General features: G+C 39.6%; 2 protein-coding genes across 7 annotated transcripts; both read right to left on the reverse strand.

Annotated features, from left to right (window-relative positions):
* Positions 1 to 74812: 74812 nt before the first annotated feature.
* etv1 (ETS variant transcription factor 1) lies at positions 74813 to 113048 on the reverse strand. 2 transcript variants are annotated; one of them, XM_074683792.1, is made up of 13 exons: positions 112910 to 113048; positions 112557 to 112649; positions 112041 to 112131; positions 111688 to 111735; positions 107156 to 107209; positions 98258 to 98387; positions 95153 to 95341; positions 91944 to 92191; positions 84404 to 84472; positions 84243 to 84311; positions 83976 to 84145; positions 78376 to 78477; positions 74813 to 76355 (listed from the first exon to the last, which is right to left on the reverse strand). In XM_074683792.1, the coding sequence occupies exons 2-13, from the start codon at positions 112599 to 112601 to the stop codon at positions 76134 to 76136; spliced, it is 1437 nt and encodes a 478-aa protein (XP_074539893.1). In that variant the 5' UTR covers positions 112602 to 112649; positions 112910 to 113048; the 3' UTR covers positions 74813 to 76133. The 2 variants fall into 2 exon arrangements, with proteins under 2 accessions (XP_074539893.1, XP_074539894.1); XM_074683793.1 differs by lacking the exons at positions 111688 to 111735; positions 112041 to 112131; positions 112557 to 112649; positions 112910 to 113048 and adding an exon at positions 111009 to 111528 and having other exon boundaries at positions 74816 to 76355.
* A 4868-nt stretch (positions 113049 to 117916) lies between these two features.
* On the reverse strand, positions 117917 to 239805 carry dgkb (diacylglycerol kinase, beta). 5 transcript variants are annotated; one of them, XM_074683160.1, is made up of 27 exons: positions 239696 to 239769; positions 230326 to 230533; positions 229855 to 230015; positions 224055 to 224194; positions 215920 to 215996; positions 215256 to 215276; positions 214586 to 214733; positions 210607 to 210744; positions 202067 to 202116; positions 201501 to 201575; positions 201272 to 201391; positions 198267 to 198384; positions 197753 to 197841; positions 197290 to 197406; positions 196931 to 197029; positions 192654 to 192758; positions 187009 to 187082; positions 186381 to 186455; positions 180127 to 180212; positions 178644 to 178733; positions 176713 to 176873; positions 155710 to 155774; positions 137684 to 137774; positions 135858 to 136053; positions 125224 to 125344; positions 123992 to 124052; positions 117917 to 119644 (listed from the first exon to the last, which is right to left on the reverse strand). In XM_074683160.1, exons 4-27 carry the CDS (start codon positions 224122 to 224124, stop codon positions 119537 to 119539), a joined length of 2355 nt encoding a protein of 784 aa, XP_074539261.1. In that variant the 5' UTR covers positions 224125 to 224194; positions 229855 to 230015; positions 230326 to 230533; positions 239696 to 239769; the 3' UTR covers positions 117917 to 119536. The 5 variants fall into 5 exon arrangements, with proteins under 5 accessions (XP_074539261.1, XP_074539262.1, XP_074539258.1 ...); XM_074683161.1 differs by lacking the exon at positions 229855 to 230015; XM_074683157.1 differs by lacking the exons at positions 229855 to 230015; positions 230326 to 230533 and having other exon boundaries at positions 239696 to 239804.
* Between the last annotated feature and the right edge of the window lie 8828 nt (positions 239806 to 248633).

Here is a 248633-nt window from a genome sequence, read left to right on the forward strand (position 1 = left end):
CAGTGACCACTGTGACAAGGGCTTCAGCCTTTGAACACGGGCCACATGCTTTCTTATTTAATTGCAAATTACTCAAGTTTTTAATTAATTCCGGGTGTTCACTGAGATTCTGAATGAACAAAAAGAAACAGATGAAAAGAAAACTCTGACTTGCACTCAACATATGCAACAAAAACACTCTGCGTGTCTGAAACATCGTGCTTCCAGCTTCGTCACCCTCTGTTTATGACTTCAGTGCAAACAAAATAAACACAGCACCAAACAGGACAGCATGTGACGGTGTGTCTTGACAACCTAATAGTGCTCTACAAGTTCAGCAGCTTTCAGTACAATAGGCTCCCCCCACAGGGAGCAGCTGTGACGTGTTTGTCTGGATGAGGACCTGTTCAGCCTGAGCAGGTGTATCCTCGTCCTGCAGGAAGTGTGTGCTGCAGGCCCTGCACGCTCTCTGACACACAAACACGTGGGCAGAAAGATTCTGGGAAGGAAAACCTAACAGGGAACAATCCCTCATCGGCTATTGTCAACACTGTGTTGTTGTTTTTTTTTTAAGTGCTGCCTGGAGAATTTCACGCTACATGTCTTAGCATGACACATAATGTGACATTTTTAGGGCTTTCTCTGTAATCCCAAAACGCTTTAAAACCCAATCTGGGAATGCTGACAAAATATCTGTTTTTGTCTCGCAGCGTGTTGGCGTTTCTGTGAATGGTGGAGCTGATAAGGCCTTTTCTAAATTCAGAGTAAGGCTTTATTTTTTCCATCTCTGTTTGAGAGCAGATACATGTTGCTGAAATCCCTCAAGGACGCCTCTTAAACTGACATGATAACCTGATAAGATAAACTAAATGAAGCCTCTGGAAGAAATGCAGTCACTATCAGCGGCACAGAAAAGAGATACAGGTTGTAAAACATGAGGTTTACAGTTAACAGAGGCCGTAAATGTCCTCAGGGTGTTAACATAAATCACTGATGTTTACAAGGAAAAAAAACTGCTATCAAATAAAGAGTAACAAAGATACCACATATTACATCCCATTTTTTTTCAGTACAACACATTAGGGAGTGGAGAACTGGTTCTATGAGGACAATGAAATATATGTAACATAATGTGACATATAATTCTGTAGTATTTTTTGTCCTCCTTATGCCATATTTTGTTATGATTACTTAAAGAGGGGGTATTTTGCTTTCCCAGTGAATAGTTTCCTAAAAAAATGAGGATTTTTGTATTGATAAAATTGTACATGTATTGTCCTTGCCCTTTTTTTTAAAATAAATTTGCAAATATTAAAAAATTGAAAAGTTTGTAATTTCATAAGTTTGCAAAATTTATTTTAAAAAAATGGGTTGGATTTTTTTAAAAAAAAACAACTTTGAATTTGCAATTAAAAAAAAAAAATAAATTTGAAAAAAATTCTATTTTTTTTTATTAGTCAAAAAAAAAAATCCATTAATTTGCAAAGAAAACAAAAAAATAAAACTAATTTTATTCTGTTAATTTTTTTTAATTTAAAAAAAATGTGTAAAATATTTCCAAAAATGGAATTTAAATAATTTCTAAAAATTCTGTCTGAATTAAAAAGTTTAATTTTTTTCTCAATATGGAAATAAGTCAAAAAAATAGAAAATCAAAAAATTTGCAAAAAGAAAAAAAAAGTTAAAAAAAAAAACATTTAAAAGCTTTAATGACAGATGTGATGCATTATAGTTCAACAAAATAATAGCACATAATTCTTTTTATTGTCACTGTCTTTAATCATCAATACCCTCTGTAAGAAAAAATTAAGAAAAATTAAAATTCTATTTTTCAATAATATTTTTTTTAAGCCACTAGGAGCCACTGCAAAGGTGTCAAAGAGCTGCATGAGGCTTCAGAACCACAGGTTGCAGACCCTTGGTTTAAAACATCAACGTAGTCTTCACAACATCACCTGTCTGTTCTTGAGACAGATGATCCTAATATCTTCTATAGTGCCAAGTCAGAAAAAAATTCCCCCACCGTACAGTTTGTGCTGATAGCGCAAAAATTCACATTTCCGGCCCTAGATGTTTTTTGAACCGGGCTGTAGATATGATTTATAATACTGTAAAGGTCAGGCCTCAAATACACCAGATACAGACTGCGTTTGTCAACTTATATCAGCTGTGTGTTCAGTCCGACAGGCAGCATGACTGACAAACAGCTGGAGTCACAGACCAAGGAGTTCCCCCACTTCCCACTTCACTGATAAGTCTCTATTCATTCATGTTGGGCTGGAAAACCTCAAACCTGTTGACTCCTGGTCTGGCTCCACTTGTTATGTCCGTTTGTTGTCGTAATCAAGCTAAATACAAACTGATTTTGACACGGTTTGTTTTATTTTGAAAGTCTCTGGGTGTTTTTAGGTTGTTTCCGGTCTCAACTTCCTGTCCCGCTCGATCTTCCCTTTACTGAATTTATATGTCACAGCTCCACGTCCATCAAAAATAGGATAGCTGGGTATTACCTACAACATGACGGACCAGTTATGCAGACAAACTGCAACAGAACGGAACATGTCGTCTAAGGGCTGGCCAATCAGAGGAAAGCGGTTTGTGGGGCAGGGAGCCTTAAAGAGACAGCAGCTAAAATGTTTCAGAAAGAAGCTCAAATGGTTTTTTTTTTTTCATCAAAGTGAGAAAAAAGAGAGTTTTTTTTTAAATCATTTAAAGCCACTACTGGGTACCAGAGGGACTGAATAAAGCCTTAAAAAACTCATAATACTTATCTTTAAGACAGGCAAAAAAGCTGGAAGAATCAAGTTTCAAAGTCAAGTTTTACTGCTAGGTGCATTTGCACATACAACAAATTTGACTTGGTGTTTTGGTGTAAAACACTCTTTACATACACCCAGTCTCAGCCGGGTATAAATGCAAATAGAGTTTGAAATCCTGGTTTGTATTCACTACGCTTAGTCCCAGATGATGATTTATTTGTTATGACATCTTAAAGCTGTGACTGCTGCGACTGAAAACAGGGATGTTGAGAACGTTAATGCTTCATAAGTATAAGATTAATAAGATTAAAGCAAACATGTTGCTTATCTGCTGCGTGTCTCCATACCTCTCTCATTAGTCACTGTGTTTTCACGAGTTATTCTCAACGTGTGGAAACTTTCTTGGCTGACGTTCTCTAAATGTTTGTAAAGTGAGAAGAATTGCAGCAGCATCTCTGCCCCTCAGCTCCAGTTGCTGCGTGCGCCGTCATGGATGCTGCTGATCTATTTCTGCAGTGGGCGTAGTGAGAGTATGCGGGTTTGTTTCGCTGCCACACAGATGCCCTCAGCTGTCCCATCACTCAGCAGGGGAGGGGAGCACACCCCAGTTCCTCCCTTTCCCCCTCCTCTCCTCTCCTCTCCCCCCAGTTTTCTCTTTCACTCACAGCCGCTGTCAGAGATGAGCGCTGGCTAGACGAGGCAACTAGGTCAACCTCCAGCTATTAAAGTTCTGTGTCCCTGCAGAGACAGCGGGACAAATGGGTCCTGCTTCAACGCAGACACAAACAAAGGCCTTCACATCCATCAGAGACCTCAGCCCCACTTGCATCCTAATGAGGGGAGAGTGGAGGGAAAACCACTCTCCCTCCCCGTGTGTTAGCATGCTCGCTGACCAGGAAACACAATGGCTTACACAATTATTTCCTGGGACCCTGGTTGTGATAGGGATGGGAGGACATTTTAATCAGAGCTATTGTGTGTGTGTGTATGTGTGCTCTCCAAAATCCTAGTAGCAACCATCCACACACACTCACTAACTCACACCAGTCAGATCAAATGAAGTTTCCAGAATTTGCATTTCATAATAGGGATGTCCCTTCCCTCCTGTTCCTGATTGATTGCTGGTGGTCTCCTTAAATGAAAGCCTGAATTATTCAAAGACAATATGGCAGGTCGGACTGTGTTCATTTCCTGTTCAATCAGTTTGACAGTCATTTAGGAGCCGCTGAATTTATCAGAGAGGAGGAATGGGAAACTATCTTTAAGAAGTAAAACACTAAAATAGAGAGCCATCTTAAAAAGACAGACTTTAAATGCTCTTTTATTTTACTTGAAGATTTCAGGTTTTGACTCTCAGTGAAGAGTTTAAAGAGGGGGTACTGTGCTTTTTGCTAGACCTTAAACCAGGGGTCTCTAATGTAGGATATAAGCTACTTTCAAATTATAAACAAGTTGCAAGCTACTTCTAGTTCCCCGATTTGGTCATTTTTTCCAAAGTTACCATAGGCTGACCTTTGATATGATGTTTGAGACTGCATGCATGCATTCGACCAGGGCCTTGTAATTTGTCTGTTTATTTATTTTTTTTTCCCCAGTGGACCTGGTTTACTCATTGCTTATCTCCAAACAGTAGCTTTGGTAACAGTAAAATAAAATACAAAATTGTAATGATGGTTGCGTTCACATCGGTTTCAACCCAGTTACTGAATCCATACACTAGCTACTACTTATTAAGACAAGTAATGGATGGGGGAGGGGAGGTTAAATAGGTTTAGACCTGTAGTAAGTAAATAGAGCTTGCATTAATTCTTTGTATTTTCTTTCATTTCTTTCATCATTTTTTACCTTTTCCATTCATTTGGGAAGCTCCTTATTGCCAACTATCGTTAATTGGTGAGCTACTTGTTGGATACCTCTGCTTTAAACTGTTTCTCTAGTGCCCTTGTATTAAGCCGCAGACTGGCGCACACTTTGCAACGTTTTCCACTGACTCATCCCAGGACAGATCCCGAAATAACCGAGACGAGCCGTCCCACTTTTTGGGACCCTTTCGTATGGCTGTCAGACTGAACCGATCCGCTCTCAGAAGGTGGAGCTACAACTCTGCAGACCGTTAATTTGTCAAATGAATCATCACTTAACCCGACAGCGCCTGTATTTCTCCTGGCGGCACACAGACTTCTCTGAAACAAAGCATAATTGCCATTCACATGCCAATCACAAAGAGGACGAAATGCTGCAGGTCTTCCATCGTTGCTCTTTGTTTACTGTGTCACGTTTTTCTTCGTCATTGGATTTATTAGCAGGGTACACTGTGTCGCGCTGCTATGGCGTCACACTATTGTTCAACAGCTGCGGCTTTCGGCATCTGGCTTACACGCTGCCTTCCGCGAGAGGGCACAGTTTGCTGTGGAAACGCAAACAGGATCAGGCTTAATGTACCTAAATGGGCCAAACCGTACTGAACCAAACTGAACCGGACTGCTTGGTGGAAACACCGCTTTAGCTTTACAGATGCTAAGCTAAAAGAAAACAATATTTTTTTTCTCTCTAGTGTTTCAAGAAGACTATTATTTCAGCCATTCTGAAATGTTTTGTTTTACGGCTTTCACTTAATACTTCGACTGCTTCTACTACTACTTCTACTACTACTAATAATAATAATAATAAATTAAATTCTTCAATAATCTTAAGGCTTTGCGCTCAACAAACCCTATTCTTCTGATTGGCCAGCCCCCTGGAGGCTTTTGTTGGGGGTGGGGCTATTGGCCAGTCCTCTGTGTTTGAGGCCCACCCATATCATAGATATGTCAGCATTAAATACATCCTTAGCTAGCATATACTGTAGATTCTAATAACTACATACCACTCCAGGAAATTTTATCCAAGTTTCTTTTTCTTTCATTTAAGACTTAGATGATTAACTCTGGCATTTTTTTCTCTTTCTCACCACTGGGACGCACATAAAGAATAAATAAATTAATAAAAAGGCTAATGGGAGACTTGTTTACAAATTTAGAATGCTAACACAAACACAATTTTCACTCAGGCACCATCATCAGAATAAGTTTTTATTTTCACATTTCAAGTTAAATTTGGTGGAATGGCTCTCTCCTCTTCCATGTGGAATACTAAAACCTAATTTGAGGAAACTGCAAGAGAAGTAGAAAGCAGTAGAATTTACATTTTGTCATTTGCAGATTGGATATTGAATTGAGATGAATACTATGTTTGATTTTTGCCACAGTGTCAACTGGCAGAGATGAAGATCAAACATTTACAGAAACTAGTTAGCAGATAGTGATACTTTGATCTGATAAAGGTGATTGAAGACAACAGAGTTATTTAAAATTTAATTTAAGTGAGCAAAAATGTCAATTTCATTTCTTACTCTGTAGAACAAAAGTAAACTTACTGATTAATTCCCATTTGTTGAGATATGTGAGTTAAAACCAAAACTTGTCAATTTTAAAGTAAAACAAGAGAAGAAAGTTCACCAACTTGAGAAGGATTTATCTTTTGAGGATCACAAAAGTCATGAACCTCTTAGCATTCAGTCTTTGTCCAGTTATTCCAGTCTGGACCAAACACTGTTGCTAAACTGCAGAAAAGCCAAACCTTCCTTTGTGCCGCCGTGCTCGGTACACCCTCTCAGCAAACAAACCTCCATTACTCACTTGATAACATACCATGATGTCACTGAACAAACACCGCCACAAAAGCCAGGCGGCTAATAATAAGAACTTCCTGCTTCACAGTTTGTTGATGCTGACCCGAGCAGGTGCAGTGAGCTCAGAACAGTAACTCTAAACCTGAAATTATGGTCTGTGAAGTCAGGCAACAACAGACATTAGTGCTCAGAGAGGAAGATGCATTATGAGTGCTCATTGTGTTTGTCTTTACCACAGGAGGAAGCAGGAGTGAAAATAAGGTCGCTACAGACACAGAGAGGTGAAATGAGACAGAGAAGATGAAGTCTGTTTTGGGATGTAAATTGGACCCAGTTCACCTGATTTCTAAATCCACTCTGGTACCAAAACCCAGACACCTGAGGCTGTGGCTCCGTCTGTGTGAACAGTTCCCCTGTGGTTCGAAGATAGCACATTGCACACTCAGCAAAATGTCCCTGAATAAAAAACAGCTTGCTTAGAAAAATCTCCCACCACAACACGTTTACCGTGAGCAAGAAGTGGGGAAAAGGTTTCCCTGTGATCAGCATTTAGACCTCAAATGTTTATCACTTCATGTTGATGTGTTTTCAGTCCACAGAAAACCAGCCTCACCTCTCAGTGTACTCCTTTAAAAGCTGCTATTGTCTCAGTCGCCAAAACAAAACAGTCATTTTGCTTCATTACACATGACGGGGCGACGCCACAATGACAGCGTTTTCTCTATTTTCATGCGATGACGGTGCAGCATTCAAAAATAAAACAGCAAGACTTTTGAGGCTTTTAAAAATGTCTAACTGAAGAGAAAAAGAAATTTCACTCAGCTGGAGATTAAAGAGGGGGTATATTCTTTTCTCATATATATATTAAACTAGGGCTGTCACTTCGACCTGTTAATTAGATGAAATAATTACACTGCAAAAACAGGGGTTATAAAAATTAATGCAATTAACTCATTGCCTGCCAGCCATTCTCAGAGCAAGTCTTTCAAGACCCAAATAATATTGTTTTCTCTGACTATGTAAACGCCAAAACTACCTGTTTTTGATCCAAAAAACAGACAAATCGTACTTTTTGTGATTGTGTTCATCTCGGGCACTCCATCCTTTGATCCTCTCCATGATCTCCGTCGTCTTTTCTCATGATGGCACCACTCTTCCTCTCTGAACTACTGCAACACATCCTCAGTTGGAGCGTGAGCTGCCTGAACTTTTCTGACTCCCAGCGTCTCACTATGTCTCTGTCATCTCTCATCTTCTCCTCATATCCATGCTAAGCTCTCATCCAAAGAGAGCACCGCTCTCACCCACAGTAGAGCACAAGCAGGATTTTAGATCAACAGTTGAAAAAAATGTGGATTTACAATTTACTCTTATTTATGTATTCATTTGATTAGTCATGCACTACAATTTTGTAATGCACAAGAATTCAGATTCTTTATTTGGGGACCTTAAGAAGATATGAGATTAAAATGTGATTAATTAGATTAATTAATTATAAATAATGTAATTAATTACATTATTTTTTTAATCAAATGACAGCACTATTTTAAACTGAAAAAAAAAGAAAAATATAAAGTAACAATGTTTGTATTAAATGTTGCAGATTTTCAAACTCCTAAATACTTGAATGTTGTAGAAATCCCTGAATCTGTATGTAAACTGATCAAAACGGGACATTCTCGAAACGACATGAGATCTTGACGAGACTTGCTGAATGATGAGGTCATCACATTATGATCTGCTTACAGGTTCCTGACACATTGGAGGAATGAGACTCAAAGCCCAAAATTTTTTCTCATAGCTCTGCCCCTGACAGGCCTCCAGGGGGCTGGTCAATCAGATAGAAGGGGGTCTGTGGATTGGAGCCTAAAAGGAGGGGTTTCTTATATGAAACCCCAAAAGATTCATAATGAAAGAAATAAAAGCAACATTCTGAAATAAAAACCATTTTGATAAGTAACAAACAATTATCTAATAGAGCCATTAAATTGTAAAATATGACAATATAATCATACTATATGTTTTATTATTCTTTAATATCAAACTGGTAAAATTAAATATTTCATAACGATTATTTTAACAGTTTTGTACTTTTTAAAATAATATGTATTTTAATATTTATATCACATTATTATCAATATGCTATATCATTATTATTGTTATTATTATTGTTATTATTATTGTTGTTATTATAATTATAATAGTTATAATAATTATTACTATTATTATTATTATTATTATTATTACTACTATTATTATTATTATTTTATTATTTATTTTCAAGCTTTTATAAAATAATAGTAAAAATGAAATATTAAAAAAATAAAATCTTTTTTTTACAAAGACATTTTTTATTTCATAATGTCACTTTTCATCAGAATGACTTGGCTTAGCTGCAGACCTTTATCCCTTTTTATTATTTAAAAGCTTGGAAAACAATTAACATCTTTTTTTTTTAAGTATGAAATTGTTAAAATGATTATTGTTAAATATTTAATTGCTGTATTTTAAAATTTAATAGCCATATTATGTATTTGTATGTTTTTCATTAAAATGGTCTTTAATTCAAAATATTATTTTTATTTATTTATTTATTTATTTATTTATTTATTCATTTATGAATATTATTGGGAACCAGAGAGACAGTTGAAACCCTTTAAAACACACACCCTCTTTAATCAGAAGCTTTCAATGCTGAGCAGTAAAATGTGTCCACAACGCTATGAGCTGGTGGTATAAAAACACAGCTTTTTGGGTGATATGGTTGTTTATTTCAAGGGGAACGTCAGAGGACAGTATGAAACAACAACAACTACAACCAAAAAAAAACATAATACCAGCTCTTTAAGAAGCAGTGTAACCAGCAGAATTTCTTTTGTGGTTCATTTTACACATAATGGCAAAAAGGCACATGTAGTCCAGGTAGTGTAGTTTTGTAAGTGAGAATTTTAACCTTCATCTTTCCTCAGACACTTTGTTTGTACCCATATCCATCTTTAACGCTCCTTTCATCATCTTTTGTTTCTGGTGGATACGTCTCGTAAGCTCTTGTTTTCTTCTTCATCCCACATCTTTCATCTTTCATCACTGTAGCTCGGCCTTTTATGCTGGTTTCATCACTTTAAAATATTCGACCTTTAAATCAAGCTGACCTGAGCTGGGTTTCAGCTTTCGTTAAATACGTCTCATTCACCGTGCGACTCGGAGCCTTCAGCTGAAAACAGTCTGGTAACTTGTGATCGGTCATACGTGCTGACCTCTTATGACCTCCTGAGTAATTGGCTTAACTGTAAATCCCAGAGCAGTGGCAGGTTCATCCCCCACTTTCACTGAGAGGGGGAGAGGGGAGTGTGGACGGTGGCACGCTGTGTCTGGCACGGTACAGGTGGGACTGAGGGGAAACGCTTACTGTAAGGGCAGCAGTGAGAAAACTCTGACCTTTAACAGCTTTACAAACACAATTTTTCTCCACTTTTCATCTCAAAACCTCTGCCTTAAATATGTTTTAGTTTGGATTTTATTGATTAAATGTTGTGCAGACACTTTTAACGTAAGATGTGCTGAGATGAGATGTCCTGTTCCAACAATTAAAGCCAGAAACTAGACCTAAACCTGATTTTTTCTATCAATACTGATCAAAAATCTGATTTGCCCCATAAACATTTTCTAACACTTATGAAATACACCAAATAATCATAACCCTCAGAGTATTTTTGCTCTGTTGGTGTCATTTAAGCTTTTCATTTCTTTACTTATTGCTCTTAAAAACTCCATGATTAACCTCATAAACATGGAGATTTATTGAGTTAAGAGTTAATTCTCATAGAAAACTGAAGCATAGCCACAGAAAACACTGACTTTGTAAAAGAGAGGTAATTTGATTTGGCTTCTCAGTCGACTGACACGCTGAACCGATCAAAGCTGATGCCTTAGCTAACCTGTTCTAACAACGTTTAGTGTCAGCTGAGGTCAGGCTTTTACAGACATGCACATCCAGGAGAAGTGGAGCAGGGTTAGCTTTCATTCAGAGTTTGCTGAAGTTAACTGAAGAATAGAAATCTTAAATCTTCTTTGTTGTTTTGTGCACAGCTGGTTGAAACACTGACATTTAAGAGCTTTCTAAGCAGAATGACTAACCAAAAATGTCTCATAAATGTCCGTTCTTTTTAACCAATATATTTTTGCTCTTCAGGTCACGGTGGGCGATGGCTGGTTTGTCCTGAGTGGCAAAGTTCTCAACATGGAGAGTGCCATGCAGAGGCAGCCGGGTGCATCGAAGGTGTTGAGCTGAAGATAGTCGCACAAGGAGGACCACCTCATGCAAGTGAGTGATGAGCCATAACTCTGGAGTTCCTTGAGGTCATGTGATATTTGCTATTTTTTACTTCCTCTTCTAATTTTTTATTTTGATGAGATTCTGTTTCACTATTTTTTTCTCTGAAGAGGATATCAGATTTCAAAAGGACTCTCATTCTCAAATCAAAACTAGCACATTCTGAAAAAGCGACACTAGTGCATTTGTGCAGAAACTGCAGTTCCTCAAGGGTCCACTTGGGGCTGTCAAAAGCATAAAACATGGACGTAGTCTCCCCGATGTCACCCGTCTGTTTCTGAAACAGTAGATGAAGCACATCAGCTATCGCAGCCAAGGGCTTCATGTACAGCTATAGGGAGCCTGTAGGTCACATGACCCTGAGCTGTGCCTCTGATTGGGTGAGCTCGCGATCTTAATATCCTCTGAACAGCTGAGTTAGAAAAAAATTCCCACCCTTACAGTGGGTGCTGATAATAAAATTAGCAACTCAGACAGGAGACTTTTTTTGAACCAGGCTGTAAATAGGTTTATTTCTGCTTTTAAAACAGCTTTTTCTGGCTTGGTGTGTATGTGACTTCCGCTACTTCTGGAGCCAGCCTCAAGCCAACACTCGAGAAACAGCGGATTTTGGCACTTCAGTATTGTCTCATATTCTTAGACCAGAGGTTGCCGCTTGGTCAAAAGCTAAAGAGACCAAATCAGAGCCTGTCTTCATGGTATTTTTGACATTTACTTTGGGAAGATAAGGTTTCTCTCTTCAAGATATAAACCTGAGATATAACCATTGACTCGACTCGACAACATTGTGAGTTGACTCGACTTGACTTGACTTGCCAACAACAGAAAAACTTGAGACTTGGACCAAATGACTTGCTACTCGCTTGGGACTCGGATCGGAGGGACTCGTACAATTGTCTGATTAAAGGTCCTATATTATGCAAAAATCACTTTATTAAGTCTTTAAAGTGGAATTTGTGGGTCTTTGACTTTCCTCCCAAGCCAAAAAATGTGATATTTAATGACAAAACCTGTACTTAGTAGTGCTTGTGAATGTAAAATCCTGACCTGAAACCAGCTGTTTGGATTTTGAGGATTTGCCGACATCAGCGATTCCCTTTTTGGACCAATCAGGAGCAAGTCTGACCTGATTGGTCCACCAGAGCAGATACCACCGAACCCCCTCCTCCACACTGCTGGAGAGAAATCTCTCCAGCAGTGTGGAGGAGAATGCCAAAGTTGAAGAGCCATCACTGCTCTGTTTTTGGCTGTAAACAGCCACATTGTTCCATGCACAAGCTTCCCATCTCAGAAGAAGACAGACTAAGTGTCTAGAGTTCATTTATGAGGGAAGGGAAATGTTCCAGCTACACTCAGTAAAACTGTGCATGTGTGTGCTAGTCACTTCATGGCCGACTGCTTTTCCAACTTTGGACAGTCCAACAGAGGGCTAGCCAATAGACTGGTACTGAATCCAGGCGCATTACCAACCATTCACCAACAAACCTGGGACCCTGGAAATGTGAGTATTTTAAATGCTGTGTGCTGTGGAGCAGATGTAAGAGCTTTTCCTCAGTGTCCCCCCTGTCTCTGTGTTAGCTTCAGGATGCTAACTTTAGCTGCAGTTAGCCTGTTGTTTTAGCCTGTAATGTTACGGTAAACGAGCTTCGCTGTTTTCTAAACATTGTGCACTCGGAGCTTGTGGCGCCGCTCTCAGTGACGTGGAAGAGCAGGGCAGTATCAGCGGTGGCTCATTTACATATGAAGGCCACGCCCACTAAATCAGAGCGTTCTGAACAGAGGGGCTATGAGAGCCTGGAAACAATGCTGCTGTACTTGATTTATTGGCTTTTTGGACCAAAACATGTTACTACCATTTCATGAAGACATCAATGATCCATATTAAACTGCAGAAAAGGAGCAGAATGTGGATCATTAATACATCTCTTTGAGATGTTTCTCACATCCAACTGTTGTGGTGATCCGAAGATATTATTTGGCTGCCTTGTATTCAGGTCCTCTTTTTTCTGAAAAGTTTCGTTTTCATTAGTTATTAGAGGTTAAAAATGAGGTTTTACACCACGTATTGTTGATTGACAGAAAGAAAAAAAAAATCATTATTTTTGTGACATGGTAAATGGTGGAGCCATGCTGTCCACTCTGTTTTCAGTCGATGGTCAGGACGTCTCTCAAAAACAATGAGTGATGCTGCTGAGACTACATAAATATCTTATACAGTCCATGTTTGCAGCCATAAGAGTCTCCCCCTGTAGGCCATGAGAAGAATGACACTTCTCTTCAGGCTTCACTTTACAGAATTGAAAACAGACACTGACAACTTCAAACACGCCACTTTCTCAACGCTGTGTCCACATCAGGACGTGTCTCAGTTTGCTCTGCTCTCACCACAAACAGGACGCACCGGGTGCCTCCCAGACACACGCTTTGTTCTGTGAGAGGCTTTAAGATCAATCAGGTTTTCAACATATAGGAATAATGATTTACGAGTTTGTATAAATGGTTGCAAATGTCTTCACATGTGAGTTTTTCAGCCAAAAGAAATATAATTAACCCCTCTTTAAAACCTGACCTGATCAGAGGAGAGAACAGCTTTTTCTCTCATCATCCTCCGCCAGCTTCTCCAAAACTCACGTCACCATTTTTAACAGCCAAATTTACCTTATACAGCTGAATAAGAGTTCCAATAATAGTTGGTTTCAGGCCAGCTTGGCAGCTGAAGCAGAAAACCTCGTCACAGCTGATATTTAACTGCTCGTATTTAGGTTGTGGTTTTCTTCCCCGCCCTGCCTCTGACACGAAAATGTGTGTGTGATTTGCAAACATGCACGTGTCTGGAGCTCTGTTTGCTTCCAGATCTTCGAGACTTAATGTTGCATTAATGATCTTACGCTTTACGACGGCAGCCCTGTGAGCGTCGTACGGCTGGGTGAAGCTACAGTAATGAATTTGGAGGCAGAGAAACAGCATGAATTCATTCGCTATGAAGGGAAAATGTGTAAAACTTAATCACATGTGCAGAGACGCCTCGACTTTCAGAGCCTGTTTTGAAAAGTGAGAAAAGAAAATGTCACACCCTTCATTTTCATATAATGATCACGAGGATCGACGTATGTAACTCCATCTAATGAATCCTGATGCAGACTTTAAGAGTTCATATGATTATGCTCGAGTTTCTCGGCTGTTCCCCACAGAGCTGCAGTTTCTATATCAGCAGGGGCCACAAACCCCGACCATTAACTTCATGCATAATTTATCCCGGCGTTAAAAGGACCCAATTATAACGTCTGTGTGTGTTTCACCACACTGAGGGCTGCAGGACTCACATTAAACTGTGGTTTTTCCACCAAAAGGCTACAAATAGAGGCCTTTGAAATGAATTCACCAGGGGAATCAGAGATGGCAAAGTCAACAGAGCCACAGTGTGTAGGAATTTATAATCCGCCAATTACAGTTCATGCATACATTCAACTCCCCGGCTGTTAAACACACCAGCGTCTGCAGGGAATTCTCTTAATGTGAGAAATGAGAAAAACAGGGCTGCATGTTGTGGTGTGAGTTTGGTTAAATGTGTGTGTGTGTGTGTGTGTGTGTGTGGAGGAGGAGCCTGGTCCACTGAGGGTTAACAGATTTGCTCAGACATTTGTTTTGGTGAACACCAGAGCAGAAAGCTGCTCCCTTCAATGCTCCACTGAGTCTCTGTGCTCAGGGGGGCTAGATTATGCAGAATCAGCATGTACGACTGCAAATAAATTAGACTTTTGTAGGGATTAGAAAAATCACAAAAATGCACCAGACTGCTTATTTATTTATAAAATTGCATTTTGATTGTACAGCTTGAAACTCACCCTGCAGGAGGCAACTGGTACAAGCTAAACACTCAGATTAACTAATCCCATGTAGTCTCTGTGTCTGCTTCATATTTCTGACATTTGTTGATTAATGGTGAAAGACAAGCAGCATTAAGGTGCTTTATCGCCACCTGCTGTGCTGGAATGTGAATAAACTGAAGCAAACCTTCAAAATAAACTCATTTAGTATCAGCTAACAGGCTCTATACCCAGATCGCTTTCGCATTGGCGTACGGTGGCATGGACATTTCCGGTTACTTAAAAAGAGAAACAGCAGAAAGTGACAGTAGACGGTGTTATGATGGCAGAGATTAAATAAATTCGCTATTTTCTGGAGTTGCCTAAAGTTTCTGTCATATAAAGACTTTAAAATGTATGTGTTTTTATTTGTTTGGAGCTTTGAAAGTAATTTGCTAACAGTAGCTAGCCGGAGCTAGAAGACTTACTTTTGTGTTTAAAGTTGAGAGCTTCAGGTCAATCAGACTTTAAAGTTAGTTTAATTATGTGTATATACCTCTCACTTCATGTGTTTGTACTTTAATGAAAGCATAAGGTAAAAACAGGGCTACTAGAGATCTCCCTGAGAGCCACTGATACAGAACTCCCTTACAAGATATATGCTAGCGGTTAGCATACATCAATAAAACTTCATTTTTCCAGCAAAATAGCAACCTTCATTATTGAACACACACAAGTGTAGTCTTACATAAGAGAGTCATTTTTAATCCATTCAACATGTTATATAGCTCTTAATCTACCAAGTATTTTGGAAAATTGCATTGATATGCTAGCGGTTGCTACACATCAATAACACTTTTTTTTTTCAGCAGAATATCAACTTTCACCCATGAACACACAAACAAATGCACATAATAACTTTTGCTGAAGAGATTCATTTTCAGTCCATTTAAGTGTCATTTAGGGATAGACCAATTATCGGCCGGGCCAAATATCAGAGCCGATATTTGGCATTTTGAGGCATATCAGCATCTGTCTTTCTTTTAATCCGACTGCCAATAAGAAACAAATTTAAAACTGTGTTGTTGCAGCTCTGATGCAGCCGCTCCGCTATCATCAGTCTCTACTCAGTCCCCAGCACTGTCCCACCCACAGTATTATCTGATTGGTAAGCAGAGCCATGGCTTGGGTAACAGCCAATCAGCAGTGCAGTTATCACAGTTATCGCAGTTACATTAAAATTTTAGAAAAATGTATTTACTGTAGAGAACTTTGGCTATTTATTTTTTTTCAAGTTTTCATTTAACTTTATAAAACATGCTGCTAAGCCTGGGGCTGTTTAATAAACTCATGCTTAAAGGTATTCAAATGATGTTAAGTGTTGAAGTTTGTATTGTTCAAAATCTTGACACCAATATTTGCACTTTGACTGCAAATCAATATCGGCTCCAAATATCGGTTATCGGCCTCCTTGACTACAAATAATCAGTATCGATATCGGCCCCAAAAAATCCATATCAGTCTATCTCTAGTGTTATATCTCTCCTACTGCACACAGCAGTGGTTTTGCTGAAAGAGCTGTCATCCTGTCTTGAAAGGAACACCTATGTATGATCACACATAATCTCCTTTAGCGTGTCAAAAAACAGGCCACAGTTAAAAGCATAAACGTAACTATTAATATCAACCATACAGGAACAACGAAAATTCAAATCCAGATAAGACACCAGAACATGCGTTAAGATTATGACCTGATCACTGTTATTTCACTGAGAGGCAACATTGGTGCAACATGATGGGCACATTCAGCCACAATATGTTTATCTTTGAGGAGTGAGCAGGAGGCAAACTATCAAACTCACAGCTGTGGTTCTTTTTGAAGCAAAACAGCACTTTTACAGCTGTTAAAGCTGCTGTTTGTGACGCGTTAGCAGATGTAGGAGATGTTTAAATAGAGAATCAGCAGCTACAGAGGAGAGGACAGCTCTAATTTTATGTCTTCATATTGTATTTTATCCTGTCCTGTGGATTCAGAGTCAGGTGTTGATGTTTGCTGCCATCTGGTGACAAACATGACGACCTTCTCTCCACATGACTCACTCTCACTCCTCTTCACTTCTCTTCTCCTCTTCTCTTCTAAAAATGTGTTTAACATGCATTACCTCTTCATTCCACACTTTATTTCTTTATCCTGAAGAAAGTACAGGGAGGATTCTGAAAGTTTATGAAGAACTTTGATAAATTTGCTCCAAAGTTTGCTTTAAAACTGCTAAAAGCTGCACCGCACTGCAAACAAATGAAATCCTATCAAGTGATATTGTTTTATTTTCAGTAGAAAATGTCTTTTTAGACTTAATATGAGCCACATTCACTTGACCAGTCCAGAAAAATGTCTTATTTTAAGTTATTTAAGGACAAAAATGAGGTCTGAATTGCTTATAACAAGTTTTAAAAAATCTGCCAAAAGTTACTCATATTAATTCACAATCACAAGACATTTTTCTGGACTGATCATTGGAATGTGGCTCATTTTGAGTGTAATAAAACAATTTTTACTTAAAATACAGACAAAAACACTTGATAAGATTTTAGTTTTTTGCAGTGTGTATCCAGACTATCTGGGCAGGCACTTATAATCTGTCCCATCTGCTTTGACCATTAGCATTAAAGTATCAGTTTTTTTTCTTTTAAGTTATCTGTGGAAAATTTAACCCCAAAACACTTTGCCCACTGTAAGTAACACAGCAGGGGGCAGCACCTTCTAATCTTATTTCTTTGAAGACCGTCAGCCAATCAATCTTTATTTGTATAGCCCCGAAATCATAACACATTATTTCAAGACGCTTTCCAAAAACATTAACCGGTTTAGATCTGTGAATGTTATTTAAATTTTATTAGCAGAAACCCAACATCAAGACAAGATAAGGAGTCAGATCTCATCTTAACCCACCATGAGTACAGAGCTCTGCAGCATTAAGGAAGTCACAATAGCAAAGGAAAAACTTCCTTTTAACGGACAGAAACCTCCAGACTCAGAACCAGACTCATGTTAGACAGACGTCTGAGGAGACTGATGGGTTAGAGAGACATGGAGGAGAGAAAAGATGTTGTTTAGAGTAGTGACTCTGACCTGGCCTGGCTTCAGGACCCACCTGAAGGACAAACCGTAACCCTTAGATCTCTCTCATGGAGGATGGTGCAGTTTGACCCTGAGGTGGACCACTTGTCGTAAAGCGGGTTGTAGTTTCTGGTTTGATGGTGTTCTGTTTCTGAATGTGGCTTCACTTTTGACGGCTTCATGTTCTCATATGCGAACACTTCAGACCTTGTCTCCTCAAACCTGAAGAGGGCGCCATTGTAGCTCTTATGAACACAGACTCGGCTCCTCCACCTCTTCCTCTGTTTAACATTTTTCCTAAAGTTCACTTTAATCCTGTATTAATGTTCCTATGATATAATATTTTATCATTTATTTTTAGTGTCTTTTGCTTGATATGCTGCATATTTATGTCCCTGTTAATGGAAAAAGTCCACTCCAGACATTTTTAACTCAGCTTTTAGCCTAAATCTAAACCCAAAGACCAAGATGTTATACAAAAAAGGCGACTTTGAGAGATGCTTGAAGCTGTTTTTGTCACTGTTTTTATTTCTTGATTAAATATCAGTCGGTAAAGCAGACGTCTTAAGCACAGAGGGAAAATTCAGCTGCAGGTCTGACTCTTGAATCCAGGTTTAGATGCATGAATTTAAACAACATTAGGTTTTTTTTTTTCTTTGTCTTTTTTAAAGAGTTGCTCATTCACAATCAAATTAATCAAAAATCTAAAGGAATAAAGTCTTCAGACTCAGTTTCTTGCACAATCAATCCAGAATCTTGTATTAAATGAAACTTATTCCAAAATCAAAAATCACAAGATGCTCAAACTACCTTCCTTTCTTTCAGGCGGCGTCTGCTTGTTTGATTTAATTTTAAACGACGACTTTTACTCATAAATTTACAACTTTATAATCAGGTAAAATGATGTTTTCATGCAGTAAATTTATAATACAGGGATTTTCCTTTTTTTGTTTTCTCCAATTTGATACAGATTTCTTCCACAACGTAGAAAATGAAAGTGCTGAAAATCATGCAGTAAATAAAGCAGAAAAGCTTTAAAATAAAAACAACAGTAAAACACTTCTAGGGTTTAAAAAGGCATCCCAAGAAACAGAAGTGGAAGAAATAAAATATAATTTTTCGTTGATTTAATCAGAAATCCAGAAACATGTGGAGATTTGAGCATTTAGCTCAGCTGGAGGTTAATCAGGTTTTTTTTTAACATGTGGAAAACAGAGGATGTATGTTTGATCCTTTAAAGCAGCTGAATTCCTGTCTTTTGTTTAAAGGATCAATAAAAGGAGTCAAAGATCTGTTTACAAATGTTACAAATGTGATTTTTTCTACGTCGGTGGATCGTTTTCACGACTTTTCACTCACATCTCGACTAATTAAAAGGCTTCAATCACACCCTTTCCCAGCAGCTTGCCTATAAGCTCCCTGTGATCACACAGTCCTTCCTCTGCCGTCTTTGTTTTCTTTCTACCAGTTTCTCCCCTGCACACACACACACACACACACACTAACCCGTGTTGTTTCATGTTCACCAACAAACAACACTCGGAGTGAACGCCTACACGGCGGCAGCGTTCACCACCGCTTTGTCTGCAGTCACATGCCAGGTCGTCTCTGCCTGTGATTAATTAGCATCCAGTGTGTAGCCCTCCTGAATTAGCAGCAGAGCACTCGGGCTAATGAGCTGACTGTGAACCTGGAGGTTACACTAACCAGCACAACTCATCTGTCAGGCCCCGAGGACTCACACAGGCCTCGGATCAGCTGGACCATGAGTCTGAAGTCAGCAAGTAGAGACTGAAACACCTGTACATCCTCTTCAGACGAGGAAGATCACACACAGGGTCAGCTTTTCAAAACATGGTGGCATGCTAACTTCAGACATCGTAGCCTAAAACGACTTGAGTTATGCTAAACTACAGTGAATTTCAACTTAAAGGTGGCTACATCAATAAGTTTTTACACATATGTAAGTTGATATTAAAACAAAACCTGGCCTTTACTGTACTTCACATGAAGTGTTCCTCATTTTTTGTTGTATCAGGACCAAACTCCAACCCCTAAAGCTTGGTCTATACTCCTGCATAAAACCAGCGAAGGTTTTGGAGCTCTTTTCTGACACAGAAGCCTACAGACAAAGCCTGACATGCACCTCCATCAAAACAATGCAGACTGCAAGGCCTGTGATTGGTCAGCTGAGCAGTATCACACTTCCTGTATTTACAGCATTTTCAGAACCACCGCACACTGGCCTACATTTTAAAATAAAATCACTTCCAAATAACACAATGCACTCAAAACTGCTTGGGAATCATGTACCAGAAACAGGCGATCATCTGACAATCATACAGACCACAGCGCCCCCAGGGGTTTTGGAGGTGAACTGCAGAGTGATGCAGAAGTTTGATGCTTTGGTTCCCAAACTTTTCTGGTCGACCACCTCCTTTTACCTCCATTTACCTCCCAACTTAGCTGACGGACCCCCAATGCCTGAACATTAAAAAAACAAGGCATAGTCTTTGTAGCCACATATACGGTATCAAGTTTAATAAATAGGCTGCTGTTAACACAGAACAAAATGTGCAATAAAAAGCTTCATGATCTCTCACATTAGAAACAGTGGGGAAAATAACAATAAGTAACAATTTAATAATGAAAATAAAAAAACCTAAAAGTCAAGTATGGCCACCAAGCGATGAATAGCAGTCATTTATGTTAAAATACATAAATAAATAAATAAAAAATAAATAAATTAGCATCTAAATATTTAAGCTGTAAACCCCCATTAAAAAATGTTTTTATTATTTATTTAATTATTTATGTATTTATATAAGATAAGATAAGATAAGATAAGATAAGTCATACTTTATTAATCCCCGGAGGGAAATTCAAGTATAAATAATTCAAGTATAAATATAATGATACAATATCAATTAATAATGGTGCTCAGCTGCCATTACACTTACGTCGCACACCCCCTAGTGGCAGCTCACTTACTACACTTTGGAAATCCCTGCTTTAGAAATAAAAACAAGAAAGCCTTCATAAGTTTTCATCAATGCAACTGCAAAAACACACAAACTCTCATGTAGCTTGTTTGTTGGATTGGGAATTACACAATGCATCCACTAGAAGGCACCACTCAAATAAGGGGTCTATGGCTGTTTTTTGAATATTGTCACCTTCTGAAAATAATTGCCAAGTTTTTTTGTTGTTTTTTTTTTAAATATGAAAATATTTGTTTATTTATTATTATTATTATTATTATTATTATTATTGTTATTATTATTATTATTAATAATAATAATAATAATAATAATAATAATTTATTTATTTTGATTTTTTTATTTATTTATTTTTTTCATTCCCCCCTTTTTATAATTTTCTTGATTTTTTATTTTTTTTTATCTTCTTAGATTGATCTAGTGCAGGAAACTGGACTTTGTAGAGTTCTTGATGTTTTCCACCTATGGACCTCCTCTGTTCAGACGTTTGGTTTGGGCAGAAAATAAGAGCCCCTCAGCCTTGGGATGAACCAGTTTCCATATAAGTGTGTTGGTGGACTTAAAAGGAGTTTAGTTTGTTGTGTTGTTGATTAAAAGCTCCTGAATTTCTCAGATATGGGATGTGTAAGGGGTCATGAAACTCTGTTGTTTATTGCTGCTCTCCTCTCTGCTGGACCTGTGTTTCTTTGAGGTCTCAATGACGGCCTGACGGGGGTAGCTGCAGATTTTCAGTGCTTTCCTGGAATTATTTTGTTACTTTTTCTTTTTTATGAAGACACAGAGAGGATAGATAATTGTAGTAAAGTATGTGTGCAGTTCCGCCCCTGTTTGGCCACCCCAGTCTGAAGGTTTAGCGCCGCCCCTGCTGTGAGCAGCAAAAATGTTTTAGAGCAAAAGTGACTGAAAACATTTCAACCACACAACTGTAGAGATAAAACCTTTACTCTGGTTAGTTTTCCCATCATGCACCACTCTTCTCTACAACAACATCAACAGGCCTCACAGTCGACTTCCTCTCCTCCCTCAGTGAGGTTTGACCCACTTGGCCCGTGTCAGCCTGGCGGTTCGGTCCAGAGCCGCCAGCTGCTGTTTCCGCGGGTGATGATGAAGATGTTGGCACAGGCGTCGACTCAGGTGCCGTCTCCGAGGGAAGCCAGCGGGACTGTGACAATCTGATCATCACCGCGGCGACTGACACCCGACTGCACCCCCAGCCTGGAGCGACTCACACCGTCAGCTGGTCGTAACGGGATGGAGCGACAGAGATACAGGAGAGTTATTAATGACACGTGACCTGATGAGACATTCATCAACCATGTGTGATTAATGTCAGATATCCTAAAAGACAAAGACTACATCATTGTTTTTTGACAGAAAACATCCCAAGGCGCTTGTTTTTTTCTCAACAAATACTTGCAGGTTGTTTTGCGTTTGACAGAAAAGAGACGGCATTTTATATCAGGATACAACATCCAAATGTGCAGTATCACAAGATCAGCCAAGAGAGTAGAGACCTCGTCCATCAGAGGGCACAAAATTCGAAACAAAATCAAAGTTCCTTGAGGGCCCAGCTGTGATGGTCTTGGTTTAGTACCTCCTAAACAATGGTCTTCTTTGAGCCTGATAGTGTGAATGTGTCTCTGTCAGCTCCTGGTGTTCCAGTTTAAAAAGTGACCCTGTAAACTGGAGACCTTAATCTGAACGTGTCAGTAGATATCCAGTTCACAGCAGATGTTCAAACACAGAAGTCTTCAGGAATTTATCCTAGTTTAGTTTGATGTATCTGTCAATTCTCATCAGACATTTTTAAGCTGGTGTCATGTTTCTCTGGTTGAAGCTGTTTTGCGAGTTCCTATTGCCAAGTCAGAAAAACTTGCCATAACAGCAAAATTTCTGTATATAAACATCAAGTAATTCTATGTATACGGCTAATTTGTTGCGATAAACACTTGTCAGAAATTCTTAAATAAACAGACTATAACAGGAGCTTAATTATTGTTTACTCCCAGGGCGGCCATCTTTGATTGTAAATTCTGGGAGTGGTGCGAAACCCCCGAATTCCCAGTAAGAAATTCTGACTTCAGGGGGTGTTCCAGTTGAAATTTCCCACTTGGAACTCGTAAATTCCGACTTCCGAGTACAAATGGAACGCATCACAGAAGGATGCTGTCCTGTCTGTATACTGCCATCTACTGGAATTACGTTCATTTGTCCTTCTTTACATCACAGACCTGATTTATGTTATCTATATTTTACAATCCCAGAAAAAATGCATAAGAACGGCGGCTGTCAATCATCTTTAAATGTGACAAAAAGCTTCATTTTTAACCTCTTATAACTAATAAAAATGAAACTTTTCAGAAAAAAAAAGACTTGAATACAAGGCAGCCAAATAACATCTTCAAATCATCACAACAATCAGTTGTGAGAAACATTTCTACGAGGTGTATTCATTTTTCAAAGTTTGACCACAGCCCATCTGGAATGACTGGGGAGATGGATTTTTTGACCTATACTGCAGCCAGCCACCAGGGGGAGCAGTTTTTGTGTCAACCGCACCTTCAGTTGAGCAAGATGACATCCATTTTTTTTTTTACAGTCTTTGATGCTTGATGCATCTGCGGGGTCCGCAGCTTCATGCAGATTAAAAACCTTATTTTTGCATGTGGTCCTTTTCATGCTGAACATCTCTGCGCTGTGCACACTCAAAACTTTCTAACCTGCTGGTTAGAAACGGAGATGCACGGACAAGGTGGCAGAAGAACAGGATCTCCTAGTGGTCGTCCTAGTAGTGGTCCTAGTGATTCTTCAACTCTTGTTTAGTACTCTTGTAGACGTAGGTTTGTTATACACTGCCCCCTGCAGTTTGGGAATGGACGCAGACGGATATCGTGTGGGGTGTGAAAAGCATAAAAGCCTCACGTGTTCTCTAGTGCAGATCTTGTGCGTCTTATTTCCCATGTCACGTCTTAACTGTGGTTTTGAACAGAAAGATGCTGTCTTGTCTGTCTGTATTCTGCCATCTACTGGTCTGGAGGTGCAATTACTTTACATCACTGACCTGATTTACGTTATCTGCTTGGGTCTTCGGCTTGTGTTTTAGACGCAGACAAACATTAGGCCACAGGAGCCATGTACTTCCTGGAAATGTTTTACCAGAAACTAAAAGTTCCTGGACCTTTCAGGACCTGGATCAGGATCCAAACTCAGTCACAGTCTGGAACAAAACTGGAGCAAACTGCAGACCTTTGTGGTTGTTTCTGCAGCCTTGAGATGGTGCAGTTAGTTGGAGCAAACTGATGCACTCTTCATTCTTAGTGAAAACAATTCGTTCCCTCCAGCTCTGGCTTGTTTTGCAGCTGACCGATGACGAGCGGGAACATGATCTTTATTTTCCAACTCCAGAACGAAGCTGTTGATGAAGACGTGTCACAAAGTTTTTCCAGGTCAGAAGAGAAACACGGTTTCGCTCTCGGGTAGCTCAATCAAATTAATTAGAGTGCAATCACGGCTTTATCATTATTTAACATTTCGCCTCTTTGATGTTGATGTTTTGGGTTCATTGCTCTGAGCGTCACACACACGCATAAACACACACACACACTCCAAGCTTTTACGAGGCCCCACAGGATCTGCTCTCATGTAAACACAATAAACTTCTTATTTGTTATTCCATTTTATTTCAATGGATTATTGATTTTCAGCGATCAGAGGAATAAAATCACTTTCCTGATATTTATAGAAGTCGAATGGATCCAAATGTCAAAAGTTCAAACGTGTGGGCGTCTGACCTCTTGCACTCATCTGTGATTCCTCATTGGCTCCTCTCATGACTGGCCTCTCTGTAATTGGATGAAGCATTCATGAGGGCCTCTCTCATTGGTTCTCAGGCCACTTGGCGCTCCCCTCCTGTTGACCCCCTCACTTCCTGTCCCCCAGGACGCCATTATGCACTGCCAGGTCCGAACCTGTTCGTTAAAGCCTGTCACGCTGCGTCGCCGTGGCGCCGAACGACACCAGCACAGAAATGATTCAAAGCTCCCTCCTTAAAAACTGTAATGCTATATTTATAAGCCAGTATTTATAAACACATTTGCATATATCAAGATGAAAAAGTTGTTTGAATTGGGGGCAATTTGCATTTGGTGAAACATATGGCGGAGCCGCGGAAGCCATGGGCCATGCCTTCATTACCCGATCTTCGTTTCATCAGCCCCTCGCTCCCCCGCTGAGCCTCCCCACGGCGGAGCCTTCTGTCCCCGAGGTTTCAGTGACAGGGGACAATATGTCCCCAAGGTGAGGAGCAGGGGGAAAGCCGCACGCACACCGCTCCTCCAATGATTATTTAATCAGACTCTTCACTCTGGATCTGAAAGAGGAGAGAGGTACAAAGTGGCGCTTATTACCCATTTGTTCAACGCAGAGGAGAGGCGAGGAGAGGAGAGGCGAGGAGAGGAGAGGAGAGGAGAGGAGAGGAGAGGAGAGGAGAGGAGAGGAGAGGAGAGGAGAGGAGAGGAGAGGAGAGGAGAGGAGAGGAGAGGAGAGGAGAGGGAGTCAGTCATATGGCAGATCAGTTACAGAAGGAGAGGAGAGAGGTGAGGAAAGGAGGCATCAGAAAGACGAAAAAGTAAAGGAGAGATGCAACAAAAAAAATGACAAGTGTTTCAAACACCTTCAGTAAACAACAGGACAAAGTTAAACCTTTTCAGCAACAGTGGAGTCATCATTTTAAGCATTTACCTTCAATCAACAGCCTTGACATCAGTTATATAAAATACAAAGGTGAAAAAAGAATCTCCTCAGGTCCTCAAAATTTAAAGAGGAGCAAAAATTAATCTCAAATCTGTGATTTTCATGTTTTTATTGTATCTTATTTTATTTGAACAATTATCAACCACAGTTTAAAGCAGCTGTCTCAACCTTTACTTTCATAGGAGCCATTTTCCCTCAGCTCACATGGATTAACGTCGTTCAGGAGCCACTAAATGTACTTCATCTTCACACAATAAACTTATAAGATTGTACATGTGACAGCTTACATATATTTTTTACATTTTAAATAAATTTGCAAATATTTTAAGAAAAGTGAAATGTAATATATTTGCAAAATTCCATTTTTCTAACTATTAATAAAAATGCAAAAATAAAAAAGAAATTTAACAAAATTTTCATTTTTTAATTTTAATACAAAGGCAAAAATAAAAAAAGACTTTTATCAAAAATTAGCATTTTTTTAATTTTAATAAAAAATGCAAAAAGAAAAAAAGAAATAAAAAAAAAATTAGCAATGTTTGATTTTAATAAAAATGCAAAAAGAATAAAAGAAATTTAACAAAAATTAGCAATTTTTGATTGTAATAGAAATGCAAAAATAAAAAAAGAAATTTGACAAATTTGCATTTTTTTAAATTTATCTAAAATGCAACAGTAAAAAAGTATAATTTGAAAAGTTTTAACAACTTGCAGATATTTTAAAAAATTGATATTTCAGAAAGTTGCTGAAAATTTCAAATAAATTGCGAAAAATTTTAAGTAATGTTTAAATGGTAACAAAAAAATATGTAACAATTTCAAAAAACTCAACTTTTTTTTTTAAACTTTCTATTTGTCTTGCCATATATTAAGCATGTATAATAAGCTGGCACATTGGCAGTTTAATGAACCCATCCACACTGAATTAAAATCTGTATTTTTTTCTGATTAGTCTTTTTGTAGATGTAGTTATCTTCCCAGTGCTGTAAAACCTGAGGTTAGCCACAGGTGCATGGAAAGTTGGTGGGCTGTTGATGTTGTAGGAGGTGAAGTAGAGCGGTGGCAGGCTTTGTTGACAGATGGGATGAAGACTTAGTTCAACTAAATGTTAACAAAGATTTTATTTTGTGTCTTTAATTAGTAATACCCTCTTTGAGAAAGAAAAATTCTTTATTTCAATAATATGTTTTTAAAGCTACAAGGAGCCACTGCAAAGGAGTCAAAGAGCCACAGGTTGAAGAGCCTTAGTTTCGAGGGACACAAACCACCTTTACTCCACTTCATTTTTCTTTTACAGCTAAATAAATTGTATTAAATTAGGAATGCATACTTTTTGTTTGAAATTTATTTCACATTAGCTGTATACTTGTATTTGAGATCATTTTACTTTGATTTGTAGGCCTGTCTTAGTATTAAAAGCATAAAATAAGGATATAGCAGGAAAAAAGCAGGAAAAAAAAACAACAGTTTGCTGTTTCACTCTGACCTGTGTTCCTGAAAACAAGCTGAAAACAAGCTGAAAACAAGCTGAAAACCTCGTAGATATTTTTTTCTAATCAATAAATTGATTTAAATTTATGCATACAATTTCCCAAAGCAGCATGGGATGTAGGGACATTATTACAGAGAGGAAAGGTGTGTAAAAGACTCTATATCTGTCTTTGTTTGCAACCTGCTGTGTCGTCTTTGTAGCTTTACTGTAAGAGCTACGAGAGGAGTGAGCTGTAAAATATCTCATCAGTGTTTTTTTTCACTGCACTCTCTCATTGCTCCTCATGTATCCTTCCTCTGTCAGTGGTTGTTGGTGAATCTGACCCTCCCTGAAGCTGTTTAACCAAATACAGTCCAACAAAAGAGCGGAAAGGAGAATAAAAGAAGTGGTTGAGGTTTGGTTGAGGTTTGGTTGGTTGGAGGTCATGCAGGTGAGGCTCATCCTGTCCCTCTTTCTCCTTCTCTGTCTCTCTCAGTCAGGCGGCGGCTTGGCGTGCCTCTCACACCAGCGCCACATTTGCATGTGCAAAAAAGCCCTGTGCTGAAGTGCTGCGGCGTCCCTCCCAGCCTCCAGCGTGTGTGGTCAACCAGTCTGCGATTTGTTTAAGTGCCTATGAAAGCCCCTGGTCCTGGGCCGCAGCCTGCCTCTCAGGGCTGATTTGTTGTTGTGACATGTGAGACGCGTCCTTTTCCAGGCTCCTGGGTTATTTCCAGGAGAGATCTCAGAGCAGGGAGGGGTCAGAAAACGGCTCGCAGGTCACACTTGTCTGTCACGGTTTGAGCCCTCAGTGTTTGTCTTTCTATTTCCATATTCTGACTCCACTCAGACCAAGCTGAGTTTAGACCCAGGTGGTTGGTCCTGAAGGTCACGTCGGGGTATTTCAGGAGTACCTGTCCACAAACACTCACTTGGGAGGCCTTAAATTAGCCAAAGCTTTACAGCTGTTTAGTGGTTGTCTGTTTTCGTCCATTTCACATGTTTTTGATTGGACATGAGTCATCTGATACAGGTTTGAGGTGAGGGTTATGTGTAATCAAATTCAAGTGGCCGTTTATGAAAATGTATTTTTACGACTTTAACAAGACTGTTTTCACTCAGCAACGATACGAGTGGCCGAAATAAGAACAGCGTGAATTATGTGGTCGTATTTCTCTGAACTGCCACGTTTTCCTGAAAATGATTAAGTCATAACAACATGAGTGAAACATCAGTCATGGACCCAAACTAACAGATTTATGAACACACTAAATTCTGTTAAACATACAAATATATATTTTTGTCTCTTTAACCAAAGTATTTTCTGGGAGCATCTGATCCAAACCTGGATCAAGTTTCTCAATCAAACTTTTACTCCATCTTCAACATCTTCTCTGAGAATCTTTGTTACTCTAAACTAAATATGGAGGAATCAGGTGGTTTAAACATTTTGGAGTAAAAATTTGTTATAAAATAATAATAATAATAATAATAATAATAATAATAATAATAATAATAATAATAATAAATTAAAAAATAAATAGATAAATCATGTAAAAAAAATAATTATTTTAAATTAAATAGATACATAAATAGAGGCAAAAAAAAATAGGTCAAAGACTAATCTTCAAATTTGAGAAGCTAGAAAAAAGTTGGTTAGAACAGCTTGTCACATATAAATAAAGTCCTTTCTCTTCAATTTAAAACCACAGACCAAATCAGGAAAAGTTATAAACATTTAACTGGTATATGAATCTCCTTTCTTACAGTTCAGTGCCACCATTACAGTTTACAAGTTGTTTAAACTTGAAAGTAACAACAACCTGAAATGTAAAAAAAAGAAACCCTGAAAGGTTACTACTGGTCCTTAATGTAATGAAAGTGCTGAGCCCAAAATCTAATTAATAAATAAATAATAAATTTAATAAAAATTCTAGGCAAAAACCAAGCAGCAAACTCCAGTCTAAGAATATGAGACAATGCTGAAGTGCTCAAATCCACTTGTCCTCTTGAGGCTGGCTTTAGAAGTACAGGAAGTCACAAACACATCAAGCCAAAAAAAAAGTTTTCAAAGCAGAAGTTAACCTATTTACTGCCTGGTTCAAAAAACGTGTCCTATCTGAGTCGCTAATTCTACTATTGGCACACACTGTATGGGGGGTGAATTTCTTTCTAACTCTGCAGTTTAGAGGATATTAAGAATGCAAGCTTGCTCAGTTCATGTGACTGACGAGTGCCCTATAGCTGTACTCAAAGCTCCCATCACTTTCAATATGGCGTTGATAGCCGATCTGCTTCAAAAGTCAGAAACAGATGCATGACATCCACAAACCCCCTCACTCTGATTGGCCAGCTTTAAGGGGCAGATTTTTTGACAGATTTTGGTATTGGAGGCCCGCTCAAACTGAATAGATCCTTACGTAACGACCTCATTTTGGAGATCACAAGCTATTTTGAGGAGTGGATCATTTTACAGACAGATTCAGGGATTTCTAAAACATACGAACACATAGAGGTTTAAAATCTGTACATTTAGTTCAAACATATTGGAAACCATAATACCTTTTCTCCTTGAGCTATATAATGCCAGAAAATGTGCTTTACTTTTCTTTATGTTTCATTGGAAGACCACATCCAGCTGTTAGCTTCTTCGGGTAGTTGTTTTCACTTAAATCAGCTCTGACTGCTTTGCTTTTGGCTATAAACTTTGTTTTTTTTTCACTTTGAATCTATCTGTTTGTCACTTTCAGATCAAAAATGTCATGAATTCAAGTTTTCAGTTGTTGATCTTTCTGCACCTCTCTGGAAATTCTGTAGAAGCGCACATACATACAATAATTTTAACCCTTAAAACCCTTTAAGGTCCCCCTACTGGTGGACTTTGAGGTCGCTCCTCAACAAAAGACACAAATGAAGCCTTTATCATGTAGCCACAAACCTCTTCACCAAAATGAAGTTTAAGGCCTCATGCATGGATTAATTCATGGCGTCTCCCTGCAGAAACCAACATTTAACACCATTTACCGTCTGCAGACTGAAACCACTGCTCTGCTGTGTAAACACTTTATTCTAAATACTGGTTTAATTAATCTCACTTTATGGTAATAACTTCATCTGGGCTGATAAATACTCATTTCTGCAACCTTGTTTTTATCAGCATAACCTTGATATTGTTTCTGTTGTTGGGGCAAACAGGAAGAGCGCGTCATTAACGCCATGCGTCGACATGCAGCGACTGGGGGAAAGTATCCAGTCTGTTAATAAGTAATGACTGCCCGAGATCACAGGAACCTTACGCTACAACAAAACAAGTTAAGCACAAGCTTTGATAATGACTGTTAATAATTTAATATGTGTAATAATCGCTTTACAGGAGAGCACGATGGCGCCCGCTCGCTGCGGGGATCAGAAAGGAGAGCGATTGAGGTCAGAGGATCAAAGGAAGACGCTGACCTTACAGGTGAGGAGAGCAGATGAGTTTTTTGACTTCTTTTGAACGTCTGAAGTGAAAAGTGAAGGGAAACCCTGTGTGCTCGTGTTTTGGTATTCACATCTCTCCGCGTGTGGTTTCTGCGACCTACTACTTCCTCAAATTTGCCTCCCCATTGTCCTCGAGACCTTGATATCGCACTAGCCAAATGTCGAGGCTGCACATTTGCAACTCAAAACTAGCCACATCAATGGTAGATGTAATCACTCTATTTGTCATCCCCAGATTTGAATTTCACAATGAGCGTGTGGAGAAGTGGAGAAATGGAGAAGTGGAGGAGAGGGTTGGAAAAAAAAAGAAAAAAAAAAAGGGAAAGATGTCTGACTTCTCTCAGAATCAATGTCTTTCAACAGCTCTCCGCTCCTCTTTGACTGGAAAGGGCATTCACGCACATTTGGCGGCCATTGTCGGCAGCAAAATGACTAATCATAACATCATTGATGTGTTAAAAAAAAACGACTACAGACGACAGAAGCATTGACAACCTTTGCTCCCATCCAGAGAGAAAGAGTTAATTTGATCATGATGACACCAGTCTCTTTAGAGCGCCTTTTCAGGCCAGAAGCAGCTGGGGCTGGAAGAGCAAGCGATGGGATGAATCCTCCCAAAAGGGGGAGAAACGACAAGAAGACTCGTTATTATGTCTCCATTTTGGGACTGAGAGGGGTTTCTGAATTGCCCTGGATTGCGATCCTGCGCTCGTTCATTCCTGCATAGGCTCTCGGAGAGGCAAATGGGCCTTGGGCCAGTGCGAGGCGCTGGAGCTGGAACAAGAATAAGATCACAATTGCATTTAAAGCCCAGAGAGGAGAGAAGAGGAGGAGACACAGAAAGAGGGAGCCTATGAGCCCTAATTGCCAGATGGTGAATATTTTCGCTCCCTTTCAACGGCGCATTAATTGCAGGGCTGCCCGGGGGTTGAGACGTACTGATCAGTGTGGCAGAGGATCCTGACCCTGATTATCCCCCCTCAGACTCCCCCCGCTGGAGAGACAGGGAGCAGCAGGGGGGGTGAAGGGGGTCTAAGGAGAAAGAGGAGGGGAGGCGAGGGGGGTTTGCAACAGTTACTCACCCAATCATTTGCCTATCACGCCACCTGGGCTTCCACACTTTGGGGTTTGGAGTCTGCTGAAGAGGCAGAGCTGGGAGAGGAAAAGGGATTTTAAGAGGAAAGGTAGTCAGACCACCTCCCTGTCTCCCACCTTTCTCCCTCCTCCTTCTCCCTTTCCTCCTCCTCCTCCTCCTCTCCCTCAGCTCCTCGTTTACATATCTCCAAAAGATGTAATTGAATTAAATAAAGCTTTCCTTCGGGGCAGCTGCCACAGCTGCTGTTTGTGGCATGTCAAAAGGCCCGCCACTTTAAGAGCACTTACATATGCTCCAAATTAGCAGGTCAGATAGGCGGACGCACGATGACAGGGCCGAGGCTGCCAGCGCGACAAGGGGCCCGCAGCTGTGAGCAATTCAGCGACAGAGTGGAGGCTCTTTCAGACCCCTGATTATGAAGGGCAGCGGCGCACGTGCTCTCTCTGTCACACACACACACACACACAAGTAAACAGGCGTGTAAAAGTTCACACACACATGTACAGAGAAGAAGGTCACTGTCGTATTGAGAGAGAATGTATTTCTCATTGAGTATGATCTCCGTACATCATGTCACAGATAAATCTGACTTCTAAATTAAGGTCAAAACATTTTTCTTGATTGAAAAAATAAAAAATCAAGAAAGAACTTCAGACTCATTCATTTCAATACTATACTCACAATCTAAACTTTATCTTACAGATGTTTATGTTGACGTGTAACTTACAGACGAACAACTTTCATAACGGGACATCTTGACATGTCGGTGCATAAAAATCACAGGATGAAATGCTGTTTGTTTCTTTTTTGGTTAAACGTCAAATTAAATTTGATTTGAAGATGATAAAATAGTGGACAAAACAGGAAACAGAAAGGGAGAGATCAGGGGAATAACATAAGGAAAAGAAAGCTACGGTGGCCCTGAGAGCTCTCAACACTGCAACTTTAAAAAACACATAAAAAAAGACAAAACACAAGCAAATTAAGAAAAACATCTTCATCAATTTGACAACACGTGTGCAGCATTCAGAAAACGCGCGTCAAAGATCACAACCCAGTGGAAGTGTTTCCAGAGGACACTTATAAGTGACGCACATGTCCCGACATGCTTGTTGTTGCTGCAAATTTTCAGTCACAGCTCTATTTTGGTTTTCTTTCCATCACTTGTGTAGGAAAATTAGATTAAAGTAAGTGTTTTCGATTTATTTAACATTATGATAGAATGAATCAGATATTAGCCTATCGCTGTGACTGAAAATGTGCGTCATAAACAAGCATGTCTGGAAAATGTCCAAAACAACATTTTTCTTCTAAGGCAGTTAAGCTAAGTTGACATTTAGACCTTAAAGATGCTATGAGGAGGATCTGTTTTAATTGCACTCCCTCGCCACCTTGTGGCCCGGAGTCTCCGCACATAAATTACTTTTAGTGAGGTGTGTGTTTGTGTTGGAATTAAATGGAGATTGGATCGAAACAAATTTTCTTTGTTCAAGACAACTTTTTACTGGATACAACGTGCCGAGGTCAGGTGTTTATCAGTGCGGTTGCGTAGCGCTACGGATTGATGTATGACATCAAGCAAGCGTAGCAGCTGGCTATATGTTAGCCTGGTGCTACGACGTATCTGTAGGCTAACGTGACAATAAGTAAACACTGTCAGTTTGTATGTAGTTTAGTAGCTGTTTATATTTAGCTCAGCTGACAGCCCAGTGCTCTGAGACATGTCTGTAATGTTTAACGTTAGTAAATCCTGGTTATGTCCTGCCAGTCATCTACCAATCAGAGCTAACGTAACCTCACTTTTCATTTTATTGATAGACTCTCAAGTTTGAACAGACCACTGCAGAATAACTGCTGACTGTGGGTTGGAGTCAACATTAGCACAAACAGCTTAGCTACTGTTTTAGCCTTTAGCTCGTGCTCTGTCTCTCCCCTGTTCATCTTTCTTCTGCTCTTCTGTCCTTTTTCTGTCCGACAGTTAGGCTCCAGTGTCCACCATCACTACTGAATAAATCACAGAAATTGTTTTCAGCAGAGAAAAACACAGATCTCTCTTCTCACTCCTAAACTTCGTCAGTCGGCGTGGTGTTCTGAAGCTAAAAAATAGCAATTTAAAATAAACCATAACCTGTAATATTGGTGCTGATAATCTCATTTTAAAGTGTGGATTACAATCAGGCATATATCTAGAAGGAAGACTTTCTCAAGATCACTAAGAAACTCCTCACAGCCCCTTTAAAGAGGGGTATTGTGCTTTTTTTTTCAAGGTTATGATATTGTCTCTCTGGTACCAACATAGTATCTTTACATGATTCACAAGAAAATCCCCATTTTTCACAAAGTAGTGTTTCAGTCAGCACTGACTTTAGCGTCTGTCTAAAACACTACGGGTTTGCTGCTGTTTCTTTAAGGCTCACCATTCCCCAAACCCCTCCACTCTGATTGGCTAGTCCTCTATTGGGGAGGAGCTACAGACAGACTGTCATGTTTTAGGCCGACTTCTCCAACATGTCAAGAATCAGAGCGCAGATTCTTGTGTGAAGTCTTCATTGTTTCAGCAAGTCTTACGAACATCTCATGCTTTTTTTTTTTAGAACAAAGTGTTTTGAGCTGTTTACAATCAGATTCAGGGATTTCTACACCATATAAATACATAGAGGTTTGAAAATCTGCACATGATTAGCATAAACATCCAGCATTTTTACTTTATGTTGAAGTTTACGATACAGTAAAGTATAAAACCCCCTCTTTAAAAACATTAAACAAGTCAATCCTCCTCTACAGGTCAAAGCACACTGCCTGTTTCTGAGCATATCTCTGTTCAGCAGTGTGTTGTGGTGCTCAGTTGTCAAACAAAGGCGTGTATGTGTGCAGCACTAACCTTACTGAGTAGTGATAGTTCTGTAGTGATGAGCACAGGCCTCTTAAGATGTCAACACTTCACTTAAGTATCGAGCCAGACACGCCTGTCATATCGTAATCAACCGTCGTGAACAATCATCTAATGACTTGTCACTCAAGGTCTGCTGGGCAATTATGTTGCATTTGCATGGCAGTGAATGGTGTTTATGACAAATAATCCCTGTCCTAATTGCTTGTCTGTTTTCCTTAAGTCGTGTTCTGCTGATAGGATGTGATTAACTGGAGACTGAGGGAAAAGTTGATCCTACACGTTATGATCAGCAGCAGAGGGACCACCTTTACTGGTTGTTAGGGGAAACTTTGTGCTTTGTTTTGAGAGCTGGTTTGATTTTATAGGTCCGGCTTGGATCTGAAGTCCTGAATAAGATGAAGAAGATACGACTTTTAATGCAGAGTAGAGACAGATTTTCCTTTTGCGGCTGTTTTACCTCTCGGCTTATCCTACTGCGAGGAACAAAACTTAGTTTAAGCTTCAAAATGAACAATTTCATGGTGATGTAAAGAGACGGTTTTTGCAGACAGCTTCAGGATGCCCATCTGTCAGTCAAATTAGTCATGCCCTTATAAGGGCAAAACTTGTTAGTGTAACATTTTTGAAAATAAGTAAGAAAATAAATCTTGATTGGTAGTTTTGCTTTAAAGATGAACTTTTTTGAATGGGTGTGTATGTGGGCTTTGGTGCCCCTGCAGCCAGCCTCTAGTGGACGCTTGAGGAACTGCAGTTTTCAACACTTCTACTTTGGCTTTATATTTTAGGATCAAGGTTTCTGCTTGTTGTGCATGATATCATTAGCGTTGTAACATAGTGTCCTAAGTCAACGAAATTTAAATAAAATAAATAAGTTAACAGTATAATAGAAATATTAAAATAGTATAGCAAAATAATACAAAATAAATACCATAAAAGAAGTTTTTTTCTTCTTTTTTTTTTTTTTTAAATCTTTGAAATATGACTTACGCATTTATACTATAAGGCTAACAACATGCTAACATCTCATGTGTTCTGCGTTGGTTTTGTCCAAATTTCTGCACGTTTCCATGAAACTTACGGATATGACCAAACAGAGCACTACCACAGGAAACTGTGGGGGCAGTGTTGCTTTTACTACCTGATACAAAGCTTTAGTGAGACACGAAGAAGAAATAACTATGGCAGAACTTTCGTGATGTATTTAACTGCCTCACCGACCACTGCCTGCTACAACGCTGCCTCTGTTTTTGTCTACAACACCTCCTCCACAGTCGCCATGCTTGTTTTTGAGTTTCGGTATCATGAACTTTTGACTCGGGGCTGCTCCCCCTGGTGGATGTATTGGTTAACAGCAGTGCCAACGTAAAGGACATATGGAAGTATGTGAGCAGTGACAGTAACATTGTTTGAAAAGGACGGATACATTTTGGTACGTAAAGGGAGGAGAAATGAGCCTTTAGGGCCAACTGACCGATTTCAGAATATGAGAATTTTGAAATAATTGTTATACATAGAATACATTTGTAAATTTACAAGAAATGTCCGACAGTTAACAAAATGTTAAAAATGTTCAGGGTTCTTCTTCATCTCAGGAGGAGAGTCCAGCATTTTTAATCTCTGCTTTTAGAAGACGGATCTGTAGTTTGTTCCTCTGCCAGGAGTATCTGCGCTTCTGCTCTTTCAGTTTCTCTTTATTATTACTTTACTGTACTGAAAGGCTTCATTGGTAGCCTAACTAACTTTATCTACTTCATCACTGTAATGGTAAAACAAGTCAAGTGCAAAATATAAATAAAAGTATTGACACTAAATTCTACAGGTGTTTTCTTCCTGAAATCCACCTTGAAATCCTGCCCCCTGTTGGGGCCAGTTGTTCAAAGGTAATCCAATTAGATTTTTGTTTTCAGGCCCGATTTAATCCTGAAAATTGGTTGTTCAAAGGGGAAAGAAGGATTTCAAAATCGGATTTGATCATGTAATCCAATCATAGACTGTATAAAACGTGGACGTAGTCTCGCGATGTCACCCGTCTGTTTCTGAAATGGAAAATGAAGCAGATCGGCTGTGGCCGCCATATTGGTAGTGGCAAGGGCTTCGCCTACAGCTATAGGGCGCCTGTCCGTCATGTGACCCTGAGCTGTACCTCTGATTGGGCGAGCTTGGGATCTTAATATCCTCCTAACTGCCGAGTTAGAAAAAATTCACCAGATGTTTTCAAAGAATCCACTTCATATGTTTATGTATATTTGTTATTCATTTGTTGTGGCTTAGATGAGGGGTAGTAAAAGAAATGAAACATAGAAGTGGATGTTTATGTTATTTATTTTTGTTTTTTTTCTCAAAATAAGAAACTTCTACAATGACTCCATGTTGGCTCTCCTACCTGTTGGTCTTTACAGAGCTGGAAGCCCACATTAAGATATGTTGTCCCATTTAGAGACCCGGTAATCCAGATTTGGTAATCTTGAAAACTGTGTATCCGTATCAATGTTGCTTTGAAAAACCGGCATAGAACTGAGACAGATTACCTGATCCTGGATAGAAAGAAGTGGGATTTTCAAATCTGGATTACATTCTTTGAACAATTAGCTCTGTTGGGATTAAAGTTATACCTGTTTTTTTTTGGAGCCAAGTGATCCAGGTCTTACTGAAAAGTTCTGAACATCACAAACTGAAGGTTTGAACTGGATTTTGAAATCCTTCTTTCCCTTTCCAACAACCCATTTTCAGGATTTTATTCAATCAGATAACCAAAATCTGGCTGGATTACGTTTGGGCAACTGGGCCCTTATTGTTGAGTTTAATCCAGTTTTATTTGGGTTTAAAATATGAGAAGATTTACATGATTTTTGAGACAGATCTAGATCCAAAAGCAAAGAGTTACCTTTTCAGAGTCTAGAATTGACGTTTATTTAATTGAGTCCGTCAAAGTTTTTCTCTTTTAGGTCACTTTTCCTACCTTTGACTTCATCTGTGGGACTGATGTGGAGCCGGTGAATCCTCAGTGACTGTAAATCAGCAGACACCTCCACACAGGACCCTCTGACTCTGAATCGGAGGCTGTTTGCGTTTGATGCTGTCCTGTGGCGAGCAGAAAGGCTGTGACTCAGCTGTTTGCATGCAACATTGGAGAATAATGGATGTGAAGGCACACACCAAACACGGCGGTTAAAAATGCATGAGCGCCCCCCAAAAACCTCCTTCTCCCCGTGCAGAATAGAGCTATCACTGGTGCCTGTTATCTCCCCGAACCCCCAGGTAGAAAATGGTAATGATACCACTTAACATCGCTGCACATATGGAGGGAAAATGGAAATGCCAACAGCACCTCAACTATAAAGCAAATCAAATTGAAATATTAATCCGCTGATTAATATAACATTATGAGAGCCCATTCTCTTTGTTGTTAAACAACAAAGGGTTGCAAAATAAGCAACTGCCTAAGAGGTAAGGGGTTTAAAAGAGTCCCACTGAGGTGCTAAAGCCCCTTTCAAACATCATTACTCTGCATAATGTATTCCCTTCCACAGTGCTGAGATTTGATATTGATGTTTACTCATTTATTTTTTAATTAACGTTGGTTGTTAATGAATTCTTTGATGAGAGGCATTTTGTAAATCATTATCCTTGGAAGAGGGAAAAAGGGATGCATGGCTCTGGCCCCTTATACTCGTGACAGAAGAAAAAATGCGAGGTGTAAGGGGAAAAAAGTTGCAGCGGAGGAGCGGGGTCATTGTTTAAAGTTTGTTTTTTGATGCGTTGTTTCTTCTGCTCCCCCTTCGCCTCCCTGGTTGCTGTTTTTCTGATTGCGTCTTGTATCTACAGGGATGAGCGCGCGGAGCTGACAGAGACTCGGTGTGTGTGGAGGAGCCGGTGTGGATACTTGGTTAATTACAGGAATATAACTCAAGGCTTTCACAGTCGCTCCAGTGGGGGGAGGAGGAGAGGTGCAGTCGACTCCACGGAGCCCTCGGTGGAGCTCTGTCCTTCCCCTCTTTAATATTGATCGCTGGGGATCTCTACGAGGACACAAAGTGAGCTCAGAGGCTGCAAAGTTTGTTGGACCAACACTTCTAACAGGCGGTACTTTTTAAATCCCTGATTGGCTGTCACTCATTTCTTTCAGCTGTTCTCAGTTTAACACGAGTACAGTTTAATATTTTTCATTCTTTCAAACTTTTTCAACTTATATGATTCAGTATTTCCAGAAACAAACATGCATTCTATACATTTTATGCATTTTACTGCACATATAAAAGTCAAAGCAAACAACAACTAAAACTGCTTAACAACAAGGGCCCAGATTGGTAAATAACCACCAAGAAGTGAAAAGAAATGTGCAGGAGGAGGAAAAAAAAATCTGTTAGCCCAGCCAAGTCACCCTCTTAAAAAAAGCATCTAACTTAAAGACAAAACATACGGGTTAATATGAAGTATTATTCCAAAAATGTCCCCAAAAAGCTGCTAAATTAAGAAAAATGAGACAGAAATACATAATCTATTGATATAAATAGATTAATCAAGTTAGGTCAAGGCTGCCGAGCTTCTTTCTGTGTTTAATCAAGCGCCATAGATGTTTATTTCTTCTTAAAAACAGAATAACTTTTTAACCCACAAATTGGCACACATATTATGTTTGATAGATGAGTTTTAAAGAACTTTATCTGACCAACGTTATAAAAGTTTTCTTTAAAAAAAACAATTAAAAATTGTAATCAAAATGTATTCTACACCTTTAAGGATTATTATTTCACTACAGGCAGCAGATGTTGAATTTTGACCCTTTTAAAAATGGCCGCTCTTATGACATCACACACCATTAAACTTTTTTTTCTTTTTTTTCCTTTTTTTTTTTTGGGTGGAGGGTAAATTCATGGTAAGAATAACATCTAAATTTGAACTATTTATTCATTTGTTTAAAATTATTCACTGCATAGTTACTAAAAAAAAACTTTACTGAACAAGTTTTCAAAATCACTCAATTTATCAAATGTGAACCGAAAAAATTATCATAAACAAAATTATATAGCAACATCTTTTATAAATTTTGTTTAAAAAGTTGATTAATGTCTCAGCTCCAAAAAAATGTGAATTTTACTTTTTTTTATTTATTTATTTTTGTTGGTTTGATTTCTTTTGATTGGTCAGGCTTTACAGTTTTGAATCAAGTTTGTAGAAAGATTTTATTTTTTTAATGCATTTTTAACCATAACATCCAAAAAGGCCAAAAAAATAATAAAAAGGAAAAAATAAATGAATAAATAAATAAATAAATAAATAAAAAGGAAAACAAAAAAAATTAAAACATCGTACCTCTGCTGTAAAGAGAAAGACAGTATGTGAAACTGTTTCAGTCCAGGTGTTGGAGTCAACAGAGGCTCAAATCTACCCTTGTCATATCTAACTAGCCTATAACAGGTGAACAGTCTTACTGTTGCTGGATAGAGCTGTTTGATTAATTAACCAATAGTTAGCAGTGACTTTCGATCTATATTTTTGCTTGAAACCCCAACCCCTGCGTTTTGCTAAAGCCAAACCAAACATCAGGGCCTGCTGTGATCGAAGATAAGAGACACAGACAGGGTGACCCAGCGTAACAGAGAGGGCATCAGGGGTCAAACACCTGTTATTTATCTATATTTGTATAAATATCTATAGATAGCTGGAAATGATCATCCCAGATGGTTTAAAGTTTGTGACATGGCCAAAAAGGATGATCCAGGGTGTCATATCTCCTTTTCTTGTTCCCATGTTCTGGTCATGTTAGTCACCATTAGTCAAGCTCGGTGTGGCTGATCTGGAAGATCCGGTCAATTCCAGGTGGGCCATCGAGACTCAGGACCTCGAGGACCGGTGTCATAACACTGGGTTGATATATGTCACTGAAGCTGCTGATGCTGATCCCTGGGCCCCTCCTGTTCTGGCTGCTCTTTTTTTTTCTCACACGCAGCCAGCCGTCACCTTGACAACACGTCTATATATGTGTAAAACTGGGCCGCTCTGAGACATGAAACTGAAAATGAGTCGCCCCTCTCCCAAACTCATGTATTCAACCCAAGTTTCTTGGTTATACTTGATTTTCTGATCTATTTATTTTCGTTATTTGAATATTAATAGATATATAGGTATACTTCTCCTTTCTTTTTTCTTTTCCCTTGTCTTTCCTTTTCTCTTCCTCTCTGCGATACCACTTGTCGACTTGTTGATACCACTTGATAGTTGAGTGAATTGTCTTGATTTTTTGTTCTTGTAGTGTAAATGAGTGTGAATGAATATGTTGTTTATGTCCAGAAGTTGCTCTGTTTTGTGTGTCTAAAATGTCTTTTCCTTTTCTGTACACACCTCAATAATAGAGAAATAAAAACAAAAAAATAAAATAAATAAAAAGAAAAGTAAATAAATATAAAAGGATAAATAAGAGTAAATAAAAATAAATAAATGAATATATGATAAAAAATAAATAAAAGTAAATAAACAGAAATAAAAAAATGAAAAATAAAAGTAATTAAAAAACAAAGTAATGAAAACAAATATCAATAAATTAATAATGTAAAAAGATAGATAAGTATAAAAATAAGATAATCAAACAGATAAATGAATAAAAAATAAAAGTAGATAAAAATAAATAAATGAATAAACGATAAAAAATAAATAACAAATAAAAGTAAATAAAAATCAAATAAAGTAATTAAAACAAATATAAATTAAATTAATAATATGAATAGATAAATAGATAAGTATATAAATAATAAGATTATCAAACAGATAAATAAATAAATAAAAAATAAAAGTAAGTAGACAGAAATAAATAAATAAAAAAATAAGAATAAATAAAAAATAAATTAATCAATGAAAATAAATATAAATAAATAAATGAATAATAAAAATAATTAAATAGATAGATAAGTATATAAATAATAGGATAATCAAACAGATAAATAATAAATAAATAACACCAACTTTTCATGATCAGCTGATGATTGGACATGAGCCCAGCTCTGGTGCTGCATGATCACACCTGTCACCGCAGATCAGTCGAGGGACTGAGGAACAAAAACACAAGAACAAGGAGGAAAAACACAGCTCCAGTATTTTAATCTGCTCTGGTTTGAGATGTTTTTGCAGAAATCTGATGTATAAATACATTTACTGTGTTTCTCAGACCTCGAGGACACAAACAAACAAACCAACACTGAGGGCTTGTGTACACAAAAACTCCATAGGGCGGCTTTAAAGCACAGGAGAGACGATAATTTAATAATCATTTGCCAATATTGACAACAAGACGCAGAAATATGCAGCAGAGCGTTGTTCAGGGACCGCGGCTCTGTGATACTGTAGGCGAGTCTCAGTGTGAGGTTTGGACCAGTTGGCGTCCGATGAGTCTCAAGCCCCCAACCCATCTGGAGCCATCTTGGAGATGAAGCGAAAACCTGGAGCCTGTCCATCTCTTGGCAGGGCCGGTCTCGTCTCTACACATACGAGGCTGATCGTCTCTAATCCTACCAAAGAATTAATTGCTTAATTGGATCAATTAGATGTCCCAAAAGGTCTCGATGGCGTGCGGTAGGTGCATCAAATAATCATGAATCAATATTTGACGCCGCCGTGTGCGTGTTGTGTGCAGGTTACATGAATGCTGAGAGGTATCAGCAGCTCGGAGACAATCGGAGGCAAGTTTGGGATCTTACTTAACACCCATTAGCTCTCGTCACAATCTCACTTCAATCATGCGCGCGTCACTCGTCAACATTATGCACTGCTTGTTTTCGCAGACAGAAGAACTATTTTCATGACTTATGGCATTTGCAGTATCCGAGAGATCGCACTGCTGTTTTTCTTCCTCCAAGCCAGTTTTTAAATGGAGCCAAACTGCACGGCTTTAAAGGCACATTCATCAAAAAGCGAGTGTGAGAGCACTGCAGATGCTGCCACTTTTTCTACAAGGAAAAAAAAAAAAGAAGAAGAAGAAGAAAAAAAAAAAGATTGCAAGCAGAATTATGGCTTTTCATCAGCCGATAAATTTCACTTGTGATTAATTGCAACACTCACTTTTGGGATCACTTCTACACAAAAGAGCATTTCTGCTTTGTAAAATTCATATAAAAGAAATGCAAATCAATGGTGTTCTTGGCACCAAACATATGCTGCCACAATGCCAACAAGCCTGCCCCTGACAACCCCAGCTGGGGGCTTGTAAGACTTGCTCTTGGCAAAAGACGTTTTTTCCACCCGCTTTGCAAATGATCACCAATTAATACGAACAGCATCCAATTCTAATTTTGCACCTGGTAAGATTGTGAGTGTCTTGTAAAGCTCTTCGAAAGCTATGGGTCTCAAATTGCTGGATGTTTTTTTTTTCCTCCCTCCACTTCTTTTAGGGATCACAGGAGGAAAAAAAAAAAAAAAAAGGATGGCAAAAGTCCACAACCCTTCAAGACCAACATGCGTGGAAATCCTGAAAATGACGGTTCAGCTCTAAAAGGTCTCAGGAAAATAAGACGAGAGGATTCAGAGATTCATCCCTCGTGATCTGAGTTTATGAGAAAGAAAAAAAGAAACAAGACGAAGCTTTCGTCCACTTTTCATGAATATATCTGACACAGTCTTCAGCTTCATCCCCTTTTGTCTGAAAACAAAACCTACTCCTCCTCCTCGCTGTAAAACTTTCAGGAGTTGTTGGAGTGACAAATTAACGACGTGTTTATCACTTGGTAACACAGCAGCATCCATCCATGTGATGAATTCCACACTTTTCCCAAAGAAAAACGAAACCACAACAATTCAAAAGGCGTTTCACGTCACTAATTGCTCATCAGAGTTCTTCACGTCTCTGCCTCTCTGTCTCCCTCCATCTCTCACTCTGAAATTGATACTCGCCATACGACTTATGATGGATAGGAAGCTTTAATGAGCTCTTACAAGCAATTAAGTAATCAGGGAACCCTGCTGCTCGGCGCGCGAGCTAGCAAGAGCAGTGACAAACGGAGGCCCATCAGTAGTGTAATCAGCACAGGACACAGTCACCGCTGCTCACCAATCCTGAACAGAGGGCAGCGGCGGGCAGAGCAGCAGGCTCCCGTCTCTGGCGTTGTTCTGTCTGCAAAAAGTCGGAACTTTGTGAGTCGAGCTCGAGGTGGAGGCTCCACCTCCTTCATGCTTTACTGGAAAGTTTCACACAAGTTTTTTTCTGGTGTGGGACTAAAACTTGAGCTGTTTTGGTCAGAAAGATGAAAAGTATTTCATGTAATATAAGAAAATAAGGATGTTTTGCTCTGACTGACATCTTTAAACATGATTTATATAAACCAGATGATCAGTGGTCAGTTTTCTTCAGAGTTACATGCTGCGTTAACATCAGCAAACTCTGCTTCAGACCAAAAAACATGTTCACCATTAGGGGGCGATATCAGGGAAATATGTCAGGATGTTTTTATGGCAGGATCAGGATCTGGATTTCATCAGGATTGTTTTTCATAATCAGACTATTGTGGCCAGCGTATATAGCAAAGGAAGGTAGGAAGCTAAGGAGGTTGTAAGGAAGGGAGGAAGAAAGAAAGAAAGGAAAAGAAAGAACAGAGAAAAGAAGGAAGGAAGATAGGAGGGAAGGGGACGAAGGGAGGCAAATGTAGGAAGGAAGAAGGAAAGAAGAACAAAAGGAAGTGAGGTAGGATGGAAGGGTGGAAGGAAGATAGGTAAGAAGGGGACGAAGGGAGGCAAATGTAGGAAGGAAAAAGGAAGGGAGAACAGAAGGAAGGAGGGTAGGATTGAAGGGTGGAAGATAGGAAGGAAGGGAAGAAAATGTAGGAAGGAAGAAGGAAGGGAGGTAAAATGGAAGTAAGTAAAGAAGATAGGAACGCAGGAGGATGAAGGGAAGCAAACGTAGGAAGAAAGAAGGAAGGAATAACAGAAGGATGGAAGGCTGATGAAGGGAAGCAAATGTATGAAAGAAAAAGGAAGGGAGGACAGAAGGAAAGAAGGAAGGAAGGAATGGGAGTACAGAAAGGTATGGAAAGGAAGAAAAGAAGAAAGGGAGGACTGAAGGAAGGGAAGACAGAAGGAAAGAAGGAAGGAATGGGAGAAAAAGAAGGAAGGGAGGAAGTTAGGAAGTATGGAAGTACAGGAAGGTATGGAAAGGAAGAAGGAAGGAAGAACAGGGATCCTGGATAGGAAGGAAGGGAAGAACAAAGGAAGGAAGGAAGGAAAGTTAAAGTAAGGTGGGAAGAAAGAGGGGGGAAGGACACAAGGGGAGAAAGGAGAAGGAAGTAAAACAGAAAAAGAAGGAAGGAAGGGAAGAATGTATGGTAAAGAAAGTAAAGTAAAAGAAAGAAAGAAAAAAGAAGGAAAGAAAGAGAGAAGGTAGGTAAGAAACGAAAAAAAGAAAGGAGTTTGGAGGAAAAATGTCAGGATGTTTTTTTTTTTTAATATAAGGATCAGGATTTTATCAGATCCTGACTCAGATTATTTTAGCCTGAAAACATTTAGGCCCAAATACTCATGATCCACCATTCTGAACTATTTCTCTGCACCATTTCATAACTTTGATCTCATCGTGTGTTCTCTAATGGGTTTTTTGAGCTCTCACGTTTTCACATCATGATAAAAACATTGGAAGAGCTGATGAGTTTCTGCAGAATGTACAGAGCCTGTGAGTGGGAAGAAACTGTGATACTGAGATTATAAAACAGAGGACAGTCTGACCCTTCATGATGTAAATACTTCATGGTTTAATAATTATGAAATAATGTGATTGAAGAATCTTCTTACCAGGGGCTCCTGGAGCGTGTTGTGAGCCCCAGGGGCAGCGTGACACGTCTCCAACACGCTCCAACACTCCTGCCCCGACCACACGTCTTTCATGTTTTTTGAAAGTGTTAGGCCTGAGACGACGTGTTTCATATCCTAAAAATCAAATATGTTGCTTATTAATAGGCCGACTTTGGCGAACGCTACCTGGAGAAATGCCTGAAGCGGCAGAGAGGAGGGATGCCTACAGTGTGCTGCGCCTTCTCTGCCTGCTCCGTGCGAAGGATGGAAACAGCTGAGGGTGCAGATTTTTCATCGCTAAACTGGCACAGTTGATATAGGTACACACACACACACTCACACTCACACACACACACTTTATGGAAATCAGAGAGCCAGGGTGTGTTAGTCGGCCATGCGTGAAAAGCACAGAGCTTCATGTGTTTGTTTGAGACGGACAGAAACAGAGAAACTGAAACGCACACGTCAGGTACGTGAAGGCCTGATGTTTTCACCACGCTGCTCTTATTGTTTTCTTCAGCTACCATCTGTTTCAGCGTATTCAAACATGGCCTCCTCCTTGTTACACTTCTTTTACACGGCTGGAAAAGGCTGTCGGCGTCTGCGTGCTCCTCTCGGGCTAATCGCAGAGCGGGCTGTGCCGCACCGCGCCGCTAACTTGGCGTCATTTCCTCAGATTCCGTACAGATTGCAGCAGCTAATTATGATCTAATAACTGGCAGACTGTCTGTTTCAATATTATTACAGGAAGAGTAGGTTAAATGAATAGCTCATCATCTGGCCCCTGTATCAGTCATGTTGTTTTAATGATCATAATTCCACCATTAAATCTTAATAATACGTCAAGATCACAAGGGAGACATGTCAATTTGGGCCTTCAATGAGAATTAAGACCAGGATTGTTGAAGGCTTTTTTTCTTCCCTGTGAAGCCGTGATTTCGTTAGCCGTGCCCTCACACACACACACAGATACACACACACACACACACACAGGCTCGCAGAGAAGCAGCAGAACAGATGCAGAGCTGTTTCTGACTCAATCTGATATCCAATAAATTAATTTCAGCGCCCTGATGGATGTGTTGATGACGAACAGGAAAGAAGCTGAGGTAAATGTTTTCCAGCTCTGGTATCTGAGGATGTTCTGTCGCCGTGAGGTCACTTATCTTTTCCTTTTATTCTTCAACTCAGAAACTCAGGTGATACTTTCATTCAGAGGTCGATCTAGAGGATGTTTTGGAGCTTTCTAGAAGTGGGTTGGACCCCCTTTATTCTTGGTGGTATACATTCAAGGTGCTGGAAAGATTCCTCTGAGGTTTTGAGACTCCATGTTGACGTGTTAGCTGAACGTCCATGATCAGAATCTCTACTGGATTGAGATCTGTTGTCTCTAATGTTTTCATACTGGAAGTCTCCATCAGAAGATGGGTACACTGTGCTCATAGAGAGACAGACATGGTCTAACTCAACGGTCAGCAACATTTCCTTTCATAGGTGCCAATTAGCCACAGCTCACCTGGATTAAAGTCATTTAAGAGACACAAAATCTACTTTATCTTCACAATAAAGACAAAAAAGTGTAGAAACTTCTTGACATAGTGAAAGTATAGTAAAAAATTATCTAAACAAGAAGTTTTTTTGTTTATAAAATTGAACGTGATGTCTCAGGGTTTTTTTTAACCTAAAAGAATTTTGCAAATATTAAAATAAATGAAAACGTCATATATTTCATAAATTTGCATAGATTTATGAAATTTCAATAAGTTGCAAAAATTTTCCAAAATTTTTGAAAATTCAAAAATTTGCAAATTTATTCCCCAAAAATGTGCAAAAAATTCATACAATTGAAAAAAAAAGCAAATAAAATAAAAAAATTAGCAACGTTTTTAAAAAAGACTCAAATATGTTTTATTTCCCAAAATTAGCAGAATTAAAAAATAAAAAAAAAGATTTTATTTGGCAAAAGTTTGCAAAACCTAAAAGTAAAATTTTGGATTTTTTTTTTCTAAATCTGAAAAAAATGTTACAAGAAAGACAACTGAAAGCTTTATTGCAAGAGGTGATGCATAAGTTCAGCAAAATATTGAAGCACATGATTATATTCAGTCATCAATACCTTATGAAGGAAAAATAAAAATTCTTTGTTTCAGAAACACTTTTAAAGCTACAAGGAGCCACTGCAAAGGAGGTAAAGAACTGCATGAGGTTCCAGAGCTGCAGGTTGAAGACCCTTGGTCTAGGGTGACCAGGTGTCCTGCTTTGGGTGGGACTGCACAGCATTTTGATCACATCCTGTAAATTGAGACGATGCCCTGCTTGATCAGCTCTTGCTCTCCAAAGTGTGAAACCCTTCTTTCTTAAAACATGATTTTCATCCAAAAGCTGAAAGAAGAGCCATCACCATTGCATGTGTCCGCTGTTAATCAATGTAAATGTATAAACGTATATGTGGTGTCAGGAGTTCATCAACCTTTCACCTGCGTCCTCCTTCCCTCTGCCTACTGACATGAAAAAAGAGGTAAAAACAGATTTTGGTGGAAAAGCGTAAAATTCCTCGTAGGAAAGGAGCTGGAAACATGTTTTTTTAGAGTCAAAACCAGTGCAGGGTGATTCACAGCAAGTTTTTTGGAAACTTGATCGATTATTTCCCCATCGGGCATGAAGGTGAGTACATACGTCATGATGTAAAACCTACAAGAACCTTCTTGTGCAGAAAGTTAAAATATTCTCAATTATCAGGTAATAGTTATCTTAGAGTGGAGTCTTTTTTAAGTCTCTCTTCCTGTTTTTGATCCAAAATACAGACAAAACATACTTTTTTTGGATCACGTTCATCTCGGCGCTCCATCCTTTGATCCTCTCCATGATCTCCGTCGTCTTTTCTCACGATGGCGCTGCTCTTTCTCTATGAACTACCACGACACATCCTCAGTTGGAGCGTGAGCTGCCTGAACTTTTCTGACTTGCAGCGTCTCTCTATGTCTCTGTCATCTCTCATCTACTCCTCATATCCATGCTGAGCTCTCATCCAAAGAGCGCATCGCTCTCACCCACAGTAGCTTACGAGTTTAGTTTAATGTACTTCTTTAGACACAGTAAACAGATGCAATCAAATTGGCTTCTATAGATGCCAATGGCAGCAAACATGGTCATTTTTATATTGTCCAGTTGAAAAAATGTGGATTTACATAAGAGATTAAAAAGTGATTAATCAGATTAATTAATCGCAAATCCTGTAATTAATTAGATTTTTTTTTTTTAATCCCCAGACAGCACTATTTGACACGTTTGAGTATAGAATCCCAAAAGCTTATAATTCTTTGTAACGGAGACTGCATTATGTAGAGATAAACTTCACCCACACATGGATCGATAAGGTTGAAATTGATCATATCTCTTTAAGAAAAAAGTCTTTCATTTAGTTTTAAGCTGAGCTTCAAAGTCTGTTTCTAACCTTGGAATCAGACCAAAAGAAAAGGTAAAGATACTTTGGTAACTTTCAAAGTCTTTCCGCACATATCGGAGTCTTTTGAATAACAAGAAATCCTCCTTTTTGACGATTTTGTGATAAACACAAACAGGAAACCTTTAGGTAAGCTTTTTATGAAGAAAAAAAGGCAACATCTGAGGTAAATATCTTGTTAAGTGAAGCCTAAAATGGCGCTGTGTTTGATGCTGCAGGATGGTTTCTTGGAAGACTCTTTGGATCCTCTGTTGGAGTCTCAATTACAGCGCATTAAACTTTGAAAGGCCTCCAAGGACCCGGAGAACAGGCTCCTTTTGGACGGACTTCTAGAGACGCTAAAAAATAACAAGAAAATCACTGCTTTGAGGTAGGAACCTGTATTCTAATCACTCTTCCCTCAAGGTTTTTTGTTTGTGAGGTAGAGACAGTGACTGCATACAGCTCCCAGCTAAGAATAGCTGCGGGAGAGGAGGGGGGAGGAAACGGCAAAGTGAGGCAACACGAAAGGAGGAGAGGGAGAATGAAAGGGGAGAAAAAGAGGAAGTGGGCGACGGGGAGAGAAATAACTCATGAGGGAGTGTGAATGAGACAATGGCTCTGTCAGGGAGTCAAGCGAAGTAAACATCAGCAGCCCGACCCGCGCGGAGACTCGGTCCGACTCGGGACTAAACGTGAAGCAGGGACGGTCAATCTTAATCAATCAAGTGTCAGGGAGGATGGTGTGAGTGTGGACAGGCGTGGGTGGTGACGGCGTGTACCGTGTCCTGAAGTCACTGCTGTGGTCTAAGAGAGTGTAAAGACGTGTGTGTGTGTGTCAATGAGACGATTGAGGAAAACACGATGCAGAGTTTATAAGAGAGCTTTGTGTGCAGGACAGAGGCGTGTATTTACAGTAAACAGGAGAGCGTAGGGAGGTTTACTGTTATGGCAGGACAATGGACATCAGCCAATCAGAAGAAGAGGTTCACATTGTCAGTTTACTGTTCATTGTTGGAGCTGCAACATGTCTGCATCCGATCTCATGTCCTGAAGAATGACAGCCGCGCAGGACAATTCTGTTTCCTCAAGATTTATACCAACTGTTAGCGCTCAGTGTCAGTGACGAAAAGTAGGATTTCCTCTATCAGTCAGGGTTATCAGGTTGTGTTCAGCCATATCTCCATGTGGTTACTGTCATGATGGGACCAAGTTCCAGACAAAGGCGGATGATGTACGATCTGTATCTGGAGTAACACACTGGGACAATCTAAAAGTGCAAAACAAACGCAACAGCAGCAAAATTCTGCAGAAGAAAAAGATGCTTAAAAGTGATGAATGAATGAACCATTAAATAAACAAAGTAAAGAACACCTGCAGAAGTGAAAAGCTGTCGATTTTGGTTTTATGACCAAAGTCCTCCAGGTCTGTAACACTTAGAGACACAACTTAGGAGCAGCAGCAGCCAGACGGGGCTGTTTCAAAGTTATTTTTCAGGCTTTTTATGCATTTGGTAAAGTGGATAGAGTAGGATTCAGGGTATGATTGGGGAGTGATGTGGGAAAGAGGCCATAAACTGTGTGTAGAGTGGAACAGTTAAGGTTGTGGTAAGCTAACTGGTTACCTTATGGTCTTACAGTTTGGTTGAGTCAGTATGACGATGACAATCGTTAGTCTTCAGAACCTCTTTTAACCCTCTGGAGCATTTTCGGTGACTGCAAAGGACGGTTGTCTAAAAGTCATGTTTTCCTAAATGCAACGGTTGCTATGGTCGAACTGTGTATTAGCCTTTAGAGCGCTCTCTGCTGCCACACTCCTTTGAGCTTCATTAAGTGGTCAGTCGTTGTAACTGCAAGTCAGTTTTTCTGACTGAGATGACTACCAGCCCGCCACACTTGTGCTGGCATATCCAGTCAATCCTTCTGGTTAAGTATATATATATATATATATATATATATATATATATATATATATATATATATATATATATATATATATATATATATATATATATTTATGTATATATATATATATATATATATATATATATATATATATATATATATATATATATATATATATATATATATATGCATATATATATATATATAGTTACGTCAAAGTAGTAGCATTAGTTTATTATTTTTTTGATAAACAAAATGTAAAAAAAAAGCCTCTTTTAAGCAGTATCCATCACTATAAACCATGTGTCCACATGCAACACTAAGTATATTTCCAACATAAAGTTAAATGTTGTTTGCAAAGTATGAAAATGTAAAACCCTTTGTGTAGTTACTAAAAAAAAAAAAAAAAAAAAAAATCATTTATTTTGACAAAAAGTTCATACAGTTTTCTGTTTAATGCCCTGGCACATGTAGTCCAATTTGCTGGACAAATCTGAAACTCTATTTAAAAAAAAGGGAAAAATAAACCTTAAAAATGAATTAAAAAATACATAAATAAATAATAATAATAATAATAATAATAATAATAATAATAATAATAATAATAATAATAATAATAATAATAATATTTAAATTATTTGAGACATTTTTCTTATACCTTGAGAAGAACAAAATCACTTAAGAAAAGCAAAAAAAAAAAAACTTTGTACATGTTTATATATTTAATCCATCATGGTGATGTCACTGTGACTGGTTCAAAGACCAAATATTAAATGTTGAAACCAATTTATTTCTTTTTACATAAAAAAGAGCTTATTCAAAATTTGATACCAGCAGCTTGTTTTTAAAAAGTCAAGAGAGGGACGCAGAAACACTGAAGAATTTGCGTGATACCAATGAAACACCAGGGAGAAGATAGTTTCACTGCTGACCCTCTCTGTGAGAGACTGAGTGAGTAAATAGTTCATTTACTTCTCCATAGAACAAAAACACTATACATTCAGAGAATCTGAAGAAAAGCTGTGATATTATGGCCCTTTGGGGGATCTGCATTAAAAGGAGACTGTCTGTAGTGGGAATCACTGCATGAGCTCAGACTCACTTCCAGAAACCATGGTCTGTGAGCTCAGTTCATTGCTTCATGCACAAATGTAGGTTAATCCTCTTTCCCTCTGTGTGTCTCTCCTGTGTCTCTCCCTTGGGGTGGACACCTTAAATATAGCTCTGGAAAAATAACAATGTCTCTTGACATGCTCTAATGCGGCTGATCAATAGTAATTATCTACCTGTGGACCTGACCAGCGGAGCCCCTGAGGCCCCTGGGGGTTTCTCTACAGACAGCTCACAGCCCAGTCCCAGGTAACTCCATAGGACGGACCTTTTAATTGCTTTGTTCACTCTGAGTAATTGAGGGTTGGAGCATGTTTGCCACGAGGAGTGTGACTTCACTTGGCCTCCGTTTAATTACTCCCGTAACACGAGCCTTCTGCCTTTAATTTTCACTTTGCGCGCGGCGTCATGAGGTGCGAATGCAACTGGAAATGTAGGTTGGTTACTGTATACGCGGTGCTGAGCCAGATGCACCACAAAGACGGCCATATGGATCGACGGAGAAGTGTTTTTGGGTGTTTTTTCTCCTCTCCTGGTGGCGTGGAGGAACATATTTACCAGACATTCATCGTGCATCTTTTTAGCACAGCAACTGTCCCTCTGATCTGAGCTCATCGCTCGCCAGGCCGTGAACCAGATTGGAAGACCTGTTTCTATATTGTTTAATTAGCATACTGATTAATCAGCTGGTTAATTAGACAAATTTCCTATAGGCTGATTACGCCTCCCGGACCTCTTGGTGTGAAGACATATAGAGTGCATCAGTAATGTAATTATTCTGACAGTCAGACGAGGAGATGTGGGATCTTTGTGTGCCATCACAAAGACTCTTCAGAGTGTGAACGTACAGAAAACAACATTTATAACACACACACACACATCCTGAAGCTTGATGACAGTGGAAGCTGAAGGCTCGTTTTCATGTTTGATTCTTTGATTGGAAAAAAATTGCATTAACGGGCCATTCTTTTTGAGATATTATCACATTTTGTTTTACACTTGTTTCACCAACAGATAAAGGAAACTTCACTTTGCAAATTTTGGCAGTGGAATAGAAGTAGCATGACCTGAAAACAACTTTTTGGAGAGGTAGGGGTAAAGAACTCACACTTTGGGGCAAACTTTACGTACACATCAGTTCTGGTGACGACCAGTGGCGTGGCGTGGAGATTTTTTTTTGAGGAAGCCAAATGAGACAAAGCCTGTTATCTGTATTTTTTTTAGGGAGTGGGGTACATAAAAGGCTATGTTGCAGTTTGGATCGCTATTTCATGTAACGGACCTGTTAGAGTGCCCAGAGAGCGCTCGTTTTACTTACTTTGAACACCGACACACGCCCTTTAGCTCTCCCATCCTCACTCACTCATTCACACACGTACATTGTCCTCTTGACTTAGCTTAAACATCTTATTAATTAATTCAACTGCCCACTTAAACACACAACCGGCCGCTTCATGCACACTGCTAATGTGCTAACCTCCCTGATTTCATTCAATGGCTCGATGATGACGATACTGTGATTTGATTGGTTTTAGGCCAAAGACAGGGTGGCTTCCCTTGGCACAGTCTTGGCCAATCACAGATGAGCAGTGTCATGACCACGGCCTCATCTGATTGGTTAATCATTCTTGTTTTTTTTCACCAAGGGACGCCAACTCTCCTTGGCTTCCTTGCGGACAACAGCGTGCAGTATCGTATTTTCACCACGCATTCGCCACAGAACATTTACGAGGGCGCTGTTTTACACATTGTAAAATGCTCAATAACTAGAGGAGAGGAATAAGGAAGAGATGACGGTGACAAAACACAGAAGAAGTATCGAAACTGTTAAAAAGGAATATTTTCATTAAATCACAGCTACAGTCTAAAAAAGAGAGGAAGCATGGCTTCCCTTGGCCTCCGGGAGAAAACGCCACTGGTGACGACTGAAACTCATTGGGTCTTGTGCACAACTTTTGAACGACTTTTGCAAAAACGGCACCTCTGAGAAATGTCACAAAAGAATCCTTACAGCAGTTACTTTCATTCCTGTGTCTAAAACTGGAAATGCATTCAACCCCTCTTGCTCCTGTACCCTTAACGTAACAGGAAGTTGCTGTGAATATCGTCTTTTTCATGATTTACATGGACTTTAAAGCAGCTACAGCTTGGCTCACTCTGCAGGATACTCAGGCCGATTCGACCTCAATTCAGACCGGCAGAGAAATCTGGTCCAGGACCAAGGTTGGCGCTTGGTCCTGGTCCTGTTTGACCTAGATTATCTTGTGGTGTGAGCATGCGATGGATCAGTCTTACAGCTGAAATACCCCAGATACGTCTCCAGTCCATCTCCGCTTTGCCTCCACTCTGCCACAGCACCAGATCACAAAGGTTTCCATTCAAGTCAATTTGTCAGGTTACTCTGGATCCATCTTACTGTCGTCCGGCAGGTCGAAGCTATGGAAGAGGATTAGGGCCTTTGAAAAAAACAAAAACAAATCATCCAATTTTTTTATTACCATTTTTTCTGGGAAAAAAAATCAGAATTCTGGCTTTAATCAGTATCAGCAGCAGCTTGAGATTTATCTCTGCATCAATATCTGTGAGGGTCTACATGTTTTCAAATAACGTCAAAGATGCTCTGAAGAGGATCTGTTTTAATTACACTCCCTCGCTACTTTGTGGCCGGGGGTCCCCGAACACTGTCGTAAATAACTTTTTGCCAGGTGTGTGTTTGTTTTGGAATTAAATCGAAAACATTTTCTTTGTTCGAGACAACATTTTACTGGATACAACGCGTCAAGGTAGGATATTTATCGGCACGGTTTGAAACGTGACATCAAGCAAACGTTGTAGCAGCCAGCTATATGTAGCTCCGACGTATCTGTAGGCTAACATGACATCAAGTAAACACTGTCAGTTTGTAAGTAGTTTAGTAGCCGTTTATATTCAGTACAGCTGGCAACCCGATACCCTTAAACATGTCTGTAATGTGTAATGTCAGTAAATCTTGGTTATGTACTGCCAGTCATCTACCAATCAGAGCTAACATAACCTCACTCTTCATTTTATTGATAGACTCTCAAGTTTGAACAGACCACTGCAGAATAACTGCTGACTGTGGGTTGGAATGAACATTAGCACAAACAGTTTAGCTCCTGTGTTATAGAGTCTCTCCTGTTTATCTTTCTTCTGCTCTTCTGTCCTTTTTCTGTCTGACAGTTCAGCTCCAGTGTCCACCATCACTACAAAATTAATCGCAGAAATCGTTTCCAGCAGAGAAAAACACAGATGTCTGTGTTTTAACTCCTCTCTTTGTCAGCCAGCGTGGTGTTGTCATAGAGACCTAGACGTGCCGTAAATTGATCTGGTCCTGGTCGACCCAAACTGGAAGCTAAAAAGTAGAATTTTAAAATGACCTGTAACCAGTAATATTGGCGCTGATAATCACATTTTAAAGTGTGGATTATGATCAGGCATATATCTAGAAATTCACTTTTCTAGCTTTCTGCTGTAAATACAGCTAGTGTTTAAATGTAGTTAAAGTCTTGTTGGAGTTTGAAATTAGGTGTTTAAATAGTCTGGATGAAAGATGGACAAATGACTTCTGCAGACCAGAATATTTATAAATATAGCACATTTCAGCAAGGCAATTCAAAGTGTTTTACAGGCATAAAAAAATAGAAGAAATCACTTAAAATGTAATTAAAATGAATAAGATACAGTAAAACAATAAGATTAAAATTTAAAAAAAGTTAAAATGGATTTTTATACAGATTTTAAGATAAGAGTCAAGGGTAAGGTTTTCTTTTCATTTGTTCTGGAAATAATTTAGGTATTTTTTATTTTTATTTTTATTTTTTTATTTTTTTCTTTATGCAAGAGAGAGTATTGGAATAAAACCTTTTTTATATCACGATAACTTTCAAGAATTATGAGTTAAAATAATGAGGATGTGAAACAAAAACATAACAAAGTTGAAAAATTAAAGCTCCTGTGAGTGATTTGGCTCTTTTATCAATTTAGCGCCCCCTGTGGACAAGCAGTGTTATTTCTCTGTAAATTTTGACCTGTGAATGTTTAAATTTTCTTACTCTGATTAAAATCTTACTTCTTTCTTTTTCTTTTTATCTTTCTTTTATTGGTTCAAAGTCAACAGTATCACTTGTCAATGATATTTTCTGTGGCGATTATAAGAAAGCCTCTGAGTGTTTTGTCTGATGTCTTCTCCATCAGTGAAGAGCTCCTCACAGAGGAATTCATCTCTTCATTCTTGGGGTTAAATGTTGGGATCAACTCAACCAGTAAAACCAAACCCCAAATGCCTTCTAGCAGCCTGTTAAAACGCTGAGTATCCAGTCAAACCTCTTGGACTTGTTGGTCCTGTGATCCCGACACGTGTAGCAGTGACAGTCTGATGGGTGTCGGCCCCCTCGAGGTGTGATGGGTGCCGACGCTGGCACCGCCAAGCTCGGGCGTCCGTGCAACAGTATCTGCAGGCTGCCATCCTTCTGTTCGCAGAGCATCTGAAGAAAGCAAACTGCACTGTTGCTCACACACTCCCCGATCCCGTTGTTGTCATTGGCCGGCAGCCACCAATAGTGAGCCAACTGAGTTAACAGACACTTCCGCTCGGCACATAAGGAACCATCTGTTTTAAAAGAGAGAAAGAAATAAATAAAGAGCCTTCTCCTGCTTCCTCTCTGCCCGATGTGAGAGTCTGCGGCACGCGCAGCGCCGTTATCCTCAACCTTAGGCTCTACTGCAGCCAGTCAGCAGAGCGACTGCTGCGACTCCATCAAATCTCCACCGCCCTCGACGTGAAACACCAACTGCTTTCTGATTTCTTTTATTCCACTCTGTTTCCTGTGAGTCTTTAAATTGTCAATTTGTTTTCATCCAGAACTCATTTGTAATTTAGGAGCATTAGCGAGGTCAGAGTCCTACCAAAGCCTGATGTTTGTAACATCTTGAAAATCACGGTTGTGCGCCCGTCTTGGCTGCAGCGAGCTCCTCAGACGTGCCAGCTTGTAGCTAAATAAATATTGGCCAAGGGGCATTTGAAAAAACATATTGTCCTGGCTCAGCACTCGCTTCCCCGGCCCCTCTGTTGCCAAAACAAGACGACGGGGGTCCAAGCAGAATCTCTCCTCACATGAGCGGTTGGTAGTGGTCAGCTGGCTGCCTGGGCCCTGACTCCTGCTCTCTCCTGTGTGTGTGTGTGTGTGTGTGTGTGTGTGGAGGTCCCTCGGTGTAGAGTATTTACTCTGCTCTTCACGCTGCGGCGTGCAGAGAAACGGTGCTGGATCCGTGCCATTTGTGCTATCACACTACGCCTTTTGTTTCTGCTGCAGCGTCGGAGGAGAAAGGCGTTCTTGTTCTGTGTGTTTTGCAGGTTTTTCGTGATAACCAGAGATATCTTTGTCGCTCCTATTCCTGACGTGTGTTATGAGATAGAGTCTAAAAATGAGCGTCAGCCACAGCAGGGTTTGTTTTTCTGGCTTTTTTAGTGACTGTACTCCTTCTTGTTTGTTGATGATCGTTTGCTTGTTTTTGGTCGTATGTTTTTGCTGACATGTGAGCGACTTTAGCGCAGAGACGTGGTGTGTTTGTGGACACTTACCTCATGCAGTATCATGCTGGGAATATTCTGTTTACATGACTTCATATCTTTATGTTCCTTTCAATCTTTTATTTTTCCCTTTTCACTTTTTCTCTCATTGATAAAAGTCTAATTTTGTCATCTTATGTTTTATTGCTAATGTATCAGTGACTAGATTTATCAACTATTTCTTTAAGTGATAGATGATTGACTGATTAAATCAAACCTCACCTGTTCCTCAGGTGTCATCAGCTACATGTTCTCCATTAGGGGGCGATATGGAGAAAATATGTCAGGATGTTTTTATGGCAGGATCAGGATCTGGATTTGATCTGGATTGTTTTTCAGATTATTGTAACCAGCAAATAAAGCAAAAGGAAGGAAGAAAGAAAGAAAGATAGAAATGAAAGAGGAAGGAAGAAAGAAATTAATGGGAAAAAAAGAAGGAATGGAGGGAGTTAGAAAGTAAGGAAGTAGAGGAAGGTAAGGAAAGAAAGGAAGGAATGGGGAAAAAAGAAGGTAGGAAGCGACAAGGAAAGGAAGGGATTAGAGGGCAGTAAGGCAAGAAAGACTGGAAAGAAACAAGAAAAGGAAGGAAGGGAATGAAAAGAAAGCCTGGATAGGGAGGGAAAAAGGAAGGGAGGAAGCAATGGAAGAAGAAGAGAGGAAGGATGAAAAAGGAAGGAAGGAAGGAAATTGGGGTTGGAAGGAAGTCAGAAAGTAAGAGAGTAGAAAAAGGTTAGGAAAGAAAGGGACGAAAAAAGAAAAGGAAGGAGGGGAAGTAAAAGTTAGAAAAAAAGAAAGGAACGAACGAAGGAAGGAAAAGGGAAGGAAGGAAGAAATGGGGAAAAAAGAAGGTAGAAAGAGACAGAGAAAGTAAGGAAATAGAAGACAGTAAGGCAAGAAAGAAAGGAAGAAAACGAGGAAAGGAAGGAAGGAAGGGAATGAAAAGAGGCTGGATGGGGAGGGAAAAAGGAAGATAGGAAGGGTGGAAGAATTGGGAGAAGAAGGAAGGAAGGAAAGAATGGGGTAGGAAGGGAGACAGAAAGTAAAGAAGTAGAAAAAGGTAAGGAAAGAAAGGAAAGAAAAGAGGAAAGGAAGGAAGGCAGAAAGGAAGGAAGGAATGGGGAAAAAAGGAGGTAGAAAGGGACAAAGAAAGTAAGGAAGTAGAGGACAGTAAAGCAAGAAAGAAGGGAAGGAAAGAAAGAAAAGACAGACGGGAATGAAAAGAAAGGCTGGATAGAGAGGGAAAAAGGAAGGGAGGAAGAAATGGGAGAAGAAGGAAGGTGAAAGGAAGGAAGGAAGGAATATGGGTAGGAAGGAAGTCAGAAAGTGAGGAAGTAGACAAAGGACAGGAAAGAATGAAAGGGAAGAGAAATCAAGACTAGATAGGAAGAAAAAAGGAAGGAAGTAAGGAAGAAAGGAAGGAGGGTGGACGATATGAGGAAAACACCAGGATGTTTTTTTTTGCATGACCAGGATCTGGATTTTACCAGGATTGTTTTTTAGTCAGACTTGACATCAATTTTAGCCCAAAATGTTTCCTTTCCTGCTTTCTGATCTTTGAATCAACAATTTTTGTCTGTTCTGCGCCATTTCCTAACCTTAATCTGGTCTTATGTCCTCTGGTGTGTTTTATTAGCCCTCACATTGTCACATCACAATGAATACATTCATTGAACCTTTTGAGCCCTGGCCTCTTTTTGGGTTTCTGCTTATAAAGAAATGACATACCCAAACTGAAAAGAGTAATTTCTCTGTATCAACATGGTCAATTATTATCGATCTGGCGTCATATTAAAGGGAACGCTTGTGAAAATTGTTCAGAGGTGATGGTATTAGTTGTTATGTCACTGGCTCAGAGGAATTCATGTATTTTTTAGACCTTTTGTTGTGTTTGTGTTTGAGTGATCTCAAAGTCTACCAATTGGGGGCCGTCAGCTGTAAGAGTTGTTGAGTCCCTGCAGAATGAACAGAGCTTTATCTTTAAACCAGCAGACTGTGCACAGTGCAGATGGAGGTCAGTGAGTTTCTAGATACACTGCATAATACTGTAAAAAGAAAATTTGTGCCCATCAAGTTTCTTAAAACTAGAATAATGTCTTAATACAAGAAACTTTTTCTTTCCCCGTTGACAATTTTTGAACTTGTTACAAGCAATCCAGACCTCATTTTTCTCTTAAAATGAGACATGTTTCTGGACTGGTTAGGTGAATGTGGCTCATTTTAAATCTAAAAAGAGATTTTTTTTCTGAAAATGAGACAAAAACACTCGATAAGATTTCATTTTTTGCAGTGCATGCTTGTGCACTTCACAGAAAATTAAAATGTTCACGTAATTCAGAAAATGATTTATTTCATTGCCGCAAATATTACACTCTAAAATGAAAGCGGGGGACAAAACACTTCTGATTGATCAAAGGTAACAAGGAAGAAGAGGTTGTGAGGGGGGTCTTGAGATTTTTAATTAATCCGTAAGTCAATATCACACACAAAAAAAATAAAAAAATAAAAGAGTCTATGCTCACCTACTTAGAATAATTCCTTAAGTCATTTTCTGACAATCTATTTATTTATTTATTTTCTTATTTTTTCATTTTTATTAATTAATTCATTTATTTTTTATTAATGTTATTATTATTTATACTTTATTTATTTATTTATTTTTATTCTTTTTATTATTTTTTATTTATCCTTTTTTATTTTTATTTATTTATTTTTTATGTTATTATTTAATTTATAGTATTATTTTTTATTAAAACTTAAAAAAATTATATTTTTTTTAATTTATTTTTTTTATATGGCTCAGTTTTTTGTGTTTTCTGAAAAACTTGAAAAATGACTTAAGCATAATTTAAAGAAGGTGATGATATTATATTTTAGTTCCACCCTGGATTTCGAAAAAATGTCACATGATGATCACTGCCTTGTTTCAGAGGAGTCTTCCTGTTGAACATCCTTAAATCCAGTTTGAAAATATCCAAACTGGAACCTCCCAGATCTGAGTCCTCATCCCTGCACGTCGTTTCCTCACCTTCCACAATGTCGTCTCATCTTCACGCCGCTGTCGACGCCGTGGATCAGCCTTATGACAGACCTTGTAGCCACAGCCACCCAGAGAGGTAGCCAACCATCTGTCACCGGGGCCCAGAGACCTTGGGCGGCAAAGGGCCCAACAACCCCCCCACCACCCTCCTCCTCCTCCTCCTCCTCTCTCCACCCCACCCTCACCCCCTCCCAGGGCCCATTAGCTCTCCCTAATGCAGCCACGGCAGCTCCAAGAGGCTCCCCAACAGGCACAAAATGGACTGCTACTTATCCTCCTTAATTCCCAAATGAGTTCTCTTTAAGCGTATACATAATTCATCTCTGCGCGTTGAACAAACCAGATCCTTTCACCCGTTTAGCAAATACAAATCTCAGGTTTTTGTTTCTGCCTCTGACACTTTCAGGTGTGTAAATCTGATTACTGTAAACTTACGCAGAGATTAATCTGGTGTGGGGAGAGAGAGAAAAAAAAGGCGAGTGTGGATTTCAGAGTCATGAAATGTGATTAAAATAGCCTGGAAGGAGCTGGAAAAGTATACTAATGTAGTCAGATGAAGACAGATATTACAGGGGGTAAAATTAGACCACCTCACATTCATAATACCTAATGCCCTTTAAATAGGCTTAAGAGGACGACTGGAAATAGGCTGCGATGATTCATTATTTTCACTAGATTTTCCCCTTTCTCCCCGCTTTCTTTTCCACGGGCGTGTTAATTCTTTCTCTGCAAATATGTGGCAGCAATGTCAAATCTACTAAATAATGCACTTCTCAGGATACACGGTAATTTCTTGGAATTCACCAGAGTTCACGGATAAAATGGAAAGCAAATAAAGACGTTTAGAAATAGTTGAAAAAGAAGGTTTGGAGTGAAGTATGAAAGGTTTTTAGATTTAACCTTCTATGGTACGCAAAGTGATGTCACACTGCAAAAAACTCAAATCTTATCAAGTGTTTTTGTCTTATTTCAAGTAAAATAGTCTTATTACGCTTGATATGAGCCACATTCAACTTATCAGTCCACAAAAATGTCTGGTTTCAACTTGTTTAAAGACAAAAATGTGGTCTGAATGGTTTGCCAATGGAACAAGAAAAAATGGCTTAAAACTAGAATAATGTCTTTTCTCTTGTTCCATTGGTAGATTTTTGTTTTACTTGTTGCAAGCAGTTCAGACCTCATTTTTGTCTTTAAACAGTCAGGCGAATGTGGCTCAATTTAAGCCTAAAAAGACTTTTTTTACTGTAAATGAGACAAAAACACTTGATAAGATTTCAGCTTCTTTCAGTTCAGTTGAAAGAAAAAATGGTTTGAGTGGTTTTTTTTGCCTTAATTAGATGAAATATACATTCTAAAGAAATTTTTGAAAATTTATTTTTATAGATATGTTTTTGGGTTTGCTGCCTTGAGGTAACACTGTATCACGATGGCCAGTAATGAAAAAACCAAGGTATTTATTTGTATTTCAACATTTTTTTTTCAGAAACACCTGGATAAACAGTTTACAATGCATGCCATAAAAGTGTGAAAAAAACAACAAAAACAAAAACCTTTTTATAAGAGCTCATGTCTGAATGTTGCCTGCTGGAAACACTGTATCATTGGGGAACACCCCATTGAAATGAATGGGTCAAGGACTCTCAACATATTTTATCCAACTTTACACTTCAAAAACACGAGTCTTATAAAGTTTTTTTTTTCTTTTCAATCTTATTGTTTTCTTTTTTATTTTAATGTCTTGTTGTACTTGATATGAGCCACATTCAACTTATTAGTCCACAAAAATGTCTTGTTTAACGTTTCTCAAGACAAAAACGAGGTCTGAATTGCTGCAACAAGTTAAAAAAAATCTGCCAATGGAACAAGAAATTTTTTCTTAAAACTATTTTGCTTGAAAACTATTCTTTCTAAATTGATATAAGAAATTCAGACCTCATTTGGTCTTCATATAACTTGAAATAAGAAAGACATTTTTATGGACTAGTCAGGCAACTGTGGCTCGATTTAAGTCCTAAAAGCCATTTTCTACTGAAAATGGGACAAAAACACAGTGTTTTTGTCTTAAAATAGATCAAATAAATATAATCTGAATAAATTAAAATATATATAAGTATTTTTAAAGATATGTTTATGGGTTTGTTGCCTCGTAGGTTACACTGTACCATAATGGTCAGTGATGATGAAAGATAGTTATTTATTTTTATTTCAACACACTGTTTTTCAAATACACATGGATAATACTGATGAAACAGTTTACAATGCCTGCCATAAAAACTATAAAAACTTTAAAAAAAAATAACTCTTTTTATGAGATTTCATGTCCGAACGTTGCTTGAAGGCAACACTGTACCATTGAGGAACATCCTATTGAAATGAATGGGTCAAGGAGTCTAAACACTGCAAAAAACTGAAATCTTATCAAGTGTTTTTCTGTTGTTTTCAGTCAAAAATGTCTTTTTAGACTTGATTTGAGCCCCCTTCACCTGACCAGTCTTGAGAAATGTCTTACCCCACTTGCAGATTTTTTTTGGTTGTGTTGGTTGTGGCTGCCTTTTGCAGCAGCTCTCTCTTCTTTGTCCGTTTCTTGTAATTATTTCGTCTCTTTTTCGTCATCTTTGTATTTGGAGTGAGTCATTACTTTGTATGGTTCATTTGTTGGTCATGGACACCAAACTGGTTTTGTCGTCAGTGATATTTTTACTATTTTTGCTCCTGTGTTTGTCTTGAGATCATACATGTAACCATGGCTAACTGGTGCAAGGCCAGATGTTTCCCCACAAGGTGAGGAGAAGGAGGTGAGGACGTCATGCTGGTTCTCAGGTGTGAGCTAAGAAGTGACGACATCGACCTGTCCTTCCATCCATCGTTATTGGGAATGTAAGATCTATCTCCAATAAGATGGATGAGCTAGCCGTGCTAACCCAGCAACAGAGGGAATACCAGAAGGCAGAGTAGCATCATGCTATTCACAGACATGGCTAACAGAGCTAACACTAGACACTAACGCCACATTGGAAGAGCTTCACCTGCTGTGAGCAGACAGGATCCAGGAGACAGAGGCTGAACAGACTGCTGAAGAAGAACCAGGGATGAAGTATTGAACATTTTTTGAGTATTAAACACAATTTAGATTCAACAGAAATCATTAATTTGGCAGCTTTCTTTAATTTTGTGAAGCTAAAACATAAAAACACATCCCTGACAGTGGCGTTTTCTCCCGGAGGCCAAGGGAAGCCATGCTTCCTCTCTTTTTTTAGACTGTAGCTGTGATTTAATGAAAATATTCCTTTTTAACAGTTTCGATACTTCTTCTGTGTTTTGTCACCGTGATCTCTTCCTTATTCCTCTCCTCTAGTTATTGAGCATTTTACAATGTGTAAAACAGCGCCCTCGTAAATGTTCTGTGGCGAATGCGTGGTGAAAATACGATACTGCACGCTGTTGTCCTCAAGGAAGCCAAGCTGAGTTGGCGTCCCTTGGTGAAAAAAAACAAGAATGATTAACCAATCAGATGACGCCGTGGTCATGACACTGCTCATCTGTGATTGACCAAGACTGTGCTAAGGGAAGCCACCCCGTCTTTGGCCTCAAACCAATCAAATGACAGTATTGTCATCCTCGAGCCACTGAATGAAATCAGGGAGGTTAGCGCATTAGCAGTGTGCATGAAGCGGCCGGTTGTGTGTTTAAGTGGGCGGTTGAATTAATTAATACGATGTTTAAGCTAAGTCAAGAGGACAATGAACGTGTGTGAATGAGTGAGTGAGGATGGGAGAGCTAAAGGGCGTGTGTCGTTGTTCAAAGTAAGTAAAACGAGCGCTCTCTGGGCACTCTAACAGGTCCGTTACATGAAATAGCGATATACAAACTGCAACATAGCCTTTTATGTACCCCACTCCCTAAAAAAAAAAATACAGATAACAGGCTTTGTCTCACTTGGCTTCCTCAAAAAAAATCTCCACGCCACGCCACTGATCCCTGAGTGTTGCTGCTGTTGAATTCGAAGTGTCTGGATGTTAAATAAACTGAAAAAAAACTGTTTCTAAGTCTGAGTATAAATCAAAATGTGAAATAAATTAACCTGCAGATGCAACAGGCTGTTTCTCCGTGGCTGTTTGTGCAGATAGGAGGTCTGCAGCAGCTGCGAACGCAGTCAGTGTCTGATATTGAGTTTTTCATTAGCCGCACACGGTGCTCTCATTTTTCAGACTGTTTATTAAGACTCCACATTAAAGCAAACAGCTTTCATCAGGTTTCATCACGCTCTGATCAGAGCTGTGTGCACAAACAAAATGAGGCATAAAGTCGCAAAATGAGCTGGTTCCTCACAATGCGGCGTGATTTTTTTGGCCTTCTATAGGAACATGTAACTCTGATTTCAGGCAGTTTTTATGTGTCTTGTCTGGTCTTTTATCGCTCCTCCTATTCTTTCTTTTTTACTTTTAATTCATGGTTCAAAACCTTTTATTAAGGGGGGATGTGACAGAGCAGGAAAGGTCACAGGTTGCCCGCTTAAACCACAGATCAAGTGATCGTGACATCTGCAACTGGTTACTCCAGAGTAAAGTGTGACTGGGTTAAAATTCAGCCAACGCTAGAACAGATCAGAGGCTTTTATAAGAAAAAATAGGATCGGGAATTATTTTAAGCTCCAGTCAGAAACTGTCTGTTTGCTGTGATGTTGGCGCCCCTGGTGGACAAGCTTGTGTATTGTTCTCTGATGAATTTCAAACGTTTTTATCTAAACTTAGCACAAAAAGTAGGGAAATGTGTCACTGATAGATGTCTTTCCTGAGTAACACTTTCATTTAGAAATCTGCAAATTTCGTCACACTAAGGTTATAAAAAAAGAAAAAAGATTTATTTTTTTCCCTACAGATGGATTTGATAATTAAAGACACTGACACTAGATAAAATCATGAATTAACATTTTTTTAATTTCGGATTTATTTATTTAATTTTTTTGCAAATTTGTGAATTTTTTTTAATTTATTTTTTTTACTTAATATTTTTTTAATTTTTTTTTAACAAAAAGTTTAATGAAGATCTTACAATTTTTTGACTTTTTTTGCAAGTTTCAAAATATTTTGAATTTCTGTAAAATTTCAAACCGCGTAGTTAAAAATGTACCAGGTGCCTGAAAAGCAGAGCAGTCTGAAGGGCTGTTTACATGACGACGGCTTTAGGGTAAAATGCAGGTAGCTTAAGATTTAGATTTAAATCAAGGTTTAGATTTAGATTTTTAATTTTGATGAAATATTTGGTATTTAGATCTAACATTTTGGTCAGACTCATTCATTTAGACTTAGATTTAAAATTTTGATTTGGATTCAGCATTTGGACTAGACATTTAAAATTTAGATTTAGGGTTTTTACATTAAGAGTTAAATTTAGTATTTAGATTTAGGGATTTAACTTTTAGATTAAGATTTGGTATTAAGATTTAAAACTTTGGTAAGACTCAAACTCATTCGGCTAGATTTAGATCTAGGTTTAGAATTATGATTTAGATTCAGATTTGAGAATTGAGTTTTAGATTTAGTATTTAGATTTAAATTTCGATTAAGATTCAGGATTTAGACTTAGACATTTGAAATTTAGATTTAGGGTTTTTACTTTGAGATTTAGATTAAGATTTAGATTTAGGGTTTTTACTTTGAGATTGAGATTTGGTGTTTAGATTTAACCTTTTAGTCAGACTCAGACTCATTCAAGTAGATTTAGATTTATATTTAGAATTAAGATTCTGAATTTAGAATCTAGATCAAGTTTAAGATTTAGTAATTTAGTGATCAGATTTAGAATTTAAGACCCAGCGCCCACATATGTGGAAATAACATTTCTGCCTATAAAACCGGTGATACTTTCTTTTTTTTTCTTTTCTTTTTTTTTAGCGATTAGCTACATTTGGGGACACTGCCCACATCATCTTTTGGTGAAATCACAACATTACAACCATTTTAGTGAAAAAACCCCAACATATTTAAGTTCAATAACACTACTGACAAACAACTACCGTATTTTCCGCACCACAAGGCGCACCTAAAAGCCTTCAGCTTTCTCAAAAGCTGACAGTGCGCCTTATAATCCGATGTGCCTTATATATGGAGCGATAATGATTAATCATGGCTACTGTAGTCAGGGGGCGTCGTCGGAGTAACAGCGATAAGAAGTAAGAACCAGTAAAGAGGAAATCTGCTAAGTGCTAACATTAGCTCACAGGCTGGCCCGGGCTTCTTCTCTTGTTTATTGTTAGAGCAATACAGCGCCCCCCAAAGGTCTGACATTTGAAATGATCTCTGGAAACGGCTTCGTCTTTACAGCGCATGGCACAGAAAATAGTTGGATAGGAAAATGTGTGGCTCCGTGCGGATGTAGCCTGAGTTTGACTGACTTATTGACTGTTTTGATGACATTCCCTTTAGCTCAGTGGATGCATAACGCAACCCCAGCCACTACTATAGCTTATTCTATGCGTCTTATAATGCGGTGCGCCCTATGTATGAAAACAGTTTTAAAATAGGCCATTTATTGAAGGTGCGCCCTATATTCCGAAGCGCCTTGTAGTGCGGAAAATACGGTAATAGAGAACTTATGACACAAATAATCAAATTTCCCATTAAAAAACAAATTTGGTTATTTTACTTATTGGGCCTTACCTATCCCAAATAGCAAGGTGAATAAAAAAATGCACACCAGACAAACGCTCGGGTCTTAAGGGGTTAAACTTAGATTTAGATTTAGTATTTTGATTTTACATTTCCGTCAGACTTATTCACGTAGATTTTCATTAAGATTTAAAATTGCGATTTAGATTCAGCATTTAGACTAGACATCAAAACTTTAGATTTAACATTTCGGTTTATTTCACTTGCGTACACATTTTTAACAAGCATAAAAAACATTTTCTTCTGCTTGAATTTGGGTCTTAAATGAAAGAAAAACAAGTTAAATGTGAGAAAAGTGAAACAAATCTTCACAAAATTATGAAACAGTGACTGAAATTTTACATTTAGGGCCCCATATTGAGGAAACACATTAATTTGTGCATGAACGTCGTCTTTTTTTTTGTACTGATCAGCTAAACTGGGTATCTTTGACCTCCTTTAGTTTGTTTTTTGTCTGCTTTGGGATTAACCTCTCATTGTATTCTCTCTGGGACTGATATTTTCAGGGTCATAGGGTAAAAAGAGAACAAGTTAGCAACAGATTTCTGATCTTACATTGTTGATCAGTCATTCTCCAGATATTTTATGTTGATTAAAAGAAGAAAACGTTTCATATTTACTCTTATTTTGGATTTTTACTACGAAAGAAATAACAAGAAGCTGCTTCAACATTTCATCTGACTCCTCACAGAAATTAAAAAGTATAATAAAGACATTTTTAGAGGCATCAATGTAAGTGTCCCTCTGTCTCTTAACCAGTCAAAGAAAATCAAACATGAGCTTTAAAATCACTTCTTTCAGTAGACATCCTGAGTCACACAAACAAAACCTCCACTCTTTTCTAAAGGAAGAACATTTTGACGTTTGATATATTCTCATTAAAAAAAACGAGCATCATCAATTTCCTCCCGGGCACGTGAGCTCGGGGCCCCGTTAGCGATTAGCCCGTCTTACATTCCCCATGATCGGATTAGACGATTCCCACAGTCTAGTCTGAAACTACTCCAGACCCGCAGCTCAGAGGAGCATCTCAATATCCAATTTCACAGCTTTCTAAACCTGCATCACGTCGGCTATTTATTACTGTCACTGGCCTTTGTGTGTGTTTGAGGCGAGGAGGGAGCGATCAGATGAATGTAGCATGTGAGGATCTGGTGGCGTCGCCTAAAAGTGGTGATAATGAATAAATAAAGGAATAAAAGAGGGCACACGTGTTAAATGAGAGCACGATGTTGTTTGAGCTGTCGCCAGCTTCTGCACGACCTTTGACCTGACTACAATTACAACTCAGGTGTGCGTGTGTGTGTGTGTGTACACGTGTGTGTTGAGGAGAAAATAAATGAAAAACAAAAAGAGAACAATTTGGGAATCCTAACTTCTGCAGAAAATTGGGGATGCTTTTGGAAGTTTTCGATTACAACTCAGAATTGGTGGAGAAAATAGAGTTTGTGTTTTTGGGAGAAGATTTAGTGCAGGTTGGCCGCTGCAAATCGTCCCTCCTGGATAATAAAACCATTTATGAGTCGCTCTTAAAGCGGCCCAGCAGCTGTAATAGGTTCCTCCATTATCCAGGCTTTATAATTTCCCTGTTTTTTCCTTTTAGAGCCTCTGTTGTTCCTCTGAATTACCCCTGAATGATTTATGCTCACTGGGCCGGCCCCTGATAGACCCTGGCAACACAGATAGAAACACACTCAGTGCTTTTTGGTGTGTAAACACACTGCATTAAAAGCCAACTTGTTTCAAGCAGCCGAACAGGGGGTGTCATTTCACTCGTCAAACACCTCCGTGTCACAGCCAATCAGAGGGACCCCACGGGCTACACGAGCCATTTAACCTGAGCAAACATACGACGACTTAAGAGCCAGAGCAAACACAACCGGAGCCATCGACCAGGAACGACGGCGACCGGGCTGAGGACGAGTCACTCCCGTAATGGGTTTGTGATGACTCAAGAGTGGCGCGGCCATCTGTTTGTTACGGTGGGGGAGGAGCACGATCACAGCTCCGATTCTCTGAATATTAGCCGGCAGGGCTGAAGAGGAGGAGGAGGAGGAGGAGGAGGAGGAGAGGAGGATTTGGCCGGTGGCACAGGATGTAAAGCATATGTGCATAAATGGTGAATGTGTTGATAGCGGAGGCCCCGCTCCTCTGAACGGGGGCCAGATAAGAGGATTTACACGCTGATTTTCAGCCTCAGTGACACGTCTTCAAAAAGGTGTAAGACAAACAGAGGTGGCAAAAGTACACCCTCTGCTATCTAGAGGTCCCATCGAGTCAGAAGTCCGGTTAAAGCTCCTGTTGGTGGTTTTTATCTGGTGATGAAGAAGAACTGACCAGTTGAATGTGGCTCAAACTGAATATAAGAAGACAATTTTTACTTAAAATTAGGGATGCACGATATTGGATTTTTGCTGATATCCGATATGCCGATATATCGAAACCCCTTTTGGCCGATACCGATAATCACAAGTTAGTTTGTTTTTTTCACGGTAAAGAAAGCTAAGTCTATCCTGTACTGGAATTTATATGTTACTCTTATTGTGACGGTCTTATTTGTTTAAGAAACATACATAAAACAAGACAAAAAACATTTGATTTTACCATAAATAAGAAATGTCTTATTTTTTCAAACTCAAGACATTCAGTATTGAAATACAGAAAAATAATTTCTTTAGATCACATGAACTTTAAATGTACAATGCATTTTTAAACATAACCAAGTTGCATTTGATTATTTTAGAGCTACTGTAACAACCTGGTGACAGACACAGAGCTCTGCAGTGCAAATAAATGAAGTGCTACATTTTATTTAAGGAGCTTATTTTTCAGATGGAAAATAATAATAATCCTAACTGAATAGCACCTTATCGGCTGTGCATATCTGCAGAAATTTTCACATCTGCTGATACCGATAAATGTGTTTTTAAGCTTTTATCAGCCGATACCGATATTATGCCGATAGTATCGTGCACCCCTACTTAAAATAAGACAAATACACTTGATAAAATGTCCGTTTTTGCAGTGTAGTCATCACACAAGTTTTGACCATATAAGGGCATAGCTAAATTGACTGACAGCCCCTTGTCTCGTCCTAACTCAAAGAAAGATGGGGTCCAACATTTTCAAACTTCCTGTTGTCTGGCACAAAAACAGGAAGTGTCATGTTTTCTTTTATATCATCGCCTCTACAAGAAGCCTTCAGTTTTTCTGGTTTTGGCGCCCCCTGTGGACACATAAAGGCAAGTTTATTTATACAGCACATTTCAGCAAGGCAATTCAAAGTACTTTACAAACAAGACAAATTAAAGAAAACAATTAAAATTCAATTTAAAAGCAGATTTAAATTAATAACATACCATAAAACAAAATAAGATTAAAAGAATAAAAAAGAAAAAATTAAAACAGGTTTAAAGATAGAGTTGCAAAATTGTGCTGTTTTTTTTTTTTTAAAGAAAAGTTATTAAAATGAATAAAGTAAAAGGCAGCTGTAAAAAGGTGAGTCTCCATTCAGAGTTTCAGCAGACCTGATATCTTTGGGCAGTTAGTTCCAGATATTTGGAGCATAGAAGCTGAATTCTGCCTCTCCATGATTTGGTTTTGACGCTTGGGACTGAAAGCAGACCTGGTCCAGATGACCTAAGTGGTCTTGATGGTCCATACAGGATCAAAAGATCATTGATATATTTTGGCCTTAATCCATTCAGAGCTTCGTAAACCAACAGGAGTGTTTTAAAGTCAGTGTCAGCTAATGTAAAGACCTCAGAACTGGACTGATGTGATCACCTGGTGACACTGAAATGTATAACTGTGTGTCGTCAGTATAGCTATGATAACTGACTTTGTTGTTTTCTCAGCCACTTTATTAGGCATGTAGACATGGTGAAGACGATCTGCTGCAGTTCAAACTGAGCATCAGAATGAGGAAGAAAGGTGATTTAAGGGACTTTGAACGTGGCATGGTTGCTGGTCTGAGTATTTCAGAAACTGCTGATCTACTGGGATTTTAACCCACAACCATCTCTAGGGTTTACAGAGAATGGTCCCAAAAAGAGAAAATATCCAGTGAGCAGCAGTTCTGTGGGACAAAATGCCTTGTTGATGCCAGAGGTCAGAGGAGAATGGACAGACTGGTTGGAGCTGATAGAAAGGCAACAGTAACTCAAATAACCACTGGTTACAACCGAGGTCTGCAGAAGAGCATCTCTGAACACACAACACGTCCAACCTTGAGGCAGATGGGCTACAGCAGCAGAAGACCACACCGGGTGACCCTCCTGTCAGCTAAGAACAGGAAACTGAGGCTACAATTCACACAGCAACACCAAAACTGGACAATAGAAGATTGGAAAAACGTTGCCTGGTCAGATGAGTCTGGATTTCTGCTCCACATTCAGATGGTAGGGTCAGAATTTGGCCTCAACAACATGAAAGCATGGATCCATCCTGCCTTGTATCAACGGTTCAGGCTGCTGCTGCTGGTGTAATGGTGTGGGGGATATTTTCTTGGCTCACTTTGGGCCCCTTAGTACCAACTGAGCATGGTTTAAAGTCCACAGCCTACCTGAGTATTGTTGCTGACCATGTCCATCCCTTTATGAGCTCAGTGTACCCATCTTCTGATGGCTACTTCCAGCAGGTTAATGCTCCATGTCATAAAGCTGGAATCATCTCAGACTGCTTTCTTCAACATGACAATGAGTTCCCTGTACTCAAATGGCCTCCACACTGGAGCTTAAAGATACAAACAGGTGTAAAACTCAGGTGGTGGCTGCTCACCGCAGGCATCAGGAGCTCAACCACGTATTTAAAGCACCGAGGAGTTTGCATGAGATTTCAATGATGTGAGTTTGAATAAAACCACAGCCGTTTGTGTTCGCTCTGAAACCGTGAAGTTCATTTGAGCTGCAGACGTCAAACCACAGAAAGACACGGAGGAACAAACTGGTTCATGAGGCTCCATTATGAGAAATAATCTGTGCTGATGGGAAAATACTCCAGTGTTTCTTAAAAATCCTCTGCAGCTGTCTGGGAAATAAAACGTGTGCGTGGTGCTTCCTCACAGTCGTGTTATTAATTTTCCCCGTTTTTAGAAGGGAAACCCAAATTTCAAGTGTCATTCATCAAATTAAAAGCCTCACTGCTGTTTTCAGGTCCGTACATGTCGGATTAGATGTTGTTAAATATCCTCAGGGAAGCAATCAGGTGTTTAAAGTTAAGGGCAATTCCCTCCTCTGCAGACGATCAATAAGAAAAGCTGCGAGTGGGGACTGTAATGGGGTTGGCTTGTAACCTGCTCTGACAAATTAAGGCAAGTGGTGTTTTTTCATTACTTACACATCCGTTTTCATTTTTCCCATCAGGGGAACCAATTAAACAATGCTGCCTTAAATTAGTCATTGATTTTTAGCAATAGTGACACTTTACAGAAGGAAATAATAACTTTAAGGCCTGTTTTTTTTCATTACTGCCAGTCTGGTAACAAAAGGACAGAAACAATTCACCTACATGAAGAAGTGCTGTCTTAAATTAGCCATTGATTTTTCCTCAGGTGTCACTTTGGTTAAATGCTTCGTGGTTAAGAGTTTTCTCTCCAACCTGGAAATTGACAGCAGCCTGTAATCTATTAGTCTTTTGTTTGTTTTGGTTTGAGGTTTTTTTCACTCACGGTGTGTTAAATTTATGAGCTAAAAGTTGAGAAAAAAGTGATAAATGTTGGAGTTTGGGCGCTGCAAAATTCATTTGCTATCAGATGCAGGAAACAAGTAACAGTGCGAAGAAGAAAAACTGGAGATGAACTTTTACACCAGAGCATATCGAGCAGTACAGGAAGGAAAACACCCTGTGACTTTCAAAATAAAACTACCCTGAGTTGATGCAACAGCTAACAGTAGGCTTTAAACTTTCTGTTTTGATAAAACTTAAAGTAAAAGCTGAAGATCTTACCCTCCTTTTCAAGTTACTGACAATAGATCTTTCTGGAAGTATCTGAGCTCTGGTCTTGTAGGTTAGCTAGCTGCTGGGGGCCTGTCAGTCTCCAGCTGCTGCAGTTACACTGCAAAAAAACAAAATCCTATCAAGTGTTTTTGTCATAATTTAAGTAAAAAATGTCTTGTTATACTTGATATGTGCCACATTTCCTGGTAAGTCCAGAAAAGTGTCTTGTTTCCAGTTATTTTAAGACAAAAATAAGGTCTGAATTGCTTGGAATACATACAAAAAACGGCCAATAGAATAAGAAAAATTTGCTCAAATATTTGCTTGATTTTAGAGAACGATTTTTTAACTTATTACAAGAAATTTAAACCTCATTTTTGTCTTGAAATAACTTGAAACAAGACATTATCTGGACTGGTCAGGTGAATGTGGCTCAAATTAAGTCTGAAAAGACATTTTCTACTGAAAACAAGACAAAAACACTTGATAAGATTTCAGTTTTTTTTCGGTGTAGTAACAGTCTCCCCATTATCATCACAACATCAGTCCCAATATTTGAACCTAGATGTAGGGATGGGTACCTTTCACATTTGAAACAATACTGGTAGTACCAATTTTTGGTATGTTTTTGTGTTTATGTGGTAAAAATTATTAATTTGTTTAATAATAGAATATAAAAAAATTCAATTTAACATTTTTCTTCTTCAGTATATAACCTTGCAATGCTGTGTTCATGTGCAGCATGGAAAATCTCCTACTCTTCCACTCCCTCACAGTCACAAGGATGCATTTAGGTACCTAAACATGGCACCTTTGATTTTACGTGAATCGGTACCCGGTATTTTTGAAAGAATTCGGTCAGTACCAGTAGTGATTGCTCTAAGACTGCAAGGGAAGCTCAGCTAAAAAAGTGTTGATATGTTCTGCTGTGTGAACATTTCATTGACTAAATCTGAGCTAGAATTCCTTCATCTTTTGTTCAGAATCAGCTCCTATCACAGGTAACTGGCTCCACCTCCTTCTCATTCATCACCGCAGCGTCTCAGCTCTTTAACACAGTCGGACGCTGAGCGTCTTCTGACTTCAGCGGGGAAGCGTAGAGTGGGTTGTTCCACTGTGGAAACTGGACTATCATTGGATAAACGCTGGGCTTTGTCCCGCCCATCGGACGCTCAGCGTCTCTGGGGGTCTATGAGGCAGTGGGCTGGCCTGGACGCTGGGCTTCTGCATGATGATTGGATGATCTGTCTGAGGCTGAATCCCTTTTTGATTGACAGTGAAATGAGCCAGTCAGTGATCTTGAAGTATAACCCTCCACCAGAGCATCTTCTCAGTTGTTCTGGACTTATCCAGAGGTTTTATTGATCCCCAGCGAGTTTACCTTTCTTAAAAACGACGAGCGTTGTGTTTAAAGATTCTCTCTCTTTTCACCAATAAGCAGCTACAGCTACAGCTGTGGAGCTTCTCCCCCTGTCACTCACACTTACAGCCTGTCGTAGTCTCACGTAGCAGCTCCAGCTGCTAACAAGCTGACACGGAGGGTAGAATTTACGTTTAAATAAATAAACAAATTTATGATGTAGGCCAGAAAAAATGAGCTTCCCCTCCTTGACTGACCAGCAGCTGCCACTGGTCAGTACCTATAAAAGTACCTTATTTGGTACCTGTCCCCACCTTGATTCCTCTCTTTAAGTTAAATACGATCTGTCTGCTTTATTTTGAAAGTTACTGGGCGTTTTTAGGTGGTTTCTGTGCGCAACTTCCTGTCTGGCTTGATCTGCTTGGTGTATTCTGGCCCTAACTTGATTCTGGTCCTGCCTGGGGTTTCTGCCTGTTAAAGGGAGATTTTGTCTTGTGGTTGTCTGCAAAATGTGAACAGACTCTTTATCTTGTCAGGATGTTTGTTCTTTGTCTGGTGATAACATTCGTTGTGATTTTTCTCTTTATAAACAAAAACTGATCCATTACTCGAATGCAAATCATCTGCAAAGTGGCGATAACTTTGGTTTTCAGAACTATTTTATTACAGAATTTTTCACTATTGCCAATCCCAGCCCCAACACATGTGATCCTCGAGAAACAGACGGAGATTCCTCCTTTCAAATTCAACAAAATAAAAAAAAACAACAGAAAGGAAACAGAAGAAAAACCCAGAACAGCAGGTCATAACGTTGCACTTCTTTCTTCTTAAAGTCTAGAAAATACACAAACAATTCAAAGCAGCAAAAAATGTGTGTTTACCTGATTATACAGTGGAACACTTTTTATTTAACATGAATTCTTTTCATCACATTATAAAACTCTAAATATTTCTTTTACCTTTTTTTTTTTAACTCCAGTTCTTTTTTTATGAAACAAAAGTGACCCTATGATGGCGAAGCTTAAATATACACGTCATGTTCACCTGGAACAAAACAGAAACAAAGAAACAGGACGGATCTCAGGTCAGGATTGATTTTTTTTTTTTGTAGCTGAAGCCAATGAAACGTCTGTTTGTGTTCGGGGATGCAAATAATCATCTGTACATGAAGTTTCAGCTGTTCCTCAAAGTGGATGAGTTATTTTACAGAGGTCTGGAGCTTCATCGACACGCGCGATGCTGAGGAAGAGTTTCAGTTCATCTCTGAGCGCCGACGCTTCAGATCCACCCACGTGATGAGGTCTCCAGTTCTGATTGGACGAGGGGCTTTGACTGACAGCCGGCGGCTTAACGTCTCTTTACTTATCACATTTTAAAGTCTATAATCACTTCACCGTTAAAGTATCGATACAATATGTCGCCAGTTTGCACTTTAATGAGCATCAAAGGACAAAAACGTTTTTTTTCATCCTCCCAGCAGACGAGACCGCGTCGTAGTCCAGGTAGATGAGTCCCGTCTCAGCAGGGCGCCACATGCTCGAAGTCATCGAAACGAAAACAGAACGATTCTCACATTAATGTACAAACACAAACAGCTGTAAAACGCCAACCACGCAGTGAGCTAACCCCCGCAGGTTAACGCAGAGCCGGTCCGGTCCATAAAGTGCACTCTCCGTCCTGCTGTGCGGCTTCCACGCCAGAAAAACAAGAGCAAAAGAAAAGAAAGGAGTGTGTACATGTGAGAGGAAGAGGGGAAGCTCCACTGTGTGTGTGTGTATGTGAGAGTGTGTGTGTGTGTGTGTGTGTGTGTTCAGTCTTATCCCCGGAGCGACTGTGAATTAGAGGACATGACAGTCTCAGGTGTATGGACAGAGGAGGAGGAGGGGGAGGGGGAGGTGTGTGTGTGTGTATGTAGAGTAGTGTGTGTGTGTGTGTGTGTGTGTGTGTGTGTGTGTGGAGCTGACGTTAATAAACATAACCCTCGCTGTAAGGGTGCGGCTGGCAGTACGGGCCCTCCTGAACGTAGGCCATGTTCTCGTCAAAGTGCGACAGCGGCACCGTGTCCTCCTCGTTGATCTGCCGCTCCATGTCCGTCTTCAGCACCGGCCGCTGATTGTCGGGGAACGCCATGGAGAACAAGGCCTCGGGGTCGCACACGAACTTGTAGACGTATCTCTCACCGGCCACCTGCGGGGACAGGGACAGGACGAGGGGGAGAAGGTTTAGCCTTTAGGTTCCTTTATCTGTGCAAGACTCAGGGATCTGTGTTTGATACCAATGTTTTTCAGACAGATACCAATACCAGAACTCCTTTTTGAGTACTCACTTATGCGGAGTACCAATACCACAAGTACTTTTGATCAAAAATAAAAAACAAATTCTCCCTGAGTTTATGATTTGTTTTATTAATAAATTCACAAAAGCGCAAAATGAAACTAACCTCTGTCAAAGTTTTAGTCATTTTTAAAAATAGACTAAAGTGCAAAATTAAATGGTTAAAAGCCCTTTGCACACCAGACGTGTATTTTTCCTGCAAATATTACCCGTGTTATTTATTTTTTTCAAACTTACTGTTTTTCAGTGCAAGCTTTCACACCAGCAAAATTCTTTCACTGAGCAAAATTATAGCTTTAATTTTTACGGACTGAGGTTGATTTTTCAAAAGTTTTGCAATATGTTACTGATTTGATTTTAAAGGTTTTTATTTTCCTGCGTTTTTGCCTTCATAAGATATGGAAAGGAAAAAAGAGACAGGAAATGTGGGGACCAAACAGTCTTGGTTGGGAGTTGAACCAGCTACCACCACTCCAAAGACTAAAGCCTGCATACATGGGGCGCATGCTTAGAATACAAGGCCGACTGCCACTCCTAAAAAATGAGACTGTTCATCTTCTTGTATTCCTCAGTAAATGTTCAAACACGTCATTTTTGCTGATTTCAATGCTCAAGGAAATAAACATTTAAAGAAAGAAATCTTTCTTCCTGCAAACATAATTGTTCATCTATGTTTTTTGAGTTTACTTTGACTCATCACATTTGGTTTGAGTTGCAAATTTTCCTGCTCTCCTGCCTAAAAAAATCCTGACTGAGCTTCAGGATCTGTTGCATATCACTGTCTTTAATCTGCTCTTGTAGTTTGTACAAAAAATGTCAAAGTGACCAGACTAAGAAATCTTAATTTATGTTTTTTGCATGGACACATTCACCATGAAAGGTTGAAGTGAAGAGAAACAGACAAGCTTATTACGCAAGGGACATTTTAAATTAAATTTCTGGCGCTTTATTTATTTTGTTTTTCTGTTAATATTTCTAATTATTTTTAGATTTATTTAATTTTTTTTCTATATATATATTTTTGTATATTTTTCTATATCAAATCTTAATTTTTTCTATATTCTATCTGCGTTTTCATGATTTTTTTTGTTAATTGTTAGCAGCAACAAACAAAAACAAATTCTTTATATATGCAAATGTACTTGGCAATAAAACTTGATTTTCATTCTGATTCTGAAGATGCTCCTCCTCTTCCTATCAAAGCTCTGATTGGTGGCTGAGGCCACGCCCACTTGTTTGAAGTTATTTAAAGATAAAAATGAGGTCTGAATTGCTTGTAAAAAGTAAAAAAAAAAACTAGACTTCTTTAAACTAGGAAGTCTTAATACAAGTAACTTTTTTTTTTTTTTGTACTAGTTACGAGCAATTCAGACCTCATTTTTGTCCTTAAACAACTTATAACAAGACATTTCTCTGGACTGATCAGGTGAATGTGGCTCATATTGAGTATTAAAAAAGACATTCTCTACTGAAACCAAGACAAAAACACTTGATAAGATTTCAGTTTTTTCCAGTGTAAACATTATCTCTGTTGTCCACACAAACCTGCAGTTTTACATCACTGAAAACAACTCTTTCTGAAAAGTGAAGATTTTGAAAAACTCCAGTTTTGTGTAGACGACAGAAAACTGAGTTTTTGTTTCTCAAACGTCACAGATAAATAACAGTGTCTCATTCTGATTGGATGCCACGGGTTTCACGTGTGAAAAACACTGACAAATATGGGTTTGGTGTGCTTCCAACAGCACCCTGTGGACGAAACACATTAAATTGTGTGTGTCCAAGGCCTGAGTGAACACATGCTCCTTCTTTAACACAGGTGGAATCAACCTGTGTTTTTTATTCTTTATACAGTTGAACTTGTATTTTTTACCTTTTGCATGATTCCCTTCTCGTAGTAGTAGCGCAGAGACCGGCTGAGCTTGTCGTAGTTCATGGCTGGTCGATTCTTCTGTATCCCCCACCGACGAGCCACCTGAACACAGACGAAGACACAGAGCCAGTCAGTAAACACAAACAAAGAGCAGGATGCCAAAACAGCAACGCGTCAAACACAAACACACGCTCGACCTGACTTCCTGACAGCAGTACTGCAGCGCTGCAGCGTTAAATAAACGTATTAATCCATATTTTGCTAATAACAGTAATTAGAGCGTCCAGCCCGGGCAGACCTGACCAGGGATGTGTTCATTAGGAGCTTGTCACACACCCAGCGGAGGAGGCAGCAGATGTTACAGCACCTGTCTACCAGACCACCCACCACCCGGCCTCGCAGTGACAACCCACAGCCCCACGGCGCTCTCCTCAGAGTCTCCTCTGTGGCTTTTACTCTGTTTATCACTTCTCCTCTTCCCTCTGTCTGCTTTTGTTCACCTGACTGTTCAACAAAACCCACACCAAGGAAAAACTGGACAGAAACTCTGGCTGATATGACGACTGATGGGGTCTGTTTACCATGAAAACACCAACACATTTTCAGATACAGTCTTTAAGGGTCTTTAACGACATATTTGAGTTACTGGCCATAAAAGAAGCTGACTGTGGGGTGACAAAAAAGAGGAAAGGAGATAATCTACCCACTTTTTGAAAAGAGAAAAAAAGGGAACGAGTTAAAATCACCTGCCATGAACAGATTTTTCCAGCTAAGGAGTCCAACCTGATGGTAACTGACCATGTGATCAACAAACACTTGGAAACGCAATTTTTCTTTCTCTAACACTGACACCAGAGGCAGTTTTTTGTCTGACAGAAGTTAAACTGAAGTCTGGATGGAAAATATATCAGGAGCTGTTAGAGGAACAGTCCAACAGGTTAACATGAAAAAACAAGCAGGTCAAGTTTTAGCGTTTTGGGAAAATCATAAAGTGAAAGAATGTGTTTTATACACTAATGTCAGACTTTCTTCAGTTGTATAAATCAAATTAAAGACTAAAACCACATACATGGCTTCATTGTGGTGAAAACAACTCATTTTGTATCTTATAGTATTATATTCTGTACTACAGGTGTTGCACATGAGATATATGAAATGATTAGGGTTGCACCAATCACAATGTTCTGACTTTTTTCAGACTGATACCAGTACCAGTACTCCTGTTTGAGTACTCAATGATACTAACTACCAATACCACAAGTACTTTTGATACATAAAATTTCAATTAGCAGTGATAGATCATTCTGAACAAAGACAGCACAGTCACTCTGACATTAAGTCCAAAATAAAATGCAAACAATTCACTCAGTTTACGATATGTAATAAATTAAAAATAAAGAGTTTGAGTCGTTTTTAAAAATAAGCTAAAGTGCAAAATTAACGGGCTAAAAGCCCTTTGCACACCAGACGTGTATTTTTCGTGCAAATATTACTTGTGCTATTTATTTTTTTCGAACTTACTGTTTTTTAATGCAAGCTTTTACACCAGCAAAGTTCTTTCGCTGAGCGAAATTGTGGCTTTTATTTTTACGGACTGAGGTTTTTTTTCTAAAGTTTTGCTTGCGGCAAGTACACATCAAATCAAAACACTCAACATTGATTGTGTTTGTGTCCCAGCACCTGGTTCCTTATGACAAAAGACATAAAAACAACAAAGACATCAGCTGTGGAGATTGAATATGACGCCTCCAAATTTTTAGCAATTTCGTGACGTTTATTTGTGTCGCCGTTGGTGTTCAAAGCCTTTAACTGTTAACTCTTCCTGGTTCATTCATGTTGTCTGAACAGAACCTGGCGCTGGTTGCCGTGGTGTCAAACTGCAGCAATGAAACGCCAAACTAATGGCAAGGAGAATTTGCTTGACGTATGATTTTTTTGCTTTGCGTATCAGCTGCTGGTATCGGCGAGTACAGATACCTTAAAAAAACGTTGCGATCGGTCTGATACCCATTACCGATACCGGAGTGTTTGATGATCTAAGATCTAATCACCAATCTTTAAAAAGCCTGACCTGCCGATACTGATTTGGGCCAAATACCTGTGACACAATAAAATCTTCATGTTTTAACTTAAACAACCAATAAAGTGTCCTGTGTTTTAGGTCTCAGAGCAAAAAGCAACAATGGCTGGCTGTCAGACCTTCCCAGAGGAATATAAGATCAGTTTCATACGTAACGATGAGCCGATCACCGATCCCTCAAAAATTAAAGAAATCAGCACAGATCGATCGATGCATGTCAAGAAATGACTTTATCAGGACCATCGAGAACATGCTTGTCTTAAGAAAACTGATGTGGATTATTTATTAAGGGGTGGGAGAAAAAAATTGATGTGTCCAAATATAAGGATTAAAAAAAAAAATAAATAAATTATTTACTCATTTATCTTTTTATTTAATTTATTTATTTATTTATTCTATTTTTTTTATTTTTCTATTTAATTATTTTTTTATTTTTTATTTATTTATTTATGTTTTTTTATATTAAATCCTTTATTTTAGTCTTTGTTGATGAGCTGGGTTAAAAAAAAGTCAGGTTGTCAGACGCCCTGTATAAATCCTACAAACTGACCCACATGTGTTGATCTGCATTTTTGGGGAAACATGGCTCCTGATAAAGTCTGTGGACATCATCATCATTCAAGTTATTATATAAAAAAAAACATAAATAAATAAATAAAAAATAAAAATTAATTAAATAGAAAAATAAAAAAAATAGAATATATAAATAAATAAATTAAATAAAAAGATAAATGAGTAAATAAAATTAATTTAATTTTTTTTAAAAATCCTTATATTTGGACACATCAATTTTTTCTCCCACCCCTTAATAAATAATCCACATCTGTTTTCTTAAGAGAAGCAACGCGACGGTAGACCAGGCAGTGAAGATATTAAGGAAGCGTTTACAGAAACAGATTTCTAGAAGAACTGGTCGACTCTGTTGAACCGACAGGCCACACCGAGCAGTGAGTTAACGGAGCGCGGCGTCCCAAAGCGAGTACGTTTGGTCACCTGATGGCATGAATGGGCCCCCCTGTTAGCTGCAGCTGGCCGGGGCCTCTCCACTCTGCTGGGCTGCGTGGACCACTGCCAGTACCCCTTCTACCCCCCACCCACCCCGCTGCCTGCACCCTGCACCCTCCCCCCTCCCCCACAGACAGAGAGCAACAGAGACTGAGGCTAAGTGTGAGTGATGTGGGCGCACAGACCCGGCCCCTGTTTCCATTTCAAAGGGGCCAACCGTCACCATGGGGTTTTATTTTTAGGGAGACGTCCTGTGAGATATTTGGCCTTGGGGGTCAGCTGGACGGGTGTGGTGGAGCAGAAAACAAATTTAAGAAGTGATTGAAGCAGATCCAGGTCTGAAGAGCTGAGGACGTCACACACCACTTCAAGTCACCTCTGACTTTGATCTGATTTAACCTGGATGTTTTCAGCCGACACTGAGGAGACCACAACTCACTGATTAAAGACACAACCACTGATTTTTTCATGACTGATATGTTCAACTGTAATTCTTAATACAAAATATTTATTTTTAGTCCTCAAAAAGTAAAAAAGGAACACTGTAAAATGTGATTTTCCATTTTTGTTATTCTCCCATATCATTCTATCATTCTATGTCAACACGACAGACGATAACTGAAATTGTTGTGATAACTCCTAATAATAAGTTGGCATCATCGCAAGTACAAAGTGTATTTCAACTTAAAAATCTGTGTCCAAATAAATCAGAAATGCATATCGACTTGACAATGAATGAATTCTGGGCGTGGGATTAAAACGTTTTACCCAGAATGCCTTTTTTTGAGTTGTGATCTAAAAGTTATCGTCACTGTGAATGAGATAGGAGCGCCGTGGATATGAGAGCCTTAAACTGTTTTGTGGGACTGCAACCTTCGAGTTAATACCCAGAATGCCTTTGTGAATTACATTTTTTTGTCACCAGTTTATAGATTATTTCAGACTGTCTGAGCCAAATTGGATGATGTATCGTCAACTGTCCATGTCAAGAAACAGGTGTCTGTGCTTCATGGCGCAAATTTGACTTTTGAACCCTATGATACAAACCATTTCCCTGGGAAATGGATTTATGATAAACAACCTGAAGAAGTTAAGGAAACCAACAAAAAAATGTACATCAAAAATGAAAGGTTGACATTAGGGCTGCACAATATGGTCAAAATCCAATATCGGGAACGTGGTGCTTGCTGTGATAGGAGCACAGGCTGAGCAGCTGAGGGTGAAACGAGAGAATCACCGAAGAGATTTACGTTCCTACGTCTGAAAACATTTAGGTTGCCATTTGTACTCAATGGTTGCGATATAGTCATTTTATACGTCTCATGTGCAAAAACACGCGATACGAGTATATTAGATATATCCCCTTGCCCTAGTTGACGTAGCTGAAACCTTCAGTTGAAGTTGAGTTAACTAACAAGTCTAAATCAACAAAACTAAGACGAGGGTTGACACATCTTACTGAATCAAGATAAAATTTTTGACCCAACATAACATTTTGAGGCACCCCTTTTCATCATATTCTTACGTTGAAACAACAAGTTAAATTTAACAGTGTAACAAACAGCCATCACAACCTCCTGTGGTCAAGATTACACTGTAAAAAACTGAAACCTTACAAAGCAAATTTTGTCTTATTTTTCAGGAGAAAATGTTTTTTTAGGCCTAATATCAGCCACATTCACCTGACTAGTCCAGAAAAATGTCTTGTTTCAAGTTATTTAAAGACAAAAATGAGGTCTGAATTGCTTGAAACAAGTAAGAGAAATGTATCACCAGCAGATTCTTTTGCGTGTTTCAAGCAATTCAGACTTCATTTTTGTCTTTACATAACTTGAAAAAAGACATTTTTATGGACAGGTAAAGTGAGTGTGGCTTATATTAAGTCTAATAAGACATTTTTACTGAAATAAGACAAAAACGCTCAGGAAGACTTCAGCTTTTTTACAGTGTAGTGACTTCAAATTTCTTATTTTTTAAATTCAGAACTCAAAACTTAGATTTTGCATTTGTGCGATCAGAGTTCTGCAAAGACATGAACACTTATCCTCTCTTAAAAATGAGTCTTCTACTCCAACTTCAACTTCAGTTTTTTTTCAAGTAAAACAGTCTGTTAGTTGTTACTGTTGGCTCTTCTGTTCACACCTGTCCAACTACAAAAAAATCCTTCCTGTCTGCTTTGTCTTGCAGAATCTCCCTGAATGTTTTCAACTAACTTGACTTCATGTGGGGATTTTGCAAGAGAGCCAGCACAAAAAAATGAGCCAAGGGGAAATGTTGACACATGCAGCTTAAACGGAAAATTTCAAGCATTTTATGCATGTGTGAATGCGACTTGGGAAAACAGACAAATTTGTACATTTTAGACGCTGAATCGAGCAGATGTTTGGGCTTTCACTTTGGTTACTAAGGGGATGAAACTGAGTGAAAAAGATATAAAGATGTCTAAAAAAATTAAAGAAGAAGAAAGATAATCCCCTTAAAGTGACAGATTTAGCTGTCTTTGTATCCGTCTCACCTCCTCTGGCTCGATGAGTTTGAACTCCATGCCGCGTCCGGTCCAGGCGATGAAGTGCGAGTTCGACGGGTCGTCCAGCAGAGCCACCAGAAACTGCCAGAGCTGCAGAGAGCCTCTGCGCTGGTACGACGGCCCCTCGCGGTACAGCCCCGCCTCCTGCTTGATGTCGCCTGCAGCACACACACACACACACACGTAGAGGACACTGAGTGCTTCGACATGACTGCACAGGGAGTAGTTTTCTGTGTCGTCTCCAGGAGGACTCACCTTCAACCTTCTCAGGCACGACGCAGGTGTCATCGTAGAAATGCCTCACCACTTTGTCGAACATACAACCTGGAAATGAAAAGGAAGACTCTGAAGTGATGCTGCTTAAGAATCTAAACAAGCATCATCACATCATTGGGTCGTTTCGCCGTCGTTTGTACCTTCAGTCCTGTTAGCGTGAGCCAGATAGCCGTCTTGCCGTAAGTAGACAGAATGGCAGCTAGGCACTTCTGCAGAGAGCAGAATGGGAGAGTGGGTGTTAAAGGGCCTGAAGGCAGCATTAAGAACACTATCTGAGTTATCTGAGAGCAGTCACAGCCTGTTCACTCAATGCACCACTGGCTCTGATTAAAGAATAAGCCCTCCAGCACCGGCCTCGCCATGGCTCCCAGCCACAGGGCGAGTTCACTATATCACACTGCTAATACTTGCTCCCAGCGCCTCCACTCAGAGCAAGATTTACTACAGAATAAAACAGAGCTGGTGTGAAAACACGGGCTGACATGATGTAATTTTTGCCATAATGTGAGCGCTCGAGATGAAGATCTCAGACACAAACCTAAAGGAGTTTCTTTGACTTTTCTACATCATCTAACTCTAACCAACAGAAATGATATTCTTTTATTTAAATAATCTCCAGTACTATTTGGAAATGAAAACACAACACCACCCGTGCCCTCACAGGAAGCTCATCCCTGAAGCTAACCGTCTGCAAAGTGCTCAGGTAGCTGAAATCAGAGTGTCATCTGCAGTTCCTCAAGTGTCCACATGAAGTGTCCAAAAGAAAACATACCTTTACCGGTATCAGTATTCAAAGGTACCAATTTCTAATACTTTTTTTGTGTTTTTGTGGTAATAAATATTTATTTGTTTACTAATAAAATCTCAAAGTTTTTCAATTCAACATATTTATTCTTCAGTGTATAAACTTGTAATGTTGTGTTCATGTCCAGCATGGAAAATCACCTACTCTTCCTCTCCCTCACAGTCACAAGGATGCATTTAGGTACCTAAACATGATACCTTCTGATTTTACATGAATTGGATCTTGGTACTACAGATGGAATTTGATCGGTACCAAAAAAGGTACCTAACTCGGTACTCATCCCTAGAAGGGATGGGTACCTTTCACATTTGAAACAATACGATACCGTTCCCTTGTACATGGCAATTGATACCTGTACTCGATGGTACCAATTTGCAGTACTTTTTTGTGTTGATGTGGTAAAAAATATCAAATTGTGTAATTTTTTTCCTTTTCAATTTAAGATAATTATTCTTCAATATATAAACTTGTAATGTTGTGTTCATGTCCAGCATGGAAAATCCCCTACTCTACCACTCCCTCACAGTCATAAGGATGCATTTAGGTACCTAAACATGGTACCTTTTGATTTTACCTGAATGGTTCTCGGTACTACAGATGGAATTTGGTCAGTATAAATAAAAAAAACTTTATTGGCACATTTGAAATAGTATGGTACCAGTGCCAGGTACCTGGCAATTGATACCGGTACTCGATGGTACCAATTTGCAGTACTTTTTTGTGTTTATGTGGTAAAAAATATCATTTTTTAAATAATGAAGTGTTCTTTTATATATTTTGACATATTTATTCTTCAATATATAACCTTGCAATATTGTGTTCATGTCTTGCGTGGAAAATCACCTACTCTTCCACTCCCTCACAGTCACAAGGATGTGTTTAGGTACCTAAACATGGTACTTTTTAATTTTACATGGGTCGGTACCTGGTACTTTTGACAGAACTAGGTCGGTACCTATAAAAGCACCTAATTGGGTTCAGAAGTAAGATATGAAAACAGGACCTTTGCTAACAATTTGTTAGTTTTATCTAGTTTGTTTTCGCTGCTTTTTCAGCTTTTTAATCAGAATCAGAAATACTTTATTGATCCCTCGGGGAAAATTCCTTTAAAGTTACAGCTACTCCCTTTGAACAGTGTTAAAAACAGAAAGAAAAATGATTTATTCCTAAAATTATAGGATATAAGAAATTACAAAATATACAAAAATAAGAAAGAACAAAATGGAAGTGTTAGTGTAACATGAAATTAAATAAAACAATAAAATGTCAGTTTGGGCATTTGCTAAGAATATGGTACAAAAAGATGAAACACATCTCTAAAAATCTTTATTTTCCTCTCACTGGTGTTTTTGAAAACCCTTATTTCAGCTTTACCTGCTGTTTCTTTAAGGCTCCCAGCTCCAAAAACACCCTTCTCTCTGATTGGCTAACTGGGTCTATGTGCAAAGCGTCCTTGGTGTTTGAGGCCACAAAACTCCACCGTTTCATGATCTCATCATTTCAGGAAGTCTTTTATGTAGAGGTTTGAAAATCTGCACAGGTTTAGTCTGAACATCCAGCAGAATACCCCCTCTTTAAGTAAACTGTTCAGATTCTTGATAAGGCACGGCGGAGAGATGTTGCTGTTTGAAGATGCTTACAGGAGCTGTTAAATTTCACTTTTGTGTCATTTTAAAGCAAAGTACTTTACTGAATGTTAATTATTTGGATGATTAGTTCTTATCAGGTGATTTAAAACAACTCTAATCACATTGTGTCTTAAACACTTCTATCCAGCATTGTTTACAGTCCACATTGACTCCTCCATGTACCGCGTATGTCAGACCCTCCTACAACACAGACATGAAAAGGCCTGCCAACAGGTTACAAAGTGAATGTTCAATAAACAGACTGAGGCCCTTCATTTAGACCCATAAACATTTCTCTGAACTTCATCAAAGTAATGGGCTCCAGGAGGAAATTGCTGCTAATGAAATTACCAGATCTCCACCCATCCTCCCCGACAGGCCTGCTCCAGTCAACAAGCTGCAGCGCTAATAAATCCAGCCTGATGCTCCATCATCCTGCGCCGCACTGGACTCTACTGTGGACTGCAAAACAGACAAACCTCCAATCTCTGTCTTTATTATCTGAACTGTGCACTTTGACCTTTACAGAGCCAAGATCTCTATTAACAAGAGGGTAAAAAACCCATATGTCATATTACAGCTCCACTAGGGGTGGGCGATATGACCCAAAATTCAAATTACAGCATTTTTCCTTCATATTGCAAGAACGGTATTATATCACGGTTTTCATTACTAGTGATATAATACCGTACATTACTAGTTTTTTTGTTTCCTAAATTTATGTTCTGTCTGTTTTCTGAAGCCTGTAAAGTTGTCTAATGAAGCACTAAAGATTTCTGAGCTTTTAATCCTCTAAACACTGCTGCTGTAAAACAGACAGCTGTGGCATGAGACTGAACATTTCACTGACAAGTTTTTTCTGTGGCTATCGTGTTTATTGGACAACAAACAGACAGTCACAGAGATACAGACGGATCAGTGACTTTGACTGAAGAACAGAGAGCGACGGTTCGGACTCAGAGCCTGAACCACGACCAAAAAATACAAAAACTTATGAGGCAGGTGATCGGTCTGCAGCTTTATCAATCCAAGGTAGGATTCCTGAACCATTTCAAGTGATACTCCGGGATGGAACAAGTTGGGTCCCATCACAAGGTTTAGGGCAGAAATTGTGTCGTCAAACGGCACTACTTCCACTGCAGAGCCACAGCTGGCTACGAGGTATGAACAAACGCAGGTAGTCTGCCAAGACCAAGAGACACGATGAGAACCAGAGCCTTATTTAGTGGTGTTTTTGTGTGAAAGTAACGCGCTGAAAATTCTCTAAATAAAGCGTGAATGCAGACAGATATCAGATTTTTTCAATGGGAGTCCGTTTATTTGTGTTTTTGGTGAAGTAAAATATGTCCCCGTCTGAGTGCAGAGGAAACAGGCAGAGGAGCAGGGAGGGGGTGTTTGGTGTGTGTGCTCTGGGCTTCTGCTGCACAAAAACACTGCTGTAGGGGTAATTTCTGCCCTAAACCTTGTGATAGGACCCAACTTGTTCCATCCCAGAGTATCACTTTAAAGCTGTTTTAAGATATTTATCATCATCACTCACAAGGAGTAAAAACAACAACCTGTCCCGACAGAACAACATGATGTAGCACTGGAAAGCGCTCAGGTTTCATCCTCAGAACAAGAGTCTATCAAAGACATTTTTCAGCTACATGTTTATTGGACAAACAAAAGTAAAAAGAAATTTATACCTTTCCCATTGGCAGAAACACCTGCTGACATGACAGCGGACACTACGTCCGGACGCAGGCTGGCTATTACTCCTGTTTTTCGTTGACACATATTTTATTGATAACGAAAATAATCGAGAAACTTCTTGGTTTTAATGCTACGAGGCTATGAAGCTCATAAGACCGTAAAAATCTGTGATTTAGCCGCACTGTTGTTTAAGCCGCAGGGTTCAAAGCGTGTGAACTGCAACTAACGATTATTTTTAAAGCCGACTAATCTATCGTTTATTTTTTTCAATTAGTCGATAAATCACGTTTATTTTGTGCTTCAACCTAATTTGGCCTTTAAAATGTGTAGACCTTTATAATTCACCTTGTGTGTTGTATTTTCACTGCATTTACCCAGAGTTAGGTTCTCTCCTCTGATTGGTCAGCCCTGTGTCATGTTTGTTTGTCTTTATTTCACTCATGATGACATAAAAATATAAGTACAATACAAAAAACAAAATAAATCTCAAAATGAATGAAGCAGGTAACAGGGAAATGAAGTTGTTGTACGCAGTGTTGAACAGACCGCTTATTAGTGACTTTGTGCTTGTTTTCTCATGTTTATCCATTTATTGGGGCTTTGCTCTCTGTATGATCCCGCCTGACTCTCTCCCAGCTAGGGCTGCACGATATTGGAAAAAACTGACATTGCGATATATATTGCATTATTAAAGATATACGAATTTTTTAGCTCTGTTTGGGAAGAATTTGGTTGACTCACAATGACACCATTGTATTCCTATAATACCATTAAATCCAGGCTAAGGGGGTTTATCAGAGATTGCTGTATATGAAAGGGATCCAGGAGGCCATGTCTCTGTACAAAATAGAATAGGTTTCAATTTCAGTTGCTTTTTTTTCCATTTCTACAATAAGTGGGGGAAATGCGATAGTCACACCACATGTGCGATGTGACTATTGCGCATGCACATATTCCGATGGCGATGTTCAAACGATATATTGTGCAGGCCTACTCCCAGCTCTCCATGACAATGCGTTTAGTTTTGTTTCTCTACATGTGCACTCTGCCCCTCCTCCTCCCCGCTGAGTGTTCCCAGTGCAGTGTGAGCTTGAGAGTGAGAGCTCCATCAGAAAAATGTTCTCTCTTTTCAAAAGTTAGGGGAGTTTTGGCACTAGTTTGTGACTCAGATCCTGAAAAACTGTAACAGAGAGTGAAGGAGACTCTCTCAATCACGTTATCAGATGCTAAACTCCGGGAGCTGTCAGCCTCCGTCAGAGCCTCCGTCAGAGCCTCCATCAGTGCACAGCGCTCTCTGGGAGTGGAGATTTTTCCTCAACAGTATTCCTCACGTATTAACTTAGTGATCTTTTCCCATAAAAGTATCCAATAACACAGCACCTCATGCTGTGAACTGAAGTTACAAATGAGTATTACCCCCTGGTATTTGATTTCACCATGTGACAACAACAATAAAAACAATAATAATACAACACTTCGACTATTAAAATTTGCGTCGATTAATTTTTATCGTCGACTAGTCGATTATGTCGACTAATCGCTGCAGCCCTAAAAATGTGGCGGCTCACAGTCCACAAACTACGGCTTCAGTTTGCTAGAGGTAGACCAATATATCGGCCGGCTGATATATCGGGCCGATATTTGGACATTTGTCTCTATCGGCCATCGGCCGTATTTTCTTTTAAAAAGCCGATTTTTGATCCGTTGTATAAAATGACGCAATTTTTGATCAGGCACAAAAAAGATGAGCACCTCAAACTTGTGGAACCACTTGGATACATTACAAACTTTTGTTCAAATTATATTAATAAGTTTAAATTTCTTTTTTGACATTTTAAGAAGAGTGTGAATGTTTACTACTGCTTGTTACATTGTGTGTTTATTCAGACAAAATATTTCATTGTTTTGAAAGCTGAATAAATGTTCAGAGGACTGGACACGACTTGTTGTAATAGATTTCTTTTAGTTGCTCAGAAATTGCTGCGTTTCACAAAAATGTGATAAATATATATTTATTTAACAATCGGCCTGAATATCAAATTGGAAAACCGGCTATGCATATCGGCTACCCAAATTTGGAAAGCATCGGCATCGGCCCCCAAAAAACCCATATCGGTCGACCTCTACAGTTTGCTTCAAAATGTTTATTTTGGTGCCTCTACTTCTGTTAGAAATGGTTGTATCACAATTTAGGTTTTGAGGTTAGACCATAGACTCTTATCTATAGCGATGTACAGCCTGTGTCTTAAACAGGGCAGCTGTCATCACACACACCAGCTGTTTAGCTTTCTGTGCTACTGGCCTTAAAGGTGTATTTTCAGAATGGCTGTGGCAGAAAAGTGTCTTCTCACGTCAGGAGAAATAAATCTCTGACATAGATTAACTACTTGGACTGATAAATGCATAATAATGTTCTACCGCGGTAATAACGGTTTAGCAAAATTCATTTTGTGGCAACATATGAAACCAGTGACGGTGATGAAACCGGTAAACCGCCCACCCCTAAGCTGCACTCATGAAAACATCTTAATAACGTGAGAAAATGTTGACTCTGCTGCTAGAAAATTAATCAATTGCAAAGCTGATAAATTATTCAATGTTTAAGCAAGAAATGTTGATAATTAGACATTTCAAGCTTTTAAAATGTGATAATTTGCTGCTATGTATGCTGAAAATGAACTTTTACGTGTTTAAACCCGCTTAACAAACTAATGACTCCACTTTGAAACTAAGAGAAGCTTTAAATGACAAAATATTTCATGATGTTTTCTTAGTTTCAGACTAAACCTGTGATAAAAACTGCTGTAGGTATTTTTTTAATGACACCTTTGTAAGAATAGGCTCTAAGGAGCTGAGAAGAAGAAGAGGAGGAGGAGGAGGAAGAAACAGCAGAAAGATGCAGGTGTAACCAAACAGCCACAGAGAAATTAAAGGTTTGAGCTTTTCTCTGGATTCGTTTAGTGCTGTTAATTGGAAGGTAGAAAGCACACGCCTGTGACAAACAGATCGCACCGTCAGAAAGTGACAAACACACCAGAATTCACAGCTTCACCTCAGGGAGAAACTTCAGGCGGCAGAGATTGAAAACAAAAGAAGCTTTCAGTGTTTGTCTTTTCTCCCTGACTGCTCACACACACACACACACACACACACACGCGTGCTCTCCTCGCTGTCCGCGCTGTGAATGAACCAGAGTCCGAGCATGTGTTCATTCATGTCCTGATGTCGCCTCAGGCCCCGCCGAGGCCGTGGGCTGATGATTAGCTCTCTTTGCGCTCTAACCGAGGGGAGCGGACAGGCGTGGGAGGGCGGATTTTGGATTGTGACCAGACATACCCCTCCCTCCCCCTCCCAGCTCCTCTTTTCTATTACAGCGCCACAGGAAATGGCGACCGGGCGCAGACACCCGGCCCAACCAGATCCTCTGCACTAATAATGGGCAAACTCAATAAACGCCTCCCCCCTCCTCCTCTCCTCCTCCTCTTCTTCCATCCCTGAAACTCTGCTCTTTCACTTCCCTCAGACACACAGCAGCACGTTTTCCCGTCTCACCTGAGTCGTAGGTGAAATCTCTGGGCTCCTGTTTGATCATCACGCTGGGGGGATACGCGTGGGGCAGAGGTGCGCCCATCATGGCCGGGTGCTCGAACAGGGGGTCGGGGTACTCCTGCTTGAAGCCTTGTGGAGGGAAGGGGATGTTGGGCTCCGACATCTGCCGGTGGTAGATGGGCCGGCTGTCTCGGGTCATCGTCGGCGGGGAGGGGAAGGAGTGACACGGCTCTGAGAGCTGACGACGAAATCTGGAAACCAACGAAAAAGAGTCAGAAAGATTCTTTAAAAGACTAGCATTAGCATTAGCTCATTTTATGTACGTTATATTTATCACACGTTTGTGCTTTTTTTTAACTAAGAACCCCAAATTTTCAGTTTACACACTGCAAAAAACTGAAATCTTATCAAGTGTTTCTGTCTTATTTTTAATAGAATTGTCTGATTACACCTGATATGAGCCACATTTAACTGACTAGTCCAGGAAAATGTCTTTTACAAGTCGTTTAAAGACAAAATTGAGGTCTGAATTTCTTGTAACAAGTTAAAAAATGCTGCCAATGGAAAAATACAGATTTGCTAGAACATTTGCTTAAAACAACTTGATAAGATTTTAGTTTTTACAGTGTAATTTTGTAATCTTTGAGGAAATGTTACCTCTGGTTTAAAAACAGCCTCTGAAGTGACCTCTCTACAGCCAAAGCTTGTGCAAAAGTGCCTTCCTGGTTTGCAAAACTGTCCTAACTCCTCTCTTTGGTGGTTAAAATATGATAAACTGCCCTCTTGGGCAGCAAAAACACACACTGTATCTGCCTTTTTTTCTTTTTCCTCTTCTTTTTTTTTTGCTGTTTCCCTTTAAAACGTCTGTGCACACCACTCCACCTTGGTGTTTTTGTTTCAAGGTTGTTTTTCTCTTCTGTTGTTGCACATTATGAGGTGATACACACGTCATAATCATATGAGAGTTCATCTGCACCAAACTAAATTGGGTGAAATTAAAAAAAATACAGATCCCAGTTTGTTAATATGCTTTTGCAATGATGGAGCACACTTTAACAATTGTTTTTATTCTAGATTATTCCATGGACACTTAGCTGTGGTTCACAGACCCCACTTTGAGCAACACTGCCTTAAATAAGTCGACTAATAAAACAATCGTCATTGTCTATGTTTAATGTTGTAATTCGTCATTTTGCCAAAAGAAAAAGTTGAATCAATCATTACAGGAAGTCCTCGACTTACGTTGTTTCGACTTTACGAAGCCAATAAATACATGCAAGTAAGAAAATAGAAAAGGTTTCGCCGCTCTGTTCGTAAGCTCCTACGATGCGTTCTAGTTTTTGACACGGAGTGCATGTGAATCCACAGCTACGCAGTGCTACACAGTCATCAGCATCATCCACTTAATTTCTTTGATTATAATATATATTTGTTTTATTTTAATTGAAATGTCTATTTTAATTGTCTGTACTGTTTTCCCATGATTATAAAGTATTATAAAATATAAAAGATGTATCTGGATAGTTTTTTAGGTATTTAGCATAAAAAAATCCAACTTAAGTGGAATTTCGGGTTACAACACGTTGTAGTTTCTACTCCGGCCTTCTGCGGTTACACTGCAAAAAGATGATGCAAAAGTTTTGCTGGCTTTGACTCACATTACGCTCTGTCTTTGCTTCTTAATGGTGTTGATTTTATATTGTGGGTTTTGTTTTTTAGCCAATAAAAGCAGCTGGTTACACCGCTAAAAACTGAAATCTTATCAAGTGCTTTTGACTTATTTTCAGTCGAAAATGTCTTTTAGACTAAATATGAGCCACAACAACTTGAACAGTCCAAAAAAATGTCTTGTTTCAAGTGGTTAAAAGTCAAAAATGAGGTCTGAATTGCTTCTAACAAGTTAAAAAAATTCTGCCAATGGATCAAGTTTTGAGAAATTATTCTAGTTTTAAGCAAATTTTATAGCAAATCTTTATTTTTCCATTAGCAGATTTTTTTTTTTTACTTGTTACAAGCAATTTAGACCTCATTTTTGTCTTTGACCAGCCCGAAACAAGACATTTTTCTGGACTGATCAGTTGACTGTGGCTAAAATCGAGTATATTAGGACAACTTTTGCTTAAAATAAGACAAAAACTCTAAATAGGATTTCAGTTTTTTGCAGTGTAATTACTTGGTAATTGGTAAACTTGGTGTAACCTGATTTAAAGTGCTGAAAACTGAACTTTATTTCACTATACTTTATTTGTTTTTTGGTTTTTTTTTGTTGTTTTTTTTTACTAAGAAAACCAAAATGTTCAGTTTCCAACCCTAGAAGTCCAAAGCAGAAAACTTAACTTTTATACCAAAGAAAACAGATTTTTAAAGCTCCTTCCTTTTGCAAAACAATGGATTATTGTTTGATTGGAGGACATTAATTTTCTGGAATCTTCCACTAAATGTGTTTATTTCACTTAAAGTGAAAAATATTTTGAAGAGTGATGAAGATAAACTCAACTTTATTTATAAAGCACTTTAAAAACAACAAAAAGTGCTGTACATAAAAGATAGTGCAGGCCTAAATAAGTAAATAAATAAAACAAATCTGTAATAAATGTTTCATTTTTCCTGAAAATAAACCATAAAAAACTAAAACAGGAGCAGAGTCTCAGGCTGGGTTAAAAGCCAAGGATTAAAAACAGATTTTAGGACTTTTTTTAAAAACAGACAGAGAGGGGGGTTTGTTTTATGTGGTAAAGAAAGAAAAAAAGAGATAGAAAAGAAATAAAAAGGTCTAAATGAAAATCATTGTACAGCGAACATGCAGAGAGCGGTGGCAGCCGCACAGATTATATTTAGGTCAGGAGTGAAAGGAGAGTCTATTTTTATTTGTTCCAGGGAGAAAACTAAAGACGTGAGATGAAAACCAGGACGTGACGCCTCTTTCTTCTCATGCTTCAGTCAATAATAAACCTTTTTACTCGTCTCTGCTGTGTGATCTTGTTTTATCTGCGATGATTTAACCTTTCTTCAGAAATATTCCACAGATCCATGAAAAGAGTGTTTCAGTAAACGAGGGGTTAAACTGTGAGGCTGTGATAACTCTACGTTTGATAAGTTTGTAACTGAAGCTGCGTCTCTCCGTCCCGGGCTGGGACCTTATTCTAATGGGCTCCCGCTGAAGGCCTTCATGGAAATGTGATGTAAATGTGAGAGGCTGCAGGCGGCTCTACCTGTGGTCCATGGAGTACGTGTTGTCAGGGAGCGGCTGCGAGGGCGGGATGTGGGCGTAGGTCCTGTCTGGTTTGGGAGTCGGCGCCGCCGTGGGTGAGGCATGGTGGAGGGGGGACACTGGGGTGCTACAGGGGGGCGTCACTGGGCTGGAGGGCTTCATTCCTGCAGGCTGCTTCTGCTCATAGGCACTGTGGAAACCAGAGGAGAGCTGGTTTGAGTCTTACACTTTAACCTGAATTCAGAAACCTGCTGACATGTTCCAGCGGATATTTTTATGCATGTCACACTTCCTCTCAGCGCACACAGCAGCCAATCGGATGTAAAAGCAAAGACCTGCCAAGCGTAAGAGTTTTTTTCCTCCCCTATATGTGCCTGAGTCACCAGGTAAGGAAGTGATTCACTCCCATGATTCACCGCTTCAAGATGGCTCCATGAGCACAAGGTCATTGGATTAACACACAGAAAACAGGACGACGACGAAGAGGAGGGCAGGAGGGATGACAGGGAGCTTTAACAGAGGAGAAAACCTGGAGTTTGCCGTAGTTTGGAAACAAATAAAGACAATATGAAGGAAGGTGGATTTTACCACATTTGGAAAAAGAATAAAAAGATTTAAATGTCTTCAATAACTGTCAGGATTTGGTGCAATAAACAAGAGAAGGACCCAGATTAAGATTTTATAACTAAAATAAAAAAAACTGACTTTGATCATCTGAACCTGACATGACAGTAAAATACAAAAAGACTTAAACTGTATCAAGTAACTCATTACTTGTGACAAGTAAAAAAAACAGCCAATGGAAGAAGAGAAACACCTTTTCTCTAGTTTTTTTTATTTTTAACTTGTCAGAAAAATTCAGACCTCATTTTTGTCTTTAAAAAAAAACTTGAAATAAGACATTTTTCTGGACTGGTCAGGTGAATGTGGCTCAGATTCAGTCTAAAAAGACATTTTCTACTGAAAATAAGACAAAAACACTTCAAAAGATTTCAGTTTTTTTTTGCAGTGTTCTTTGTCAGTGAGTGTTTTTAGACTTTGTGTTTTGGACTTTAGTTGAATTAATTATGTAGTTTTCTACATTTGTCTCCTCCCTCTACGTTTGTGTCCCCCAGTCTGGACAGAACCAACAGACCAGCTGCTGGGTCCACTGTGGGTCAGATCCTCCTGTCAAGACTTGGGGACACAAACGAGGGCAAACAAACAAAAATCACCAAACAAACCAAAAATTCAGAGTCCAAAAACACTCGTCTCCTTTCTCTTGTTCCCTTGCTCCTTAATCTTTTTTCCCCTTGTAGTTTTTTATTTTTCCTCCATTTTTTTGATAATTTTCTGTCGCCACCTCCACTCCCTGGAATGCTTTACCACTACACATCCGTAACTGTCCCAACCTCCCCACCTTTAAAACACTAACCAAAACCCACCTTTTAAAAATGCTTTTAATGTAAGACTGTCTTTTGAAGGCACTTTATTTGTCTGCTCTGCTTCTTTTCACTCATGTTTTATTACTGTGTGTTGTTTTATATGCTGTTTTCATTCATTGTAAAGTGTCTTCGAGTGTCTAGAAACACGCTTTTATAAATAAAATGTATTATTATTATCATTGGATTTTTTAAAAATCTTTTTGGATTTTTGTTTTGTGTTTTTTTTTTTTTGTTAGATTTTTTTTTATTGTGCTGTAGGGATGGGTATCGAATCAGGTACTTTTATAGGTACCAACCAAATTCTGTCAAATGTACCAGGTACCGATTCACATAAAACCAAAAGGTGCCATGTTTAGGTTCCTAAATGCATCCTTGTGACTGTGAAGAAGTGGAAGAGTAGGAGATTTTCCATGCTGGACATGAACACAGCATTACAAGGTTATATATTGAAGAATAAATATGTGTTAAAAAATTGAAATTTTTTACCACATAAATAAAGTTGGTAACGTTGAATACCCATTGCCAGGTACCACGCATTGGTACTGTTTTGCCTCAAATGTGAAGGGCACCCATCCCTATTCTGCAGTCAGGTTCTCCCTCTATGTTTGTTTCTTCAAGTCTTGACAGGAAGAACCGATCGAAGAAAATAATAAACCTCATCAGATTGGTCAGGTCTTTCTGTCAAGATTTGTGGGGAAAAAAATAGAGATACCCCCCAAATGCAGAAAATACAATTTACAAAAAAAAAAAAAAAAATCTGAAAACACTTTGCAAAATCCAATGATTAAAAAAATATATACCTGACCAAAACAAAAGGATGGCTACAAAGGTAAAAAACCAAACAAGAAAAGGAACATGGGATGACAAGGACGAAAAGGGTTTTTGAAAGAACTCTGAGTCTTAATGGGGACTTGGGAGTTTTATTTAATAAATTTATCAGTTTTCTGGGTCTGGATCGTCCCTCTACGTTTCTTTCCTCAACCTTCAACCTAACAAGGTCAAAGTGATCTGCTCGGTCTATTACTGGACAGTTTGTCCAGGTTCCCCGCTCCCCAGTGTTTTTTCTTTGTTCCATTTTTTTTTTCTTTTCTCATGTTTTTGGAGTTTTGTTTAATAAATTTAGTTTTCTGCATTTGGGTTTTCCCTCTACGTTTGTATCTTTAAGTCTTATCAGGAAGAATTGATGAGTAATCTTCTGGGTCCACTGTTGGTTCAGCTGAATCCTGTCAGGAGACAAACGAGGAGCAAGGATCCAATTTTGGAAAACTAAACTATTTATTAGTTTATCCAAAAACATTTGTCTTTCATGTCATTCTATGATTTTTCCACTGTGGATTTTCTTTTCTTTTGTTTTTTTCATTTGGATTTTGGGAGTTTTGTTACAATTGAGTCCTTCTCTTTTGTTTTGTTGTGACATATGTGACAGGAAGAGCTACAAAATAAAACAGGAAACCCACAAGACAGGGACCACAATGAACAAGACAAAGGAAAACTGTTGGCACAAGGAAAACACAACAAAAAGAGCTGCACATAATCCCTGGAATAAAAGGATTCTCTGTCAAAGCGTCAGCTGAAAACAACTTTAACGATCTCATTTCACTGTAAAGCTGCTGATTCAGAACTTGGGACTTAATCAAACCGTGTGGGTGTTGTGACAGGGTTCGGGGTCGTGCAGCTCCTACCTGATGCTGTACGGACACTTCTCTCCATACTGGAGCTTGAAGGGTCGCTCCTGGCTGCAGTTGGAGCTCAGCTCTGAACACGGGCTGTGCAGCTCCCTCTTGATCTTCAGCTGCAGTCCGTGGAAAGCCACTGTGGACGGAGACAGAGAAGGAAATAAGGAGAGGAAGAAGCTAAGATACAGACTCTAAATCGGACAGGAGAAACTTGCTGCAGAGAAACAAAAATGTTTGATTTCTGAGTGAGATTTCTGCACCAGGATCATCTTTTTACATCATCTACAAATATAATCAACACTGTCTACCTGTACGACTCCCTGTCTCTGATTAAGACATTTCCTGAGTTCATCAACCAACAGATCCGACGTCTCAGGCCGTCACTTCCACAAAAACTCCCCCTCAGTCTCATTCAGTCATTTTCCTGACTCTGTTAGTGAAATATGACAATCATGAAACCGCGCGGAGACGTCTTATGAATCTGCTTTCAGCCGGCTGTCAATACGTCCCAGACGACGACGACAGCCCTCATTGATCTGAAGGAAGGAGGGGTCGGTGGTTTCTGTGCGCTCTACCTATGGCCCCACGGCGAGCGCGGAGCATCTGAGAGGCCGTTAAGTGCCTGATCAGTCCTGATTAACATCCCATCATCTCCAGTCGTGATCAACGCTAATCCGATTGGCTGCGCTGCTGACGAAGACGGAGTCGGTCAGAATGAAGTCAGGCTCAGGTTGCAGGGGTGATTGCTGTCTCACCGCGACGGGACGATGTCTGACTGACTGAGGTTTGAGGCTGAAAACTGTCTGATGGATCAGAGAAATACCTTATTCAAAATAAATTTCACACTCTACAGAAGGGAACGCTGCAAAAACACCTTGTTTAAAGCCAACAAACTGAAAAAATCTGAAATCTTATCAAGTGTTTTTGTCTTATATTAAGGAAAAACTGTCTTATTACCCTTGATATGAGCCACATTCAGCTTATTAGTCCAGAAAAATGTCTCATTTCAAGTTATTCAGAGACAAAAATGAGGTTTGAGTTGCTTGTAACAAGGGCTGCAACTATTGATTATTTTTAATGTCGACTCATCTATTGGTTATTTTTTCGATTAGTCGATTAATCGCGATTAATCGCGATTAATCGTGATTAATCGACTAATTGACTGAAGTGTTGTCATTTGTGACTTTGGGCTTTTTTTCTAATGTTTATTCTCTTTTTTGGGCTTCCTATGCTCTCAGGTCACCATGACAACGTGTCTAGTTCAATTTCTCTACATGCGTGACTCCGCCCCTCTTCCTCCCTGCTGAGTGTTACCGGTGCAGTGTGAGCTTGAGAGTGAGAGCTCCATCAGATAAAAGTACTCTCTTTTAAAAAGTTAGGGGAGTTTTGACACTAGTTTGTGACTCAGATCCTGAAAAACTGTTAACAACAGAAAGTGGAAGAGACTCCCTAAACCACGTTCTTCATGTATGAACTGACACTGCATAAAACTGAAATCTTACCAAGTGTTTTTGTCTTTATTTCAGTAGAAAATGTCTTTTGAGACTCAATTCAAGCCACATTCACCTGACCAGTCCAGAGAGGTTTTTATTTCAAGTTGTTTAAAGACAAAAATGAGCTCTGAATTGCTTGAAATAAAACATTTTTCTGGACTTATCAGTTGACTTTTGCTCAAATCAAGTGTAATAAGACATTTTTACTTAAAATAAGACAAAAACATTTGATAAGATTTCAGTTTTTTTGCAGTGTAGTGCTCTTGTCCCATTAAGTATCCAATAACGTGGTGCCTCATGTAGTGAACTGTAGTCACAAATGAGGGTTACCCCCTGGTATTTCATTTCACCGGTAATGTTGAATAATCGTTGCAGCCCTACTTCTAACAAGTACGAAAAAATTCTGCCAATGGCATTTTTGTCTTTAAATAACTTGAAAAAAGATGTTTTTCTGGACTGGTCAGGTGAATGTGACTCATATTGGGTCTAAAAAGACATTTTCTACTGAGACTAGGAAAAAAAACACTTGATAACGTTACAGTTTTTTGCAGTGTAACCAGCTGCTTGAGTGGCTAAAAGAACGAAACCCAAACTATAAAATCAACACCAGTAAGAAGCAAAGATAGAGAGTAATGTTGGTCAAAGCCAGCAAAATGTTAGTATCGTAACATTTTTGAGGCTGTTTCATTTTAATATGGGAGAAAAAATCAGGTTAAGGGACGTGTGTGTTACTTAAAAATCCAAAGTGAGGCATCTGATCTGTTAGAGAGGAAAACACTACAAAAACTGAAACATTATCAAGTGTTTTTGTCTTGTTTTAAGTAAAAATTGTCTTATTATACTTCATATGAGCCACATTCACCTCCTCAGTCAAGATGAATGTCTTATTTCAAGTTATCTAAAGACAAAAATGAGCTCTGAATTGCTTGTAATAAGTACAACAAATCTGCCAATAGTACAAGAAATCTTGGCTCAAAAATTTGCTTGACTCTACACTGCAAATAACTGAAATCTTATCGTGTTTTTGTCTTTTTTTAAGTATAAACTGTCATATTATACGTGATATGAGCCACTTTCAACTTATCAATCCAGAAAAATGTCTTGTTTCAAGTTATCAGAGTACAAAAATGAGGTTTGAATCGCTTGTAACCAGTAAAAAAAATCTGCCAATGGAACAAGAAAAAATTGCTTGAAAATTTCCTGGAGACTAGAACAATGTCTTAATGCAAGAAACTTTTCTCTTGTTCCATTGGCAGATTTTTTTTACTGTTACGGCAATCAGACTTCATTTTTGTCCTTAAATAACTTGAAACAAGACATTTTTCTGGACTGGTCATGTGAATTTGGCTCATATTGAGTCTAAAAAGGAATTTTCTCCTGAAAATAAGACGAAACACTTTATAAGATTTCAGTTTTTTGCAGTGAATAAGATTCTTAAACATCTTTGGATGAAACAGGAAGGAAATCCTCTCCTCCTCAGCTCACACCTCCACACCTGATAACCTGGGAGCTTTAAATCTGTGGTTTAGGACCGTTTCCCCAGCCTTCCAGGATGTTTTGGGGACTTTTCTCACGGCTGACTGACAGCTGCCGTACGAGCAGGGGTCGATCTGCCAACACCCCATCTGACGTGTGGCAGAGCCCCTGGGGGCCGGGCCACACGGGCCCAGTGTGACAAAGCTCAGGGGTTGTTTGCAGCCCTCGCTGGGGGCCTGACCTTTCCGGGTCATCGATCGGAGGTCAAAGAGACACTTCCTGAGGGGAGACCTTTGACGACGCCGGCGTGGCAGAGACTCGTTAGGAGCTTATAGAGTCAAAACAATACCTTGGTTTTTCCTTGTCGAGATCAGGATCTGTGCTGTTTTAATCACCTCTAACAATAAACAGACGTCATTTCTTCTCTCCACGTGCTCTTTCTCCTCCTCAAACACTGAATCACTGCAACCCTCGTATTAAATTCCCACAGAAAACGTTTGAATAATGGCGATAAAAACCAAGCGTTCAGCTACGAGCGTCACATCACCTGCTAACAACGGCTTCACGTGTGCAGTGGAGCACAGCCTTAAATTAGAAATGGAAATGTCACAATAGATTTGGTCTGTGGGGTGCCAAGGTACACAAATCAATATCAAGGGCACTGCCTCAGCCTGAAACAGAGACTTCCTTTTTAGTCCAGAATGTCATGCCCATCACGCCTTGATTGCTCTCATTATCTACATATTGATTAAGCGAGGTGGCGTTTAAGAGAAGGAGCAGTTACAACAATTACTGCCTCTGTTTTCAATGCAAATCTTTTCTTGTTTTTTTTTAAATGTGTATCTGTGTGCTATTTTCTTTGGTCTTTACTCTACATGTTCAATAAAAAGCTTTAAATGGAGCAAATAAAAATTCTTTCAGGTTGATTATTTACAGTTTTTTGACTCCAAATGTATTATTTTGACCCATCACTGACATTTTCCAGCCAGTTGTTCAGTAAAATATCGATGCTCACTTAGCCAAAGAAACTGTGTTTTCTCTGTAGTCAATAATCAATAATCAAATTCATCGTTTGGTAAAGGTGAGGAAAGATTTTCTTAATTGTCGTACATATTCGAAGAAAATTTAGTGTAATTATCCTTTTTTTTTCTACTTCCAGTATGTCACCAATACTTCAAAACACCATCGATGAATTGTGACGTCAAAAGCTGAGATTTTCAAACAAATTTGAGCCAATGATTATTTTTACAGCTTTTATTTTGAAAATCCATCAGGTGCTACTTTAAAAAAAAACGCAACCAAATGTTGTGAATAGTCAGTAAAATATTCCTGTAATGGTTTTTAGTTACTGAAAGAATCCAGTTTTATATTTTCAATCAGGATTTTTTGTCCAACAATAACAAAATTGTCTTAAAACCCATTTTTATTGTTTGGCTTTTAACCTGGGCGAGACTTAGTTTCATATCCCGATCTTATTCCCTTTTATTTTCTTTAACTTTTTTTAATGTTTTCTTTATGCATCTGTTTTTATCTGTTTTTTTTTTTATCATCTTATTTCTATCTGCCTGCAAAGCACTTAATTTACAGCTGTTGTTTTTAAAAGTGCTTTATAAATAAAGTTAATATGGTAACAATTCTTCCACTGTATGTTTTTTTATAAATTTAATGCTCCAAAAGTCGTTGCATTTTCAAACCGTTTGTCCTATTCAAAAGCTGTAAAAAGTGGAGTTCTCGTCAGATTCTCAAATTTCCGACGGCCCCTGAATGCATCACACGTGACGTCAGCAACACGCCTTAAATGGCGGGAACGAATGATGATTCTGGGAGACTGCTGTCCACGTCTTGTTTATTCTTATGTCCTCTTTGAAAATCTGCAGAAAATCAACGGTTTGCTCTAGCTCAATTCTGTAAAAAACAAATAATTCTACACTCTTTACTGCTTTAAATAAGTCATGAATGATTAATATATCTCCTGTATTTAAATCTAAAGAATTTTTTGAAATTTGCCTTCTATCTTTTGGGTGTCATGTTTTAGCTTGGTGCTGCTCTACACCAATGAGCAACAGTTTGTGTGTTCAGAGCTTGTAAAAATGAATTTAGAGCTTTTATTTATTTATTTTTTTACACTACTTAAAGTCATAATTGGGTAACATCAGCCCATAGCCATGGTTGGCTTTTGAATCTTCTTTTAAGACTCACCTCTCTAGCTTTTAATCAAAGTTGACTGGACACCTAGCATAAGTTTTAATTAATTTTAATTAATTCTATTTCATTTTTTTGGTCTGGTATTATTTTATTAAGTATCTTAGCATTGTTTCCTGTTATTTTAGTTTGTATAACTCTTTGGTTAACTTTGATTGTTTTAAATGTGCTCTATAAACAAAGTCTAAGTAGAGTGTGATGTGATGTTTCAGTTGCAATAAATTAAAAATCTCTTTCTTTAGGTCTTTAGGTGATTCATGTAGTGCAGGATTATTCTATACTCTCCTAAAAGTCTTCAGATCTTAAAAAGAAACAGGAATCCTTCCCTCTGCCTGACATCTCGACTCCCACTCGTGCCGTATCTATAAATAGCTGGCCTTGAAGCGGTGTTTTCTCAGGTATCTCAGGTGAAAATTTAAAGATTTGTTGTATCGTAGAGCTTTTTTCCAGCCAACCCTTTATCAAAGAACTCTTGGCCCCACACGTTGTGTTTTCTCAGGTACAAAGAGTGTGTTTTGGCAGAACCAGGCGCCTACGTTTGGCAGATATTTCTCCAGTCCATTCATAAAAAAGTACAGGTCTTTTGGCAGCAGCGAAAAACCTTCCATTCCATTTTCACCTACTGTAGGTGCTCGCCTTTGCTGTTAAATGATGGCGGCTGCGATCTGCCGGTAACGTGTGGCCTCATTTTACACCTCCTCGACTGCTTTCGTTCCCTGCTAAGTTATGCTAATGGTAAGCATCTGTGGTGGAGTTTGAGACAAAGAAAAATTCTCCTTCTCCTCCTTCAGCCCGAGGACACTTTCGCTCCGAGGCCGCTCACATGCTGCTTCTCTGTGCTGCACGGATGGAGAGTGCGAAGTCGACATTGAGGGAAACTGTCAGAGCTTCCAGAGAGGTGATAAATCTGAGAGCGCGGAGACAGAAAGTAAAACTCTCCCTTCTTCTTCTTCTCTGGTTTCTTTTCTTTTTCCACCTTTTAATCTTAACTTTACTGTCAAATGAACAAAATAAAGCTTTTAAGAACGTCAGGAAATTGGAGTTTGGCTAATTCTCATCACTTCACAGCGCAAAAAACAATAGATATAAACTAGGACATAGAATATTACACTACTTCAACGCAGGTATTACAAAAAAAGTTGAAGGTAATTAATCACTAATTGATTCACTTAACATCTAAAATAAATTATTCTGACATATGTTTATTTTTACTACACTTCCTCATTGATAACTTATGCTAGCTACAAGTTAGCTACTAATTACAACAACAACCGATTCTTTCAGTTACAGGAAATACAATTTGTACAGATGTGATTTTAAAAAAGTGATTGATTTTAAAATTTAGAACAAGAAATTAAAGGTCCATAAGGTTTTATTGTGTAAGTTAGGTAAAAATCACACCAGCTAGATCGTTACAAAGCAGCGTATAGATGTTAAAAAAATTAGCCGCTAACTTATGTCAGCAAAGAGTCGTTATTTGACTTGAACTTTTATTCAGTAAAGCCAGAAAAAAATGTAAAAATATACATTTTAAGGTGCAATAGAAATGTAAATTTATGATCTCACTGATTTGTTGCTCTAACTTTGAAGATGTAAAGTGTCAGCGCTTGAGTTTAAAAGCTAAAGGTTGTTACGTCTTATTATGCGTTATATTAACGTCCACTGAACTTTAAATTGCACAGCTCCAGTTGCACCTAGTATCCTCTGTTTCCCATTTTAATTATTATGATTACAATTTTCTGTAAATATTCCTAATTTTTTCCTTTTTTTAATTCTATTTTTTTATTATTATTATTTAGTTTTTCTGTATTCCTCGTTGTTTTTTATTTTACTTAATTATTATTATTTTGTTTTTATGTTAAAATTCCTAATTTTTTATTTTTATTTTATTCTATTTCATCAATACTATTATTATTCCGTTTTTCTGTATTCCTGATTTTTTATTTTTATTTTATCTTATTATTATCATTTTGTTTTTATGTAAATATTCCTATTTTTTAATTTTTTATTTTATTCTATTTTATCATTACTCATACTGTTTAGCTTTTCAATATTCTTGATTTTTTTATATATATATTTTTTTATACATATATATGTATATTTGATATCTTAACTTTTTCTATATTCTATCTACATTTTCATTATGTTCTTGTTAACTGTTAGCGCCAACACACCAAGACAAATTCCATTCATATGTGCAAATGTACCTGGCAATAAAACCTGATTCTGACTTTGATATGATGATTATTTTCTCCATCTCTGAGTATAAACTGCTTTGTTTTACCAAATCTGATGAGTTACTTCTCCTCTTCCTCCCATACGTCTCCCAAACCTGCTAAACCTCCATCTTTATCCCCGCTCCTCCGTCCCAGCGTCCTCCCCTCCACCTCACGGCTCGGTGAAACCCATATGGGAGAGCTGCCGGCTGGGATGCCTGCTCGAGCGCCCAACCACGGTGCCCTCACCCTCCCGCCATCTGTCAGCGCCTCTCCAGTCTGCCGCGGGTTTGCCAACAGGACAATTCAGATGGTCAGCAGTCTCCTGCCACCGCGGCCACCCACCCCGGCTACCTCTGAAGGACAACGGGACAGTCTCTGTGACCTCTGCTTCTCTGCTGTACGCCACCGACATCCTCCATGTTGGATTTTAGGGGGAGTTAATTTACGCCCAGGGGTCAGAGGATTCGGTTTTACTGTGTCAAATCAGAAAGTAAAAAAAAAACAGGAGGAGGGACAAAATCTCGAGCATGGTCTCACTTCTTTCATAATCATTAAAAAACATCTTTTTCCCCCTAAATATCACCCAATACATAAGAATCTCCTCTTCTTCTCTGAGTCAAACTTTGCTCCCAGGTTAAAGGGCGTTGAGGACGTAGGGAAGACTCGTTTTGTGGCTTTTCTCACAGTTTCACGGGCGTTTTGGCTCCTCTGAAAGACATGTGCTCGCTCAGGTTCCCACTGAGCTCCACTCACTCCATTTCTGTCCTCACCTTGGCACTACTTCCTCCAGAAGTGGAGCGTGCCAAGTGTGCAAGCAGCGTGCACAGAGCAGGTGAAATACGACGAGCAAAAAACTGACAAAATCTGCTCAGGTCAGAGGATGGATGGAGGATTTTGATCAAAGTTTTCCAGAGTATTCTTAGAAACTGATCGTGTTTACAGGAAGAAGCAGAGAAATCGGTTTTTATTTATGCAGAAAAATCCCCACTGAAGATTGGGGGAGTGAAAAAAGAGAAATAGTCCCCAGCCGGATTTAGAAAATCTAACCACACTGGATGGTTTGCACAAAGAAAAACCTCAAGGAGAGGTCATGTGGGAGCGTTTTTTTAAAGATCTGATTTAAAAACAGTCGGAGCAGCCATCGTTTGACGGCAGTTTGGCCTTCGGGGATATAAAAATATCACTTTAACACCCGGAAAAAAACTGCCACAATATTTTGATGTTTATGCAAATAACTCACGCTGCAATAATATCTCAGTGGTGGTGAGAGGAGCAGGGGGAGCAGAGAGACAGGTAGAAGCAGTGAGACAGTCCTCTATCAGCGCACCTGTCTGTGGAGCCGCAAGACTGCTGCTGCACATGTGCAGCAAAGGTGAGGCTACTTAGAGACGTGGAAAAACACACACCACAGATGTTGACACGCTCCCAAACAGCATTAAAGGCGTAAAGTAAAAACACACACACACACACACACACACACACACACAGGAGGAGCAGCGTGGTCTGGTACTCACAGTTTTCAGTCTGGAAGTCTGGAACAAACTGCTCGTCATTGTCGGGAACTTGAGCTGCAGACACAAAAAGAGGAGAAGAAGAAGAAGAAAGGGGATGATTGTTTCTGATGTTGACGGACAACGCCGCATTGATCACAGCTCCCAGCAGTCCCATAGACTCCTCTGGAAAACTGTCTCCTGGGACGTTTGCTCGGCCTATCCCGGCATTGTTTGCTCCTGCTGTCTGTTAAACAACACGAGCGTGAAGGAAAAAAAAACACGCTTTGGAGGAAAATCAGAATCTGTGATAAAGCCGGGGTCATGAGGAACAGTTTCCCTCTTTCAAATCATTTTTCTTCCTTTTTTTAAATTTACAATAAATTTTAAAAAATACATTAAATTCAGTATATTACAACAGTTTTAAAAAGAGATTCACTGATAGAGTATCAGGATTTCCGTTGTCTTAAGTGTTAATTTAAAGGCTTCATTTTTATTGGAGCTATAGTTGGATGGTTGCACTTTCTTCACTTTTTAGGATTTTTGTTTTACCATGATGTTTTTATTTTAAACATGATTGACACTGTGTTTTTTTTGGATGAGCTGGATGTTGCAAAACAAATTTCCGAGCAATCAGACAATAAAGTATTATCTCATCTTGTAAAAAGATGGGTGCCTTTCATATTTGAAACGATACGGTTATTGATGCTTGGTACCTGGCAATTGGTACCGGTACTCAACGGTACTAATTTGGGGTACTTTTTGTGTTTATGTGGTAAAAAAATATCGATTTGTTCAATTTTTTTTTTCAATTTAAGATTTTTATTCTTCAATATATAACCCTGTAATGCTGTGTTTATGTCCAGCATGGAAAATTACCTACTCTTCCACTCCCTCACAGAAACAAGGATGCATTCAGGTACCTAAACATGGTACCTTTTGATTTTATGTGAATCGTAACCTGGTACTTTTGGCAGAATTTGGTTGGTACCAATAAAAGTACCTAATTCGGTACCCAAAAATAAAATAAATTAGAAATAAAAATAAATAAATACATAAAAGATTTTAAAAAAGGCATGATTTTTTTTTCTGTAACAAGTCCATAAATAAAAGTTTGGAGTCTGAGGAACTGTAAATACTTCTACAAAATCCTTCTTAAGGAGAAGAAGACTGTGTGCGATTGTTTTTATTTTTGAGCAATTTCAGGATGATGTTAGTTTTTCTAAAAAATTTTAAAAATTCAGTTTTTAGTTAAAAAGTAATTATTTAAAAAAAAACAGGCAGGAATACAAAGAAATAAAAAAATAAAGCAGGTTGATTTTTCAATGTAAGAATAAATTTCTTACATGTGTGAAAAAAATCACTGTTGTGTTTACCATGATTTTGTTTTCGTGATGTATTAAATATGCTCCACACACACACACACACACACACACACACACACACACAGGTCTGAGAGGGATTTTACGTCGAGCTTCAGGTGTCACTCCACCTCCTGACTCCACTTCCTGAGGTCGCCTCGTCCATTGACTGCTCCACACCCTCGCCTCGCGCGCCGTCGCCAGCAGCCAAACACCCATTGTTAACCGTATCTAATTGGCTTCTTCCCCACTGCTGAATCCACCTGTACCCACCGAGCCGGGTCCGTTCCAGCCCGGGTTAATGCTCAAATAATGAATCCTGCTCCCCTTCCACTCCAATTAGGCGTGTACATATTTATATCACACGTATTTACTCTGGGTGACAGCTCTCCACGTCCCTCAAGTTCAGCTCTGTGGCGAAAGGCAAAAGGAGATTTAAATGTGTCATTAGCACGTCTATTTATACGCACAATGAGGTGGATCCTCATTATCGCAGAATCAGTAACATGCACCGACATGTCTGGAGATCTTCAGGAAAAAAAAAAGATAAATCACTGACTTTCCATTTTTGTCACTCGGGTGTTTTTTTTTCAGGAGGTGTGAATTGAGGAGAGTAAACAATCAGCGGATGAAGAGGAGAAATTGCTGCATATTTTCCAACAATGTCAAACAGGAGGGATGAGTTCGCGCCAGATTTATCGACGCTCAGGTTTACGTTTTAACCACGCTTTTTTTTTCCCCTTTCCTTTTTTTCTATTCAGTTGCAAAACTTTCAGTTTTTCAAAACACAAAAGTCGAACTGCGAGGGAGCTCATCTCATGATAACAACACAAACAATTTCTGCAGAAACTGTAAAAGACAAACTTGGAGGAGGACAAAGAAAGGAAAGAGGCAGCAGCAGCAGCAGCAGCGAATGTGTCCAAAAGGAAGTAGAGGATGGATGAGTCACCGGCCTCAGTCTGTGAATGAGCCAGCTGATCCCTGCAACAAACTCCTGGGGAGAACGGCAGAGCTGGAAATCTGCCGCCATTCACAAAACAAAGAAAAAAAAGCGACGGTGGCAGAAGAATAGAAGGGGAACGGGAGTGAGGATGAAAAGGGAGAAGTTGTAAAGGCTGCAAACACGAGGCCTGAGCCAGTTTTAACAAACTTCACACACAAACTGTGTTACCTATAACCATCACAAGCACCAAAGTTAGAAAATGTGACTTTTTTTTTTTTCCTCTAAAATCAAACGGAGGTGGAGGCAGAGAGAGGAATGGAGTTTCTGGATGTCAAAATACATCTTATCGCAGACAAACCCTCTCAACGTCTCCTCGTCTGAGTCGGAAATTCAGTCTGTCTCTCCTAATTCGTCCTCTTCTTCCAATTACCTGAACTAATAAATCTTAGAAATGGGGAGGTATTCCTTTTCATCCTAATGGACAGGAAGTCATTCATTAAATCTACAATCTTGAAGTCGTCACGTTGATCCATGACAGGCAGAACTGTAATCTTTAACAGTAATACCTCTTATCAGCTGCCGCCGTCTCTTTTCTCACTTTGGATACTGAAATATTTAAATGGTGTCTTATTCTTCTACACGCCCTGCGGTGCACGCCGCAGCCGCCTTACAATCTGACTGCTGCTCGCCGCGGCTCAAACGCTCCTGTATCTGTTTCAAACGCATACTTTTCATTTTTTAAAAGTGTTGGATCTGAGAATTTAGAAACGTGCCCATAAATGATGGAGGGTCTTTTTCCACCTGTGCGACGACACAAAATTTCTCCAGGTGATGTCTGAGCACTCCATCCTTGTTTTAAGAAAGTATAAGAGCACTTTAGAGTCCTTAAATAATGACAGAAAGAGATAAAATAAAAACTTTTCTAAACCTATATTCAAAAATGAAACCTTTTTCAGTCTTAAAGTGAAAAAATTTTGCTAATTTAACATTTTTAAGCTTCATTTTTCATCATTTTTTTTAAATAAAAGGAATATTTTTTTTTCCTCCTGAACAGATTTTTATACATTTCTCACTCTGACTTCAAATTACATATTTACACATTAAAAACTTTTTATATTGAAATAAAAAAAAGATTTTCTTGCATGCCAGTACGCTGTAGCACAGTTGGAGCACTCAGCCTCCTGTTTCTATTTTTACAAAGAGTCACAAAAACTACATTTTCCACTCATTGCCGTCATGTATTTGCAGATTTAATTCCAAGATTTGCTTTATTCTTAAGATTTTCCTGCAAGAAAAGTACACTTGAGCCCTCACACTCACTGACTTTACATAAATTTGTTTTTGCACCGACACAGCAAACTCCAGCTGCTCGGAAAATGTTCTACTTTTCGCTCTGGAAGTCTTAAAAAAAAAAAAAGAAGCAGCAAACTCTAGCTGAAACTTTCAGGCTACATGCAATATTCAAAGCAAGTAAGATACTTTTAGAAAAAAAAAGAGTCGAGCGCTCTAAATTCGAGAAGCACATGCACATGAAAACAGAGTTAGAAGAAGAGGAACGATATTCAACACTAACCAAAACTTCGGTGCTGCAGACACGGTGGGAAGAGGACACTGGCGCTTAAATCCTGAAGCATCACGTCTCAGTAAGACCACAGTGAGTAAGTCTTTCCATGAGAGGAAAAAAATAAAAAGGAAAAAAAAATGACGACTATTTTTAGGAGAAAAAGTTGCTTTGGAGGTCTGCGATTTAAAAAAATTATAGATCCATTCTTTTTTTTTTTTTTTTTTGCGCCGCCGAGAAATGGAATTGAAGAAGACAAGGTGATGGTACAGCTGGAGAAGATAGAGAGGTGTGCTGAGAGGAAGCAAAGGAGGAGAGGAGAGGGAGGAGGAGAGGAGGAGAGGAGAGGAAGGGAGGGAGAGAGAAAGAGCTGGTGGAGGTGGTGGCGGCTGGCGTGCAGCGTGTTAGCTCCTGCCAAAAGCAGAAGAGACAGTGAGCGTCGGAGAGCCTTCTCCTGGTAATTTGTGATGACACTCTCTGGGTAGAGCCTCCTCGGTCTCCCTCAAGACCCCTCGCTCGCAGTCTCTAATGTATGCATGACACACAAGGTGCCTCTTCCACACAGGCTTTTAATTGGACTGCGACGCTAGGCAAGTAACTCCAGGCTGCTTTTTTCTCCCCCCCTCACAACCAGTTTTTACCCATCTCTCCTCCTTTTTTTGCTCCTGTGCTCGAGATTTAAAACACTTACCTTCTGCGAGCCAAGTCTCCTGCAGCTGACTGAGGTCCTGGAAGAGCTCTGAGAGGGGGGAACAAAGCAGAAACACAGCTTTAAAGCAGTTTAAAAACACAGGAGGGGCATCTGAAACAAGTGAGTTCATTACAGCGGGGTGATGTGCCCGTCTGAGCTGCTGGAGCTCAGTGCGGCTAATAACAAGTCAATTTGTGTGTCTGACCAGTGACGGAGGCTTGTGAGGATCATCACAGGCCGCTGTGTTGTAATTGAGATTCTCTTGTTAGCAGCGCAGGTGGCCGCAAACCAATTGAATTTTGCTAAATGTTTAGAAGCCGTGAAATTAACTTCTCCCTCTGCCCTCTGCCTACCTTCAGTGTCCAGAGCCAGGTCGGACTTAATGAATTTTCTCTTTCTGTCATGTGCTGGCCTCTGGCTGCTTGTTGTCTTTTCTTGCAGCTTCTGCAACAGAGAGGAGGAGAGAGAAAAAAAAGAAGACACAAATCAATTTTTCCCTCACAGGAGCAGTGATTCTGTTGTTGGCTGCAGCTCAAGTGCAACTGAATGAGCCACTCATTGATGCCTCACACACTTTAAAAAGCAAAGGGAACCTGCGCTTCAGATATAATTAACAAGTTGTAACATGGTGCATAACCAATATCACTGTGTATAGCAGTAGGCACCTTGTTTAGCTCTTTATCTTTGATGATTAAATGAAACTTAAACGGTCCCTGAGGAGGAATGAGTCTTGGCAGCAGCAGGGAGGGAGAGGGATGAGATCAGAAGGAACAGAGAGCGTTAGAGAGAAGAACAGACATCTACAACAATAAAAGATGATGTGAGAGATCTGCTTCTGATGTCTGATTTGCCTCCAAGTTTTAACTCACTTTGGAGTTACAGTAAGGCACTCTCTGGTCGTGAAATCCATCCATTCTGCAGCGACTGACGAGCGATCTGCACCCTCCTTTCTGTCCGGTCACCTTTCAGAAAGAGTGAGTATTTATAACACAGAACACGACAGCGAGGACTTTCATTTCATCATGTGAGCACACTTCAGGAGCTTTGTGCTGCTCTTATGAGACCAACATTACCGACAACACCTCCCTCGATGCTGTAAAGTTAAGTTGACAATCTGCAAATTTCGTGCGTAAACGAGCGGCGCGTTTAGCCGCAGGGCGCAGCGACATGTTTTTACACCAAAGTATAAAGTTGGCGGATAAGAGTAGGGAAAAACTGTTACCTAGCGACCTCGCTTTCATCCGCGTTCAGAGGGACACAGAGGCGGCTGTAAGAGCTCCACAGTCCCGGCTGCTGCCTGCGCTTCTCCCCGCTCGCTGTGCTGCTTTCTAGCGGCTTGGCATCGCCTCCCGGGGCCTCCCATGGAAACAAGCCGCACTCCGCTTCCTATTGGTTGTCAATGTCTTTCACTGGATCAGATTGCTGGCAGTCAATCACGCACGGCTGCAGGCAGTAAGCACCGGACAAGCCCCTGTATTATAAAGGTGTAATCCCCTCTTCTTTTCACATGTGGACTTATTTTAAAAGCAACAAAACTTCTGTGTAATCTTTCATGCTTTTAAAGTTTCTTACTGCACCTGCACCCCCACCGCCCTTCTCCAAGTCTGTACACACACATACACTCCTCTCCCGGTTAAGTTTGTGTCCATGGTAACTGTGTTTTGAAGAGCCTCCAGAGGGACCAGAAGAAGAGCCAGCTCTCACCGCTCCTGTAAGGGATACATTGTTGGGAGTGCCGGAGCCCCGCGGAAGGCGCTGACCTGGAAGAGAAACACGGGTCACCGCTGAGGACAGCATCCCAAAAACACCTTCACACCACTTTCTAACTCACACTGCAGCCCACAGTAAAAAAAAAATATATATATATACAGCACGGGAAGTTTTCTAAGCGTACAGTCTACGTATTTTTTTCACGTCGTATGGTTTTCATTTTTTTTTATTTAAGTTTTTAAAAATCTTAAATTTAAATTGTAAGAACTCAAAATAAAACTTCAAACAGAGCCACGTGAGGCTAAAGTTTCTGAGCAGCATGTTATTGTAGATTGTAGCTACGCGTGGTTAGCAAAACAACACTTCCTTGTCGCGCAATCACGTGTCACAGAACCAACCAATCAGAGGCTGGGATGACCAAGCCCCGGGAAAACGAGGTAAACTTTTATGATTTTTTTTCTTTTAAATAATTAGAAAGCAAGAATGTTTACATTTTTTATCTTTAGTAGCCTACTTACAATAATAATAATAATAATAATAATAATAATAATAATAATAATAATAATAATAATAATAATAATAATAATAATAAATCATTTACTGAATACAACAAAAAGTGTATTAAAGATAGTTTACCCTCATACTGTTTTGGGTCAAATTTAAGTGGCAGCCTCTGGTCTATAAATATGAGGCAACGTGGAATTGCTAAAAAAAAATAAAAATAAAACGCAGTTCTACAAGTGTCCACTTGAGGCTGGCTCCGGAAGTACCAGAGACCACACACACACTAATACAAAAAAAGCTTTTTTTTTTTTTTTTTACAGCAGAAATCCAATCCAATCCACTTTAGTTGTATAGCACATTTAAACAACAAAAATGTCAACAAAGTGCTTTACAAAGAATCATAAAAAACAATAAAACAAACATGATACTATAAATAAAATAATTAAATTAAACAGATAAACATAATAATAATAATAATAATAATAATAATAATAATCATAGTAAAATAATTAAAAGACATACTTAAATGTAGTAAAATAAATAGGAGACACAGAGGGCCACAAAACTCATGCAATGTTAAAAGCCAGGGATTAAAAATGGGTCTTAAGACGAGACTTAAAACACTCCACTGTGGGGGCTGTTCTGACATGGAGGGGGAGGGCGTTCCAAAGTCTGGGGCCGACCACAGAGAAAGCCCTGTCCCCTCTGATTTTAAGTCTCATCCTGGGCATCACTGTGGGGTACACTGTGGGGCCAGTCCATTCTAAGCTTCAAAAACAAACAATAATATCTTAAAATCAATACGAAAATTAAATATAAAGAAATTGATTTGTTCACAGCCTGGTGCAAAAAAAGTTTCCCATCTGAATAGCTAATTTCTCCAATGGCACACACTCTACTGTTCTTTCTAACTTGGCAGTTTAGTAGATATAAAGATTAGGAGTTCACCCTTTCAGAGGAACAGCTCAAATGATTGACAGGTGGGTGCCCTATAGCTGTTAGTGAAGAGGCTCAAAGCCTGCTCCTTTTCCAACATGGCCCCTGCTGACTATTTGCTTCAAAACTCTGTTCCAAAAACAGATGAGTGACATCATAAAGACGACGTCTATTCATTGTACAGTCTATGGTTGTAGCAACGGGACAAGAATGAGGCATCTGCAAACTTATGTATGTGCCACGACTTAGTGACAACATTTGCAGATGTTTATCAAATACATGTTACACTTTATACCATAACTAGTTTAACAACTTAAATTTACAATTAATAATACAATATTAATTTGATTTAGACATTACCTTAAATTACCTTGATTTAAAAAATAATCAAAATAATCAATAAACAATCAAATAATGATGAATATAAAGTCAATTTTATTATTTCAAACTCTGTTTAGAGGAAAGGATGCCACTAACTGTATGTCTGCCAGCCAATAACATACAGGTAATAAATGACTTGAAGCCCTTGTGATGAGTTTTTGGCTGTTGTGAACAAATGCTTCTTCTTTTTGACAAAAAAAAAAGAAATAAAAATAAGACAACCAGTAACAATATTTACAATTTTACAAGTCTGTTGTAAATCATGACTCCTGTTACTGCTGCTGCCATAATCTCAGAGTGCTGAAGAAACTGCCTCTATAACCCTGTGCTGCTTTGTCCAGAATCCTCACAGAGCTGTGACCAGCAGTTGTGTGATAACAGTGTGTTCACCAGTCAGTGTGTATTTTCTTGCAGTCAAACAGGACAGATCTAGGATAACCCCCTGAAAGAGAACTTGACCATTTCACTAAACACCTGACCAAAAGACAGACATATCGGAAGTCAGCAGTGGTCACCTGGTGCCATCTTGGATCCAGGCAGGGTTCCATTACCAGGCGGGTGAAGTGGATGTGAAGTGAAGCACCGTGTCACTCCTGCTGAACCCTCCCCCGAGGACCAAGAAACGCAGTTCAAGTGCAGGTGTGCACCCATCTGACACTAAGACATGCAGTTACAAACAAAGTGTCAATCCAGGAAGAGGGGGAGAGGCTTCTTTATCACCAGCAGTCCTGAAAAGTTGGATTTTTAAAGAGGTGGAAGAAATTAAAACCCCATGTAAACAAATAAACTCACTTATTTACTTATTTGTTTACAATTTTGATCACTCAGGGTGGTCATTTTTACGCTTGTTTTTCTTGTTTAAAATTGTATCTATCCCATCTTCTTGAAAATTATTCAAGCAGTGGATTCAGAAGAAATGAAGCCTATTCTTACTCTGATGAATTAAGCACTGATAGCTTGACTTGTAAAATGTGTTTGGGCTCTTAAAACTGTTAAATACAAGATTTTCTTTCCAGATGAACTTCAACATTATCAGTTTTTGTATATCCTAAACTCTGACCATCTAATATGCCATGTTATTCTGCAAACACAGTATCTACTGTGATTGAAATACCTTGGAGATAGATGTTACTGTTTCAGCTCTACTTGGGTCACTGTTCACTTGTTATCTACCTGATGTTGATGTTTGTTTAATTAACATTCACTGATCGCGTGCTGCACGTATGGGGTAGGCAGGGTTATGCCTATTAATCATTAAGTTTCATTTTCGTTGGATTCATAGTCAAATTGGTATGATGAGTCGGTGCGTGAGTATTTTTAGTTTTTAAGGAGGGATTTATGTTTGACAGAGGACGGTGAATTTATTCAAGTCAGTTTTGAGTTTGTGGGTTTATGTTTTAGATTTACGACCTATTTGTCTAACTACTTATCCGACTACATTTGTTTGTTTGTTGTGTGTGTGGCTAATAAACCTTGGAAAGAAAAGAGATGAGTTGTGTCTGCCATATCTGTTCTGCATACTCTTCCAGGGGGAGTTTATTGAAATATTAGAAGTGTAGTTCATTAAAATCTGGACATCCTGTTACTATGGGGCGCCAATTGTAAAGTTGCACACACTGCAAATAACATTTCTCCATATTTCGCTCTAAAATATCACTTTTTCTGCAGATTTTAGAGAAATATTTGTGAAATATATTTGTCAAATATACATAAATGTTAAATGTTATTTGTAAATGTTATAAATGAATGTCCTGATTTAAAATATTTAGCTACGTTTTTAAACAGTTAGTTTCATTCTAAATATTTAGCTAAGACTAAAAATTTATCAAAGATTTCTTAATCTTGAGCAAAGATTTCCTAATATTTGCTAAGATTTCAAAAAAGTGAAGTCGAGATTTCTAAATCTTGAGGTACGTTTCTTTATACGTTAGCTAACAAATTCACACTCCCGTCCGCCGGAAGTACCAAAATAAAAGTTGGAGGAAGCGATCCAGCCAAGCGTATTTTGATAAAGTCAAACACAGTCGGCTAAAACAGCCGTTAGAAAATAAACGTACCGAGTGCTGTGATGGTACTGTTGAAAATCCTGTGGCGGACATCGAAGAGGGGGAGCTTAACGTTCTTAAAATCGCTTCCTCGAACTTTTATTTTGGTACTTCCGGCAAGCGGGAGTGTGAATTTGCATGTTAGCTAAAGATAAAATCGTAGCTAAATACTTAAAAGGCCTTGCTCAAGATTAAAAAACGAGGAAGATTAAGAAACCTTGTCCAAATATTAAGAAATCTTGGCTTTAGATTTATAAATATTTGATAAATATTAAGTATGAGCTAAATATAAAGAACAAGCTAAATGTTTAGAAGCGTAGCTAAATATTTAGAATTGGGACATTCAGTTATACCATTAATTTATAATATTTAACATTAAGACAAAATATCCAACATTATGTTATAATATTTGACAAATATATTTCACAAATATTTCTTTAAATCTGCAGCAAAAGTGATTTTTTAGAGCTAAATGTGGAGAAATGTTGTTATTTGGAGTGTGTGCAACTTTACAATCAAGGCCCCGTAGTGCGTTGTATGAAGCAGGCCTGGTAAACAAAAAAACAGAAGATAAACCCACAAAAAAGCAACACAAACATAAGGAAAAAAACAAAACAAAAAAACAGCCCGACCACTTTGTCAAACAACAGAGCTTTATTATCACTTGTCTCAGTCACATTTGCAGGCATAGTTTGTTTTCAGCAGAACGACGTCGTGGTGTGAGTTCAACTGTGAATAAGCGCGATAAGCAGAGAAAAAAATAATAATAATACTGTTACAAAAATACAACTCGGTGTACAAATGCTGCAAAGTACTGAGCAAAGAGATGGAGATTCTGTAGACCTCAGTCTGTGCTGGGGTTTGGCACTTTTTCCAGAGTGAAACAGTCGAGACTGGAGCTATTTTCTGAAAACAACCAGGAGTAGAGTCATGTCAAAGAACACATTTACTCTTTAATACAGAAAACTGAGTGCTATGTAAATGTTTTACAGATAAATAATGTTATTATTATCCATTTCATGAGACTCTTCTGTGAGTTTGGCAGTTTAAAGTGAGTATAAAAACGTCTTATAGAGGCATGTGCGTGTGTGACTGGCTGTAAAATGCCTCAGAAACCTGTAATTATAGGACGAGATTGAGCATCCAGCATCGATTCTTCCACATTATATCTGTCAATACTCATTTTGTATTTAGGCTTTAATTGGTTAATGTTGTCTTGTATGTGCAGGAGACTGTAAACACTCAACAGCAGACATCAGAGCGAATCAATGACCAGGGAGGTCAAACTGCTTCCCCTAAAAATCCAACTATACAGTCACTGGAGCTACATGAAAGAGCACATGACGTTTTTCTGATGCGTTTTCTACCTTCAAAAACACACAGGAGCCAATCAAAATGCAGCCATGGTATAGATAAAGTGATATGGTTAAACCGAGCAGCACTCTAGATTCAAAAACGATCAATTTCCACAAGTGTCAGAACAGATCCCGGTCACTCATGCAACACAAAGTGTGCACACATTTGGTAAAACTGTCTGGAAAATCTGTGGTGCGACGCCAAACAAAGAGTGTCATGCATTTTTTATGAGGATCAATAATCATTCCTAATCTTTTTCACCGACGGAGCAGCAGCACATCAGATCAAAACATGACATCGCAGGATGACTTGCAGGAAGAAAGCGAGTGTTTCTTTCTGTCTTTTTCAGGACTTGAAGCCATTCAGGGGGAGAAGCGCTGATGAAATGCTGAGCACAGAAACTTCACTTCTTACTAAACGTTTGGGAAAGATCATCTGCAAAACACCAGATATGTCAGCTTCAACAGCAGCATCCTCATTCACTGTCCGTCATGCATCAGGGGTATGCAAATGCAAAAAACTGTTAGAAAACATCAATAGCAGCAAATATGAATAAATAAATAAATACATCTTATCACAAAACACATTCGTCTGTGGGTTTTTTTTCCACATGGCACAGATCACAACAGCAGAAATAAAAACAGACTTTTATAAAACCGGACCACCCGAAATAGCTTCAGTATTTTTGGAGCTACACACACCGAGGCGTCACTTCTAAACACACCTCGCTGCGGATGAATCGAGGCCCGCTCAGTGACATCTCCATGCTGCAGGTGATACTCACTGCACCTGCAGCGTGCTACTGAAAGCTGGGCTATCAAACAGGCATCAAAGACCCCTTCACTAAGTGATGGTCAGCGTCTGACCGCTGGTCTCCAGGTGTTTGAGAGGACTCGTTGGTCTTAAGCGGTGACGGATCAGTCTTTGCTCTCGGTGCGTGTTCGCCTGACGATGGAGGAGAAGAAGCTCCGGCCTTGTGGAGTCCCCATCAGCATGGGGGCCTGGTTCTTGTGGACGATCTCAATCTGGGATTAAAAACACAAACAAACCTTGAAACAAGCCATTTCAATGGGCGTTCACTCTTTGAGGTATTCACCAACCACATTTTCTCATGACCTCTCTCATCCAATCATCCTCTCATCTCCTCTCTGCTCCGTTTGTGACCCTCCTCCACCCTCGTCACCTCCACTTCCTGTCAGCGTCAATCCTTCAGACGTCCAGCTCTTCCTCACATCCTGCACCCTTTCATCACCACCTCGACCGCTGCCTGGGCTCTATAGAAGTTATCCTCTCCTCCAGGTTTAACCACCTTTTCTAAATCTTCTTTAATAAAATTGTAGTGAAATCTTTCCCAATTAATCTTTTTTTTACACATGAATCATCAAAGTGGCAGAAATTCAGGGGAACCATCTCAGTCTTATCAGTAATTCATCAATAAGACTTTTCTTTATGTTATGAATAAATTGTAAATATTGTGCCTAAAATAATACTTGGACATTTTGGTCACACATCATTTTCTGCAGGGGTTCTTATCAGGTTTTACTGACCGGTGCATGTGAAATGTTAATTGTTTGTAAATTATTTTGACTAGAATTTGCTTCTTTTAAATAATTGCACTGCAAAAACTGAAATCTTATCAAAAGTTTTTGTCTTATTCTAAGTAAAAATTGTCTTGTTGTACTAGATATGATCCACATTCACCTAACCAGTCTAGAAAAATGTCTTGTTTCGAGTTGTTCAAAGACAAAAATGAGGTATTATTGCCTGTAACAAGTAAAAAAAAAAAAAGTGCAGTGTAATTTGACCACTGTTTTATTTCTTCAAGCTTTGTCTTTTAAGACTACAAGCATGATGGCAATTATGACAATTTGTAGACGGTCCCTGCACACTCCAAAAACTTGGCATTGATGCAAATGTAAAATGTTGATTTCCCAGGATGCCTCCAACTACTGATGCACCGCAAAAAATGAAATCTCATGAAGTGTTTGTCTTATTTTAAGTAAAAAAGTCTTATTTTTTCTAGTTATTATGTTATTACTATTACTTTGTATATGTATGTATGTGTATATAGCTTATTATTTTCTTTTCCTTTTTTTCTAAATATTTTAAACATTTATTGAATTATTTTCTTTCATTTTTTATTATTATTATTTTTTTATCTTATCTTATTTATTTATTTATTTATTTATTTATTTTTCTTTTTTCTCTTTTATTCTGAAAAACTTAATGCAGATTTGGCCTTTAGTGGGGGGGAGTTGGGGTGGGGGGTGGGGGGGGGGTATATGCATGTTCATTGTAACAAATGGTAAATTTCTGCTCATCTTGTGCCAAAAATTCAATAAAAAAGAATGTTGAAAAAAAAAAATCAAGTTATTTGAAGACAAAAATTAGGTCTAAATTGTGTAACAAGTAAAAAAAAAATACTTAAAAATTATAGAAAGGCATATCCCACTGAAAATGAGACAAAAACACTTGATAAGATTTCAGTGATTGCAGTGTTATTTAACCTTTGTTTTATTTTGTTAAGCTTTGTCTTTAAAGACTACAAGCGTGACAGCAATTATGACAATTTGTAGACGGTCCCTGCACACTCCAAACTTGGTATTGATGCAAATGTAAAGTGTTGAGCTCCTAAGATCCCTCCTACTGATGCACCGCAAGAAACATGAAATCTCATAAAGTGTTTTTGTCTTATTTTAAGTAAAAATGTCTTATTACACTTAATATGAGCCACATTCAAGTGATCAGTCCAGAGAAATGTCTTGATTCAAGTTATTTGAAGACAAAAATGAGGTCTGAGTTGCTTGTAAGAAAAAATTGCTTTAAACTAGGATCATGTCTTAATACGAGTAACTTTACTCTTGTTCCATTGGCAAATTTATTTCAACTTGTTACAGCAATTCAGACTTCATTTTTGTCTTTAAATAACTTGAAACAAGACATTTTTCTGGACCGGTCAGGTGAATGTGGCTCATATTAAGTCTAAAAAGACATTTTCTACTGAGAATGAAACAAAAACACTTGATAAGATTTCGGTTTTGGCGGTGTAATTTGATCTTTCTTTTGTTTTATTCAGCTTTGTCTCAAAAGACTACAAGCGTGATGGCAATTATGACAATTTGTAGACGGTCCCTGCACACTCCAAAAACTTGGCATTGATGCAAATGTAAAATGCTGATTTCCCAGAATGCCTCCTACTAGTGCACCGCAAAAAAAATGAAATCTCATCAAGTGTTTTTGTCTCATTTTAAGTAAAAATGTCTTATAACACTTGATATGAGCCACATTCAACTGATCAGTCCAGAAAAACGTAAATGAGGTCTGAATTGCTTGTAAAAAAAAAATGCTTTGTCTTAACAGGAGTAACTTTTCTCTCATTCCATTGGCAATTTTTTTCAACTTGTTTCAACCAACTCAGACCTCATTTTTGTCTTTAAATAACTTGAAACAAGGCATTTTTCTGGACTGTTCATGAGAATGTGGCTCATATTAAGTCTAAAAAGACGTTTGCTACTGAAAATAAGACAAAAACACTTGATAAGATTTCATTTTTTTGCAGCCAAAAAGTGATGGAAGGCCTCACAATACAATATTTGAAATGTGAAAATGGATCAGCTGATTCAAAGCCATGTTTCAGCCTGTCTTTAAGTCCAAAGTTAAACTAAAGCTGATGAGGAAGAGGTAGAATCTGGTGCAGTATCTGTCCCTCTATCCCCCCACAGATCATCTCCCTGTGATGTTTAGTACCGTCTTAGTATTCTTTACTGTCTGCGTCTCAAACTCGCTGTTCCTTGAGTGTTTGCCCTCTGTCCACGATCTTCATTTCTCCAAATGAAACTCCTCAGCGCGCGTTGATTACGCTTGTGTTTAGCTTTAATTACAAACACCACTGCGGCTGAAGTGCTGCTGAGATTTACATATGGATCGTCAGAGAAACGCTGAAATACCCTGAGCATGACCAAACGAGTAGCCTGTAAGTGCTCTTGTGTGTGCTGGCACAAATCCACGGAGTAAAGTTAGGATCTGACAGCACATAACTCAAATGATTCACAGGACGAGTATCAAAGCACGGCAGAGCTGAATGTGAAATCAGTCGACCTGTTAAATGCTTATAAAAACATCTCAGTTGTTGGGATGTTAACCCACTAATTATTAACCACAACAGCTATGCAAATGATCTCAGCTCCTCTGCATGCATAACATATTTAACACCATCAATCCATTTGCATTTTGAAGCGACATATCACATGTAGCAGTGCTGCTTCATAACTAGGTCTGAATTTAATTGTTTTTTGTTTTGTGTTTAAATAAAACATGTTAGCTTTCTTTGCTAACCGGCTAACACAGTGTTGTGTAGCCAGGCCTCTTAATGCATCTTTAAAACCGAGCTCCTCCTGACGTTATTTCAAGTATTCCTTCAGATCCTCCTTCCTTAAAAGGTTATCATCTTTTTAGTAAATCACAAACATTAGGATCAATCAGGTTTAATGATGGCAGAAAGCAAACAAAAGCTGGCAATTGCCTCCGAGTCAGAGTGCAAGTACAATAAATGGCAGCTTTCCTTTGAAGAGAGCGCGGCCCCTTTAATGCAGATGGCAGCGTTTCCTCTCCCCATTACTAACACCACGAGCCCCTCCATGGCTGGTATTTGTTGTCTTATTGATCTACAGCCTCTAACATACACAGCAGCATTGTTTGGAAACAGGAGATTCTTTGATATTATAGCTCCAGAGCTCATTCTTTACCATAATGCTTCATAATGTTCGTCAGAAAACACCCGGCTTTTCCAAAGTTCCTGATGAAGGGACCTCATAAACTAATAGACCCCTTCTCACAAAAACCCATATCGACTAGTCTTGGATTATTCAGAAAAACTTGTGCGAGATCTCTGAAAAGTTTTGTGGGCTTCTCTAAAAGCATTTTATTATTGATGTTAAAAGATGATTACAATAATTTCTGTCACAAGCCGATCAGGGAAAAAGTCATTCATGCATTGATCTTCTCCACAATAGGCGACTTGAACTCCCTCCTCTCTGGTGTTACCCATAATTCACTCTCACCTCCAACTGTGAATGTGGCTCATATCAAGTGAAGTAAGACAAATTCTACTTAAAATAAGACAAAAACACTTGATAAGATTTCAGTTTTTTGCTTTGTAAAGCTTTAACTGTTAACCTCAGGCCTTGCTTGACTAATACTGCTTTTTGTTAAACGTCATACCTGTCAGAAAGTGTTTCAATGTCTAAATCACTGAATTGCAACACAGTAAACTCACTCAATCATCTGTTTTTCATTTTGTCACCTCTACATATTTTGCTGCTGGTCTCCAGATTTAATAAAATATGAGTGTGATGGACGCTAAAGTAACTTACAGTGCAGGGCGTCTGCATCCATGGTTCCCCATCAATCTGCATGGGCAGGGATTTACTGGTTCTGTCAGAGACAGAGAGGGAAAGAGAGACATGTCCAAATTAAACTTAGTGTAACAATTTAAGAATCAATTAATCAAACTTTATTTGTATAGCACTTTTCACACAGGACTTTGTAATACAAAGTGCTTTACATGGGAAAAAAATATCAAGAAGTGGAATAAAAAGCAGGAAATGTCATAACTGCATAAAATGAAAACATAAGACCCCCGCAATATTCAATATACACACTCACTTACTCAAACACACAGAGACATAAATAAGAATTCTGACAGAAAACAGAATAAGAGGACTGAGGAAACACTATCTTAAATTAAAATGAGGAAACACAGGCGTTAAAACTAAAATAACGATTAATCAAAAAAAAAAAAAAACTCAAAAATACTAGAGGGTAAGATAAGTAAATGTGTAAATACATAAATAAATAAAACAATATAACAGTTTAAAATAAAAGTTGGATAAATAAAATGGTAAAATGGTAAAATCAGCTAAAATAGGATGATAAAAGGAAAAGCATTTAACAAAGAATAAAATTCCAATTAAAAAATCTGAAGAAGCAGAAACAAAAAGTGCAGCAGCATGTCATAAATGCACTGCAAAACTGGGATCTAAGCAAGAATTAACCATTTATTCCCCCCCAAAAAAATTCTCATTTGACCTGATCTGAGGCATATTTACCTGATAAGTCCAGATAAAATGTCTTATTTCAAGTTTTTGCATGGAAATAATTACACTTGCCTGCAAAGAGTAAAAAAATGATCCACTGAGATGGAAAAGAAATGCTTTCCAAATTCCTAGGATTCAGAATAATACATTAAAATAAACACATTTTTGTCACTCCGTTTGTAGAATTTATGTCCTTCACAACTTCCATCTCAGGCATCATTTGTGCATTTTAAATTTTGGAAAAAAAGAAATTTTTTCAGACTAATCAGACAGTTTTTTGCTAATGATCAATCATAAAATTTGCTTTGATTTCTGTTTTTGCAGTGTTAAGCCATTGAGAAGTGAGAACTGTTTAAAAACAAAATCCAGCAAAATAATAAAACTGCAAACATTTTTGTCTGTGTTTAACTTCGTCACCTGTTAAAAAAAGATGACTGATGGTGATTGGCATTCATATCATTTAACATTTTCAAAACAAGTAGTATTACCGACATAAAGTGCAGACTGACCTGATGGTCACAGAGGAGCACTGTGCCAGGCGTCTTCCAGCGCTCTTCAGGCCGGTGTAGATCTGACCCATCTCCATCGCTCCCTCCAGACCTACAACCTCCAGCAGCTGGTCAGAAAGATCTGAAACACACAGAAACACATGAACACATGAACTTAACGACAGCCCAGTCAGTCCAGCTATTTTAAGGAACACTGATTAGCCCTAAACCACCTACGAACACCAAGAGATATGAAACAGTTAACAGACTGTACAATAAAGAGACAAAGTCTCCATGATGTCACCCATTTGTTTCTGATGCAGAGTTTTTAAGTGTGTCGTATCAGGAAAGCTTGACTCAACTTAACTTAAGCTGAGTTAGGATGAGGTAAAGAGGCAGGACGTTAGCCTTTTTGCAGGTAGCTACAGTTGCCCACCTGTCAGTCCAATCAGACATGCTCATCTATTGGCAAAACTTGTAAAAACTTAGAAAGTAATGAGTTAAAAGAAGGGTGTTAAAAATGAGTTATTCAGACTCAAACCATTTTAGAACCAGGCAGTAAACAAGTTTATTTGATTTGATTTTTTTATTTTTAAACTTACACCAAAAATTATATTGTTTACTGAAAATGTATCTGAGAGGTGATTTTTTTATTTTTGCAGCTGGTGGCAAAAACACTTCTAAATAATCCTCATATGGTTTAAAAACTAAATGATTGGTTGAGGGTTTAATGAATTTGTTGAAGTAAACGCCTTGTTTATAAGTAGCAAGATTCACTTGTGTTTCTTTGGCTTCACGTCACTTCTATCTCACAGGTCGTCTAGCGTTAGTGTTGTTGTATTGTAGTTGTAATGTCGACTCATTCCAGTAGATGGCGGTAATTCACCCAAACCTGCCACTAGAGCTGCACGATTTGGGGAAAAGGTACGATTTGCGATTAGGTGGACAATATTGCGATTGCGATTGTGCTTGCGATTTAATAAAAAAAGTTGTGTCATGATGAGTCTACAGGCTTGCTTGGTTATCATGGAGAAAAAACTGAATTGCATGTGCTGACATTGCGATTGCGATATCCTCTTTTGCGATTACGTAATTGCGTGTGCTGACATTGCGATTGCGATTGCGATTGCGATAATCGTGCAGCCCTACCTGCCACCCACATAGACAGACAGCGTTAGCGCTGTGCTTACTGAAAAATTTTCATGGATAACAGCTATCATCTTTATCATGTGGGCAGCCTCAAGTGGACGCTAGAGGAACTGCAGCTCTTTCGCATTTAATTATACGCTTCAAATTTTAGGTTACCACCTCTGCACCTCCAAGAAATGGGATCACAACAAGCAAAAGAGATGGAGCTGCAGACTATTCTCCTTTTATGTTGCAGACAAGAGTTGAAATGCTTGATAACTTAATCTGCAAAAAACTTAAAGTACCACAAAAATTGGACAAAAACTAGACAGAATTTGCAGATTCAAGGGAGGTTTAACACTTAGAGATACTCCAAGTGATCTACTCCATATTACATGTCAATGTAGTATGTAGTAGGCACTGCATTCTACCTACTACTTTTGCATGTGGTATGACTGCTCTGTTGGGTCTGTTTTGTCGTATACTAACTACAAACTTGGGGTAGATGTTGACATGTTAGTTATTTTGTGAATCATATCACAGCAGAATCATCATATTTAATATTCAATCTTACACCAAGTTTTATCGTTTACAAAAAAAAAAATATGGAGGAGATTTTTATTTTTCAGCTGATGGCAAAACCACTTCCATATAATCCACGTATAGCTTAAAAATGTGAATTAGTAGTAAACGCCTCTTTGATAACTGGGAGGAACAAGATCTACTGTTTTTTTTTCACACCACTTCACTTCTATCTCGTGGACCGTCTAGCGTTAGTGTTGTTGTATTGTAGTTGTAATGCCGACTTATTCCAGTAGATGGCAGTAATTCACCAAAACCTATAACCTGCACAGACAAACAGTGGTGGTCCGTTGCATGTCGAGAAATTTTCCTGGAAAACAGCCATCGTCTTTTTCGAGTGGGCAGCCTCAAGTGAACGCAAGCGGAACTGCAGCTCTTTTGCATTTAATTATACGCTTCAAATTTTCAGATCAGAGGTTTTCACCTCTGCACCTCCAAGAAATGGGATCACAACAAGCAAAAAAGATGGAGCTGCAGACTGTTTCTGTTTTCTGTTGCAGATGATAGTTGAAATGCTTGATAAACTATTCTGCAAAAACTTAAACTACCACAAAAATTGGACAAAAACTAGACAGAGTTTGCAGATTCAAATGAGGTATAACACTCAAAGATACTCCAAGTGAAAATAAAAATGAAGCCAGTGCCAGACGGTTTCAACAACAGAGCTCTGAGGGTTAATTTTCCAAAACTAGGACATCAAAACTGCAAAGTTTCAGCATCTTAATAAGCCAAGAGCATGAATGTGTCTTAAAATGAGATTCTGGCAGAACTTCAGACTTCCAAACACGTGAGATTCATTCAATATATGATTTAATCTCAAATTAACCCAACATTTTAGCTCCTCATTCGCCCTAAATGCTGGTAATGTGACTGCAAAAGAGCCTCACCCCAGGAGGTAAGAGGTAGGACACGAGAGGAAGGAAACGCTGTGAGAAAGTGTGTTCGAAAGACGAGAGTCAGACCAGAGAAACACGAAGCGATCTTCCTCCTATTCCTCTAAACATTCAGCATTCACGGTTTAAAAAAAGAATAACAGCGCCGAGAACAACAGGCTACAAACATAACAGCTATTAATTAGATTGCACCGGCAATGCAAAGCAATCTTGTGGTAATATAATTATTAATTTCTCTTCTGTTTTGCAGTTATGAGCATTGATTTTGCCTCTGCTGGAAGCCCAGAGTCACGCAGGGCCCATCTGTTTCAGCGGCCCGCTCTGCCCCCGACTCTCCATCGACTCGTCCCTCCACGAATTAAGAAGCTGCTGCCTCGCTGCTGGGAGCTCGCAGACTCTAATTGAAACTAAGACCCATTTTTAGTCGCTTGGTGCGTGTGAGAGGAGTCAGCTTGCTGTCACTGCTGCTGCTCCATCGCTGTCATGTTTATCCGCGGCGTGTTGGTTTCCTGAAGGAGTGTCGTGGGTTATGTTGCCGCCGTCCTGAGGTGTTGTTGCTGCTGCCGAGCTGCTGTGTCCAGCTGTCAGCGCGCTGACGGACACGCGTCTGACCCGATCTGGGTGCTGGGCTGTGAGTGCGCTGCTTTCCAGGGCTGGAGGAGCTGTGTACATGCTCGGCAGGTTGACCTCCTGACCCTGGGCTTTAATCCTGCTCCCCCTGCTCTGACTTCTCACGTTAATGCAATCTGCTCACACAGACCTGGTGTGACACGTGTGATAGACGTGGTGATAGGAGCTCCTTGTTGCCTGGGGGGACAGGGATTCAGTAAACCTCAGAGTGCTTGTGTCTGAAAGGCCGTAGAGCCTCTCTGCCAAATAAAACAAGGTCAGGACGAGGCTTGATCCAAAAAGGCAACTGGACTTAGCTGAAGCTGGTTTCACCTCTTGACATAAAGCCATCTTCAGGCTCAGGGTCAGGGGGACCACTTTATTAGGCACACCTGTCCAACTGCTTGTTAACACAAATTTCTAATTAGCCAATCACAATGCAGCAACTCAATGCATTTAGGCATGTAGGTATGGTTGTTGGTCTGAGTATTTCAGAAACTGCTGATCTACTGGGATTTTAACCCACAACCATCTCTAGGGTTTACAGAGAATGGTCCCAAACAGAGAAAATATCCAGTGAGCAGCAGTTCTGTGGGACAAAATGCCTTGTTGATGCCAGAGGTCAGAGGAGAATGGACAGACTGGTTGGAGCTGAAAGAAAGACAACAGTAACTCAAATAACCACTGGTTACAACCGAGGTCTGCAGAAGAGCATCTCTGAACACACAACACGTCCAACCTTGAGGCAGATGGGCTACAGCAGCAGAAGACCACACCGGGTGACCCTCCTGTCAGCTAAGAACAGGAAACTGAGGCTACAATTCACACAGCAACACCAAAACTGGACAATAGAAGATTGGAGAAACGTTGCCTGGTCTGATGAGTCTGGATTTCTGCTCCACATTCAGATGGTAGGGTCAGAATTTGGCCTCAACAACATGAAAGCATGGATCCATCCTGCCTTGTATCAACGGTTCAGGCTGCTGCTGCTGGTGTAATGGTGTGGGGGAGATTTTCTTGGCTCACTTTGGGCCCCTTAGTACCAACTGAGCATGGTTTAGAGGTCCCATATTATGCAAAAATCACTTTAAGTCTTTTGATGAAATTTGTGGGTCTTTGTCTTTCCTCCCAGCCCACAAAATGTGATATTTAATGACAAAACCTGAACTTAGTAGAGCTTGTGAATGTAAAATCCTGACCTAAAACGAGCTGTTTGGAATTTGGGGATTCGCCGACGTCAGCAATTCCCTTTTTTGACCAATCAGGAGCAAGTCTGACCTGATTGGTCCACCGGAGCAAACACCCCCGAACCCCCTCCCCGCCCACTCCTCTCCCCGCATCTGGGGAGAAATCTCTCTAGCAGCGAGTGTGACTGTTTTTGGCTGTAAACAGCCTCATAGTTCCATGCACAAGCTTCCCATCTCGGAAAAAGACAAAACTAAGTGTCTAGAGTTCATTTATCAAGGAAATGTGCCAGCTACACTCAGTAAAACTGTGCATGTGTGTGCTAGTCACTTCACGGCGACTGCTTTTCCAACTTTGGACAGTACAACAGAGGGCTAGCAAATAGACTGGTCCTGAATCCAGGCGCATTACCAACCATCCTCCAACAAACCTGGGATCCTGGAAATGTGAGTATTTTAAATGCTGTGTGCTGTGGAGCAGATGGAAGAGCTTTTCTTCGGTGCCCTCCCTGTCTCTGTGTTAGCTTCAGGATGCTAACTTTAGCTGCGGTTAGCCTGTTGTTTTAGCCTGTAATGTTACGGTAAACGACCATCTCTGTTTTCTAAACATTGTGCACTTGGAGCTCTGAGCACCGCTCTCAGTGACGCTGAAGAGCGGGGCGGTATCAGCGGTGGCTCATTTACATATGAAGGCCACGCCCACTAAATCAGAGCGTTCTGAACAGAGGGGCTATGAGAGCCTGGAAACAATGCTGCTGTGCTTGATTTATTGGCTTTTTGGACCAAAACATGTTACTACCATTTTATGAAGGCATTAATGATCCATATTAAACTGCAGAAAAGGAGCAGAATATGGGACCTTTAAAGTCCACAGCCTACCTGAGTATTGTTGCTGACCATGTCCATCCCTTTATGAGCACAGTGTACCCATCTTCTGATGGCTACTTCCAGCAGGATAACGCTCCATGTCATAAAGCTGGAATCATCTCAGACTTGTTTCTTCAACATGACAATGAGTTCCCTGTACTCAAATGGCCTCCACAGTCCCCAGATCTCAATCCAATAGAGCACCTTTGGGAAATGGAGCAAAACCTCTGGCGAAGGTTTCCAGACCTGAATAAAACTATGTTACATAAAACACAAATGCCATGGATGCTGTTCTAATTTACTTTAGCTTGTCTTAAATCTAGCTGCTGATAGTAGAAATGATCAGAGATTGGTGTCATACACAGGAGCTGAATGCAGAGTGACAGCTGACAAATGAGTGCCCATATGGGTGATCCTCAAAAAACATGGCGGCTTTATTGTCAGTAATGTGTTCCTGTCAGAGCAGGGAGTTAGAAACAGGGTCCCCGTCACTGTCAAACACCCAGCAGCTGCACTCCGACACATCAGGATCAACAGGAAGAAAGAGGGGGCAAAAGAAAAAGGGAGGGGGACCAGGACCAGGAGCCCAAAGCTGAACTAAAGAGGAATGGCGGGAGAAGTACGAGGCCGATCCTCCAATGAAAGCTTCATGGGGCTTGTCACGGGGCATCAGTCCCAAGCATCAACCCCTCCACCCACGCTTGGACCCCCTGTGACCCTCCCTCCTCTCCCCTCCCCAGCGAAAACCTCAGTCCCATTCTAAATAATTCACTCCACAGCCATTCCCTTCCACCTGAGGGGCTTGTCTCCTGGCGTCACCAGCGGGACGGTTTAACAGCTCTGGAAAGGTCAGAGTTTTTTTATCCCCCAGCCTCCCTCCCACCCACACACACATGCACACACAAACACACACACAGAATAATCCCTTGGAACAGTTTGATCCATGCGTTGTGCTCAGCGGTGCCCCCTCTGGGCTAATGCACTCCTGTGTTTACCTCTAAATACGTCGTTCTCTTGATCTGACAAGTTAGGCTGCTCACCTTGAGGGCACCTTTAGCAAGGGCAGCCCTTCACACACACACACACATGCATACACACACATACATAGTGGCCTCCCCTCTCAAACTAAGTGCCTTCTCTGGTTCAGTTTTTTTTTCTTTATGACCACAAACTCTGAACTGATTGATTTTTATGTGGGGATTAATGGAGCGTTCATCGGAGCAGGTTGGGCTTTAAATTGATCAACTATCTCCCTCACACTCTGCCCTCCTCCCTCCACCTTCGTCCCACAGACACACAATCACATTAAAGAAGTTATAATCATCCTGACATGCAACGGTAGTTGTGAGCAGTAGTTTGGGAGAAGGAGTGCAGCACAAGCCTTGAAAACACTTGCAAAGCACAAGTAATTCAGATGCTCTCACTGAGAAAACAGCTCGTCGTGTGTTTAAATTTCAAGTATGGTATTTATTTTATTGTGTTTTGAAGGGGAAACACCTGCAATCCAAAAGCAACCAAAACTGAATCATATAAGAAAAGGAAAAATCATGAGTGTCTGGAGGATACAGCTGTCACAGCCTACGAAAATCGCTCCAACTAAACAAACCAGCCTGTTTCCCAGTGCCATAACAACCTCTATGTCAACTTGCAACAGATAGCTTGCTGGCTAACTAGATAGCATCATGAAACTCAACCACCATCACAACAATTTGAAGGATGAGTTCAAGATTCAAGACATATTTCTTTTTTAACATCTGCGCCTCTTTCTATTCCAGCTTGTTTGAACTGACACACAAAGAAACATGGGAGAGGGACCAGGAAAATGCACCCAGTTCTACCCATTGATAAAGACAAACACATGATGACTCGTGCGCTCTGTGAGTCAATGGGTAGTAACATCGTCACAATGGCGGCCATCGTAGAACTAAACAGCTCGATCACTCATAACATTAAAGTTAATGGAGCATGGACTTTGGAATATCAGTAGATTGCTCAATTTTGGTTCGTTATAAACGTCAGAGATGAAGTTATTTTACTGCATACTACTTAAAAATAATTAAAACCGTTGAATTGGATAGCTAGGCGCTACCCAAGTAGCTGCCTGTTGCAGCTCACGTCTTTGTCTGTTTCTTGTAATTTTTTTTGTCTCTTTTTCGTAATCTTTGTATTTGGAGTGGATCATCACTTTGTATGGTTCATTGTCGGTCACGGACACCAAACTTTTTGTGGCTTCGGCGATATTTTTTACTACTTTTCTCCTGTGTTTGTCTGGAGATCCTACATGTAACCATGGCTGCATTGTTTACATGCGAACTCAGCTGTTAGCAGCCTGTAGCATGCCAATGCTAACTAGTGTAGGGCTTGATGATTTCCCTCGAGCTGAGGAGGAGGAGGTGAGGACGACGTGCCGGTTCTCGGGTGTGAGCTGGGAGATGACGACGTGGACCTGTCCTTCCATCCATCGTTGTTGGGAACGTGGGATCCAGCTCCGGGGGATGGACGAGCTAGCCGTGCTAACCCAGCGGCATTGTGCTGTTCACGGACGTGGCTGATGGAGCTGACATCGGACGCCGGCGACACATCGGAGGAGCTTCACCTGCTGTGAGCAGACAGGATCCAGGAGACAGAGACTGAACAGACTGCTGGGGAGGCTCAGTCCTGGACCCTGTGGAGGTGGAGACTGGCTGGGCTGGAGAGTGGTGGACGAGTGGTGGACGGGATGTCGTCATCTAATTTCTTATGGACCTTTTTGCACTTTCTGTACTCTTTCTTACTTTTGTTTTCTTAAATGCTGCTGTGACTCCTGAATTTCCCCTCGGGGATAAATAAAGTATTTTCTATTCTATTCTATTCTATTCTATTCTATGAAAATTACATTAAGTAGATAGGTAGCCACATGAATAAGGTTTGTAATAAACCAATCGTTGATAAATTTGTCAAGAATTCAGAAAGCGCTCCAGAGTAGCTCCCTGTCCCAAGATGGCCACCTTTGACGATGCTGCCGACTCCGCCTTAAGACATCTAGTGCTCTTATATGACTCTAAGGTTCAACCCCATCAGGAATTTCTTCAAAGTTAATTTTCATGTCTGGATAGCCTAGCTTGGCATTTAGCCTAGAAACCGGTGCTGCAGCTAGCCTTGCTCTGAAAGAACAATCAACCTTGTTCTGATTTTTTTAAGAAGTCTTTTTTGGGGGGCTTTTATGCCTGCACTTAGTGAGTACAGAAAAGTGGATGAAGAATGAGACAGAGTGAGAGTGGGGAGTAACTTGTAGGTGAACTCAGGCCACCTGGATGAGGTGTAGCCTCATGGGGTGCACAACCGAGAACACTAGGTCAGTGATTCCCAACCTGTGGGCTGTGCCCCCCTGGTGGGCTGCAGAGGTATTCCAAGTGGGCTTCCAAATCATTTTTTAAATAATATGATTTTGGGGGAATGTATTTCTGTAAAAATAAAATAAAATAAAATGTTTTTTTAGTATTGAATGTCAGATACTTGTAAAATAATATTAAAAATGTTCAAATTTTATTTTCATTTTTTTGTTTTGTTTTTCCTTTAAGTTTTAGACATGTGACAAGCAATTAAGAGATAGAAACTTTTATTGTTAATGGTCGGATCACTATGCAACAGGACCACGTTTCAGTATCAGTTTGGTCCTTCATGTTTAGTCTGCAATAAGAAAAAAAAAGATCTCTGTGAACACAATACATGGCCTCCATATTTATGGGGTTGGAGGTGGGCCGTGAAAATTTTTAAGATTTAAAAGTGGGCCCTGAGTTAGAAAAGGTTGGGAACCACTGCACTAGGTTATTCACTGCAAAAAACTGAAATCTTAAGTGTTTTTGTCTTATTTCAAGTAAAGTTGTCTTATTACACTTGATATGAGCCACATTCAACTTATCAGACAAGAAAAATGTCTTGTTTCAAGTTATTAAAAACAAAAATGAGGTCTGAATTTCTTGAAACAAGTAAAAATAATGCCAATAAAACAAGAAATATTTGCTCAAACAGATTCTTTGACCATTTAAGTAACTTGGACGTCGAATGGAAGTCATTTTTCAAGACAGACACTATTTGCAACTTCAACTATAACCATGACTATAGTTACACAATCTTACAGATAGCAAACCAACAAAAGACTCATAGTTACAGCCTCTGATGTAAACTAAGCACAAAGCAGAGGATGATGGGAATGTAAGTAGTTTCTCCTCTCCCTAAAAAGTCCTTCACACCATTTCACCTGTTACCACCAAGCGTTGAGTCATTCTGCTTCGTTCATTCATATATTCCCATTGACGGGCTTCCTTTTGACGTAAATGGATTCAGGGGTAAGCCCAACACCCCCTTCAGTCTGCTCCCATTAACTGACCGTGTCCACTGGAGCCTGAACACACCATTAATACGCCAGTGACAGTCCCAAACAGTGACATGGTTGTACCTCTACTTTGCAAACAAAACCTGCGAGCTATGATTCACCTTGTCGTCGGTGAAATATTCATGCACTGTGGAAAAGTTTGGTCCAAACTTTGGTCCCTGATCTATGTGATAGCAGCAAGGACACCTACACTGTCAAACCGGTTTAATGTTGGGTATTTTTGTCCATTACAGCACACTAGCTACAATGTGCAGCGTACACAGGGATTTAAAAGTGCTGATGAGTCATCGCTTCTCCAACCACGTGGTGAGTCTCTCAGCTTAAAATAAACCTCATGACTATCTTCTCAGATGAAGTAGAGCAGTCTTGTTTCCAATGTTTTTCATTTGAGTTTATTACAATCTGAAATTATCTCAAGCTTGGCCGAGATACACTACTAAAGTCATCAAGATTTAACTTCTGTGAACCATGAACGTCTGGGAAAGATTTCTTGACAATCCAGCCGGATGAAACACATTAGGATGAATTCTCTCAGCTTCAAGCGGGAAAATCTGGTTCTGCTTGAAGCCATTGAGGCTGGCTACCAAAGTGATTCAATAAATGAAATGCCCTAATTGAAATTTTTTCCCATCCTTCAATTTCTTTGACATTAAAAGTCACAAGTCACAGTATTTCGCCAACTTGTCTCTGGCTCTGGTGCAGACTGAGCCACATTTGAAGATAGATTTGAAGACTGGGTTGGGCCCTTTGGGACGACCCCAAAGTGGCTCTAATCACACCTTAATGACAGGTTGTACATTGTCTGGATTGGAAATTGTTTGTAAGACCAAGTTGTAAGAGGTGGGTTAGTTTGCCCTGAGCTCAGACACAGGCTGCCAGGTATGGAGATATTATTGGACCAAATCACACATTTGTGGATCACTACACATATCTGTAGATGGATTTACACACACACAAATAATTTTGCCACAATAACAGCTCCTTATGGTTGATTCATTCTCATACTGTCAGTGATACCTTGAACTGCAAACATGAGCTCTTTGGGGTCCAGCACCGGCGTCCTCTTGTCTTGGCTCTTTTTACCCCCTTTGCGGTTCCCCCTCCTCTTCTTGCTCTCGCCCCAAAGGTTGGAGCCGCCGTGCATGCTGGGAATGTTGAGGATTGCGATGCCTTCCAGGGAGATGCTGCTGAGGTCCAGAGTGACACCGTCACACTTTAAGAGAGAGACAGAAACAGTGTTAATGAGATTCGCTGGATGCTCTGATAGAGATCCAGGTCAAACTTAGTTAAATGATCTGTGTCCTAAAATCAATCTCCATCTATAGAAAGGGTCTTCAACCTGCAGCTCTGGAGCCTCATGGGGCTCTTTGACTGCTTTGCAATGGCTCCTTATAGCTTAAATTTTTTTTATAGAAATTAAAAAATATGCTTTTTTTCTTACAAAGGGTATTGACAATTAAAGACATTGACAATCAATAAAATCATGCATAAATATTTTGTTGAACTATATATGCATCAGATCTTTTTTATTTTACTTGACATTTTTGCAAATTCTGCATTTAAAAAATATTTTTAATATATTTGTATTGTATATTTTGGTTATTGCATTTTTAAATCATTTTTTGAGCTAATAGAAAAGGAAAAATTAGCAAATTTGGGGAAATTTGAAATTTTTTTATAACCTTAGAATTTTTTGAAATTTCAAAACATTTTCAAATTTTTGTATTTTTTAATAAGCATTTTTTTCTGAAATTCTAGTAATTTTTTTTATTTCTATTTTTTCTACAATACTTAGTTTTTTTAATTTTAAAATGCTTTCAAATTTACCTTTTTTTTTTAATTCTTAGCAAATTTTTATATTTTTTTAATTAGCAAATTTTTGAAATTTGTATTTTTCTAAAATTTTAGCAAATTTTTGAAATTTGTATATTTTATTTACAATACTTCATTTTTTACAAATTTTAAAATGTTTTCAAATTTATCATTTTTTATTCTTAGCAAATATTTTACATTTCTCTCTAAAACGTTTGTAAATTTTTGAAATTTCTAATTATTTGTGAAATTTTGGAAATGTTGTAAAATTCCAATTTTTCTGCAAATTTACAAAAAAAACAACAACTGAGAAATCATATGTACAGTTTCACAAGTTCAGAAAAATACTGGTAGAGATAATTATTCACTGGGTTTAAAATAGGTTTATAATTTTGTAAACTTTACAGTCCTAGTCGTGAAGATAAAGTAGATTTTGTGGCTCCAGAGTGACAGCAATCCAGGTGAGCTGAGGAAAAATGGCTCATATTAGAGTAAAGATTGCAGACCCTTGATCTACAGCAACCAGAGCCTTCTTTAAATCTGAGTTTCAACAACAGTTTCCAGCAAATCAACCTGATTAAACACCCTAAAAGTAACAGTCTGAATAATTCTGTCTCTGCCCCCTCCAGTTCTGTCAGTACTTAACCAGCACTAATTAATGAAGACCTCTGCTCTGTGTGGATCGCTCTGAGAAGGGGGTAGATGAAGTGTATAGACGCCATCTTCATTATCACTCAATATCACACACAGCAGGGTCATGTAGGGCTAATTACCTGTGTGTTGAGCTGAGGAACAGTGAGAAGTGGGTTTGTGTGGGAAGGTAGCCTTCACACGTCAACACCTTGTCCGGGGGAAACTACTACATATTTGTGGTTTTAATGGAACAAGGAGGTTTTTAAAAAGACAATGCTTCTCGTCAAACATGTTTCAGAATTTGTGACAGCTTGGGATTTCTTTAAAACTCTGATAAAAGACAATGCGTGGACCACTTTCAAAAAGCTTCTCTTCTGAAAGTACACGGTTTGATTTACCTCAACCTCCAGAAAGTCGTGGAGCTTCTTACACGTGGCCGAGAAGGTCTCCGAAGTGCCAAACTCAAAGTACCACAGCTTATTCTTTGTTCTGAAAGAAAAAAGACAGCAGGAACTGCAAAGGGACCACAAAAAAGAGGAAACATAGGAGTGTTTTCTCCACATCAAAATCTGAAGCTTGTACAATCGTAGCATCTCCCCTTCACTGCTCCGTCTCTAGTCCCCCTATACAGCCAGCTTTTGAAAAGAGAAAGACACAGAATAGCACTCTGTTTGATTCATGCTTTAAAGAGGATCCTCCAAACTCTGCAGGAAATCTACCTTCAGTGTTTACCGCAGACTAAAAGCACACAGTCATTAATCTCTGAAAGAATGCATAATGTGGCTCATTAATCACATATCGAAGCACGATGATGAATCTGAAGCTGGTGAAGGTGCAATCTGAGGGAGCACATGGGGTGGCCATGCCCAACATTAAGGCCCAGTGAGGGGTGTGAGAGGGTAATCTACCTGCCCCTGCAATTAACAGAGGACTGGGGTGCTGCTCCCCGGGCTTCCTACTGCACACGCTCCCATTGCTTAGGCTGATGATCAATGACCTCACAGGGGACAGTCACCATCTGTCTCATCCTGCATGCCACATTATATCCACACAGCTATGTCCTTAAAATGTGTGTTTCTGTGAGTGTTAGAATATTGATCATTTCTGTTACTTCAAGTTGCACGACGTTGCAGTCAGTTTACTCCCTAAATGTATTCAAATCATGCAAATGGATTTCCGACAGAGCGATAAAGACTTCATTAAAGGAAAATAAGTCATTTGGAGAGAAATATTCAAGAGCAGCTATTTTAACATTTCCAGCATGAGGTGATCATTTCTCTGAAAATTAAATGAGCTCCTCTTTAGCTTCAAATGTGAAAGGTAGCAGGATGAGAGATGTCTCCTACTGACCAGCCTGTACACATCAAGAAAGATATCAGTTTGCTTATTTGACTATTTTGATGACAATCAAAAGTTTACAAATAGCTTCCATTTAAAGGACGGTTCGATTTCTACAGGTTAAATTTTTCTAGCTGCAACAGAAGCTTTGTTTAAAGAGGACATATCATGCTTGTTTCTCCTTTTCACTGTGCCAGACTAGGATGCCTGTAAAGCATTTCTGCCCTCAGTACAAGTCATTTAGTGCCTTCATTGCCCCACAATAGCGTTCTCAATATCCTCATTTTAGGCCATTCTGAAGATCTCGTTGAAACGCTCCGTTTGGAGAATGACCTCCAGTAACCTCGCAACGTCACAGCCCTTTGTGCTCTGATTGGTCAGTTCTATCAGAGCGGAGGGGGTAGAGCCAGGGCCGGTTTTTGCAGCATGGCAGTATTTACAAAATCGCCATATTGGATGGAGCAGACCGAGCGAGTTTGCTGTTTGCCAAAACTTCACCGTAAGGCATTGATAGCACTAATTAAATGGCAGAGTGTAGGATACGTCCTTTTGTATTGGACCCCAAGTCAGACCCGGACGGTTCTGCAGCTCAGGGGGAAGAAAATCCACCTGGACACAGATCATCTCAGGACGCTTCAGTGTGGTGAGTCAAACCGGTACTGTAACATGTATAGTTTATACGTTTATACTCGGCTCTTGGTGGGTGTATCCCTCGGTGGCGGTTGTGTGACTAACTGACATCACAGAGGAGGAGCTGCTTTATCAGATTACTCCAATAAAAAGAAAGGATCCTTCTGTCGTCACTAAGGTCGAAATCTCGCGGCCAAAAGGCAATGACCTATTTTCAGAGGCATCAAATCTCGTTCTAGGATATCAGAAAAAATACAATATCTCATTTTTTGAAAATTCAGGGGGTGAAAGGTCTTGTTTTCAAATTTATTATAATATATGTAAGTATTAAATCAGGCATCAGCATGATATGTCCCCTTTGAAGCTAACCTATAGTGTCACTGACAATCTCATATCAAGGTGTGAATTAAGATCAGGCATATATCAAGAAGAGAGACCTTTTCAAGGTAACTAATAAAGGACTTATAGTCCCTTTAATTCTCTTAAAATCTCTTGAATTTTGAAAAAAGGAAATAAAGATTATGGAAAAAGTTGTGGAGACAACAAGGATGTGGGCTGTATGATAACAATGCGAGTTGGAGGAGAGCAAAGTTGTCATTAGTTTTACAGATAGATTCCTTATGCCAGGCGGACACTGTGCGATTTCGAGGGGATTTCACCGCGATTTTGCTGTCGCAGACCACGCTGCATCATCGTGGAAACATCGTAGCGCTGGGATGTCTGGTCAGGAGGTCGTAAGCCGTACAGTGTGAGAACACTCGCGAGGAAGGATTAATTGCTGCTACGTTCTAATGATAATGCTGCGACCTCCCGATCAAACTTCTGGCATATCAGAAATTTTCGCCGTAGCGTACAGTGTGAGTGGTGTTACGTCACGATTCTACATTTGCACCTGAAAATCTTTCACCATTCACGTACCCAAATCCTTTTCTCTTTTTTTTTTAGTTTCAGCGCACAAGACAGCGCACACAACTGCAACAACATGCTGCCTGCTCGCCATCTTGTTGTCAGGCACGCTGTGGTTGTCATAGGAACTAGGAACCTTTGTTTCCTTTGTTTTTTGTTGTTCACACTCAGGCAAGTCCTGCCGTCACATGCCGACTGACGCCGACAAGTAGTCATGGTTGTCCATAATCGTGGCTGACAGCAGTCGTACAGTATGAGTACACATGTCGTAGGGTCAAATAGAGGAGAGTGACAAACCCGGTCGTGCAGTGGAAGAATTTCCCCGACAGTCAGATTTCTAAAATCGCACAGTGTCCGCCCGGCATTAGTTCCTTTTTGGTCAGCTCTGAGTCAGCTCGTGTCTCATTTGGCTTTGCTCTGGTACACGTGACACTACCCATTGCATGCGCTCGGCTCCTCCCAGAGCACATCATACACTACAGGATTTTTAGTCACATATATCAAACATGACCATTATTTACGATTGCTCAATTGGCAGCTCCAACCGGACAAAATCACTCTTAACACACTCCACACCACAGGAAAGTCACACGCAATGTCATTTGCAAACATCCGACAATCGGGCCTTTGCTGGCTTTGATCGTAAGGAGGAGATCAAGACAAAAATCAGCCCCATTATCCTGCAGTGTGTACCCACCTCAAAGGTGCAGGTACTTTTGTATCCCTGTAAAATATTCCCAGGTTGGTTATCCAAATCAGGCCAGTGAGGTATGAAGAATCAGTGGAAGACAGTAAGACAAAAATGAAGGCCATTCAGCAGTAATGACACCATTGAAAACAGTAAAAATCTGGCATTGTTATGTGTAGCACTGCATTTAGCTTGTTAGCATGGATGAGATTCAGGCTGCAGATGAATTTGTTGACACTTGAAAGGAAGCAAGTACTAGTGGCAAAGCAGACGCCATTTCAAAAAACTGTTGAGGCCAAGCTTAAAATTTTTACTTCAAAAAATGATCATAAACATTTTTTTTTTTCTTGGAAAAAACTAAGCTAGCATGCGAAGCTTGGAGCTAAGTCATCACCAGCAGCAATTTTGGGTTCAGCGTCTTGCCAAAGAGCACTTCAGCAAGTGAATATGGAAGCCGGGATGACAAACCTTACCACTGAGCTACAGCTGCCCCTGATGAAGAAGAGTAACAGGATTATAGAGCAGCAGATTGAGGAGGAAGAGTAGGCCGTAGATGTCAATAACAACATGCATCAGAAGCAGTGTCACAGCATTAGAGCAGCGTAACATAAAGCAAGAGGCTTTTCATCTTTCCAAGAACCAACAGACAACAACAAACAATTTATCTCAGAGCTAACAGGACAGAAAAAAAAACTACAACAGTGCTGACACGCAGAACTGAGCCCAATAAAAAATGGCCTTCTCCACGCTGGAGTCACAGCACTACAAGAGGGACGTATTAGTGTAAGGAGAGTAACAATCACTGAATTATTGATTTCCTCATTAGGACTTTTGTCAGGACCATTTAGCCACTTTATAAATGAGCTTTCATTAGGGTACTTGCAAGGTAGCCCAACTCGCTGCTGATTTATTATGTGCAACATGGTCAATAAGAGAGGGAGGGGAGCCGAGGGAGGCGGGGCAGGAGGGGGACAGCGCCGTGCTGAGAGGTTTCCACATCAACACATCCCTACGTGTATCCCAGCTTCATCCTCATCTTCATCAGTTTGTGGGCTCACAAAGACAACACGTAAACACGTGTTGGGGGAATTTTGCAAACATACAAATGAAGGTGGCTACTTTGAAAAGCATATTCAAAACTGGAGGTTAATGATTCATGGAGAGAAAGAAGCCTGATACAGAAGATGAAATGTTTTGAATACTTTGACCTGATGTTTGTTTTGAATTTGGTGTTACAGGTTCGATGAGCAAGACACAGAGTCTCTTCAGGTGTGACTGTAGAGCTCTGTAGTTTGCTTATCATCTCTACATGAATTTAAAGAGCTACTATCTTCTCCTAGCATTAAACAATCAAACTGTAGTTGGTTATGATTAATACTGTAGTCCCATATGTCAGGATTTTTTATGGATCTAGTTTTTATGTTGGATATTTTGACCTGCTAACAACATTTTACTCCCAAATATTTTTTTTTATTCTGCATTCTGGACTTTTTTAAATCAAATTATCTTTTTATTTAAATACTGTGCCATTGTATTACTTATTCAATGCATATTAAATACTATTTTTTCCTTTTTTATTTTATTTAATTATTATTATTATTTTTTTACTATTATTATTATTATTATTATTATTATTATTATTATTATTATTATTATTATTATTATTATTATCATTATTAGTAGTAGTACTGTTATTGCTAGATTATTATTATTATTTTTATCATTATTATTATTATTATTTATTTATTTTCTATTTTTTGACTAACATATCATGGTTTAGATACTATAACATTAGGATAATTACCATAGAAAATCATTTTTCAACAAAATGTCGGTATCATTTTAAATGAGATTTTTATCTTTATAGGACTACATTACAAGTGATTCAATAAACAAAAAAAGGAAAAGATAGAAAAAAAAGAAAAGAAAAGAAAAAAATCAATAATATTTTTTTCTTGACAATTCAGGAGTCTGTTATGTAGTTTCACTAGACCTTCTGCTAAATATCTTTTTAGTAAACATCAATTATAAACTGAACAGAGGGCTGAAGGAAAAAAAAGAAAAAATAGACAAAAAAAAAAAAATAAATAAATAAATAAATAAATAAAAGTAATTAGATAAAAGTAATTAGTAAAAAGTAATTATTTAATAAATAATAAAAACAATACATGACAAAAAACTTTAAAATGATAAATGATTAAATGGATGTACATATGTATGTTTGTAGACTGATTATATATATTTTTCATTTACATAAAATGAAAACAGTTCCCGTGTTCTGTCCAAATCATGATAATAATTACACAATAGTCATGATAACACTGAAAATATTAATAATAAAACATAGAATAACAATATTATTAACACTCACAATTTGAAACCTGTAGAGTGAAGGGGATAACACCTAACATTTATAAGTAATAAAATGCAACATAGTTGTTTTTGTGAACTCTAACCATTTTTGCCAGAGTTCTTAAAACTTAATCATTTGTAATCTGAGCAACTATGTCAGTTTTCCCATGGTATAGATTCTTTGCATCACTTCAACCATTTCTTTCACCTCAGGTATCTCAGTAGTTAGCCGTTTTTGTGTTATGGCTTTTTTTTTTACTTGATATTATCATTACACTTAACATATGCTGGACAAATTCTATGCACTATATTTTGCTGTTTCTGCATTATTTCATAACTGTAACTTGTTTCCTCCAATTTGTTTTATGAACTTTCACAATTTTACAACATGATAAATACATTAATTTAAACACGCCAGAGGTGAGAGTTGTTGAGTTGCCGCAGAATGAGCTTTAGCTTTAGACAAGGAACCTATGCACGGTCCAAATGTAGTTTAGAAAAACATCACTAGATATACTTTGGTTTTGTTTGTAAACTTGGCAGAAAATGTAAATGTTCACATCATTTAGAACATGACTGATTTCAGAGACAAAGTTGATACTGTAAGATGAGAGGAGCTCTGGGTCGTGTTACAGAGACTCTCAGGACGACTGAAAGCAAACTCAGGAGAGTAAAGCTCACTGTAAGATCAGATACAGTAAGAGGACATCAAACCATCCTGTCAATTCCCTCCACTTAACCTAACAAGCGCTCCATGGCAACAAATCACCTCATGTCCCTGTTCATTAGGTAATTAGGAGCATCTGATTGGCTGGATTGGATTGTCGTTAGTTATCTGCAGACTGGTGCTAAACATAGACTCCTCTGACGGACCGACTGTGAGGAGCGTCTTCACCAGCAGCCAGCATCTCCTTCGATTAATAGGGAGTCCATTTGAGTTAGATGATACTTTTAAGGTAAATTAGGAGGACCTTATTTTATAGTAAGTGCAATAAAAGTGAACATAAAGAGGCCAATTACTTTAACTGTTGGCTGACTTTGAGGTTCATTCATTATACTTTCAGTAGGATCGTTTTGTTCTGTTTTCTCTGTGCAGGCCTTTACTCCACAGTTTGAATGCAAAGTGTGCTACAATAACAACATTAGCGGTTAGCTATAAGATCACCTGCAACAGAAACACAGGCTCAGGTTTCCAGAGCCGCAGAGGTGTCTTTAATTTGCAAAAACAAATCACAAAACAAAACAAAACTAACTCTGTGGCTGAGGCAAGATAAACACGAAGAGCTGCAGTAAAACAACAAACACGGAGAGGAAAATGTGGAAGCACGGCCTGAATTTGTACAATACCCATGTTCATCACCGTCCACTGGCCGGTCGGCACATTAAAGGATGTCAAACACGATAAGCTTCAGTGCAGCGTGGCTGTCCTCAGGCCACAGCACCTCCAGATGCTCTTTCTACGGCCACACTGAACGCACGGCACAGAAACATTGATTTTCTTCCCCTCTGACACTTAATCTCACCCACAATGATCTACGACCTTATTTTCACACTAATTTCTTCTTGATCAGAGGTGATAAATATCGCATTGACATAACCAACTCTTTGTGCATTGCATCAATGCACTGTTTTGTTTAACATGACACCGCCTGGAGCGCCGCGACTCACGCTGGCAGTTTGAGAAATGACCCGAGCAGCGCCGTGTTGCCTTCAGAGACGCAGCAAACGCTTTGAAAAATGTATTTGTTTCTGTTGCACCACTGATACCGCCATAAAACATCCAACAGTGTTAGGGACGAATACTGAAAGTTATCTGCTTACACGTCAAACACTTCTACTGATAGTTTGAGTTTGCTCCCTGCTATTGAAAAATGTAACTCCGAATTTTACTGTGTCATCACTTTTTTGACCAGATTGCCTTTGTCTCTTTGAGGTAAGACCTGAAACACCATCCCTTTTCCCTGTTTTCTCATCTTTCTAAACAAGTTCTGAGTTTACAGAGGCAGCTCATATGTTATAAAAGGGCGTAAATTTCCAACTTGTTAACATGTGAATCATTTACTGCATATTAAAATAAATGACTCTTACCTACTACATTGCACTGTTTAGAAGCCAATCTACACTTTATCAGCTCTGATGTGTATTTGGAGACAGAGTCTGTCACACGGTACATTTGTCATCTTCAAATCTGTCTGTAAACTAATTCAAATGTTTTGATCTAAAAAATAACACGAGATCTTCACATAAGGATCTCTTTACTGCAGTGATTGGGACTTGGGTCCGATGTAAAGATCGAATTCTGTCAAAAGTACCAGGTACTGATTCAAGTAAAATCAAAAGATACTATGTTTAGGTGCCTAAAAGCATCATCGTGACTGTAAAGAAGTGGAAGAGTAGGTGATTTTCCATGCTGGACATGAACACAGCATTACAAGGTCATATATTGAAGAATAAATATTTTAAATTGAAAAAAATATGTACATTTTATAATCAAACAAATTGTTATTACCACATAAACACAAAAAAGTACTGAAAATTTGCAATGTTGAGTACCAAATGTGAAAGGAACCATCCCTAGCTTCACTGGTTCATGACACGTTGGAGGAGAGGGTCTGACCCCAACAGGCCTTCTGAGGGCTGGCCAATCAGAGAGAAGGGCGTTTGTGGAGAAGGGAGCCTTGTTAGAGCCTGAAATGTAACGACCCATAATGAAATAAAAAAATAAAATAAAATAAAGAAAGAAATAAAACCTCAAATACACCAACTTTTTACCCATAATGTAAAATCTTGTTAAATTTGGGATTTTACCATATTTTCTTTTATTACATTTCGGCTCAGCACTTTTCAATATTATCGACCCGTTCTTACATTTCAGGCTTTATTAAATTTTTTTTAATTAAATTTTAGGTCAGTTATCAATTGATGGGCCATTGTTGGGCTCCAGAGACACTAGCTAATAGCAAAAGTGTTTCAGATAAAAGCTGAAATAAGGATTTCTAAAACACACCAGTTTGAGAAAACTGGAAATTTATTTAAGCTGCAAATCATTAAACCCACCGATAAAACTGCAAAAAAAAACCTTAGATCAGTAGTGTGATGTCAATTTGAAGCAGACTCTGAGTGTAGACATTTAATGAGTGATAAGTTAAAGAGTCTAGACCCCACATAATAATTGTTTTTGGCTGAAGTAAAATTTGGACTATTAAAATGTGAGCTAGGGGAGTGAAATTCATTTTCAGTGCCTGTAAATGGGCTGAGGTTAGGGTTAGGGTTTGGTTAAAATGGCTGCAACATAAACAGCTGTGAAGATATGACTGCTGAGAAACAGACTTGCACACATCACTGAGGGCAGCTCTATAATAGAAACATCTAGTTTAGTTAAACTTTTCAGGCCAGAAGTCTTATGAACTGGGAAACTGTAGCTATAACATGTACGAGCAGCCAGTTGTTTAAGTCTGTAACAGCTCATTGTTCTTATTGTTCCTGTGAGCTTGAAGTGAACTTTAAAGTGTTGATGAACTAAACATTTCACCCTGCATATTGTTAAGGAGCTGTTCAATTAAAAACTGAAAAAATACCAACGTAAACAAAAGAGAAGTTGAAATGTGACACAGACTCTGATCTGGGATCCTGCTCCATCCTGAAATCATTAATTTGGGAAACTGTTAGAGGCCTCACAAAGTAATACTGTTAATTAATGAATTCATAATGTTTACAAGGCTGCAGGTGTTTGAACAATGTGTTTATGTAACGTCTGACACCTCCAGTCTCACAAAAGCAGGGGGAGGTAGTTTGATATTGTTGGTTTGTTTCGTTTTTATCCGCCAACTTTGGAGGAATCTCGTTTTAGGAATCCCTGAAGAATCATCTTTACTTTTTTTTAATATGTGGCGCCCAGTTTTCTTCGCTATCCCTCAGCTCTGTGAGCAGAGTCATGTGTGCATGAGTTCACTTGAGTTAAACCTCTTGTGCTGTATGTGTGTGTTCATGTGTGTGCATGTGTGTGTGTTTTCCCACTGAGCGAGGGACAGGGCCACAGGTGAGATCTCTCTAAATTACACACAAGTGGTCATTAATTATAGATGACACTTTGGTCACAGAAACGATTTCATCCTCAAATGAGGTCCGAGGGCGGCCGCTACCTAGGTCCACCACGTGTGTGTGTGTGTGTGTGAGTGTGTGTGTGTGTAAACGAGTGTGTGCATGTGTAATTTAGAGTGCCGTCACCTGCTGCCCTGTTCCCAGCTCAGCAGGAAACTCACACACACCTACATTAGCATGCGTGTGTTGGTGTGAGTGTGTGTGTGTGTGTGTGTTGGTGAATCCGGCGGCCCCATCCAGCACACGGCAGCACTTTGATGAACACACTCATTATGCTAAAGAGAGCTCCATGCCTGGGCTTCCCTGTGCCTTCAGGAAAGGTTAACTCGGGATGGTTACACAGCACAGCGAGAGCCTGTGGGCGCACGGGGGCACAGCGGCTCGGGAGGAGCGCCGTGACGGTGTTAGATGTCTCAAGACCAAAAATAGATCTGTGTATGCAGAGTAAATATCATGGGAACATCAAGGCGCCATGACCGATGCCACAGAATAAACAAAGATCGCAGGTAGAGCTGAGGGCAGCTACGACGCTGCAGCTGAAAGCTACAAAAGAAGAAGTTATTCTTCACAGACACTGCGTTTGGTGGTTAACACGGAGAGCAAAAAGCTGCAGGGAGGCATTATTTATTTTGCTCTTAGTAAAAGCCTTAAAGTTGACACAACATTACAGAGGGGTGTTGCTCTTTTTTAAAGTGTTTATTCTGTCTCTTTGGTTCCCCACAGTAGATTTAGACAACTCACGGCTCCAAAAAATCTTCATCCTGGTATTTTTGAAAACCTTTATTTTAGCCTCTGTCTGAAACACTTTGTTTTAGGGCGTATTCAGACCTGGACTGTTTGGTCCACTTTAAACAGACCAGGGTTCGTTTCCTACGCTGGTCTTGACTTTCCATGCAGGTGTGAATAGACACAAACGAACCCTGGTGCAGACCAAACTACCGGACTGAGACCCACTTTTTGAGGTGGTCTCGGTCCGCCTCCAAACGAACTCTGGTGTTGTTCATGGTTCTCCGGTGCAGGTCTGAATATAAACCAAGGTCCATCCAAACTAACTACAGGATACATGCTCCTTTTGGGCCTATAAAGCCACCGTAACCTAACCGTCTTTGTTCATACCTGATCCTCCATCTTCTGTTTAGCCACGCTGTTGCTAGCATGTTGTGGGTCAGGACACGCAGAGCGTAGCGTCTCCTTGCTGCGATCATTGGTCTTCGCTGTTCCAAAATTTGAAACGGTGTTGTTAAGCTGCTTTGAAGGAGCTGCTCTTGAAACTGAAAATGATTTTGCAGCTCTAATAAGAGCACAAACACACATGTTTACCTCCATTTCCGGGTCTGTATTCTGTGTGCCGCCCTTTGTCAGTGCTGTCCAATGAGAGCACTGATCGTCACACACGTGGATGTGTTTACAGAATTTAGTCCACTTGCAAAAAGTACAACGAACCGCACCAAATGAAAAAAATAAAGTCCGCTTTTGGTCCGGACCAAACAAGTGGACCAAAGGACTTTTCTGGTCTGATTACAGCCTGAGTCGCAGTCTCTTTAAGGCTTCCTGCTACACAAACCTACTTCTCTCTAATTGGCCAGCACTCTGGAGGCCTTTCTGTGGCAGACCTTGGTGTTTGAGGCCCAGCCCTCCAACATGTCCTGTACCAGATAGGGGATGCTTATGCAATAATATCCTCTCTCGATCTATTTGAAACTGGAAACGTTGATGAAAAAAATGAAATGGAGTCACCTTTCCAAAAAAGCTCCAAGTTATAATTCAAACTTTTTTTTTTTTTTTCGCACAATAGACACTTGAAGGTTCTTTCTCTCTCTAAGTAATAGTTTGAGATCACAGGTACAAACTATATTTCACTAGTCTATCTGAGTAGGTCTTCAGATTTGTTTTCAGAGGCGGGACCCTCACAAAGATCAGCAGCTGGTGATTGGATGACCGTTCTGATTGACACACACTAACCACAGACCAATCCATGTCAAGCCACGGTATGACATAGCTTATGTGCGCCGCTGCTGAGAAACAACTACAGGAACACAAGAAACAGTTGTGGTAATGGTGTCAGACTCTGAATCAGGCAGGTCCATCTGCTCTGTAAGGTTAGTACCAATGCCCAGTACCTGGCAATAGGTACTAGTATTGAACAGCACCAATTTTAGGTACTTTTGTGCATTTATGTGGTAATACATACACATTTTTCTGATAATAAAATCTCATTGTTTTTCAGTTTAACATATTTATTCTTCAATATATAACCTTGTAATGCTGTGTTCATGTCCAGTATGGGAAATCACCTACTCTTCCACTCCCTCACAGTCACAAGGATGCATTTAGGTACCTAAACTTGGCACCGTTTAATTTTACGTGGCTCTATACTTGGTACTATAGACGGAATTCGGTCGGTACTTGTAAAAGCACCTAATTCGGTACCCATCCCAAATTTTGAATGAGTCAATTAAGCCTGGTGCAAGTCTGGTGTTTGAATGAGTTACATGTGTACTTCTGGTACGGAAGTCAGAGTATTTTATTGTTTTGTTTGAATTCAAAGGTCTCACTAACTGGGTTCAGTTAATGCTTCAAAAAATTATTGTATAAACTGTTTCTCTAGGTTGCATGAGAAGAGATTTGAAGTGCTGAAGTGCTGCTCCAAAGTCATCAAATCTGAAAGACTGAGCTGGCTTTGATGGAGGGAAATCTGATCAATCATTCAAAAGCTACATCTCTAAAGACGGCAGGAAAAAAGTGAACAGTATGTTAGTGTGTTAATGCACAAAAGCACAAAGTTCTCAGCTTTCTTTCCTGTCCTCTGTCTCTCTTTAGTCGCTTCCCCTCAGAGTCAGAGATTAGTCTGTAATTACACAGGAGCTCAGCAAAAATCAAGGACAGAAAAAAAACAGGGAGTAGTATATTTTAACAAAGCGTTGGAGGGGGGAGGAGGCGACGTAGACCTCGTCACGGGCCGACTGATTGTCTGCTTTTAATCCTCAACCTCATTATCACCTCCAGGTCCGGCAGTGGCAGTAAATGAATCTATCTGCCGAGTGTCAAATCTTCACACCTTCACCCGGGTAATCACCCCAAGGTGCAAATACAGAAGATGGATAGAAGGAGGGAACCAAAGGGAGGAGGAGGAGGAGGAGGAGAAATGTATGACCCCGCGTTTCATCAACAACATCCTACATAATGCTGTTTGGGTTGTAATTAAAGCTGATTAAATATTCACCTTCTTTAAGGTCAAAGCGGTGACTAAATGTAAAGATTTAGTTCATATAGGAAGTGAGAAGTCATTACAGCTGTCACATTAAAAGCTCATGATTCAAAATCTGACATTTTTCTGCAGACAACATGCTCGGAGAATCTACATCCTCTCTGATTTCTATTTTGACTTTGAAACCAACAAAAAAAAGGTTTCTAGAGTTACATATACTGAAGGATATAGATAAAATCCAGAAAGAGAAGTCTTTGTATAAAAATTATATCAAAGTTTATTGCACATGTTGTTGCCCTGGGCTTTAAGAGGGTTTATATGAAAGGAAAGGGCTTTACATTCAGTTAAGGAAAGAGGGATACATTCTCTAGATTTTTGAAGTAACAAAATGATTATCAAGTTTTTGTGGGAAAGAAATGCTCTTCTTCTTTTTTGATTAAATAGGTTTTTGGTCCTCGAAATCCAAGAGTAAGCTGTAATAGGCCAAGAGATACTGAACTTTCCAGGAGCCTCAAGACTCCAGTGCCAGAGACCAGCAACCCCTGAACTGGGAATACACAAACATGCAAATCCAAAAGTAGAAAAAAATGAACAAAAAACAAACTCCAAGATAGTTAATTTAACGAATCGGCAGAAGATCACACTACCAATGGGCACATATTGCGGTTTCTCCACTGAAACCTTTGTTATCCTGGTTTGGCCACCTCAGGGTTTTTCAACAAAGAAATGTGAGAACAGATCAAACGTTTTGTGTTTACACATTTTCTATACAATATAACCTCTATTTCTTTTGTTCATAATTGTAGAATTATGGATGAAACATGCTTTTTTTAATAAAGTGGGATGTTGGAAAGCATGTCCTATTTCCCACTTTGAAAAATACACCGCAAAAACAGAAATCTTATCAAGTGTTTTTGTCTTATTTAAGTACAAATTGTCTTTTTATACTTGATATGAGCTACATTCAACTGGTCAGTCCAGAAAAATGTCTTGTTATAAGTTATTTGAAGACAAAAATGAGGTCTGAATTGCTTGTAACAAGTAAAAAAAAAAAAAGATCTGACAATGGAACAAGAGAAATTTGCTCAACAATATGCTTAAAATTACAATAATGACTTCATACAATAGCATTTATTTTGTTCCATTGGCAGATTTTTTACCTGTTACAAGTAGGGATGGGTACAGAATTACTTTAATAGGTACCAACTGACTTCTGTCAAAAGTACTGGGTCAAAAGTACCACTCATACCATGTTTAGGTACCTAAATGCATCCTTGTGAGGAAGTGGAAGAGTAGGTGATTTTCCATGCTGGACATGAACACAGCATTGCATTGCAAGGATAAAATTGAAAAATAAATACATGATTTATTAAAAAGAGTTATATTATTAAACCAATTGATTTTTCTTACCACATAAACACAAAAAAGTACCAAAAATTGGTACTATTGAGTACCAGTACCGATTCCCTGGAACCAAGCATAGGTACCATATGGTTTCAAATGTTACAGGCAATTCAGACCTAATTTTTCTCTTTAATTAACTTGAAATAAGACATTTTTCTGGACTGGTCGGGTAAATGTGCTTTCAAAAGTCCAAAAAGGCATTTCTACTGAAAATAAAACATAAACACCAGATAAGTTTCAGTTTTTTCCAGTGTACTGATTTAGGGCACTCAAAAATACCCCAGTCATCTTATTTATTTAATTATAATAGTTCGATTTAATTTTTTTGTATTTTACCTCCAATAAGGAGGTTATGTTTTTGGGGGAGTTTGTCTGTTTATCTATGAACAACATATCTCAAATAGTAACAAACAGATCTTGGTGTTTTTATAAGGAAATGTTTAGAATGGGATAAGGAGGAAGTGATTAATTTTTGGAGATGATCCAGATCACCGTCTGGGTCCAGGACTTTTTTAAAGGATTCTTTATCATTGTGAGATAGGGCTGTTTTCACCATATGAGTATATAACTCCACCATAAATGGTCGGGTGCTTTGCAAAACAATACAAGACAAGGTCAAGGATATGGTTTGTTAACAAAAGCAGATTTTTTCCCCAAAAAATTAAATGTGTTAATTGATTTATTCAACCTTTATTAAACAAGGTGAGTCCCAATAAGACTAGAGATCTATTTTTCAGAGGCTGGCCTGGTCAAGTATGGCAGGAACATGAATTTGAAGACCAAAACCAGTCACTTAAACATTTGCAAAGGCTGAATTCAGGGTTTCCACCAAGAGCTTGAAAGATTTTGGTAAATTAAGCTTGGATTTTTAAAACTGTAGATTGTTCCAGAGAAACGATGCAGAACTTCTCATCCTGACTCTTTTGAGGACAACAAATCAGGAAGGAGATTTAGTCCAATTCCCCTTGAATGTCTTTATGGAGATATACCACAGCTTCCTCCTGTAGGTTTTCTTTAAATCTCTTTATTTTTGAAGCTTCTGCATCCAAAAACCTTTCTCCCAATATGAAAAAGTTTAATGCAGTGAAATAAATTCTTCTTGTTTAACTGGAATGTCCAGCGCTCATGTGTTCAGAGAGTCTCAGGCTGATTAAAGCTTGTTAAAAACTCATCAAAAACACTCCAATTGTTCATAAATAATTTCACTCATTCTCGTCAAAATCAGACTTATTACAGACTTGATAAGAGTGAAATAAATCCTCCGCCCCTCCAGACGCGCTGCACTTTGCCTCCACTGTCACTGAAGTTCCTGAGAAAAGAGCCCGGAGCGGCGGGAAAATGACTCCGTGATAAGTCGCAATATACTTCCAATGGACACGAGCCCTTTGGACAAATCCAACAAAATCTCTGCTACCTTGAAAAACTATAATCATGCATTATTGAACCGGCAAGGATAGTGTGTAATAGAGAGATCCTAAACCCATTCCCCCTCCTGAATTATTAATGGATTCAAATAACAGACAGAATAATTTTCTTAAAATATCTCAATCATTTTTCATAAGAGGCTCAAAGCGGGGTACAACAACAGAGGAAAACAGAAACTGCTGACGACATCAGGACGTGTTGAAGTAATTAAACAACAAAAAACTCTCAACCTGTGTCTGTTAAATCATAAAATATAACTTTACCCTCCTTTCTTCACATCTTTACATCTCTAACATGATTCACAGCCGCAAGAGCTCAGCCTGTCTTCATTCAAACCCTCTTTTTTTCCCTTTGAGCTATTTCGCCGCTGTATCTGCATGTTGGCTAAATGTTGTACTAAGGCTGGAGTAAAGTATGATAATGAGTACAAATGGGATTATTAGGAGGCTCTGTGTCTTCAGTCTGACTGATCCATGATGTCAAACTAGCCAAGCAAAATTCAATTAGGCCTGCAATTACTCCCTGGCGCTAGTGGAGATGTATGAGAGACGTTAAATATTGATGGAAACAAAGATGCCACATTTGTTCTTCTGCAAAGGTGAACGCATCTCCTCCACATCATCACAGACGCTAAATAAGAAGATGGTTCATTCATCACGGAGATTTCCACAGAAGATACTCGGTGTGTTGTGAAGGTGGGGGTACACAGAGGCTGTGCAGGTTTGTTTCAGACAGAGAGGGATGTTCCCGTCTCTTCAGTGGAGACTAAATTTAATCAAACTAACTGGAAAGTCACATTCACTCTATTCTTCGTTCATACAAATTAAGAAATGTGTTTGATCAAATTCATTTCCAAAGATGCAATTCAAACAAAATTTCTACCAGACATTGGTATTAACTCAAATAATCCACACATGAAAAGAAATCACAACGTTCAGGTCCATAAATAATGATTATGGTGAATTAAGTACGATAACACAGGAAACAGATTGATTTTCTTTTTTCTGAAACCATTTGAGAGTCAACTTTGCCGTGTGCTTTGAATGGTTGTCCTGCTGGAAGGTCCAGCCTCGTCTCATCTTTATCATCCTGGTGGATGGCAGCAGATTCAGATCAAGAATTTCCCCATACATGGCTCCATTCATTGCTCCATCAGTTATATGAAGTTTGCCAACACCATGAGATGAGAAACAACCCCATGCCATGATGCTTCCACCTCCAAACTTCACTGTTGGTGTAGTGTTTTTTGGGATGATGTGCAGTGCCATTTCTCCTCCAAACATGGTCTGTAGTATGACAGCCCAAAAGTTCAGTTTTGGTCTCATCTGACCAGACAACATTCTCCCAGTATTCTACAGGCGTGTCCAGATGCTGTTTAGCAAACTTTAAACCAGCTTCAACATGCCTTTTCTTGAGGAATGGAGTCTTGCGGGCTGAGCGCCCATAGAGGCCATGGCAGTGGAGTGCATTGCCTGTTGTTTTCTCTGTAACAATCGTACCTGCTGCCTCCAAGTCTTTCTGGAGCACTTTCAGGGTGGTCCTTGGCTGGTTGAGTACTCTTCTGACAATCTTTCTGACTCCCTGGTCAGAAATCTTCAAGGAGCTCCTGTGCGTGGCCTGTTGATGGTAAGGTGGTGCTTCTTCCACTTGTGAATAATGGCCCCAACGGTGCTGACTGGAATATTCAGGTGCTTTGATATAAGTCTGTAACCAGTTCCATTCTGATGCTGAGCAACAATCAGGTTGTGAATGTCTTCAGAGAGCTCTTTGCCTTTACCCATCATGAGGTGTGTGGTATTTAACTGCTTGGTGAAAAAACAACCTTTTTTATAGGACCATCAATTTGCTCTAGCCCAGCTGATGTTGGTTTGCACTAATTGGAAGTTCAAGTAATAATTACTGACAGATTTCAGGTGGTATGGTGCATTTCCTTGCCAAAGTATACAGCCTTTCCATGGTGTGTTCAATACTTTTTTCCTGTGTTATCGTACTTAATTCCACATAATCATTATTTATGGACCTGAACGTTGTGATTTCTTTTCATGTATGGATTATTTGAGTTAACACCAATGTCTGGGAGAAATTTTGTTTGAATTGCAGCTTTGGAAATAAATGTAATGAGAAAAAAGTTTACGCATTCAATACTTATTACAGTATTTGTGATTATGAAGTTGAGATCATTTATTCCTATTTGTTGAACATGGTTAGTCCTAAAACCAATCCTCACTCCAGCAGTCGCCCTGCCCTGCCCTGTCAACACAGCTGCTATCGTTACCTGAATTAACCTGAACAAACGGGGCCTTCTGTGATCACACTTTATAGTTTTATGGACCCTCGCTGGCCCCGCTGATACAAAGAGCAAACAAACTTACCTGCTGTTGAACTTCTCCGGGTGCTTCTCCCTCATCACGTGGAAACGATGTGCGATGGAGGCGTCCTGGAAGAGGAAACAGATCTTTCCTTCAGATTTTGTTGTTAATAGATGATCGTACAATAACTTCAAGATGCAGTTTTTAGTGCAGAGATAATCAGTTTATTTCTGGTATTACATTTTGAAACTCATGGGCTTTTCAATCAAGTGTTTGTTTTGAAAAGAACTTTTAAAAACTGACTAAAAAATTAAGTTTATAGTGCTGTTGGCTTGTTATTAAACCACGTCTTTGGCCTTGAACCCAAAATTTCCCCATCGCAGGCTACACTGGCAGCAGTTGTGCAGCTAGAGTCTGCGTGGTAGAGACTGTGAGGGATTCTGGGAGAATGAAACTTTTCAGAATAAAGAGGATCTGAATACAAGCCAGCCAAATGATGTCTTCAAATCACCACAACAATCGGACGTGAGAAACATTTCTACCAGCTGTATTAATTTTTTAAAGTTCGACCACAGCCCATCTGGAATGACTGGGGAGACAGATTTTTTGACCTATACTGCAAGCAGCCACCAGGGGGAGCAGTTTTCGTGGCGACCTCACTTCAAGCCGAGCAAGATAACGTCCATTCTTTTTACAATCTATGGTTGGAACCTGAAGGTTATTTGAGCATCCGATAGTTTCTGGAACTTTCCTTTCCCACGCATGCATCAAACAGCTGGAGATTTCAGTGTCAAACGTGCTCTTACAGCTGACAATAAGCAAAGGGGGAAGTGAACGGTGGGCAGAAGGATGAGAAGGAAAAGCTTTCTATAACACTGACTGTTTCTTTATCAACATTTCCACAATGTTTTTATTCTAAATTATTTGAACTAATCAATTGACGTCTATAGAAATCAATTCAATTGCAACCGTATATAAAAGTAAATTATGTTTTTCAGCAGGGGTAGGCGAGGTCTGATTAAGCTTGTCAATCAAAATCCTGCTCGTAAACTACTGTGGGTGAGAGCGGTGCGCTCTTTGGATGAGAGCTCAGCATGGATATGAGGAGAACATTTGAGATGACAGAGACATAGAGAGACGCTGCAAGTCAGAAAAGTTCAGGCAGCTTACGCTCCAACTGAGGATGTGTCACGGTAGTTCAGAGAGAAAGAGCGGCGCCATCGTGAGAAAAGACGACGGAGATCATGGAGAGGATCAAAGGATGGAGCACCGAGATAAAAAAAAGAACATTTTCTCTGTTGTTTTGGATCAAAAACAGAAAGAGAGACATAAAAGAAGAGAGTCCACTCTTCTTAAGTAGTTTTGGTGTTTACATGGTCGGAGAAAACAAGATTATTTGGGTCTTGAAAGATCCTTCAAGATGCTCTGAAAATGGCTCAAAGCTAATGAGTTGATCTTGTGTTAATTTTTAATTAACGCATCAAAGTAACAGCCCTAAAATAAAGTTGAGTTGAGTTGCATTCCATCAGAAAAACCTGGTTTTGAGATTTTTTTATTAGTGTCCTGGTCATGACAAGCAGCAGGAGCACTTTCCAGAAATGTTACAAACACATCATTCGAAAAAATATGCCAACATATACTTAATCACATGACAGTTAATCTTTCTTCAGAGCTTTCAGTCTGCTTTTAAAAAGATTTAGAAAGGCCTGCTTGCTCAAATTGAATCCAAGGTGCAGGAGCAGATAATCTGAGACTCCTTCTCCCTGCTTTAAGACGGGCTCTGGAATCAGGGAGTAAAAACTTTTTGCATAAATACAAAGGAAGCATATCAGGAATTGGTGTAAAAAAAAAAAAGGACATGGCAGACATTTCCAAAGAGGATGCAGGTGTGAACGCACATTTCCAATTCCTTTACCTGCCAGCTTCTAGGTACAGAGTCCCCATGAAGACAGGTGAGGGGATTTGAGAAAGCAGCAGATAAAAAGTCAGGAAAGTTTACGGGAATGAGAGGACGAGTCAACCACACTTGGCAAAGTTTCTCAGCTTTAAATTCTTCATTGCTAGCTGCTCAACCTCCTCCTATCATCTTACTTTCTCCAGCAGATGATGAAACCTCCTCAGGGGAAGAAGAGGGCCTCTCGTCTATCCTCCTGATGGAAACTGGAACAACTCTTTCACCCTCCCTCCAATCAGCTAACTTTGCAAACTTCTCTTACAGCTCAGTTACACCTTGATGTCTCCTGAGTACGTCTCTCTAAGGTGAAAGCAGCAGCGGCGTGCAGGAGGTGGCAGCGGGGTTGAGCCTGGGATGACGACGTATTGACAGCAGCCCTGATGAACAGCACGCGGTCTCCACACCGGCTAATTAATTAAACACACATTGTGAGTAATCACAGCTCGCAGCTAACCTACAGGAAGCTGCGACACCCTGACAAACCATGATGTTTTCCCTCGCCCTTCCTCCTCCTCCTCCTCCCCCTTCGTCTCTCCTTCTCTGTGACCTGAGGCAACAAGTGCCGCCTCGTTGGAGTTAACGTCAACCGGTTTGTGTAACATATGTTCGTGGTGTGACCGACAGCGGCGCCTCACCAGTGTATCAACACCACCTCTGGTTTGACTGTTACCCAGAGTTTTAGTGTTAATTCACTCAATGTGATAGATTCAGAGTGAACATACAACATGTAACACACTGAACACGCCTTTAACAATACAGAAAACAAACTTTATGCCTTTCATTTACCAAAACATCTGGAGGATTAGACCTTGATGTGGGGTAAAAGCTGGTTTGACTTTCCTGCAGTCTTTGGCCTTTCTAATTTTCTTGTCAGATTAGTCCAAAAATGTATCCTCAAAAATTAAAAGTGGGTCTAATGATTGGTGGTTTGCAAACAATGTTGCAGTGAAAGAAAGTTAAGTAATCAAAAAGTTAAAAGCATTCTTATTTCCTAGAGGAGTCCTAAGTCAAATGGAAGAGTTGGTGGACATTTCTGATGCTTGATTGAGTTTTTTCGAATCTCTGCGTTCATTTCGTCCGTATTTCTGCAAGTTTCCACAAAGCTTAAGGGCCTAATTGAGTAGTACCACCAGAAACCATGGGGGTAGTGTTGCTTTTACTACCTGATAAGTAGCTTTAAGGCTGTTTACATGCCAAAGGATTAGGATGAAAGGATTGTTGCGTTTCATCCTCAGGTTCACATGGAAACAGCATTTTAGCCGATCTGAAACACAAACTTTTGAAAACACTGTTGTGATCGTAGATAATGAACACGTTTAATATTTGCGACTAAAAATCCTGTAGTGTGTGGAGTGCCCTGAGAAGGGGCCAAGCAGGTACAGTGTGTAATGTTAGGCACACCTAAGCAAAGCCAATCAAGACGCGAGCTGACTCAGCTGACTGACCGAAGAGGAAGTAAGAAATCGATCTGTAAAACTTAAAACGACTTAACTCACCAACAACTCACATTGTTATTCCTACAGCCCATATTCTTGCTGTCTCCATAACCTTTTCCATCAGCCATTTTCTTTTCAGTGTGTGTTTTTTTGAGATTCTAGAGTCTGAAAACAACCATCTTTGCCGTAAGATCAGGAGAGAGAAATCTTGTGCGATCTGTCTTTTGTTATCATCAAGTGTGTGCTCTCTAAATGTATGAAGTTATGAAGAATCCTGTAATGTGAACCAGCCTTAAGGTGATCCTCTGGGATGGAACAAGTTGGGTCCTATCACAAGGTTTAGGGCAGAAATTACCCCTACAGCAGTGTTTTTGTGCAGCAGAAGCCCAGGGCGCTCGCACCAAACACCCCCTCTCTGCTCCTCTGTCGGTTTCCTCTGCACTCAGACGGGGCCATATTTTACTTGACCAAAAACACAAATAAACGGACTCCCATTGAAAAAATCTGATATCCGTCTGCATTCACGCTTTATTTAGAGAATTTTCAGCGCGTTACTTTCACACAAAAACACCGCTAAATATGTCTCTAGTTCTCATCGTGTCGTAAAATGGCGCTACCTCCGCTGCAGAGCCACAGCTGGCTACGAGGCACTTGCCGCTTAGTGTATCAGTGCCAGATATAAACAAACGCAGGTAGTCTGCCAGGACGAAGAGACACGATGAGAACTAGAGCCTTACTTAGCGGTGTTTTTGTGTGAAAGTAACGCGCTGGAAATTCTCTAAATAAAGTTTGAATGCAGACCGATATCAGATTTTTTCAATGGGAGTCCGTTTATTTGTGTTTTTGGTCAAGTAAAATATGGCCCCGTCTGAGTGCAGAGGAAACCTGCAGAGGAGCAGGGAGGGGGTGTTTGGTGTGTGCACTCTGGGCTTCTGCTGCACAAAAACACTGCTGTAGGGGTCATTTCTGCCCTAAACCTTGTGATAGGACCCAACTTGTTCCATCCCGGAGTATCACTTTAAGACACCACCGCCTCACACATTGCTGCCTCAGTTGATGTCTTTTACGCAATCGTTATATTAGCAACACCTCCTCCACAGTCACCATGTTTGTTTTTGAGTTTGTTGTTGTCATAACCTTTGACTCTAGGCTGCTCCCCCTGGTGGATGTATTGGTTAACAGCAATGCCAATGTAAAGGACACATGGAAATACGTGAGCAGTGACGGGAGGAGAAATGGGCCTTCAACCTCTTCAGGAAGACATGGAAATTTCCTCCAGATTAAAGACTATAGGAGCCTAGTCTACAACGCATCCACAACACATCTGTCCTGTCTTTGCTCGGTACTTATAGACTGTGTACTTTCTCATCTTTCAACTCCAAGCAGCAACCCGTGGTCTAAGAATGTGAGACAATGCAGAGGTGCTAAAATTTGCTGTTTCTCAAGTGTCCGCTTGAGGCTGGTTCCAAAAGTACCGGAAGTCACATACACACCAAGCCAAAAAAGCTGTTTTCACAACAGATATTAACCTATTCACACCCTGGTTAAAATATCGTCTCCTAACTTGGCAGTTCAGAGGATATTAAGACCTAGAGAGGCACAGCTCAGGTCATGTGACTGATGGGCAGCCTATGGCTCTTCGCGAAGCTCTTGCCACTTCCAATATGGCTGCGATAGCCGATCTGCTTCAAAAATCTGTTTCAGAAACAGACGAGTGACACCAGGGGACTAGTCCATTAATTTTACAGTCTATCGTCAACTCACTTCAGCTCCACACACCAATGGTGAGCCTCTCCTCATTAATGTTGGGCTGTAAAACCTAAAACCTGCCGACTCTTGGGGTTGACTTCTGGTGTCCATGTTTTTTATTTTATTTTGAGAGTCAACTGGACGTTTCAGTTTGGTTTCAGCACACGACTTCCTGCCCTTCTCAATCTGCTCAGTGCAAATTGATGTAGCGTTGCTCCAGTATTCAGGAAAATTAGAAGTTTTGCTAATCTGACCTGGGGGTGGAACAAAAACAGTCGTGAGCGCTACTGGTGCAAAAATGTGTCTGTGACATATTGACTAATAAAGCAGGAATGAGGGACCGTTAAGGGCCACATTGTTTGTTCATTAGTGTTTTAGAGGAGCTTACAATGATTGTTCATCCTGTATTAACACAATAAGTGTGAATATAGATCTATGAAAAACTTCATACTCATCTTTATCAGACGCTAAAGCCTCTGTATTTAAAAATAAAAAAATAAACAGGTTCAGTAAGAACGCCAAACTGCTGCCTCATTAGAAACTTGCATTAATATGAGTAACTCTTTTAAAGCAGGTGTTTAATATAGAAATTGATTCACCTTAAATAAATATTTAAAAAGTGTCATAAAGTTGTCATAAAGTATGCAGAGAACCTCGTCAACAGATTGCAAAGTCTGAAGTAATGAACTTCACAGATTAACAGCGCTGAAATTTCCTTTAATTTACACTTCAGAGCCAGAGTCAGCAGGAAAACGCTGGCCGGGCCAACAAAAAACAAAACAAACAAACTCCATCAAACTCAGCAAACTGGTCGGGCTCTGAACATCTCAGAGAAGAGTGAAACAAAGTTGCTGCAAACTTTTTTTGGGCTTGTTCCTCTTCCCCCGCTTCCACTGAAGCAATCTGTTTTGACCCGCTCCGTTTTGAGTGGCACTACTGAAACTGCACGTACAGGGAGGACCCCCTGCTAGCTCTCTGTACAGACATTTAGGAGAAAGCCAAAAGAGGAAAAAAAAAATCAATGGAGCCTCTCTTGATGTCTCTTCAAGAAGCTGTACGCAGAAGACCAAAAGAATCCTGCACGATCCCCGCAGACTCACCTCACGCTTCCAGCGCGAGTCAGAGAGGTGAGATGATGGATGTATCTGAGAGAGTGTAACTTGATTTTCTTACAAACAGGACAATAGCTGCAAACAAGAGAGCAGGAGCAGCAGAGGTTGTCTCCCCTTTGGTTTGAGCTCTATTATCTGAGATCTGTACAAGTGCAGCTGCAGCTTTTGCAAGAGTAAACAGTGATTTCAAGCAGCCAGGAGTGGATACGGCAATTTGTCATTCTGCAGCGCAGCAGCGTGCTCCGAGTGCATCAATAAAGAGGCGCTGCAGCCAACTCAGAGCAACATCACTGGGAAAAACAGATGTTAAAAGGCTCATATTTATTACTATTTATATAACGGATATTAAAACATCTTTAAAAATATATGTTTATGTAGCAATTAGAAATTAAGAGGGAAATCCAGTTTTTTAATCTTCCTCAGGTTTTAACCATTCATTAAAACCCATAGAATTAGCTTGTCTGATTTGAATGGTGAGTATTTATTTGTACTAATACATACAGAAAATAAAACTTCTCCCCTTTGAAGCTTTAAAAAAAGCAAATAATAAACTATTTCACATAAAAAACTTAAAGAAACAAATAAAATGTGGTTTTCTCTTTTGAACACCATTGCTATAAACAACATAAAAGTTAAAATCTAACCACAGGTGTAACTGAAGCTTGTTCTGCGGTTCTTTATGTTTCATTTATACCTTAAAAATGACAATATCATGTAATTTTTAGTTATCAGGTTGTCTTAAATAAAAACTAACCATATGTGGCTCTTAAGTGATTTCCCACATTTTCAGCTGAATAACAGCTCTTGTAATGGGCCTACCTCCAATTTATTTTCCAGTAATACTTACACTCTTCTCTCAAGCTCCTGGAACACTCAAAAAAATGAAATCTTATCTTTTTTTTTGTCTTACTTTGAGTAAACAATGTCTTTTTAGACTAAATATGAGCCACATTCACTTGACCAGTCCAAAAAATTCTCTTGTTTCAAGTTGTTTAGAGACAAAAATGAGGTCTGAATTGCTTGAAAAGAGAAAAAGTAGTCTGCCAACAGAACATGAGAGAAGTTACTCATTTTCAGATATTGTCCTTGTTCCATTGGCAAATTTTTTTTTTTAACTTGTTTTAAGCAATTCAGACCTCATTTTTGTCTTTAAATACCTAAATGCAAGACATTTTTCTGGACTGACCAGTTGAAAGTGTCTCAAATCAAGTATGATAAGACAATTGACCAGATTTCCGTGTTTTGCAGTGAAGCAGCTTATTTCAGAACCACGGTAAAATTCCTCTATTAGCCTTTTTATTCTTTTTTTTCTCCAGCTTTTTATGCCTTTAATCAGGGAATAAGACAGTTGATGGAGCAGGAAACAAGGTGAGAGCTGGCAGGGCTGGCCTGAGCCTCCATGGGGCCCTGAGCAAATTTGTTTTGGGGTCCTCTATATCTGCTTGCAAACAAGTTGACACATTAATTAAAGTTTGCTATAAAATGTTATTGTACAAAAACTTTGTTTTGAAGTCAAAAAAAGGCAAAAAAATATATAGTGCCAACTCCAAGAATCAACTCAAAGTTAGTATTACACAAATACTAAGAGTTTAGCATGAATACTAAGCTATTTAAACAGTCTGTTACAAGACAATTTTCTCTCATTTTGTACTAGCTAGCTAATTTTCTATTGATGGCTACAGACTACAAATCTCTTTGATAAACATTCATTACTAAGGCATGCAAACATCTTAGTTTTTTTCCTCTCACCCTCTTTCTTTTCTCTGCGCCCGAAGGGTAAGTCCCTTTTTGTGTTTTGCTTTTAACATTTTAGAGACTGTAGGAATCAGCAGCAGCACTCTGTTGACATAAAATTGTGTTTTGTACAATAATAAATTATTGATCCTATGGAAATTATCCCTTATAAATGCAAAAAATTAAAAAATATTTTTTTTTATTTTGTCAGGAACAGCAGAGATCTTCACATCCACTCCTTGAGTAGGTGCACTGGATAAAGACAGAAAAGGTCCAAAGTATCAGAAGAAAGTTCTTGCACACTAGACAACTTCCAGAAAGAAGACCTTTTTTGCAACGTTTGCGATAAAGTTTTTCTTTCTGGAAGTTGGCCAGAGTTTGTCTGAGAACAACACAACTCAAAAAGTAACACACGGATCTTGATGAAATTTTCAGAAAATGTTCAAAATGGGATAAGGAATAACTGGTTAAATTTTGGAGGTAATCTGGATCACCATCTGGATCCAGGACTTTTATAAAGGATTCTTTATTATTGTGAGATAGGGCTGTTTTCACCCTGTGTGAATATAACTCCACCATAAATGGTCAGATTACTTTGCAAAACAATACAAGACAAGGTCACTATAATTAGAAGTACGATCCAGATCCTGGCTATGTCCTGGATACTAAGATCCAGAATATGAAATATGTACTGGGTCATCATAATTTTCAACACTGTCAGGAAACAAATTATTGTACAAACCTGCAACTAACACCAAATTGTAGCAGACAGTCTGCTGAAAGGGAGTATAACATTAAAGTTGGCCCAAGTCAGCCTCTTTTACTGAATCAGGCTCTATCAACTTACTGACTGACCCTGTGCCAGCCTGCAAGCCTGTATTCACATCTAGCCACTACCTCGCTGGAAGGTGGTTCGAACCCTGACTTCTACAAACCAGAACGTCGACTATCAGCAGCGGGCCCTGTTTCCAGGGCCCTCGCCGGTAAGTCGCGCTAGCCCCGCTCTTTCTTCATCACTGCTAACCCTGAGCCATTCCACCGCTGCGGGCTCCGTGTCGGAGCCCCTGCGTGTAAGTGCCTGTGCCTGCTTTCTCTCTGCCAACCACAGCTACCATCGTCGCCTCCAAGCTATTGCTCTATGCACGTTTAGCCCTGTACTGGCCCCTTTTTCTACTCCTTTCCAGGCGCTGCACACATTCCACATACTCATGGCTCCACTCACCTCTCCGTCCTGTGACTCCTGCTCCCGCCTGGCCGGTAAAATCCTCGAGCTCGAAGGACGGATCTCCACGCTCTACCAAATCCAAGAAGCCGAACGTCTCATGGACACTATTACCTTCAACCCACCTCACACTGAGACCTCCATCCCCGATGTGCTCTCCTCTTCTTCAACCTCTCCATCGGATCCCGCAAATCGTCCGGTCACTTCTGCCCCTCTACCGCCCTCCGTCTCTGAAGATTCCTGGACACGGCTAGGAGCTAAGCCGAAATTACTGATCAGCTCCACTCCATCTGTACACGGTCACTCTTCTCTGCCCGCCGCTGACAGCAGAAGAGGTGCGCACTGTCCCCGCAATCCTTCTCGCCCAGGCATCAGGCTGGAAAATAAATATGACATCCTCGCCCTGAGTGACTTTCCTCCTCTCTCAGCTGATTCCCGGACGCCCTGTCCGTCTCCCCTGCAGTCATCACGGTCTCTTCCGCTGGCCATCCCCATTCACTCAAACCGCCCTCGGACCCGCCGCTCTACTCTTCAGTTCACACCCGCGCCACATCGGGCTGTTGCTTCGCCGCTGTCCGTTCCGCCCTCCACAAACACAGGCGAGCTTGTTCCTGCCTTCTCGGCTTCCCCTTCACCTGCCTCTGCCCCTACATCCCCGCTTAACAACAGTCACCCTTCTCCCCGACCCCTATTTCCCCCGACTGCTCTCATAGTTGGCGATTCCATTGTTAGACGTGTGCGTTTTTTTAATGCACTCACTTGTTGCTTTCCCGGAGCCACGGTCACCGACATCCTCTCCAGGCTCCCTGCTGTGCTGCAGTCCGCTCCGTCCTCTGTCCACACAATTATAGTCCACGTCGGGATCAATGACACCGCGTTAAGACAGTCAGAGCTGACAAAAATGGACTTCAAAAAACTCTTAAACGTTTTAAGCAGCTGCGGCTTGCGTGTTTTTATCAGCGGTCCGACTCCCACATTAGGTCACGGATCACAGCGCTTCAGCAGAATCCTCAGTCTCCACACCTGGCTTCAGTCATCCTGCATCTCCCACAAAATAGCCTTCATTGATAACTTCAATCTCTTCTGGAACAGGCACACTTTCTACAGAACAGACGGTATCCATCACTCTTCTCTGGGCATCCGAAAACTTGCAGCTAACATTCAACATGCCGTTCACTCTGTAGCACCTGCGTGACTGTTTACTTTCCCTTCACACGCCCCTCCGTCTTCTTCTATGTCACAACCTCCAAGCATCGGTCCCTGTGAGAGCTCCCCCTTCTGGCTATCCGTGTCACAACCCCCAGTCACATCAACTGTACCAACTGCTCACCCAATTTCGATCCTCACCACACACAGGTTTTCCGTCCAGCCACGCAGCACTCCCGCTCTACATCAGAAATACAATCATCACGTGAATCTTGCAAATCTCCGCCCACTCACCCGGTCCGTGCAGTCTGTCAACTCCACCCGTCAACTGAAACTGGCCCTTTTCAACACCCGCTCCCTTAATAACAAAAGCCTCATCCTGAATGACTTCATCATGGACAATAACCTGGACTTCCTCTGCATCACTGAAACATGGCAAAAACCCCTGGATTTCATCACACTCAACCAAACCACCCCCACTGGATACACCTATATGGACAAACCCCGCCCACATGGACGCGGGGGCGGCACTGCTGTGATCTACAGGAAGAACATCAAAACAACTGCCATCACCATTCCTGTTGTGTCATCATTTGAACATCTAGCCTTTAAGCTCTCTGGTCCAACCCCCCTAGTCGCAGCCATCATTTACCGCCCTCCCAAGCCAAATCCCTCCTTCCTCTGTGATTTCTCTGACCTTGTAATCCAACTTTGTGCCATTTCTCCTTCTGTTCTTCTCCTGGGCGACTTCAATCTTCACATCGAAAACAGTAACTGCAAATCTGCCACTGATTTCCTCGGACTTCTACAATGTCACAACTTTATTCAACATATCAATTTCCCCACACACACCCACGGTCACACTCTGGACTTGGTCTGCTCCACCAACATCCACCTGCAACAGATATCAAGTCATAATCTTCACATCTCTGATCACCTAGCTATCACCATGAAAGTCAACATCCCTCTCCCTACCCCAAAACAAAAACGGACAATAACCTTCAGAAACCTCAAATCCATAAATCCCACAGCTCTCTCAGCCTCTCTCACACACACTCTGTCCACCTCTCCTCCTCCACAATCTGACGACCCCTCTGTTCTGGTCAATTTTTACAACAACACACTCTCCTCTTGTCTAAACAAACTCGCCCCTTCCAAAACCAAAACAGTGTCCTTCAAAAACTCTGCCCCCTGGTTTACCACTGAACTCCACCGTATGAAATGCCGTAAACGCCAACTGGAAAGACTTTGCAACAAAACCGGTTTATCAGTACACGTTCAAGCCTACAAGGAACACCTTCATCAATACAAAGATGCACTACACTCTGCCCGGTCCACCCACTACTCCAACCTGATCCACTCTGGTGCTAATAACCCGAAGGCTTTGTTCACTACAATAAACTCCCTCCTCAAACCACCTGACAACACTTCCTCAACATTTACTGCTGAAAAATGTCAATCTTTTCTTCTCTTCTTCCAAACAAAAATTGACACCATCTACAGCAATCTCAACACCTCTAGCACCTTACCCACCTCTCCACCTGGCTCCCCACTCTCCACCACCCAGCCCCTATCCGAGTTTTCCCCACTGTCCTCGGCAGACCTGCGCATCCTCATGACAGGAATCAATACCTCTACCTGTACCCTGGACCCCATGCCATCAACACTCATCAAAGACTGTCTCCCTGTCATCTCACCTCTGCTCACTGCCATCATCAACTCCTCCCTCAGCTCTGGTTTTGTCCCCCAACCTCTGAAACTGGCTGCCATTACTCCCATAACCAAAAAACCAGGACTCAACCTAGACGACCCATCCAACTTTCGCCCCATCTCAAATCTCCCTTTTCTGTCAAAAATACTGGAACGTGCCATTGCCTCCCAGCTCAAAACCCACCTCTCTTCCAATAACCTGTTCGAACCATTCCAATCCGGCTTCAGACCCAAACACAGCACTGAAACAGCTCTTCTCAAAGTCTTTAATGACCTTCTCATCTCTGCAGACTCTGGACACCTCAGCATTCTCATCCTTCTTGATCTCACTGCAGCTTTTGATACCATCAACCACACCATCCTCCTCTCCCGTCTACAATCAACCCTACACATCACCGGCACTGCACTCTCTTGGATAAGATCATACCTCACAGACAGATACCAGTTCATTCATATCAACAACTGTACCTCCACCACAGCTCCCTTGACCCATGGCGTCCCCCAGGGCTCGGTGCTTGGTCCCCTCCTGTTTATTCTCTACATCCTTCCCATTGGCAAAATAATCCGTCGTCATGGTCTTCAGTATCACTGCTATGCTGACGACATCCAACTGTACATCTCCACCAACTCCATCACTGCTCCAACCCTCTCCACCCTGACCAGCTGCCTCTCAGACATCAAATCCTGGATGAAAGCCAACTACCTCCAACTGAACTGTGATAAATCTAACCTTTTGATCATCGGCCCAAAATCCCTCACCACTACCACAAAAAACATTACACTCTCACTCGACAACGTTTCCCTTGCTCCATCCTTACATGCACACAACCTTGGTATCCTATTTGACTCCCATCTCACTCTGGATCACCATATCAACCAACTTACCAGAACTGCTTTCTTCCACTTAAAAAACATTGCCCGTCTTCGTTCATCTCTCTCCTTCTCCACCGCAGAAACCCTCATCCATGCCTTTATCACTTCCAGACTCGACTACTGCAATAGCATTTTCTACGGCCTCCCCTTGAAACAACTCAATAAACTACAATACATCCAAAACTCTGCTGCCCGCCTGCTCACTCGTACCCGCTCCCGAGATCACATCACTCCTGTTCTCCAGAAACTTCACTGGCTCCCCGTCAAACAGCGAATAAACTTTAAAATCCTCCTCCTCACATACAAAGCCCTCCACAACCAGGCCCCTTCCTACCTCTCCAGCCTGCTCCACCACTACACCCCCTCTCGAATCCTTCGATCATCTGAAGCCCACCTCCTCGCCGTTCCACCTGACACCAAGCACCGAACCTGGGGGGACAGAGCTTTCTCTGTTGCTGCCCCCACCCTCTGGAATACTCTACCACTAAACATCCGTACATGCCCCAACCTCTCCACCTTCAAAAAACTCATCAAAACCCACCTTTTTAAAGATGCTTTTAATGTCTGATTTGTCTCTGAGTTTACTTGGCTGTTCTTGTCTATTTTGTCTTGATTCTTCCTGCTTTATCTTCTGTGTTATTTTATATGCTTTTTTTAAATATCTACCTATGTAAAGCGTCTTTGAGTACCTTGAAAAGCGCTCTATAAATAAAATGTATTATTATTATTATTATTATTAAAGTAGGACTGAAGTGTTGGTGACAATCACAATATGCTTGGTGGAGGTCTGCACTCTCTATCTTTTTGTATCAAATTGTTGCTTTGATTGATTTTGTTTGTAACATAATGTAAAATTTACAAAAGAGGGTGCACGTTAACACATTCATGTTTCCAGCTTTGACCCTTCACGGCAGCTGAAGTCGTCACTCTCCGCCCAGCTGCCTTCAAATAATTACCAATGTAAAACTCTGGCCCCGAAATTAATACCAGACATGTGTAATGTCTTCTCATAGCTCAAAGTTTAGTCCAATTATGAGTGGGCCCCAGCGGTTTGATGTGCCTTTCACTACAGGGGAGAGTAATGGCTTTGACAGGAGCGCTGGGGTCATTAGGGCGACTGACTGCATTATGGTAGTGGAGCGCGCTCAGTGATTAGTTCTGTCTCTCACCCCTGGCCCTGATTGAGATCATTACACTTCACGTCACTTCCACATCCTCCCAAAGGGATGGCGACATTAATTCTCCGTCCTACGAGGCCGTGGCAGAAGGTTAGGGTGGAGGAATTTACCAAAAAATGTCTTTTCTCTGGCAGAATCACCTGGTTATCGCATCAGAATCAAGTTTTGATTTCATTACTGCTTCTACAAGAAGTTATCTGAGCCTGAGAGGAAAAAACTGAGATAAAAACAAATTTAAAGGAGCTGAACTTAATGCTGTCTGTCCATGGCGGCTGCTACTGCTGATCTTTGGTTTTCAACTCATTACAGAAACAATCCGCTCTCCATCTGCATAATCTCTGAGGTAATTATTAGCTTGACTTGTCCTATAATCTTTATTGTAATTTTTTTTTTTTTTTCAGATGAGGGGAAGCAAAAAAAAACCTGAAGAAAGAATGTGTCAGAAAATATTATATCACACTCGAATCCATAGAGAGCTCAAAGTCGTCTTAATCCTCAACAAACAACTTCATTTGTCATCATCACGCCTGCTGGGTGCTAATCCTGCTAACGGGGCACAGATGAAGAGCGATTTGATGAGCCAGCCAAGCCAAAGACATCTGACTTTAATGATTGTGTGAGTTTTGTTTAGCAAGAAGAATTAAACTGGTCCTCTTACGGCACAAGAAGTCACTGTTTCCTTCGAGTCATTCACCACAAACACAGGCCTTTATGGTGGGAGACACGTTGGTTGTGAAATAATGTGTTTAAGGTTTTGGTCAAATTATGATGCGGGTGATCTTTTCCTAATAAGTCGTCAAAAAAGGCTGCTGTTCAAAAAATAAATAGAGTTTGAGTCTGATGTATTTCAGGCCCTGTGCTAAAGAAAAACACTTTTTTACTTTTCTACAAAGCCTCAATATCCTTTTATCTTAGTTCATGTGTATAAAAGTGAGCCACAGAATCATTAAAGTCATATTCAACTTTGAGGACAAGCATCAAAATGTCAACACTGCAAAAAACTAAAATCTAATGAAGGGTTTTTGTCTTATTTTAAGTAGGAAATGTCTTTTTAGACTTGTTATGATCCACATTCACCTGACTAGTCCAGAAAAAAATGTCTTATTTCAAGTTATAAAAAAAAAAAAATTGAATCAATTTAAGAAGAAATCTGCCAATGGAAAAATAGAAACGTCTCTTGTATTTAGACATTACTCTTGTTTCAAGCAAATCTTTCTTATTCAGGTGAATGTGGCTTATATCAAGTCTATTAAGACCTTCTTTTTTTTTAAATAAGACAAAACACTTAATAAGATTTCAGTTTTTTGCGTTGAAGAGTCTGAGCAAACTGGAAATCTACATTAATAAAACCAAGAAATTGCTGTGTTTCCACTGAACCATAAAAAAGTACGTCCAAAAGAGTCAGGATGAGAGAAAATCCAGAGACCAAAAGCTTGATGAAGCCATGAACCATCAGGAATAAAACAAGAGGTTGCTGAAAGACCCTGAGCTACCAGTAAGGCCATTACTGATCCTCTGGGGGCTCCATGATGTACCCAGGTCTACTCTATCGCAGTTACTAAGATGAGTGTCGATGATCCAAAAGACAAAGACCAGACCTCCACTGAGGAAAATACATCTGGAAAAATGACTCCAATGGGCTACACAATACATGAAAGCTGGCTTTTCTAAGTCACTGATGACTGCTGAGCAGTAAATGGACCAGGTGAGCTCAGCTGAGATGTTAATAGGGTGGTGTTTGTGTTGGTGTGGCATTCTGGGCTGCCTTTGATGATAAGGAAGCATCAATCTGATACTGACATCTATATCGGTCTGATAACCAAGAAGTGAGATTAGATAGAGCATGTCAAATCTTTACTTAATTTCACCCTGTGGTCAATAAAGGTTACAGATTCTGATTATCAGATCAGTTCTACCTTCTTCTCTGCTCATCAACACCTGTTCAATACAAAAAATGCAATCTTATCAAGTGTTTTTGTCTTAATTTAATAAAAAAATATCTTATTGTACCCAATTTGAGCCACATTAAACTTATCAGTCCAGAAAAAATGTCTTGTTTAAAGTTGTTTAAAGACAAAAATGAGGTCTGAATTGCTTGTAACAAGTAAAAAAAACTCTGCCAATGGAACAAGAGAAATTTGCCAGAAAATTTGCTTAAACTAGAATAATGTTTTAATACCATGTTCCAATTATGAAATTCACTTTTACACCATTCTGAAACAAAAAAAAAACAGTAAAAAGTTTATCATGAAATGTAGAATTTGAATTTGAAAAAAAAAAAAAAAAAAAATTGACAAAGAATCCCGATTCTGATATTTTCAAACAAAAATCCTAATACATTGATTTTTGATTGTTTTCTCCAACCCCTAGTGGACAGAGAGCAGGGAAAACCACCACAAGAAATATTTCCTAGCGACTTTTCTGTGAAGACAACTTCACCGCACCTCCAAGGCTGTAATTCTAGGAAAAATGCTGTTTAGTAAAAAAAAAAAAAAGAACTTTCAAAATAATCTAGAAAGAAAAAGAGTTGCAAAGGTCTAAGGAGCTTTGAGCCTTTTTTTTAAATTAGCAGTTAGCCTGGTCAGCCTTCGATTCATCTGTAGCAAAAACGGATAACAATAATGCCAGTCTTTACTAGTTTCTCTAGTTTGTGAGCACCTGAACGGTGACTCACCTTCTTTAGAGAGCCGTTGACCTTTGCTTTAATTGTGCAGTCTCTCTAACTGTACCTTACTTTCTACATGAGACACCTTGAATGTAATTAAAATGCATTGAAACCTAATGCCAACACATCTACTTCCGCTGTGAACTGTAGTAAGTGACATCATCATGGTCATATGACTGTAGCTGGTCATTAAACTTAAGCCTGTCACCAGGTGTCATTAACTCTTGAATGCAGAAACATGTTTTTTATGTTCATCCATGAAAGAAAACATGCAGTAATTTGTTTTTTGACATTTCTTCTGGGAAATGGATGCTGGTAGATTTATTTCTCACTGTAAGAACTTCCCCCTGTACATGTTCATCCCTGCAGACAGATGACAGCCATTGTTCTCCTCTGTCACAATGTTAACAAGACCTGTCCTCTAATATCCTCTAACACGGTCATTAGGGGCCCGGGCTGGAGGTGTTATTCAACTAACATTTGTGAGGCCATGCATCACTTACCTCCCTGCTTCAGTCTGTACAAAAACTCACAACATCCAGAGGCTCCCTCCTCTACCTCCTGCAAATGTCAATTACCATATTTCCCCCTGACATTTATCAGTAATGGCTAACATGAGCTGCGTGAAATCACTGTCATTATGGTGGAGATGGACAGAGGGAGGGTGCTGGAGGCTGAGTAACACCGTGAAAATACACAACAAGGCCAGTTCATCAATGAGAGACGCTTCAGGCTTGATGACAACTCAATAAAGGCATGAGCAGCATGTGATCAGCTCTAATAAATAGTCTTATTAGGCTGTTACAGCAGGTAAACGTATTGTTTTTGAGAGAACAGAGTCTGCAGCTCGTGTTTTAAGTTGTGTCTGAGTCTGTCTGTGCGTTAAAGCTGTTTATGGCACCTCTTTTATCCTGTGACTGAAACGTTTATCACAACAAGGGAAACAAACTTTGGTGGGAAGAGTTTAGGAGGTGTCACCTGCTTTTTTCGTTTATGAGTCAGAGTGTGTAAAGCTTGGGAGGGTGTAACTTTCGACTGACAGGTGGAGGATTAGGAAAAAACAGATCTTTATCTAATTATATCTCTGCTAGCTGGAGGATCTTTGCTGTATTTTTTTTTCTTTTAAAAATTTTTCTTATTTGAATATGTAGTTCATTTAACTGTGTTATCCTTTAAAGATCTTCTTAAAAATCACTTCTACAAATCTCCTTTTGTGCGACACTGTTTTCTTATTGGCTTTCACCTTTTTTTATCCCATTCCTACTCTTTATTACACCTTAGTATTTATTCAATATTTTAATTTTTATCTTTATTCAAACATAGAAATACAGTCACCTCTTTTTAGATACTTTTACAATGTGATCTATATTTTCTGTTTTTTTTTTCTTTTTACAAATCATTATAGAACTTTTAACAAAGTAAATAAAAACAGCACACAAAGTGTGTCCTTTAAAAAATACAGATGAAAAAGACAACCTCTTAAACAAGATTTATGACTTATTATCACATTTTTTTAAAATAATTTAAAAAAGGAGGGAATCTAGGGAAAATGCATTTACACTTCCTGTTTCATTTAGCTTTACCTTATCTATTTTAAAAGTTTTATCCACCTGATATAATTCTTTTTCTCAGTCGGACTCTGTTATGCATCATTGCAATATCTATTATGATGACTGTTGTCATCATTTATCCTATTATTATCTATTACCATTTTTATTCTAATTTTTCTTATTTTACTGATTTCATGTCTTTTTTTCAATTAATTCATCTGTTTTTTTATTCTTCATTATTATTTTTTCCATTCTGTTCTATATGTATTATAATTACTGTTGTTATCATTATACTATTGTTATCTATTACCATTTTTATCCGAAATTTATTTATTTTACTGTTTTCATGTCTTTTTTCCCCAATTAATTAATCTGTTTTTTTCTTGTTTTTTTCCCATCATTTTTCATTATTTTTCACTGTTATTTTTTCCTTTTGTTCTCAATTTCTCTCTTCTTGTTTTCATAAAACATGTAGGGTTACACTTTTGCACAAACTCTGCTCAAAACAATAAAGCTATCAGTGTTTTCATACCTCTTACTTAATCTCAGGAGTACACTGCAAAAAACTGAAATCTTATCAAGTGTTTTTATCTTATTTTTAGTCAAAATTGTCTCATTATACTCGATATGAGCCACATTCACCTGACCAGTCCAGAAAAATGTTTTCTTTTAAGTTGTTAAGAGACTAAAATGAGGTCTGAATTGCTTGCAACAAGAAAAAAAATCTGTCAATGGAACGAGAGAAATTTGCTCAAAAATTTGCTTGAAAGTAGAGTAATGTCTTAATACAAGAAACTTTTCTTTTGTTTCATCAGCTGATTTTTTTAAACTTGTCACAAGCAATTCAGACCTCATTTTTGTCTTTAAATAACTTGAAATGAGACATTTTTCTGGACCTGTCAGGTGAATGTGGCTCATATAAGGTCTAAAACGACATTTGCCACTGAAAACAAGACAAAAACATTTGATAAGATTTTAGTTTTTTGCAGTGTATAGTTTAGACTCACTGGTGTTAGTTCATAGTTGCTTCTGAAGAAAGATTGGCTGGTGTTATAGGCAATTTTTTTTTCATTTGGTTTTAAATCATAATGTATGAAGCAATCATACAGAAAAAAAAGGAAAACCAAAAACATTGGGGGTTTCCATAGCGTGCTCTTTTTTCAGTGTTTTTTTTCTAACATGTCTCCTCATACTTCACAGTGTTGCTGTTCTTAGTCCTGTATTTCATCAATTTCATCTATTTATAGCAACTAGGGAGGGGCATTTATAAGATTTTATCGATATCATTGCTCTTATTGAATCTGCTTATCGATCCGATTCTGTATCGATTCTCTTATCAATTCCTTCTTTTTCAAGTGAATAAATATGTAATTGCTAACTGGATCTGGACATCTCTTGGCATAAACATAAAGAAATAAGTAAAAATTGCATATCATGTGACGTTGATGTACAGTTTCATAATGTATTATTGACTCAAGTAGGCCATCTAGTGTCTCCAAGTGGTTATAGCATTATTTTAAGTTGTTTGGAACCTTGGCGCAGTTATGAAGCCAACCATGAGCCTAACTTTTCTTTCATTTGCTTGGAAGTATTTTGACATTTAGAGTTCTTTCTTATCGATTCTCATCAGGAACCGGTTTTCGATTCCCAACCCTACAAGCCACTGTCAAGATTTTTTATGAATGTTTATAATTTTCTTGTACATTTTCATCTGAAAAGTTACAAAAGTACAGCATAAAAGCATTCAATGGTTTAGTATATCCAAAGATTTTTCTTATTTCTGTTTTTATGATTTCCCAGTAGTTCTTAATTTTTGAACATTTCCAGAATAAATGAAGTAGTAATGAAGTATTTACGAAAAAGCGGATCAGGTTTTTCCATAAAAAATTCCCTACATTTTCGAGAACCAGTGGTGTTTTGGTGGTTTTCCCACATATTCTGCCAATCATCACTTGTGATTTCATGAGTTGATCCTTTTTCCCACTTTGTCTTTGTGTCTTCTGTTGAACATTTATCATTAACTGAAAGTGCAAGGTAAAATTTTGAAATAAATCTCATCATCTTCCCTTCTTCTGCTTTATTAATATAGGCAACAATGTTTGAGTTAATTATGTTATTGACTGTCAAAATTCTACATACGGAGGAGCACACTTATCATTTAAGGAGCTTCTTGTCCTCAGTGGCTGCTTCAGGGAAGCATTTAATACTCAGATATTCCTAAACATTCCCATTTCTACATATTTCACCTTCTCACCTTGATCCATAAGGAAACGTGTGGAAAATGTACATATAACATGTCTGAAAAACCCCACTCTAGGTGCAGATACTCAGCGGTGTTTCAGATTTTTTTCCTCTACCGGGGAGTTGACACTTGTAAAGTGAGACTCCCGATGCCCCTGAATGCACCAAGGTGTTTTTCTCCAATTTAGTGTGAGATATCTTAGTTTAAAAGAAAACATGCAATCAACTGTAAATCAGCTCACAGCTTCATTTAAGTGCAAACAAAGATAATTTACTCCAGCAGGAATCAAGAATAGGCTCTCAGCTTCTACTAAAGCCGACAGCATCAGGCTCAGCCTGGTTTTGTCTCTTCATTTATGGACATTAACATCTCTCAAACACATCTTGGTCTCACTGTGCCTGTTTTTTAGATGTGGAATGATGAATTGTCAAAGAAACATTTGTACCCCTGACTAATCTTGAAGCAGACCCAAAGGTAGAATCTGAGCCGACTCACCACTCCGATGGAGAAGTAGTTGTTGACGATGCTGTATGGCACTGGGTCGCCTCGCTCGTCTTTGTCCGTTGGCGTGACGTCGATCTTCCAGCGATCCAGCATCACCTCTGAACTGTTCTCGATGTCCCGCATGATCTTCAGGAGGCTCTCGCCCTCATAGCCTGAGAATACAGCAAAGGTTTGGTGTTAAAGGAGCAATTGGTGCTTTTTTACTTGGCAAAGCAAAATGAAAATAAACTACAGCACTTGTGAGTCCTTTTTCCAATAACTTTTTTAACCACACAACTCTGCGGCGCTGCACTGCGACTTTCATGCTTGTATCTTAAAATCTGTTTTAACTTTTGTTTTGTTTTATCTTTTTTTTTATCTGCTTTTAAATGAGTTTTAATTGTTTTCTTTTAATATGTTTTCTCTGTAAAGCACTTTGAATTGCCTTGCTGAAATGTGCTATATGAGTAAACTTACTTTGCCTTCTTATGGAGACTTAATTCTGTTAATCTTAGGATTTTATTCTCTAGTGACCTAAAAATTAAAAATTAGTCTTTTTGTATGTATTAATAAATTAAAGGTTCAAGCTTTAACAATGTGATGTCATTCTGATTTCATTGATCTGATGTCAGGGAAACCTTTTGAGGAGCCTACGAGGAGGATCTGTTTTAATTGCACTCCCTCGCCACCTTGTGGCCCGGAGTCTCTGCACACTGTCGTAAATAACTTTTAGTGAGGTGTGTGTTTGTTTTGGAATCAAATTGAGATCAGATCAAAACAAAGTTTCTTTGTTCAAGACAACTTTTTACTGGCTAAACGCCAAGGTAAGATATTTATTTGTACAGTTACGTAGCGATACGGTTTGAAAGGTGACATCAAGCAAAGGTTGCAGCAGCCGGCTATATGTAGTGCTATCGGCATCCCAGTGCTCTGACATATCCGTAGGCTAACGTGACAACAAGTAAACACTGTCAGTTTATAAGTAGTTCAGTAGCTGTTCATTTTTAGCATGGCTGGCGGCCTGGTGCTCTAAGACATGTCTGTAATGTGTAACGTCAGTAAATCCTGGTTATGTCCTGCCAGTCATCTACCAAGCAGAGCTAACGTAACCTCACTCTTCATTTTATTGATAGACTCTCAAGTTTGAACAGAACACTGCAGAATAACTGCTGACTGAGGGTTGGAGTGAACATTAGCGCTAAAAGTTTAGCTCCTGTGTTAGCCTTTAGCTTGTGCTCTATCTCTCTCCTGTTTATCTTTCTTCTGCTCTTCTGTCCAGTGTCCACCATCACTACAAAATTAATCACAGAAAACGTTTTCAGCAGAGAAAAACACAGATCTCTCTTCTTTCTACTAAACTTTGTCAGCCGGTGTGGTGTTGTCATGGAGACCAATCCGGTCCCGGGCGACCCAAACTGGAAGCTAAGAAGTAGCAATTTAAAAAAAAAAAACCTGTAACCAGCAATATCGGTGCTGATAATCTCATTGTAAAGTGTGGATTAGGATCAGGCAGATATCTAAAAGAGAGACTTTTTCAAGATCACTTTCAAACTCCTCACAGCCCCTTTACGATGTCTTAAGACTAAAACTTAGACGCCCCTCATGTCTTGAGACATGACACAGCAGAACATGGGATGCACCCGGACAGATTTTTGTGTCTTGAAGACTTTGTTTTAAGACATTCACATCTTAAGATGGCTTTAGATGTGGTGTGTACATGTTTGTCTAGTTGAAAAAACAACTAAAGAAGCGACCTTGATCTCAGTGACCCCCTCGACCTGTGAAGGTGTGATGAACACTTTTAACATGTTACTAATTTTTCAATTGATGAGATCTTTTTATGTTTAAACTGCGTCCATCTTAAAACAAAGTCATAAGGTTGAATGTGATCTGGTAGATTTAGTCCGTGTATTCACTGCGGCGTGTCTGTTTTCTTGCAGTACCTCCTCCCCAGCGCAGACATCTTGCCAGGTCGTTGCCCGTGCCCAGAGGAAGTATACACACAGGGGGGTTCCTGTCCAGGTTGGCTTTATCTGGAGCAGCGGGACAAATATCACAACATGACGTGAAGCAAGGCCAGAGCAAGGAACAAAAGTCACTTTGCAAAGAGAGCACAAAAACCCATTCTGCAGCCTGATTTGTCAAAGTACACCACAATATGAATGTTGAGTGCTGCGGTCTATTTACAGAAACACATTTTACCTGGCTGTTATCACCTCTCTTTGTTTTGATTGATAAAAAATTGAGGCAATTTTTGAGGGACAGAACAAATAACACTCAACCAAATCCAGGAGGACGGGTCATTTTTTATTTTTCTGAAGTAATAACTTCTATGTTGACGTAATCATCCCATTTTACCTCTGCTGAATAACCAGACATGGACATAATTAAAGGGTTTACATACAGACTATAACCCCACCGTTTTAGGGGTTTGAAAACTCAAAAACAAAAGCAGTTTTATTTAATCGAAAAGAGCCTGCCTGTAAAAGTCATGTACTTTCCAGAAGATTGGAGAATAATGTGCGTTAACCTATTAATCCTATGGAAGCAGTTCAGGGACAAAACTCTGAGGCCTGATTCACTAAAGGGGATGGATTTATGGAACTTATTACACCTCAACAAACGAGCCAAAGAACATTGTTAAAGCACGACAGAGCAGAGAGCGCCTCTGAGAGATGGTGTTATCATTCATTTTGGGCATATTGGACAGAAACAAGTGAATAAGACGGCATCTCTGCCTCTGGATGACCTAGAAATAAAGTATCTGCGCATAACATTTTAACTCTTTAAAACCCGTCAGAGCATCAGCGCTCCCATTGTACAAGTGCTTTCGGAATGATGGTAACTCCTCAAACATTTGAGCTAGCAAGAAAATTCAAGCGGCTCCTTTAAAAAGAAAAGCTTAACGGTGATACACAGGGTATTACGGTACTGCATAGGACGCTACGTGCAATGACGTTCCAAACAAAGGCAATAATTGATGCGGGGCAGCATTACCGTAACTCTTTGAATATTTGGGTAAGCCAAAATGTTTCAAACTGTTTCTGAAAGAAGAGAAGATTAGCTTTCCTGGCAAAATCTCTGATTCTTTGGAAGCTAAAGTAACCTAAGAAGTCACATTACAAGTAATTAAAATGCAGTTAAAAAGGAGCAACACAATAAAAATTAATAAAGATAACAGACAAACAAGGCAACATTAAGTTAAGATGAACTTAATGCTTTGTCATTTTGCTTTTTGGTCAGCTGATTATAAGTTATTTCATCTCTGGAGATGCTAACAGCTTATTTCTGTTATAATCTAATACAAAACTGGAGCAAACTGCACATCTCTGCAGAAACATGTTGGCATTTTTGTGACTTAACATCATGAGTGTTATATACTTAGAACATAAATTCCCTCCTCAGTGTTGTAGTATCAAAGTTCACCTATAAAGTCCAGGATCCAGCCAACGGTGCCGTCTCCTCCACAAGCCAGGACTCTGAAATCAGGAACGTCTCTGAAGAAGTTCAGCCTGCAGGAAAAAAAGACAACAATCAACTCTGCACATCACTGAGACGCAAGGATTTGCATTGCAGTCTGAGCGTTTTCAATTGTCTACCCTCATTTGCTGGCAAAATTATAGAAAAATAAGGTTTTCTTGAGATCTTTAAATGAGACACTTGTACCTGCATCAGAAGCACCAGGTTTTGAGCCAACTGCACTGGGCAACAGCTGGTTAAAACAAAGCCCACATGTCCAGTCTAAGTGCTGTCAAATTCAAATAAATAAAAGTGTCCTGACAGTACGACGACCCTAAAACAAAAGTTATTTTTTGTGCATTATGCCAAAAAGCAACCAGTATTCCAAGACCTAAAGTCACAACACTTCAGGAGTTGAACAATGAAATTATGGGACCTTAAAGGGATAGTTCAGTTTTTTTGAAGTGGGGTTGTATGAGCTCTATGTGACCACTAAGGACATTAGATACAGTAGAAAGTTGTCTCCTCTGTAAGACACAAACTTTAATCGGTGGTGACGAGGAAATAGACGCTAACAGGGACAGACCGTACCAGATTCAAAGGCTATTTTCTCTGCCTACAAGAACTAAAATCAAAAAGTAATACCACAGTTTAAGAGTACGCTACATAAAATATTTTTTAAGTGCATTAAGTCTTCTGAAATATAAACATTTATCCGGACCTAACTAACTGGTCATGTGTCCTTCTGCGCAGCGCTAGTGCGCTAGTGCGCTCCGTCCCCCCTCCTCCTTTCAGCTGTAGGGAATGTAAACAAGCTAGGCTTCGGCGCCAGTTGTAGCCTCGTATAAGTTTGATCAAGTATCATAATTCTTTTGTTTGTGCTCTAAGGATTGTGAGGCAGCGTAGGAAATTCAAAATGAGTGACTATGACAGCGACGATGAAGTTCCATTCACTTTGGAACCAAAAGGATACCTGTATGAACCGGAGCACACAGAAGAAGAGCTGCTAAAGATGGCGACTGAAAGGAATACAGAGGAAACACCTGCGGACACTGGACATCAAGATGCTGAGTGTTACTGCTGCCACGACTGTTGTTGTTGTTGTTGTCGCTGTTACAGGACACTCCAGAATTCAGAAGAGCAAGGAAATCTCTGATCCTTTTGGTTCCAAAGTGAATGAAACTTCATTGCCGCTGTCATAGTCACTCATTTTGAATTTCCTATGCTGCCTCACAATCCTAAGAGTACAAACAAAAGAATTACAATACTTGATCAAACTTACACGAGGCTACAACTGGTGCCTGAAGCATAGCTTGTTTCCATTCCCTACAGCTGAAAGGAGGAGGGGGACGGAGCGCACTAGCGCTGCGTGGAAGGACACATGACCAGTTAGTTAGGTCCAGATAAATGTTTATATTTTCGAAGACTTAGTGAACTTAAAAAATATTCTATGTAGCGCACTATTAAACTGTGGTATTACTTTTTGATTTTAGTTCTTGTAGGCTGAGAAAATAGCCTTTGAATTTGGTACCGTCTGTCCCTGTTAGCGTCTATTTCCTCGTCACCATCGATTACAGTCTGTGTCTTACTGAGGGAGAGGAGACAACTTTCTACTGTATCTAATGTCCTTAGTGGTCACATAGAGCTCATACAACCCCACTTCAAAAAAACTGAACTATCCCTTTAAATGCAGTTTCACAATATGCAGAAAATTTTATCTGCAATACTTTGACATGATGGACTAGATGTAAGTGTCGCTTTAGGCTACTTTGCTTTAAACATGAAAGGGTTAAATAATAATGCTAAGCTGCAGGTTTAGAGCAGGTATTTAATTATTACAGTAAAGTTTGCTGTTCCAATTACAAAATAATTAAAACTTTAAGTAAACATAAAAAGTCTCCATAAAACAATAACTTCTTCACTTCCTGACCGTCCCTCCCTGTGGGTTCCTGCTCTGCGTGCACGCTTCAGATCTCATATTTTGTATTTCATGATGAAAAAATGAACCTCTCTTTTCATTTTTGCTCCAGAAATGATGCTTAATTAAGACACATCAGCCTCTCTCAGCCTTTCTTGACAAGCTGAGGAAGTGTTGTGTGTTTCAGACGACAGACTGTGTGCAGATCTTTGTGAGCTGGTTGCCACAACTCACTGCCTCACTGCGAACCCTCTCTAATCCAACAAAATAACACATGTCGCATCGACAATTATTCATCAGCGAGCTAGCCGGCCTGTTGGACGGCTAATTGGATCATGACAGGCAATGTTCAGTCCAACTTCTTCCGTTCCTTCACAATAACAGAGCCCTAACTGGATGAGCCAACCTCGCAGCCTCGTATGGCGGGTAAATGATTCGCTCAATTACTCTCCAACTGGGACCACAAACCCTATTAGACGCAAAACAGACGGCCGCCAACATGAAAGGCAGCTTTGGGGATGTTTAAATACCAAGAAACAAACACTTAATTTGCTGTGATTGCATTAGAGAGGCAGCTAATTGACAGCAGTGCGTGCGGCTGCCTCGGCCTGCAGTGTCCGACGGTGACCGGTCAGCTCGCTAATGTGCGTGGCCGTGTGCGTACTTGACGAAATACTAACAAGGTTACAGAGAGGGGAGGTGATCTGGAAAGTCCTGGGCTGGTGGGGAGGAGCTCCAGGTGAAGTTTGGGGCCACATGAAGTGAAAATAAAAACACTGGACGGAAGGTCAGCTCTGCAAACTTGGAGCTGCGTCGGCACAATCTGACTGGAGGAGTTTTTGTTCCCTCCGAGAGCTGCTGGGTATTTATTTTTTATAAGCCACAAAGATTCAGTTTTCAGTTCTAATCAAAGCCAAACAATGAAGCAGCACGGCAGAGAGGCATTCCTGTATGTTTCGCCGCCTCGTGCATGTCAATGATCCATTCATTCTCTTAATCACAGATGTGGACCATAAGAAGGGAGACGCCGGCGGCAGCCTAAGCCCGCCATGAGCCGCTCGTCTGTATGCGTGATCACATGTGGTATGGCGACAGGCTCACCCCGCTCCCTATCTGTGTGTTCACGTTCACGCTTATGCATATGGAGTCGTCACTACAGCATGATTGTGTGGTCTGCAGGGTTGGTTATGTGAGGACTCACCTCATTTGTGCGTCTGTCTGTGAGGGAAGTGAGTGAAGGCTCTAATGCTGCAGGCCTCTGTGTGCATGTGATGCTGCTGATTATATGTGAGCAACAACAGCCTGTTTGTCAACACTAGATCATCAGCAGCACAGTACGCTTCAATTCTTTCTCTCCTGATTTCTTCTTTTCTGATTTTATTTGGAAGAAAAAAAAAGAAAACTTTTGTTTCACTTTGATGAAAACATTTTATAATTAATAAGATTTTTTTCTAAATAAGTTTCTCTCTGTAAATGGGCTGTGAGGAGTTTCTCAGTGATCTTGAAAAAGTCTCCCTTCTAGATAGATGACTGATGGTAATCCACACTTTAAAATAATTATAGTTTTTTTCCTAAATGCTACTTCCGGATTGATTTACAGCACATCAGCTGACCAAGTTTAGTAGAGAGATCTGTGTTTTTCTCTGCTGAAAACGATTTCTGTGATTAATTTTGTAGTGATGGTGGACACTGGAGCCTAACTGTCAGACAGAAAAAGGACAGAAGAGCAGAAGAAAGATAAACAGGAGAGTGATAAAGCACGAGCTAAAGGCTAATACAGGAGCTATGAAGTCAAGCTAAAGACTGAAACAGGAGCCAAAGGCTGAAACTGGAGCTAAAGGCTAAAACACAAGTTAAGACTAAAAACAAGCTCAAGGCTAAAACTTTAGTTACAAACCAAAACACAAGCAAAAGGCTAAAACTCAAGCTAAGGACTAAAACACAAGCTGAATGCTGAAACTCAAGCTAAAGGCTAAACCACAAGCTAAAGGCTAAACCACAAGGTTATGGCTTGAACATGTGCTAAATACTAAACACAAGCTAAAGGCTTAAACTGGGGCTAAAGGCTAAAGCACAAGCTAATAGCTTAAACATGAACTGAAGGATTAAACACAAGATAAAGCCTGAAACTGGATTACATAGCTCAAGCACAAGCTAAAGGCTGAAACTGGGGCTAAAGTCTAAAGCACAAGCTAATGGCTTAAACATGAACTGAAGGCTTAAACACAAGCTAAAAGCGGACATTGAATTAAAGGCTCACAAGTTTAAGGTTAAAACTCAAGCTAAAGGCCGAAACACAAGCTAAAGGCTAAATCATAAGCTTAAGGCTGAGGCATGAGCTAAAGACTAAGGGCTCTAATTTCGTAGACCAGGCGCAGGCGCAGGCGCACCTGCCCTGCGCCGGCCTTCGCCGTGCGCACAGGGCGTGACCGGCGCACTTTGCAAGTTTCCTGCAATGCCAAGAGAGGCGCAGTACAGGCGCACATCAGTGCAAATGAGCGCAGAGCTGCGCGTCCACGCCTCCCTCCGCGCAAATGGCAGAGAGGGAGGAGAAAAGCCGTGAGTGGGTTTAACACAGCCGAGCGCTGTTTTCACCAATCAAATGAGCGCCTCTCCTCGCCTTTAAATGCCCTGCGACCGAGGCGCAGCATCTGATTGGTCTGAGTGATCCTCAGCACCAGAGTGCTGGTAGCGGAGACGGTCAGAGCCGCTGTGCCTGCAGCAGGACAATGGACAGCGGGGCGCATCGGAGGACACGACGCGCGTCACCGTGTGGGCCAGCTCCTGGGACAGATTTAATCTGTTCCTTTGTTTCTATCTGGAGTAAAAAATTAAGAGACAGTTACACAGCTGGCTTATCCATTCAGAATACTTTTGATCCACCTGCACTCCTGGTTTGTCATCACCAAGCAGAACCTTTGGTGATATACTGTATACTCTCCCAGTGTCTCCACCTCATCCTCCTTACAATAATGTACTCCATCTTTTTTGATCACGTTAAAAATAAAGACTAAAACAGAGAAATATGGGAAATCACGGGTAAATCCTGAGTGACATAAATTTATTTTGTCTCTTTTTTCTTCGTCTTTTCTCTCCCTCTTTTCTTTTAATTAAATGAAATGAGAGAACCAGATATATACTCAGTATCAGATGTTAAGGCTGTTTATTGTTTAATTGTAAGATGTGCATCAAACTTCCAGCTGTCGTCAGGTTAACTTTCCATTATGACAAACGGCTTTAATCTGACATCAGATGTGACGAACAGTTAATATAGATATAAATGTATGTGCTGGTTCAGACATTTACATTAAATAGTGATTGCTGTGATTGTTTACTGCATCAAAATGTGCCTGACACTCTGGAAACCTGCCTCTGAGGCTTTGTTGACATGTGCGCACATGTGCGCCTGTCACCAAATTACAGCTGCGTGGGGTGCGCTCCGCCTTGCGCCGAGGATAGACCAGGTTGGAGCTGGCGAGCTTTCAGCGCACTTTTTTGGCACGAAATTGTCACTGCGCCAACATGAATCTGCTGACACCTCCCCCTGGTGCGCTGTCAACTCCCCCAGGCGCGCCGTCACACCCATCTCTGCGCAGACGGTCTACCAAATTGTCAAATTGGCAGCGCACGGAGGTGCGCTGCATGAAATTAGCGCTGCGCCAGGCTTGCGCCCCCTGCGCTGCGCCACGAAATTAGAGCCCTAAAACTCAAGCTTAAGCATGACATAAACAGGATTCACTAAGAATACACATTACAGATATGTCTCAGGGCTGTCAGTTACACAAAATATAACAGACTACTTAATGACGATAACTGACAATGTTTGCTTTTTGTCACGCTTCAAACAACAGAGCTACGCAACTGTTGATTAATACCTGGCCTTGTCACCTTTTATCTGGTAAAACAGGGCTGGCCAACCTGCTACTTGCGAGCCACATGAGGCTCTTAGCCTTCCGGTGTGCGGCTCTTTGATCCATTCATTATTGTTGTTATGAGTAGTAGTGTACCAATCAATCTAAATTATTGATATATTGATGTTGTGATCAGTATTGATCAACACTTGGGTGATGAGATGAGATTGATACTTAAGTTTCAGTTTCTTTTCTCGACATTACACATGTGCTCATAGCTATCTAGCTAGATAGATGGATGGAACTTTGTCTTTTCTTCTGTAAAAACAGAAATTTGCCTTTGGGTTCTTGTGGCAACAAAGAAGTGTGAAAAACAGATAAAAAATGTTCTGTATGCATAATTTCATACCTAATTTAACCAATCTTCCCCTGCACATTAGAGAGAAACATACCCAGGCATGGGTCCGTTCTTGGCCAGGTTGTACACTTGTCTGGGGTTCAGCAGATACTGGAACTTCCTGTAGATCCTGCAGGAGGAAACACCAGTAAACAAATCAAAAACAGCTCCAAAGAAAGTCACTCTTCTTTAAAATGTGTGCTGCTGTCACAGAGCAGCGTCCAATCGTAGCGTGACGTGGCAGTGGACCGGGCAGCGGGGTGGGACATGCCCAAAGTCCCCCTGAGGAGAAACCATTAGAAAGACTAATTCATTTTAATTTCAATTTCATTATATCAACTGGCTGAAGTCATATTTTGATCTCATAATTTAAACAAATGGGGGCCGGCATAATAAGGAGTGAATGAATATGTTTCAGTAATAAGCCAATTAGCCCTGGGTTAAAGAAGGGGGACCAGGCAGAGCCGTGACAGCCAGGAGAGGAGTGTGTGTGTGTGTGAATGAGAGCATGTGTGTGTGTGTGTGATCTGCCTGTGCTTTAGGTTAATGTTATTGTGTTTTTATGTGACTGGAAGCCTGCAGCTCTCAGCAGCCAGAGGCCTCGGCGCTGCAGCCCCTCTGCGGGCTGAGGACGGGGGCTTCAGAGGCCTCTTGTAGCATGTTGAGACAGATTGTGTACTTACCTCTCGCCCTGCTTCCCCCCGCTCTTCGGATTGACAAACACGAGCAGAGGATGAGTGCCCTCTATTGTTGTGATCTGAATGAGAGATGTCAAAACAAACAGTCGGTGTTTGGAGACTGCAGGATGCTTCACAGGAATTCACTTTCAAGACATATCCCTCAGACGCTTTATCGAGTGTGTACAGCACTTCCAAGCCATGCCAGTCATCGGGTGCATTTTAGAGTTTTTCTCTTTCAGTGCAAAGACACACAAGTGGTGCAAAGAGTGGCCGCTCGCCAATTCTTTACCTGAGCCCAGATTTAATCTTCTCTTAATTATAAGATCTAATTATAAGAGAGAGCAGTGATAAAGTCACAAAATGTCTTTTTGAGGCAGAATTAAAGAAAATAAATCACACAAATGTTCCCTTTAAGGTGAATCTCTTCATAAAAAAGTGAAAGATTTATCTTTTATCCAATTAACAGGCCAAAACAACAAGTGAGAGTCAGCCGAGCCGCTCTTCGTTAAGACCTCCAGGCCACAAATATTTGGTTTCATTTCTTAGAGGAGGAGAAATTTCCCAACACAGATGGACACTTGAGTTTTCTGCAAAAGACAAATTAGACAAGTAATTAGTCCACTTTTAAAGACTACTTTCAGTGGTGTCTTTATACACACTGAGTTTGCCAATTTGCATGAAGAATATTTGGTGTTTGATTCAAAATTAGCAGCTGTGGACAGGCTTTTGTTGACATGAAACTCATCAGCCAGAGCAAAACTGTGACTGATTGGTTTATTCATTAATGAAAAAGAGGAAAAGAAAATTTAAGAGTTAAAGGACTCATTTTGCAATTTCCTCCTCTGACCATGCAGCTCTCTTTTAAACTATGTCACATTCACACTTAAACATCCACACATTGATGGCCGAGGAATGCAGTGTGTGTTTGTAATATCTATTTCAAGGCTTTGACCTGCTCATATTTTTGGAAGTGGCTTGAGAAAACATTTTTTGTAACAATGCTCCCTCGGATTAAAACATTGACAAGAACAGCTCCTGCCTACCTGGGGTCCCTCATCCAGGTCTACACTCCTTCTCGCCCACTACGCTCTGCTTGTAAAAGACGCCTGATGCTCCCAGCCCAGCGCGGCTCCAAATCTCTAGCCAGACTCTTCTCCTCTTTTGTGCCCAAATGGTGGAAGGAATTACCTAACTCTACACAATCCACAGAGTCCTTTTCTGATGTTGACTCTTGTTTTGAGCTTCTGGTACCCCCAGAGGCTTTAAAACAAACTGATTGCTGGTTTAATGAACATAAGTTTATACTTCATTAGTTCTAATTCAAGAAAAATCATCTTCTATATTCTAGGTATGGCTTTTGGTCTTTTTTTCCCCAAAATTCTTTTTTTTCTTTTTTTGGAAAAAGACATATCACTAAACACATATTCATAACACAACATAGTGCCCTTTTACCAGACGATTATACTACAACACTATCTCATATCCCACGATCTTTGATATATAACATAAAAGACCCCCAGACATTCTCAGAAATGTTTTGTCTGCCCTTTCCAGTGGGAGGGTAGACAACGTCTGTTTCCTCCACTGACTTAGTGCAGGCCCATGACCGTTTTTCCAACATTACGAAATAAACCCTTTTTGCATTTAACAAGCTTATATCTATAAACATTCTTTCAGCTTTTGTGTATGTAGGTTTCACTGGGTATAAGACAAACAAGAACAGTTGTTGGTTCAAAACAAATTTCTTAGATACTACTTTTTCAATTTCACCTCTTATTCCCTCCAAGAACAAAAAGGTTTTGGTCTTTTAATGTGATTTAATGGGACAAAAAGTCTTTTTTTTCCAACACATCACAAAGCGCTGGGTAAAAACACTGATTAATCGATGCATCGCAGTACACTGCAAAAACTGAAATCTTGTCAAGTGTTTTTGTCTTATTTTCAGTAGAAAATTCCTTTTTAGACTCAATATGCGCCAAATTCACATGACCAATCCAGAAAAATGTCTTGTTTAAAGTTGTTTAAGGACAAAAATGACATCTGAATTGCTCGTAATCAGTAAAAAAAATCTGCCAATGGAACAAGAGAAAAGTTACTTGACTTAAGACATTATTCTAGTCTCAAGGAAATTTTCAAGCAATTTTTTCTTGTTCCATCGGCAGATTTTTTTACTGGTTACAAGCGATTCAAACCTCATTTTTGTACTCTGATAACTTGGAACAAGACATTTTTTCTGGATTGATAAGTTGAAAGTGGCTCATATCGAGTGTAATGAGACAATTTTTACTTAAAAAAAGACAAAAACACTTGATAAGATTTCAGTTTTTTGCAGGGTACTGCTCGATATCGGTGAGTACTCCCTTGAGTACTCACCGATATCGAGTACTGGTACTACTAGTACTTTGGAAACATAAAATTTGAGTTAATAGTGTCAGATCATTTTAATAAAAGACAACTCAGTCACTCTGACATTAAGTCCAAATAAAACACAAACAACTCTCTGAGTTTAGAATCAGAGTTTAATTATTTTTTAAGTAAACTAAAGTGCAAAATAAAACAGTTTAACAGTTAACTCTCCCTGGTTCATTCATGTTGTCTGAACAGAACTTGACATTTGCCGTGGTGTTAAACTGCAGCAATTAGCAAAAACTAGTGGCGAGGACTAGCTCGACGTAGGATTTTCTTGCCTAGAGTATCTGCTGATGGTTTCTGCAGCCTTCACGAGTACAAATACCTTAAAAAAAGGTTGTTATCGACCTGATACCGATACCTGGTATTACCCATCCCTGAGCAAATCCTCTGAATCAATTTCCCCCCTGGCCAGCAGGGGGCGCTGTGCATATTATTAGCATTGTATGGACGACCGCATTGGACCAGACAACAATAAGATGGCAGCCAAAGCAAGCAGCAGCGTAAAGCCAGCTTCTTCAACCTTTTAAGTCTGACTTTCAAGTTGTCTTATTTCTCCAAAATGTGAGCTGACAAACCACACATGTTCACACGGTCATGAAAATGAATATTTAAAAACTGTCCACAAAAAATTTAACTATTTGTGATCAATCCAATCACAACCTAAGGAATTAAAATTGAATCAAATCGAGAGGCTCCTAAAAATACCCAGCTCAACAACATAACAACCAATATACTTATGCTTTAGTTTCCATCCAAAATGTTGCTGATGTGAGTATTTTTTTAAGTTGTGATCCAAATAACAAAACCACACCTCTACAGGAGAGTCAGTCTCTTTCCCTTATCCCGTTCATACTTTCAGCTGTAAGACTTATTTTTCTCATCTTGTTTAGTGTTTTGTTGTGAAGCATCTTGCAGTTTTACCCAACAGTCTTCATACTGTGAACCTGCAGAGCTTACAAAGAGCCACATAAACACGCTCTGATCCAGCGGGCCAGCTCCTCGCCCTGCGCTCTCCCTGACACAGATGAAGCGCTTAACTCCCCCTGTCTGCTATCCCAGCAGGCCGAGGGTGAATTAACGAGCTCCCTGTCCAGTCCGGAGTGATCCATTACTTCCTGTAATTATAAATAATAATCTAGATTATTATGCTGGTTAGCCGAGGAGAGGCAGAGATGGATGTGCCTGGGATATGATTCATCATATTTCTCTCCGAGCCTCACGCGCAGACGAGCAGCCGCCACCGACAGCAGCGGGTTTCCATTGCTAGTGAGCAGCCTGACAGACATTAAAGAGGATCAGACCGGGCCAGGATCTGCACTGTGAGACTGATAACCAGCAGGGCCTGCAGAGAGCCATCGCAAGCAGCAGCAGCAACCGGACGGGCTCATTTCAAAACATGATATTCAGAAATAAGAGGGGGAATGAATGCAGGGGCAGTCCTAAAATAACGCCGGTAGAAGTGGTGGCTTTTTGTTTTAACCCTTTATTTTGCACAAAGACTCTGATCTGATTAGAAGATGCCCAGTCTGTAAAATACACCATTACTTTGATTTTTAATAACTACAAAATAAATCTGAAACAGCAGAGTAAGCGTAAGGTTAAAGCTCCTGTGAGGAACTTTTAGTTTGTGTCAGTTTTGGTGCCCCCCTGTGGACAAAAGGCTTACATATTTATATGATGATTTTGTCTTGAATAAAAATAATAATAAAAATCTTATCCTGATTTCTATTAAAAGTCAGACATATAACTAGTTAAGAATTTTAACCATGGAAAAAGCATGAAAATGCTGTTTTTATGCCTTTTACCACTTAATCTAGCACCTTTCCCTAAGTATTTGGATCAAAGATGTTTGTTTTTCACCATCTTTTTTAGACTATTTGACCTGCAACCCTGATAAAATCCACATCCTGATCCTGCCATAAAAATTTCTGTCATATTTTCCTCATCTCGCCCCCTAATGGAGAACATTTTACCCGAGAAGGAGCAGAGTAAACTGATGTTTAAGCTGCATGTATCACTGCAAAAAAAAGACCACCGATCATCTGGGACACCAGAGGGACAGGTGAGCTTTGATTTTTTAAGTCTGTGACTTATTTTTACACAAATCACTAAGATAAATAGATAACAAATAGAGCATTCATGTGTTATTTATTTTTTAGTCCATATTTATTTATTTGTGCATCTCATTTGTATCCCCATTAGCTGTACCCTGGAGCACAGCTAGTCTTCCTGAGGCTAAAAAAACAAACATATTTACAATCATATAATGTAAATTAAAAAGAATGCAACACAGTCTGTATAATCAATCACAGTTTGGAAAGAGAACTAAAACATATGACACACAAAATGAAACTTGTCTGTCTACAATTACATCTTAAGTAAATGTAATCCACAAAACACTGAAGTAGGATGCAACCACTATGTGCATATTGTCCAACAAATATGATGAACCGATGTGTTTTTTAATTTGGTTTTTAGAATTACATTTCTGTGTTAATTCAGTCAATGAAAGTAGTAGGGAATGCTCTGTAATGCACAGTGCATTTTGAGAAATTAGTGTTTGGTTTTGGTGATGAAAACTGCCCATTAGTTGCCCGTCTTAAGGATTTTAGGAGTAATGAAGCAGTCATCTTGTCCTCCACCTTTAGCCAGCCTAGACATCTGTGAATGCTATTGATACCAGAGTCATCTGGACATTGGAGAGCCAGGTGTGCTGCCTTTGTTTTGAATGAGCTGCAGTTTACTGAAATCTTTCCTTGTAGCATTTGTCCATATTAACTGTCAGTAAACAAGCTGTGAAAGAACAAGAGTATTCAGTATAAGTATTGTTTATTCTGGGGTAAGACATTTTTTGTTTCTTCTTACCACTGCCAGCGACCTTCCCATTTCCTGACAATATTTTCTATTTGTTTAGACCAGGTTGATTTCTTTTACCTCCTTTTACCTGCTCTATAGGTGAATTATTGATAGAGTTTAAGCTTCAGCTCCTGTCTCAGAGAATGATTTGACCCAAAGACTTTTTGTCTTGAATGTGCTCAGTATAAACTTGTTTTCTTGAATCCACTTTCATATAATTTCTAGTTCCTTGTTTAAAGTGGATATCAAATTGGCCTGTGTACTTGTTGATGCATATATATTGATATCATCTGCATACATGACAGATTTAACATCTGACAGACCATATGTTAGTAAGAGCGGCTGGCTCTTGGTGCAGACCGAGGTTATAAAAATCTCACCTGCAGTCCTTGGCCGTCCACTGTCACAGAGTTCGCTCTCTGCATCTTCCCTCTGTTGGTCTGACTGGACCGGAGTGAGTCTTTCCTCAGCGTCGTCTGCCTTTCCTGAGGGTCAAAGGTCAGACGAGTAGGTGTAATTACACTGCTAGGAAAACTAACATCTGCACTCTGAAATTAACAAATTGTATCCAAGAGCATTTCAAGGCAAAGCCAAAATTTCAGATGTTTTTCTTCTTCCTCCTCATTATTAGAGTTTCATCTTTTGTTGTTCCAGCAGTTTCATCAGTTAGTTTCCCAGAGGGAAACTGAGGTCATGACAACAAAAAATAAAACAACAGTAAATAAAAGTAAATAATTACACTGCAAAAAATTAAAATCTTATCAAGCGTTTTTGTCTTATTTTAAGTTAAAAAAATCTTTATAGACTCAATATGAGCCACATTCACCTGAAAAGTGCAGAAAAATGTCTTATTTCAAGTTATTTCAAGTTAAAGACAAATTGAGGTCTGAATTGCTTGTAACAAGTAAAAAAAATCTGCCCATGAAACAAGAGAAATTTGCTTGAAACTAGAATTATGTCTCAAGAAAAGAAACTTTTCTCTTGTTCTATTGGCTGATTTTTTTCTAACTTGTTATAAGCAATTCAGACCTCATTTTTGTCTGTAAATAACTTGAAATGAGACATTTTTCTGGACTGTTCAGGTGAATGTGGCAAATATTGAGTCTAAAAAGACATTTTCTACTGAAAACAAGACAAAAACACTTAATAAGATTTCAGTTTTTGCAGTGTAGATATTAGTTAAGTCAAATTGTTTCCCTGCTGATGTGAAGAAGCTTTAAAACAGCATTCATATCATTAGCATGTAAATCGTTTGGTTCCAGTGAAATATCAAATCAAGAGGTTATCTCATATTTTTTTGTCCTACTTCGTGACTTAATATCTATATATATTTTTGAGCTTTATGAAAATATGAAAAAAAAAACTTACTGACCCTGGACCCTCTTTTATCTTATTGTAAACACACAGCTTTAAATCTTAGTGTGAAAGTTGACAGTGATTTTAAATTGGATCAACAAATAAACTCAGTTGTAAAATCCAGTTTTTATCACATCAGGTTTTTGTCTGAGACTAAATTGGTTTTATTTTTTAACAATTTTGAGTGGGTAAGTCATGCTTTTTATTTCTACATGGTCCAATTCTGGTGTCCCTCCATTGGCTTCCTGTTTATTTTAAAATTCATATTAAAACTGTATTGTTTGTTTGTAAACCTTTAAATGGATCAGCACCTCAGTACATCTCTGACTTTTTAAATACTTACACTCCCTCGCGGTCCCTGAGGTCAGCTGATCACCTTCACCCTGTGGTCCCAAAAACAGGTTGGCAGACCCAAGGTGATCGAGCCTTTTTCGCCCAACCTACCGACTTTTCTTTTTTTTTCTTTTTAATACCTATATTTTACTTGCTTTTTTTCACTAGGCTAGTTTATATAGCCTCCTTGTAAATAGTCCATTCTTCTCAGTCTTTCAAGTGGGTTTTAAAGTCATTTCACTTTTTCCATTTTCTTTGACAGATAGATTGTTGAAGTCTCAAATTGTGTGTAAAGATCTCCATGTCGTGTAGTTTTTCCACAATGTCCAAACAGTTTTTCAGAGTGGGGGGGTCCTCCTTATGCCACTTTCTTGTAATTGCTTTCTTAAATACCACAAGTTATATTCCAACCAGGTATCTGTTTTTGTTTTGAATATTTTTCTTGTGTTAAGTTTCCGGGATGCAGCACTTCACATGTCCCTCCACGTTCTGGAGCTTGATGTTTTACTTTGCGTCTTACACGTTATGCCACTCTTCTTTGGTTATTTTCCTCTTTAGTTCTTTTTCCCACTTATCTCTAATGTAGAGAGTGAAAGTTTTTCTATTTCTTACCATGTTTTGGTACAGCACTGAAACTACTCTCCTGACTGTGCCTCTATATGCATTGCTCAATGTTGTAATAAATCTGTTTAGACCACATGAGGAATGCCGCTTTATCTCTTTATTGAAATGATCCCCAATTTGTAGGTACATGTAAAAATCTTTGTTCTCTAAGTCATATTTTCTCTTCAGTGTAATGAAGCTTTTTATTTCTCCTTTTTAAGTTAGTCTGTCTATTATTGTGATACCTTGAGAAGCCCATTGTTTACACCTTTGGTTCAGGGTTCCTGGTTTAAAATTAGAGTCACAGGCCATCCAGCTCAAAATCTTTGCCTCATTCAAAGTGAACCTTGTGATTGAATTCAATAACCCTCCTTTTCCTTTTACATATTTCTGTTCCCAATCAAACTGCACGTGGCATCCTTCCATGTTCAGCTCAATCTCCGTCCATCCTGTAAAATAATTTGCGTCACACCAACCCATCAAGGGACGGAGTTGAGCTGCATGGTAATATTCTTGGAGGTTAGGCAATGCCAGTCCTCCCTTGTCTTTGGGAATCTGGAGTGTAGAGAGTCTAATTCTTGGTTTATGCCCATTCCAGATGAGCCTTGATTTTTTTGTGTCCCACTCTTGGAATTGGGAGGAAGGGATCTGTTTTGGCAAGCACCGAAACAAGTATAAGAGTCTTGGTAACAGAAATCTAACAGTGATATTAACCATCTATCCAAATCCTGAAACATTTCCTAATTAAAGGATTTGTTATTGATTTCAAACAGTTTGGATGATGTATTTGTCATGTTTATCCCTAGGTCAGAGGTCTACAACCTTAACTTTCATGGGAGCCATTTTGCCTCAGCTCAGCTGGATTAAAGTCATTCAGGAGCTACAACATCTACTTTATCTCCGCAGTAAGTATATACAATTCTATACATGATTAAAATCCAGTAAATGTCTAAAAGAGAAGTTTTTCAAAGTGATCAAATTGTGCATGTGATGTCTTATTTTATTATTTTTAATAAATTTGCTTAAAAAATGAAAAATTTGGAAATTTCACAAGTGGCACTTGTTTTTAAAAAGCTGCAAAATTTTACAAAAAACACAAATTGAAAAAGTAAAAAAAAAAAAAAAAAATTATTTAAAATAAAGTCAGTTTGCAAATAAACAAATTTCAAAAATTTGCCAAAAAATTATACAATCATTAAATCTAAAAGAATTGACAAATTTTAAAAAATAATGAAATTTCAAAATAAAATAAAAAATAAAAAACAAAATAATAAAAAAAAAATGCTAAAATTAGAAAAAGTAAAACTTCAAAAATAATTATAAAAAATACATTTAATAAATTTGCAAAACTTAAAAAAAAAATGAATACATTTATTTGGTAACATGTAACACTAATTTCGCTTTTGTTTGCTGAAGACAAATGTGACAAATTTGAAAAATTGACAAATTTAAAAAATGATGAAATTTCATAAAACATAAATAAAAATAGAAAATGAAAAAAAAGCTACAATCAAAAAAGTGAAATTTAAAAAATAATTATAGAAAATACATTTAATAAATTTGCAAAAATGTTTTAAAAAACTTTTAAACTACATTTATTTGGTAACATGTAATGATAATTTTGCTTTTGTTTGCTTATGTCCTGCTACATACCAAGTGCTAGTGTCTTTAATGATCAATACTTTCTGAAGAAAAAAGAAAAACTCTTTATTTAAATAATATTTTTCAAAGCTACAAGGAGCCGCTGCAAAGGAGTCAAAGAGCCGCATGAAGCTCCACTTTTAAATCTGTCTTGAAACTCATTTTTATTCTTTGGCTTTTAACTCAGCATGAGAGTTGTGTGTTCTGTGTCCTTTTATGTCTTTTATGGTTTTGACTCCTTTGTTCTTATGGATTTTATTTATTTCTATTTGTTATTTTTATTTATTTGTTTGTTTTATTGATGTTCTTATTTGTTCTTACCTGTGCAGCACTTTGGTAAATTTATTGTTTTTTTTTTTTAATGTTCTATATAAATAAAGTGAATTGCATTGGATGAATTTTTCTGAAATGCATTTTTGATGTGTTTTGTTTCCCGGGTCTGTTGTTAAAACTTACCTTCCCAGGAAACTGTTCAAGCTCAGAGGATAACACAAAGTGGATAATCTTTGTTTTAGAGAAAACTTTAGGAACAATTTCAGTTCCAGTCTTTTCCTCTGAAATAGACGTGTACCATTTTGGAAATAATTCCTCTGCTGTAAAAAAAACAAAACAAATCTGCCATTTTCAGAGCTCAGTGGGAGAACTCGGGCTGATGATTGCACCCTCAGATGGCTCTGAGTCAAACCAGGTCAGACTCTCGAGCCGGCGAGGAGAGAAGTCTTACCAGGATGATGGGGCAGATTGAGTTAGGCGGCAGGATGTGATCCTTCAGGGGGCCGCAGTCACACTCAGGTTTCACGTGGGAGGCACACTTGTTATGGAGCTGGAGGAGAGGTTACAGACATTATTTACCAACAAGAAGTAAAGCCGATTGTAGAGTATATTCTTAAGGTTTATGCTTGTGTTTATTAGCTTCTTGTGTCTTTTCCTTTATGTTTTATTTACCATGAACTCAAGCACAAACAAGCGTTTCAGGGTGTAAATTGGTGGAGGCCATCTGAGGTGCCAAAACAAACGCTTCACTACGAGAAGCAATAGGAATCTAACGAAGAGGTGGCTGCTTCTCCTCAGGTGGTGGCTTACCGTGATTTGACACCACACACAGTGGAGCCCAGTCAGGCCCTGGTAACACTTAATGGTTTTGTGACACTTGTCACACTTGGTGGGGCAGTTTCCCTCCACCCAGAAATGATGCATTACCTGCAGAGAGACGGGGAGACGGCATACGGAGAAGGGGAAGAAGTGAGAAGAGAAAACACGGTGCACAAAAACAAGAAAGACAGAAGTGACACGACAATTAAAGAAAGCAAGAGGAGGGAGAGAAAACAAGCACGACACAAAGTCAGGAGAGGAAGAAAGAAAGACAGACGCCACTCTGAGGAGTCTGTGTGTGGCTTTAAACCAGAGCTATACTGGTAATTAGCAATGCTTAGCAGCAGATTGAGTTGTTTTAATTCCATTAGAAGAAGCAAAACTCTCATCCTAAGCCCCGTGCAGCATCACTGATCCAAGCGTGCCGACTGGTAAACACTCCAATTGGACGCACCTCTGTGTTTTTCTTGGACTTGACATAAGTTTTGATGCAGGATGGGGGAGCGCGGGCCACGCAGCGCTCGTGGACAGTGTACTTGCAGACTGGAAAAAAAAAGAGGAAATGCAGTATTAAACTCTCAGTTTAAGAAACAAAGCAGCACAGAGAAAAAAAAAAGAGAAGAAAACAAACACTTCCTATAGATAACGGTGATATACGCTCAGGGTCGAGTAATGTGTTTGGAGAAGTGTTAACTGAACTTGATTGCTGCTAGTTTCACGTGAAAAACAGCGTCTGAAAGAGAGGGTGTGGATTGATGCGTAGCTAGATATTCACTGTGTCTGACATATGAGCTGGTTTTAGACTTTCAGATTAAAATAAAACACACAAAAGCTTAATTTAAACAACTTTAAACAATAACAAGACAGATGATGAAAAAATTAAGAATAAAAATCTGGACAACTGTGATCACAGAGGAACAGACGACTGCTGGAGTATCGTTGCGTGCTGAACCGTTAATATCACTCACATGAGCAGCAGAGCCCCTGCTTCCCCAGTCCGATCAGCATGTTCAGGCACAGGTTACAGTACGCCGGTTTGTTGAAGTGCTTCAGCCTCCACACATGCTGCCCGTCATCTTTGACATTCTGCAACAGGAAGTGCATCACATGTGAGATGATTCATAAACCAACTGCTGTATCATAACACTAAGTAATTTTTCATCAAATTCTTTAGATAAATAACTCCCTGAATTTTATCTTCATTTCTATTTTCCTTTCTCTTTCCAGTTTTGTGGTCTTAGTGTAGTAAAACTGAGGTGATGCTCATTCATAAAACTGAACTCAGCAATTCTGCTGAAACTGGTCCAATAGTTCCATCTAGTGGAAAGATGATGTACTGCAGCTTTGTAAGACTTTAGGGCAGGGATGTCAAACTCGTGCAATGGAGGGCCAAGAGGCTGCAGGTTTTCTTTCCAACCAGAAACTCCTACAGCTGATTTCACTGATTACCTCACCTTCAAGCAGAGAGCAGGGACTAATCAGTGGAATCAGCAGGTGGAGTTTTTGGTTGGAAAGAAAACCTGCAACCTCTTGGCCCTCCATGGCACAAGTTTGAGATCCCTGCTTTAGAGAGTTTAAAAAGCAGAAGAAGAGGATTACACATCAAATTCGGACTATCAGGTGTCAGTTCATGAATATTTTTGAAGTCTGTTGAACTACCTGCCTTTTTAACCTGACCCCTTTTTATAAAGAGTTTTTTACATTTTTTAACTTCTTTGTATAACTTTATTTCTAATACACTGTATAGCTTTTGTGCAGTTAGTCTGTCCAATAAGTGTTTTACTACGACTTTATTTTCTTTTAAATGTACTTATAATTCACATTTCAACTCTTTTTTTGTCTTTATATTGCTATATTTTTATTTGATTTCATTTTTTTACTTATTTCTTTTTATTTATTTATTTTTTCATTCACAGAAGGAAACGGTACAGCTCAAAAGTAATAAACAATAGGTCATCTATATGTCCTTATGTCCCACTGGTGAAAAATACAGTCAGCTCATACAATAGTGGTTCACTGGGCTTTATGGTAGAAAAGTTTCTGCTCTAAGATTTAGTGAAAAAGACAATTTTTCCATACTTACAATTTGAGACACATTATTGATCCATTCAGCAAAGACAGATCTGTGAGCTCAAAGACATCAACTTAAGGGAGAGTTTTCTTAAGGAGATGCCATTTCAGATTTGACACCTTTCTTTGTTTGAGAGTTGATTTCAAGGTTACTTTATTTGTTTTAAACCTATTAATGTTCTTTCTCTTTCTAATCTATCAGATTTATCAGATATTTATCAGTTCATGGTCTTTTAACTGCACCAAAGGTAACAACAAAGATCAACAGTGAGGCCATTTTCGCTCTCCTGTGGCTTATGTCTGGAACAGCCTGACAATCTGACGGTTGTGCTGAGTTAAACACTGAAAAAAATCTTATATCCTTCTTTGAAAAGTAGGTAGCAATGGTACCGAGAAAGATTATGGAGAATGAGCTGCCAATCCCCGAATCATTTTTTTGTAATGCCCTAGTAACTTCCCCCCAACAAAACTGGATTTTAGAACAATTCCAAAATATATGAAAGTGGTCTAATAAGCCTCGTTTCCACCAAGCGGTTTAGTTCGGTTCGTGTCAGCATGGCACGCATCTTACGGCGTTCCCACTGACTGATCTCGGGACAGATCCCCAAATAACCGAGACGAGTCATCCCACTTTTTGGGACCCTTCCGTATGGGTGCCAGACTAAACCGATCTGCTCTCTGAAGGTGGAGCTACAACACTGCAGACCGTTGATTGGTGGAAAGAATCGTCACTTCCTGTGCAACAGCCGCTGTATTTCTCCTGGCAGCACACAGACTTCTCTGAAACGAAGCTTGATTGTTCTTTGTATCAAAGAGCTACATGCCAATCACAGAGAGGATGAAATGCTGCATGTCTTCCATCTATGCTTTTTGTTTACTTTGTTTTTCTTCTTCGCTGTATCCATCAGCGGGGTACACTGTGTTGCGCTGCTACAGCGTCATGCTATTGTTTAACAGCTGTGGCTTTCAGCATCTGGCTTACACGCCGCCTACCACAAGAGGGCACAGTTTGCTGTGGAAACACAAACGGTATCAGGCTTAATTTTATCAAAACCGTGCCACACCGTACTGAAGTGAACCGGACTGCTTGGTGGAAACGTGGCTACGGTTGTTCTCCTCCTTTCCTCCGACATGGACCCCTACCAACCTCAGCTGTCTTCTTCTATTCTATTCTATTCATTTTTATTTGTTTTTTTATTATTATTATTTCTTTTTATTCCTTTTTTTAAGTATTTTGGGGTCTTTTTTTACATTTAATTGGACAGTAAAGAAGACAGTGGATAGAGCAGGAACAGGAAGAGAGTGGGGAATGATATCCTGGAAAGAGAGCGAAACCTCATGGAGAGAGAACTAAACCACAAACCACTTTCTTTTGGTTCCTTAATGATCCCTTATTCTAACGTTTGTCCTCTTCTATATGAAATAAATGCAGGAGAAAAATGTTAACTCTCAGATTCAAGTAGCTGAAATCAGCAAATCTTTGGCAGTTGTCTGAAAATAATCGTAATAATTAACAAAACATTTATCCATAAAACAATCCATAGATGAGTTTATTCATCAATTTTTTTTTAATGTTCAGTGCTGTTTGCTAATGTTAGCATGCAGGAGGGATGAGTCGATATGAGGGGGGTGATGATATTTACATCATGTGACCAGTGAGCAATCGATGTGTGTGTGTGAAATGAGGCTGCTTTATAATCTTTTCTGCTTACCCCTACATTCATTTGTTTGTTTACAACCAACAACAGAGCGGATATTCTGCTTTACCATGTTTTAATGGTTTGAATAGTTTCATACAAAATGCTCACATGTTGTAGAAATCCCTGAATCTGTTTATGAACTGCTCAAAATGGGCTTTTATTATCTTATAAATCATTTTTAGTGTGTTTCTGTGAGGACTCACAGTCTCCAGCCCCAGCAGGACCAGCAGTGGGATGGTGGTCATGCCTCCCTGGATCCACTCCTCCAGAGACACCGTGCCGTCATGGTCATAGTCGATCTCACGCATCATGTCCTGGAGGATCTGGAGCAGGAGCAAAAAGAGACGTAACACAGTTCAGTTTATTAAAGCAGACATCCTGTGAGTTGGAGACATTTCCAGCTCCAGTAATTGGTCTCTTCGTGTTTCTTACTGGTTTCAGCTCGGTCACGTCCCATTCCAGGTACTCTGCCACATGCATCATCTGGGATATGATGTGCTCCAGCTCCTGCAGCGAGGCCACACACAGTCATTACAGGCTCAGAAACACTGTCTTTACCTTTCTGTGTATTGCAGCCTTTACAAGCTGGAGCCAGTGAGTGTCTGCGGCGTGAATAGACTGATGAACGGAGAGTAATAGCCGGTTTGGAGTGTCATTCTTCCGCACAGAGGAAAACAAAGGCAGCGTGGGAAGAGCTGTGAGGCTGAGGCTTTAATTACAGTGCTTGTTTTTGAGGTTGAGGAGGGTGACATTATCACTGGAGCTGAATCACTATGATGCTCTCTGGACTTGTTTAACATGCTCCCAGTGTTTGTGAAGATCCACGTTAGAGTTCTTTCTCTTGTTTACAAAGCTCCTAAGGGTTTGGGAGTAGCCTACATTAGCATATCTTGGTCATTTCTGTAGCCTGTTGTCTTAAAACAAGCTGCCATACATGCAAGCAAAGAGGCACAGTTAGGATTAACACGTGGTGGTGTGTTTAGTGTCAGGATATTTACCGAGCTGTCCAAAGAGCCGTTTCCATCCGTGTCATAGAGTCGAAACATAACTGTGGAGACAGAAACAAAACATCACTCTGAGCTCTCCACCCTCCCTGTGTTTTGAAATGAAGCAGTTATTGACAACAGCGCTTGATTCAGTCGACCACATTCTCGCTGCAGCCTTTTTCATCCAACGACAAACTATGTGGAGCTCAAAGGCCGTCACAATGTATTAGCTTCTGTATCCAAGGCTGTTGTGAGTAAATATTTAAGATTTATCAAGTTTGTAGCTAGTTTAATGCTTTAAATCAGCAGCTAAAAAGAGCATGACCCCAGATGAAATGAAACCAGAGACTAGTTTTCTTTCAAGGTGAAGCAACATTTTGTTATTGTCAGCAAGACTTGGTGGTGTTACATGCTCAGGAAGACTCAGATTTCTGGCTAACACAGCTTTTGTTTTGCATGTATTGATTCATCTATCAGATCCCAAATTCACCTCAACTGACTCCTGTCGATGTATAGGATCAAAAAGAGTCAGTTGTAGCAGACACATCGCCAATCAGCCTGTTGAGCTCGCAATCCAACATTTACCGATGTAAATGTCCACTCATAGCCAGGTATCTGGGAAACCAAATATATTCTCATACGTTAATGCCAAGGGGCAATATCTGGTTTAGAAAATTTAAGTCTGTGTGGAAGTGCTAAAAGTCACTGTTCATCGAGAATCTGCTTGAGGCTGGCTGCAGAAAGACTGGAATACTTATACACACCCAGCCATAAAAACAGACTCTTATGGCATTAAAAACATATTTACGGCCTGGTTCTAAGGCCCCGTTTACACGACAATGTTTCATCTGAAAACGCTTAACCACAGTAAAAAAAATTTGTGTTGACGCAGAAACGCTGAGGGACTGAAAACGCTGTAGTAAGCATGCCAGGCCTGTAGGTGGTGCCATAACTGTCTTGTCCAGAAGCCGCTTTTGGGAGATCTCCACCGAAGTAGAGTTGAGCCGATCATCTGGTGTATTGGTAAATACTAAGTTAAAAAAGTGGAGCAACAGATGCTTATTTTGTTAAAGACAGTCAGCTGATTCAGATGATTAAGCAGCACAAGCACAACACGGAAGTTGGCGAGGATAGTAACAGCGATACTGTTGTCCTGTTTCCAATGAAAACGCTGGCTTACCGTTTACACGGCAACAGTGTCGGGAGCGTTTCAGAAAAATCCCACCCTGGAGGTCGTTTTCAAAAGTTTGCGTTTTAGGTCGGCTGAAACGCCGTTTCCGTGTAAACCAGAGGCTGAAACACAACAAAACTTTTGCGTTTCAGCCTAAAACCACTGTTGTGTAAACGGCCCCTACCTGATTTGTATGGTGAGTCACCTTTTTGCCAACTTTGCAGTTTAGAAGTTATTAGGATTGTTTGATTGTCCAATCAGAGCCATAGCTCAGGTCACGTGACTAACGGGTGCCCTGTTGCTGTTTGAAAGGAAGCTCAAAGCCAGCGTCATTTTTGAAAATACCCGACTATGTGTGTAAAGGCCTCAGAAGTGTTGTCTGCTTTGAACTCTGGTGCAAAAACCTCCGATCTCCCTGGAGGTCCCAGCCTGAAGACGCTAACAGAACAACATCATCTGCAAAAAAGCAGAACTCAGAGGCCATCAAACTAGAAACCCTCCTCCCCCCAGCAGCTCTTTGAGATTCTGTCTTTGAAGATCACTAAAGCTCTGTTTCAACCAAGCGGTTCAGTTCGGTTTGTCTCAGCACAGCACGAATCATACGGCGTTTCCACTGACTGATCCCGGAACAGATCCCCAAATAACCGAGACGAGCCGACCCACTTTATGGGACCCTTTCTTAGGGGTACCAGACTGAACCGATCTGATCGGAGGTGGAGCTCCAACACTGCAGACCGTTGATTGGTGGAAAGAATGGTCACTTCCTGTGCAACAGTGGTTGAGTTATTTCACAAAGAAAAATCACAAAGAAGACAAATTTCTGGATGTTTCCCATTGTTGCCTTTTGTTTATCATGTCGTGTTTTTCTTCTTCATTGGATTTATTAAGGGGGTACACTGTGTTGCGCTGCTATGGCGTCATGCTTTTATTTAACTGATGCAGCTATGGGCATCTGGCTTACACGCCACCTTCCACAAGGGGGCACTGTTGGCTGCGGGAACGCAAACAGGATCCGGCTTAACTGAGCCAACCTGTATCAAACCATACTGATCTAAACCGGACTGCTTGGTGGAAACAGGGCTTAACAGAACCATAGACCAGGGACAATTCTAGCAGAGGCCAACACCCGATCATGTCCAAGGTCTTACAGAGACCTGATAGTTTGCGGCCCATATTAGAGTAATGTAGCTATATTTAATAGTTGTGAAATGTAAGCTGAGATGTGCTTGAACAGGAGTATCTGCTGATGTTTTAAAGGAGCTAATCAGATTTCAAATGTGCTGCTTTCCTCTGAAATATGGTCAGATTTTCCTCTTTCCTAATTTATTCTCTTCTCAGGTGACGTCTTGTGCAGCAGAAGTGAGATAATGATCATTGTCACAACTTTAACCCTGGAATAGAGCAGCACATTAACACAGCTCGCCATCTGAGGAAAATGACCATGATGGGAATACGATGAACCCGAAGGTGCCACGCTGCACCTGTTGTTCTGCCTCTCATATCTCAGTGATTCATAAACACCTTCAGGTCAGGATGTATGAGAATCGTGACTACAGCCACCAAAACGTGGCCTGACTGGAGCTTGTCTCCATAACAATCCCTGCTCTTAAAGGTGCTCAAACCACCCCCACGCTCACGTGAGCAGGATGAAGGCTGCTGCTGACATCACCAGGACGTCACATGGCGGTTTGTCAGCACACTAATGAGGAGCTAATTGCTGCTTTCCTGTGTGGGTGAGATGTTTTGGATCCAATAGAAAGAAAGGGAGTTGGTGCGGTGGTGTGAAGTTGGAGGTGGAGGCTGGTGGTGTTTGAAGGAGGTGTTTGTGGGGACAGGAAGTCAGAGGTCTCAGAAATGTGATTAAGTGCAAAAGATAATGAGACTTGTTGTAAACTTGTGTCTGCTAATGGATCGAACAGAGGAAAGTTAGTTTACAAAGTACGTTCCTCTTAAGACGTAAAAGTGTTTACCTGCTCCTGTAAAGACACAAATAGCCTTTGAGATTTTTCTCTTCAGTCTTCCCTCAACCATTTGTTAGATTTTCTTTCTTTTATGCACACAGTAAGTGTTTTTCTCCTCGTCGTATTATTACAGGAACTTTTTTCCGAGTGCAAACATTTTTGTTCCTCGTACTTTCATCCTCTTTTACAGGTTTTATACTGTTAAATGTTCGAAGCCTCAGGTTCAGGCTGTGTGTTCTCCCTTTTCCACTTCTGTTGTCTGTAGCTTTGCAGGTAAAGATGATCGCTCAAGGACGCCTCATGCGACTCGCTGACTCCTCTGCAGTGGGTCCTTGCAGATTTAAAAAATATATTTCTATACAGAATTTTTAATTTTCTTATGGGGTATTAATGATTAAAAACTCTGACACTAAACAAAATCCTGCGTTAACATTTAGTTGAACTAAATCTTCATCCCATCTGTCAATAAAGCCTGCCCCTGCTCTACTTCACCTCCTACAACATCAACAGCCCACCAACTTTTCATGCACCTGTGGCTAACCTCAAGTTTTACAGCCCTGGGAAGAAAACTACATCTACAAAAAGACTAATCTGGAAAAAATGTACAGATTTTAATTCTGTGTGGGTGGATTTATTTAACTGCCCACGTGCCGGTTTAACACATACTTGTCATGTGGCAAGACAAATATAAAAACAGAAATTCATTTTTTTTTAAATGTTCGAAGTTTTGAAATTTCAAAACTATTTTTGTTTTTAACATATTTTTTCAAACATTTTACATTTTTTCTTACATTTTCTGCAACTCTCTGAAATTTTAGATTTTTTTACTTTTTTTTTTTTTTTTGCAATTTTCTGATATTATTGCAATTTATTTATTTATGCCCTTTTTTAAATTTGACAATTTTTCTCAAAATTTTGCCATTTTTAAAATATTTCCTTAATTTTTTTTTTAATTATCAAAATTTGTTGAAGTATTTGCAATTTGCTGAATTAAAAAAAATAAATTTATTTTTCTCTTTTATTTTTGCATTTTTTTGATAAAATTATTTTAAAAAATGCATTTTTTTAAACTTCACATTTTTTATTGTTTGCAAATTTATTGGAAAAAAAACCAACAAGAAATCACGTTTATTTTTATAAATAAAAAGAAAATCAACTCCCTTAGATACATATTAACTCATACACTGTTTTGTTTTTTTGTGAAGATAAAGTAGATTTTTTGGCTCCTGAATGACTTAATCCAGGTGAGCCCAGTCAAAATGGCTCCTTTAAAAGAAAAAGGTTGCAGACCCATGCACTGGACCAAACACGCTGAACCTTCTCCAGGTCTTATGCTTCAAGTCCCACAGGTCTCTTTCAAACTCTTAAATCAACCTTCACTTTTTGTGAATCAAAGCATGTGATTTTATGTGGGGCACACTGAATCGGTTCTCTCATTTCTCTCATTATCTAAAACTACTTCATCTCAGCGTGCGGTCTTTTCCTCTGAGTGTTTCTGCTTTGTTTTGACTGTATCCAACAACTGTAAAGGAGAGAAAACTCAATTGTTTTTACAGTTTAAACAAAGGTTGGAGATGATAATAATAAACCCCAATGTTTTGAGGGCTTTATGGGTTTAGTTCTAATTGACTGATATTAATCAACCATCAGAAACACCTGATTTATTTTCTAAGTTTATTCTCTGCTTTACATCTAAAGCAATAAAATTTTCAGTTTTTCTAATCTTATTGTTTCAAACAGAAAGAAAACTTCACAGCTGACTAGTTTTGTGCAGAAACCTGTATGTGATGCACTTATTTGTAGTTTAAAAGAGACAAAGTTGCATTGTAGCAGGGGAGCAGTTCCTTTTAAAAACCAGCAGAGGGCCCCCTCCACCTCAAAGCTGATGACACTGTGGTCACGGTAACACACGGTTCAATAAGCCATGTACAGTAAATCCATGATGTGCTCACACGCAGGCAGCATTGGCTGAATTATTTAGTCGACCCTTCGTTTAATGAGTGTGGCTCTGATCAATAATTCAGCAGATGGATGAGAATTACACCAACACACAGAGAAAAAAAAACCCTGATGTCCAATTAAGCTGCGTAACCCTGTGAATTAATGATGTGATAAATGCAACTCAGAGATGAGGGAAGAAGCGTTAAGAAACCAGGAACACGAAGCTCCAAACGCTCCTTTAGAGAAGCTTCTGCAGAGATCATCAGCAGTGAAGTGAGACAAAAGCAACGCTCCACTGGACAAATCCTCATCTGATTAATATGAGCTCCGGTTCAGAAACTTAGAAAAACTATAAAACATGGAGAAAAATTACTCAGGCTGAAAGCTGAAATAACCTCTGTTTTCCTAACGAGTAAGATGATATGAGTCAGATCATTACACACACAAGGGAATTTAATAAAAGAGGAGGAACAGCCTCACAGATCCAAGAATAATGTTTGGATGACACATAAATCAAAACAAAAGACCATCCTAACTTCTCTTATTGAAAAATAACAACTCCTGTGATTTGAGAGTGTGTGAGAAATCCTCTCATGGTCCTGCGCTTGCTCAGGTTGCAGCTCTTATGTCATCATAACTTCAAAGAAAGGGTTTGCAAAGCCTGAGAAGAGTGTGAGAGGACTGATTCCTGTTATAGTTGAAGCACAATGGCACACAGACAAGTTCGTATCATATATCATCTAATTTTTATCTCTTTTAATTATCTCTAATTGAACCAGGGTCAATTTTGGCTCCAAATTAACTTGTTGGGGATTCATTCATAATCTTTTAGTGAATGGTACCAGAAGATTCAACATCCTCATAAGCAAAATAAAGAAGGAGATATAATTGATGATCTAATGCAAACCAGCAGCTATTCTGTCCTTTTATTAAACTCTAAAGTATTTCTGACACTCTTCATTTTTTCCAAGGCAAATTCTCACTCTGAGGTAGTTGTAAAAAAAAAGAAGAAGGTTGGTGGCACTTGGAAACTTTTTCTTCTTTTTTTTCACAGAGAAACTGGAAGAAATATCATCACAGAGATGCCCTTGCGTTTTAAGAACGGAGGCTAATCTAAGCTCCATTCATTCAGATGAGTAAGGGTTGTTTAAACTTTGAATTAAAAATGTAAGCAGCATAAAAATGTCTGGTATTTTTCTGGTCCGAAGCGACACTACAGAGAACTTAAGTTCTGCCGTACTCTACGCTACCTGGGGACCTTTAGCTGAGTGTGTCAGTGAATGTTGGCTGACAGCTGCAAGTTAACAGGGTCACATTTTACACTGAAACAACCACAAAGTCAGTGGCTGTGAGCTGCTTAATCCGGGATCTTCAACCTGTGGCTATGAAGCCGAAAGTGGCTCTTTATCCTCCTAATAGTGGCTTCCTCTGGCTTTGACAAAAGAAAATCATTAAGATGAATAAGAATTATTTCTTAGCCTAGTTGTTATTTATTTTTTGAGGTTTTTTGTCTATGTTTTGGCACAGTTGTCTGCGAGTTCAAGGTGATATCTTTTTGTCATTGCATTAAAAAAAAGTTTTAATAATTTGTCAACTAAAATATGCACATGTGTGGCAAAAAATAGCAAACAATGAATAAATAGCAACTTGAAAGTGATTTTAAAAACAAGTACAAAGCATTTTTGGAAAAGTACCAAATGAAAGTGATAGATTTAAAAATGGTTATGGAAAATTGAAATCAAAGTCTTGTCTTACAGCCCTGACTTTTGTCACAAATATTTACACTTTTCACTAAGTTTCAAAGCAGCCGTTGTATGTGTTTTTTCCTAAATATCTGTTAAAGTGTGCTAGTTTTTATTTTATTAATTTTACACAAATATAGAAAGGACTCAAACAGGACTACATATTTTAATGTTGCATTCATTTCAAAGTAGACCTACACCCTACACTTCTGATTGGGGTTTTCTTTTGTTTTAACATGTGAACAGAGACTTACAGAACTTTAAAAGCTATTTTATTTTATTTCATTTCTGTGGCTCCAGACTGCATTTCTTTGGCGGAAGAGGGGGTAAAATGGCTCTTTTCATAGTAAGGTTGCAGACCACTGTGCTAAATATTTTGTCTCTTCATATTAAATGAGAAGATTTTTGGGGAAACATTAAGATCTGGGTTTCAATTGTTTAACAAGACCTACTTTTATCTTCCTGTTTACATTAGCAGTTTTGCTAACATCAGCCTCAGGGCTTGAATTTGGTAACTGGCTGCTGTTGTTTCGATTGAAAAGTGTTGAACCAGACTTTGAATTCTAAATAGCAAAAATGTCTGATATTATCCCAACAGCTTAAAGGTGAAGTCTGCAAGACTTTCTTAAAAAATAGACTCTCAAACTTTACAAGAATAATCCTGCTCAATTGTCTCCTATGGGCCTCTGTACATGTGTGTCAGTATCTGTATCTGCCTCAAACCCTCTCCTCTGCCTGTATGTTGATGTTTTGGTTGTTTTGGGATGTTTCTGAGCGATAAGTAAACATGGTTACATCAGTCAATAACAGTGTGCCCAGCATGCAAGTACCTTTGTGTATTGATGATCGCGAGTGGAAGAAGCTAATCAGAGCAGCTACCACAGTGGACATAGCACAGAGGAAGGAAAACACAACCAAAGTGAAACAAAATGCCAAACAGATAAAGATTTTTGCTAAACGAGGGTGAAGCCTGGCTCCCCCTTCTGGAGATTAGAGAGCAGCTCTAGAGTTAGCTTTCTGCTAACCAGGTATGTGTCAAATACCTGTGATTAGCTTATGCTAACATGCCAAGTCAGGTGCACAGCTCTTGAGTCTCTCCCACGTGGAAACGCGATGCTACAGGTGGTTGCTGGGCTTATGAGAGTGTTCATGTAGTCATAGTCAGAGGCTTTGGGTGTGTGCTGCCGCTGGCACTGAGCCAAGGAGGAGGAGCCCAGTTTGAATGTTGTGTTTACTGACAAGTATCATACATTACTGCAGACCCTACCTTTAAGGAAATCAAAGACTGGCTCTCTAACCTCTCACTATCAGAGCCAAATATCACAGATCGAGCCCTTGATTTTCAGAAGAGCCAACGCCAAAAACTTTGGTAGTTGTTTAACTTTTTCTCCCAACAGACAGAGAGCAGCTCAGCAAAATAAGATTCGATTACCTGGACAGCTTCAGGCTACTTCAAGCTTTAAAAAGATCCTCGTCTTATTGATGTTGCTTTTCCCGTAAAGCAGAAGACAACATACAATATTAATGGTATTAGCTTTTCCCTCTAAACCTCTGAGTTGATCATCCAGCTTCAGTCTGACCTTCCTAAGGCTGAAAACCCTCTGAGGGCTTCACTCTGTGTTTATCTTTCACACACCTGTGAGATTTAAAAAGAATTTATCTCCTTTAGTGTCCAACCTTTGCTGCTCAGGCATTAGCAGAGAAACAAAGAGCCATTTGATATTTAGTGACACTCACACTCGAGCTTGTCCTCAGGCCGTCCGCCCTCCAGCAGAGAGAGGTAACACACAATGTCCTTCAGCTGCACCGAATCCAGAGGTCTGGGCAGCGCGGCGGTCTTCAGAGGGGTCGAGTTGCTTTTGATCAGCTTCAGCCCTGCGGGGAGACGCAGAGGAAAGGTCAAAACATCCTCCACACCGCCTCGAATGTTAGCCCTGCAACCTGCTGGGTCAGGACGCCTGACATGAGTCATGCAGACGTTATCGATCTGCGGTGGGTTGTGTCTGCTTCACCAAAAAGACAGAAAGCAGGGTTTGGATTCTCACAGAAAATGAGGTTATTCTCTCAAGTGGTTTTGCCATACTTATTTTGACAAAGCAGCTTTGGAAGTCTTTTGTCTTCTCAAAGATAAACCATGAAGTTAAGGAATGATTAAACTGTTAGAGCGGATCAACAAGAGAGCTTTTTTTCTAACTCATGCATAGGCTTTTGATTCTTTAACCGGATGAAAACAAGATTTATCATACCTCAAAGTCATGCGCAATTAATGTCAAGGCATGCTTAATTCCAAGGAGGAGGAAAGGAGGAGGGAGAGTATAGATACAAGTAATGGCTTTTGGAGAGTGTATGCCTTTGCTCCCACCTAACCCACCATGACGAGTGGCGTCCACAGTGACGTCAAAAACAGCGAGACCTGAACTGTTCAAACTATCTTCATAAATCTTATCTGGGTGGAAAAAAATCAAACATGGGTCACTTTTGCTGGCCGTGTTAAAGTAGTCTAATTTTACCAACTTTAGACAGTGCAAGAAGTTGATTTAAAGTGCCAGTCTGCATATCTGAGGCAACATTTACTGACAACTGCTTTGAAACATCAGAAAGTAGGAGTTTTGTTTGTCGGCTTATCTGGCAGGTTGGGAAAATGTTGATTTAGAGCGTACAAAAAACACTGGTGCTGCATTTAGAATGATGTCTGCTTCTGAGGGGTTTATTCATTTTTAAGTTGATGTTCCCAGATTTTTATTTAGAGACAGAACAGTAGACAGGGCTTTTTAGGGTAAAATGCAAAACTTTTGTTGTGTTTCAGCCTTGTTTTTACACAGAAACAGCATTTTAGCCGACCTAAAACGCAAACTTTTGAACACAGCCTCCAGAGTGGAATGTTCCTGAAACGCTGCCGCTACCATTGTTGTGTAAGCCGGCGTTTTCAGTGGAAACGCTGGCCAGTGGAAAGCACATGCAACAGTCCAACAGTACGATTGTTATGATCGTCGTGATCTACTGTGTTGTGCTTGTGCTGCTCAATCTGCTGACTGTCTTTAACAAAATAAGCATCTGTTGCTCCCTTTTGCTCTTAGTATTCACCAACACACCAGATGATCAGCCCAACTCTACTTTGGTAGAGATCTACCAAAAGCTGCTTCTGGACAAGACAGTTATAGCACCACCTACAGGCCTGGCATGCTTATTATAGCGTTTTCAGTCCCTCTGCTTTTCTGCGTAGAATATTTTCACTGCGATTTAGCATTTTCAGATGAAATGTGGTAAACTGCTCCGCTCTACTGGTGCCAGAGGGGTTCATTTTTAACATGATCCACTCTTAGTGACAACAAGATTTTTATATTTTGTATATTTCAATACAGAGAGAGTTGGCAGAGTTTTAATTGATGTTATATTGAATGTTTTAAAGTTATTATGGAATTTTTTTTTTGTTATTTAACGGCAGAAATAAAACAGCTTTTAACTACCCTACAACCCCCTTTTTGGAGATTATATCACATTACAATCAGAGGCTTACAAAAGCCATAAAAACAATAGTCAAATGAACTATTTGATCTTTTTGTTATGTAAATATTTAAAAATCATGACCAGTAAAACAATCAACGAAGTATTGAGTGTTTGATTGTTCAGATGCTGCATGGACAGGCACAGCTGCAGCTTCTTATCTGAGGCTGCAGCTGGGCACCAAGTCCCTCGATGGATCTTCTCCTTGGGGAGCATTGCACAACAGCTCTAGCCACTAACAGCACGGCCACAGAGGTTTAAAACCCTTAATTTACTTTACTTTACATCAATCTGCCTTTAGATACAAAGACGACATATCAGTAGAAAATCAATGTAGAGACATTTCCCAAACTGGCACATCTGTATCTTTCCAAGCAACATTAATGCCTCCTGATCTGCTGCTTCCAAATGAATAAGTCAAGAAAATGTTTCACCAAAGTATAACCGGTAAAAACCAAGGACTGTGAAAAGATTGGGAAATTCAAACTCAAAGATAAAAAGAGCAATTCTCACTTGTGACTCAGTGCGACTCATTCCTGCCAGAGAAATCCAAAGAAATAAGTTTTAAGCCATCAGTCAGTTTTCACTTCAGTTATTAAAAGAAGTGTGTAACACAGTGTTACTGTGAAAACACTGAATCAAACAACAGAGCTGTAAAATGAAATGTTGGCCATTTTAATATCTGTTACTCATTACAGCACGAGAAAGATATTAGTCTAAATGCTGTAAACAAACATGAAGCACTGCCAAGACCGTTGGCAGCCTCCACACTACAATTTACATTTTGTGCCACTGGGTGGGACTTGGCAGCGAGTTAGTTTCATCTGAAGCATTAGAAGAAACACAGAAATTATGGTGATTTTACACTGCAAAGGAAGAAAATCTTATCTTAAAGGGGACATATCATGCTGATCCCTGATTTAATATTTACATATAATATAATAAATTTGAAAACAAGACCTTTCACCCCCTGAATTTTCAAAAAATGAGATATTGTATTTTTTCTGATATCCTAGAACGAGATTTGATGCCTCTGAAAATAGGTCATTGACATTTGGCCGCGTGATTTCGACCATCGTGACGACACGAGGATCCTTTCTTTTTATTGGAGTAATCTAATAAAGCAGCTTCTCCTCTGTGATGTCAGTTAGTCACACAACCGCCACCGAGGGATACACCCACCAAGAGCCGACTGACTGAGTGCTGGATGCAGGGGCTCTGCTCTGCTGAGCAGCTCGGCTTTATATGGTGAATTAGCAGTTAAAACACGGTAATTTTAGCAGACGTCGTAATGCTTGTGAGACTGTGATATTTGCATGCTTGTTCTGACATGCACTGTGAACCTGGACCACAATAATGCTGCGGTAATAACATAGTGAGGAACTGACGGTAGAGGCGATCTTTAGACTACACTTTCAGCATGATGGATAAAACAGACAGAGAAAAGGGAAGGAGCAGGATGGAGCCCCGTTATAGAAATAGTTTATTGGTGAAGCTGCCTATATTTCCACGTATAAACTATACATGTTACAGTACCGCTTTGACTCACCACACTGAAGCGTCCTGAGATGATCTGTGTCCAGGTGGATTTTCTTCCTCCTGAGCTGCAGAACCGTCCGGGTCTGACTCGGGGTCCAATACAAAAGGACGTATCCTACACTCTGCCATTTTATTAGTGCTATCAATGCCTTACGGTGAAGTTTTGGCAAACAGCAAACTCGCTCGGTCTGTCCCATTCAATGTGGCTATTTTGTAAATACTGCCATGCTGCAAAACCTCTACTACCCCCTCCGCCCCTCTGATAGAACTGACCAATCAGAGCACAAAGGGCTGTGACGTTGCAAGGTTACTGGAGGTCATTCTCGAAACAGAGCGTTTCAACAAGATCTTCAGAATGGCCTAAAATGAGGATATTGAGAACGCTATTGTGGGGCAAGGAAGGAACTAAATGACTTGTACTGAGGGCAGAAATGCTTAACAGGCATCCTAGTCTGACATAGTGAAAAGGAGAAACAAGCATGATATGTCCCCTTTAAAAAAATCTGTGAAAGGAGTAACTGAAGCTCTTCCATGTAGAGTATTTGATAAATTGCTGCACACTCCTGTTGCTTTAGCACTGCGGTCTTTTTGCGTGTCAGTGGCTACATAACAGAAAACACGCTGTGCTTTCAACAGGTTTTGCTGCTGAGGTAGAGATTTCCTCAACACTCACCAGACACTCTGGGTTTGTCAGATGATGATGGACTGGGTTTGGGTCCCTTGTTGCTAAACGACATGAAGAGGTGCTGGCAGAACTCCTCGGGAAGTTCACTCTCAAGGAACGTCTGCATGAAGACCTTGAAGCCCTGAAAGTCGATCTCCTAAAACCAGAAAGAGAGACTGTTGTTTGTCACGTTGAGCTGCTGTTGTTGCCTCTAAGGCATCAGGATAATGAAGTTTATGATGACTATTATTACGTGAGGAGCATGTTGCTGTGTTTTACATGTGAAGGAAAATCTGTGGCTTTATCTAAAATGATGCAGGAATCATGTTCAATGCTTGCAGTGAAGTTTCACTGTTTTGGAAGCTGCAATCACAGCAAACTAACATCCCTTTCTGTCTTTTTCCTCACTTTAAGAGTATAAGCTGCATCCATCCTCGGATTGTTTGCGTGGCTGAATCCGTAAGCTGCATTTCCCCCATTTCGCTCCAAAACACACCTCGAGGCAGGCTTCTTAGGGGAGTAATCTTTCTTTGTAAATGGTTTCCTGTCGCCCAGAAATGCTGGTAATTTTGTCCTCACTCTGAACTTTTTGTTATGTCTTCACTGCCAAAAAGAGAGCTGAGTTGTTCACCCAGAAATGATGTGAGCAGTCAGCAAAATACAAGCAAGAGAAAGTTACCTGGTTGAGGATTTCCTGCTTCTAAAGCGGCAGCATTGTAGAGAGAAAGAAACCCAACATGATCATGGATGTTTAATGCTGTTATTGCATTCAAAATGTGGTAGCATGTTACACCTTACATTGAAGAAGATTTTCCTTTGTAATGTTTACTAGTATGAGTGAAAAACCCAGAAAGATCAGCTGCTATGGTACAAAATAACTGGGATATAAATTAAAGAAGACAGTGTGTAAAAAAGATCACATTTAGAGTGGATGAGAATCAGCGCAAGTAAGAATTAAAATTCTGTTGAAGGCATCAGACAGCTTCCTTTTCTGCGCTACAGTTAACAAGATGATACTGTATACATTTCTCAGCTATGGCAGTTTCTTTCAACTTCCTTAATAGCACACAGAGGTCTGCTAAGTGTAAACATACTCCTATAAAATATGACAGAAGAATGGTAAAACAAAGAAAGCATGTGTAGACTGTAAATAAATACATGAACCTTTTCCAGAGAAGAACAGGAAGAAGCAACAAAAATAGCAACGAAACACAAGGGTAAGCCAAGGTAATTAAATATTAGTGTGTATAAAAGTAGGGATGCTTTATGGGGGCTTCTAACTTTGCTGTGTTTAATACGACTATAAACTAAGGGTTATATAATGCAGTGTAAACTTCACGTACCTCTTCTGGATTGTATTTAGCCAACACACCGTCTCCATGGAACTCCTGCAGCACATCCTTCAGCTTCTTTGTGGAGTCTGAGGAAACACAATAGGGAGCAATTAGTGTATTTGATGTGGGGATGCTTTGAAAATGGAGCATGCAGCTGATATTAAACTTTCACTTAACACAAATATATGATATGGAATTGTCTTCTGACTTTTGGCTAAGCTACAGTCTCATGGACATACTGAATATGAATTTTCTGAGTATTGTCATGTCTAAAAGCTGCAAAACATCAGTATCATACACCCAGACATCATTTATGTTCAGTGTAGATGTAGCGTCATGTTTGCCAGAGGCTACTGTAAATTTTGTTGAAAAATTAACTTTGAATGCATTTACATTATAAGTATTTATCGAATAAAAGCTGCTAACTTGTTTACAAACGTTTAAGCTTTGAAATTATCACTTTTTTAGGGTCTTTGTGACAAATAATCTTAGTTTCCCTTCCAAAAGTTTGATGGCTGTTACCTTCTCTAGAGCTGTTAGCAGCTTAGGTTAGCTAACAGTCAAACTTTTGGTTGAAATGTGTACAAAGCGAATAAAATCACGAGTTATTTATGTAAAAACAAGCAAAAGAAATTATCAGAGGGTGATAAGAGAAGATTTGCATCAGTCCAATGTCTTTGAGTTATTCAAAGGGCATCTTTTCCTTTAACCAGAACCAAGCAGATTGACAAGCTAGCGGGCTAACGTCGAGCTAGCGGGCTAACGTCGAGCTAGCGGGCTAACGTCGAGCTAGCGGGCTAACGTCGAGCTAGCGGGCTAACGTCGAGCTAGCGGGCTAACGGCGAGCTAGCGGGCTAACGGCAAGCTAGCTTGACAATTTTGGGTTCAAAAAAGCGAATTTTTAAGGTTTATGTTCTGGAAAACCACAAAAATAAATTGTAAAAACACCTTGAATAGTTTAGTCTATAGGAAATAATTACCTTACTCGTTTTGGGAATATAAAAGCTGGTGTTGTGGTTGCTGCTGCAGGCCAAGGAGCTTTATGAAACCTTTGCTGCTAAGTCAATTAGCTGCACCATGGATTGCAGGTGCTTATTTCACAAACGTTAATTATGAGTTTCATTGCTTACCAACACTGGAGGATGCGTTTCATCTGTGAGCATGAGCTGGCAACTGCTTATTAGGATGGTTTGTTACAGTAAGAGCTATACACACCTTCCTGACTCCTCACATTATGGCTCCTCATGTTCATTAAATTAAACCTGAAACTCAGCACAGTGCAACATGTTTGAGGAGCTAAAAGTCTGCCACTGCACAAAGAAGGACCCTTAGGTACTGTTTTAGTTCATGAAAGTGCAGAGTATGTCATTTATGGGTAAACAGCAGGTGCAGTGGGGTTTTAATTTTGCAGATAAAATAGGACGGTGTTATTACCTGTGTCGTGAGGGTTCAAGTATCTGTCCCCTTAAAATGGATGTAAACAACTTTATTAGAAGAAAAATCAGGCTGAAGTTTTAGTATTACAGTTAACCCCGGGTTATAAGGGCTGCAAACACAAGGCGAAAGGGTCTGTTTACCTCTTTGCCAAGTGAGTAGGGTTGCTGGTTTGACCTTGTAGTTTAAGTCAGGCCCTTGAGAGTGCAGTAATTGCAAACGTGGTTGCTGGTTTGACTTCTGGCCAAGACCCATTGCTGCATATGCTTTCCTGCTCTCTACAACCCAACTTCTGATACCATAATCTTTCTCCTCTTTCCTCTTGAAGTTTGTTGTCATTTTTTTCTTTGGTATTTAACATTTTATTTTGATATTATATTCAAAGCTTTTACCCTTTTACTTGGTAAACTTTCATTTTGTAGGCACTGGAATTTACTTTGGGATTAATTACGTTCTACCCGATCATATAACAACTATTACCTGACATTTTACTGCTTTAATAACATCAAAACAGAGAGAAAGTGTCTCCTGTGACATTAATAAGTGAACGCAAGCTGTAAAAACGATTTCATTGTCTCTAACTGCAGATACTAAGAGATAACTGACAGAAAAAATCTGCTTTCTGTGCATGTTTAGATTTGCATTTGAGCTCTCTTTAACAGCCTGCTTGGTGGTCGTAGCATCGTGACGCCTCCATCACTAATGGCTCTAGTTCTTTGTTGTTGTTTTTTTAAGGACCTTCTACCAACAGTAAGTGGAAATAAACGCCTCACACTGACTGTGAGTGCGTCTTCTTTATTGACCGTTTTTATTAGCATGCCGTCTACGCAAAACCATCACAGAGCACAGCGATTATGCATCTGCTGATTGCCTGTCACATCCAGCAGGCACCGTTGAATTGAAATGTTTTCCCTCACACAGGTTGGTGATTGAAGTATTGTGTTGCACACAGTAATCAAAGGACGGCCCTAATTTCATTTTCAATGCGTCACCTTGAAAAGTAAAAGAATTCTCCCTCCGTCAAGCTGTTACACTCTGCAACAACATCACAAACAGAGAGCTCTAATTGTTGTGAGGACGGTCTAAAGGGCCTGCAGGGGCACAAAGCTATTAAAATGTTATGAAAGCGTGCACGGCTCTCTTTAATGAGGACGAAGGGAGGGAGGAGAGAAGGTAAGATGATGTGATGCCCATTGTTGCAGCTTGAGAATGGGATATTTTATAACCTGAAGCTGCACAAAGAGACGCCTGCAGCTCGTTGAAACATGATTATCCAAATCCGTCTTGCACACACGCTTGTCAACACACAGACATGCATACACACTGAGACACAGATGCCTTTTGCTGCTTGCCATTGTTTTTTTATCCCACGCTGTTTTCAATCCTGGCTTATTTCTTTAGCTTCACATCCCTGTTTTTCTTTGGTTCAGCTTACTCCTGCTTAACTGCCCACCAGCAAACAGCAGCAGATTCTTCTTTTCAGTTCTAACCTTGAAAACATACAGGCTAAATCATCACAAATCAAACTGTACCCCAGAGAAAACGTGATAAAAACTGCAATGTTTAGTTTTGGGATCAAATGATGAGACAGTAAGACATCATGTTAAACCCTTAAATTAAACAACCAAGCTCAACCACTGCAGTCTCACATATTTGAGTTGAAGAAATTAGAAATTATACATCCATCCATTATCTGCCTATCCCTCCCCGCAAGAGGGGAGGTACATCCTGACAAGGTTTCCAGCCGATAACAGGGCTACCATATAGAGACAGAGGGCTGTTCACTACCAAATCATCATCAGCAGGCTGTTTAAAGTCACCAACAAACCTAAAGAGAGTAGTTTTGGACTTTGGAAGTGAAATGGAGAACCCAGTAGGAACCAGGGGCAGTGTCATGGGTGGGCCCAATGGTGTCCTAACAACCTTTGAAAAATAAAAATCTCTTTCCTTCTTTATTGTTTTTAAAGAGAAATATAATCAATTTTGTCACTTTATGCTGGTTTTTGTATTATTGGATTGTTGCTAAGCATCGCCCTGTTGGCTATGGCTGCCTTTTACAGCAGCTCTCTCTTCTTTGTCCTTTTCTTGTAATTTTTTTCATCACCTTTGTATTTCAAGTGGGCTATTACTTTGTATGGCTCATTTGTTGGTCGTGGACACCAAACTGATTTTGTCTTCAGTGATATTTTTACTGTTTTTGCTCCTGTGTTTGTCTGGAGATCCTACATGTAACCATGGCTGCATTGTTTCCATGTGAAATCAGCTGTTAGAAGCCTGTAGCGTGTCAATGCTAACTGGTGCAAGGCCAGATGTTTCCCACAAGGTGAGGAGAAGGAGGTGAGGACGACGTGCTGGTTCTCAGGTGTGAGCTAAGAAGTGACGACATGGACCTGTCCTTCCATCCATCGTTATTGGGAACGTAAGATCTATCTCCAATAAGATGGACAAGCTAGCCGTGCTAATCCAGCAACAGAGGGAATACCAGAAGGCAGAGTAGCATCATGCTATTCACAGACATGGCTAACGGAGCTAACATCAGACACCAACGCCACATCGGAAGAACTTCACCTGCTGGGAGCTTAGAAACTGATCATGTTTAGAGGAAGACTGAGAAGATATCCCTCTGCTGAATACACTTCCACACAAAGTCTCTGTATTAAACTATTTTCATGGTCGATTTGCCAAAGAACAAGTAATAGAAACCAAACAGGAAACATAAGGATGAGCTGGGAATAAGAGGCCATTAGAGAGGAGGTTTCTTTCAAGGTAAACTTTTGAAAATATATTATGCACCTTGTTTGTGTGCATGTTGAAAGCACTTTGAAGTATGAGGCCATTGTTCCCTGCTGGAAAATGGTCCATTACTGTAGTGGGTTGGTGCTGTGTCTGCAGTACTGCAGGCACTCTACCAGACTGCTGAGATGATGAAGAAGAAGAAGAGGCTGAGTCATTCTACGTTTCAACTCTCACCTCTGGTCATGAACTCCGAGTAGTGACCTTAAATCCAAGCAGCAGAATTAAATTTCTAGCAAACGATGAGTTCAGCCGCTGAGATGGGGTCAGGAGCTCTCCTGGAGGGAGTCTGAAGAGGAGTTGTTGCTCTTTTGTGTTAAAAGGAAGTGCAGATTCAAGAATCTGATAAGATCTCCTGAAAGCTTCCTTTCAGAGTTTTTTTTTTTTAATCAGTATTTCCGAGAACACCTCAGGATCCTCTTTCAGGAAGAGCTTTAAAATGTTTCTGGGAAGAGGGATTTCAGATAAGCCTTCATAATATCTTCATTTGGTGAGAGTGTTTCCTAATTTTTATTAACGCTGATGCAAAATGTGATTAAAGAACACCAGAGCCTTTATTTTACCATCACAAAATCATAGTAGAAGAAGCGGGGGAGTTCCTCACAGTGAGAAACAAGCAGGCATGGAGCAATTAGAGAGAAATGTCATTACCAATGAAACAGTGGTTCAAAAGATCCTGCCTGAATGCATTCATTATTACGATTCATACGCGGTGCTCTGAGTAGTAAATTACAGAGGCACTGGTTTAAATGTGTCAGATGATTCATCTTGAGGTTGAAATCAAACCTGATAAAAGCTTCTGTATTTGGATCAAGTTAAATACCTCACTACAGTTTCAGCTTCTTCCATTGTTAGTCTTCTTGCTAAAGATTTCCCGTCTTTTCGTCACATTTTCCATCCCTGAAACTGCTTCAGACGATGAAACGTGTCAACATGTCGCATGGTAACATAAAACGCAGGCGTTCAGGGCGAGCAGAGGAGCCGTTTGTCGGGGTCGAGGATGAATCATTAAGAGTTTAAAAAGGCGCCAAACAGCTCAAAGCTTTCTACAACAGCAAGTCCAAACACGCAGGCGGCCATCGCTGAGAACTTCATCATTAAACACGAGAGATGTTTGAGATTAACCACAGCAGGTTGACTCAAAGTGTTCACAGCAGACAGAGGAGGGTTGATGCCTGTTAGCGTTAGCTCGTAGGTGTGATGCTGTCAGAGAGTGTCTCTGTGTATGAGGAGGATTCCTGAAGGTATGTAAACAAAACGACACGCCCAAGATCGACACACTGTAATGGGGATTAGGAAAACTTAGACAAGATGAACTATTTTCTAAGATCCCACAGTGTGATTTGAAGTTAAAAAAAAAGAAATCATCTATCCCCTGGGTAAACTCAGCATAAAGTTGCAGTGCTTACTTAAAGCTGGCCCTAAAAGCCACAAAAACTTCTTTAGCGCTCATATCAAAACATTTCTTAGTGGGTTTGTCAGCTGTTACTGTTTGGGGCAGCTGACGAACACACAATTAAGAAACTTCTTATTGGTTTTGTTAGTTAAATGTGCTCTGTTCCTTTTCACAACTTAAAGTTTTTTTAGGCAGAAGCTGATAAGCTAAGAAACATGCTAATATCCTCTCAGTGCAAAATCTGCAACATTTAACTCACTAAAGACAAAAATCGCCGATGAAATTCATGAAGGTTTTTGTCACACTGGTGATTTAGGAAACCATTGGTAAGTGAAACGTTAACTTTTAAAGGAATAATCCTGCTCAATCGTCGCTTCTGGGCTTCCATACATGTGTGTCAGTGTCTGTGTCTGCCTCTAACCCTCTCCTCTGCCTGTATGTTGATGTTTTGGTGGTTTCAGTTGGTTTCTGGGCGCAGAATAAGCGTGGTTACAGCAGCCGAACACAGAGAACCCAGTGCACAAGTGACTTTGCATGTTGATTAGCAAGTGGAAGAAGCTAGCTGAGTGGCTACAGTAGTGGATGCAGCACCAAGCAAGAAAAACAACCAAATAGAAACGAAACGCCAAACAGATAACGCTTTTTACCAAAGGAGGATGAAGCTTGGCTCAACTTAAACGCGCTTTCAGACACTTGGAGAGCGCCAAACAAAGGGCTTCCTCCTAATCAGGCATGTGTCAAATAACCAGTGATTAGCTCATGCTAACATGCAAAGCCAGGTTCATGGCTCTGGAGTCTCTCTCAGGTAGAAACACGATGCTGCAAGTGGTTGCTGAGCTAGTGAGTGTGTACGGTCATGGTTAGAGACGGTGGGTGTGTGCTGTCGCTGGCACTGAGCCAAGGAGGAGGAACCCAATTTAAATGTTTTGTTTACTAGCAAGTACTTTTAAGGTTCCCTACTCTACAAAACTCTTCCCTTCTTCTATCCTTCTTCTTACAAGCAATTCAGACCTGATTTTTGTCTTTAAATGACTTAAACAAGATTTTTCTGGACTGACCAGTTGAATGTGGCTTATATATCAACTATGATAAGTCAATTTTTACTCAACATAAGACAAAAACACTTGATAAGATTTCTGTTTTATGCAGTGTGATTAGCAAGGAAACGTGCTACTATCTTTGCGCAAAATCTGCAACATTTAACTCACCAAAGTCAAAAGATGTCTTCATGTAAAAACCATAAAGGTGTGAAGGTCTCTGTTTTTGCACACTGGTGTTTTAGCTGCTGCTTCTTAAAAGGTTGAGTCTGCAGGATTTTCCAAAAAAAAAAAAACTCAACTTTTATAAGGATTGTCGTGCTCAATTGTTACTTCAGGGCTTCCATACATGTGTGTCAGGGTCTGTGTCTGCCTCTAACCCTCTCCTCTGCCTGTATGTTGATGTTTTGGTGGTTTCAGTTGGTTTCTGAGCGCAAAATAAGCATGGTTACATCAGCCAATCACAGTCAACCCAGTGCGCAAGTGACTTTGCGTGTTGATTAGCAAGTGGAAGAAGCTAGCTGAGTGGCTACAGCAGACGTAGCACAAAGCAAGAAACACAACCAAATAGAAACGGAATGCCAAACAGATAAAGCTTTTTGCTAAACAAGGGTTATACTTGGCTTGACTTTCACTAGCTTTCTGAAACTTGGAGAGCAGCACGGGACGAAGAGCAACGCAAGTTAGCTAGTTAACCCAGTGATTAGCTTGTGCTAACAAGCCAAGCCAGGTTCATGGCTCTCAAGTCTCTACCACTTTGAAACACGATTCTGCAGGCTAGTGAGTGTGTTTACATAGTCACGGTCAGAAACAGTGGGTGTGGGCTGCAGCTGGCACTGAGCCAAGGAGGAGGAGCCCAGTTTGAATGTTGTGTTAATTAACAAGAAATGGAATTTCCTGAGGACCCTGCCTTTAAGGCTCCCTGCTCCACAAACCCCCTTCCCTCTGATTGGCCAGCACTCTGTAGGCCTGTGAGGATCTTGTTTTATCTTTAGAGCCAACCTTTTGAATCAGTTTATAGACAGATTCAGGGATTTCTACAACAGATAAATATTTAAAAGTCTTAAAAATCTGCACTCAGGTGTAAATTATGGGAACTCAAAATACCCCCTCTTTAAGTAACCATATTTGTATATAGATATATTTCTGGCCACATATAAAATGCTCTACCTCAGTTCCTATGCTGCTTCTTTCCGCCTAATAAGGAGCAAATGAGCTGCAGTGCATCTGAGGCATACAATACAAGGATAAGGACAGCTCATTATAATGTGTAACCCATCTCTGAAATGCAGCTTTCCTCGGAGAAAATGACAAGCAAAGGTTTTGAAAGTTAAATTAAAAGTTGTTCACAGTGCCTGAGCACAAAGAGCCGCCTGTCACTCTCTGTCACCTGCTAAATTACTGTCCCTGAGAAGTAGCATCATCATTACACAGGGAGAGATCCCTGAAGACGTCTTTTCATCATGGAGAGGCTCTGTACTCACACTGAGTGTACTCCTGCAGCAGGGCGAATTCAGCTGGGGTCAGCGTGACCCATTTGTCCTGGCTGCTCATCGTGTTCAGGCCTGGTCCGTCCCACCAGCGAGCATTCCCCGAGCAGCGGCGGCAGCAGGAAGCGCGGCGTCTGAAAGACAACAACACACATCACCTGTTCCATTAACGACTGCAGACGCCTCGTTTTCTACTCAGTGGTGGTGAAAATTACAAACAGGGTAATAAACCAAAAATGAATCAGGTTTTTTTTTCAGCTCTGTGCTACAAACAGCTCATCAGCACATACAGCTTTATCATAATGACACGTTAGTGTTGCATGAAGCTCATCATTTGAACATCACATCTCCCTGTTTTCTTCGTCTTTACTCCCCAACAGCCAAATGTCCTTTGTTTCTTGATCACCAGTTTTCCAATATGTTGCAGAGACTTGACATTTGAGGCATTGACATTTATGTTTGACAGCAAACATGTGATGGTGCCAGGCTGCAGAATCAACCTTTATTTGATATTGATTGAGCGTGTTCACAGATGGAAACAGAAAGTCAAAATGATGAAATGAGACACATTGTAGCACATGCTACTTTATAACATTTTTGTGTTTTATGTTTGTTTGATTTTCCTGTCGGTTCTTTACATAAACAACCTTAAAAGAGCTCATCTGTTGTTTTCTGTTTGCATTGAAAGTAAAAGCCCATTTTAAACAAGTATTACCTTTTGATTTCTAAACTATATATTCAAATTATCTCTCCAATACTTCATACATGTTTTGCTGACAGCAGGTAAAAAGGCTCTCACACGAAGATGGCCAATGCAGGCTTGGCCTACGGTAATTACTTGTATAGATGTGACAAATGAGATTTACAGGATGGAAAAGGTAATTTCTGCTTTAAACTTAAAGATAGACATTTTCAGATCACACTGGGCAAAATGGGTAAAATATGTCAAAACTCTGAGACCTTTTTTGTTTTGTTTTGTTTTGTTTTTGTTGTGTTTTGTTTTAATTTCATTTAACTTAACTTTTAATTCATTTTTTGTTTTATTCAATTTTATTTTTAATTTTTTTTTTTTGATTTTTTTTTTTTAGTTTCATTTTATTTATTTATTTTTGTATTGTATTGTTTTATTTTTTTTTATTTTATTTTATTTTATTTTGTTTAATTACTCATGTAATTAATTTTATGTCATTGTGTCATAATATTATATTTCATGGGTATCATTTAAAGGTGTATTAGGCCAAATTGCTGATACTGTTTGACTTATTTTATTTTTGGTACTTTCTCAATGGATGTGTATAGTTTTAATTTGCCACAAAAAAAAAAAGAAAAAAGAAAGAAACAAAGAAAAAAAGCAAGTCCATAGAGGCTTAAATGTAAATATAAGTTTTAAATGGTATTCAAGTAGATGAGAAAGAAGTATGCTTGTTATGTACTTGTGTTTTGAAAGTTGCACAATTGTATAGTTTTAACTGTATAGTGTATTGTAATTGTATAGTTTATTGTAATTGTATAGTTTAATTGTATAGTTTTAATTTGCTTTAATTTGCCACAAAAAAGAAGGAAGAAAAAAGCAAGTCCATAGAGACTAAAATGTAGGTATAAGTTTTATATGGTATTCAAGGAGATAAGAAAGAAGTATGCTTGTTATGTACTTGTGTTTTGAAAATTGCACAATTATACTTAAAATCTGCTTTGGTACAAATAAAAAAGAAATATAAAAAATTAAAGTTGAAGCTGTTATCATGAACAATTGCAGGAAGTGAAAGTGAAGGTGCAGGGTCCTATTTTGCACTAAAAAGCTTGATTTGGGCTCTGAAAGGGTCCAAAGCTGAGCTGGAGCAGCTTTTAAGATGACCTCACATCAGCCTGACTGTTTGCTGTGATGGAAACACAATGGAATTAAAGCTAAATGTGCTTTGTAAGCTGTGATATTAACATTAATTTTTGCTCCAGTTCTGAACTTTTCAGAAACAAGGTTTTGTCAATTTCCTGCAGAATTTTGCAGCAATCAGTAACAAGTAAGAAGCTTAACTGTCAGGTATCATATGCAAGTATGTTGGTTGAGCAGGCATTAAGTGAAAGACTCCACAAACTTATTTTGTCTTGGCTTAAAGAGCTTTAAAAAAATGGTCTCATTTATTTAAGAGAGGACAAGAGGCCCAAGTGTAGGTCTAAGCTCCAACCCTCATCAGTGGCCATGAGTTTTGGGTTCTGACCCAAAGAATAAGGTTGGAGGACACTGTTTGGGTCTGTTTTGGCGCCCTCTGTGGACAGAACAACATCTCTTGCTGATTTTTTTCCATATTTGTGTAAGTCATGTTTTCTTACTCATCAAAATCTGCAGATGCTGTCTCCAACAGTCAGATGCAGAACTCACTTTGAAAATTTGTTGTGGGGAAAGAAAAACAAAGCTGAGCCTCCCAGCTGTAAATAGTTTCATTTACCCCAAAGCACAGGTGACAGTAGAGAGATTGTCAGTCCTCTTGTTGATGGTCTTGTTTGTTTCTGTGGGTCATAAAGAGGCACTACGGTAAAACTTTAGACTGTTTCATGACCTGTCAAAAACTCCTTACAGGAACTTTGACTCAAAGCTCCTGTGAGAAGTTTATAGTTGGCTGTGAAACAGTCTGGCATGACCACCGAGCCCGCTTTATGACCTGCAGAAGAAAACAAGACCATAAGCTAAGAGATTTATTTGTGCTATCACTGAGGTTTAGCTGCTTATCCTGCAAACTTACAAGACTTGTTGGGAGTTTTGTTTACATTAATTCTTCTGCATGTGCAAGTCGGGACCACAGGGGGCGCCAAACATAGACCATGTGATAAAAATGGAAGTAGTCTTTGTGATGTTTCTATTTCAGGGTGCTGAATTCAACTTAGCTTTGTGCAAGTTTAGATGGTGCATAGAGCATTCAGCCTATGTGCTTGCCCTTATAGCATTAGCCTAAAAGCACAATTGCCAAAAACATATATTATGAATGATAATAAAATAATAACACATTTTATTTATTAAGGCCTTTTCATCCAAAGATCTCCAAGTGCACCAGCTTCATGAATACAGAAAATAAGACATTCGAAAAGATAAAAGTAGGCAAAAAAAAACAAACTGTTAATAAAAAAAAATTGAGGTGGCTAAAAGCTATGCTAAAAATAAATTTCTTTAGCCCCTTTTTTAAAACAGTCAGTGGATTGTCTTGCTCGTAGAGTTTCAGGGAGGGCACAGTCCTCTGTCTAGTCTGGGGTGTATGGAGGAGGTTTAATTAATATTTTGCGAGCCCTTTAACATTGCTGCCAAAGTCAAGAAAATTTAGATAAAATAAAAAAGTCAACAGTTATAACATAGAAAACATAAACATAACATTAAAGATAGTAATAAAAAACAATTAATTTACTTTAAAAATGTGTTTTTGTTCCTGTTTTCTGAAAACTCTGAAATATGACTTAGCCAAACATGCTATTACGCTAACAACTTGTAAGGTGGCCATATATCTCCTTTTTGTTTGTAAAAGTATGTCCAAAAAAGGGAGGATTTTATAAAATTCCCTTAGAAGTCTGGGTTTTGCTCAGCCTGTTCAGACCAGACCAGACCAGTATTATCGAAACACTGCACCGGACCACTGGCATTATTCCAATGTACCTACCTGTCAAGATGTTGAGCATGCATGGCATCATGAAGCTAAAGACCCAGGCCACTTCTTCTCTGGGATCAAAACAGAAAACATGCTCTGACTGCCTGCACTGCGCTCTCACAAAGAAAATGCCAAAGTCTAAATGCACTTTTACAAACAAACTGCAAAAAACCACCCCCTCTTTACATTGTGGCTGTGACCAGTAGGATGCGTTGAGTATTGTCTGTAACTGACCTATGTCAGATGCAAATAAAGGTTCTGCCTGTCTCCTGGTTTGGCAAGCTCTCAATAGGAGAAAAATAAGAGGTTGGGACACATTGTGACAGAGGCTGGTAGAATTTCTGGTGTCGAAATCTACAGAAAGACAAATCTGAAAAAAAAAAAAAAATACAGATTTTAATTCTGTGTGGATGGATTCATTTAACTGCCAACTTAATATTCATGCTTGATATGAAACACAACATAAGCAAAAAAAGCAAAATTATCAATACATGCTACCAAATAAAAGTATTTGTTCAAATTTTTATAAAAAAAAAAATGTGCAAATTGATTAAATTAATTTAATTTTTTACTATTTTCTTTAAAGTTTTTTTAATCTTTTTTTCTTTTTTTTATTTCACTATTTCTTTAATTTGTCAGTGTTTTTGTATTTCATAACTGTATTATTTTGGGGAAATTTTTGAATTTCTTTTTTTTTTTTTTTTTTAGCAAATTGACTTTATTACAATATTTTTTTTCAAGTTTTACAATTTATTTGTTATTGTTGTTCAATTTGGCAAATTTTCAAAAAAAAAAATTTGCAACTTGTGAAATTTCCACATTTCACATTTTTTAAGAATTTGTTTTAAATAATAATAAAATAAGACATCACATGCAAAATTTGATAAATTTGGAAAACTTCTCTTTGGATATTCACTAGATTTTAATCATGTATAGAATTTTAATCACTTTACTGTGGAAATAAATTTTGGTAAAGTTTTTTGTGTTTTCCCCAAAACTTGACCTGGACCGTTATTTTTATAGGATGACGAAATGCTAAGACTGGAGCTTTGAACATTTTAAAAGCATTAAGATCATCAAAAAAAAAAAAAAAAAAAAACAAGCGGAGAATGTAGTATCTTGTTATGACACACTCCTAAATTATTTTTTGTGCTGTTTTTGATCATGAATGTCTGATTTCATATCTTGGTATAAATATCTGTCCTGGGATAAAATCTTCAGTGAGACTTTCTGCTCGTTCATAATGAACCTCCGTCTTATCAGAGGATGGAAAAATGCTTCATTTATATTTATCATATCATGAAACTCAAGAGTCAAGTGGTGTTTACGTCACCATGTTAATTACCAGGTAAACAAAATTATAAGTCACTGTCAGAGCTTCACTAATTAGCACATCTCACAACTCCACTGCGGGAAGAAACAAGCTGGCTCTCAATCTCGTTGCTACATATGAAGGGTGTTTGTAATTGGATGTTTGTGAAGGTGTCAGTCAAACATGTGTGTGTGTGCTGCATCACCAGGGAAGCATTTGCTCCAATTACTGTGGACTGAAACCTTTGGCTCAACAGGTGGACGTGCTCAGTCATGTGCATGCAGACGGCGTGCAGTTTTTATATAAACGTGTGCGTCCGTGTGGGGCCACGTTAAAGGCCACCGCATAAACAAAAGCCGCATAAATTATTAAAGCACAGTCATTATTTTTGTATGGACTTCACAGAAAACAGGAAAAGCTTCAAGTCGACACAATGTGCAGCCACCGGTGCTGCTGCTGCTCACATGCTGGGTGCGTGGGAATCAGCCTCCCTCGCATAAACTTTGATCTGGAAACTAGAAACACTCGCAACGTCTTATTTCATCCATCACACAAACAGAGAAGAAAGGCAGATGGAGCATCCTGTGGTAAATCTCCTGTGAATTCCAACGCAGTGATAGCAGAAGTGATGTGTGCAGCATGTTCCTGCTGCGCTCTACTCTGCAATCAGCCTTTTTCTGTCTCTTTGGTTCTGTATCTGCACAGAGCATCCTCACAGAAAATTCTTTTAGCAACAAAAAGCATCAAATCTCCTTCATTGCCCTCCTCTGGTGCAAGGGTAACAATTATGACACATGTTAAAGTGGCCACTGCGCCACACATCATGAATGAGATGATGTCAACACGCACTCACCTGCTGCAGAGCTGGACTCACACACCACAGAGGATGAGACGAGGAAGGAGACCTCCTGGCAGATGTTTCCAGATGGAAGCGCCTTGGTTACATCCCTGCCCTGCGCATGTGTGTGTGTGCATGTGTGTGTGTGTGTACTCCTCTGGGTCTCCTAATGTCAGCTGCAACACGAGAGAGTGTGAGGAATTAGCGTGAGAGTGTGCGTCTGTGTGTGAAGGAGAGGAGAAGAGGGAGCAGCAGCAGCAGCAGCAGCTCTGTGCGCCGCATGTCACTGTGTGAGTATGTGGATGTTTGTTTTTCTCCCACAGTCTGGTCAGAGCTGGGGATGAGGAGGGAAAGAGAGACGGAGGGGCAGCTCTGCCTGCAATGATCAGTTTCCATACTCCCGCTTGCTCACGTCACATCCCTCCATCCCCCTCTTCAATTACTCCCCACCCTCCTCTTAAAAAAACCCTGAGGTCCTTTGCTCACCATGTTTTCTCTTCCTCCTTCTCATCTCTGTCTCTTCTCCTCCCTCCCTCCTCCTCCATCTCTACTCCGGTCACTGTGGCACGCACACCCCAGCTCCATTAGCATTCAACACTACAGGCGGTGAGTGCAGCAACCTGTGGGATACACTCCTGACAGGGCTGAGAGAAGGCGGGAAAAGCAGGGAGATGAAGACACAGAGGGAGGAGGACTGGAGACGAATAGAAAGAGGATGAAGATGAGAAAATGGAGGGAAGAGATAAGGGAGGAATGGGAGGGTGAAGATGATGCAAAGGGGGGGAGAGTGTGAGGTCCAGTTTTCCTTCTTTGGTTTCTAGAGACACTGGCCAATGGTATAAACCCACAATCCTGTACATTACAACACAGAGATGGAAGAAAATGTGTAACAAAACAAACACGTCGAAGAAAAAGAGGTATGGCTGGGCGTTAACCACCAGTTCCCAAGCCTCAGTCGTTTGCTGCAGCCACAATCTCCCCCTGCTTTTCCTCATTTCTTCACCTTTTCCTTTCTGTTTAAGACACAATCTGCTCCTGAAATCCACAGCAAAATGACAGCTAAAAGTGCTAAAATATCACACATTATGAAAGAATGGCGGAGTTAAGGACAATAATCCCTTGAGGTGATTTTCACAGAAGGTCATGGAAGTTTATGTCCTGGCAAAAAAATCTCAGGGACTACTGTTTCCTGTGGCCCAAAGTTTGTTTCCACAAAGAGCAAAAGACAAAAGTAGACAATATAAACCAGGACAGTGACATTTGGAGAAAAATAAAGTTACTGCAACACATTGCCAGACCAGTAGAGGGCACTAGGACGACAGCAAAGGGAGAGGAGGGGGTTGACACAGACACTGACACACATGTACAGAAGCCCATCGGAGATCGCTAAGCAGGATTATAAATTGATATCTATATTTTCTTAGGGAAATCCTGCAGACTCTACCTTAAAGTGATGCTCTGGGATGGAACAAGTTGGGTCCTATCACAAGGTTTAGGGCAGAAATTACCCCTACAGCAGTGATTTTGTGCAGCAGAAGCCCAGAGCGCTCGCACCAAACACCCCCTCCCTGCTCCTCTGCTGGTTTCCTCTGCACTCAGACGGGGTCATATTTTACTTGACCAAAAACACAAATAAACGAATTCCCACCGAAAAAATCTGATACAGGTCTGCATTCACGCTTTATTTAGAGAATTTTCAGCACGTTACTTTCACACAAAAACACCACTAAATAAGGCTCTAGTTCTCATTGTGTCTCTCTGTCCTGGCAGACTACCTGCGTTTGTTTACATCTAGCACGACGCGCGCACGGACTGATACACTAAGCGGCGAGCGCCTCGTACCCAGCAGTGGAGTCAGCTAGCGCTGTTGTACGACACGATGAGAACTAGAGCCTTATTTAGCGGTGTTTTTGTGTGAAAGTAACGCGCTGAAAATTCTCTAAATAAAGCGTGAATGCAGACCGATACCAGATTTTTTCGGTGGGAGTCTGTTTAAAAAGTAAAATATGGCCCCGTCTGAGTGCAGAGGAAACCAGCAGAGGAGCAGGGAGGGGGTGTTTGGTGCGAGCGCCCTGGGCTTCTGCTGCACAAAAACACTGCTGTAGGGGTAATTTCTGCCCTAAACCTTGTGATAGGACCCAACTTGTTCCATCCCAGAGTATCTCTTTAAGGGGGAATTAAAAAAACAATGACTTTAGCGTGTTAATTTTTTCATGTCACTATTCTGTTTTTTACAGAAGAGGATTAGGGCCACAGAAAAAAGAGGCATCAGTTTTTTTTATTACTACTTTTTCTGATGTTATTCTGAGGACTTCTCCTGTGTTTGAACAGCTGCTGTAAACTGGATATCTACTGACACGTTCAGCTGAAGGTCTCCAGTTTACAGGGTCACTCTTTGGAACACCGGGAGCTGACAGAGACACATTTTCACTATCAGGCCAAAATATACCAGATGCTCCAGTTGGGTTCCACTCTACCTTCTATTCAAGTCAATATGTAGACTCACACTGGATCTGGATGAAAAACTAGAAAAGCACTCAGAGGGCGCAGACCTCCACCAAGCATACTGTGATTGTCACCAACACTTAAGTCCGACTTTAATGTTATACTCCCTTTCAGCAGACTGTCTGCTACAATTTGGAGTTAGTTTCAGGTTTGTACGATAATTTGTTTCCTGACGCTGTTGAAGATTCTGATGACCCAGTACATATTTCATATTCTGGATCTTAGTATCCAGAATATTTCCAGGATCTGGATCATACTTTTAAGTCTGTCAGAAATTATGGTGACCTTGTCTTGTGTTGTTTTGCAAAGTAATCCAACCATTTATGGTGAAAACTGCCCTATCTCGCAATGATAAAGAATCCTTTAAAAATGTCCTGGATCCAGACGGTGATCCGCATCAGGTCCAAAATTTAATCACTTCTTTCTTATCCCAATTTGAACATTTCCTGAAAATTTCATGAAGATCTGATTGTAACCTTTTGAGTTATGTTGTTCAAAGACAAACAGGCAAACTCTGCCAAAGGCAGAACCTCCTTGGGGGAGGTAAAAAGCAGATAAAGCACAACGTGCAAAACAAACCAAGCTAAAGGCAGATTATATTCAATTTGACTAGATCGAATTGTGTTTTTGTCCTATTTTAACACTTGATATGAGCCACATTCAAATATTCAGTCCAGAAAAATGTCTTGTTCCAAGTTGTTTAAAGACAATAATGGGATCTGATTTGCTGAAACAAGTAAAAAAAAAAAAAAATCTGCTAATGGAACAAGAAAAATATGCTAGAAAATTTGCTTGAGTCAACAGGTTTGAGGTTTTACAGTCGAACATGAACAATCATCTTCCAGTTGGGGAGTGCAGGAACTCCTCGGTCTCCTGACTCCAGCTGTCTGAGGTTGCAACGTGCTAGACTGAAAAAGCTGATGGTGAGAGTCATCAGATAGGAGAGCACGCGGTCAACACGCAACAAAGCTGAGCCGGACCAGAGACGCATCTGGTGTTACTGTCAAAGAAGACCACAGTTTAGGGGTTAGAGAACCTATTCAGTCACAGCTGCATGTCAGCTCAATGCGGACGGCGGGAGAGGGGAAATAAAGATACTGCATGAGCTCCACCACTAAGGCTGCGTTCACAAGACACCAAAAACGGTCAAATCCGATAACATTTCGTTGGGTTTTGGCCTTGCGTTTAGATGAGGCCGCATTGCGTTTTTTTCCGAAAACGGAAACTTTTAAAAACGCTCTCCAGAGTGGTGGGTTTTCAAAACGCTCCTCCATCCAGCCTCATATAAACACAGAGCAGAGTGTTTCAGGGTGAAACGCAGATGTCATTGCATGTGCACTCGCAGTTTCAGGTGAAGGTTGCGCGCCCAGCCACAGCTTCCTGTTAAGCCATTTCAGTCCAGTTGGTGGCGGTAATGCGCCTCAAGGTTGGATTGCCAATCGTCTCACAAATAAAACAGCAGAAAAAGAAAGAACAACCACAACATTGATAGTTGATTTCCGAGTAGCATATATACACACATATATCCACATCGCCAACTACTGGCCTGGCATGGCCACTGCATCGTTGTGACTTGTCCTCTTGGAGTCGTATGAGCGCGGATCGTTTTCAAGCCGTCCTCATGTAAACGCGGGTGGCTTTTGGAAACGCAAAGGAAGAATCTTTGCATGAGTCTGCGTGTAAACATGGCCTAAGAAACCCAAATATCCAGAACGTCTAAGAATAAGACGGTTCCTGGTTCAGATCCTGGCCAGGCTCTGTGTGGAGTTGTTTAGTCTTGCTTACCACCACAGTCCAAAGAGATGCTTGATAATTCATAAACTGCCGTATCATGAGCGTGACTATATCTGGTTGTCTGTCTGCGATGGACTAACCACCTGACCAAAGGGGGAACTAGCCGGTCTAGACTTCAATCCCTCACAACCTGAAGGGGAAGGAGTGGATGGATGACTCTGCAAAACTCAGTAATGCTGAAGACAATGTTTTCCTTCGTGCAATTTTAATGTAATGCAGAATCCCCACGACGGCTGAAGTAGAGAGCGTGTGTGTGGTGACTTTGCTTTGGCTTCAGAAAAAATGAGGCCAAGGAACTCAGGAGGATTTGTGGGTAGTTAACTGGATTTTAAAGTATTCAACCAGAAAACTTCTCATCAGATTTGGCTTCTACTTCTTCTTCCTTTCTCTTTAAAGATGCCACAGTGGATTACTGGATTTTTACATGCGTTGACAAAGACTTCATGACGTCTTCTGAAGCCCTTAAGGTACTCTTTACAAACCAACGACAGCTACAGATTCTCTCTTTAGCTTTATATACGACATTTCAGACTGTTAAACCTGAATATAAAAACATTTCTGCCTGGAAAGACAAAAACCGCACTCAAATAAATTGCCTACCTTCGCTCAAAGGGAAGATGAATGTTTTATGCTCAATTCCCAGTCCCCTGCATTGCAGTCTGGCCGAAAATGGCAGTGGTCATAAATTCAGAGGTGTGCAATACTCGAATATCGCCATAAGTCTTCAGGATATCAGAGGGGAGGAGGTGTAATAAGGTGATTTAAGTTTATTCCCCTCAGTTGGATCTTTCATTGACTTCACAGCTACAAAAGCAGATAAAGAAAGACTCTTTTCATTTCACAGTTTTAAAGAGGCTCCATGGATTACATAATCTGTGTTTTTAAATGAAGCTTTGAGGCCAAACGATTTGAATAACAATTGAACATCCAAACAGCGTCATTGACATTTAGGACGTTTGGGCTGTTACCCAGAGAGATGCATGAGGAGAGAGCACACGAGGAAGATGAGCTCCGTTTCCAGGGTTGCATCAGTGGACACAATCAATAGTAATGGAGTCAGTCTTCAGAGCGGCAGCATCATCACATGAGATGTAAGAAATCTCTCTGCCCGGCAGAGAACGATCGTACCGGCCGGGAAAGACGAGGCCGGGAAAATGGAAAACTGTGCTCGGCCAGGGTCGATCGAGGAGATTCAAGCTCGTTTTCTGCTTTTAGCCTTGTTAGATGAATCAACAAAGAGTAGAAAGAAAGAAAGATTATTTAAAGCAGATCAATCTAGAAAGAGACTGGATATGCACAAACATGTACAGCAAACACACAGTGCATCTAAACACATGCTGGCACTGAAGAAAGGGACAGTAATCTTGGAAGTGCTTCTTGCTTCTTTGTTCAGAGAAGAAGAAAACTTGGGACACTTTCTGAAAGGAAGCTCGCTGTTAAACACTGAAGAAGGCTCTAGTTCTCCTGGCAGACTACCTGTGTTTGTTTATATCTGGCACGCCGCGACTGATACACTAAGCGGCGAGCTCCTCGTAGCCAGCTGTGGCTCTGCAGCGGAGGTAGCGCCGTTTTACGACACGATGAGAACTAGAGCATTATTTAGCTATGTTTTCGTGTGAAAGTAACGCGCTGAAAATTCTCTAAATAAAGTGTGAATGCAGACCCATATTTTACTGAAAAGGATTAGGGCCACAGAAAAAAAAGGCATCCATTTTTTTATTACTATTTTTTCAGAAAAAATAATGTCAGAATTTTGAGATTAAAGTCAGAATTTTAAAAAATGGTCTTTTTTATATCTATTCTTTTTTTTCTACGTCATTCTGTTATTTACGGAAGAGGATTAGGGCCACAGAAAAAAAGAGGCGTCAATTGTTTTTATTACTATTTTTTCAAAGAGTAAATATAATCAGAATTTTGAGATTAAAGTCAGAATTTTAAAAAAATTGACATTTTTTTAATCTCGTTTTTTTTTTTCTGTAAAAAAAATGTAAAAATTCTGAATTAATCTCAGATTTCTGACTTTTTTTTTCTTGGATAAAAAAAGATATTAAAAATTGGATGTTTTTTTTTTTTATTTTGACTTTAATCTCAGAATCCTTAAATAAGAGTTATAATTATGAGATTTGAGTCAGAATTCAGCCTTTTTTTTCCTCAGGAAAAAAGTAAATAAAAAAATAGACTTATATTATATAATTTTTTTTTCAGTGGCCCGTCTTCCATAGGTTTTGGAGCGTGCTATGAACTATTCATGTTTCGGTTCAACCGTACTGTTGTGATCAGGTGTTTCAGATAAAGCCCCTCACAGAGAGATGGTCCACTATCAGGCTACAATCTGACAGCAAACAAACACAGATTTTACTGGTGAAGTGTAGCCTTCAGCTGCATATTTCCCTCAGGAGGTCATCAAAACGCATCCCAGAGCTTGCAGAATATTGGACTTCCATTTATCAGAGCCAGGAACAGGACTCCAAATTAATTCTGATGTTGGCAGTGTCTGCTGGATGGGTAATGAAGTAATTGTTTTCTACCACACTCAGCAGATCAACTTTAAAATGAGGTAATTTGTCAGTGATGTGTTTACAGCTTATTGCTTTTCACTGACACAGTTTAACAATCTGTTGGACTCTGACCACAGGATCTGGCAGAGGATGAGGGAGCAGGAGCCCGCTGTGCGTCAGGAGCATATTCCCTGATGTTACCCGCTGGTAGTCACAAGTAAATGTCAATACTTGGGCTGCCTCTGCCTCCCCAACACAAATGTAAACGACCACATGACCTACACAAACAGCCCGGAGGCAGCGCTAAAACACAAACGGTATTGGCACACTGGTCAGTCACCTCCCACACACGCCCATATCTGGGTCATTGTTCGATGAACAGTCTTTCATGAAACTCAATACGTGCTGACAGGTCACATTAAATGGTGCTCGGTGTGGGCGTGAGGCTGCGGATGAAAGGTGTGAGCACAGTAAAGGTTATCTAATAGAGGGCTGCTAAATTAAATGAAGGTGTTAGCGTGCTCGAAGATAACCGGCTTTACAACCTCGTCTGAAAGCTGAACAGCAGGGCAGACGCTGTTACCGAGTCTCCTGCTGAACATTTACTTTATGTACGTGCCAGAATGTGAGACGGAGGCTCCATTACTGTAGCTGCAGGTTAAATGTCTGGACCACGGTTCTCTGGAGAGGAGCCTCTTCAGAGAGGAGAGCATCGTGCATTTATTTTTAATGATTCACTGCAGCATGTGAAACAACCCTGAAAGAGCTAAAATCTGTCTTTTTAGATAGTCTGTCTCTAAACACTTCAGCAGAGGTGGGTTAGCTTTAAACTGAGCTGAGACCTTTATTGTTAAAAGATGGAGTCAATGCAGAGGTGAGAAATACGCAGTTCTGTGAGCGTCCACTAGAGGCTTGCTCCAAAAATGAAGAAGACACCAGTGGAGCTGATATGCTAAATGCTTGACATTATAAAAGGGAACACTTTACCTACACACCTCTCACACTGTTTTGGGAATGAACAGCGATCGGATCTTCTTTTTAACTCTTCTTTTCGTATTTAACCTTTTGTCAGTGTCTAAGCCTCTAGCTTGTGTTTTAGCCTTAAGCATGTGTTTTGGCCTCTAGCTCATGTTTTAGCCTCCAGCTTGTGTTTGAGGCTTCAGCCAGTGTTTCAGTCTGTGTTTTAATTTTTTCAACAATGTTTTAGCCTTCAGTCAGTGCTTTAGCCTCTAGCTTGTGTTTTAGCTTATTTTTTGGGCCCCAGCTCATGTTCTAGCCTTCAGTCAGTGTCTTAGCCTCTAGCCTTGGATAAGCCTCCATCTTCTGTTTTTAACCTTTTGTCAGTGTCTTAGCCTCTAGCTTGTGTTTTAGCCTTTAGCATGTGTTTAAGCCTCTAGCTTGTGTTTTAGCCTCCAGCTTGTGTTTTAGCCTTCAGCCAGTGTTTCAGTCTGTTTTTTAAGTTTTCAACCATGTTTTAGCCTTCAGTCAGTGAATTAGCCTCTAGCTTGTGTTTTAGCATTTGGCTTATGTTTTGGCCTCCAGCTCGTGTTCTAGCCTTCAGTCAGTGCGTTTGCCTCTAGCTTGTGTTTAGCCTTAAGCATGTGTTTTAGCCTCCAGCTTGTGTTTTAGCCTTCAGCCAGTGTTTCAGTCTGTGTTTTAAGTTTTCAACCAAGTTTAAGCCTTCAGTCAGTGCATTAGCCTCTAGCTTGTGTTTTAGCCTTTAGCATGTGTTTTAGCCTCTAGCTTGTGTTTTAGCCTCCAGCTTGTGTTTTAGCCTTCAGCCAGTGTTTCAGTCTGTGTTTTAAGTTTTCAACCAAGTTTAAGCCTTCAGTCAGTGAATTAGCCTCCAGCTTGTGTTTTAGCATTTGGCTTATGTTTTGGCCTACAGCTTGTGTTCTAGCCTTCAGTCAGTGTTTTAGCTTCTAGCTTGGGTTAAGCCTCCATCTTATGTTTTTAACCTTTTGTCAGTGTCTTAGCCCCTAGCTTTTGTTTTAGCCTTTAGCATGTGTTTTAGCCTCTAGCTTGTGTTTTAGCCCCCAGCTCATGTTCTAGCCTTCAGTCAGAGTCTTAGCCTCTAGCTTGTGTTTTAGCCTTTAGCATGTGTTTTAGCCTCTTGTTTTTGTTTAAGCCTTTAGCCGGTGTTTCAGTCTGTGTTTTAAGTTTTTAACCATATTTTAGCCTTCAGTCAGTGCATTTGCCTCTAGCTTTTTTTGAGTCTTTGGCCAATGTTTGAGCCTTTAGCTAGTCTTTTAGCCTTTGCTTTATCCCTCAGTCTGTGTTTTAGCCTTTAGTTACTGTTTAAGGCTAAGTTTGTGTCTCAGACTTCAGCCAGTGTCTTAGCCTCTAGCTTGTGTTTTAGTCGTTAGCCCATGTTTTAGCCCTTAGTATGTGTTTCAGCTGTCGGTCAGTGTTTAAGGCTAAGTTTGTGTTTTGGCATTTAGCCAGTGTCCTATTCTCTAGCTTGTGACTAAGCCTTTAGCTAGTGTTTCAGCCTGTGTTTTAGCCTTTAGACCACGTTTTAGCCATCAGTCAGTGTCTCAGCCTTTAGCCAGTGTCTTAGCCTTTAGCTCGTGTATAAGCCTTTAGCTTGTGTTTCAGTCTCTGGCCCATGTTTTAGCCTATAGCTTGTGTCTTTGCCAGCGCCCCCTACTCTCCTGTTTATCTTTCTTCTGCTCTTCAGTCCTCTTTCTGTCTGACAGTTAAGCTCAGGTGTCCACCATCACTACAAAATTAATCACAGATATCGTTTTCAGCAGAGAAAAACACAGATCAGCTGGCGTGGTGTTGTCATAGAGACTTTGATGTGTGGTTAACCAAACAGCTTCTGTCCAATCTGAGAGGGTAGCTGAGAGGTGGCATTCAGAAATAACCTATGCTGGTGCAGTTAATCCCATTTTAAAATGTGGATTATGCTCAGGCAAGATCACTTAGAAATTCCTAACATATTAAAAATGGAAAACATGATGGACGGTAAAAACAAAGAGAAAGGGAGACCCAAGTGAAGAGGAAAATATAGTAAAAAAAATAAACCAAAACAAAGAAATTAAACAGGAACTTACTTGTCACAAGTCCAACAGCATCCAAAGTAACACAGGAACATGGGGGGAGAAAGTGGGAAACATGAGAACCTGATGAAGAGGGACACACATTCAACAAACTGAGAAAGACAGGAGGAAACACAAAGACACACACACACACAGTAACGAGCAACAGGACACAGGTGTGACAGGACACAGGTGAAACTCATGAGGTGCAATCAAAGAGGAGGGAAACACACTAAACTAAAACAGACACACAGGGAGGAAAAAGTAGAAAATAAATCAGGAAACAAACACACCAGGAAAACTGATCACATAAAAAAAATCACAAAAACACAACGTGGTCGTAGATTTCTTTAAAACATGCTCTTTGATATTATAACTTCTAAATCTGTGCAATGAGACATGTTTCATTCTGTGTTTTATTATGAGCAGTGTATACATCGATCCAAACGACCGACTGATGACTAATTTCTGAGTGTTTTGTTGTGCTGGCGTCCATCATTAAGAGCCGGCTCTGCATCTGCTTCTTGACGTACTCTGATTACGGCGACTACACTCCAGAGCCTCTCTGCGCGTCGCTCTGTTGTGTTTTACATGCAGCGGACAAAGAGGAGGCTCATCAGATGAGCCTGTCACTGCTGAGTGCATCAGACCTGCACCTCCATCATTATCATCTTCATCATCTCTTGAGGTCATTACGCATGTTGTGCTGCAGGATGGTCGGAGAAACCTCCCCAGCAACTGACAGACAAGACGACTCAAGTACATGCTTTTAATCCCCAAATGTTTAAACCTATATAAAAGACCTGAAAACATCATCATGGCACCATGCACCTGTCCTGAGATTTTATTTTGCATACTATTTTTACTTTCTATTAACATTCTGACTTCATATCCTTCCAAAGGACATATTAAATATTTCTGATCTGATAAAATGTCTCATAAGCCGAACAGTGAGCACGTCTCTGTAGCCTTAAATCAAAGCAATAATGTGCGCGACAGGGCAATCATATGACACTCAAGGCAGAGTGTTCCAGGAGTGGTTGAAAGAGATCTTAAAAAATCTCCCTTCTAGATATATGCCTGATTGTAATCCACACTTTAAAATGAGATTATCAGCCCCAATATTGCTGGTTGCAGGTTATATCAAATTAAAACTTCTTAGCTGCTAGTTCGGCACGTCTAGGTCTCTATAGCTGTGTTTCCATTACACCTAGAATTGCCCAAAACGTAAATAGCAATAAAAAAATGGATGATTAGCCTTTAGCTCGGGTTGTATCACTCTATAACATAGGAGCTAATCTGTTTATGCTAATGTTGATTCCAACCCACAGTCAGCAGTTATTCTGCAGTGGTCTGTTCAAACTTGAGAGTCTATCATAAAATGAAGAGTGAGGTTACGTTAGCTCTGATTGGTAGATGACTGGCAGGACGTAACCAGGATTTACTAACATTACACATTACACGTCTTAGAGCAGTCACTCCCAAAGTCTGGGTCCTGACCCACAGCCAAAGCCAAACCCCCCGAATCTTTCCTACTGTTTTACAGCACTTAGAGGAAAACGCTGTCACCATCACACAAATGAAAGAGTTAACACATTGATAACTTCGATTGCTAGTTTCCAAAAGAAAGATTTGAAGTCAGATTCAAAGCCTCTTTGAGTTTGACAGTCCAAAGTCACTCTCGGATCTTGGACGGGCACTAGCTGCAGAGACGTTGTTTCAGCCGTGCAGTGACGTGACGCTGAAAAAGAGACATGAACAGACTCTTTACTTCATTCAAGATGAGCATCACATCTGAATATCTTGTCCTCAGTCTCGTATTTTGCTTCTTATCTCCTTCACAACCACATAAAATAGAATAGAATAGAATTTTTTCTTGTGTGTCACAGCTGACAGAAACTTGACTTTGACAGGCTCATTAAAACAAATACGAATACGAATAGGAGTTCTCACAAAAATGAAGACAAAATACAGAAACAGAGTGAACACTGCGCTCAATACGTGAGTTGTTCTCTTATCTTGTACACATGACTGGGATATAATTCTGAAAAGCAAGCAGGCTAACTCTTTTACTCTTCATAGTAAAAATGTAAGTATTTAAGAGTGTGGGTTGTTTCATTGGTCCCACAGCCCTATGTTCCCACATTTCTGGAGATTTTCCAAAAAGGTCTTTTCTTCCTATATTCCCCTTCAGTTAAATCCCTATCCCCCTATAAGACTTTTTGAAAGCGCCTTATAGTAAATGAATGAAAAAATGAGGAATTTTATTTCGATCAGCAGCAGAAAGGAAGGAACATTGGCCCCTCTCAAGTCCAGACCTTAACCACGTCCAGAAGATGTATTGTACTGCTGCTAAATGTGTACAAACCAAATATTATACTTCAAAGTAGATTATGATATTTGTTGAGCTCAGAGTAAACATCTGCATATTTCATGACCAGTATGATATGAATCAACAAGAAAAGCAAAAGTTTTACTTCCAATAGCTGATCCCCTCGCCCAGTATCTCAGCTGGTATCTCTTCCACTGCCACGACCCCTCCCCCCTCTGACTGCGACAGTCCACAGCACATCCATCACTTCAACCCACATCTCGCCCTCTGTGCTAAAAATAGCAGCGCGAGTGCTGAGTCTACTGTAGAACAACATGTTTCATGATGGAAACATTATGTAAGGTCCTGTACTGAGCATCTACACGGCCGACCCCGGGTCTGACGTCCCCATGAGGCTGGAGTCACACTGATGCAATGAACGTAACGGCAGACAGCTGCGTCCCAGACCCATTAACGTACACATGGTCAGCGTGGGCCGGGCTGTAGGCGTCTGATGGCTCCAGGAAGCCGTCAGTATGTCAGTGGGGTATGGATCATTAGAAAAAGGTTTCATTACATCGCTCTTTCCAATCAACCTCACGTCTCTGTACGGCGTGTTGGTGCATTCATGCGTCCATACAGTGGGAGTCCCCTCTGTTCCTCTGCAGACAGTTGGTGCGGGGCATTGAACTACATTATCAAAGCGTGACTCACTGGAACGTTCTGTGACTCTGAAAGGAGCAAATCACATTTGTTCGCTCCCCCCATCTGCCGTGTGTGAAGGAGGAGCGGAGCCAATCAGGCGAGTGAAACGTGATGTGAGGAGTTAGTTAAGGTGTTTGTTCTGACACAAAGCTCCTATTTTTAGACAGCAGATCAAACAGGATTTGGGGTTTTTGGAAATGTAGTTTCACTTTCTTCTGCTGACTTCTTTCAGAGTCTAGTGGCTGCATGAGTCCTCATTTAAGGCCCCCTGTGGAGGTTGTTTTGCTCTCAACTTTCCCTCCTAAATTGTGCATCCTTGAGTTTGGAAACATGTGCACACATGAGCTACCACAGAAAGTTGTTTGCTTCTTGTTATCTCATTTTTTCCTCTTTACTTCACCTGCAGCAGATCCTGACACTTTAGTCCAATGCTGGTTTTTCATCTTTGTCTCAGCTAATCAGTGCAGACAACCAGATCTTGCAAAACAAGGACATTGTTAGAGCACTGTGCCACAAAGAAATACGACGCTTAGCAACCACTGCATGATCTTTTCTGCTTGAGTCACCCTATTATTCAACTTTGTATACTTAGGCTGTCACTTTATACCATTACTAATGTCTATTTGCAGAATTACTCAGTAGCTGAACATCTGCAGCTCTGACTACTAAAGTATCATGAAATGTGAAACCAAATGATGCCTCAATCAAATATTTGGGATAGTGCTGTCAGGCGATTAAAAAATTAATCTAATTAATTACAGGATTTGTAATTAATTAATCTAATTAATCACATTTTAGTCTCATATCTGCTCAAGGTCCCCAAGTAAAGAATTTGAATTCAAGGACATTACTAGGCCACGCAGCTTCTGGTTCAGGCCCTTGTGATTTCACGCATCAACTACTGCAAGTCCCTCCTAGCAGGCCTCCCTACGTGTAAATTTAAACCCCTGCAGATTACCCAGAATGCAGCAGCACGTCACACTGCTGCTAATCTCTCTTCACTAGCTTCCAGTGGCAGCTCCAATCAAATTCAAAGCTCTTCTTCTGGCTTACAAAACATTGACAAGAACGGCTCCTGCCTACCTGGGGTCCTCTCCCACTTCACTCTGCTTGTGAAAGACGCCTGGTGCTCCCAGCCCAGCGCGGCTCCAAATCTCTAGCCAGACTCTTCTCCTCTGTTGTTCCCAAAATGGTGAATGAATTACCTAACTCTATACGATCCACAGAGTCCCTTTCTACTTTAGGAGATTTCTGAAAACTCATCTGTTCAGGGGACACTTAGGCCTTTAGTCTGACCCTTCTCCTCTTTGTCTTCAGGGGTAGAATGAGTCAGAAGGTCTCAGACTCAGCTCTTATTGAATTTTCAGCACTAATTACCGAATGCTGTTGAAGGTTGTGTATATTGTTGCACCAATTAATTAACAGTGCCTCTGGATTGGCAGACTGGGGTGGTGGTTCCCCTTTTTAAGACGGGGGACCAGAGGGTGTGTTCCAACTACAAGGGGATCACACTCCTCAGCCTCCCTGGTAAGGTCTACTCCAGGGTGCTGGAGAGGAAAGTCTGGCGGTTGGTCGAACCTCAGATTCAAGAGGAACAATGTGGTTTTTGACCTGGCCGTGGAACTCTGGACCAGCACTATACCCTTGCAAGGGTGCTATAGGGCGCATGGGAGTTTGCCCAACCAGTCCACATGTGCTTTGTGGACTTGGAAAAGGCTTTCGACTGTGCCCCCGGAGGTATCTTGTGGGGGGGGGGGGTGCTTCGTGAATATGGAGTCGATGGCCTGTTGTTACAGGCTGTTGGACAGGATTTCAGGATTGTTGTGGTGAAGAGAGCAACCTACCAATTGTGACTTGGGACAATAAATTTGGACAATATTTTTAAAGAAGTCATGTGCTAATTTCAAAGAAGTTATGTGCTATTTTTTGAGAAGTTATGAGCTAATTTCAAAGAAGTTATGTGCTGATTTCCAAGAAGTTGTGCGCTGATTTCAAAGAAATAAGAAAAATCTTTGTCTTTTTTTACCTAGGTGTGATAAATTTGCAGACCTCAAAAGTTAAATGTTACCACAAATTATTGTAACACTTTGTTGCACTAACTATTTTTTTTCGTCTGTCTTCATTCTTTCTTGTGTTGTTTGTTGCTTTGGACAAATGTCTTCTAAATGACTGTAAAACTGTAGAAACCAAAAATCAAAACCGATTAAAGAAACCACTGATATTCCAGTTTCTCTTCCCTCCTTCAGATGTTTACAGCCATCATTACTGACAGTCTGATTAGAAACTACAAACTGCTGAACTGAACAGATTGGATTAATCACAGAAATGATTCAGAGTCTGTTAAAAAGCTGCCTCCACAGCCCAGGATGAGATGACAGTTGGTTTCTTCTTGCTGCCTTTTACATCAGCGAGCCCTGTTAGATCTAATTCCCATCGAGCGCCTCATTGATCGTCCTCCTTGAGCGACATTTCCTCCTCCCATTAAGGAGGACCCTGGGCTGAATTCCCTCGTCCCCTATTAGCAGGATTCCACGTGAAGGTGAAGGCCGTATCCTTCTACACCGCGATCAATGTGTCAGCTGATGGTGGGCGGCTTCAGTCAAACATCAGATGGCTGAGAAGAAATGATCTATGAGATTATTTTTAGAGACTTTAACAGGTCAAGGTAAAGCAGATCAGGGATCATACGACCACGAAATGAGCTGCACATAATGACTCTAAGAAAATATAGATACTTAATGTGGTTAGTCCACTCTGATAAATCAATCATTTGAGTCCTACGCAGTCTAAGCAGAAAGATAAAGCAGGTGTGCTTGATTTTTATGAAACCCTGAAATGCTGGTGAGATCTGCACACACACATGGCACGTACACATGTCCGTATTAGCAGATTCTGCACACTCCTCCGCACAGATGTTACCTGCAGCTGGTGATGAAATGCTTGGTGTTTGCATATGTAGAGCAGAGTGGAGCCATCTGTAGACCTGTTAATATGACACATTATGAATATACCCACACAGACCCTTCAGCTTCTTCAGTTTTCATACATACAGTCATTAACATAATGTGTTGACTCACTCCTAAATATAAACTATAGAGCTGACTTCATTAAACTGACACTGACGGGTAGTTTATTTGTGTCTAAAGAGAATATTAGATATGACTGATAAGCAAATTGTTACTACATGAAATATATATAAAAAAAATAAAGCTGTGTTTCACTTACACTGTCAAAGTTTCTTCCCTTTAAAATGTGTGTTTAAAAAACATTTTCCCACCTTTAGTAGGTCACATGACCAGCTGCACGGAACACGGAACTCCTAATCTTAGTGACATCACCAACTGTTGTCTGCTCAGGCATGAAACTGATAGAAGCTTTCCAAACAAGTCCTCACAGATGCCATTACTTCCACCAAAATCTCTATAAAAATAAAATATTTTGTAGAAAAATTTGTCAGGAATCCATCCATGTCATTTTTAAAGCCGTACAACTTTTACCTTTTTGTCTAGAAGCCCAATGCAGCAGCTTGCATAGAACTTATCCATCTACTCCCATTCATTCTAAAGGGGTGAGCTGAGAGGGATTCTTTGGGGTTCACCGGCTTTGAGAGCTTGTTATTCAAAAACCATTTTCGAGATAAAAACCTCCATAAGAACTTTTTTAAAGCAGGGTCCACTCTTTTATCTCAGCAAATTTCAAGCTGATAGCAGTTGTTGGTTCCGAGGTGCCCCCGACCTTTACTGTCCATCTCAGTGAGACAAAAACTTTGACGTTGCTTTGCTCTTTCCCGCATTCCTACTGCCTGTTAGAGCCATTTCAGTGTTTTCTAAGTGCCTAGGTGGCGCTAGAGAGAAAACTATGAGATGTCTGGGGGTCAACTTGGGTATCATATAAAATTTTTGCTGATTGTAAGGTGTGTTCCAATTTTGTTTGGTTTTTCAAGATGTTCAGGGGATCAAATTAGAGCTGAAAGACCAGAGTACCGAGAAAGAAAAAAACAAAACAAAAACAGTCAAGGACCCTGATAAGATGTTTTTGTAGAAAATTTAGTCAGGAATCTATCCACATTATTTTAAGCTGTACAACTTTCACTTTTTTGTCTAGAAGCCCAAATGCTGCAGCTTGTGTGGAGGTGGACGCTCCTCTCCCATTCATTATAATGGGGGGAGCTGAGATGGGTTCTTTGGGGTTCACCGACTTTGAGGGCTTGTTATTTGAAAACCATTTGAGAAACAACAAATTCCTGAACAGCTTTTGTAAAGCAGGGTCCACTCTGTCATCTGAGGGGATTATGAGCTGATACCATTTATGTTGATGGAGAAGATCATTTTTCAAAAAGGGGCAAAAATGTGGTGAAATGTTATTTTGAAAGGCAAATCACTATCTTCCTGTTTGAGATAGATCAGGGGTGTCGGCATGTGATTTGTGTGAGTCAATGAGACGAACATGTTGACGTTGGTTTGATCTCTGTATGAAATTCCTTCTTGCATTATAGCCATTTTTTAGGTGGTGCTAGAGAGCCAATTTTGTGATGTTGGGGGTCAAGTTTGGTGTTATATGGAGTTTTCCAGTCCTGCAATTTTGGCGAGTTTTGAGCAGGTTTAGGGGTCAAATTAGAGCTCAAATCACAGAGGGAATAATAATGAGAAAGAACAAAACAGAGCAGGAAGCATAGGGTCCTCGCCCAAAGGGGGAGGACCTAAGGCGAGGACCCAAACAAAGCACCATATTAATTGTGTCGCATTTTTTTTGTCTCAGTCTGTGGTGCTGAAACATGCAAAAGATAAACACAGGCTCTGATAGGACTAATTGTCCGGTGTCAAAGGTAGGGTCTGCAGGAATTTTTGTTACTTGTTAGTAAACACAATATTCAAACCGTGCTCCTCCTTGTTGGATCAGTGCCAGCGGCAGCGCACACCCACTGCCTCTGACCCTAAATAAGTGAACGCACTCACTAGCCCAGAAACCACCTGTAGCATTGAGTTTCCACGAGGGAGAGACTTGGGAGCTGTGCACCTGACTTAGCATATTAGCACACTGACCTGGTTAGCAGAAAGCTAACTCCCGTTGCTCTTCATCCCTTTTTTCCGAGTGAACATCGGAAAAAAAAGGGAAAAAAAGGGTTAAGTAGAACTCTCTATTTGTTTGGCGTTTCCTCCATGCTACGTCCACTATCATAGCAGCTCTGATTAGCTTCCACTCGCTAATCAATATAAAAAGTCGCTTGCGCACTGGGTGCTCTGTGATTGGCCGAAGTAACTGTGTTTTCTCTCCGCCCAGAAATGTCCTGATACAACCAAAATATTAACATACAGGCAGAGGAGGGGGTTGAGGCTGACACAGACACATGAGCTGTTGTCCAAACCACTGCATACTGCCTACTGCTTTTGCATTTAGTATGTAGTCTGACTGTTCTGTTGGGTCTGTTTTGCAGTATAGTAGTAGCAAGACCGTCTAATGTTAGTGTTGTTGTATTGTAGTTGTAATGCCGACTTGTTCTGGTAGATAGCGGAAATTCACCAAAACCTGCCACCTGCCATAGACAAACAGTGTTGGCGCCGTGCATTGTGGGAAACAGTATGCCAGGTAGACTGGTTCTTTGCATACTGGGAAATTTCCTGGATCAATAGGATATCCAGGGATTTTTGGCCTACAGCAGATTTTGCAAGTTTTTTGCAAACCGACTACTACAGACTGAATTTCAGCCAAAATACTAGGCACTACAAGTGAAGCAGGGGGTTTGGAAAACAGCCATGCAGGTTTATTCCTGTAAAAATCTACATTTTATTTGTTTAGGAAAATCCAGAAGACCCTGTTTTTAGTAAAGTGACACTTTCGTTTGTGCTGCTTTCTCCTGCTCTGACATTCTTTTTTCACAGTCCAGCTCCTGTGTCCACCATTACCACAAAGTCAACCACAGAAAGCCTTTTTCAAGAT

This window comes from Halichoeres trimaculatus, unplaced genomic scaffold (assembly GCF_033239565.1).
Source record: "Halichoeres trimaculatus isolate MK-OKI-2021-1 unplaced genomic scaffold, fHalTri1.1 fHalTri1_scaffold_12, whole genome shotgun sequence".
NCBI lineage: Eukaryota > Metazoa > Chordata > Actinopteri > Labriformes > Labridae > Halichoeres > Halichoeres trimaculatus.

Excerpts from the sequence above, each read along its gene's own strand:
- etv1 (XM_074683792.1), bottom strand. The coding sequence starts at position 112,601 with ATGGATGGATTTCACGACCAGAGAGTGCCTTACTGTAACTCCAAA. Across the intron at positions 112,132-112,556 it reads TGCCTTACTGTAACTCCAAA|AAGCTGCAAGAAAAGACAAC; the intron begins GTGAGTTAAAAC and ends TCTCTGTTGCAG. Across the intron at positions 95,342-98,257 it reads AAGTGTCCGTACAGCATCAG|TGCCTATGAGCAGAAGCAGC; the intron begins GTAGGAGCTGCA and ends TGGTTTCCACAG.
- dgkb (XM_074683157.1), bottom strand. The coding sequence starts at position 239,736 with ATGTTCCTGTGTTACTTTGGATGCTGTTGGACTTGTGACAA. Across the intron at positions 187,083-192,653 it reads TGGACGGCCAAGGACTGCAG|ATCACAACAATAGAGGGCAC; the intron begins GTGAGATTTTTA and ends TCTCTCATTCAG. Across the intron at positions 119,645-123,991 it reads GGATGCAGACGCCCTGCACT|ATTGAGATCGTCCACAAGAA; the intron begins GTAAGTTACTTT and ends TTTTAATCCCAG.